Below are 223,143 nucleotides of genomic sequence, written 5' to 3'. Positions count from 1 at the left end.
TCACCATTGCCACATTACAAGTCACATTTTGTTACAAAGAAATAAGCAGCTGCCACTCTTTTTGTTCCTCTTTCTGTGTTTTATTTAAAAAAAAGAGTATTTTTAGTAACCAACCTTTCCAACAAGTCAAATATATAATTCTCCACCTGTAGAAATAAATATGTGATGGGTACAAGTCATTTCAAGCAGTGTCTCTAGCAGGCTGACAACTGGCATTCATTGTGAATGTTTTAAATAGCCTTTTCCTTGTTTATATGGGCTTTGATTTGTAGGAGCAGTTTTCTTTGTCATCATAAAAAGGGCCTCTTTGGGGCCTCCTATTGTTAGCCTGTGCTATTTTGGAGGGCACATCAGGAGAACAAAGTTCCATGCTCCTTCTGATTAGACTCCTTATGAAAGCTGCTGAAATGCAAGTAGAAGACGTTTTTTGTTTTTTGTTTTAACTTTATGTTGCTTATTTTCAAAAGCATTGGCTAGTTTGTATAATCATGAATATAAAATTGCCTATGGCAAACACGGGAGGTCTTCATGGCTTTCAAATCATTCAGCTTTTTAAAACTATATAGGAAGAATGCATTTCTTTGAAACAGAATCCTTATTAATACTCTGTACAGCCTGTGTTTGTCTGTTTCATAAGTTCTTTTTTGTTTTTAATATTTATTTGAGAGAGAGAGAGTCTGAGAGCTTGCGCGAGAAGGGGAGGGGCAGAGAGAGAATCTCAAGCAGTCTCCCTGCTGTAAGCACACAGACCAACATGGGGCTCAGGCTAGATACCACTAACCAAACCTTGAGGTCATGACCTCAGTCAAAATCAAGATTCCTAGGCTTAACCGACTGAGTCACCCAGGCGTCCCCATAAATTCTTTTCTTAAACAAAATGTAAGAAGTCGTTCTTACTGATGAGGGACCATAAGGCAAGCTGACAGGCCGCAAACACCCCATCCGACCCCCAGGTGTGATATTCCTCAGGCACTCCTGGCTGCCCAAGAATGAAAGAAAGGGGAAAAACAAATGGTTAACTGATAGAGATCATAGTCCTGCAGGACCTGACTCTTCATCTATTTACAAGTATCTTAGTAAATCACAAGAAAAAGGCAATCTTATCAACAGCCTAATCTCGCAAAACGTATACACTGTTTCTTGGAGCCTCAACATCACCCCTCCGTAGTGATGTGGAAAACAAGGCAGAAGGAAATGGCAGACAGAACTAGATTTCTTTATAATCTGCAGCCCACTGACAAATACTTGAGGCTCAGAGTAAAGCATTTCTCCAGGAACTCCCTACTGTCTTAATGCTAATGCTTTGCTAGAGGGCAAACAACCTTAGCTTGACAATAGCTAGGCCTCCACTATCCTGGGAGTCTTCCAGGATATGAAAATCCTGCGTAGGATTTTCTGCGTATATGAAAATCGCACTGGAAGCTTCCCCTGGACGTTACCTCCCCCAACTCCATAGCATGTAACCAGTCTCTCCTCATGGTCTTGGGGCAACTCTTCCCGCCATGGGTCCTGTCCCAGTGCTTTAATCAAACCACCTATCTCCACCAAAAGATGTCTTCAAGAATTCTTTCTTGGTTGTTGGCTCCAGACACCACTATCACCCCCAAAAACCTCATCACTTAATAACTTCATGTTAATATACCAATGCCTGTGTGTTTTATAATCATGATCGTAGTGATTTCTAATTTCTTATTTATTTATTTTTGAGAGCGAGTGCACGCGCAAGTAGAGGAGAGGCAGAGAGAGAGAGGGAGACACAGAACCCGAAGCAAGCTCCAGGCTCTGAGCTGTCAGCACAGAGCTCAACATGGGGCTCGAACTCATAAACCTTGAGATCATGACCTGATCCAAAATCTGAAGCTTAATTGACTGAGCCACCCTGGCGCCTCTCTAATTCCTTATTTAAAGATAAGTAGCAAAGGTGCTGCAATGTAGTGAGTAGTTATGATGCTCCAAGAACTTCACTGAGCACTTCATATATGTGAACTCATTTATTCTTCATGTCATCAATACGGGAATAAGTATTATTTGTGCTTTCAAATGAGAAAATGAACACTTAAATAGGAGACACACTTTGCCTAGGTTTATACGTCTGTTCAGTAGTTTACGTAATTTAGCTGGGATTTCAATCCAATTCCTCCTTCATAATGACAAATTTCATTGTTTTTTTATTTAATTATGTTGATGTGCTGTCACTTGCCAATTCCTCACTACTGGACATTTAGGTTTTATCTAGTTTTTATTTTTATTTTTTAATTAATTTTCTTAAATTCCAGTATAATTAATGTACAGTGCTGAATTAGTTTCAGGTGTACAACATGGTGATTCAGCCATTCTATGTTTTATCTAGTTTTTAAATTATGTTTAGTGCCACATGGAATATTTGGGTGTATTTGGCATCTAATTTCTCTTAAATTATTTTCCAGGAGCTCAATCTCTGGATCAAAGCAAATGAACAATTTTATGGCTTTTCTAATGAATTGCCACACTGCTTTTGAAAAGGGTTGCACAGATTTAAAAATGCAGACACAAAATGTAAAAATAAGAGATCAAAAGGAATGAAGAAGAAAATGAAGAGGTGAAGAATTTAAAAGAAGGAAGAGTTGCAATTCTCTTTGAGAGGAACTGAAGACCCTAATCGTCACTTGGGAGTATTGCTTCTTTTCATAAATCTTTGTAGAATTATAACATCAATTCAATGGGCATTTTCTCTCACTAAAATTAAAAGAAAATTCAGACTGAAGCAATTTTAGAGAGATAGAGCATAACATGAATGTAAATTGCTCTCAAAATGAGATGTTTCCAGAAATGTGTTCATCTCAGCTAGGTAGAGGCGTGTGTGCCTCAAGCTATCATGCAGGGAAAAACAACAACAACAACAACAAACCCCAGGAACACTAGAAATCCATCCTTGGAAGAATAAGCACAAGGCATCAAAACAGTCCGAATCAACACAGAGGCAGGGTCAGCTATTGGGATAGATAATTGCAAATATTTGCAAGAATAATTGCAAAGCATAGATGTGTTTGTGCGTGCGTGTGTGTGTGTGTGTGTGTGTAGAGAAAATAAGAGTGAAACAGAGAAAATAAAGACTAAAATTTTTTCACTTCTCTCCAATATTAGAGAGAATTTTGTTGATTTCATTGTTATTGTCACTGTCATAAATTACCACAAACACAGTGGTATAAACAATACAAAATTGTTATTTTGTAATTCAGTAGATTATAAATCCAACATGGGTCTCACTGAGCTAAAACCAAGGTGGCAGTAAGACTGTGTTCTTTGTGGAGGCTCTGAGGACGATGTCATTTCCCTATGTTTTACAGATTCTCAACACCATCTAATATTCCACTCCTCCCTCCATCTTCATCTTCAAAGCCAGATTTGCGATACCACTCTCATAATTCTTTGGTAGTCGTATCTTTGATTGATTTCAAAAAGAAATGGATAAATAAATTTAACTCTTGAAGTTCACCCATTAGATGAGGTGGTAGAGAGTCTCAACAAAATCTTGGCATGATAAAGACAAGTGTTGACAAACTATGGCCATCGCCAAAATCCTGCCTGCCACCTGTTTTTGTAAATGTAGTTTTATTGGAACACAGCCACATTCATTCATTTATATTACATTCTGTCAATGGCTGTTTTCATGCTACAGTGATAAGAGCTGAAAGGTTGCAACAAAAACCATGTGCCCACCCCACAAGCCTATATGATATTCACTATCTGGCCCATTACTGAAAATGTTTACTTGACTCCTGGCCTAAATCAAATCAAGAAATTCAGAGTGATGGAGGAGAAATAAATGTGGGTATAAAATCATGAAAGAAAATTCCACCTTAACAACTGTAACAATCATTCATTTTCTTGTTATTCTATTGTTTTGCCAGTTTATTAAGATATAAAGTTCTTTGGTACAGAGAGAATCATAGATATAGATACAGTTATAGTTTGTATATATGCAGCTAGAACAGATATGAATAGTATATATACATATACATTAATATTATTATATAAAAATAATAGTATTATAATAGATTTATAAAAATATAAAAATTATAAGGCATTATTATAAGGAGTTATCTTATATATCTTATATTTTATATATTATATATCTTAATAACAATGGGTAATTATGAAATAACTCTAAAGCCCTTAGGGTAGTTAATTCAGAAGGGAAAATAACAAGAAACTGGAATCCCAAGAACATAAGCTGAAATGTCTACACAGTATGAGTCTCTTTCATCAGGAAAGTCCAAACCCTGTTGAAAGGCCTTCCAATTGACTGAGTCAGGCCTGCTCAGAATGATCTCCCTTTTGATTAACTTAAAATCAACTGACTAGGGCCTTTAATCATACCTACAAACTCCCTTCATGACAGCACTTGGATTAGTGCCTGACCAAATAACTGAAGATGTGTGTATGCTACTAAATGCTTCTTCCAACTTTGTGAGAGAATTTTCCTCGTGGTTCATTCTAGAAACATACCAGAAAAGAACTAGAAACATACATGTAGTTCAGTATAGCCACCTTGACACACATGGTGAGTAAACCAGATCCTCCTTACTCTGTGCCATTCTCAGGCCACAACTTCAAATGGACAAGCTGGCAGCTTTTGGGGGTGTGGTATGTGACAGACCCACTGGATCTTATGGTCATGTGCTCATTGCCACATCTTCTTTGTTGTACAGTGTTAGAATCCTATGATCCCCACTGGAATCGGTTTTAAAACTACATCTACTATTGGTTCTGACTTACAGAGCACATACACTAGTGAGCTTCTCAGAAATACTGGTGCCCTTCTAAGAAATTCTTAATCCCATTGGTAAATGGAGATTTCTTGAAGCCTGACCATGAGACAGTCAGCAAGTGGTTTTTCCAGTCTTACCTACCATATCCATGCTGGCCTGCCCTTTGATCTTTCCTCCACTATCCACCATGGAGTTCTGACATTTCATTTTCATTAATGTAGGCCATCTTTTCCTCAAATATACAAGAGTGATCCTTGCAGCATGTTAGCACTGTCTTCTGGGATCTTTTTCAAGAATGTTAAATTCTATATTGGGGGAGATGTTCCCATTTTGGTAAATTTTTCTTTCCCATCTTGATCAGCTTCCTCAGGATCCAGACTCCTATATATTCTCCTAGATCTTCCTGGGTATATATGAGCTAAATCTGTAACTCATTGGTGTGTATACTTTTTCCTCTTTTAACTCGCCCAGTATGTCCCCAAGAAGTTTATGTTGTCACTTGACCCTATTATTGGTCAATTACTGGTCTGATGTTCATGAAGAGAATTAGAGGTAGGGACTGAAAGAGGTATGTGTTGTCTTGCATACCAAAGTTGGCATCATTTTCAAACAAGAGGGGAAACTAGCCTTTAAGAGGGATGAGTAGACCACTTTTGCAGCACAGAGAGTTGAGGGGAAGCTGAGGATTCAAGATTTCTGAGTGCATCAACCGAAATGTCTCCATCTTGACTCAGGATTCCACTTAGTTCCAACCAGAGCCCTGATCTTTAGGTATCAGAATTGACAAGGTTGAAAATTCAAGCTTTGTTTCAGTTTCCTATTATTAGTAAGTCCTAGACTGATCATCTTGTGGTTCTATCCTCTGGTGGCAGGGGATGAAATCCTCTTTAGATTCTGCCCAGGAGGCTCTCTAGCTTTCACATATCAGCTTGAATTATAGGTTCACTGGCTTTCACAATTCAGCTTAAAATAATTACTACCAGCCTTTCATTGTCTTTTTTTTCAATGCATCAATAGTGTTTAACAAGAGTCATTTGCCTTAAACTTCTCAAACCCCCTAAATTATGCTTTAGTTATAGGTGCATTTCATGCCATTAGCCTATTCCAGGTGAAGTTTGTAGTAACTACTCACTACAACAAGCTAGGAGTTATCCACTCTCCAAGGATGACTAGGGATAGAGTGATAGAATCTTAATTGCCAATTAACTGGTAGGTTTTCCAACAGCAAGTTCCTATTTCAGAGCCTGCTTCCTAAGACCACTTCTGACACCAGATGTCTTCATGTGGTTTCTGCAGAGGTCTCAGCTGATCCTAGAGTTATTTGAAGCTGACATAGTTCTTTCAAACTGTCCCACATCAAACCAAGGATCTTTAACTTCAATTTATCCACCTTGTCTACTCACTGTGTATGAGCTGTCCCAGGGGAGGAAGTATAAATTTGGGCAAGAGATTCCCTTCCAGTTCCTGGCAAGGGATTCAGCTATGCACAATCTCCAGCCCACACTGCCAGTAGCTCGGGAAATGAGTGTCTCAGTCCTGAAGGAGCAATCTGTTCAGCACAACACAGCATCCCTAAGATACGCTTATCTTCCCATTCTTTCCTTATGACTTTTCTCTTCCAAAATTTCCACAATTATTGTCAATTTTCAAGCTTCTATCTCTAGTCCCAGTTTATTTTCAGATTTCCTGACAGACACCTCCAACAGCTTATTTTTTTTTTTTATTTTTCATTTTTTTTAGTTGAGAGAGACAGAGAGAGAGAGCATGAGTTGGGGAGACAGAGGGAGAGAGAAAGAATCCCAAGCAGACTCCATGCTCAGCATGGAACCCAATGCGGGGCTCGATCTCACAATCCTGGGATCATAACCTGAACCAAAATCAAGCATCGGACATTCAACCAACAGAGCCACACAGGGGTTCCCCAACTGCTTACTTTTTAATTTATATAAATATCCTGCAGGAATTAAAACTTACATTTAAAAATGAACTCTTGGGGCACCTGGGTGCCTCAGTCGGTTGAGCATCCGACTTTGGCTCAGGTCATGATCTCGCGGTTTATTAATTCAAGCCCTGTGTGAACAGCTCTGTGCTGACAGCTCAGAGCCTGGAGCCTGCTTCAGATTCTGTGTCTTCCTTTCTCTGCCCCTTCTCTGCTCATGCTCTATCTCTCTTTCTCTCCCCAAAATAAATAAACATTAAAAAATAATTTTTTAATGAACTCTTTTTTTTAACTTTTTAACATTTATTCATTTTTCAGAGATGGAGAGAGACAGAGCATGAGCAGAGGAGGGGCAGAGAGAGAGGGAGGCACAGAATCTGAAGCAGGCTCTAGGCTCTGAGCTGTCAGCACAGAGCCCGATATGGGGCTCAAACCCACAGACTGTGAGATCATGACTGGAGCCAAAGTCGGAAGCTTAACTGGCTAAGCAACCCAGCGACTTCTAAATGAACTCTTAATATCCTTCTAAAAATTACTTCCTTCTCCAAACTGGCACACATTAGTAAATGACACCTATGCCCTAGCTATTGAAATCCCTTCTAATATCTCATCCCCCTTTACCCTCCATTTGTAAGTAGTACTCTTGGTTCTACTTTCTTTTTTAAAAAAGTTTATTTAGTGTGTATGTATGTGTGTGTGTGTGTGTGTGTGTGAGAGAGAGAGAGAGAGAGAGAGAGAGAGAGACAAAGAGAGAGGGATGGGGGAAGGGAAGAGAGAGAGAGAGAGAGAGAGAGAGGGGGGGGGATGGGGCAGTGGAAGAGAGAGAGAGAGAGAGAGAGAGAGAGAGAGAGAGAGAGAGAATCCCAAGCAGGCTCCAGGCTGTCAGCATGAAGCCCAATGAGGCGCTCACCATGAAATCATGACCTGAGCCTAAATCAAGAGCTGAACTCTTAACCAACTGAGCCATCCAGGCACCCCAGTTCTACCTCGAGTACAGTGTAAAGTCTCCACTTATTTCTCACCTGCCCTCTGCATGACAGTAAGCTCTGTGCTTCAGGTCTGGTCTAAGCCATCAGCATCTATCGCTCAACTACTGCAACAACCTCTGGCTGGATTCTACCTTCTTCACTTGCCTTTTTCTAATCCCCACAGCAATTGAAGTGGCTATTTTTAAGCATGCTTGTAACACTTCGGAAGGTTAACATTCCTCTCCGGTTAAATTCCAGGTCCTCAACAAGGTTTCCTTATTTGGGGCCTGCCTGTCTTTTCAGACCTACTTCATTCCATTCTGCTTCTTACCTGCAGTGCCACACCGTGGTTTGTTTTTCTTTGTCTTTTTTTTTTTAGCTCATTAAAAGTGTGATTTTTTTCTGCCATCAGAGCACCTGTGATTTCACTCCACTCTTGCCCCAAATTCCTACTCATGCTTTAGATCTCAAATGCCATTTTCACAAAACAGCCTTCCCAGTCTGACTCAGATCTTTCTTCCCATAACCTCTCATCACATATTTCAAGGCATTTACCACAGCTTTGCATTACAAAACTATTTGTGTACATGTAGTTTAATGTATTTCCTTCCACTATATAGCTCAATGAAGACAAGGCCTGCATTGATTTTCAGACATATTCCCAATGCCTGGACTCCAGTAAGTATGTGATAGATAGTAAATGGAAGAATGAAAGTGAAATCAACAAAACTTAGATCTCAGCAAATAAAGAAAACTAAAAACAGAATAAACACACTTTGTACATAGAAAATAATGTTAGCCCCCACTTCAGCATGGGACTTCCAAACATTCAGGGCTGCTGATAGTTCTGCAAAAGGTCCAGCTTGCAGTAAACTAAGGAATACTCCTGGGGCACCTGGGTGGCTCAGTCAGTTGGGAATCCGACTCTTGCTTTTGACTCAGCTCATGATCTCATGGTTCACGAGTTTCTAGCCCCACATCAGGCTCTGCTCTGACAGCATGGAGCCTGGTTGGGATCGTCTCTCTCATCCTCTCTCTGTTGCTCTCTCATGTGATCTCTCTCTCTCAAAATGGATAAACATTAAAAAATAAATAAACTAGGTAATACTCCTAATAAAAGAAAATGGAAAAGCTGGTGAAAATAGTGAGCCTGAGAAGAGAGAAGTGCTCACAGGAATTGAAAGCACAATGACATGATAAATCTGCTAATGGTTCTAGACAACAGTGTTCTTAGATCAGATGGTGAACATCCCCATTAGAGCTTTCATAGCATGATAAATCATGATGAAAAGGCCATTAATGATATACAATACTGGAATAATTTATAAAAATAGTTTAGATCAGAACATTTCTTTGTAGAAAGCAATCGATAAAATCATGGGCTGGAATTAGGCATCCTGAGGCTTGTATTTGTGGGCATAGAGAAGTGAATAGACAGAGGTTCTGCTCTTATGATGTTTCAAGCCCAGGAAGAAATAGAAGAGATACTTACATGCAGAAACTATAAAGATAAAGCAGATGTGGGCTGGGGTCAGTGGAGAAGAATTACAGGAGTTTAAAGACTTGGTGAACTTAATGTTTACAGCAGATTTTTTCTTTTTTTTAATTTTTTTTAATGTTTATTTATTTTTGAGACAGAGAGAGATGGAGCATGAACAGGGGAGGGTCAGAGAGAGAGGGAGACACAGAATCCAAGGCAAGCTACAGGCTCTGAGCTGTCAGCACAGAGCCTGATGCGGGGCTTGAACTCACGGATGGTGAGATCATGACCTGAGTGAAAGTCGGACGCTTAACTGACTGAGCCACCCAGGCACCCCAGCAGCAGATTGTTTCATATGCCATGTCAAGATCTGGGCATATTATGCATTTGGTCTCATTCCATTGTCACTAAAATTCTGTGAGTTTAGTATTCTCCTTGCTTGAAAGAAAAGGAAGCTAGAATATCAAAAGGCTAATCAGCATGCCCAAGGTCATACTGCTAATGTGGAGTTGGGATTCAAACCTATATCTGATTACAAAGGTCATGGATTTTCTAATGTACATTGGTATAGCTACTTGCCACATATATGTGATTGTGTGTTCTGTGTGTTTATGTGTGCATCTGCTGATAGCATTAAGAAAGTTCAAGGAAGTAATGACATTTGAGCTAATCTTTCTGCTTACGCAGATGACTGGTATGTCTTGAATCAAGGTTTGAATGTAAGACAGAAAAGAGTATGTGAGAAATTTGAGTTTGTTTCCTTTGATAATAATGGAGATTTTCGAGCTAAGCAAAACAAAACCCTGTTCTCCTCCTCCTCCTGGCTACAGGTCACTGGGGTGAGCACTCTCTGAAACTTTTTGCTGTGATGCATCCTTAGTCAATGCCTAAAAGAATTTTGACTGTAGCCATCTATTAAGTAAAAAAGAAGGCCAGAGCTATGGATACCAAATATTCTTTATGAATACATGGAAATAATCATTTCTATTTTGTAATGTGAGCAGTCTCCAATTCTACTCTATATTTTGGTCAATGATTAATGCACTGGTATTGAAGTGGTATCTACAAGTAGGATATTAGCCATGGGAAGAGAAAAGGATAGATGCAAGAAATTTCAAAAAGGAAAAATTAAGAGGACTTAGTTTCATAAGTAACAGAGAGGAAAATTCAAAATTAATATTTAAGTTTTGAAGTCTGATTATACCTTTTCCCTAACTAGTCAAATAATTAATGTGTAAGTCTAAAAAATCATCTTAGATCATAAAAATTATTAACAGATCCTTTTCGGTTTTTCTTTATAATATTTTTCTCTTTCTTGAGGACTATTTGAAGATTCTTTCTATGCTTAGAAGTACCTCTAGCAATACCCAGTATTTCCTTTCAGTATGCTCCTTACTTATAATAACAATAAGAACTAGATTAAATTTAGCAAGAAGTTACTGAAAACCTATTGAGAATCAGATATTTTGCTAGGAACCAGAATATAAAGATGATTAAGGTCCTAAGATTGTGCACTTCATTAAAGAACAATTACTGGAGGTGTTAGGCACGCAGACAAGTAACTATGAAATTGTAATGGAAATATTATCACCTCAGAGCAATATCTTAAAACACATTTTCATAAATAAGATCATTATACAGAAAAAGTAACTAATTATCCTTAGTCCACTACCGGATTTCTTCAGGCTGGCCTAATTTCTTCCATAATACTTAAGATAGTTACCTTTTTATGTATTATACATCAGACATAATTCTGAGCACAATTATTACATAATTGCTACTTCTTGTACAAATCCTTCAAGTGGATGTGTTATCTTAATTTTAATAAGGTAGAAGCTCAAAGAACAGAGGCCTGTCCAAAAGTCACAAAACTAGACTTTCAATTCACACCTGTCTGCTCTACCATACTGTTTTTAGACTTTCATACCCATCTTCTCTATTTAATAAAATTATCATTGTTATTCACAGCATTGAGTACTTACTTTGTGTCCCTAAATACTTCACATCTATTCATTCATTTAATTTTCGTTCAATAGATAAGAAATCTAAAGCTAAAAAAGTTAATTAAAAAAATTGCCCAAGATAACAAAGCTAACATTAGGCAGGATTTTAACTAAAGCAGTATGACTCTAAAATTCAGGGACTTTGTCTCAAAAGGGAGTGTAACCATTGTGTTATGTGGTCAACTCTTGAATTCCCTGGATCCAGAAAGACACTGATAAATGAAGTGAATTAAAGCAAGTCATTAGCCTCCATCTTGACAGAAACCTAAAGGTGCTTGACAAAGCATAACCCTAAAAATGTGGCACTTGATACACAATCAAATTGGCATCATCGTGTCATGTGTTGACTGTATGAGTGCTATTTCAGGTGGGGTGATTCTTCTGTATGAAATAAACCAAGTAATGGTGGGAAAACTGGTCTCTGGTACTTTTGAAGTGTGTAATAAAAATGGCTGATGGAGTAAAGTTTGTTTTTTCCTGGGAGTATAAGCTGTTCTGTAAGTTAAGTAAGTTACAGTTAGAATTATGAGATTTGATAAAGAGAGATAGGTTGGACAATGCAAGCGAGAGAAAAAAGAAAAAAAAAATGCTTAGAACAGCTAATCCTCACAGCACAGCCCACATTCACCACAACACACTAAAAAAATAGCTGGGGACAGACAGGTTGGAGAGGAAGATGGGTAGAAAATAAAAGAAACTGATAAGGAGTATCAGGGTTGTGTGTGGTATTTTAATGACATTTAGCAAAAGGGATCAAAGAACGTTTGAATCCTGCTCTGCCAATTACTTCTGTTTTGCGTCAGGTACTCTTATTTTGTGTGTGTCAGGTATTATATAAGAGGTAACCAATATGTAAAGGGGAGAAAAAGTGGTGTTAGTAACCAGGCCAGTGTCTAACCCCAATTTGGGGTTCTCTGGTAGAGGTAAGTTGATGCATAGGACTTAAGCGATAGTCTCAAATGGAGCCTTCAATTGTTTGTAAAGGATGGCTCCAAATCGAGGGCATTTGCTGCCCTTAGGCTGTCAGATGGAGAAAAGAAAGTGAAGAGAGAAAAGACACACAACAAAGAAGATAGCAACTTTCAGACAGGCTGCTTTAAGGATCAGCTATATGCCCTTAGAAATGGGGGAGACAACTGAGAGTATGGGATAAGGGCCTGTGTCCACTGCCTCCCAGGCACATAGGGGAATAGTGAGACACAACATACCAAGAGGCATGCAGGTTGCATCGGGGTGCCCAATACAACATAGGTTTGGTGACTCTCTAGGAAGACTCACAGGACTCTGTGTATAGTTGTACTCACAGCTAAGATTTATTACAGTGAAGGATACAAAGGAAAATCAGTAAACGGGAAAGGTGTGTGGGGTGAAGTACAGAGGAAACAGGGCACAGGCTTCCGAGAGTCCCTCCTAGAGGAGTCATACAACATACACATGATTCCTCCAGCAACAAGTTGTGAAAATCTTTGTGAAATATCTATAAGGAAAGCTCAGTAGGGACTCAAAATTTTTGCTGGGGATTGACCACACAGGTACCCTCTGCCTAGCACTTATCAAAACCTCTGACTCCCAGAAGAAAAGCAAGTGTTCAGTATAAACCTTACTGTTTTTTTTTTTTTATTTTTAAAAAATCTTTTTAACGTTTATTTATTATTGAGACACAGAGAGACACAGAGCATGAGCAGGGGAGGAGTAGAGAGAGGGGGAGACACAGAATCCAAAGCAGGCTCCAGGCTCCGAGCTGTCAGCACAGAGCCCGACGCAGGGCTTGAACTCACAAATGGTGAGATCATGACCTGAGCCGAAGGCAGACGCTTAGCCGACTGAGCCACCCAGGCGCCCCTAAACCTTATTGTTTTAAAGTTAAGTCACATCAAGCCAGTCTTATCAGTTAGGGTGGTGGGAACACACCTGAAATATAAGTTCCCAGATGCCAGCGAATGGCCCACCTTGCAAGCGAATGGCCAACCTTGCAAGCAGGCCTTGCTAACAAGGACATCAGTCACAGGGCTGGATGTTAACTTTTTCCTGAACACAAGTATATGCACAATCTTTTACACATAATAATCCTACCTATTAATAAATACGAGCCAATAAAAATTTCATACTCTGTCCAATCGAATCAACATTTTATATTTTTGAGGTGGAGGAAGGAAAAGGATTAGAAGAGAAGAAGACCAAGATGGAGAAGTATCTTTCTCATCTATAGAGAAGATGCTCCAGGTTAGTTCAAAATCAGCAATAAGTGAAGAATAAAGATAAAAGCTACCAAAAGGGCACAGAATCTTCCTTCCCAGTCACAATATCTAGGAAAAGTAGATATAGTCGAACCTTGTTATTCATGGATTCCTTATGTGCCAGTGACCTACTTGATAAATTTTTTGTAACCCTAAAATCAATATTTGCTGCACTTTCTTGGTCATTTGCAGACCTGCACAGAGCAATGAAATATTTGAGTCACTGAGGCCCGTGTCCCCAGCTGATGTAAATATGGCATCTCTCTGCCTTCTTGCTTCAGCTCCCATACTGCAGTCAAGTGTCCTGTTCATGGTTTATTTAGTGCCACATTTTTTGCATGTTTGTGATTTTTCTTAGTGATGTTACTGCTTAAAATTGTTCCTAAAAATAATGAAGTCCCATCTAGTGTTCCTAAGTGCAAGATGGCAGGGATGTGCCTTATGGAAAACATACTGCATTAGATAAGCTTCATTTGGGCATGAGTTACAAGTGCTGTTGGCCATGAGTTCTACTAAATGAGAAACACACATATGGTTATGTACCAATTGGTTGAAAAAGTATTGTGATCAGAACTGAAATGGGAGCAATGGTTTAGTGTTCACTAATTCAGTACGTGTGTGGCATCTTTATAGAAGAAAAAACTACCAGAAAAAAACCAAGACCTATCTGTAGCTGGAACATCACTTCACATGTGAATAAACTCTACGTATAAAGTTTACCATAATGATACATGGTTCTATAGTATACTGTATGTGAATGGCAGTCAAAGTGACCATGGGCACAGAGAAGCCATGGCTGGTCAGGGCCAGTGCCTGCATGACTCCTGGAAGCCCTGAAACAAAGAAAAGTCATAACCAAGGACAGTAGGTTAATTCAGGGGTTGAATGGAAAACAGAAGCAGAGCCTAGGTTAATCCAAGGACCTAAACAAATAGGCTATAGGACCCAGGGGTTCTAAGATCTACAGCTGGGTTAGGAAACAACAGAAAAAAATTATATCCTTATAAAGGTTCCAGGTTAAAGCTGGTTTCAAGGAAATAGATAAAGAATGGAGTTTATACAGGCCATGGAAAAGAGAAACTGTGGTCATAGCAAGGGTTCGGGTCATGGCTGTGGCTCCCAGGGGTCTGCCAGTTGATCTACTTAGGAGCACCCTTCCTGTTACTGACAGATTGCGGTGAAAGGGGAGGCCAACAGCTCTGAAAGGCAAGCCTCACAAAACCTACACAGTTGTAACACATCACTAGGCATATTGTTTCCATCTGCTCTGGAAGATCAAAATGTGTTTTCCCCCCAAGTATCCCATCAGGGATTTAAAAACCAATAATTAACCACTTCTTACCACCATCACAAAAGAAACCTGAGGCAAACAGACATCTATTTTAAAAACTTGAAGTCTGGATTTAATAATCAAAACCTCCCACTAAAGTCTTTTGTCGGAACAAACTGGAAATTTCATTTCATAACTCACCTTGTCAAAATGCGTGCAAGGTGACTTTGAAATCTGTCACAATTAACAGTCACTCTAAGTCACAGAAGTGTTTTTTACACAATACCTTGGGTCTATATCTGAAATGCAAAATCAAGTTTTAGATGTTTGCTTACATTTCCCAGTTGATGACACATTTATTAGCAAGCTGCAAACAGAGCCCCTGCAACACAAGCCACTTAAAAAGATTTCTTATAGATTTCAGTGCCTAATAAAAAGTCTGATGAGGAACTTTTACTGTCACACATTTTCATATTTCTGAGCTCTGGCAAACACATTCCTGACAGCAGGGTAATCAATATGAATAAAGGAAGGCATTTTAGAGGAACTTTTAATCTTCAGAATTGAGATTTACATCAAAGTCTCCTTGATTTGCACACCCCCAAAACATTTTTTCCCCATTATCTTTTGCGGTTTTCCCTTGCTGGCTGCTGCCACTGAGTAATTTTACAACACTAATGCTATTAAAGCATGCACTCATGACCCCTTTGTGACACAAAGCAAATAATGCACGTAGGGAATGCGAGCACATAACTGCTAATCTTGCCTTTAAATGCATTTGAACCTGACCTATTGAAATGCCCATTACAGAATGCATGACATCCCGGCAAAATACAGGAATAAGACACCATCTGAGGAAAGCAGACTCTTTGAACATAAATCACTTGGAGGACTGCAACGTGGTAGGAACTGATTGGGAACAATGCACACTACCACACAGTGAAATAACCTGCTTAAACCCTACAAACAAGTCGCCACTTATAAGAGCTCCAAAATTAGAGCCCTGTAGCATCTTACTTGACCCATGAATGATGTTCAGATTAGAAAAAACAATGAATAATACTTTAATGTAAAGAACATACATTTATAACCACGGAAAGTATGACATCCTTCACTCTGAAGCAAATAGCTTTTCATTCTCCTAGTGAAAAAGGGCTTTTCAACTTTGTATACCTTGAGCGGCATATCTTAGGACCTAAAGGTGGACCACAATCAAACATACTGAAGCATTTTCACTCATCCTGTCCACCATCAAATTAAAGGTTCACAGCCAACACAAGAAGACCACATGGAATGAGTCTTAGAAAAATTTCTCATCTGTGTTATTCTGATAGGAAAATCACACAGCTAGTTTTCAGATGGTGCTGGAACACAGGTGTCTCTAAGACAGAGCTTATGGCAACCTGCTCATTTCCCACCTAAGTAAATGTCAGAAAAACCTGAGTTACTCTACTGGTATCCTTATTTTGTGTAATTCACAGGCTTTTAAACAAGGGAGATGGGGATATGTTGGAAAAAATACGCCTCCTGTCCATTTCAAGACCCTCAGTGGATGCCTGAAATGACAATAGTGAACCCTGTGAATACCATATTTTTTCTATGTATACCTATCTATGATAAAATTAATTTATAAGTTAGGCACAGTGAAAGATTAAAAAAAATAAAATGAACAATTATAACAATATACTGTAATAAAAGTTATGTGAATGCAGTCTTTTTCTCTCTCAAAATATCTTATTGTACTGTACTCACCCTTCTCGTGATGATGTGATGATAAAATGCTGACATTAGGAGATGAAGTCAGGAGAGGGGCCAACACGACGGAGAAGTAGGGGGATCCAAAGTTCCCTCGTCTCTCATACAAAGCAGTGTTGAGGCCAAAGGACTTTGAACTCCAAGAGTCCGGGCGGCAAAGCAACAGAGATGCTTCCAGGGACCCAGTGAGACAAGACAGGCCATAGGTGTGTGATTGAGAACTGAGAGAGATAAAACAAACAGAGAGGAGGGATCCCCTTCTGCAGAGAGACTAAGGGAAGAGAAAGAGAGGCTGGGGAAGTATAGGATTGTATCTGGACAACAAAAAAACCACGGAGCTGACGGAAAAAGGTCCAATCTCTAACTGCGGGGCTTTCTCTGGACTGGGGCCGTTCGCCCTGTTCCCGCAGCTGGGGAGGAGTGGAGCCAGTCCCCGGCTCGATAACTAGCTCAGAGGCGCAGCCCTCAGTGGAAGAAAGCAATTTCCTGCCTAGAGTGCTGTGGGAAGAAGGTATATATCCGCTCAACAGACCAGCACTTCCCTGAAATCAGGGCACACAGAGGGGGAATCTTAAATACATTGGGGTTTAAGCCCCAGCCTAGTGCCAGGGAAGCATGGGAGTCAGCAGAGTGGGACAAATGGCCTCGTTTGTGCCCATGGAACAGTAAGGATAGCTTGAACAGAGTGGTTTGGGACACCCGGTTGTAGAGGAGGGACTGGGGCGTCGCATTTTTCTCCCCACCACCACCAAGGCAGGGCCTCAGAGATCGGTTTGGCGGAGCCCACAGTGGAGGTGGGACCCGCCTACACCAAACCACGCCCCTCAGTGCCTGATAACCGAGGATAGACGCTGATGAACGAGACAGCCCCTACTCCAGACCAGCGCTGCTGCACTACCTGGATTAATTCTTGGAAGATTATTATATAGATATATTCTTCCTTCCTTTTCTCCTTCTTATCTCTTCCCCCCTCTAGTCTGGTTACTTTGGTTGTTGGTTTGTTTAAGCAGACATATTTAATCTATTCTCTTGATACATGTTCTACACCTCCTTTATTTTCCTTTCTCTCTGGATTAAGCTGTATAGTTTCTCTGGTCAATTTTCTTTTCTTTTTCCCTTCCTCCTTCTTTATTTTCCTTTCTCCATCTCTGGATTAAGCCATAGAGTTTATCTGTCTGGTCAATTTTTATTTTATTTTTCTCTCCCTGGCATTTCTCTCTTTGTAAGGAAAAAGGCCTCTTCCATCAGCACTGCCTCCACTCTGTTGTTTAATTGTAGCTGGGGTTTCTAGTTTTTTGGGTTTTCTGTTTGTGGGTTTGCTTGTTTTTTTTGTTTGTTTGTTTGTTTTCTGGTTGATTTTGTTTGTTTGTTTTCCTTTCCAGGGCTACATCAAGGAACAAATCAAAGCACATCTAGTGGAAGGTCTAAAACATCACTATGAGTAGGGAGATAAAGTGACTAAAGTCACACAACAGAGAGCAAGTAACCCTCTCAAAACAACAACAACAACAAAAACAAAACCTCCTGAAGGGCCAGGTCCTGGATAGCGTATGACCCCTCTTTGATGTTAGTGCTCACAGGTTCAGAGCACATAACAAGCTTTTAAAACACATTAGGGACAGAAAACTAGCCAAAATGATGAAATGGAAGAATACTCCTTAAAAGAAATTCCAGGAAGAAATGACAGCTAAAGAATTGCTCAAAACACGGGGCGCCTGGGTGTCTCAGTTGGTTAAGTGGCCGACTTCGGCTCAGGTCATGATTTTGCTGTCCATGAGTTCAAGCCCCGCGTTGGGCTCTGTGCTGACAGCTCAGAGCCTGGAGCCTGTTTCAGATTCTGTGTCTCCCTCTCTCTGACCCTCCCCCGTTCATGCTCTGTCTCAAAAATAAATAAACGTTAAAAAAAAAAAAAAGAATTGCTCAAAACAGATATAAAGAATATAACTGAACAAGAATTTAGAATAATAGTCATAAGATTAATTGCTGGGCTTGAAAAAAGCATTGAAGACAGCAGAGAATCTATTGCTGCAGAGATCAAGGAACTGAAAAATAGTCATGATGAATTTAAAAATGCTGTAAATGAGGTGCAAAATAAACGAGAGGTGGTAAAAGCAAGGATTGGAGAGGCAGAGGGGAGATTAAGTGAAATAGAAGATTAAATGAAATAGAAATTTTGGAAAAATATGAAGCTGAGAAAAAGAGAGATGAAAAAATTCTGGTCCATGAGGGGAGAATTAGAGAACTAAGTGATTCAATGAAATGGAACAATATCCATATTATAGGAGTTCCAGAAGAAGAGAAGAGAGAGAAAGGGGCTGAAGGTGTACTTGAACAAATCATAGCTGAGAACTTCCCTGATCTGGGAAAGGAAACAGGCATTGAAATCCAAGAGGCACAGAGAACTTCCTTCAGATGTAACTTGAATCGATCTTCTGCATGACATATCATAGTGAAATTGGCAAAATACAAGGATAAAGAGAGAATTCTGAAAGCAGCTAGGGATAAACAGGACTTAACCTACAAGGGTAGACACATAAGGGTACTAGCAGACCTATCTACTGAAACTTGGCAGGCCAGAAAGGAGTGGCAGGAAATTTTCAATGTGTTGAATAGGGAATATATGCAGCCAAGAATCCTTTGTCCAGAAACCCTGTCATTCAGAGTAGAAGGAGAGATAAAGGTCTTCCCAGATAAACAAAAACTGAAGGAATTCATCACCACTAAGCCAGCCTTACAAGAGATGTGAAGGGGGATTCTATGAGTGGAATGTTGCAAAGACCACAAAAGACAAGAGACATCCCTACAAGCATGAAACCTACAGATAATACAATGACTCTAAACCCATATCGTTCAATAATAACACTGAATGTAAATGGAATAAATGCTCCAGTCAAAAGACATAGGGTATCAGAATGGATAAGAAAAACAAAAAAACAAAAAACAAGACCCATGTATTTGCTGTCTACAAGAGACTAATTTTAGACCTTGAGGACACCTTCAGATTGAAAGTAAGGGGATGGAAAACCATCTATCATGCTACTGGAAGTCTAAAGAAAGTTGGAGTAGCCATACTTATATCAGAGAAACTAGATTTTAAACTAAAGGCTGTAACAAGAGATGAACAAGGACATTATATCATAATTATGGGGTCTATCCATCAAGAAGAGATAACAATGATAAATGTTTATGCAACAATTTGGAAGCACCCAAATATATAAAACAATTAATCATAAGCATAAGCAATTTTATAAGTAAGAATGTGGTAATTGTAGGGGGCTTTAATACTCTGCTTACAGCAAAACAATTAATCATAAACATAAGCAATTTTATAGGTAAGAATGTGGTAATTGTAGGGGACTTTAATTCTCCACTTACAACAATGGACAGATCATCTAGACAGAAAATCAGTAAAGAAACAAGTGCCCTGAATGATATATTGAACCAGATGGACTTGACAGATATATTCAGAACTTTTCATCCTAATAGCAGAATATACATCCTTCTCGAGTACACATGGAACCTTCTCCAGATAGATCACATACTTGGCCACATAACAGCTGTAAATAAATATAAAAGAATTGAGATCATACCATGCATGCTTTCAGATCACAATACTATCAAACTTGAAATCAACCACAGGAAATGCATGGAGGCTAAAGAACATCCTACTAAAAAATGAATGGGTCAACCAGGCAATTAAAGAAGAAATTTTTAAAAATACGGAAACAAGTTGGGGCACCTGGGTGGTTCAGTCGGTGAGCGTCCAACTTCAGTTCAGGTCATGATCTCACGGTTCATGAGTTTGAACCCCACATCGGGCTCTGTGCTGACAGCTCAGAGCCTGGAGCTTGCTTCAGATTCTGTGTCTCCCTCTCTCTCTGCTCCCCCACTCCCACTCACACTTTCTCTGTCTCAAAAATAAATAAACATTAAAAAAAATACAGACACAAGTGAAAATGAAAACACAATAATCAAAACCCTTTGGGATGCAGCAAAGGCAGTCCTAAGAGGAAAATACATTGCAATCCAAGCCTATCTCAAGAAACAAGAAAAATCCCAAATATAAAATCTAACAGCACACCTAAAGGAACCAGAAGCAGAACAACAAAGAAATCCGAAACCCAGCAGAAGAAGAGAAATAATAAAGATCAGAGCAGAAATAACAACATAGAATCCAAAACAAAAAAGAACAGACCAATGAAATTCAGTTATTTTCGTTTTGAAAAAATAAACAAAACTGATAAACCCCTAGCCAGACTTCTCAAAAAGAAAGGAGAGAGGAACCAAATAGATAAAATCACAAATGAAAATGGATTTATCACAACCAATCCCTCAGAAATACAAGCAATTATCAGATAATATTATGAAAAATTACATGCCAACAAACTGGACAAACTGGAAGAAATGGACAAATCCCTAGATACCCACACCTACCAAAACTCAAACAGGAAGAAATACAAAATCTGAACAAACCCATAACTAGTGAAGAAATTGAATCAGTTATCAAAAATCTCCCAAAAAATAAGAGTCCTGGACGAGATGGCTTCCCTGGGGAATTCTAGCAGACATTTAAAGCAGAGTTAATACCTATACTTCTCAAACTGTTCCAAAAAAATAGAAAGGGAAGGAAAACTTTCATAATCATTCTATGAAGCCAACTTTACCTTGATTGCCAAACCAGACAGAGACCCAGCAATAAAGGAGAATTACAGGCCAATATCCCTGATGAACATGGATGCCAAAATCCTCAACAAGATACTAGCAAATCAAATTCAACAGCATATAAAAAGAATTATTCAACATGATCAAGTGGGATTCATTCCTGGGCTGCAGGGCTGGTTCAATATTTGCAAATCAAACAATGTGATACATCACATTAATAGAAGAAAATATAAGAACTTTACGATCCTGTCAATAGATTCAGAAAAAAGCATTTGATAAAATACAGCATGCTTTCTTGAAAAAAAAAAAAAAACCTTCAAGAAAGTCGGGATAGAAGGAACATACTTAAACATCATAAAAGCCATACATGAAAAGCCCACAGCTAATATCATCCTCAATAGGGAAAAACTGAGAGCTTTCCTCCTGAGATCAGGAACACAACAGGGATGTCCACTCTCACCACTGTCATTTAATATAGTGTTGGAAGTCTTAGCATCAACAATCAGACAAAAAAATAAAAGGCATAAAAAATGGCAAAGATGTCAAACTTTCACTTTTCACAGACACGATACTCTACATGTAAATCTAAAAGACTCCACCAAAAGGCTGCTAGTACTGATACATGAATTCAGCAAAGTCGCAGGGTATAAAATCAATGTACAGAAATCAGTTGCATTTTTATATACCAATAATGAAGAAACAAAGAAATAAAGAAATGGATCCCATTCACAATTGCACCAAGAACCATAAAATACCTAGAAATAAACCTAACCAAAGATGTAAAAGATATGTATGCTGAAAACTATAGAAAACTTATGAAGGAAATTGAAGAAGACACAAAGAAATGGGAAAACATTCCATGCTCATGGATTGGAAGAATAAATACTGTTAAAATTTCAATACTACCCAAAGCAATGTACACATTCAATGCAATCCCAATCAAAATTGCACCAGCATTCTTCTCAAAGCTAGACCAAGCAATCCTAAAATTTGTATGGAACCACAAAAGACCCTGAATAGCCAAAGTAACGTTGAAGAAGAAAACCAAAGCGGGATGCATCACAATCCAACTTTAGCCTCTACTACAAAGCTGTAACCATCAAGACATTATGGTATTGGCACAAAAACAGACACATAGACCAACGGTATAGAATAGAGACTCCAGAATTGGACCCACAAAAGTATGGCCAACTAATCTTCAACAAAGCAGGAAAGAATATCCAATGGAAAAAAGACAGTCTCTTTAGCAGATGGTGCTGGGAGAACGGGACAGCAACATGCAAAAGAATGAAACTAGACCACTTTCTTACACCATACACAAAAATAAACTCAAAATGGATGAAAGACCTAAATGTGAGACAGGAAACCATCCAAACCCTAGAGGAGAGAGCAGGCAACAACCTCTTTGACCTCAGCCGCAGCAATTCCTTGCTCAACACATCTCCAAAGGCAAGGAAATTAAAAACAAACATGAACTATTGGGACCTCATCAAGACAAAAAGCTTCTGCATTGCAAAGGAAACAATCAACAAAACTGAAAGGCAACCTATGACATGGGAAAAGATATTTTCAAATGACATATTGGATAAAGGGTTAGTATCCAAAATCTATATAGAAGTTACCAAACTCAAAACCCAAAAAATAAATAACCCAGTGAAGAAATGTGCAGAAGACATGAATAGACACTTTTCCAAAGAAGACATCCACACGGCCAACAGATACATGAAAAGATGCTCCATGTCACTCATCATCAGGGAAATACAAATCAAAACCACACTGAGATGCTACCTCATGCTGGTCAGAGTAGCTAAAATGAACACCTCAGGAAATAACAGATGTTGGTGAGGATATGGAGAATGGGAACCCTCTTGCACTGTTGGTGGGAATGCAAACTGGTGCAGCCATTCTGGAAAACAGTGTGAAGGTTCCTCAAAAAATTAAAAATAGAACTACCCTATGACCCAGCAATAGCACTACAAGGAATTTATCCAAGGGATACAGGAGTGCTGATTCATAGGGGCACATGTACCCCAATGTCTATAGCAGCATTTTCAACAATAGCCAAATTATGGAAAGAGCCTAAATGTCCATCAACTGATGAATGGATAAAGAAGATGTGGCTTATATATACAATGGAATACTACTTGGCAATGAGAAAGAATGAAATCATGCCATTTGCAGCAACGTGGGTGGAACTGGAAGGTATTATGCTGAGTGAAATAAGTCAGTCAGAGAAGGACAGATATCATATATTTTCTCTCATATGTGGATCTTAAGAAACCTAACAGAAGACCATGGTGGAGGGAAGGAGAAAAAATAGTTACAGACAGACGGAGGGAGGCACACCATACAAGACTCTTGAATACAGAGAACAAACTGAAGGTGGATGGGGGGCTGATGGAGAGGGGAAATTGGGTGATGGGCATTGAGGAGGGCACTTGTTGGGATTAGCTCTGGGTGTTGTATGTAAGTGATGAACCATGGGCATCTACCCCCAAAACCAAGAGCATACTTTACACACTGTATGTTAGCCAATTTGACAATAAATTATATTAAAAAAATTTAAAAAAGAGATGAAGTCAGGTGAACAACACAGGCAGCTGGACATAGTGTTTTGCTGCTACAACGATTGACCTTCTGACTATATGTCAAAAGGAGGATCATCTGCTTCCAGAACACTGTTGACTGCACATAACTGAAGCCAAAACCACGGAAAGCAAAACCGCAGATAAAGGGGAATACTGTAAACAAAACCCTTTGAGCAAGAGTTAATATATGGGCGTAAATCTTTACAACATACTCAATGTTTAGGTAAAACTGAAACCATCAGTGATAAAGTATAAAATCTCACCGTTTAGACTTCATAATGAACATTACATTTTATTAGTTTTCTACGCATAAAAATATAATGTTGACATCTTAAAATTGTATAAATATTTCAATGTTTTAATGGACATTATTATGTCATTTAGGAATAATACCACAAAAAGAAACCAAGGTAAAGCCTTGGAAAGGCTAAAGCCAATATCCCAAACCCAGGATATTAAACTTAGAGATTAGAAATCTATAACTCCCAATTATACATCTAATGAAATGAAAGTTACAAGAGTGTTGAGAAACTTGGGATTAGAATACTTTCAAGGTTTCAAAGTAACATGTCTTAAACACTACTTGTTTAGTATCTTCATAAATAAGATTAGTGTGATAATTGGGTCCTTCATTAGGATGACAATAATACTAACTTGTTCTAAAAACCCTGGAAAAATTCTTGATTATTAGCGCCAAAGGTACACAATTAGTTTTTAATGAGAGGGACTTTAAGTATATTTGTCCAACTTTTATTTGTTTAGCTTTTAAGCACTATGCCATTTTCTGAAACAATATTTTCTAATACATACCATGTCTTTACAATAATAAAATTATTTTTAAAAAATAACTGTATATATTTTTCTAATTCTTTCCAAGTTCTGAATCTGGGTTAGTGCTTCCTCTCTAGCAGTGTATAAACACACACCTCAGTTTAGCCAGACAAGAATCAAATGCCACACCTGGATTGCTGAGCATAGCACATTTTGATGGGAGAAATATGCTTCCTCCCTTTGCATACCTGCCGCCATCGGATGCTTAGTTATGAAAGTTGGAAAGTGTCATTCTACACTACTGCAGAATGTCATTTTCATTCAGGCAATTTACTCTCTCTCTCTCTCTCTCTCTCTCTCTCTCTCTCTCTCTCTCACACACACACACACACACACACACAATTTAAATACAAATATCTACAATATAACAAAGTTTTGATGAAGATACAGTGTGAAGTATCTTTGGTGAGAGTTAAAAAAAGATAAATTAATTTTATTCCATCTAGGAAAAAAGTAGCTACTGTGTAGTGCTTTTTTCCCCCTACTATAGAATTACTTAAAGTTCTAAGATAGAGGCCTTGGTTTTAATTCAGGAAGATGTCTCATATACACCTGCTTTTTCCTACACCAAACCTTAAGTAAGTAGGATAATGTATATCACCCTCCAGCAATTCCTAGCTTGATTGTCATATCAATACAGCTATCTCTAGCCATATTGGGCCTGACCAAAATCTTAAGAGGAATCCAGAAGGCAGCTATATTGGATACAACAACTTTGTGTAGGGGAATCTCCAGAAAACAAAGATAGAGAGTGGTGTTTATGTTTTCTACTTGCCCAGAAAACATAATTAAATACTGACCCTTTCAGTTACAGTGGACTATGACTCATAAAAGCCTGGGTTTTTACTTTCTCAGAGTGGCATTTTATTTTTACTATATTATCAAAAAAACCCACTAAGGAACATTTACCTAGGACATTTCTCTTTCCTGACCATTCTTTTCCTCTTCTCCCCCATATGCTTGCCCCACTACATCCCAGTACAAGGGATGTAGGTAGAGGTAGAAATTACACACATTTTTAGGTACATAACTGAATACTCTTCAGGGATAAAGGCTGCAAATTCTCTGATTTCTAACCTAGGATTCTCTTCACTCTATACACTGGAGGTGGCTGGTTAAAATGATGACACTGGCATTCTCCGGGTAAAGAGAACTTCAGTCAATCACTCCCACTTTTCAAAGTAATTTCTACTTTTTCCAACTTTGAATCTGAATCACATTTTAATGAGACGAGAAAAAAATTTCCCTGTTAATGCCATTTGGTAAGCAAATAACGGCCATCTTTAAATAAGGATATAATTGCACCTGGTGGGCACCCAACTGTGTGATGAAAGATGCTAAGCTGACTTAAGAGCTAGAATTTTCCTGAACTGGACAAAATCAAGAGTAAACCATCTAATCACAGAGCACGGAAGTACAACTCAGGTCATATTCCAACATATGTGTGCTAAGGAATTTTATAATCCTTTTAAGAATCAGTGGAGAGGAAAACCTAGAAGATTGAAGTACTTCTCCCTAGCCAATGTGTTTTCTACCATATATTTTTTAGCAGACAAGCAAGGCCCCCATTTTATTGTGGAGGTTTCTCACCACTAAAATGAATTATAGTCATCCTAACCGATAATTAGTTTCAAATGAATGTACCGATATAGGTGAACAGACACACTGTTAAGATACAAGAGGGAATTTCTGTATCTCAGGATCCCCATTTGTTAAGAAGGTTTCATTCTCTGGGTAGAAGGATAAGAACTGAGAAACATGACCTTGCACTGACAGAATTTTAATATGCAGTGTATGCAGCTGGCAAAATCCATGGCAGATTCCCTTCTTTATTGCTACATATATTAGAGCATTTACACAGGGCTGGCTCTCATCTAAATGGGGTTGTCTCTAGGTCAACCAGCAGCTTGTCAAAGCTCTAATTCTTATAGAAGCCAGATGTAATTCCGATCAAAGGTAAAGTTTCTGCTAAAATTCTAGTGGCAATCAAAATGTGAAATGACCAAACATTACATCTTCCCAAAACACAGTAATAGTCAGTTCTGCCACACACTTGAACATCTATAGAGTTATGAAAAGAAAAGCATTATCATGTCCTGATGTGTTAAATAATTTTTCTTTGACTCCTTTTTTTTCTTCCTCCTAGTTTTGCTTTTAGGAAGCATTTCTTGCCCTTACCAAGCTTACATTGTAGCCTAACACTGCATTAAGATTACTGGTAATATTTGCCAGTGTAAAATAAGAAATCCACTTTTAGATATTACCAAGAGGAATATAAAATTTCGTATAGGAGAAAGTAAAAATTCTGTATATCCACTTCAAAAAAAATTCTGGTCTGTTCTAAAGCAACATTGCTTAACTCTTTACTAATTTTAAATTACTGGTATGGCCTTTTTTTGCTTTTTCTCTTAATGGACCCTTCTTTGATAAGTATTGGAAGTCTTCTGCTTCTTTTCTTTAGAAAACTTCATCTAGCTAGCTTTTGCAACTCTGTCCTTTGAGAATACCACAGTGTGGAATAAAGAAGCAGGGGTAATGGAGTGGAGATTTAGACAGAAGGAGACAGAGAATTCTCATTGTTCTGTGCTGGTTGAAGTAAATGCTCATTATGCTTGATTTCATTTATTTCCTGTCTTACTAGTTAACAAAAAGCTGATTCTTTTCTCCTCAACATTATGGTCATATGAGTAGAGAACAATAATCATCTGTTTTAATATCAACATTTCCCTGGGAGGTTAGAAAGCAGGGAAGTTATGACTTCTGTTTACGAATCCAAATTTAAAGGTAAATATTAGTTTTTCCTAAAAATTACACTATTACACATTTCTCCACAACAAAGTTCTGGAGAACACAATCCCTTTAGCACCATTGCCATACTTCAAAACTGACTTCTGGAAATTGGTTCTAATTGCAAAACATAAAGGACTACCACATTTAGAATCGGAAGACACATAGGGAATAAGAGTGATTCTCTGCACCTGAATCTGGAATTAACACATAGCACCTTATTTTCCACCTACCACTAAATAGGCTTCACAGGGAGTAAGATACGTCTTACTAGATATGTATGTATGTCATGGGGAGGGAAAACACAGAGATGGGGAAAGCTGAACCCCAGTTTCAGCTCTGTGACAAACTCAATGGATGACTTTTTTTTCCCCACCACAAAAAGTGCAGTCGCCACCTGTAACCATAAGTTACTGCAATGTTACTATGTATTCCCTATGCCATACTTCTCACTCAGTGGATGACAAGCAAGCTACCACTTCCCTTTATGCCTCAGTTTTCTCGACCACAAAATAAGAGTACTCCTAACTTCAGTTATGTTTGTATAACATGGCTGGATATGAAAATGTCCTGGATAGCACACAAAAAGGAAATGTTTACCGTAAGTAGCACTTAAAAATGTGTCTCATTGTTTTAAAACAACAACAACGTTCAGCTGGGTTAACCTTAAGTAAATTTTTTTCCTCTTTAACATAATGAACACTCTTTAGCACTAGCATTATCTGTTGATGACTGTGGCTCATTTGCTTCTGGTCATCCTCTTTAACAATGCCTTATGATTTAAGTCTATTACCTCTCTGAATGCTCCAAGTAAACACTGATTTGGGGAGTTGTAAGTAACTTGGAGATAGAGACTAAATCAATTCAGCCTATCTTTGTCTGTCATGTTTTTATTTCTTTGCTTTAAGTGACTCTATCATTACAATCCTCCAACTGGCATTTTAAGTCGCTAAATGAAAAAAAAAAAGAAAACTATCAATCTTTTCATTTTTAACCTGACTTAAAAGAAAAAGAAAAAAAAAGGAAGCCCTGAATTTATGTGTGGTATATATGTATTTATGTATGTATATATGTATGTATGTATCTGTATGAATCTGAGTCTTTCATTATTATTGTTATACAAAATCACAGCCTTTTCTTGCATAAAGCAGGAGAACTTGGATTCTGTTTGAGAGCATATGAAGAGAATTTCCTTTCCTTTGTCCACAGAGTTAATTTCCTACTATAATCTTATAAAAATGGATGGTTTCTTGCAAACAATATCACAGAAAAGCATAGGTAGAAAGACCTAGAGTGATGGATTATTTTGTTCAGAGGTTCTTAAACTGGGGTCCTTGCTGTTGGAGGTTATTTGTAATTACACTGTATGTAATATTGTGTATTAATGTCATAATATTCACTTTTTAAAAAAAGTTTATTTTGAGAAGTTGAGAGAGCACGAGCAGGGGAGGGGCAGAGAGAGAGAGAATCCCAAGACAGAGAGTCAGTGCAGAGCCCGAGGTGAGTCCAGAATTCACCAACTATGAGATCATGACTTGAGCTGAAACCAAGAGTCTGTCGTTCAACCAACTGAGCCACCCAGGAGCCCCTCCCCCCATATTTACTTTTAATCTGGTTTCCAAAGAGATATATTACCCAGGTATGATTGATAACTACTAATCTAGTTTAAATGAAAAATTTTAATCCCAGAGTGGGAGCAACTTGTTATAGTCACACCACTAGCCAATGACATCCAAGGCCATAGAACTCAAAACCCCTCGGGAAGGCCTGGGTGGCGCAGTCGGTTAACTGGCTCTTGGTTTCAGCTCAGGTCATGATCTCGTGGTTTCTGGGTTTGAGTCCCACATCAGGCTCCACACTAACAGTGCAGATCCTGCTTGGGATTCTCTTTATCCCTCTCTGCCCCTTCTCCTGCTCACGCTCTCTCTCCCTCTCAAAAAATAAAATAAAATAAAATAAATAAACTTAAAAAAAAAACAAAAACAAAAACTCAAACCCCTAAGGTTGCTCATGCATGCTAACATGCATGCAAATAGACTGTTTCTTCAACTTGCATCATCTTGCGAAAAAACTGTCTGTTGCAAAGGGCGAGGTTATAGACATCTCAAAGATTCCATTTCAATTTTAACATTTATTGCCACCAAAATGACCGTATGACAAAGATCTGTATGACAAGAAGTAGCCCCAGAGCAAAAAATCCCTCAAAAAACAAAACTCTCTTCTACATGTGTGATGAAAACCTAATTTATTACTACCTACAGAAGCAAACATTAGCTGTGTTTAACACTTCATGTTTGAACATCAGCTAGAATTTAAAAGAGACAGGATGTTCATCTAGAATAGTAGACCTACCAAGAAAGATGTTTCTTTTTTTGAAAAATCTTCTACCTGTTTTACTGAAATTAGGTGTATTAATACAATCACATAAATAAACTATGATCAGTAAAGAGTCAGCATTGCACATCAAGCCTGTACTAACTTACAGTTCTTTTTCCTACTTCTGTTATGTGTGTTTATGAAAATTGTTTTTAGTTTAGCAGGTGTTGCCAAGATGTATTGGTTATCAAATATGCCTTCAGAGCTAAATCTGCAGGAATATTGCACATTTCCCATATCCTTTTCTGATTATCCTTCCACAGAAGGAAGAAGAAAAAATTCCACGGGAAGGAAGAAATATCTATAAGTAATATGTTTATGGGCATTCAATGCTAGATGTTTTAACATGCTTGATTGCTATCAGTGAATCAGAGCAAAAAGTAACAGTAGCATTTATCATGTTCTATTATACCATGCAATATTTTAAGAGACAAGTCATTCTGCTTATTTCAGCTATATTCAATAGCAATTGATAGATGTCTACACAACAAAATCACTAAACTGCAAAAATGCCTTAATTCTTAAAGTAGGGAAGGCGACTTTTCCTCTGAGCCAAGAATGAAATGGCCAGCAAGCCTAAATTGATAGGATCATGCAGTGTAGTCCCAACAGTGACTTGAAATTCAATAATTAGATTCTATCAAGACTCAGAATACCAGATGGTGCAACAAATAATATTCTTGATTCTGAACCTAAACACTAATGAAGTATTTCTTCTTGTGTAGAAAGTAAAGTACATGTTCTTTTGTTCAGGAATGGCACTGTACTTTCATTGTCTCCAGTATAAACCAATGTGTGGCAAAAGAGAGATGTCTTCTATCTTGGTGACCACTGAGAGACACAATGCTCTTTGGTCTCAAAGTGCAAATTAAAGTACCTTAACAGGCTAAAAATAAGACAATCTATTCCGGGGGGGGGGGGGGAGTAAATAAAAATAATAGAGGCCAAAATGCTGAAAAAGGAAAGTCTACATATTTCTTTATAATTTAGAGTAATGATATTCTCCTCATTACTATGCAACAGTAATAGATTAAGTAAATTGTGGATGGAAAGGGCCTATTAAATCACTGTCTCTAATGCATGCAAAGGAGGGAAGATTTCCTTATAGACAGGAAAAAAGAAGAAAGAAAAATGTAAAAATAGATACTATATCAACATTTATAAAAGTTCATTTAGCATAAAGTCTACAGACATCAAACAGAGGTATTAGCATCAGTAGTGAGGAAGATTAGATACAAAGTACCCGTATTAATAGAGTCCTGTGCTATATCTTCAAACATCTAATATATTTGCCTGAAGCTTTTCAAATCAAAGCTACTCTTGTTTATACTCACGTAGAAAATGTAATCTGAGTTTCAATGAATTTTTAATTTTGTTCAATGTTGCATTTGTTCAAGCAAAAACAATTTAAAGAGGACCAAGGCTATCAGCGTCACAGTGAGCAAGCACACTAGGGAGTTCTTGAATCTGCCATAAAACTCAACAGTGTGCATCTAATAGTTTTCTTTTAATCTGAGCATTGAAAAGTGAATCATCACATCAACTATTCTTCAGGGCCTCTTTGGTTTCCAGATTAAACATGTAATGTGACCTGTCATCTTGCCACATTCTCTGTATTTCCATTTTAAATAATCATAAATAAGAAAACCTTGCTACTCTTTGGTATGACACAGCTGGTTGATTCAGCTGAGTTTCAGTCTTAGAAATTGCACTCATTCCTTGTTCAGAGTCCTGGTTCATCTCAAAGGTTTTCAGCTGAAAGATTCTTTATTGTATTCAAATCTTGTCCCATATGAATTGTTCCGGTTACTCAGTTTATGAAGGGTCTTAGAAATTGAACTGGGTCCACAGCAGAAAACACCAACTGTTTTCCTGGTAAGACAGAGGAGAAAATGGAAAATCAGGTGAAAAATTAGGCAGAACATAACAAGAAGTATGTGTTACAAACATGTTTAAGGTATTAACAAAATCCATTTACTGCTGCTTTGCATACTGAGTTAATTAATTTCTCAATTATTTCCAAATGTAAGTGATCACCATGAAGATACATTATTTACTTCATGCTATTCCCACTAGAAATCAGGATAGTTCAAAGAGTGCAACTACGAGCACATATTCGCTTATTATCAGACAGAAAGTAAGAAGTCTGCCTTTAGCCTTTCCGTTACGCGCAGAAACAAAATCAAGAACAGCAAGTGATAGACGTCCGTCCACACTGGATCATGTCAGTCTTCTCTTACTAGATGCTTTATATGCATTTCTCTAAAGAGCCCATGAATTTGCACGGGCAGTGATGATTAAGACAAAGAAAAGCTACTACCAATTTGAAAGGATAATTTTAAGTAACTAATTTATATCCAAGTTGAAACAAAAGCATATTAATCTGTATACAATTCATTTTTTATTTATACACTCTAAGAACTGTAATAAATGCCAAACAGATTTTATTATTTGCTAACATAAAATTTTAGTAGATAAATTATACATATCCCTAACAAATAGACTAAATAAATCCCAGGAAATAACTAGTATTTCACATTGATCTTCTTCCAAAATTTATTATTTGCATTGAATTCTTCCTGGGATATCAAAATTACTAACAATTCATATCATATCTTAGGCAAATATAGTGTGTCCTCATTAGCTTGGCTGAGAATAATTGGTGCTGGAAAAACAAACCTGGTAAATCCACTTAAACGGGTATCAAGATTTTATAATAAATACTTAAACAATGGTTTTACTAAAACATTTCATCTTGAAAAATGAAACAAAGAACTACAAAAATAGAACTTGCACTTGCAGCCATGATGGAGTAGTGGAGACTAGATTTATCCTCATGCATTGAAAAACTAGGGGAAAAACCCCAATATATGAAGTAACATATTTTCAGACACTTGACAGTAGGTAGAACAGAACAGCGATTCACTAGAAAAAGAGAAAAAAACAAAAAACAAGAAACCAAGATGAGTCCAGCAATTGTCTCTGCTTATTGCCTGAAGGCAATCTACAGGCTGCAAAACAGAGAAATTCATGCTGAGATTGGGGCTCTGAGCTGAAGAGACAAAGAATGGAATTCATGGAGGACAAAACAGCTAGAATCTGTGAAGAATGTGGAAAGGAAGAGAGATTGGGGCACCTGGGTGACTCAGTCAGTTGAGTGCCCAACTTTGGCTCAGGTCATGATCTCATGGTTTGTGGGTTCGGGCTCCATGTTGGGCTCTGTGCTGACAGCACAGAGCCTGCATCATATCGTCTGTTTCCCTCTCTCTCTGTCCCTCTCCAGTTTGCATGCACTCTTTCTCAAAAATAAACATTAAAAAAAAAAAAAGAAAGAAAGAAAGAGTGATCCACAGAAGGAAGCTTTGGGGATCTGTAGAGGTGAACCCTCAAGTCTTTGGCTGAATACTGATTTGCTCAGGTGTGAGAGGAAACTACATGAATCTGGGTAAGGAAGTAGCAGAAAGCAGTAAGGCAAAACCATTCCGAGTTTACACAAGGTTGTGAATAATTCATATTCCCACAAACCAGAATGAAAAGATCTGTATTTCATATGTGGGCAATGGATAGTATTCTAGAAAGTTACCACCTTGCTTGAGGCAAGAGGCAGGGTGGATGTTGGAAAACTTTGCCATAGATGGAAGGTGCCCTGGATCTATACTAACAAAGCTTAAAAGCAAGACTTAGGAAGATCAGACTGAATCCAAGTCACAAGACTGCATGCCTGAAACAAGTCCAACAATATTGAAAAGAAAGATCAAGATTTGGCATTTAACATCTAATGTTATTTATTTATTTTGAGAGACAGTGGGGGGGGGGGGGAGCGGCACAGAGAGAGGGAGAGAGAGAATCCCAAGCAGGTTCTGTGCTGTCAGCCCAGAGCCTGACGCAGGGCTTGATCTCACGACTGTGAGATCATGACCTCAGCTGAAATCAAGAGCTGGATGCTTAACTGACTGAGGCACCCAGGCACCCCATGGCATTTAACATCTGAACTTCAAAATGTACAGTATCCAATAGAAAATTAGTAAGAGCTTTACAGAGCAAGACATTATGAACCTTAACTAGGAGTGTTATGGGCTGAATTATGTCCCCTCAAAATTCGTATGTTGAAAAACCAAACCCCCAATACCTCATAATATAGCTGTATTTGGAGATAAAACATTTAAAGATGTTATTAAGTTAAAATAAAGCTGTCAGAGTGTATCCTACTCCAGTCTTCAAGAATGATTATAAGAAGAGAAAATGTGGACACATGAAGAGACATGAGAGGAGACACATGCACAAAGCAAAAGACCATGTGAAGAGACAATAAGAGGGTAGTCACCTGTAAGCAGAGGAGGGAGGTCTCAGAGGAAATCAACCCTGCCACCATCTTGATCTTAGATGTCCTGCCTCAAGAAATTTGAGAAAATAAATTTCTGTTGTTTAATCCACTCAAGTCTGAGGGATTTTGTTATGGAAGCAAGCCCTATCAAACTAATACAGGAGAAAGATCAGTCAATAGAAACAGGCCCAGAACAACAAATTTGATGGAATTATCTATCAGACATCATTGAAACAGTGATGAGAAACACCCTTCATCATATTCAAAGGTAAACATCAACATGATGGGAAGAGAAACAGAAGATTTTTTAAAGGCCTAAATGGAAATTCTAGTGATTAAATGCAATATTTAAAATGATAAATATACTGATGGGTTAACAGAAAAATAGGCACTGCAGAAGAAAAGATAATTAAACTTAAAGACCTAGCACTACAATCTATCCCAATGGACCACACCAAGAACAAAAATTGGGGGAAAAAAAAAAAATGAATAGAGGCTCAGTGACCTGTGGTACAATATCAACTAGTCTAACATGGATGGAATTGTAGCCCCAACATGAGACAAGGCAGAGGGAAAGAGAAAAAAACACTTAAGAAATAGTTGCCCTTTTTCCAAATTTGAAGAAAACAAATACATAGATCCAAGGATCTAATGAACCCCAAAGAGAACATACGCAAAGAAAACCACGGTAAGTCAATTTAAAGTAAAACCGAAAATGACAGTTTTCAAAGAGAAAAACAAAAACAGCCAGAGGGGTAAAAGGACACTTTACAAATAATAAACAGCAGATGAAAGATGGAGTTCTTGTCAAAAACTATGCATGTCAGAAGGCAATGAAGTGACCTCTTCAAAGTGCTGAAAGACAAGCGAAAATGTCAACTGTACTATATCAAATTCTAAACAAAAATAATTTTCAAAACTGAGGAAGGAATATGAACTTCTTAAACAAAAGGTGAGAGAAATCAGCACCAGCAAACCAGCACTATAAAGTATATTAAAGGAAATTCTTCAGGACGGAGAGTGATATCAGAGGGAAATTTGAATCTACCTAGAGGAATGAAGAGCACCAAGATGGTAAATTGGTGAATAAACATAATGTGTATTTTACTTAATTTTTAATCTCTTTAAAATATAATTGATAGTTAAAACAAAAGTAATAACTATGCATTATGGAGTTTACAGTATATGAAGAAGAAAGATGAATAAGAACAATAACCAAAGCGGGGCGCCTGGGTAGCTCAGTTGGTTGAGCATCTAACTCTTGATTTTGGCTCAGGTCATGATCTCAGGGTCATTAGATCTCAGTGCATTAGACTCTGCACTGAGAGTGGAGCCTGCTTAAAATTCTTTCTCTCTCAGGGCACCTGGGTGACTCAGTTGTTAAGCGTCCAACTTTGGCTCAGGTCATGATCTCACGGTTTATGAGTTTGAGCCCTGCGTTGGGCTGTCAGCGCAGAGCCCACTTCAGATCCTCTGTCCCCTTCTCTCTCTGCCCCTCCCCTAACTCATGGTTTCTCTCTCAAAAATAAATAAGTATTTTTTAAAAATTAATTAAATAAAATAAAAAAAAAGATTCTTTCTCTCCCTCTGCCTCTCTCCTCACCCCTTCCTGCTCATGCTCTCTTTCTCCAAAGAAAGAAAAGAAAGAAAGAAAAAGAAAAAGAAAGAAAGAAAGAAAGAAAGAAAGAAAGAAAGAAAGAAAGAAAGAAAGAAAGAAACCACAGCCAAAAAGATGCAGGGGGAATGGTAGTACATAAAGCAGTATAATATTATTCAGGGTGCACTGTGAAGCTAATGATATGCACTCTAAACCTAGAATGTTTCTCTGATTTCAGCCTCATCAAAAGTACCTGAGGGACTTCCCAGACCACAAACCACCTGGTCCATGGACCACCCTAGAGCTTCTGATACAGGAGACTTTGGATAGGGTTCAAGAATCTAACAAGTTCCAGGGGATGTTGGTCCAAGGAATGAAGTTTGGGAACCAATACCTCAAATAAAACACTAAAAGCAAACAGAGAAGTATGGCTAATATGCCAATATAGGAGTAACAAATGGAATCATAAATGTACTCAATCCAAAAGAAAGTAGATGAAGAAAGAAAAAGAACAAATGTGATAAATAGAAAACAACAGTAAACTGCTAGATATTTACATGCAAAAGAATGAAACCAGACCCCTATCTTACACCACTCACAAAATTAAGTCGGAGAGAATTAAAGACTTAGAGGTAAGATCTGAAATCATCAAATTCCTAGAAGAAAACAGGGAAAAATCTCCTTGATAATAGTCTTGGCATTGATTTCATGGATAGGACACCAGCAGTACAAGCAATAAATGCAAAAATAAATATATGGTATTACATCGAATTAAAAAGCTTCTACACAACACAAGAAATGCTCAACAAAATGAAAAGATAGCATATGGGATGGGAGAAAATATTTGTAAAAATACATATCGAATAAGGGGTTAATATCCAAAATATATAAGAAATACATACAACACAATAGCAAAAAAAGAAATAATAAAATAATAATTGAAGTAAAAATAGGCAAAGAACCTGAATAGACGTTTTCTGAAAAAGATGTTCAAACAGCCAAATGGCACATGACAGTGCTCAGCATCACTAATCATCAAGGAAATGCAGATCAAAACCACACTAGGATATCACCTCACACTTGTTAGAAAGGCTATCATCAAAAAAGATAAAGAGACAAATGTTGGCAAGGATATGGAGAAAGGGAAACTCTTGTACACTACTGTTGGGAATGTAAATTGGTACAGCCACTATGGATAACAGTATAGAGGGTTCTCAAAAAGTTTTAAATAGACTAGGGCGCCTGGGTGGCTCAGCTGGTTAAGTGTCCAACTTCAGCTCAGGTCATGATCTCCCGGTTCATGAGTTCGAGCCCTGCATTGGGCTCTGTGCTGACAGCTCAGAGCCTGGGGCCTGCTTCAGGTTCTGTGTCTCCCTCTCTCTCTGCCCCTCCCCTGCTTGTGCTCTGTCTCTCTCTGTCTCTCAAAAATAAAAACAAAATGTAAAAAAAAAAAAAAAATTGTAAATAGAAGTCCTATATGATCCAGCAATTCCTCTTCTATGTATACATCTGAAGGAAATAAAATTATTATCTCAGAAAGATACCTGCCCCTCCATGTTCATTGCAGCTTTATTAAAATAGTCAAGACATGGAAACAACCTCAGTGTTCATCAATGGATAAATGAATAAAGAAATCATGTGATATACATATAATTTATATATTAACTATTAATATCACACATACATACACACATACACACAGAACAATATTATTCAGCCATAAAAAAGAACGAAATCCTGCCATTTGCAACAACATGATTGCAACTGGAGGGTATTGTACTAAGTGATATAAATCAGACAAAGAAAGACAAATACTGTGTAGAAACAGAGAGCATATTGGTGGTTGTCAGGGCCAGGCAAAAGAGGTAGGGAATGGGTGAAGGCTGACAGAGAATTATAAACTTCCAATTGTAAGAATAAGTTCTGGGAATGTAATGTACAGCATGGTGACTATAGTTAACAATACGGTGTTGTATATTTGAAAGGTGCTAAGAGAGTAGATTGTTAAAGTTTTCTTTACACACACACACAAATTGTAATTACATGAGGTGATGGCTGGCTGTGTTGACTAACTAACCTTCTTATGGTAGTCATTTTGCAATATATATACATATATCAAATCATTATATATATCAAATATTACATGGTACATATTCAATTTATATAATATTATATGTTAATATCTCAAGAAAGCTGGGAAAAATCACACAATATTTTTTATTCCATGAAATAATAAAGTGTAATATATTTTGTAATGAATACATATAATATTATACATAGAATAATAATAATATGTAATGAAATAGTTTAAACACTACAATTAAAACCTCCAACTAAAAAAGTCTGATATACATGAAACAAAAACTAATAGGACTATAAAGACAAATAAAGCTAGAGTTAACAGTTGATGATTTCAACACTCCTCTCTGTAATTGATAGAAAAAATAGAAAATCAGTAAGCGTACTGAAGACCTAAATACCATTAACAATCAATTGTAACTAATATTTACAGTGTGCTCTATCCCCAGACAATGGAATATAAATTCTTTTCAAGTGCATGCGGAATGTTCATCAACACAGACCATATTTTGGGCAATAAAACACGTCTCAATACATTTTAAAGGATAGAAATCACAAAGAGTATATTTTCTCAACAGAACCCAACTGAACTAGGAATCAAAACCAAAAAGATATATGTAAAATCCCCACATGTTTGGAAATTAAACAACATACTTCTAAAATAACCAATGGGTCAAAGAAGAAATCACATAGAAAACTTAAAAATATTTTGAAGTGTATAAAAACACAAACAAAACATATCCACATTTGTGTGATGTAGCTGAAGTGTGGAGAGGGAAGGAAATTTATAGTATTGAACACTTTTATTAGAAAATAAAAAGGGTCTGAAATCAATGATATAAGGTTCTACTTTAAGAAACTAGCAAAAGAAAACCTAAGTAAACCCCAAGTGAGAAGAAAATTAAAAAGAAACATGAAAATAAATTGCCTTATACATAATACAATTTAGATTATTATTAAAACCAGATCTAGACACACTAGATCTGAAACCTAGTAACACACTAGGTTACTTAGATTGAATAAAATTGAACAATTCAATTTACACCACCAGAAAACAAAAACAAACAAAAAACCTAGTGTGGCTTTCATGAAAATGAGTAGGCAGTGAGTCATTGTTTGTTTGTGTATATTCTATGTCATGCTGCATTACAGTAAGATAACATTACTTTCTTCACAGGGCAATTATAAAGTTCATTTTTCAATTTTTACAGATTTCCTGATGGCTTCTCTTAAATTATTTTTTTTTGAGAGGGAGAGAGCATGAGCGGGGGGGGGGAGGGAGGGGGAGAGAAGGAGAGAGAGAGAGAGGCAGAGAGTGAGGGAGAGAGAGAGAGAGAGAGAGAGAGAGAGAATCCCAAGCAGGCTCCATGCCTAGTGCAGAACCCCATGCAGGGCTCTATCTCACAACTGTGAGATCATGATCTGAGCTGAACTCAAGAGTTGGATGCTTAACCCACTAAGCCATCCCAGTGCCCCTAAAATCATCATTTTTAAGGCACCCATATATCATATTTTTTGCATTTTTGTATTTCAGTTGTTAACTAGGTTAACTCTAGTAGATCTTTGTGTAATTTGAGGAGTTCCCCAGTGTGAGTTTCACTAACAATGAGATCCTGTAACTTTTTCAAGATCTACACTTAATCTCTGCAATCCATTTGCACTAAATTTGTATTTGGTTTCTGCAGTCCAACAACCATCTGGAGATTTATCTACAAAAACTTTGCTGAGATGGGTAGAAATAGATGTTAAGCAGAGAATGTTGTTTGGGGCCAGATGTTGGGAACTAGTTCCATAATGTTCAACATATTTGTGCATATTGTATATTTGTGCATATTATACCAATCTTTGTTTTTCCGTGCAGATTTGCAAGTGTGGGATCTCATAATAATGACAGTTTATTCATTCCTTGTGAATATAGATTCAGAAGGTTTGAGTGACTTGACCCAGGGACATAAGATCGAATGTGAGAGATCAGACCCAGGTATATTTAAAAAATACAGCATCCCTTCTTGATAAAAACCCTCAACAAGTAGGGATAAAGGGAACACACCTCATCATCATAAATATACAAAAGACCCACAGCTAGTATCAGCCTCAATGGGGAAAAACTGAGAGCTTTTCCTCTAAGGTCAGGAACAAGACAGGGATGTCCACTCTCACCATTGCTATTCAGTATACTACTGGGACTAGAAATCCTAGCCTCAGCAATCAGACAACAAATATAAATAAAAGCATCCAAATGAACAAAGAAGAAGGCAAACTTTCCCATTCGCAGACGACATGGTACTCTATGTAGAAAACCTGAAAGACTCTACCCAAAATTGCTAGAATGGATACAGAGATTTGTATTTTTTAAAACACCAGGAGGAAGATATACAGATACGGTCTCAAACATTTTACTCAATCCCAGAGTATTAGTTCTCTACTCCAAAGGCCACATAAAGTTAATCCTTTATTTCTCCTTTTGTATAATGCATAAATTTGACTAATTTATGATATGATATGCATTTTTATTACAAGTAAGAGGAAACTGGACTTTGGTTAGGCATAACGAAAAATTTCCTGACATGCTTTTAATACTGAATGGCTTATGAAGTAATATCTAGAATCTTTTTATACTTTTGAAAAATTAGTTGTTGACTTTTGGTGTATTATAGTTAATATTCTGCTGTAATACACATAATGAACACATCTCACTTGCAACATCTCACTGTCCCTAAGAGGGACATGGTAAAATAAAATTGCTATTCTTTCTATTTGGGACAATGTTTTGCTGTAAATAAAGCACACTGAACTTTACAGTCAGAAGATAGGGCTCATGTATAAATTCTGACTCATTTAACCATAGCTTGAGATAAATCATTACCTTTTGGGTCCTAGTTCCTTCTTTTGTCAAATAATGATGAAAATAGGGTGACTTCAAAAGCCCCTTCACTTTCCTTGATCATGTAATACCATTACATAATTCATTTCCTGAATTTAAAAAAGCCACACAAGGAAGGAACCACCTCATACATGTGTGCAAAGTAAATTGAGCATAAACTGATTCAGCCTTTTGGTTTTGATAGGACAGTATTTAAATGTGTATACTCTTTGAGCCAGCAATTCCATTTCAAGGATTCTAACCTTGAACTGCAACTCCCAAAGAGCCTGAGAAAGTATGTGCAAAGATAATTACTATAGCACTGTTAGTAATGGTAGAGAACTGGAGGTAACCTATATATCCATACTGTAGAATACTGTGAGGTAGAATTACATGGAAATCATCCATGAACAATATATGAGTGTATCTGAAAAAGACTACATTAAAGAATTCTATGTAATAAATTCATTCAATTTGCATTAAAATTTAAGGTTCATATTTTCAGTATATAGATTTTAAATATATATGCATACATATACATGTACATGTATAAGTATGTATGTATGTGACTTTATATATTCTTTCAGTAATTCATGTACATGAGGTTAACCAAAATTTTGTATCTCAAATGAGGACTTCTCTTTAAGTAGCACCTTTTTTCTAGTTAATGAACCTTAAGATGTTCATCCATTCTTTTCCTAAATATGCCATGTAAAAATTCTTTTAAAATAATGCGTTTTTAGGTGCTTGGCCAGAGCAAATACAGAAAGTGAAAGTGTTGTACAAAATATCAACAGCAGATGGTATACACTTCTTCTTCCTAAACCAGCTTTGCTGTTTGAAGGAAATGAACAACCAAGCAAATAAACATACAAAATCAATCTAAATCATGAACAGTTTAATGAGAATTCTTAAGAAGGAACCAAAGAAATCAAGAATCCCAATCTAATTTCTTATAAATGATCCTTTCCTGTAATAGAATTTGGTTTCCGAATTGAGGAAAAACAATAGCAACAATAACAAAATCCCAAAGTTTTCATCACTACACCAAGAAAATTAACAAAAGGATGCTTGTCAGGAGTCAACCATATATTTTTTTTAAATTTTGTTCCCGGGGCTCCAGGAGCCATTACAATTCCTAAAACAAAATCTCTGAAGATAGAGCCAGGAGCCATGATACATCAGTGATTCTTTCAATAAATTGTATTTATCTAGGAGTTCATGAACTGAAGCATTTTTAAAACTCTTCATCTGATAAGCTGTCTCATTTATTCACAAATATCCTTTTTATATTTATAAAAATGTATTTTTTTAAATTATGAATTGATTAACTATATACTAGTAATTGTGATAGTAAATCGATCTAGGAGAGCAACAAAGGAAATTTTAAAAATTAAAACTTCAATTTATGTACATTCTTATTACAGAAGTATGTTTACTTAAGCAACAAAAATACAATTATTTCAAATGTAAAAACATATTGAATTTTGATAAATTCTATAGGTTAAATATAATGGAAATACAAGTTCAAGTAGAAAAAATAATGTATGGGCGCCTGGGTGGCTCAGTTGTTTAAGCGTCTGACTTTGGCTCAGGTCATGAGCTCATGGTTCGTGAGTTAGAGCACCATGTCGGACTCTGTGCTGACAGCTCAGAGCCTGGACCCTGCATTAGATTCTGTGTCTCTCTCTCTCTGCCCCTCCCCCGCTCATGCTCTGTTTCTCTCTCTCTCTCTCTCTCAAAAATAAGTATTAATAAAAAATTTTTTAAAGAAAAAATAATGTAAAATTTCCAATTGCTAGCGAAAGCTTTTTGTATATCTTTACAAATATATGAGGTTGGTATCAAAAAACTGATATTTCAATTCCAGTAGACAGGTTTAAAAGAGTTACATTAATTTTAAAATGTCAGCATGTGCAATATGTTAGAAATTAGAGCCTTTGCAACTATTTAAACTTACGACGAAACTATTTCAATACCAAATTTAAAATGTGTGAGTGGGTATATTGTTTTCAAAATACTCTTAGAATTCTTATAGACCACTGCCTTGAACAATAAGTTTACAAAAAAGGGGGTGTTGTGGCTAGTCTGTGCCTTACAGTGAATGCTTTCCTTAAACGGTAATCTCTTTAGACCATAGACACGTATTTCATAATACTAAGATTCTTCATAGAATTATAGCTTCCAAGAAAAAAAAAATATGTTTGGAAATACTCCTGTATTAGAGACTCCATATTACCACTAAGGATTTTAAAAGTTTATTCATTCTGATAAAAAAAAAATGCAAATGCGTGATTCTTTTTTTTTTTTTTTCAGCGTTTATTTATTTTTGGGACAGAGAGAGACAGAGCATGAACGGGGGAGGAGCAGAGAGAGAGGGAGACACAGAATCGGAAACAGGCTCCAGGCTCTGAGCCACCAGCCCAGAGCCTGACGTGGGGCTCGAACTCACGGACCGCGAGATCGTGACCTGGCTGAAGTCGGACGCTTAACTGACTGCGCCACCCAGGCGCCCCAAATGCGTGATTCTTAAGTGCATTCATTGTTAGAAATGCTGGTAGAGTTCCCTTGTTTGCCAACATGATTTTGAAAAGTTTTTCCAATGATCACCTGATACATGATGTTGGAATGAATACCCATTTTAATATGGGTCTATGCAAATTTGAAAGTACGTAGGATAGTTTCTTCATAAATTCTTTATAGACTATTTCTAAGCCAAATTTTAATTATTTGATGTTACAGATATGTGTGAGGTGGTCCCTGACTTGCTTCCTTCTTTGAGAGTGATAATTGAGTGTTTAAGCGACTTTGCCATTTGTAAACCCATTACCTAATTCATCTTTAAAAACTACATGTTATGACTTGAGAATACTTTAATTTGATCATTAGCCACATGGTAAATTTCCTGAGAATTAGTACTTACCCTCTGTTACATTTTGCTATTTCATCAAACAGAAGTTTCCACCGAGGACGTCCAATAAAAAGTCTTGAATTCAGTGCTTGGTATTTTTCTCCAATTATCTTCTGCCAAAAAGAAAGCACTATATTTTATATGACACAGAGTTGGACGAATAACTTATTTCTCTAACATCATTTCTACTGGTGCTGTGGCTTCCTACCAAATTGCTGTGATTTAAAGAATATAAGTATCAAATGGCAAGCTATTAAGTATAGTCATTTAGAAACATCATTTCCTTCCTCTTTTCCTTTAAAATCCATTATCTTCTTGAATTCCATTATTACAAATGGCTGATTTTCCTAGACTTCAGTTAGTTGCTTCATTTTTAACAACCACAATGTTAAAGAAGGCATTTTAATTGCCTACTCTCAAAAAGGGTGTAGCACATAGACTTTATTGAAGTGTTTTTGCACTGCAAATACAGTTGTCATATTTGGCTCATTGTAGGAGTAAAATACTACAAATTGTCATCGTAAATTTGGGGAAATGATCCTGGACAAGACAGCCTAAGACAGAAGAGCTCCACATCTTGAGTCGATCAACAAAATAACTTCTAACGGGTTGGTGTTTGCAATTAACGGAATATTAGATCTGGATCGGCAATGAAGGGTCAGAGGGAAGTGAGAAGAGAGGGGGAGAGTGTCTGAGTCCCAGGCAGACAAATGGAGAACCAATGCAATCTATGCTCCATACCTTAATTACAGCCATACCATGAGGAATAACGATACTGACTTGCTTCATGAGAATAGGAAAATGAAGTATTTTTTTACATACCAAATGGGGTAGAAATCTGACTAGAAAAAATAGGGTTAGGTTAGTTTTGAAGTAACTGACAAGCATTCATAGTTTGTATTCAAAGTATTATAGAAAATATATAATGGAAAACACTAAAATAAAACTTGTAAAAGCATTCATGCCCAGATTATACACCTGTGCAGCACTTCCATGCCATCTGTAAACCTCAGTTTCCTCATCTATAATGTGAGGATGGCAATATCATCTACCTCTTGGATCTGTTGCAATTACACAAGATAATGAATATGAGATGCTGAGCACAGGGTCCCTAGTATAGTAAGTACATGATGCGTAATGGCTATTACTATGTTGTTTAGTTTCCCTTGAAGAGAAATAAGCTTAACTACATATGATCTTATCTTGTCTCTCCACATAAAACTCCCCTTGATGAACACAATCATGAGACTGTTCGCTCATGGTCTGATTTCTGGAGGTGAAGAGTTTGAGATAACAATGAAAAGGAGAGAGGTGAACTCAAAGGTCTGTTCCCGCTCCCTGTGAGGAGGACAGATGAAAGATCTAATACGGTTAGCTTCAAGGACAAGCCATGGGTTTTCTGGACACATTCCAAAAGAGGCCTTCCTCTGGGAAACTTCTATTCAAACCACCTGCAGAAATGTTCTTCCAGCATGGCCCTTAGAGTAGGTCTTCTATTATCAAGAGGCTTGTTTAAATTATGAAAACATCCAACCACATACCTGTATCCCATCTGTTTGACTGAGGTACAGCTGGATGTTGACATAGTCAGGTCTGTTCTCCTGCCAAAACTGAGAGGACATAAAAGTAAATAGACATGAGAATTCCTTCCGTGTACTCAGACTTTCTCCTATTCTAACATATGTGATTCTACAATTTAAGATGTATGGTGTCTAATCGCAGTCAACCTTTACTAGCAAATGTGTATATATACATAGGTACATATATGCATGTCATATACATGCCAGATTCTGACATTAATAACCTGCGCCTATTGGCACAATTAGTGCAAGCAGTAGCAGTAGTGATAAGGGAATAGTAGACGGTAGCAGTGCAAGACAATAATCCTGTTATCTTATTTCACTTTTTAATTTTTTTAGAGAGATAAAGAGAGTGAGTGGTGAGAGAGGGACACAGGGGGAGAGAGAGAGAGAGACAGAGAGAAAGAGAGACAGAAGAGAGAGAGAGAATCCCAAGCAGTCTCCACACTCAGCATGGAGCTACACATGTGACTCAATCCACTACCCTGGGATCATGACCTGAACCGAAATCAAGAGGTAGGATGCTCAACTGACTGAGCCACCCAGGAATCCCTATGTTATCTTTATACATACAAAACCAAGCATGTGAAATATTACACTGATATCCCCTAAATCCTTTCCCTGTATCTCTTATTTTATTCCTTAAGAGTCCCTAAATTAGAGCCAAGAGTTCACTCCTAAAGAACATGATTTTCCTTAAAAAAAAAAAAAAAAAAAAAAAAAAAACCACAAATAATGATATAAAATATGCATGCTAGGAATCACAAAAAAATACAAAACAAATAAAAACAAAAACAAAAGGCAGAGTTCTTATTCTTGCCTTCCTCTTACTCAGCACTAGTTTTCCTTGTACAAAAATGTATGAGGCTGTAAACATACCTGCCAAAATAAAATAGTCTCAAAAAAAATCTCAAACATTTCAATGCCTTGAAAAATAAAATAAGAAAAATATCACCTACAGGAAAATAAACTCAGCAAAGAGGGTAAAAGGGTTGTTCTTGTCTCTGTATGCTGCCTTTTTCTAGAAGACAAAAATGAACCTACTAATAATTGGCCTTCCTCTGAATGAATCCTGACTTCTGAAATCTGTTATTTTAAAAATATTTTTGCACTTGAAATTAATATTACACTGCATGTTAGCTAACTGGAATTTAAATAACTTAAACTGGAATTTAAACAAAAATTTTAAAATATTTTTAAATGTTATACAAATATAAGTTTAAAAATAATTTTTATAATTTTTTTTTATTTTTAAAAGTATTCTTCTTCTTAGGGCCTCCTTTCATCACCCCGATAAGGACAAGGCATCAAAAGTGGAAGAGAAGGAGAGGAGCACCTCCACCTGGTGGGCTCCTTGGAGAACAGAGAGGAGTGTTTGAGGTGTGGATCCCAGGAAAGGCATCAATAGGAACAGCACTTCTTCAAAAGACAAACCATTTCTTGAACAGAGATCAGCATAGCGGGTTTGCTTTAGATGGTAATGTTTTGTTGGACTTTACTGCAGCAAGAGGATCCACGGATTCAAAGTATTATTTCTATATTATACTATGATACATTATCTACATTATCTACAATGGCCAAGTTTATAGCAACATTATCTACAATGGCCAAGTTATGGAAACAGCTCAAGTGTCCACCGACTGACGAATGGAAAAAGAAGATGTGGTATATATACAATGGAATATTACTCAGCTATAAAAGCAAATGAAAACTTGCCATTTGCAATGACATGGGTGGAGCCAGAGAGTATAATGCTAAGTGAAATAAGTCAGAGAAGGACAAATGCCATATGATTTCACTCATATGTGTAATTTAAGAAATAAAACAAACACACATAGGGAAAAAAAAGAGAGGGGGCAAACCAAGAAATATACTTTTTTTTTTTTAATACACTCTTAACTGTACTGAATGGTTATCAGAGAGGAGGTGGGGTGCGGATAGGTTAAACAGGTTATGGGGATTAAGGAGTGTACTTGCAAAGAGCACCAGGTGATGTATGGAAGTGCTGAATCACTATATTGTACACCTGAAACTAATATTACAGTGTCTGTTATAACTAACTGGAATTTAAATAAAAATTTAAAAATAAGAATTTAATTTAATTTAATTTAATTTAATTTAATTTAATTTAATTTAATTTAATATAATATAAAAAATGATACATTGGGACTCGAAGTAGAAGTTTCAGGAATGCAAAAAAAAAAAAAGGCACATTGCAAATGGTGGGGGGGTTAAGTAGGGTTTCATCACCCCTCTGGCCCCATTTACCGTGGGAGGAACACGTGGCAGGTGACTTGTCTCTCTTCCCATATTGGCCCTGAGACTTCTAAGGATTCACTCATCTAGGCCTCAGGTTTTACATCAGGACAATGGTAGGGCTGAATGTCATCATCTCTTTTCAGATGTAAAACTATACATTTTCTGACAGGTGGAAACTCTGAGTTATAAAGCCCCAATAAAAACATATTTACTTTAAAAGTGATAAATGATCATTCTCAGTTCCCATCATACTCTTAAAATATAATCGTTAATTATATACCATCAAATAGCTGCCTCAAGTTACAGCCAAATGCTAAATTCACTTTTAGGCCTTTTCGGAACTGAATCAGGATTTATGACTTTTAGTTCCAAAAAAACAGAAGTTTCTAGATGCCAGTGATGAATAGCACCTCAAAAAACACGTGGCTTTTGTTGATTCTTGTCTTAAATGTTTACCAGGATGCTGTTCTGAGATCAGTCCAAAGACTCCTGCATCGATAACTGGTATTTGGTACCCACAGCCCCTAGTAAGAACTATGGAAATTTGAATGATGTTTTTAATGATGTCAATGTCTCCACTTTAACCTACCCCTCACTGAAGATAATAATATCTACTAAAGGAACAATTTTCTACAAATAAAAGGAAAAGGGAAAAAAATAAGGGAAAAAATAAATATATGGATCAACACAATCTTGCAAATAGATTAGGACTGTAGGATCATGCACAAATATTATGTTCTTCATTTTTACTTCTCCTGCCTATCACCCTTCCTTATTTTTCTCACAAATAAAAAATAACAGGATGTGAGTCCTGGAAGGAACTTTACAGATCACTAAGAGGAATCATGGTAATCATTTCTTAAATGCCTTCAAAATGATAGATACTTTAGATATGTTAAAGCTAAGTCTCCCATCAGGTTTCAAGTGCTGGTAGCCTCCTTTACAAATTGAAAGCATAAATCAGGTTTATAGAGATTAAGTGATTTACTCAAGGACTTGCAGTTCATATGAGGTAGAACCACTGTTCCATTGTAAATGACAGAATCCAAATGCCTGATGTAGCCTTGATCCCTCATTTTGATTTTGCCAATATGACCCACAGAGGTGAAGTGACTTGGAGTAAGTCATGTGGTTAGATATTAGCAGAGCTGGTACCAGATCACCTGACATCTGGCCCCGTGGTCTCCTTCATTCACCAGGTTGGGACAATCTGCCCAAGCAAGATCCACTTAAGATTCACATTTGTCATCACGGCAGATAGTCTGACACCAAGACAGTCACTAGGGCAACTAAGGTAACTTTGTCTTAGGCATTCTAGAATAATGTGAAACACAGTTGGAACAAGATTGAAAGACTCTATATTTTCATTGGTTTTCAAAAACATTTTGACCTACTCACATAAACTGTATGTAAAGTCACTATGCTATATTGCAGTTGATCTCTCTGTCTCTCTGTCTCTCTGTCTCTCTGTCTCTCTCTCTCTCTCTCTCTCTCACACACACACACACACACACACACACACACACACCCGGTGAACTCTGTAACACAGTTGCAAACACATCATCCTTAGAAGCATAACTGAAGGACCAGTTCATCCCGCTGATGTGAAAAATCAAAACCTGGGTGCAGAAGTGTGTACTGAAGATAGCCATCACTGTATTGTTTACACTAGTTTAAAGCTTGTATATTATTTACTCCACAGAATCTTAAGGATAAAGCACATCCATCAAAAAACTTGAAATGAAAACATAAATCTTAAGATTCAACTCCTTTGAAGGTCCAGCCACTTAACATTCTTGTCTTTCCTTTAATCCTTTCCTTCCCTACTACTTGCCTTATACAACATCTATTATTCAAATGTGCCTTTCCTCATCTTGGATCCAATTATGGCCTTTTATTTAAAAAAAAAGTACAGGTTTTAGATATCAGTTCAAGAAAGATTAAAAAATTAGAAAAACAAAAGGTAGAATTAGGAAATCCCATAAGTAATACAACTGGTTAATAATCATATGAAGAGAGGTTCAATCTTATTAGCATTCAGGAGAAAATAGAATGAGATCTCACTGTTTAAGAGATTGGTAGAAATTAACAAGATTGGTAATATAATGTTTTAAAATAAATGTCTCTCATACTCTTTGGTAGAAATGAAAATTTCTCTTTGGAGAGTGTTTTGTCAGTATATATTAAAAATTTAAATTCATTCACAACCTCCTCATAACCTCCAACTCAGAAAGTCAGTCTTGGGGATCAACCCAGGAAAAAATACTCTCAAATCGAAGGGTGTTGATTTTGCTCTTAAAAGTTTTTCCTCCTTTAGCCTCAAAGACAGAACTCTCTCATGGTTTTCCTGCTAACTCACTGGCCAGTCTGACCAGCCTCCTTTGTTGGCTGTAATTCATCTTCTGTGCCTCCAGAAACTGCAATATCCCAGAGCTTGATGTTTTCACACACTCTTCCAAGATCTACATTTATATCAGTCTTGCTCAAATCCTTTCAATGGCTTCTCATCCCTCCCGTTTGTCCCCTCCTGATTCAGCAGGTCCCTGGTAGGTCCCAGGAATCTGTACTTTTTTTTTCCAATTGTGGTAAAATATACATAACTGTCCTTAAGTGTACAGTTCGTGACATTAAATATGTCCACACTGCTGTGCAGCCATCGCCACCATCCACCTCCAGAACCGTGTCATCTTTCTAAACTGAAACTCCATGCCCATCAAACAATAACCCTCTGTTCATGTTTCCTGAGTCCCTGGCAACCACTGTTCTGCTTTCTGTGTCTATGAACTAGACATCTATATACCTCATATAAACAGAGCTGTACAATATTTGTCCTTTTACGTCTGATTTAATTCATTTAGTATAACATTTTCGAGGTTCATCCACAATGCATTTCTCAGAACTTCATTCTTTTTTAAGAAATATTATTCCCTTCTATGTATATGCCACATTTTCTTTATCCATCACCAGGCGTTTGGGTTATTTGGCTATTGTGAATAATGCTGCTATGAATACCGGTGTACAAATATCTGTTCAAATCCTTGCTTTCAGTTCTTCTATCTCCAGAAACCATTTATTTTTTGCATAAAATCCAAAGACTTTATGTCATCCACTTTTCCTCCAAAACAGCATACATACCAGGTCTCTCTCTGATTGATTCTCTTACTATTTTCCCCCTTTCTTACTTTGCTTTGCCCACACATATTTCTTTCATCTTCCCAAACTACCAAGCATACGACTGCATCAGAGCCCTAGCCTATGGAGTTAGATCCCCTTTTCTACAAGATTTCTGTCTAGTCTGCTCATTCATTTCACTAAGGGTTCTGCTAAAATACCTTTCTAGGAGTTGAATTCCCAATTACACAATATATAATTAGTGTGTCCTTTATGGTTTACTCTGTTGCTTTATCCCACTTTCTTTTTCTTCTTTGTCCTAATCAGAATCAGGCATCCTATGTATTTAGTAGTTTGTTGTCTATCTTCCCCACTTAGGATGAGCTCAAAAACTTGTTTTTGTTTTGCTCTCCAATGTAGCTCCAGGTCCCAGAACAGTCTGTGATTCATGGCAGGCAATGAGTGATTATTTGATGAGTGACAGAATGACAGACTGAATAAATGAATATCTGCATACAAAGACATGTATGATACTTCAGTGTTCTTTGTAATAAAAAAGATCCATCATTAAGGGATGGTTAAATAAAGTACTAAGTACATCTATATTACAAAATACTCTATAGCAGTAAAAAGAATGAGGTAACTCTATTAAGTGCTATTATTAAAAATGTTCAAGACATAGTGATAAGCTTAAAATAAGCAATTCATAGAACAATACAAATAGTACGGTAGAATTTATACAACACTCTTGAGTTACCTCTGGTTACACAGATTGGGTGAGGAAAATATTAAGGGAGGATTTGGTTTATCTGAATGATTTGACACTTTTCCAAAGAAGGCATATGGATTACCAAGAGACACATGAAAAAAATGCTCAACATCACTAATCATTGTGAAAATGCAATCAAAATCACAATGAGATATCACCACACATCTGTCAAAATGGCTAGTATTAAAAAAGAAAAAGTGTTCATGAGGACATGGAGGAAAGATAACCCTCATGTACTGCTGGTGGCAATGCAACCACTGTGGAAAACAATAAGAGAAGTACCTCAGAATATTAAAAATGGAAATACCATATGATCCAGTAATTCTAATACTGGGTAATTTACCCAAAGAAAGTTCAGACACTAATCTGAAAAGACATATGCACCCCTATGTTTATTGCAGCATTATTTGCAATAGCCAAATTTTTGAAGCAACTTAAATGTTTTCCGATACATGAATGGAATGTTCATATATACATATGTATATATATATAGAGAGAGATAAATGAGAAATATATATATATATATATATATATATATATATATATAATGAGAAATAAATCTTGTCATTTGCAACAATATGGATTGACCTAGAGGGTATTATGCTAAGTGAATGAAATCAGAGAAAGACAAATACCATATGATTTCACTTCTATGTAGAGTCTAAAAAACAAAACAAATAAGGCACCCAGGTAGCTCAGTCAGTTAAGTGTCCAACTTTGGCTCAGGTCATGATCTCACGACTCACGAATTCAGGTCCTGCATCAGGTTCTGTGCTGACAGCTCAGAGCCTAGAGCCTGGAGCCTGCTTTGGTTTCTGTGTCTCCCTCTCTCTCTCTTCTCCTCCCCCATTCATACTCTATCTCTCTCTCAAAAATATAAATATTAAAATTTTTTTAAAACACAAAACAAACATACAGAAATAGGCTCATAAATACAGAGAACAAACTGGGGGGTAGCCAAAGGGAAGGGGGGTTGTGGTATAGATGAAACAGGTGAAAAGGATTGAGAGGTACAGACTTCCAGTTATAAAGATGAAAATTATAGCATAGGGGAGCTAGTCAATAATTTATAATAACTTTTTATGGTGAAAGATTATGACTACATGTATTGTGGTAAGCAGTTTGTAATGTGTAATTGTCAAATCACTACGCTATACATCTGAAACTAATAAAACACCGTATGTCAACTATCCTACAACTAAAAAGAAAAAATTTATAGCAAAAATGCATATTTGTATTACTTGTATAATTTGCAAAAATTAAGATCTATATATCAATAGATAAATAAAAAGCTACATGTAGGATAGATGAAGGAGGCCTGCTTTTTATTTAAGAAATAAAACTTAGAATTTGGGATTTTCAACATTCTGCCTAGTGTGCCAAAAGTTTGGTGATGGTCCATTTGGAATATTAAAGGTGGAAATAAGAGATTAGAGCTAACAGAAGGAAGGATGGAAAGTATAGTAGCAACTGCCTGCTGATGTGGCCCTCTACGTGCTTTCCCTCATCACCCCATATGCATACCTCACCGACCATAAGCCTACATTTCCAGGTTAAAATATTCTACATTAAAACACAAATATGAGCATTTCTATGTTAAAAAATACCATAGATATATACACATATTCTCAGATAGCAACATCTGAAAATGTGCATACTAAATTATTAACATGCTATTCCTGTTCTCTTAAGAATTTTTTCTCGTTCTTTCAACTTATCTGCATATTTCCTGGTTTATTCTATAAGTATTATTTTTGTCATTTGAAAAAAGATAGTATTTTTTTTTTATTTTTATTTTTTTTTTTAATTTTTTTTTTTTTCAACGTTTATTTATTTTTGGGACAGAGAGAGACAGAGCATGAACGGGGGAGGGGCAGAGAGAGAGGGAGACACAGAATCGGAAACAGGCTCCAGGCTCCGAGCCATCAGCCCAGAGCCTGACGCGGGGCTCGAACTCACGGACCGTGAGATCGTGACCTGGCTGAAGTCGGACGCTTAACCGACTGCGCCACCCAGGCGCCCCAAAAAAGATAGTATTTTTAATGAAAAAAATAACCAACCGAATTTTACCTTGTTATGTAACACACAGAGTAAGTCTGCAAACCAACGGAAGGACTGGATGTCTCTGCACACCCAAATAAAATATAGTCTTCTGAGCTTGTACGGTTCCCAGTCATCCCTGTAAAATTAAAAGAACGCAGCAGGGATTAGGGTGAAAAAAAAATTAAGAATATCTGTATCTGAAAATTTGCTTTTCATTAGTAAGCAAGCAACCCACAGAAAAACCAGTCATTTACATCTTATCGTTTGTCATAGGACTTGCTACAGCTCTCAAACGAATTTAAAATGCAATATACCGACTCAGAGGAATGATACACTCCATGAATTAAAGTGTTTATTATTTGTGAATATTATATGCAGATCACCCATTTCCAGTGTGAAGGCGATAAACTCCTGGACCAGAATAATATGAACCCTGCATCTCAGAAAAAAGTTCTCTATTTTCTGTGAATTCTATCACTCAACTCAGCAGGGCTCCACTGGACATCAGTCGTGCCCTGGCCTCCAGGCAAAATGAGCCAAAACCATTCCAGAAAGCTGGTTGTTTATCCCCTTCTCAATAATCCTTAAAGAAAGAGATGTAACAGCCACCTACTATGTAATGCATTCCAGTAACTCATAATTCCAAGTCTGGATTCCTATTTATAATTATGAAGTCGACTTGAGGTTAAGAAAATATTTTCTCTTTTTCTTAACTTGGAGTGCCCAAATAACTTGCAGTATGTTTTCAGAAGCAAATGATTCCTGGCTTGGAATATGGTTATTTTTCTAAGAACCTCCAAAAAGTCCCAAATTTGTAACAAGCATTTAAAATTGAATATCATTCAAACACATCATTTCAACTTTATTATTCCTTGTTTTAGTACTCCATAAAAGAGTTTTAACACAAATTGTGCCTTCTTGAAAAGTGAATGGAATACATTTGAGAATAATTTTTTACTATTATGTTTATTTTTTCATGAAAATTAATATTAATCAATTAATTTTTGCTTATAATCTTAGAACTACAATAACTGAAAAAGTATTTACTCGGTAAGCAGTCTCATATTTGAAATTTTTATTCTTCAGTCTGTTATAACTTTGCTGAGTAATAGGCCAAGGCATCATGTGCTCATTTGTTAACTCCTGAGAAAAACTTTTCCTGACCAAAATTCTACAATAACCCCAAACCTTTATTTTTTTATCCCATTATCCTCTCTTCTTTTTATCATAGTTCTAATATTTTCTGAAATAATGTTATTATGAATTTCTCACTGGTTTATTTTTCACCTGCTCCATCTAAATGGAAGCTTTTTAAGGGCAGGGACTATGTTTCATTCATGACTGTATTACCAGTCCCTATAAGATGGTTTGGCATGTAGGTGCTCCAAAGTATTTGTTGACAGAATGGATGAAGAGTACCACTTACTATTTATGAGGAAGTAGAGAAATGAAGGCTGGTGGAATAATTTTCAAAGGACACAGGAATGGGGAGCCTGGGTGGCTCCATCAGCTGAGCTTCTGACTCTTGGTCTGGGCTCAGGTCATGATCTCACGGTTCATGAGATGGAGCCCCACATCGCGCTCTACGTGCTGACAGTGCGGAACCTGTCTGGGATTCTGTCTCTCTCTCCCTCTCTCTCTGACCCTCCCCTGTTCACTCACTCTCTCACAGAAATGAAGAAATAAACTTTTTAAAAAATAATTTTAAAAAAGGACAGATGAATGCCAAATTGTGATGTTTTACAAGAGAGCATGCTGAAAGCCACAGACCACATATTGAGAAACACTGAATTACTCCCCTCATCAATCAGTAAATGGAGTTCCATGAACAACAAGTAAAGTAGTGCCTCCTTATCTGTGGTTTCACTTTCTGTGGTTTCAGTTACCCTCACGGTCATCCGCGGCAGGGAAGCAGATAATCACTGCTCCACCTGACATATTGTCGGAAGGTCAACAGCACACAATGCTTACATCATTCGCTTCACTTCATCTCATCACCTAGGCATTTTATGATCTCACCTCATCACAAGAAGGGTGACTACATTACGATAAAATATTTTGAGAGAGAGATACCACACTCACAAAACTTTCATCACAGTATATTATAATTTTCCTATTTTAATATTTGTTATTATCTCTTATTGTGCATAATTGATGTTAAGCTTACAGAAAAAAGCAGAGTATATGTAGGGTTTAGCACCATCTGCAGTTTCAGGCATACACTGGGGATCTTGGAATGTATTCCCTGTGTGCAAGAGGGAGGACTACTGTAGACAAATTCTGTGAGGAATTACCTCATACTAAATGGGAGATGTTTGAAATATTGATAGTTCCCTATTTGAACTAATAAAATGGATCAAAATGACATACAGCAGGGTGTTGAGTATTGATGCAAATGGAGTTACTCCAATGCCTCCGGCCACACAGAGGCTAACCTCGTAGTTCAAGGATTCCTCAAATGGACTTCCAAATGGACCATCAATGTACAGCCTGTGGAGAAGGCAGACAAAGGTGGGAAAAATGAAAAGAAGTTAAATTAATTCTCTGTAGTATGTAGCAAACATGCTGAATCCAATTTCTAGGCTCTGTATGGCTCAGGCCTTATTTCATCACTTCTCATACTGACAAACCTAAAGGAATAAGAAATGTTATGTATAAACTCTCAATGCTAAAACAAGTACATCTGTTTCTAAGCCTTCCCTTTTGAGGGAAATAAAATAAAAAATATTTTAACATTAATTAAAAGTATAGAGAAGCATTTATAGGACCATGACAGACAGCTAAGGACAAGTTAAAGCTCTGATCATATTAGTATATTTGATTAAATTAAAATATCAATTGGTTTACTGTGTCTAAATTCAGTAAGTAAGGGTTCTCTTCAATAGCAAAGTCAGTAGTAGCAATATTTACAGAAACATTTACTATGTGAACAGAAAAGTAATAGAAGAAAAAAATAAAGAAACTGTTCCTCCTCTTTCCCTATTGAGGTTTATTAGTATAGAAACAGCTGGAGAATAATCTCAAAGGAATCTCCACTTACTTGGGATTGTATATTCAAGCAAGTGTGCGTGTGTGTGTGTGTGTGTGTGTGTGTGTGTGTGTGTGTGTGAAATCCTTAACTTCAACAAAACTTGCTAATTGTTCACTTAATATTTTTCCTCCATACTTTCTTAATAACAAAACATTAATTTATTCAGGGAAGCAAAGTAACCAGCTGAAACACTACACTGCCTAAAATCTATTGCATTTATTTTGACTGTGTGACTATGAACTTGTTGATGTAACGTAAATGGAAGTACAACCGGAAAACTGGAAGGCTCCCTGAAGGAAGCTGTCTCAGTTGAAAGTTGCATCTCTTTATTCCTCCCTTTCCTTTTTTTCTTTTTTCTTAGTACCTAAAATGTTGACTTGATGGGCTTAATACTTGTCTTTGATGGCTGTAAAATTAATATAGCCTCTAAAAAACTACCTTGTTCTAGGTATCTTAATGTTAAAGATATGTTAAAGGCACTGCCATTTTAATGCTCTTTTTTATATATTTTATATATATTTATATATATATTTATATAAATATATACATTTATATATATAAATATTTATATGTGTATATATATAAATATATATAAATATATATAAAAATATATATAAATACATTTAAATATATATAAATATATAAATATATTTATATATATATATATATATATATATATATATATATATATATAAACTTTGCTAAAACATAGCAACTGTCCCCCGAAGTATATTTATGTTGTCAGTGTTATGATACACGTACCTTTTATTGTAAGGAACGACTGCAATGATAGATCATTTAATATCAAGCATTTGTGAACTTACTGGTTAAATGCTGAATGAATTAATGAATGGACAGTCTTTGGACCTCTGAGCTCTATGGCATGTAGTCTAAGTTGTGTACCACTACCCATGTCAGGATTTGGTTTCCTTTCCTCCTGGGTACTTATAGACTATACTTCTCGGAAGTTTTTGTGGTTATACTGAGCCATATATCTAATTCTGACCACTGGGCTGTGAGTAGAGGCAATACTTGCTACTTCCAGAATAAGGCAGAGAAAAGCGTTGTCCCCTCTATGAGAAGAACTAAAAGCCATGAGTTGAACCGGAAGACAAAAGGCAACTGAATCCCTGACTTATCACTTGAAGCAGTTGTTCTGGATCCACTGACTCACAAAAGTCACTTCATGAGTAAGAAATAAGTCTGTTTTGTGTCTTATCACATTTTCAGGATATTTCAAGGTTGACTAGTTACTATAGCAGAGCTTAGACCATCATGACCACCATGTATAGGGTTTATATTTAAATCCTCAAAGGACTTTGCAAAAGTACTGTTTTAAAAAATACTGTATCTAATAAAAAAAAGCTACTTATTGTACCTCAAGGAACAATAACCAAAGTTTGAATGCTTAAGGTAGTGTTCTAAACACAGCAGAAATTCAGAAAATACTGACAGATCAGATACACACAATATACCAATTCTTACTACATCCATCTTATTCATACTTTATAAATTATTCACTCAACAAACATGCACTATGTGCCAACTAGCCCTGTGATACTATTTTGGACTCAAAGATAAAACTGACACCATGACATCAAAAATGACTTTACTAGAGGGGTGCATGGGTGGCTCAGACAATTGAGCATCTGACTCTGGCCCAGGCCATGATCTCATGGTCCGTGAGTTTGAGCCCCTCATCAGGTTCTGTGCTGACAGCTCAGAGCCTGGAGCCTGCTTCAGATTCTCTGTCTCCCTCTCTCTCTGTCCCTCCTCCACTCATGCTCTGTCTCTCTCAAAAAATAAAATTTTTTTTAAATTTTTTTTTTCAACGTTTATTTATTTTTGGGACAGAGAGAGACAGAGCATGAACGGGGGAGGGGCAGAGAGACAGGGAGACACAGAATCGGAAACAGGCTCCAGGCTCTGAGCCATCAGCCCAGAGCCTGACGCGGGGCTTGAACTCACGGACCGCGAGATCATGACCTGGCTGAAGTCGGATGCTTAACCGACTGCGCCACCCAGGCGCCCCATCAAAAAATAAACATTTTTTTTAAACATTTTAAAGAATGACCTTACCAGAGCTTTTCCATCTTCATATGAAAATCATATTAAATGGATTGGAGGATGAAAAAATTACTACAATGCTTTGATCTTTTTGAAGATAAGATCTTCGTGGGCACCTGGGTGGCTCAGTCAGTTAAGCATTCAACTTTAGTTGGGTCATGATCTTAGAGTTTGTGAGTTCAAGCCCCACATCAGGTTCTGTCCTGACAGCTTGGAGCCTGGAACCTGCTTCAGATTCTGTGTCTTCCTCTCTCTCTGCCCCTCCCCCACTCACGCTGTCTCTTTCTGAATAAACGTTAAAATGAATAAATGTTAAAATGAATAAACATTAAAAAGGAATAATTTTTTTTCAAAAAAAATCTTAAAGATAATATCTTTAAAAACATCAGTGATAAAATTGGCAGATGGTTTTAATATGTATTTAAAAAGCAGAATTTAGGATAGGATTCTTTATATTTATCTAAATGTATTTAGCTCCTCAAGTGCAATGCGTATTTTCATTTTATAAAGGTATTTTTACTAAACAGAAAAAGAACAACCTTAAAACAAAGCTACTAGAAGATATTTGAAAACTAAAGATTACTACATTAGATTATTGATAGAAATCTCAACATTATCCGTGGCTCAGAAACAACATATGTGAATTGATTCTACCACTTCTCACCATGTAAGCAAATCTAGAACATAAACATTAAATAAGAAAATTGTGCTTAAAAATAAATACTTCAACTGCAAAAACAGATCATTGCAAATGTCTACAGCAATGGAGGATTCTACTTTAGAATCCATTACACCTAGTACAATCTTCTCTTAGTCATTCATTCATTGAACAAATGCTCTTATGCACCTGTAATGTGACAGTGTTTGACGTGTCAAGGAAACAGAAATGAACAAGGAAGAAAAAGTCCTTGACCCCTTGGTTCTTTGATTCTAGTAGAAGAGGAGCTAGCCCATAAATAAAGACACAAAAATATGTATAATGTCATAGAGTGCTAAGTGCTTTTAAAAACAGGTAAAATGTAATAATAAGTGAAGTTATGTGACTGTTACATAAAAATGCATTATACTGTTCTGTTTACTTTTATATATGCTTGAAATTTTGCATAGGCAGTTTAAAGGGATAGTCAGAGAATGAGTCTCTGTGCATATGGCAATTGAACAGAGACCTGAATGAAGTGAAAGGGCAAGATGCAAAAACATCTGGAAAAAGAATCTTTCCAGCAGGAATAACAGGAAGTATAAATAAACAAAGCATTTTGGCTGAATGATATGTTCACACCAGCTAAACTCTTCTCAGGAAATTTCAGCTCAGTTTCTTCATTCAATCTCCTGCTAACTTTGTTTATGAATTTTTCTTTATCAGGACTGATACTATGTTTGGATCAATCCCCGTCCTTTGTTCATTAACAAAATTTTTAGCTCCTATCCAATAAAAAGAACTTTTTAGGCTCTGGAAATTATGGCAGTGAACAAGAGACAAATATCCCTGTCCTTGAAGAGGGCTTCTCTCTGGTGTGATTATCTAACCCATCTTTCATTTGCATATACTTATTAAGAATCTTTTTTGTGCAAAGTCCTAGAGATAGACAAGTATATCTCCTCAATTATGGTGCTGCCCACTTCTTTACTTGTGTCTGCTTCTTATAAGAAAAAACAGATACAAGGACAGACATGTTATGTGACCAGCTAAGGATAAGAGCAAAATCATGAAAAACACCTCTCTCCTACTTGTCTGCTTTACAACCCACCCACCCCACCCCCCATATACACCCTCCCCACGTTTGATGTTCCAGAATAAGTTTTAGAAAGAAGACAAGAATTCAGGGTTCTAGACATTTACTAGGGTTAGGATCTTGGGCCACATACTTGTCCTCTCAAAATCTGATTTCCTTGCTTCAAAAAGGACCACTGAAATGTGGTGACACAGAAAAAAGTCTGCTTAAGAGTTGCACAGGGCCACCAATATCAGAAATGCTCTTTGTTAATGGCATCAATGAGCACCTGCATTGCCCTGTCAGGCCAACTGAGAGGTCCAGTGTGACATGAGAAATGTTGATGGGAATGTGGTGTGAAGGACCTTAGATAATCAGCTGGGGTTTTTTCGTACCTTTTCATTGATTTTTTTCCTTATTTTTATTAAGGTTTTCTTTTAATTCCAGTATAGATGATACACAGTGTTAAATTTGTTTCAGGTGTACAATATAGTGATTCAACAATTCTATACATTAGTCAGTGCTCATCATGGTATGTGTACTCTTAATCCTCATCACCTCTTTCACCCATCCTCCCACCCACATCCCCTCTGGTAACTATCAGTTTGTTCTCTATAAGAGTCTGTTTTTGGTTTGTCTCTCTCTCTTTTTTTCCTTTGTTGCTTTGTTTTGTCTCTGCATGGTATTTGTCTTTCTCTGACTTACTTCTCTTAGCATTATAATCTCTAACTCTATCCATGTCGTTGCAAATGGCAAGATTTCATTCTTATTAAAAATTTTTTTAATGTTTATTTATTTTTGAAAGAGAGAGAGAGAGAGAGAGAGCAGGGGAGGGGCAGAAAGAGGGCAGACACAGAATCTGAAGCAGGCTCCAGGCTCTGAGCTGTCAGCACAGAGCCCGACGTGGGGCTCAAACTCATGGACCGTGAGTTCATGACCTGAGCCTAAGTCAAATGCTCAACCAACTGAGCTACCCAGGACCCAAGATTTCATTCCTTTTTACAGCTGAATGATATTTCATTGTATGTATATACCACTTCTTTTCCATTCATCTATTGACAGACACTTGGGCTGCTTCCATAATTTGGCTATTGTAAATAATGCTGCAATAAACATAGGGATGCATGTATCCCTTTGAATTAGTGTTCCTGTATTCTTTGGATAAATACCAGTGGTGTGATTACTGAATGGTAGGGTAGTTCTATTTCTAACTTCTTGAGGAACCGCATAACTGTTTTCTAGAGTGGCTGCAGCAGTTTGCATTCTCAACAACAGTTGTTGTTGCATTAGTGGTCCTTTATCTCTACATCACCATCATCGCTTGTTTCTTGTGTTTTTGACTTTAGCCATTCTGACAGGTGTGAGTTGGTATCTCATTATAGTCTTAATTTACGTTTCCCTGATGATGAGTGATGTTGAGCATCTTTTCATGTGTCTGTCGGCTTTCTGTATATCTTCTTTGGAAAAATGTCTATTCAGGTCCTCTGCCCATTTTTTAATTGGATTATTTGACTTTTCAGATGTTGAGTTGTATCAGTTCTTTAAATATTTTGGATACTAACCCTTTATCGGATATGTCATTTGCAAATATCCTCTATTCAATAGGTTGCCTTTTAGTTTGGTTGATTGTTTTCTTCACTGTGCAGAAGCTTTTTATTTCAGTGTAATCTCAATATTTTATTTTGCTTTAGTTTCCTTTAACTCAGGAGACATATCTAAAAAAATGCTGCTACAGCCAATTTCAGAGAAATTACTGCCTATGCTCTCTTCTAGGATTTTTATGGTCTCATATTTAGGTCTTTAATCCATTTTCTGTTTATTTTTGTATATAGCGTTAAGAAAGCAGCCCAGTTTCATGCCTCTGCATGGTGCTGTCCAGTTTTTCCAACACCATTTGTTGAAGAGACCATCTTTTCCCATTGTATATTCTTTTCTACTTGGTCAAAGATTAATTGAGCATATAATCATGGGTTTATTTCTAGATTTTCTACTCTGTTCCATTGATCTATGTGTTTGTTTTATGCCAGCACCATACTGTTTTGATTACTACAGTTTGTAATATAACTTAAAGTTTAGAATTGTGATACCTCCAATTTTATTTCGCTTTTTCAACATTGCTCTGGCTATTCAGGGTCTTTTGTGGTTCCATAAAAAATTTTAGGCTTGTTTGTTCTGGCTCTGTGAAGAATGCTGGTGTTATTTTGATAGGGATTTCATTGAATGTGTAGATTCCTTTGGGTAGTATACACATTTTAACAATATTTGGTCTTCCAATCCATGAGAATGGAATGTCTTTCCATTTCTTTGTGTCATTTTGAATTTCTTTCATCGGTGTTTTACACTTTTCAGAGTATTGGTCTTTTATCTCTCGGTTATGTATATTCCTAGGTATCTTATTGTTTTTGGTGTAATTGTAAATGGTATCACTTTGTGCCACTTCATTATTAGTGTATGGGAATACAACAGACTTCTTTACATTGATTTTGTATCTTGTGACTTTACTGAATTCATTTATCAGTTCTAGTATATTTTTGTTGGGGTCTTTAGGATTTTTCTATTTATACTATCATGCCATCTGCAAATAGTGAAAGGTTTACTTCTTCCTTAACAATTTGAATGTCTTTTATTTCTTTTTGTTGTCTGATTGCTGTGGCTAGGACTTCCAGTACTATGCTGAATAAAAGTGGTGAGAGTAAACGTTTTTATTTTATTCCTGATTTTAGAGGAAAAGCTCTGTTTCCCCCATATAGTATGATGCTCACTGTGGGTTTTTCACATAAGGTCTTTGGTAGGTTAAGGTATGTTTCCTCTAGACCTACTTTGTTGAGGGTGTCTATCAGGAATGGATGTTGTACTTTGTCAAATGCTTTTTCTGCATCTATTCAAATGATCATATGGTTTTTATCCTTCCTCTTATTGATGTGATGTATTACGTTGATTGATTTGCAAATATTGAACCACCCTTGCATCCGAGGAATAAATCACACTTGATCGCGGCGAGTGATTTTTTTAATGTATTGTTGGATTTGGTTTGCTAGTATTTTGTTGAGGATTTTTGTATCTATGTTCATCAGAGATATTGGCCTGTAGTTCTTTTTTTGCAGTGTCTTTATCTGGTTTTGGTATCAGGGTAATGCTGGTCTCATAGAATTAATTTGAAGTTTTCCCTCCTTTTCTATTTTTGGAATAGTTTGAAAATAGGTATTAACTGTTCTCTAAATATTTTGTAGAACTTGCTTATGAAGCCATCTGGTTCTGGACTTTTGTTTGTTGTGTTTTTTTGATTACTGATTCAATTTCTTTGCTGGTCATCAGTCTGCTCAAATTTTCTGTTTCTGCCTGCTTTAGTTTTGGTAGGTTATGCCATTTGTGCTGTGGCTTGGTAGTTTTTCAGTTGGGACATATTTCTTTGTGTCCTCATTTTGTCTAACTCTTCATGTCTGTTTCAGTGTTTTAGGTAAGTCAGCTCAGTTATGCCTCTTGTTCTTGATGGTAATGACATTATGAAGAAGAGGTCCTCTAGTGCCCTGCAGTGCAGTATCCCCAGGGCCTCGCAAAGGGAATATCTACTAGGTGTGATGGTGTGCTCTGCTGTTGAGTCTTGGTCTTTTTCCTTCATTCCAGTTGCCTGCAGAGGCTCCCTTTGCTTCTTTTGGGCACTGTTTGCTCCCTAGCTGGGTGGGACACATTTTAATGGGTATGCAGTGGTATGCCTGCAAAATGACACCTGCCACCACTGTGTGATGAGGCCCTGAAAAACATGCAGGTTGGGAGATATGGTGCGGCTTATGCAGGTCTTCCGGGGCAGGGGCCCATAGTACCAGGACTGAGGCAAATGTTACTGGGAAGGGAAGATCTGCTAAAGAACAGGGGGTGAAGTGTGGTGCAAGCCAAGTTAGGTTGCAGAGCCTTACTGGTTCCCACAGGTGGCTGTTGTTTATGCTGGGGGGTAGGGGAATGAAACCGCACAGACCAGCTCCTTTGTTCCTGGAGTCTCCCTGTGATCCCTGATCTCTGGGTCACACTCTGAGATGAAGAAATCACTCTCCCTCTTCTCATCCCACCGTTTTTCAAACTGCTGCTTCCACGTTGTGTCTCTGCTGATTGTGGTCCTTTATCTCTCTTTTTTAAATTTTTAACTCATTAATTTAAAAGTTACATCCAAATTAGTTAGCATATAGTGCCTTCTCTTTAAGGGTGGGGAATCAGCTTCCTAAAGCCGTCCAGGTTCTCCCAGAGCTGAGCACACTGGCTTTTAAAATTCCAGGCTTTAAGTCCCACTGGTTGTAAGAACTCATGAGATTGAGCCCCTCTTGCTTTCATACCCAAATGTTATGGTGATTTGTCCTCCCTGTTCAGGAGCTAGCCAGTGTGCAAGTCTCTTTCTCACCCTTCTCCACATCCCTGGCTCTCTCCCCACTGTGGACAGTCAGGGGACCTGTATCTAGAATCCTTGGGTGTGGGTGGGAAGTTGTGGCCCCTCCTGCTGGGAGGGAAAAAGCCACCCATGGTGTGGGAAGCTGAGTTTGGAAGAAACAGGGAAAGGAGACTATTGGTTACAGTTGGTTTATTGTCCAGGAAACACAGAGTGATCTCCTGGGGCCATCTGCAGACTATTCTGTCTGTTTCACCACTGGCATTGGTCAGTAGCATCAGGGCCATTTTACTCCCAAATCACGCCTTCGCCCTTCCTACCTTCTGCAGTATGTCCCTTTCTCTATCTTTAGTTGTGGAGGTTGTTCTGCCAATCTTCAGATTGTTTCCTGTGTTATCAACACCGACGTCAATGAGTGTTACCTAGTTGTATTCATGCGACGAGGCGAGCTCAGAGTCCTCATATTTGGCCATCTTTCCAGCCTGTATCTTCTCTGTCTTTTTTAAATTTTGTTTTGTTTGTTTGCTAGAAATGTGTTTTCACACAAGGAGAAACAACATTTTGCTTCTTTGGGAGGGAAGATGAAGAATGAAATTACTGGTAATTTGGCAACAGCTGGGTTTTTGAGAGAGGCAGAAAGACAAAACTACTGAAGTCATTTTTCGTATATTTAATGTGATTAATGTGTAAAATCCATTGCCTTTAATTTGTGAGCAGTGATTTTTCTCCCATGTTAGTACCTGCTCTTTAAAGGAATGCTATATTCCTATTATTGTTATATATGTGAAAAAATTACAGAAACTAAAGGCAACTCTCCAAAGTCTTGTAACAACATAATAGAGGTGAGATCAACCTGACATATTTTTAAACTTCAGCTGATGACTAATAAAAAGTTCCATTGTGAAGGACTCTGGATAGAAAAGAATTCTAAGAAGAGGAGAGGTCCTCTTTCCTGGACCATTCGAACATATATAAACATTTTTTCAAAAACTCAGTAAGTTTTTCCTTGAAAGTAGAATCCACTTAACATATTTAAAATGGATTTACTTGTTTTCATGTGTAATGTTAATCAGCTGATAGACCAAGTATATCAGATCTCTTTTTTCTCAATGGAAAAACCCATCATCTGCAAATCAATCCAACTATATTAACAAATAAAATTACAACCAACACTTCTTGAAATCTTGTTCCTCAATACTTCCTATTACTTCCCTCAAAACAAATTGATATCATAATAAATGAAAATAGAACTTAGACAATCTGAGAATTTATAAAATTATTGTAAGAAAGATGTTTATTAATTTAAGAAAATTGGGGCAGCTGGGTGTTCTCAGTTGGTTAAGCATCTGACTTCGGCTCAGGTCATGATCTCATGGTTCGAGCCCTGTGTCGGGCTCTGTGCCGACAGCTCAGAGCCTGGAGGCTGCTTCAGATTCTGTCTGTCTGTTTCTCTCTCTCTCTCTCTCTCTCTCTCTCTCTCTCTCTCTCTGTTTCTGTCTCTCTCTGCCCCTCTCCTGCTTGCTCTTTCTCTCTCTCAAAAATAAATAAAAACATTAATGAAAATTAAAAAAAAAGAAAATAGATACTAATTATACCAATATTTCCCAAAAGGAGTTTCAAAGAACAATACTGTAAGGGAGAAAAAAGTATTTTGTAGTCAAATAAATTTGGGAAATGTGTTAAGAAAGTTTTTATTATTTGTTTATTTAAAAATTTATTTAATTCAAAACTCCTCTAGACCTTTCACATGCCAAGAATGCCTTATAAATCTCCAGGCAGGGGTAAACAATACTTTGTAAACATTATTTCATCATAAATTGTTTCTCCATAAGATATCTGCCAAGATTTTAGAGAATAGGGAACAAGTTAGAAATGGAGAATCAAGACAAAGTATTACTCTTTAACAGACTATTGTCCTTGCTAGGTTTCAGAAAGAATACCTTTTGCTACAATAGACATTGCAAAAATTATTTTAAAGATTAAGTGGGTGGGAATTAAAGTGCATTTATTTATTTAACATGTAATAATGGAAAGTTACCATAAGTAAAGCCCACTACTACCTGCTGCAGCAAAAAAAGAAAAAAAACAACAACAAAACAAAACAAAACAGAAAGACGATTAACTGTAATGTCTGTCCACAAGAGGGATGCAAAGTGGGAAGCAGCAGGGACACCGCACTTTAGTATAAAACGAAGCACCATCTGAGAAGTTACTAAACGCGTGTTATATATCCATGTTCCATATATACACAACGCTTTGTACTTTTCACATATTATCTGTCATAATCTTAACACCTTATGAGGTAGTTATAGTACTATTATCCCCATGTAGCAAATGAGGACCCTGAGACAAGGAGAGGTGCCATGACCAGTCTGAAATTCCATATGTTCAGATGGAGGATGAGGAAGAGTAAAGGTGAGGAGAGACAGATCAGGGTCAGGGTCTAGTCTGTAAAGAGAACCTTCTAGTTTGTGCATCTGTCACAGATCTAAATACATCTTCCTGCTCAGAAATAAGATGTGCTTTCATGATGGCCATTGGTCAAATGTGAGAATTACCTGGAACTAACTCTGCCTGCAGGAAAGGAAGAGCACCATTGCCACACAGCTGCTTCGTCTGAGCAGCCATGGGTTCCATCCTACAGGTGATAAAAGTGAAAAAGAATGCATATAGACACTTTGCCAATGATAGTCTTTGCAGTGAGAGGAAGAGGAACCACTGCCCTCAGCAAAAGCTAAATGGGTTTAAATGTTGGAACTGTTCAGTGGTGTTTAGGTGTTACACCCATGCACTCGCACTGTTTAAAAAACACTTTCGTTGTGGAGGTTCCACCAAGGACCGACATGGGGGTGGGGAGGTTGAATAGCTCTGTGGTTACCATTCTGAAATTCTCCATCCTTGATTTCTCTGTCACCATAAAACTACTGTTTAATTACATTTTGATAAACACAAGTTTCTTAGGAATTAAAAATATCACATTATAAAAGAATAGACTATACTCAATAAATATATTTTAAAAGAATAAACAAAGGATGCGATGTGCTAGCCTAAGACATAAAAGATCTTGGGATTATTGGCTGGATCCACTCGAAATGGAGGGTGTGAAAAGGCAGTATACGAAGATAGTATGAAATAAATATTTTTTCTTAATAGTCACTAGGTGGATAACAACACTCAACAATTCTATGGTGTTTTAAAGATTAAAAAACACATTTGTATGAATTTCTGATTTGATCTCAGACCAACTGTGTGTCAGCAAAATATGGCAAAAATGTACATTCCTCCATATATTCTCTCTGGGTTGATGTCAAAGGAAGTATTGCTTTCAATGATGTTTCAAGGGATAACAAGCCTCAGGAGCAGTGAGGTTTCTATAGGGAATTGCTATCTTTAATTAACTATACAGCCAAAGGATTATTTTTCTGACCATAATAAATTTATAGGCCTAGTCTTTTTGTTTATGGAAAGATACTACAATGCACAACAATCACCCTTTTCCTTGCCTATCCTGACAACAATGGAGCTATGTGTGGTTGGCACAGTGCTAAATGCTCTAGATGAATTATTTATCATTATTAAATGAGAGCTAAATGTTATTATTTGACTTCATTTATTAGGAGACTGAGGTTCTGGAAGTTTAAATATTTGCTCAAGGCCAAACATCTAATAAGGGGCTTATGTCTACCACCTGAAAGAACTCCATTTCTGTTTAGAAAACAAACAACCCAAAACTTTCCAAAACAGGAGTCTTCTAATCAGACAAATAATAATTGAATGTTTTATAAACGATTAGTAACTCCATTTACACACAGAAATATTTTTACCTTAAAGTCTATTTTATCTGAAATAATTTTGCTTTGATTAGAATTTCTCTACCATATTCCTCACCTTCTTTACTTTCAGCCTTTCTTTATCTTTCTGTTTTGAGCAAATCTCTTGAAAACTGCCTACTGCTCTATTATTCCAGTCTTACAGCCTTTTCTTTGAACTGTAGAACTGAGTTCAGTTAAGGCGAGCCACTTACAACAGTGTCATCTTGTCCTGTTTATCTGTCTCTCTTTGACTATTTCTTCCCCTCCCTTCCTTCCTTGACTACTTTTATATTGTTAGTCTCTGCTTTAGTTTTCTGTAAGTAAATTATAATGTTTCACATGGTGTATTTATTTTTATGATGTTGCTTGGGATTTACTGGTATCTCTGAATTTGAGCTATTTTTTTCTTCAAATATATAGCCTATATTCTTTTTCTTTCCCCTTCCTAATGGAAGGCTAATATAAAGAAATGCAGGAACTTCTCCCTCCATCCACTATTTCTTAAGCCTTTCTTTCCTACTGTCCATATTTGTGTCTCTTTATGCCACATTCTTGATAATTATTTCAGTTCTATTTGACAATCTATGGTTGTGTTAATCTGCTAAGTTTATGATATTGTATCTTTCATTTGTAGAAGCTCTATTGGCCCCCTTGCCAGGCTGCCTTGAGAAGTTTGATTGTCTTTTGTCTCTTAATCATTATTCTAATGCTCTGGTTTATTCTTTTAGAAATACTAAGCATTTGTTGTATACTTTTTGAATACAAAATTTCTATTAAAATATACTCATGGTATTTTTCCCCTCATTTTTAAAACTATGAGCTCATATTCCTTGGTGTCTTGTATAGAGGAATCCTTTGGAGATTAAAATGTGTCCCCCAAAGAGGATTTTCATTCTCTACCAGATAACAGGAGGATGGCCATGAATCTACAATCACTCTAAATTTTTGTCTCTGGGTTTATTGGGCTACATACATATAATGATTTCACTGTTCCAATCCAAGCGAGATGGAATGTATGGTCACTAAGTATTGGGGAAGAATTTTTTTTTAATTCTTCTCAGAGCCAAGGACAAAGTGAGTCAATCATCCCCACTATCCCCTTCTGTATATCAGGCTATTTAATCTCTACTTAATACACTGAGAATGGATTCTAGGCCATTTGCAGGGGTCTCTGATTCACTCTCCTACCCTCCTCAGGGTCCAGACCTCATCTCTTGTCCATCAACATACAGCCCATTGAAACCAGCTCTAACATTTGGGGATAGATAGACACATTGGTAAGAGCAAATATGAGCTCAAGTACTCACTTCACTTACTAGTCTAGATAGCAACTTCTTATGGTTTATGACCCAGAGCAATGTCATTCATTCATGTTCTACTATCTCAAACATGCATTAAAAACTATTTGAGTGTGTGTGTGCGCGTGTATGTGTATGTGTGTTAGGAAACATTTTTAGATTTTTTGCATACTGTATTATCTAGTATGCTATATTTATTTTTCACTCTTAAGTACACACACACACACACACACACACACACACACACACACACATACACACACATGTAGATGAATCCTTATTATTAAACTTAGTTCCTATAGAAAATTAAAGAGAAATGTTTTTTCTCTTTTTATTTTGTTTTATGTATTGGCTAATGTAGGCTTGATCTGCTGGCATGCAACTTGAAACTTCTATTCATATGCAAAAAACAGTTAAAATAACATTAAAGAAAAGCCAGCAAACTGTTCAACTGTTCAAACACTAGTACTTAACTGGAAACATGAATTGCAAGCTGACCAATCCCTACTAAATTTTCAAGTGTAACATCTAGGCAAATTTCACACCCCACTCTAACATATATTTAAACACAGCTGTAACCCTCACTAAAATAAAATTTCCTCTGAAAGCTTTTAGAGGGAATATAGTCAGTTAAAATAAACACCCTTTAAGATTGAGTTTAGATTTTAGACTTTTGTACTACAATCAGCTTTTCCAACCAAGAGTCCTATTTTATAAATTTTATTTAATTTGAACTGTTTTTTATTTAGATAATAATGAATTGTTTATTTCTTGTCAACTTCTTTGGCTTAAGGCTCAAATATTTTACAATTTTTTTTTTTTCTCAGACAAGTCATTCCATCATTTTCCTGTCTCTCCTTTTCCTACATAGCTACTGATCTTCCTGCTGAAAGCTAGGTGTAGAGAAAGCTTTTCTCTTAATTGCTGGCTAACTTTAGTTTCTTTAAGCTTTCATACCTGAGATTATATTTTGTTTTGGCTATTTCCTTTCCATTAGTTTAGAGAGAGCTCAATTTAATTAGGAAATAGACCATGGCTTCTACTGTATTATGCATCTTGCTGTCTTCAAAGCCAAAAAGAAAAAAAAAGGAGAGAGAGAGACAGAGGAGAGAGAGAGTGGGGGGGGGCAGAAAAGGTGGGACAAATAAGCAAAATAATGTTGTAGAATGTAATTCAGTATAAATGAACCAAAGTCTTTCATTCAAGTGAAAAGACTGTCAAGCTGCAATAAAAAACAAAAAACAAAAAACAAAAAACAAAAAAAAAAAAAAAACAGAGCAACAGGTCTTTTCAAGAGATTCAAAAGATTAGGTGTCTTACATAAAACTTATACTTTGTATACTTTATACAAAGAAGTTGAAAGTTAAAGGGTAAAGTATAGGAGGGAAATTCTAGCAAAAGCAAAATAGTTGTAGTTACATTGATTTCAGATAAAATAGACTTTAAGGAAAAACATTACTATAGATATACTGTTGCTAATTACTAATAATCCAGCTATCTATGCTTTCAGATGTTTTCTTTGTCGTCAAAGACAGATGACTATGAGGAGGAAGACTCATTTCTACTCTCTTCTCTCCTGCTTTGCCTGCTGAGCATGTATCTCTTCCCTGGCAACAGATGCAGTAAAATGTGACTGAAAGGAATGAAAAGCCCTTCATTAGGCTGTGACTAAGATGATGTGGCTCGTTTCTCTTCAAAGTGTGGTTCTCAGATCAACAGCATCAATTTTACCAGATAACTTGTTAGAAAGAGAATTTAAGTCCCAACTTCAGATTTATTAAATCAGAATCTGTGTTTTACTAAGATTTCAGGGTGATTCACATGTATATTAAAGTCTGAAAAGCACTGCTCCTGTGCATCTTCCACGGAACTGCATAATGTCAATAGTGAAGTGGGATTTCCCCTTTACTTTTCCTGTGTATTCTGTGAACATTATCTTCTCTGAGACTTTCTGAAAGTGATGAGCTAGTGATTTCAAGATCTGGAGCATAATGTCTACTATCTGAATATGAATATTTCCCAACATTGTATGATCAACAAGGAATGCTAATAAAATCACACATAACCCATGACTTCAACATTACTAGGAGACAGGGAATATCTGTTATAGAAAAATAATCACTAAGCACTAACAGAAAAAAAAAAAAGTGGTTGAAATGGAAGACAGGCAACTAATGTCCAAATTACATACAACCGTAGTCTCCAAAAACCAAACCAAACCACTACAATTGCACAGAACTAAAAAAATAAAGTCCAAGAAATTAAAAATTCAGGAATACCATCAATAAAATCTCACCCTATTAAGTCGCATGGGCTTTGGTAATTAACTGTAATATTAGTAGATTTCGTGAGTGTATGGATTTTAATGTCCTGCCTCAGCTTCCCCTGCCATCCTTTTTTCCTTTCCTAGGTGAACTCCAAAATGTTGATTTCAATGTTGAGACATTTACCAACTGCAACATTTTCCAGACAGAATGAAATAATCACTCTATTACAAGAAGTTTAAGTCATTCTAGCTTCTATGCTTATTAAACAATTGATCAGAGATTCTTAGTAAACAAGAGGGAAATTATATAATTAATAAGTAAAACTGACAGAAGAAACAGGTGTAACAGGCAAAATACCACACATGGAAGTGGTTGGAAAACAATGAAACCCCATAAGAATAAAACATAATTTTCTAAGTACAGCCAGCCCTACTGTCTAGACATTGCCAGATTTCTTCCTTTGGTTTTATCACTAAGTCAGAAACCCAAGAAAACCAGGATGCTGTGTTAAAATAGTGTAGCCCATTAGTTATCTCCAGTTGCTGGTAATTATTAGGCACCAAACAAATATTTGTTGAAAGAAGCACTGAAAAAATAAAATCTGTTCAACATGTTCATTTGCCTTTAACTTCAAGACCACTATAGTCAAGTCCTCATTCACTGTGGGGGAGAATGCTCTTAGTAGGGTGAAATATTCTATTCTCAAAACTTCCACAGCAATTTTTTTCAGTACATAAATTTTAACAGTAAAAATCTGCCTTTCAAAATCCTAGTAGGAGGAAAAATACAACTTAAAAGAGTTATTATGGAAAATTTAAGGAAGATAATAAAACTATGTTTTTAATATACAGTAACATAGAAAATTAGAATGTAGGTTCTCAGATCTAGTTTAAATCATGGCTTTACGAGATGGTGGCTACATGACCTTGATCAAGTTACCTATCACTCTGTGCCTCAGTTACATCCTTTGTAAATAGACAGGGACCTAAATAATACATGTCTCACTGGTTATTGTGAGGATTAAATGAATTAATTCAGGCAAGGCAAAGGCCACTGGCTGTCTACCCTTTATCTCTTTTTCCTTCTTCATTCCTAACTCTTGGGTGGTGTTATAGTAATGTGCCCACTTAAGAAAGAGTTTAGGATAACTAGGTATAAGAAGTTCTCGGTTGGGGTTCTGAGAAATTCCTTGAAAGGGAGGCCAACTCAGCCCTCATGCACCTTGCATGCACTTTGCTCTTCTTCCTTCTGCCTGGAATGAGGATATGGTGGCTGAAGCTGAGAAGTCCTCTTGCAACCATGAGAGCGAACGGGAGGAGAGGTACAGACACCTCCGATGTGAGGTGCTGACGATGAACACATTCCAGCCACCAATTATCTTGGTACTTCCTGTTACATGAGAACAACAAGCCCTCATCATTTTAAGCTACATTTCTATTTTATGTAGCTGGATGGGAATACACCTGATCAGCTTTTAACACTGTTCCTGGACACGGTAAGCATTTGACAAACGTTAGATATTGTTATTAATAATAATAAAGGGTTGTAATTCGCATCCATTTAATGCTAATTTAAATGTATGTTTTTGGAAAATTATTTTCCTTTCTTATCTTTATCTGATTAGCTTTCACTTTAAATAAAAAGTTCTTCTAATGAAAAAAAAAATCAAAAACTATCCCAGACTCTTAGCTCCAAATCCTAAAATGAGGTGTACTAACAACAGATACTCTTCATTGAACATTTAATTTAATCCAGGGCCTACACTTGTTCTATATACAGCTCCCCTCCTAATCCACATGATAGCTTTCTCAGGAGGTATAACCTCCCCTTTTGCTGGACCAGGAACCAAAGCTCAAAAATGTTAAGTAATTTTCCCGAGGCAGGAAAGACTTATTCAGTTCCTTTTGAGTCTGATTCCAAAGCTCATTTCCTTAATGATCACATATTAATTTATTACAGCAATAAATTATTTTGGTTAGGGATAAAACAAAAAGGCAAATAAAGTCTGAAAAGGGCACACTGTGCCAAGGAACTTCTGGAAAATCCTGCTTTGCAGGCTGGAAGGGTTTGGGGCCATCCTTCATATAACAATTCTTTCTTTATCTGGGAAAAAGATGAATGTCTCTGTTTCTCTGGAGAGGATGGTTTTGGAATTTTAGACCATTCTACTACCAGGAGATAATCATATCAGTAAAAACAACTAGAAGTGAGAGGGTGTTAAAAACGCTGAAACAGTATTTAAAATCTATCTTGCTCTAATGGTTCTCGAACATTAGTGTGCATCAGAATTTCCTAGAAGGTTTATTAAAAACACAGGGCTGGGGGGCGTCTGGGTGGCGCAGTCAGTTAAGCGTCCGACTTCAGCCAGGTCACGATCTGGCGCTCCGTGAGTTCGAGCCCCGCGTCAGGCTCTGGGCTGATGGCTCAGAGCCTGGAGCCTGTTTCCGATTCTATGTCTCCCTCTCTCTCTGCCCCTCCCCCGTTCATGCTCTGTCTCTCTCTGTCCCAAAAATAAATAAACGTTGAAAAAAAAAAAAAGATTATTCAGAATCAGAAAATTCAGGAAGAGAAAATTAATAAAAAAAAAACAAAAAAAAAAAAACAAAAAAAAAAAACACAGGGCTGGGTTCCACCCCCAGATTTTCAGAGTCAGTAAATCAGGGCTAACATCTGAGATTTTTATTTCTAACATTATCCCATGTGACATTGATGTTGCTGGTAGAGCAGATAAGGAGGATAGGGAGTTAGCTGGGGCAGGTGGTGATTTTAAATATGTTGATCAGGGTAGGCCCTTAACATCTATGTCAGTTAAGACTTGGTGGGATTGATAGGTGATGGCCCACATGTTTGGACTTTAGGAACAACTTAAGGAAAGACACTTCACCAGCAGCGGGTTAAGAAATCTCTACTTCATGTGTGATTTTTTTACCTAATTCAATCACGTATAAATAAAAGCAACACTGTTTAAAAAACCACTTTGACTGATGTTTGTTTCTTGAAAGTCTGAATTATTCGATCAGGTCTTACGAATAGAAGCCATTAATTAATTTAGGGTTTGCAAAGAGAAAAATTCTGACAAGGAATTCTAACAAACAGATATATTATTAAAATTATACCACCATAAACCATTATGACTTGATAAGTTTAATATAAGGCTTTTTTTAAAGTTTATTTATTTTTTGAGGGGGGCGGGTGAAGAGACATAATCCCAACCAGGCTCTGCGCTAACAGCACTAATATAAGGCTGCTTTAAAATTCACCTAATCTAGGGGCCCCTGGGTAGCTCGGTCTGTTAAGTGTCCAACTCTTGATATTGGCTCAGGTCATGACCTCACAGTTTGTAGGTTCGAGCTCCAAATAGGGTTCTCTGCTGTCAGCACAGAATCTGCTTGGGATTCTCTGTGTCCCTCTCTCTCTGCCCCTCCCCCATTCTCTCTTAAAAATAAACACTTAAAAAATGAATAAATAAGATAAAATTCACCTAATCTATAGAATTCATAAACAGCATCTGAAATCATGGTTTAACTCTGATGACACCACCCTCTTGTAGAGCTGAGAATATTGTTAATGAGCTAGAAATCATTTTATGAAAAAAGGAGGTAGTTCCAGTCCAAGGAAGTTAAGGTGGGAATTTAAGATTTGTAACAAAAGAAGAACTTCAGGCCACTTTCTCTCTCACCTGACAGACAATCTCTGAGTCAAAACAAACAAACCAACAAACAGTAATCTCAGAAACTAAAAATACCTAGTGTCTGAGAAGATATATGATAGCAGAGAGTGCAGGACGGGGCAGAACAACGTAAGTAGACAGCTCGCAAAGGCGCTAGATAGAAAAGCACACATGCGTACTTTATCCCCTAGAAACTGTTTACTTTCTCAGCTCATTTTGGGATTTTGGCTGTCTGGCCTCCCAGCTGCAGGTTCCTCTTGGCCCTATCCTTGATCCCCTCCTTACTTGAGTCCGGATAAGCTCATCTCTCACTCAGCACTGAGGTATCCTTGCTGCCTTCCCACTAGCCTTGCACTAACATAATTTCTTGACTTATCGCATGTCTGGGCCAGTCTTCCCAATTTCAGCACTGCCTCAGTTTTTGTAGGGTTGTTTGTAGGGTTTGGCGGTCCACTTTGCTTCTGCAATCCTGACAGCAGGGTTTCTACGCGTGACTGTCAGCCCAGGGGCTGGGACCTACTTCCAGCTTAATTCTGACATCTTGCTTGCCTACCTTTGTGAGTATCAAATGAACTGAGAATCCTCATTACTGAATTCCATACTCTAGTCAGAATATCAACTTGTTAGATCTCTTGCCAGATGGGTATTGGCATATCACCCACTACACAAAAGAAAACCTAAATGTAGGGATGAGAAGATGAGAAACAATAATCCTTTAGGGAAAGGCAAGACTAAAATGTTAGGCATAGCTGTACATGTGGAAGCTGTACACAGTTGCCTTTGTCAGAACAATGGGTGCCTTCTGGCAGGATCCAGACTGAAGACACTAAGGCAGGCCATGTGGTAGGAACTTTCCCCCACCCTGAGTTAAGGCATAGCTTCGAGAAAAGGCAGAAGAGAGCTGAGAATGAGGACTGGTGGAGAGAATCTGCATTTGCAAGGTACTTTGTATTATTTTATTGAACTGTCACAAAGTCTTACAGAGTAGAATTATGCCAGGCACTGTGCATTCCTCAAAGCAATATTAGAGAGAAGCTACTTGTGAAATAATAAGAAATATTGATTTTGGTCTCTGCCCCTGGCTCCCGACACAGAGCTCCTAAATCTCTTGGAATTTCCTGGGTGATGGGAACCTATTTCTTTCTAATGAGGTGCCTCTTGGTAGGCTCGTGGAAGGGGGCTACTAGTCACCACAAGCACCAGGCCATGATTAAAAGCTTGGAATATTCAGCTCTACCCTATATTTTCTGGAGAGAGAAGCCGAGCAGGAAATGAAGTTAATAATCAATCATGCCTCTGTGATGAAACCTCCATAAACTCCAATGCTGTGGGGTTCAGAGAGCTTCCAGGTTGGTGAACACATCTACAGTCTAGGGAGGGTGGTGCAGCTCAACTCTATGGTGACAGAAGCTTCTGGACTCAAGACCCTTCTAGACCTTGCTCTATGTATCTCTTCATCTGGCTGTTCACGTTCATCTGTGTCCTTTATCATATTCTTTACTACATAGTAAATCCATAAAGTATTTCTGGGTTCTGTAAGCTGTTCTTGCAAATGATTAAATCTGAGGAGAAGGTCATGGGAATTTCTGATTTGTAGCCAATTTGGATAGAGATTGTGGGTACACTGGGGACCTACTACCTGCTGTTGGCATTAGAAATGAGGTTGGACATTCATATGGGAATGGGGTCTATACTAACTCTGGTTAGTGTCTGAACTGAATTGAATGTAGGACACCCAGCTGGTATTGAAGAATTGGTTGGTGTGGGAAAAACCACACCCTACATCTGGTGTCTGAAGAACTGTATGTAGGAGTAAAAGAAATAGGGAGTTTTTCCTATGGTACCATTATTACCTCCATTTGAAACAGAAACCAAAAAAAAAAAAAAAAAAAAAAAAAAAATGCTCAGAGAGACCTGCCACTTGTCCCCAGTCATGGGACCATGAATCCAGGATGTGATCCAAGTGAAAATGCTTGAAACCCTTCTTTGAACTCCTTCTTCTCCCTGCCCCTCCCCTTCAGTTTTCATCTTCCTGCCCTTTGTCCAGTAGTCATGACATTCTTGTCATGTGCCTCCTAAAATCCTGAGATATCTACCTGCTTTTCCCTGTTACTATCACCACAAAATTGATCCTTTCTCATTGATTTCCTGCATATAAAATTATCAACTAGCTAGTGTGCTAGCCCTCATGTCTTCATGTACCTCATGTCCCTCTCTGGCTCCATGGTAAACTATGAAAATGTGAATCTAATGATTTTGCTCCTTTGCTTAAAGATCTTTTATGATGTTCCATTGTCTTCACAACAAACTCCAAGCTCCTGTAAATGACCATCCAGCTCCTTCATGGAATGGTCCCTGCCCTCATTTCTCCTTACACCCTAGCCCTTCAGTGTGTGTTTACACAAACTGTATACGTGTGCACATACACACACTGTATACACGTGCACACATATTATATACATGTGCACATACACACATGTACACACACACACACACACACACACACACACACAAAGGCTTTTCAGCAAGAATACCTGAAGGTGATCAATGAACAACCCACTTCCATGGCTCTATATGCTCTTATGCACCTCTTCATCTGGCTCCATACCATTTGTCAAGACTTTACTCAAAGGGAAAATTAAACATCACATGAATTACCTAGATAGGAAAACACTTTCTCTTCTCTTCTTCCACTGAATTTAGTGCATTGATCTATAACTATGGGCCTTTCCATTAAAGTCTGATTCTGCCTTTTCCTCACTAGACCCTGGGTCCCTCAAAGCCACATGCTATGTCCTTATTATTTTTGTATCCTCAGTAATTGTGACTGCCTCTAGTGCACAGTAATTGTTCAATAAATATTTGAAGGATGGATTAATGGAAAAGTGGAGAGAAGAATGAATGAGAGACAGTATAGCACAATTAGGTATTATGGGACCAGGCAGACCTTGTGTTTGGGATCCAGCTCTTTCATATGACTTTGGACAAGTCACTTCACCCTCATTTAAATAAACAGATGAAATCTGGAAAAGTCTTCTGAGGCTTCGCAGTTTAAGTGTATCACATGATATCACCATTTGAAGCCATTTTTTTTTTTAATTTTTTTTTTCAACGTTTATTTATTTTTGGGACAGAGAGAGACAGAGCATGAACGGGGGAGGGGCAGAGAGAGAGGGAGACACAGAATCGGAAACAGGCTCCAGGCTCTGAGCCATCAGCCCAGAGCCCGACGCGGGGCTCGAACTCACGGACCGCGAGATCGTGACCTGGCTGAAGTCGGATGCTTAACCGACTGCGCCACCCAGGCGCCCCATTTGAAGCCATTTTTTAAGCAGTCCATTAGAAATGGTAAGGCATTGCTTTTATTGTCTAAATAATGAAGGTTATCCTGTGGTAGTAAACCGCATCAATGGGGAATAGTTCTGAATTTTATCGTAAATAATATTCCTTTCTCTTAATAATTATGAAATCCAGAGAACTTGATCTTCATGAGAACCAAATAAAGATATGTAACATTTTATTCCTACATTTTCACAGTGCACATTCTGGTTAAACTTCCAGAGTCATTGGATCATGTTTTGCTGGACTAATTGCTAAAATGGTTGCAAGTCATTTGTGAGTAAAATTATTCCAAATGTCTTCCAATCGTTTTACGTCTCCAAGCTGCACCCATAAGGATATGAGTATTTATAGCTACTCTCTTGTTTAAATACATTATAAACCTAAATCCTTCAAAGTTAATGACAGTGACACCAAAGAAATGAGCAACAAACCTTATGTTTCATTATCTCCATTTCTTTCCTCTAACCTATGAATCAACATTTGTTTTGTACTGGGTATACATTCATTTTCTTCTTTTCATTCATCTGTTTCTTTTTTTTTTTTTTTTTAAATTTTAATGTTTATTTTTGAGAAAGAGAGACACAGAGTGCAAGCAGGGGAGGGGCAGAGAGAGAGGGAGACACAGAATCCCAAGCAGGCTTCGGACTCTGAGCTGTCAGCACAGAGCCAGATGCGGGGCTCGAACCCACGAACTGTGAGATCATGACATGAACCAAAGTTGGACGCTTAACTGACTAAGCCACTCAGGCACCCCTCATCTGTCTCTAACAATGGTCACACCTATTCATGCTCCAAGAGTTTTCATGATGCAACATCTCCAAATACATCCTGATGAGAATGGATGTGCTGGGCTTTGGCAATGGGTCAAATGCAAGATCACAAATGTAAAAATGTGATGAATGAACAGTATTATATTTTGGAATAATGTTTCCCAGCAGGGAACATTTTTTTTTTCCCTAATGGCTTTCCATTAAAACACACACATACACACACACACACACACACACACACACACACACACACTTCAAGAACTGGTCAGTTCTCTTCTTCACAAATATTTTTTCACTGAATAAAATGTACTCTTTTCCCTATTTCATTATCTGTTAGGTCATCTCTTGATAACAAGATGCTTAAGATTATAGGTACGATATGCTGACTGGAGATCCTACCCTCAATTCAATTACCACCGTCCACTTATCAGCTTTTATTAACCAGGGTAGAGTGTGGATCACTAGAAGGTCAGCTACACTATGCTCTGCGAAAATCACCCTGTAACACTACACGATATAGGGCAAACAAGTTACTTCTTAAACCATATTTCAGCTTTTAAAACATGTCTCACTAATAGAGTCTGTATTTAGTGAGTCACTAAAACAAGCAGAAAAGTGAGGGGGAAAAAATCTTAGCGTAAACAGGTATACTGCATTATGAATGAAAGCAACAAATACTAATGGTCTGATTACATTTTCAGCTTTCTGGAAATTTTTACATGTCACAAAATTACAAATTCCTTGACTTATTTGCTATCTTCAATAATAAATAAATGATATTATATTTGCAAGTGAATACAAATGAGAGACTAAATGAGGATATTTAAAACCATGAATAATTCAAACATAGTTTAAATTAGGTCTAGACATATACAAATCCCTGCCCACTTATATTTATTGAATGGCCCTTAGCACAATGGTCTCTTCTACCCCAGCATTCTTTACATGGGCATTACTACATGCCCAGAGTTTTTGTTCCTATGCTCTATTCTGGACCAATTTAACACTCCTCAGGCACAGCACAAATAGAATTCTATTATCCTTTCTCTGTTCTCAGCACCTCCTAAAATTCCACTGCCAAACTAGACATTATATGGGCAATGGGAGGATGCAGATGCTTAATATTCTATAACTTGAATAAACTAACTGTATTTAATCCAGAATTTTTTCATAAATGTTATTCAGACCCAGAAACCTTTAATTAGAATGCTTTCATTTGATAGTTCAGAAAACTGAAACTCATAAAGCTGTTCAGTGGTCACCAAAGCAGTGCCTCACATCAGCAATAGTTTAGGAATATTAAATAAATAGTACTTCCCTAAATATTAGTAAGGGCAGGTTAACAGAAGTATCCTGTTATAAGATCAATGAACGATCTATTTCCCTTAGGTGTTTGGAAACATGCAATTCTAGTTAATTCTATATGTAATTTTAAACGAATAACACTTGCACCTAGAATGAAGTGTCAAGTTGAGTTCTAAGTATTTTTTCATTTATTAATTTATTCAATCTTCATAACACCCCTAAGTGGTAAGTATTATTATCTCACACCTTCCACACAGGTGGATCTGAGGCACAGAGGGTTAGGTGACCCAAGTCACAAAGTCAGCTGGTAAGACAGTCTGCTTCAGAGTCTGTACTCTTATGCACCACGACATGGGGTATGTGGCATCAGTGGATGACTTTTATTCTTCCAGTCCACAGATGCAAACAAAACAAAACAAAACAAAACAAAACAAAACAAAACAAAACAAAACAAGATTACCCTAAGGATTAGACACTGACAAAGGATTGCCACATGGCATCTCTGTTAAATATTAGCATGAATCACATCACTGTCAGAAAAGTAATCTAAGAGCAAAAAGGATACATGTAAGAACATACAGCTAAGGAAACTTAGGGAAATAGCTGCAAACAGATTACCAACAGAGAAATGACTGTGATTCCCCTCTTCAAGCAAAAGTATCAGGCGGACAGTAAGCCTAAGAGGCAGAAGAACAGGCATCAGTGGCCTCTAAACAGCAGCTGGAGACAAAAACACTGACAGACATGTGTCAATTCCTTCGGGTTCCTCTGTGCTCCCTGTCAATATGTATATGAAACACCATGTATGCATGGAAGGCTGTCCAGGCTTTTTGTCTGTCCCTGAGGAGGAACCCAATCAGGGGACTAGAAGATTATTACTTAAGATTAAATCTGGATTAATATCAAAGACAAAGAACAGGTAATTTCGATTCTGTATTTAATTTTGTTATCAGAGTTAAAGAAATACTATCAAAACTAAGTATTAGAGGAAAAAATTATTCTAGAAAGTGAAATTCAGTGGATACTTGAAAACACTGCCAAACCAAAGAATGAGTCATTTATCATATTGATTGGCTTTGATGAAATATATATAAATCAAGCTCTAATTCTTTAACTTGGTGAGCTTCCTTTTCTATATCAGATACCAGATTATTCACTCTCCAGCTTGTTGTATGGTAGCTAGTAAATACAATAAGACATTCATGAAGTAGAAGGTGCACTGAGCTTCTACAGGAGGGATCAAGATACTAGCATCCATCAGCTTTTAGGGAAAAGGATGCCTAATAAAAAAAATCCTGCTACTTCCTTATTTTCTGGAAAGATGAAGGCATATTCCTTCAACCAATAAGTAACCTTCTGGCATCTAAGAGAAGAAAGAGATTCCACTTCCCATAATTATCAAGATAGTGAAGAGGAATATACAGAAATTACTAAAATCATAGCTAACATGTGGGTTATTTGAAAACCACTTATTACAACATGAATGAATCCTTGCATTTAAAGGTTAGAAAACAGGAAACCAGATGAGGGAACACCCACAAAATATCTGTTGCTACTGATACAGATTCAAGCAAAAAGAAGCACGGCCAGGCACCTATAAGACCAGGTAACTTACAGTCTGCACTCTGCACATGCTCCCAGTCACAGCTGGGCTGTACCACAAGCAAGTCTTTTTTTTCTGACCCAGCTGTGGGTTAAGACATTACAGTACAGGAGATGCCCTACTTAATTAGGTTAGGGTATTCTAGCTTTTTCAGAAATCCTTAGAAAGAAAACATTGTTTTTTACCTCCCAAATCTCTCCCGTCACCACACCCCTCCCCTTCCCAAGATCCACTGAACTCCTACTGCTTACTTGGGATAATTTCTAGATTGAATGAAGGGTAGAATCTCAGAGTCTTGACTAGATGGAGGAAGTAGTAAGTCTCGAAATCGTTCTGTCAAAAGAAAAATAAACATCAAGTTGTGAAAAAAATCATTCATGAAAATAATGTCAAAATGAAATTATTACCTATTCTTTTAATTTGTCAATTATTTTGACTGCACATCTTTTATTAGAAATGTACCCACCATTTTATGTAGTACTAAAATATGTCTATTTTACTTTAATGACTCTCTTTTTATGATTAAGATATTGCAACAACTGCAAATACAAATATAAAAAGTACTCATTAGTGTAGACTAGCAAAATCTTACAATTGAAAGATTAGAAGAGATATTTATGACCAATAAATATACCTAGAAAATACACAATCTCATTAGTAACCTGGGAAGTGGCAATCAAAACTACATACAGATAGATAGCATTCACATCATGTGGCATTAGATTGACAGAAATTAATCTCACAAGATGAAGTGTTAGAGAGGATGTGGATCAACATAAGCTCATATATTCCTGGTGGGAATACAAACTGGTACAATAGCTTTGGAAAACAATTTGGGATTATCTTTTAAATTTAACCTCTGCACAACCTAAATGCCTTTATTGCCATTCTGATGTATATACTTGCAGAACGTTCACATAATGTCTTAGGCAGCAAGTAAAAGGACATTCATAGCAGTACTATTCATTACAACATAAAGACAAACCACTCAATTGCCCATCAACAGAAGAATTGACAATTTGTAGCATAGACACACAATGGAATATTAATTGAAGTGAAACAGAATGAATTCAGTTACAAATAAAAGCACAGTAAAATAGTGAGTGGAAAAAATACTAGATTACATACAGAAGAATATCATATATTGAGTTAAAAAAACAACCAATGTATTGTTTACATATGTTATATATGAAAAAAAAGCAGCCCAATAAAGAAAAGAATAATATACATAACCAGGATAATGGTTATCTTTTAGAAGGGGTAAGAAGATGAAATAGAAAAGCAAAAGGTAGGTCATAATTGTTAATATGTCATATCTATGAACTACTGCATCATAAACGAATAAATAAATGCATGCAGACCAGGGATAATCCAATGATGACACTGGCCCATGAACCAAAAATTTGATTAATAAAATTCTGTGCTTATGAAGTCCATAATGAAGGAAGGAGGGAAGGGAAAAGGGAGAAAAGAGGGAGAGAAGAAGGTAAGAGAGAGGAGAGAGAGTAAGGAAATGGGAGCAAAAAAAAAAAAAAAGAGAGAGAAAAGAGGAATGTAAGGAAGGATCTTCCGTTCTACTTTAGAAATAGTTGTACTGCACAGTTATCTGCCTTGCATAAAGTAGTCTATCACTCTGATACTAATCCCGTACTTCCAGAACTAGATACTCATTACCTCTAGTCTTTCCTATGGGAAGGCTTCCTTGATGCCTCCTCTTTTTTTTCTCTCCTCCTACAAAATCTGGAATAGATGGCCCTACTGTGTGTACTCTGAGTATACTCTGTGCTTACACTTACAGAATGTTTCATCCTACATTTCTAATGTTACGTGTAATTGTCTACACACCTCTCCTTCTCCCTCTAGAAGTATAGTGCCACCAGGATACAGAACATTATCTGATACAGATTAAAATGTTAGGTAAATATTAGTTGAAATGGTATTTCCATTTTTATTGCATAAAGAAAACTTCCCCAGTTAATCATAATGCCTTTTAGAAAAGCAAAACTGGTCATCTATCAATCATGAAAAGCAAGGGTACCAGACCTCCAGCCTTGAGAGGGTCACACCATCAGGCTGAGACAGAGTGCAAAGCTGAAACTCCAATCTGCAGTAAATCCATCTCTAACTGAAGGTGTGCAATTTCCACAAAATACTGAAAATCTGCAGTTGATGACAATCCCCACTTCCCAGTTACTGAAGAGCCAGATGTTAAACATTTGTGAACACAGTGTTTACAAAGGAGGCTGAGAAGCAGGATGTGGATTTTTCTTCATATTTATTGAAACACACTGAACCAGATATTTAATTGGCCTCTATTCTCCTGCTTGTGTTCACCACTCTGACATTCGTACAGTGCACCTGGGGAGGGACTGAGAAAAGAGTCCACAGAAACAAAAAGCACAATTTATTTTTCTTCTTCAAGTACACTTCCTCTTTGAGTTCATATTTTCAAAAATCAAATTATATTATTGACTTATTTACTGCTATTTTTAATGAACAGAATTAATGTTTATTTCAATGAAATGACTAGTAAATTCTTCTGATATGACCATTGTCTTTCAGTGCACTTTCCAATTTATTGTAGCATTTCATTAAATGAATGATTTGTAGTGTTTCTCCTTTTCCCTTTCCCCCCTCCATTTATCCCTTTCCCAAAACAGATCTTGAAAAATAAAGCCAAAACCCAACAGCAAACATGAACTTTACACCTCAAGTAAAGAACTGTTCAATCAAACAGCTACATTGAATATGATATATCCTTGGGTGCTAAAAATATAAATAAAAGTTTTACTGAATGATTCTCAAACTGATTTAAATGCAAAGAAAAATCAGAATTCCTAATGTAAACAACCATAACATAAAATAGCTGGAGGTTTTCACACACACACACACACACACACACACACACACACACACACAAAATTTGATTGTAAATCTGAAGACAATCTCTACAGATAACATATTGATAGGATTTAAAACACACACACACACACACACACACACACACACACACACAGCAAAAGTAGCATGTAAGAGATTATTTACAAAGCCACCTGAACTATGAAATCTATAATGAATATTCCTACATTCGAAGCATCCTTTAATCTGAATATCATAAATGCAAACAATACCAAGCAAACATGAAGATCCTTCAAGTAGCTATCATGAATGTCAAAAAAAGTTCACATATACACAAAAAGAAAATAGCAGCCTAAAACTACATCCTTTTAAAATGTTTATTTTTATCATTATATTCATAAATTCCAAAATATGACTAACTTTATCCCATAAATGTATGATTGTTCACTTTTTCTTTATGAGAATAAAAGTACACAATAAAAATTATCCTTAGAGGGGCACCTGGGTGGCTCAGTCGGTTGAGTGTCAGACTTCGGCTCAGGTCAGGATCTCATAGTTGGTGAGTTTGAGCCCCGCACTGGGGACTGTGCTGACAGCTCAGAGCCTGGAGCCTGTTTCAGATTCTGTGTCTCCCTCTCTCTGCCCCTTCCCCGCTCATGCTCTGTCTCTCTCTGTCTCTCAAAAATGAATAAACATTAAAAAGAAATTATCCTTAGAAAAATCCAAGTACGTGAAAAATTATTTAGAATTCTTACATTAGTCCTTCTTTACTCTCCTAGATTTCTGCCTATCAACTAATTAATTAGCAACCCATTGTTTATCAGACGCTGGGAAAAAGACCAAAACAGACGGATATTTCCTTTGTTAAGAAGCAAAATTTTTAAAATAATACTTCATTCTCTTGCAGCAAATGTCACACCAGATGAGCTGCTTTCTCAGGAGGCCCAAAGTCTATTTCTTAAAAAAATGACAGTTATGCAAACACTGGATCTCAGTCCTTCTATGAAATTCTTAGAATAATTTCATTAAAGCCAATGAAAAGAACCAGAGGATTTTCTGAAAAATGGTATTTTGATGAGTTGACTAATGATGAAATGATGTCTGAACATGATTTTCTACCAGTAAGGGATATACTTTAATTAACATAAGCTTTTGTAGACTTTCGCCCACTCTTCCCTTCTCCCAATCAACAGAATGATCCTGAGGCTATCAGATCTGGAGGGCATACTACACATGATTACACTGATTTGGGCTCTCTGGACAATCAGTTGTGAGACAATACACTTAATTATTTAAAATCAAAGATGAGAAAAATAAAATAATCTTTCCAATCCTAACTCAAACTTTTGTACATTTATTGTGACTCAATTCTTTATTTTCCCTTTTGTGAACAACAGCCACTTTGTAATCCTCCCCAAACATAAGATGTAACAAATACAATAAGAATTCCCGCGGGGCGCCTGGGTGGCGCAGTCAGTTAAGCGTCCGACTTCAGCCAGGTCACGATCTCGCGGTCCGTGAGTTCGAGCCCCGCGTCGGGCTCTGGGCTGATGGCTCAGAGCCTGGAGCCTGTTTCCGATTCTGTGTCTCCCTCTCTCTCTGCCCCTCCCCCGTTCATGCTCTGTCTCTCTCTGTCCCAAAAATAAATAAACGTTGAAAAAAAAAAAAATTAAGAATTCCCGTAACAACAGGGGTGCCTGGGTGGTTCAGTTGGTTGAGCATCCGACTTCAGCTCAGGTCATGATCTCACAGTCCGTGGGTTGGAGCCCCACATCAGGCTCTGTGCTGACAGCTCAGAGCCTGGAGCCTGCTTCGGATTCTGTGTCTCCCTCTCTCTCTGCCCCTCCCCTGTTCATGCTCTGTCTCTCTCTGTCTCAAAAATAAAAATAAAAACATTAAAAAAATTTGAAAAAAAAAAAAAAGAATTCCCATAACAACAAAAGACCAAAATGCAAACTCCTGAGATAAGAAAATAAAATCTCCCTGTCACAATAAAAAAAAGAAAAGAAAAGAAAAAGAAAGAAAGAAATTAAAGGCACAAAAGAAAACGAAAACATGATGCCAATCCTTCTGTAACGCAAAAGTCCTTTGCATCTAAAGATGTTATCATAGCCACCTAATTGGTATCTTCAATAAGAACCTAAGAAATAGCTGTTGTTTGCTGGAAGAACACTGTCAAAGTTTTACCATTTCCAAATCATGGTTTCTTTCCAGGTAATCCATTGTCCTTACCTTTGTTTCTCCATAGTCTCCACTACGGAAATGAGTATTTTAACTACTTCAAGTATTATGTTATCGTGGGCAAGGAAAGAAACTCAAATAAAACATCTCTAAAGAGTGATAATGTTGCTCTAAAAAACCTGGTAAGAATTTACTGATATTTTTATTAATAGATATAAATTTTCTCCCTCTTCTTTTCCTTTTGAGAGAGAGAGAGAAAGAAAGATTATTAAGCAGGCTCCATTTAGCATGGAGCCAACTCCTGGCCTGATCTCACAAACCTTGAGATCATGACCTGGGCCAAAATCAAGAGTCAGATGCTTAACCTACTAAACTACCCAGATGCCCCTCTCCTCTTTCTTTTAATGTTCATATTACACTTAATTTGCCAGTTTTAATTTTTTTTTTCTTCAAGAAGAATTAAAATAAAATCCTTAAGGGATATTAAAGAGATTTGTTAAAGACTTAATCTTAGTTTTAAAAATAACTAGTATAACCTTTTGGGATGAGCACTGGGTGTTGTATGGAAACCAATTTGACAATAAATTTCATATTAAAAAAATAAAAATAAAAATAACTAGTATAATGTAATGTAGTATCAGAAACCATAAGATAAATGTTGCAAGGAAACAGACATCATCCCCATGCTCTTAGTATTCAAGCAAAATCCATAAATGATTACACCATAATATCACTATTATTTTACAAGGAAAACTAAAGATTATCTCATAATACAGGCAGTATTATCAATGAATATGCATTATACAGGGTAGACCGAAGAACAAATCTTCCTTTATAGTTTGCAGTACTTAGAAGCAACAAGTTATATTAGAAAAGATACCAGACTGGTTGTCAGAAAGTCTGAGTCCTCTATCTATTTCTGCCTCTATTCTTAATCCCTTCTCTCAATATACAAATAAGTGAGATGAGTTCAGTGATTTTCAAACCACTTTTCAACTTCAGGTCCCTTAAAGAACATATGCTTCCGGAAGGGAATCTTACAGGGAGATATGAAGGGAATCTTACAGGGAGCTGTCTTGATTTACCTAGGATGGTTCTGGTTATACTTGCTAGCATTCTGCTCAATTTAGTATTCATCTCAGAATCTTATTTTTTAATTAAATGTTACTAATAAAATATGCTAGGGATGCTGTGGTTGATACAGAGAAGCAACCCCCTCCCCCACATTCTGCTTCAGTGAAGTATCTGTCATCTGGTATTTGCTCCGGGGCATCCCACTAGTTAGGCTAAGGTTTCGTAGAGTCTGCATGGTGGTTCAAGTTCTTCCTCAACCCAATCCCACATCCTTCCTTTTCCCTTCAGGGGCGCTGATCCCTAATAAACATTTTACATTCATGAATTACTTCTCAGACTCAGTTTCTGGTGAACCCAACCTGCAGCAGATGGCCTTCTTAGACCTCCACTTTGTGCGTAGAGCTTCTGCTATGTTTTCGGCTACCACTGGGTAAGATGCACGTGCATGTAGTTAGGTCAGAATAAATCAATTTCTTTCCAACCCTTTCTAGAAGTAACCTAATTAACACTTTCATTACAAGTACAGATGCCCATTGCTAAAATGAAGTGCTCTCAGACACACATTCCTCGGGACAAATAACACCATTCAGTTGGGCTGATAGTGGAAGAAGTAAGTAAGTACCCTGCAGGCCATGTGGTATACTAGCCTGTTGCACCAGACCCTGTGCTGTAGTCCGTGAGATACACACAGCAGTCAAGGTTTCAGGTGATGGTGTCGGTGGGAAATGCAGAAAGCTATAATTTAGGCTGATATGAAAATTATACAGGAACTAGAGTTAAATACTCCACCCTAAATTGTACAGAGCAACCTGAAAGCTCTTATTTTGTCCTTTATTATGAAGTATAGGAAATCATTTCAACAGTACTAAGCTAAAAAACATAATGATTAATAAAAAAGTAAACACTAAATTTACTGTACTTTTTCAGAAGAGTTGAACGTGTAACTTGAGCAAAATGTTTGTCAATATCCGCCACCCACCCAGGAGGCCATAACGATTTCATCGAACACATGAAAACAATCAAATCTGTTGACAGTGAATCAGCACCTACTTTACAAGTTACTCATTATTTTATGAAAACTATGCACAGGGATGATAATTTAACACATAAATATGTAGAAGGTCTAGTAGGTGATCAATGTTATGGGGAAAAAATAGCTTTACAGTAATTGGGATCTATTCAAGTGGCCTGGTCTCTGTGCATAATGGTGAATATAGATTGACAATTCATCAAAAGATACTAATAAAGCAATTCTAATTTCATATTATTGCTCAAAAACAAATCATTGATACATGGGAAGGTGGGGAGGAGTGAGGAAAGAATATTTTCTAAGTGTCCACAAACCTCTTACACCTTCCTTTACACTCCTTCCATGGGTTGTGTAACTTAACATTCTCTATTACAAGGCAGCTTTTATATCCCAGGAGTCTCTAGCTCATATGCTCATAGGGAAAAATAGGTATTTATTTCAGTTCCCTTTTTCTTTCCTATTTTTCCTCTCTCGTATTCAATTTTCTGTTCTTTCTCTTTTTTTAATGAAAACAAGTCATTTCAATGAAAATTCCTCTTTCTCACTTCTCTATTTTCTACCCACCCCCTTTGACTGTATCATAAAAATGCAATAATAGTTCCAAAGGACATTCTTCTCTTTAGAAAGGGAATTGCAGGTAAGAAAATAAGCTGGCAAAGACCATGTTACGGTTAACGAGGTCTTTAAACACATATCTTTAACAATATTTATACAAACACAAAAGAATTGGGTCTAACTACTGGACTTCAAGAAGAAAACAATGGCATGGATGATGAAGTAAACTTAAGACAGACAAACAATAAAACATGGGAAATGTTCCTTTCCACCTAAAAGCACAAAACATCATGAGTAAGAAAAATATAATATAAAAGAGGGAGGGAAGGAGATTATATAGACAAGGGTGTCTGACAGTGGCTCAGTATGTTTATTGCAATCATGCATTCTGAAATTGGGGTGGAGTCAGGGACCACTGGGCCTATGGCGATACACACTGGAGTCAAAATTCCATTAAGTTCCCAACAGCCCTGTTAGTGGTCTGCTACAGTAATGTTTTGGTTCCTCAGGATATAGTGTCACCGTAGAGTCAATGTTTAGTTCCCCAAAGGTTGAATGTTCCCCTTTCACCCAGGCACTCAACCTGCCAAATCATAAGATCATTGTACAGTTTAATTTTGACAAATAAAAGGGTCTTTTCTCAAAGGGACCTGACTATCCCTTTATTAAAGGGGTTCAAAATCTATGAACTGGCTCAAGTCTGGAAAGTGGAAGGACTGTACTTTGTAGAGAGATGATTCAGGTTATGCCTTTTTTTGCCATAGGTTGCCCATCTATGGGCATCTAAGGATGCCATGGTCAGTTAGTCAACACCAAATATCTTACAAATCAATCGAATCAGAACATTGTTTCAGCCATCTTGAGTTTATAAGTTAAGTGTGGTCCTTTAGCCCCCGCCTCTCAGGGACCACATCATCTCCCCACTTCAATAATGGCCTCTCTCACTTATCACTCTTAGCCTAACAAAGAGTCACCATGGGAGTTTTTCAGGGTTCTAGAGTGCCTATCACCAATGAATTTCCCAAAGCCACAGTGAAAAATATCCTTTACAGGACTTAAGGAGTTGATAAGCCATCATACATAATAAATCTTCTCCAGCAGTGCAATTTCCCCAAGGTGCTGGATAACTTCATCTACAATATATGTAAGAAGTCTGTAAACATATACAGCAAGAATGAATATATTTAAGGATATGAGATGAAAGAAAAAAAGGCATTAACTTTTATTTTACCTATACCCTGTTTGTATTCTCCATAGTACATACCTAAGAGTAGTATTTTTTAAAAGATAGATGTGTATACCATGATTGTACATACACATGAACATGTCTTCAAGAGTACTTGTCATTAACATTTCCTACATTTTAGTTGTTTTAAACACTGTCCACTCCTCTACCTTCTAAGGAAGTCATAAAACCAATGAAGAAACACAACGTGCATGCACACACACACACACACATACACACACACACACACATACACACACACACCGGCTGCTTGAAAGAGAAGGTACAAATTTATTTTTCCATAACATTTAGGAAGTACTGTTTAAATATATAAACAAAATATGAATATTTAAAAATTACTTTTTCAGGAAATATTTATTGATCAGGCACCAAGTTAGGTCCTCAATAAGCTTAAGGTCTAGTAATGAGCACATATGTCATCAAAAGATATGTATCCTGCAAATAAATAAGTGCTAAATGTATACTCCAAGGGTCCATAAAAACAGATCAACCAACATTGCCTGGATCTGCTGGTAATATGAAGCAAAAGAATCAGGAAGGTTTTATTTAAAAAGTGAAACAAAGACCAAAGAAGAAGTTCTTCTGACCCATGGTGCTAGATGAAGTAAATAATTCTGCTGATATTTTTGTGGTCTACTATATATCAATAATTTGTAATGGAAGAAAACTTAAAATTGGGAGTGAAACTAATATTTTGAGCAGGAGGAACTTTTATCAATTAAATCATATGTTATTCATTTATTCACCCACTCAACAAACTTTTATTAAGTACCTATTATTGGTCACACATGATGAATACAAAAGATTCTTATTCTCAAGGGCAGCTCTGTTTATCACAGGGAAATGCCAGGACAACAAAAGAATTGCAATTCCATTAGAGCTACTTGAAAAAGGACTTAAAATGTAATTACAAAATTACTTAGAAAGGGAAAGAAGAGCTGTTCTCCTAGGGATTTAAAGAAATTAATGGTTTGTAAAAATTGGATGTTTTATTTTTCTCAAAAAAAAAGAAATATGCACAGTAATCTTAGAAAAACAAATTACTTCAAAAAATAGGAACAAAAGGGCACACTTAGAGTGGTACATTCAAACCAACTAGAAACATATAGAGTCTAAGTTTTCCTTTTCTGAAAAGTTTAAATCAAGTGAATGTTCTTTATTACCATGGTAACGGTATTGAATAAAAATAGTTGCTATTTAAAATACTGCTTTCAAAGCAACATCAAAGGCATTCAAATTAATACTATTTTAGGTAAATCAGGAAATCTAGTTGCAGAGCAAAAGTATTTTGATATTAGAGATACAGAAAAATCTGTTGGTAGAATTAAAATGGAAATGGACTGCAATTCTAGAAGAAAAAAGCAATCAGCTAAACCCTCTGGTTATTTTAACTACCTTCTCCACAAATATGAAGGCCAATGTCAAAGGAATATAAAAAAACAAAATCTTGGGGTGCCTTGATGGCTCAGTCAGTTAAGCGTCTGACTCTTGCTTTTGGCTCAGGTCATGATCTCACAGTTCGTCAGTTCGAGGCCCACATTGGGCTCTGTGCTGGCAGAGAGGAACCTGCTTGAAGTTCTCTTTCTCTTTCTCTCTCTCCCCTCCCCACCTTCTTTTAAACATTAAAAAAAAATCATGCTTGTCTTGTACAAGGAAAAAAAATTAAAACAAAAAAACAAGCTCACATTAGTAAGTCAGAAGATGAAGACATATAGCACAATGCATATACAACTAGAGCAAATAAGTGAACAAGAACCTTAATAAATGGCAGAAAAAAGAGAAGCATAAAAATCCTGTACTTGACATATATCCTTCCACAAGAGTCCCTTGAGCTTTTCTCAACTATACCAACATTAATCTTTTTTATTATTCCTACTTTATGTGGAATTAAATTATGTACATTCTACAGCTTCTTTCTCTGAAAAGAATTATACAGCTTTATACAAGCAATGAGCTGAGAAATGAGACAGCTCCCTCAATGCAGCTTGTTGCAGACGAGGAAGCTAAAAACCAGACAGGCGGACTGACCAACCCAAGGTCACATGGCTAGTGAGAGGCAAAGAGATTAAAGAACAAAGCAAACTCCTCAAAATTCAGTCCAGTGTTCCTTCCTGCCTTATTGTTCCTTTCCCTCATTCTTGGGAGAGAAAATGCTGGTGTATTCCCTTTTCTCTCCTCCTCCCTTTCTTGCTTTCTTCTTAAGAGTTACAAAATGAAGGAAAAAGGCAGCAGCGTCATATACAGTCTGTATATACGTAGACAAGTGGTATTTTAACATCATAAGGTCTGAAGGTAGTCAGTGCACTATTATATGAAGGTAATTTATTTAGTGGATCCTTTTATTTCCAGAGGAAACATAGTGATAAAAGTATGTTTCTTTAAAACTCATTATTCTGGGTCCTACTTGTTAAACATACTTGTTAAAAAAATAATTCAAAAGCAGCTTTTGAAAGAACTGCAAACAGACTTCTTGGCCTCTTAATACATCAGTGAATCAATGTCTATAACTAGCCTTCTTAAAAAACATAAATTCTCTTCCGTTGCCACAGAGGCTAAACTACAATAAAAATTGACAAGGGGAAAATAAAAGAACAGAGGTTCAGGGGAAAGCAAATAAGAGAGGCATTTTTGGATAAACACATTATTGCTACTAAGCTTTCCACAATCCACTTCTTAAGGAAAATGTTATATTTTCATTTGTCACAGCAAATGCACTTTTGTAACAATGTTGGCATTCAACAAAAGAAACACCTCAAAGTGATCAAGACTCAGCTTGATACTAATTCAGTTCCTGCTTTCTGCACAAACTCTGAATACCCACTGGGTACATATTCTATAAGGAACAGGCAATTTTATCCAAGATCCAAAGAAACTGGAGGTTTTCTTTTATGTTTTTATGAAGTTCTAACCTAAAACCCTGGGCTAACAAAATTAATGGCATGCAATATGTGGTCTTTTCAAGCTTATAAAAACCAACTACACAGTGAGGGTCTTCTCTTTTCTTAAATACAGGAGCTCCTGGCCAAAGAACAAGCCTATAAAATGGATTAGGGAAGAGCAACAAGCAAATACACGAATCTGCTTCCTTTGTTAGGTTGTTTCATTGGACAAACTTCTGGTTTTCTTTTTACATATGCATTCCCAATGTCAGTATTTTGCATCCTTAACAGCAATAAATATTATCAATAAAAAAACTGTTAACTGATAGAATAACTATAATACTGTATTTTACCTAATAAACATTTATTTGAATACTATTACTATCTTCTATGTTCACATAATTTATCCCTTTTTGAGATTCTTATTAAATTGAAGGGGCTCTTTTATTTTTTTTAACGTTTATTTATTTTTGAGAATGAGAGAGAACGCAAGCAGAGGAGGGCAGAGAGAAAGGGAGACACAGAATCGGGAGCAGGCTCCAGGCTCAGAGCTGTCAGCACAGAGCTCAATGTGGGGCTCAAGCGCACAAACCATGAGATCATGATCTTGGCTAAAGTTGGAAGCCTAACTGACTGAGCCACCCAGGCACTCCAGGGCTCTTCTTATTTTTAATGTTTATTTGTTTTTGAAAGAGAGGGAGAGACAGAGTGTGAGCAGGTCCAGGCTCTCAGCTGTCAGCACAGAGCCTGATGTGGGGCTCAAACTCACGAGCTGTGAGATCATGACCTGAGCCGAAGTTGGACGCTCAACCTACTGAGCCACCCAGGTGCCCCAGGGAATCTTTATATATTGATCAATACATACGTATGATATATGTTTATACCATATATATGTATTGATGCTCTTTATATATTTATAGATAGATAAAATTTCTGTTCAATTCTATTTTCTGTTTTGATGGAATTTTTATATTTTTACATAGTGTAACCTAGTTTGCTCTGTGTATTCTTCTAGATAGAAAGTCCTTTTATATCCAAAGGTTGCTGATTATTAATTTCTATTTTCTTCTGATTCCTTTACAGATTAACTTTTTTACATTACAATATTTAATATATTTGGAATTAATTTTGGGTAATCTAAAGTAAAGATTTAATTTTTTTAATAGTTAAGTGATAATTGTTTTAGCTATTTACAAACTGATACTTCATATTGATTTATGGACCTTCCTTTATCTATGATACATACTTTCACATAGTTAAGGGCCTGTTTCTAGGATATCTTTTCTCTTTTGTTAAAAGATTTCTTGTCATTTTTGTTCTAGTAACATAGAGATTAAACTAGGTCAACATTATAGGAGGAAGTGTGGTAAATTAGCACAAGCTTTAGCATACAATGAGCCTGAGTTCAAATTTCAACTGATCCACTTAATAGCTTCATGTTTCTAAGTACATCTTTTTAGCCTTATAAATTTTTAGCTTGTTTGTAAAGTTTATTTCACTTTATAGCATGTTTTAATAGGGCCAGTGTTACTTTGTTACTCGAAATGTTCTAAATTTTTAAATTTATTTTTAATTATTTTCTTCTGATTTTTCACATAAGCACTAATACTGTTTTTGACTTTGAATTTTGATTTATTTACTCATTTTTATTTTAGAAAGAGAGAGAGTGTGTGCGGGGGAGGGAGGGAGAGGGGGAGAGAGAGAGAGAGAGAGAGAGAGAGAGAGAGAGAGAGAGAGAGAATGAATGAATGAATGAATCTGACGTGGAGCCAGACTTGGGAGCTCAATCATGGGAAGGTGACCTGTGCCAAAATCAAGAGTGGAATGCACAATGGACTGAGCCACCCAGGTGCCCCTGAATTTTTATTTTAACTGAAATTATATTAAGCCTGTAATTTACCTTGGGGAGAATTAACAGTTTTAAATATTCAGACTTTATAGCTAGAAACAGCATGTCCCTCTGAACTATTCTATCCTTAAAAAAAAAAAAAAATCCTTCATTTTCTTGATATTGCTTGTTTCTCAATTCTCATTGAAGTTATATCAGTGTTTTTTCCCTCTGTGCATTCTTTTTAGTATGGTAAAAATAATAAATACAAAATTAATGTCTTTGATAGGCTTAGGGAATTTTTTTGTTAGAGGACTGCTTACAAAGGCTAACTTCTCCAGCTAAATACATAAGCAAACAAATATAATATGTAATCAATACAACTAAAAACCTCTTTTGGAGGGGTGCGTGGGTGGCTCAGTAGGTTATGTGTCCAACTCTTGATTTTGGCTCAGGTCATGATCTCACAGTTTATAAGTTTGAGCCCCATGTTGGGCTCTGTGCTGACAGAGTGGAGCCTGCTTGGGATTCTCTCTCTCCCCCTCTCTCTCTGCTTCTCCCCTGTTCATTCATTCTCTCTCTCTCTCTCTCTCTCTCTCTCTCTCTCTCTCAAAATAAATAAACATTAAAAAAAATTTAACCTCTTTTTGAAAGTTAATGTGGAAAATGTTGCCTTTTGTTCCCACTCTGTAGAAAAAGCAAGAATAAGAAGACTTATTCATGTAAATAAAAAAAAAGAGAAGAAAAGAGAAAAGCAAAGCAAAGCAAAGAAAAGAAAAGAAAAGAAAAAAGAAAAAATCCCCATTCTATTGGTTTGGATCTTGGCTCTGATTTTTTCTTCTATGCTCACTGCCAGCCTTGAAAGTCTGCATGGTTGAGTACACTATCTCAACCAGATCAGACACGATATTCAAACTGCCATTGAACAGTTCACCATTCCAGCATCAACAAAAGATTTTTCACTATTACTGTGAAAGTAGAAAGTCAGAGAACTATGTCATAAATGAGAAGGAGTTGGGAGACAAAAGGATGACAAATCACGTGACTATTCCTTAAAGGACGGTCTCACTCTTAAAACACATTTTATTTGTTCTAATTAGAGGCATAGCTTTCTACTCGGTATTGTCACTAAAAATGCTGGAATATGCAAAGTTTTTTACACAGATCTTCTCTTCTTTCCCTTCTTCCCTAATTATGTTGATAGCTGCTCCTGAAGACATTTTACTAGTTTCTCAGTACAATGCCAACAAAAAATAAGATCACCTCCTATTTTTAAGCTCTTCATCATACTACATACAGCAGACAGTTTTAACTCTACTATCTATTTAGTTTGGCACATTTGGGGGGGTTCTCTAGCATTTCATGTCCATTATTTGTCACCTCCAAATTTTCTAAAAATCTTACTTCACGCAAGGATTTAATTTTACCATTCTATTTACATCTGTTAATGATACCTCACCCTCCTCCTTTGTTAGACTTGAAAAATCATAAGAGCAGTAGCATTTTCACTAGACACTATTCCCCATATTCCCTAGCTCAGTTTCCTTTGAATGCACAGAAGATAAGCACCTTCCTTTGGTATTAACATACTTAAAGTCTTTGGTGTGTTCGTTTGGAAGACATTTAAGAACCTTATCTGGATTGTTACAATCCATCAAGTTACAATTTTGCCTTAAAAATTATAGTGTGTGGGGGCGCCTGGGTGGCGCAGTCGGTTAAGCGTCCGACTTCAGCCAGGTCACGATCTCGCGGTCCGTGAGTTCGAGCCCCGCGTCAGGCTCTGGGCTGATGGCTCAGAGACTGGAGCCTGTTTCCGATTCTGTGTCTCCCTCTCTCTCTGCCCCTCCCCCGTTCATGCTCTGTCTCTCTCTGTCCCAAAAATAAATAAACGTTGAAAAAAAAAAAAAAATTATAGTGTGTGTAGAGAACAGGAACTACATCCATCTAGAATCCTTTACAAAGTGCTTTGCAAGTGCATCAAACAAACGAATACTTAAAAATGTTCCTCATGATAATGATAATGGCACAAAACTCTTGACTTTTTGGCTTCTTATAAATTAGCTAATCCAGTAACACTAGACTAACTTGGCAAAATGACATACATTTTCTTGGCTGCCCAGTACATTACTGTCATATTTTTAACATTCTTAAGAAATTATATTATCAAGAAAACTCCTCACTATTCTTATTTTCTTTCATACTATAGTATAAAATCAAGCAGAAAATAGTAGATAACAGAAAGTCCAAACTTCTCTTAGAGACAAAACAGTTCATACTAAAAACATAATAATCCATGCAAACAAACCACTTTGCTATAACAACTCTATTTCCCGGTCCAGAAATTGTAGAATTTGCTTATATTCAGGAATTAAAAGTCACAATTTTTATTGGCTAGAAAACAAAAATTTTGCATTTTACTCTGTCTTTGAGGTTGTAAAATGACTGCAGTAGAATAAAACTTAATGAGTAGTGAACTCCAATCATTTACTGAGCAGTCTCAACATATTCTGTGGCATTATAAGTGAGCTGTCATCTACTAAAGAATGACAGCACAGATTTCATGTTCATAAACTGAGAAACCAAAGGGAAAATAATTTATACTCTCTCCTGAGAGCAGATGGGCATTTAAATTATAATATAAATTACTCATTTCCCTGATAGAAAATTTTCCTTGATTTCTGAGGCTATGGAATGTGAAATTTAACCCCAGTTTATATTTACTGAATTATTTATTATATTATAATAGCAAATGCGTTATATCAAATGCCATCAAATTAACTAATTAATTGTCCTCAATGATTTCCACATAGACTCACATCAGACCAGAATTAGTGTTCCCTTATACATGTAATACATACATTAAGACATAATATGTTAATCCTCATCCTGACCCAGACTCACCTAGATAAATACACAAGGAATTGCATATGTATTTGCTACTTATCTCCTACGAATCACAGGCCAGACCACACTATAAATTCAATCACTCTCAGAGATCTGGGAGAATTTAGAAATAGGAAGAATTTAGAAATAAGCCTATTTGCTATATGCTTCTTTTTGCACACTAATTTTCTCAATTTACTGGTCTCTAATATACTCAGTAATTCACAGCAATCTATACCATCCCCAAACTTCTCCCCTGCATTTTCCCAATAAGTTTTATAAAGTTGGCAGTAATCCCATAGTTGTTGTTCTCCCATAGGTATTGTTTGGCCCTATTAAATTGGACACCATAGATCATTCCCTCAGTAGAACTTTTTATCTCCTCAGCTTCCTAGACAATATTACAAATCTTCAACTTGGTGTCTTTGCTTCTAACCTGGTCTTTCTTCTTTTCAATCTGTATAATACCAGCAAGGTGATCCATATAAAGTGCAAATTTTACTTTAGTTCCTATTTAAAGCCCTTCAACTTTTCACCAACATCTTTAGGGGAAAAAAGACCAAACTTCTCAGCAGTTCCTACAAGCTCCTCCATGACATGGCTTTTGTATACCATCCCAGCTTGGCCTCGCAAACCCATGACATTTTCCTTACATTTCATGATAGTTCACACCTCTGAGCCATTATTCAAGCTATCTCCTTCCCTGGAATAATCTCCTACCCTGGACAAATCCTGTTTACCCTGACACTGCTTGGCCCAGAAAGCCTCCTAAATTCCCCTCCCAGAAGCATCTGTACCCTCCATTTTGGGGGAGTACAGCATTACACTTTGTTTATGTATTTGACTCCTGTCCCTAATAGGTTGGGGGTGTTTGTAAAGCAGGGGATATGCCTGCCTGACTCCTTGCTTTTCTCCTTCCTCCCTCTCTTCATTCCTTTTCGTAACAAATAATTACATGTACCACGAACAACCATTTTAATAGGCCTTTGAATATAATGGTAAACATAAAAAAATACAGCCCCCTACCCTAAAAAGGTTTAGTCTATTGGAGGAAACTCACTACACCAATGATAACACTTTGAATATATAGTTATCAACAGAGATAACTGCTCTTAAAGAAAGAAATATAGCATGGGGCGCCTGGATGGCTCAGTCAGTTAAGCATCTGACTTCCGCTCAGGTCATGATCTCGCGGTACCTTAGTTCAAGCCCCACGTCGGGCTCTGGGCTGACAGCTCAGAGCCTAGAGCCTGCTTTGGATTCTGTCTCTGTCCCTTCCCCACTCATGCTCTGTCTCACTGTCTCTCAAAAATAAATAAATGTTAAAAAAAATTTTAAGAAGGAAAGAAATATAGCAGCCTATAACAAACACCTAAAATTGAGGTGTCTAGAATGCTTCTCAGAAGAAGACTCTTGAGCTGTGGTCTAAAGATCCCAGGTACATGTATGGGTAGGGGTGAGCAGGATGCTGAAGAGTACTGTAAACATATGGATCAGGACAGACATGGGGTGGGAGGAAACAAGCAAAATAAAAGGAACCAAAAGGCCAGTGCTGCTATAGTGTAAAGAAGAAGAAACAAATTGAATCAAGATGAGAGGTAGGTCAGAGCCAGAGCAGGGAGCCCTTCTAGGCCACTATGAGGATTTTTTTTATCTTTATCCTAGGAACAATGGGAGCTATTAAAGTGATTGAAGAGAAGTGATTTAATGTGATTCAGGCTTTGAAGTTTCTTTGGCTGCACTGCAGAGAATGAATTGGAGGTGACAGTTGTAGCGAATTCAATCAGAAGTGGACCAACGCTGGTAAAATCCAACACCACCATCTCCCTACCTGCTCAGTAGCTAATCTGAAGACCAGCTATCCTGGGGAAAAAACTCACAATTATTCTAAGTTGTCTCACTTAAATTTTGGACCACATATCTTAGTAGGCCTATTGACATATCTCAGAAGGGCTACCATGCTTCATTCATCAATTTACTTCCTCCTCCTCAAAATTCAACATATCTTCCCACATCCTCAGTCTCAGTGATAAGCTTACTATTTTTTCACCAAGGAAACAGAAGAAACCAGAAGAGAAATCCCACACTTCCCAATCCAAGCCTACCAATCCACTGGTAGCCATGCTCTGGAACCATCTTCTCTGTCTTCCAATCTGTTATGAAGCATGAACTGCCTAGATGCCTTATCTACGGTCAATTCCTCCACCTGCACATTGAAATCCAATTTCTGTGAAATGCATTAAAAGGCCCTTGTGGACTTTGCTCTTTCCCTCTACTTCATTCTCATTACTCATTGTTCCCCGAAGTATGTAAACATATTACAATAGTTCACATTAAATATATGCGTGTGTGTGTGTACCTGTATTTATGTTGTATGTGCTCTCACATCTGCCTTGTCTCTATATCCTCCTTCCTTCAGCTACTGACTTATTTCTTTATTTCATTTATATCAAAACTCCTTAGAATTTGTCCAGTAGTGTTTTGGCAAATACTTAACAGGCAAGTCTTTAAAAACATTTCTTAAATCCTTATTTTATGATGTCTGTCAATTTCTGTGGAATAAATACACTGTGGATGATTTTAAAGCTGTCAAACATGACCTCACTTAACAAAGTTGGAAGAGAAGCATTCAATGACCCAATGAACTCATAGGAGCTGCCCCCAACATATCTCTGGATTTGTCTATATGGACCATCTCTACTTCTCTTGCTATCTCTTAAGCCTACTTCAGACAGACTTCTGTTCCCAATACTTCATTAAAAACACAGCTCCCAGTGTCTTTATTCAGCCCTCACTCTACTCCACTTCTCAGTAGCATTTGTTTCAATTGATGAATGCTTTTTTCTTTCTTTCTTTTCTTTTCTTTTCTTTTCTTTTTTTTTTTAAATATTGCCCTATTCTGTCCAGGATTCAAACTCTCCCTCTTTCCTCAGTGGCCATTCCTTCTTTGTCACTTTTGCTGGACTCTACATGTTAAAAGTCTCAGGGCTCTGTTATAGTTCTTCTCTATTTATACACGTTTCCTTGTTCTTAAGTTATTTATTTTGAGAGAGAGTGAGAGAGAGCACACAAGCAGGGGAGAGGTAGTGAGAGAGGGAGAGAGAATCCCAAGTAGGCTCCATGCTGTTGGTACAGAGCCTGATGCAAGGTTTGATCTCACAAACCATAAAGTCAAGACCTGAGCTGAAATCAAGTGTTGGATGGTTAACCAACTGAGCCACCCAGGCTCCCCTCTACACACCTTAAAGTAGTTACTCTTGACAGGACAGTGCCACCTCGTAGGAGTAGTTTTGAGAATTTGGGGAGGTAATTTGGATCTCACAATGATGATCAGTGGTTACTAAAATTTAGAGGGTAGGGATCAGAGACATTAGACATCAGGAATTGTCTCACTTCCTGCATGCTTTTCATGACTTGCTAGACATTCACGTAAATGAAAAACTCATTTATAATGATAAAAAATGCAAAGGTTTTGTATGACCTAAATATGTGCCAAAACTCCCAACATTGCAACCACCCTGTACACTGAAGTAATATTGTAAATTATTGTGACTAGAATTTAACCAAAAGAAGTTCACTATTTTGTAAAATCACACCATAAAGAAAACAGTGCTCATAGTATTTCAGTTGTATTGGGATTCTATATTTAGAAGTGTCTTATTCATGATCATTTTAGATGTGGTTTAAGTCACCTATTTCATTATGACTTCTAATATAGTCATGCTTGAAAATTTAAATATGAAATGTAAATCATTTACTATAAATTACTTTATCTTAATAGCTCCTTTATACTAAGGTTAGGATATTATATTGGTTTTTATAAGTTATTGGTGTACATACTATCTGTAATTGCATTTTAAGAATGTAAAGCAGGCATATAAAATGTACATAAATTCTATAAAAGATATATTAATGTAATGGTATACAGTGCAAATACATACAATGTCGATATATAATATATACAATGTAAAATATATATAAATGTACATTAAAATGTATATAAATCTTACATAGATGAGAATTACTACCCAACTTCGTATCTTTAGATCCATGAATATAATAATAATTCTCAAGTTTGGGTCTCTACTCTGACCTCCAGACTCACACGTGTAAAGACCTATTCAACGTTACTTTTTGAAAGTCTAAGAGGCATCTCAAATTTAAAATGTACAAAACTGAATTTGAATGTCCACTCTTGTGCCTCCGATATGCTGCAATGTTCTTTATCTCAATACACAGAAGCACTGTCCACTTACCTATTGATACTAAATACCTTAAATTGTCTTTGATTCCTAACTCTTGTTACATCCCACCTCCAGTCCCTCAACAACAGCTGTGAGATACCCTCAGAATCCACCCACTCTTCATGACCCAGTCACCATCACCCTATGCATACCAGCACCTTCTCTTGTCTAGACAGCAGCAAGAGCTTCTCTCTTAACTCATCTTCTAATTCCCACTCTTGTCTACCCCTATCATATTCTCTATACAGCAGCCACAGTTACCATTTTAAAATGTGAGTCAGACCCAAATCAAAATCCTCCAATGATTTTCTATAACATTTATAATAAAATTGAAGTTTATAAGAGCCTACCATATCCAGTCCATGGGTATTCTCTGATCTTATTTCCTACAACATTCCAGTTTTAACTGGTCCTTGAACACAAACATTGGACTGCCTCAGGGTTTTACATGTCCTCTTATCTTCCCCATTATTACTTCTCCAGATTCAGAGTTCTGTTCAAAAAGGCTTCGCTGACCTCCAAATCCAACCAAAACCAAGAATGATTTAAGTGAACTCTTCACGATTTAAGTGAAAGGAATTTAATGCAGGGAACTAATGACTTAGGCGAAGGAAGTACTGAAGCTAAATCAAAAACAATAGAGAAATCCAGAAAGTAGAAAGAAGCTACTACCCTCCATGAAGGCTAATGGGACCCTAAGCTACCAGAACCTGTAAACCAGCACCATATGGCAGAAGATAAAACCACTACTGAATCATCTCTAAAATGATGATACATTCCCCACCCCAATAAAAAGTTTGACCTGTTTTCTGCAATGCTCTGAAGCCCCACTTTTTCTTCCTTCTCCCTAAACTCAATCATTTAAAATAAATACATAAATAACCTTAGCCTGATAACCACTAGGTAGTATGTATTAAAACAAAATGGATGATGATTCAGATTTAGATTTCAAAACCCTACCTTTTTTCTCAATCACATAAAAATGCACTGGATGTTATATGTAAGTGATGAATCACTGGGTTCTACTCCTGAAACCAATACTACACTGTATGTTAACTAACTTGAATTTAAATAAATAAATTTAAAAAACTACAAGGTTTCCTATAGTCTATAGTGTCCAATCCCCTGCTCACTTCTCTGATCTATTTTCTATTACGCACCCCTTCACTGTCTCTATTCCAGACCCACTGGCCTCCTTGCTGTTCCTTGAATATCCAAACTTATTACCGCCTCAGGGACTTTGTACTTTTCTCTTTGCGTACTCTAAATACACTTCTTCCTGAAATCCACTTGACTTATTCCCTCATCTCCTTGCATGTAACTAAACACCCCATCTAAAACAGGACTCCTACCCTTCATCATTCTTACTCTCTTACCTTTATTTTTCTTCATAGCATTATCACTATCTAACATATTATACATTGATTTGGTTTTTTGTTTACTGGAGATCTCTACTGACTAGAATATAGTCCTTATAAGTGCAGATACCTTATCTGTGCTGGTCAATTCTGTATCTCCGGACACAGTGCAGTGTCTGGTACCCAGTAGGTGTTTATATTTCATTATTAGCCAAAGTAACAAATAGTCTAAATGTTATTTTCCACAAATGACTAACCACTGTAATTTGCTAGTCATATAAGCAACAAAAAGAGTATTTCTAGTCACTCCTTTGTAGGTACAGCAATTGAGAATTCATACTTATTTTGGGCTTGAACTAAAGTTTACACCGTGTGAATATGCACTATGTAAGATCCATGATATTTCATATGTGCAAGTATGATCTGTGCTGTTCAAAAAGGTCAGTTTACTCAAACTTATTTGGAATCTAGTTTTTTGGGGGCATGTTCTCTAAAATAGTATTGGTATTCAATAGGAGTATTTTTAATTTTTTGCTTTTCTTACAGCAATTAAAAGCCATTCACAGATACATATAGTGTAAGATGGATACCACAGTTGTTCAAAATCCATTCTTTTAATAAAATAAAAACATTATTATAATTCATACAGTCATAATCTGACTTATAAAGAACTCCCCAAATGAAAAAAAAAGACTTTTAATACATCACACATATTGTTTTAATCTTTTCATAAACAATCAGCTAGATGAAGTATAAAACATGTCTAGAGAGAATTATCACCTCTTTCTCTGGCCTAATCTTTAACTAAAACCGTAAGGTTACTTGTTCTGTGAGTATCAATGTATTCAAGGCAAATTCATGATGTCACATGGCCTTGTTTTCCTACTTTTAGTCTTCAAAGTCAACCATATCTTCTGACTGTAGCAAGATTTTTCAATAGACAATATGGAAATGAATACCCAAGATTCAAGGAAAATCTGTTCTGTGATACATACAATAAGCCCTCTGTTGCATATTTATCCACTTGTCAATCCATTAATTACTGAATGGAAAAATGACAAAATTTTCAGATTAATTGGAATGCATATATTAAGTATAAAAAGGTTTTGTAGTAAAACTTAAACCTCTCTAGAGTAAGTTGCTATCTAGGCCATTAAAATACCCAATAGTTTAACATGATCTCAGACATTATTCAATAGTAATGACATCTAATGCAAAAAGTAACAAAACAATTTTGGATAGTCAGAATGGTAATCAAGCCAATAGGCAATCTGTAACCATGCATTTGAAGTTGGAAAGCATGACTTATTCTAGAAAAGCAACAAAATGTTAAGTCAAAGATAAATCCACTTGAGTAATTCACTCTACCCGCTCTATTCCCATCATTTAAAGAAAAAACCTGAAATGTGTTTAAGAGGTTTGAAGAGTCTTCCAAACTTAATGAGTTCTTCCCACACTTCAGAAGTACAACAGAGACCTGGTTAAAATAAAAACTAGTTGGGGTGCCTGGGTGGCTCAGATGGTTGAGCATCTGATGATTTCAGTTCAGGTCATGATTGTAGGGTCATGGGATTGAGCCCCGTATCAGATTGCATGCTGAGTGTGGAGCTTGTTTATGATTCTCTCCCCCTCTGCCCCTCCTCCACTCACGTACATGTTCTCTCTCCTTCTCTCTCTAAAATGTAAATAAATAAATAAATAAATAAATAAATAAATAAATAAATAATAAAAAGCCAGACTTGTCCTGTGCTATGTAGCCGCTTTGATTGCTTCTTGGTCACTCTACTGCTGGGTATCATTGATTAGTCTTAGAAAGATCATCCATGGGGCAATCTTAAACCTGTTCTTTAGTCCTGCCCAGGGCAGAACATATTTCAGGGAAGAAAAAGTAACTATGAAATATATCTGTCAGTTTGGAAAAGCAAACCTCTGGTATTCTACTTGTTACACACCCCTTTGGTATTTCCTACCCTTACTGCTCTTAATACTGAGTTTTAGTCAATTCTTTTAGAACAAATCCAATGATCCCTGATCTTAGGAGTAATGTCCCCAGTTTTCCTTCCATAATTATAATTCCATTGTTTTAAGGCAGTTAAACCTTGTTTTGAACTAAAGTGCCAGATAGTGGCAGAATTATTTAGGGGTTCTATGCATGAATGCTTGACACTTTTTTCCAAGTTAACAAATATTTAAAATCAACAACCAAGAAGGTCTATTAATTGAAAAGCATATGACTGGAACTAAACTCTGAATAGAATGATCTGTTTTCTCTCTCAATGGCACAGTACATAAAATAGGAAGATAAAATTAAAACTATTATGTGTTCCTAATAGAAAAGATTGAAATAAATGATGAGATAATCATTTATTCTAATGAGCTACTGACAATAGAAAATAACTTTATAAAGAAACTCAACAACAATAGCCAGTAATAATCTATCATGAAGTTTCTCCTTACCATGATAAATTCAATTATATCTTCAATGTGTTGCCCTTCAGTTTTGGAATTTAAGTGATTACCATTCGTTACTGAAGCTAATTCTTACTTTATTGGGATTCTTACCAGAGAAGAACTTTGCTCTTTCTTTATTTGTCAAACGGGTGAAAAACAGCTGCGATTATATCCACTAGTTCTGGGCTTATCATGAGAATTACTATTTTCATACTATACCAGCATTTTTCTTTTCTTTTCCTTTCTTTTCTTTTCTTTTACACCAGTGTTTTTCTAATAAGGGGCTACCATGATATTTTCTTGAATGCAATAAAATAAACTTTATCTATTTTTTATTTAAATTTTAGTTAACATACAGTGCAATATTTGTTACAGGAATAGAATTTAGTGATTCATCACTTACATACACCACCCAGTGTTCATCACTAGTACCTTCCTTAGTGCCCATCACCCATCCTCCACCCACCTTCCTCCATCAAACCTCAATTTGTTTTCTATATTTAAGAGTCTCTTATGGTTTCTCCCTCCCTCCCTCCCTCTCTCCCTTTCTCTCTTTCTTTTTGTCCTTCCCTTCCCCTGTGTTCATCTGTTTTATGTCTTATATTCCACATATGAGTGAAATCACATGGTATTTGTCTTTCTCTGATTGACTTATTTCACTTGGTGTAATACATGGATGGAGCTAGACTGTATTAAACTATACTTAGGCCTGATGTTTCACAGTTCCATAGGTCATTACTGCTCAAAGCTCTTATGATTAATTTCATTGTTTTCCCATTAAATACTATGTTGTATATTTTCTCCATTTTCATTAAGTCTCCAATTCCAAGCTGGCTACCTGTTCTATAGACAAAGAATTTATGCACATTATTATTTTTTAACTGTATAAGCTCTTTCAACTGTCCTTCCTAAAATATCCCTTTCTTATTACACAATATCTTGTTCTTTACTGATTTTCCAGAAATTAGTCCCCCCTTTCCAATGCTAATTTCCCAAACCTGTGCTTTTAAAACCACTCCTTCAAGTCCTGTACCCATTCCCACCCCTCCCCACTGACTCTTCTCTGTTTTCCAGTCTTAGTCTTTCCTTGATTCTAACCCATCCAACTGGCAAATTATTAAATACTATTTTTTTATGATGCTCTAAATCTTTCAAATGTTCTCTAGCACCTCTAAGTTATTTTAATATCTTGTTAAGGCATTCAAAATCTTTACCAAGCTGACTCTAAATGGATATTCCATAGTATTCCCCAGAACAAAATCTTTGCTTCTGCTAAGCTGATTGACCCACCTTTCTCAAATATGGTTTACTCATTACCTTCTCTGATTTTTGACAATGCTGTGAATTTTACTTAAATGACCTACTTCACTTGTGTGATTTTCAAGGTTTGGCTCAAATACTATCTTCTCTGTAAAGCTCCTATCTACCTGAATCTACACTGAATCTACCTTTTGCTGATTCCCTGTAGTTTTCACAAACCAACTCCTAGTTTAGCATTCTATTTGAAAATATTTTTATTTATACTTGCATGTATGTTTATACCTACATCCTTTCCCTTGAGCAACCAAACTAAACAACTAGCCAATAAGCTAATATATACTGAGCACTCACTTGTCAGTTACTCTGTTGAACCAAGGGAATAGACGAATGAATAATGTTTCTTTTTATTTACTCAGAACTCTTAATACAATGCATCTCTCAGATAACACAAAAGTTTTTATTGAATAAATAACATATCATCCATCAATATACTTGCTATTAAAAATGACCATTATTCCAAAGATGCTGTGGAATTGCTATGTACACATAGGTAATACCACAAAAAGATCATGTAAGAACTGAAACATAATTTATGTGATCTCAATCGCAGGTGTTGATTATTTTGAGAGTAAAACCAACCATTAATTTTAAAATCATGTTTTCTAAAACATGCATTTCATTGTTCCTTCTACTGCCAGTGCATCTGACAAGTAGGCAGAAATCAATGATTTGCAGAGAAAACAATACATTATTAACAATTATTGATATCGAAGGTATTTGAGTTGCAAAAATTCATCCTACAAAAAGAAAATGTGAATGTCAAAACTGAATAAGCAAAGAAAGAAAACAAAACCACAGCCTGAGAACATATACACATCTAAATATGTTGGTAGTTTTATTACTTAAACACATGCAAACTATTATATGACCCATTATTTTCAAAGCATGTATCTTAAAACTCTATATTCTACATACCTGTCCAGTCTCCTACTATTTTGAGGTGGACACCAAATGTTGCTTTGGTTTTAGTAGGACACTAAAAAAAATAAAATAGTAGAATCAATTCTGATTAACAGTTATGTATGACCAAACTATGATTTAATTACAACTTTCATTCTCATAGCAAATTCCCCAAGTCAATAGAAAATAGGAAGGAATGAACTGAAAATCCATATAGATCCTCATTAGTGAAAAAAAGAGCAACGTCAACCAGTTAATAAGACAATATATCTTTCTCTAAAAGCTCCTAAGTATTTAGACAAAAAAGGTAAAATATGCATAGTCTAAAACTGTTAGGATATCACATCTAAAGACAAATATTGCCAAATACTTTTTGAATTAAAATATTTCAGAGGACATGGCTTTTAACCACAAAGGAAGAAATGGAGACTGCTCGTAACGTCTTTTTCTCCCCAGATATTATTATACACTTTACATCTTAACAAATTTCAGGAATAAAGAAAAGAAATATTTCTCAATGTGACCTAAATTTTCCATGCCCAACAAGGAAACTCCTACTGAGAGAGTTGTATTTCACTCCCTCCCTTAATTCTCAGAAGAAATAAATCTGGAGCGAACTGGCAAGGGTATCTGGGAAGGAGAATGAGCCATGGGTACTGGAAGTAAGAAAAGTATCCATGGCCTCATGTTCAGGAAATACAGAAAACACCCACATGGTACTTTTTGGCTCACAATAAGAAAATGCAGAATCTCCTTTTATTTTTCAGAACCCCAAACACTTATCCATAACCCCAAGATTCAAAAATTGTAACAGTACGTTTTTTCATAATTCACTGGGTGACACTATCTAACTTGAATTTATGGGAGATCATGATGGGAGGCTAATACTTCTGTATAAAAATTCGTATATAAGTGTTTCCTACATAAATATCCATTTGTTTAAGAATGTTACCCCATATCCTGCTAGAGATCTTATGTAATATATGAAATATACATACCTTTTAAAATCTATAAAATTCTGAATTCTGAAAACACATCTAACCTGAGAGTTATGGATAAGAACTTTATATACATTATTATTTTTAACTGTATGATATATGCTCTTTCAACTGTCTTACCTCCTAAAACATCCCTTTATTACCACACAATACCTGTCCTTCCCTGATTTTTACAGAAATTAGTTCCCCTTTCCAACACTAAGTTCTCAAACCTGTTACTACCAAGCTTCCCTTGAATACCACATACCAAGGGCAGGGCTAAGTGCTTTATTTCCAAAATCTCACAATAACCCTGGTGAGCTGTCCTTTATATTGAAGGAAACTGAATTAACTGAGACTTAAAAATATTAACTTGCCCAGTCATACAACTAGTAAGAAGACAAGACAGAATTTGGACCCATGTCTGTCTGACTACATAGCTCTTAACTATGGCAAGTCGCTCTCTCCACTAAGGCAAGCATGAGAGATCAAATGGAGTAGGAAGGAGAAAAGTATTTGTTGGATTACAAGAATCATGTACAACAATAAGAATGAAGTAGAAATATGGGCCAAAATCAAAGCACCAATGTGGTTCGGTGGGCCTTGAGATAGACAAGGGGTTGCAATAGAGCAAGTCCAATACCCTCAAATTCACTTTGTCAATCAACTAATGTAGGTCACACTGGGGTGCTAGAAGGACAGGAAATAAGGGAAGATAAACACACCACGGAGATACGTAAAGAACTCACAGTCAAAAAAGGCAGCTTGGAAACCAGTGAAAACACTAAAATAAACAGGTAGGTATTACTCATTTGGTCATAGCAAATCATAAACTAATAAAAAGTATGTGATCAAGTTCAGGATTGGGAAATAATGTGACATGGAATTTTCAAACTACTGCTCTGCAATCAGTGGGTTTTTATTTTAATTTTTCTTAATGTTTTTATTCATTTTCGAGAGACAGAGAGATACAGAGTGCTAACGGAAGAGGGGCAGAGAGAGAGGGAGACACTGAATCTGCAATCAGTGTTTTTAATGGAATCATTATTGTTAGCACTATAAAAATTAAAAAAAAAAAACACTTATAAAATACTTAATTATTTATGCTATTAAAATTATAATATTTCATTTATAATTGTGACTTTAATATTTATTTCATTTTTATTCTGATTTTTAATAATTCTGAGATCAGTTTTATAACTAGTAAATCTTAATGATCATACCTTTAGTAAGATGATGTGATCTGTAAAAACCGCCCATAATTTTTGTAATGTTTATTCATTTTTGAGAGAGAGAGAGAGAGAGTGCGCGTGAGCATGAGTGGGGGAGGGGCAAAGAGAGCGGAGGACAAAGGATCCAGAGCAGGCTCTGCACTGACAGCAGTGAGCCTGATATGGGGCTCAAACTCACAAACCAGGAGATCATGACCTGAGCTGAAGTCAACCAACTGAGCCACCCAGGCACCACCATTGTTTTCACTTCCTGCTACTTAAGGCTGGCCAGAGCCTCAATGCAGTAAAAGTTGTAGCTCCCAGAAAGCAAAAACCCAAGCGTCCAATCTGTCCACATGTCACTTGATGATTCCCTCATTGTGAACTACATCTTAGATTAAAAAAAGATCTAAGTCAAGGAGGCATCAGAATAGAGAGCAAAAAAGGTTAGTTTCGGTAAGTCTGAGTGTGCATTTGATTTAATCTCATTCTCTAAAGGAAAACATATAACTTGCCAAATATTCATATCTCTATTCCATCTTTCAGTGTAAACATTGCAAAAGATAATTGCATGTGGTGTTTAACACCCCCTCAGGTCCTGTAGGAGCCTATAAACCTCCCTCATGTGATGCCAGCCAAATGCATCAGTATAGTTTTTAAGGTTGATCTGATTTCAAACAGATAAAACATAGTATGGTTTCTTTCAAAGTCTGGGAAAGATGCCTTTATGTTACTGATACTTTCTCAAACTAGCTAGGTATAAGAATACAGGATTTAACATTGTCTTTGTCGAATCATATCGCTTCACATTTGAAGGGGGCCTGCACAGATTAACACACAGAATGACTTCAGCATGTGTGGTTTGAAACAATGACTGGAGATCTTAGAATCACATTCTAGCAGCTTTGCACAAATAATGTTCAGATTCACTAATGTAGCTAAAAACATAGTGTAGTGATTCTTTAATATCTCCTCAGTATCTTTTTTATTTTTTGATGTTTTTATTCAAATTCCAGTTAGAATAATATTAGCTTCAGGTGTACGATGCACTGATTGAACACTTCCATACAACACCCAGTGCTCATCACAACAGGTGCACTTCTTAATCCCCATCACCTATTTAACTCATCCCACAATGTTTGTTCTCTATAGTTAAGAGTCTATTTCTTGGGGGCGCCTGGGTGGCGCAGTCGGTTAAGCGTCCGACTTCAGCCAGGTCACGATCTCGCGGTCCGTGAGTTCGAGCCCCGCGTCAGGCTCTGGGCTGATGGCTCAGAGCCTGGAGCCTGTTTCGGATTCTGTGTCTCCCTCTCTCTCTGCCCCTCTCCCGTTCATGCTCTGTCTCTCTCTGTCCCAAAAATAAATAAACGTTGAAAAAAAAATTTAAAAAAAAAAAAAGAGTCTATTTCTTGGTTTGTCTCTCTCTTTTTTTTCCCCCTTTGTTTGTTTGTTTTGTTTCTTAAATTCCACATATGTGTGAAGTATGTTATTTGTCTTTTTCTGACTCATTTCATTTAGCATTATACTCTTTAGCTCCATCCATGTCATTGCAAATGGCAAGATTTCATTATTTTTTATGGCTGAGTAATATTCCATTGTGCATATATTAACAAACTGGAGAGCAACATGCAAAAGAATGAAACTGGACCACGTTCTTACACCTTAAACGAAAATAAATTCAGAATGGATTAAAGATCTGAATGTAAGACCTGAAAGCATAAAAATCCTAGAGGAGAACACAGAGAGTAACCTCTTTGACAACGGCCATGACAACTTCTTCCTAGATAAGCCTCTTCACTATCTTTTTAATAGCGTTTAGAAAACTTCTCAACAGGATGAAATAGTAAAGTACAGATATCCATGGCTCTCTGACTTTCCTAGAAGCCTACTAAGGAAATATACTTATGACAAGTTTTCGGTTTAAAAAGTTACAGGATAATATACATATTTAAGTTCACATTATTAATATAAAAAAAGATATGAATTTTTATATATATATATAGAAATAAGTTGAAGAGAATACATAACATGGCATTAGGAATATTAACTTCTGGGAAGTAAAACTGAAGACAGAAAAGAGAATTCATTTCATACCTATCTCCCTTTTAAGATTTATTATTAGCCTTTATAATGTTTATAATTTTAAATATTTTAAAAGTTTAAAATGTAAGCAATAATACATTACTGAGTCTCAACTTAGTCTCATTTAATTTTTTTTAATATTTATTTATTTTTTGAGAGAGAGAGAGAGAGAGTGTGAGCAGGGAGGGGCAGGGAGAGAGGGAGACACAGAATCCGAAGCAGGCCCCAGGCTCTGCGCTGTCAGCATAGAGCCTGATGCAGGGCTCGAACTCATGAACCATGAGATCATGACCTGAGCCAAAGTTGGACGCTCAACTGACTAAGCCACCCAGGCACCCCATCCGGTTATATTAATTCTACATAAGTAATCAAACCTAAGAGGTGGATAGAGTGAATGTGATAAACATCTCCAGGACTATAAATTTCAATAATCTTAAGCCATTTTTTTATATTAAAGCATTTGCTAACCATCAAATATAATGGGATAAAAAGATTTAAACCTAGAAATATTTTGGCAAAATTTCTGAATGTGAAGGAAAATTATGTAAGCTTTCAGAATGGAAAACATAAACAAGTTGCTGCCAAAGAAATAAAAAGAACTCAGATTTGGTATCACATTTGGCTACTACCACCCATTCCAAGCTGGATGATAAAAGGGGCACTGTCTTCAAAGTTCAGACTTAAATCATCTTTTTTTTTTTTTTTAAGTTTCCTTATTTTAAGAGAGAGAACACACATGTAGGAGTGGGGGAGCAGCAGAGAGAGAGGGAGAGAGAGAATCCAAAGCAGGCTCCGTGCTGTCAGTGCAGAGCCTGATGTGGGGCTCAAACCCACAAGCTGTGACATTATGACCTGAGCTGAAGTCAGACGCTTAACTGACTGAGCCACCCCGGTGCCCCTCAACTTAGTCTCATTTAAGTTTCCTAGATGAAGACAAAGAGTATGGCTTATGTTGACTATAATATATACACCAGAATACACAACACGTACTTTAAGGGTAAGAAAATAAAGTGACAGAATTTGTAAGAACAGATCTGGAGGAGTTTCTATTTTGATATCCTTGAGTAAAAATGTTTTCCTTCAAATTATTTGTACATTATGGCATTGAGTTTTAAAAGTACTCAAATGACTAATAATTTTATAACAGCCCCACAAAAATATAAACAGATATTATGTAATCATCTTACATTTAAGAACTAAATGTAAAAATGATGTCACTGCACAATGATTTATTCAACATGGAAAAGAAATTTAAAAGCCACAATGTGTTTGTTTTTAAATCAAGAGCCTTGCAATAAAAAATAAAAATGATTCTAAAGTGGATGTTACTATATTAAGAACTAAATTTTCAATGTAACAAATTTGTTAAACCACAGAAAACGATCACAGAACAGAATGTGTCAGATCTTATTTTTAGTCCCTTCTTCCAAAGCTCTAGTTTCTACCCCTGTTAGACATTCCCACCTGAAATTCACTCTAAATGTAATACATGTAAAAACCCCAGTATCTTCCCATATTGCCTTCTTTTCTGATTCCTTTATGTCCAAACATAGAACCCATGCCCTTATCAGAATAGGGGCTCAAATATCAGAGGAATATCATGTGTATCTCTTCCTGCCAACATTCAATCAATTTTTAAGTCCTTTACAATAATCTTACCAAAGAAAATGTATGATTATAGCAATCTCCTATTGATTAACCTTTTGTGTCCTCCTAAGGAAAAACACCCACATTCTTTCTTTCCTAGAGTCTATAGCCAACCACATCTGCTCCAAATTCTTTCCAACTTTATATTGCAAGTTCCTCTTTGACCACTCTAATCCAGCAAAGACAACATGGATCAGCTAATATATCTCCCTGCTCGTCACTTTCCCACTTACTAGCCTCCATTCCCACTTCTCATATTGAACACTAGCAATTCGTTAAGACCCATCTCAAATGCTACCACTTTCATGAAGAAATCCTAATTTTCCCTGCCATGAAAATTCCTCACTTCCCTGACCCCGCTAAATTATTTGACTTCTATGCCCTTTATTATGGTCCATCTCTTTAACTGTATGTAATTTTTTTCTCTGTATGAGTATACATTTGCAATGTCTTGAGATCAAGGCCTATTTCTAAGTCATTACTGTATATCCATAGCATATTATCCATAGTGGGTATACATTCAAATATCAATTCAGTGAAGTATTGGAGAATTAACCTGAGAATGAATAAGGACTTCAATAATGGGCAATTCTTCTATAATTTATTCATACATTCAACAAATGAGTCCAAAGTGTTTCAGAGACTATACTAGGAGCTCATGCAATTTCACAAATAAGGATTGTCTAAAAGTAAGAGAAGAGATAATGAGCCAGGAGCACAGAACTCATTACAATTAATGCAACATGTGACTCCAAACATTTTGACAAATACAACATCTTAATGTCTCTTTGTTAACTTGAAGAAAAAAATTAGTGTTTACTTGCATACTTGCATGAAAAAATATACTCAATCTTAAAACAGACAGATCCTGGAAAAGTGTGTACATGAAATGTTTATGAACTGTGATGGAATGTGTGTATTTATCTCAACTTTCATAAAAACAAAACATTAGCATGACAGTTGAGGGATATAAAAACACAAACTAAAACGGCAAAGATAAGATGGGGTGTGATAACAACAATGGAGAGGTATCAACAAAATCTGTAATGGAGAAATGTGGATGACATGGTGGCTGGGGAATAGACTGAAAGAAACAGATGAAACTGAAACCCCACTACCTTCATAAGTGGGGTCACCTTGAGAAGTAAGCCCACCTTTCGCTCAGAGAAGACCTCAGAGCAATAGACCTCAGAGCAAAAGAAGCCCACCTTTTGCTCACAGAAGACCTCAGCTTATGATTAAAAACAAGAGAAAGAGAAACTGTTCTTATCTGTATGTGAAATAATCTGACCCCTACAATCATCTTACCCCTCCACAAACCCAAAGACAATTGGAGGTGGGACAAAAGGGGCTCTAGATGCAGGAATAACCCACACAGTGGAAAGTAGGGCTGATATTTGCTACTTTTATGATTACCCCAGCAAATATTTAATGAATGCACACTAAATGCCATCTCAAATTTACATTCCAAAACTAAGCTCTACAATGCTCATCAGGATTTGCTCTCTCCATGGTCTTCCCTATCTCAATGCAGCCCCAGCTGCTCAGACCAAACACTGTGAAGATAACCTTGACTCTTCTATTGCACATTCCATACCCAATCTATCAAGAAATCCTGTTAGATTGGGGTGCCTGGGTGGATCAGTCAGTTAAGCATCCGACTTCGGCCCAGGTCATGATCTCACAGTTTGTGGGTTCAAGCCCTGAGTTGGGCTCTGTGCTAATAACAGCTCAGAAACTGGAGCCTGCTTCAGATTCTATGTCTCCCTTTCTCTCCCTGTCCCTCCCTGACTCGTACTCTGTCTCTGACTCTCAGAAATAAACAAACATAAAAAAAAAAAAAAAAAAGAAATCCAGTTAGCTCTAACTTGAAATATACTCAGAATATGACCACTTCTCACTACTTCCACTGTCACCACCCTCATCCAAACAATCATCATACCTCAACCAGATGTCCACAACAGCCTCTTAACTGGTCTTCCCACTTCTGTTCATTTCCCTTCATCTACTCTTAGCACAGCAGCAAGAGTAATCCTATGAAAAAGTAAGTCTGATCATGCTCTTCCACTACTCAGAAGCCTCCAATGGCCCTTCCTCACTCTAAGTAAAATCCAGAATCTTTACAATGTCCTATAAACCCTACATAAGCTGACTCCTCATGACTTATCTGATATTATCTCCTACCATCCTTCCTTTTTCTTAGTGTGTTCTAGCCACACTGACCTCCCCTCTTCCATGCACACACTTGGGCACACACATATATACACTTACAAGTCAACTGGCATTAAGTATAACTCATGGTGAAAACCGGCTGATTTTGAGCAGAGAAATGACATGATCTGATTTGCATTTTAAAATAATCACTCCGGGGGCGCCTGGGTGGCTTGGTCGGTTAAGCGTCCGACTTCGGCTCAGGTCATGATCTCACCGTCCGTGAGTTCGAGCCCCGCATCGGGCTCTGTGCTGACAGCTCAGAGCCTGGAGCCTGTTTCAGATTCTGTGACTCCCTCTCTCTCTGCCCCTCCCCTGTTCATGCTCTGTCTCTCTCTGTCTCAAAAATAAATAAACGTTTAAAAATAAAATAAAAAATAAAATAAAATAATCACTCCGGCTGCTTTAAGATTAATTGGCAGGTGAGCAAGGGCAGGCAGAGGGAGATCAGTTAGCAGGCTATCCAGACGGTAGTAGACTGGACCGGGGGCCACGGCAGAAATGGTGGACATGTTTTGAAGACAGAACTAAGAACATGAGTGGACAGATTACTGACTATATCAAAACAAACAAACAAACAAACAAACAAAAAAAAAAAAACAAGAGTAATATCCAGATTTCCAGCATGGGCAACCTGAACAATGGAGCTGGAATTAACTGAGGTGGGAAAGATTGTGGGTGAAACAGATTTGGGAGGTTGAAGATCAGGAGTTCAGTTTTAGACATGTTAAGATATCCTTTAGACATCCAGATGGAAGTTTCTGGAAAATAGCTGGATACAAGAGCTTGAATTTTAGAGTTGGGAGGTGGGGCTGGAAATATACATTTGGGAGATGACAGCACACAGATGCATCAGTAAGACTGCATGAGATCACGAGAGAAATGAGTTTAGCTAGAGAAGACAGGGGGTTCAAGGAATGGGCACTGAACTGTTCTGATATTTAGAAGTTGTAGGATTGGCAAGAAACAGCAAAAAGACACTGAGTAAAAGTGGCCAGAAAATGAGGAGAAAAACCAGGTGAATTGGATGTCCTGGAAGCAAAATGAAAAAAGTGTTTCAATAAAGCAAGTGATCAGCTGTGCTAAATGCTGCTAAAAGGTCAATTCCATCAAGGACTCAGAAATGACCACTGGACGCAGCAGTAACATGGTCATTGCTGACCTTGAAAATGTTTTTGTAGGGTGCTGTGGGCAAAAAGTTGGTGGATTTAAGACAAAATGAGTGGAAATGTACCTGGAAGGAGATGTGAGTTAAGAAAGGAGCTTTTATTCACAATTTTCTCTTTTGTATCTAGGTAAAAGGAGGCATCTAAAAATACCAATAGGATAAATCAAATTTAATATTAAACAGCTGGTTTTCTCTGAATACATTGACCTATTTAGGTTCACATTTATCATGCAGGTTCTCATTAGGCACTGAAGCAATATTTTCTTTACCCCTGGAAAAAAAAAATGAAACTACAGCAGTTAGAAGATGTTTAATTTCCAGGGAATTCAGACGTCCTGTTATGTTTCATGAACATTAGTGACCTTTTTGGGGCAATTTCGACCATGTCTGGTCTATGGTTAAGGAACCTTGTTGCTTTGCTAATCTATCATCTATCCCAGCTGAGTTTCTAAGCTGCCCAAGCAAAAGATTTGTGAAACGCTAGAGAAAAACAATTTTTTTTAAAGAATTACACAAATGAAAGCAAGACCCAAGATCAAAACAGCTGATGCAGACTTCCTGGTTGTATTTAAACCCAAGACATTAAATAAATAATAATAACAAAAAATTTGCTAATCTTTAAGGAATCCATGACCATTCTTGTCTGGTTTTCATTGAAAACTGGAAAGACTATTCCCAAAATGACTGGTTAAGAGATTAAAACTACAAAGCAGAAAAATGATGGCAAGTACAGGCTTGCTATGTAAAAGCACAGACAATAACAAACCAACAGCTAGACTTGCCTCTGACTCATGGAAAAATATGTGAAATCAGGTTATCCCAGCTTAAAAATAATGAATCACACAACTTAGAATACAGATGTCAGGAAAGCACATGTGTACTTCTGATTAAAAATAATAACGGAAGGGTATAGAGGTATTCATGCAAACTTCAATTCCATAAAAAAGCAGATTCTGCATTATTTCTTTAGTTGAGAATCCATGAAAAATATTATTGAACATAATTAATGTCTATCTCAGTTAAATATTAAGAGATGCTATATTTCATTGTAAGCAGTAGTTTTCATACTTTGAGTTTTGGTATTCATTCATTCATTCATTTTCTAAGTAGGCCCCATGCCCAACATGGAGCTCAATGCAGGGCTTGAACTCACAACCCTAAGATCAAGAGCTGAACTGAGTGCCTTATGCCCAACCAACTGAGCCACCCAAGCGCCCCAGCTTGGGCTTCTTAAAACCATCTCTGATTCACATATATAAATTAGGTGAAAGCATACTTTAAAAGAATAGACTAAAGAATAGAATAAAGAAAAAACCAGAATAGAATAGATTCGTTCGGGTAGAAAATCCAAACTTTGGCAATTATAGAGCATGACAGGAAAACACTGTTAAAGATCCATTACACGGTTGAAGAACAACATGTAAAACTCTACCTGGACTTTAAGCCAATGAAGGCCCAAAGAGGGAGAAGAACCTGAAAACATGAATTCTGGATCTAACTTTGTCATCAATGGTGTTACTTGCTTTGATCACTTAAAGAATCTATGCTTTAGATATCCCCTCTCCCCAACAATAAGCAAACAAATAAATCTGGTGCTTGGACTACAAACTGTTTTTTAATTGATGTATAGTTGACATACGATATATTAGTTTCAGGTGTACAACACTAATTCAACAATTATGCACTTTATAAAATGCTCACCATAGCAAGAGTAGCCACCACCCATCACCATACAAAGGTATTACAATCTTATTGACAATACTCCTTATGCTGTTTTTATTCCTGTGACTTTATTTTATTTTAAAGTTTATTATTTATTTTGAGAAAGGGCACAGAGCAAGCACAAGTGGGGGAAGGGCAGAGAAAGACTCCCAAGCAGGCTCCACGCTGCCAACAGACGGCCTGATGTGGGGCTTGAACCCACGAACCATGAGATCATGACCTGAACCAAAGTCGAGTCAGACGCTTAACCAACTGAACCACGCAGGCACCCCTGATTCATTTTATAGTTGGAAGTGTGTACCTCTTAATCCTCCTTGGACTACAATATTTTTAAGTTCAATGAATTTTGATAGACTAAGATTTTTTATGTGTCTCATATATAATTTCAAGTTTTAAAAAAGTAAGATTTTTTCACAAAATATATATTTCATATATTTATATGTATTTATAAATACATATAATGTATTTTAATGTATTTATAAATACATAAGTGAATGTAAATATATAATTTAAATACATACATTTAAATGTCATTTGTAGTGGAAATGGTGGTGCACTGCTCACATCTTCTTCCTCCCCCCACTTCCCAATTTTCAGGTTCAAAACACGAATTCCTCAACCTCCCCACTGCTGAAAATGTTTCCTGTAGAGCTCATTCCTGAGGCCCCTCCCCAGGAACTGCTAGCCACAGAAGGAAGCTTGCATGCCCATCTCTAAGTGTCTTTTCCTGGAGATATCTCACCTCTAGTGACTGGCCAATTACAGAGTAAAAGATGTAGCTTCCTGACCTCAATACAGGACAACCTGAACTACCATTTATGTGTAGTGGCTGCCAGACCTGCTGAGGCCTCTGTTGAGCCTTTACCCAGCATTTCAACTCCTGTCTTGTGTTCTCAGGTGCTGTCCTGAGTGCGTTCTCCACAAACCTCCCTCAGGAAAATCTCTACCTCTCAGTCTATTTCCCAGGAAACTCAACTTAAAACATTTATCCTACAGGCTAGTAAACCACAGGAGGCAAAATTTCCATTGCTCCAAATGACTGTTTCTAAGCCAATCTGGGGCCAGAACTTAGTCACTGCATGCTGCAGAATGAGGCAAACAAAACGAAACAAACAATTCCATTCCATTTAATCGCATCGTGGCTCTCCAGTCATTCTCTGAAATTACAACCATAACAGCTTCTAACTTACTGAGAACTTACTGTATACCAAGTACCAGGCTTAGCACTTGATGATATCTTTGTAATTAAGATTCAGAGTAACTGCATTAGAGAAGTTACTAGTATTAGCCACATTTATTTTTTTAATATGAAATTTATTGTCAAATTGGTTTCCATACAACACCCAGCGCTTATCCCAACAGGTACCCTACTCAATACCCATCACCCTCCCTCCCACCCCCCATCAACCCTCAGTTTATTTTCAGTTCTTAAGAGTCTCTTATGGTTTGTCTCCCTCCCTCTCCAACTTTTTTTTTCCCCCTACCCCTTCCCCTCCCCCATAGTCTTCTATTAAGTTTCTCAGGATCCACATAAGAGTGAAAACATATGGTATCTGTCTTTCTCTGTATGGCTTACATCACTTAGCATAACAATCTCCAGTTCCATCCACGTTGCTACGAAAGGCCATTATTTCATTCTTTCTCATTGCCACATAATATTCCATTGTGTCTATAAACCACAATTTCTTTATCCATTCATCAGTTGATGCACATTTAGGCTCTTTCCATAATTTGGCTATTGTTGAGAGTGCTGCTGTAAACATTGGGGTACAAGTGCCCCTACGCATCAGCACTCCTGTATCCCTTGGGTAAATTCCTAGCAGTGCTATTGCTGAGTCATAGGGTAGATCTATTTTTAATTTTTTGAGGAAACTCCACACTGTTTTCCAGAGCGACTGTACCAGTTTGCATTCCTACCAACAGTGCAAGAGGGTTCCCATTTCTTCACATCCTCAACAGCATCTATAGTCTCCTGATTTGTTCATTTTAGCCACTCTGACTGGCATGAGATGGTATCTGAGTGTGGTTTTGATTTATATCTCCCTGATGAGGAGTGATGTTGAGCATCTTTTCATATGCCTGTTGGCCATCTGGATGTCTTCTTTAGAGAAGGGTCTATTCATGTTTTCTGCCCATTTCTTCACTGGATTATTTGTTTTTCGGGTGTGGAGTTTGGTGAGTTCTTTATAGATTTTGGATACTAGCCCTTCGTCCGATATGTCATTTGCAAATATCTTTTCCCATTCCGTTGGTTGCCTTTTAGTTTTGTTTGATTGTTTCCTTTGCAGTGCAGAAGCTTTTTATCTTCATGAGGTCCCAATAGTTCATTTGTGCTTTTATTTTTGCATTTTTAGTTCATTTTCCCTTGCCTTTGAAAAGGTGTCAAGTAAGAAATTGCTGCGGCTGAGGTCAGAGAGGTTTTTTCCTGCTTTCTCCTCTAGGGTTTGGATGGTTTCCTGTCTCACATTCAGGTTCTTTATCCATTTTGAGTTTATTTTTGTGAATGGTGTAAGACAGTGGTCTAGTTTCATTATTCTGCATGTTGCTGCCCAGTTCTCCCAGCACCATCTGCTAAAGAGACTGTCTTTTTTCCATTGGATATTCTTTCCTGCTTTGTCAAAGATTAGTTGGCCATACTTTTGTGGATCCAATTCTGGAGTCTCTATTCTATTCCGTTGGTCTATGTGTCTGTTTTTGTGCCAATACCATGCTGTCTTGATGATGACAGCTTTGTAGTAGAGGCTAAAGTCTGGGATTGTGATGCCTCCCGCTTTGGTCTTCTTCTTCAAAATTACTTTGGCTATTCGGGGCCTTTTGTGGTTCCATACAAATTTTAGGATTGCTTGTTCTAGCTTCGAGAAGAATGCTGGTGCAATTTTGATTGGGATTGCACTGAATGTGTAGGTAGTAGTGACATTTTAACAATATTTATTCTTCCAATCCGTGAGCATGGAATGTTTTTGAATTTCTTTATATTTTCTTCAATCTCCTTCATAAGCTTTCTATAGTTTTCAGCACACAGATCTTTTACATGTTTGGTTAGATTTATTCCTAGGTATTTTATGCTTCTTGGTGCAGTTGTGAATGGGATCAGTTTCTTTGTCTTCCTGTTGCTTCATTATTAGTGTATAAGAATGCAACTGATTTCTGTACATTGATTTTGTATTCTGCGACACTGCCGAATTCATGTATCAATTCTAGCAGACTTCTGGTGGAGTCAATAGGATTTCCCATGTATAATATCATGTCATCTGCAAAAAGTGAAAGCTTGACTTCATCTTTGCCAGTTGTAATGTCTTTGATTTCCTTTTGTTGTCTGTTTGCTGATGCTAGAACTTCCAACACTATGTTAAACAACAGCGGTGAGAGTGGACATCCCTGTCGTGTTCCTGATCTCAGGGGGAAAGAACTCAGTTTTTCCCCATTGAGGATGATATTCGCTGTGGGCTTTTCATAAATGGCTTTTATGATGTTTAAGTATGTTCCTTCTATCCCGACTTTCTCAAGGGTTTTTATTAAGAAAGGATGCTGAATTTTGTCAAATGCTTTTTCTGCGTCAATTGACAGGATCATATGGTTCTTTACTTTTGTTTTATTAATGTGATGTATCACACTGATTGATTTGCAAATGTTGAACCAACCCTGCAGCCCAGGAATGAATCCCACTTGATCATGGTGAATAATTCTTTTTATATGTTGTTGAATTTGACTTGCTAGTATCTTATTGAGAATTTTTGCATCCATATTCATCAGGGATATTGGCCTGTAGTTCTCTTTTTTTGCTGGGTCTCTGTCTGGTTTAGAAGTCAAAGTAATGCTGACTTCATAGAATGAGTCTGGAAGTTTTCCTTCCCTTTCAATTTTTTGGAACAGCTTGAGAAGGATAGGTATTATCTCTGCTTTAAATGTCTGGTAGAATTCCCCAGGGAAGCCATCTGGTCCTGGACTCTTATTTGTTGGGAGATTTTTGATAACTGATTCAATTTCTTCGCTGGTTATGGGTCTGTTCAAGTTTTCTATTTCTTCCTGTTTGAGTTTTGGAAGTGTGTGGGTACTTAGGAATTTGTCCATTTCTTCCAGGTTGTTCAGTTTGTTGGCATATAATTTTTCATAGTATTCCCTGATAATTGCTTGTATTTCTGAGGGATTGGTGGTAATAATTCTATTTTCATTCATGCTTTTATCTATTTGGGTCATCTCCCTTTTCTTTTTGAGAAGCCTGGCTACCAGTTTATCAATTTTGTTTATTTTTTCAAAAAACCAATTTTTGGTTTCATTGATCTGCTCTACAGTTTTTTAGATTCTATACTGTTTATTTCTGCTCTGATCTTTATTATTTCTCTTCTGCTGGGATTGAGGTGTCTTTGCTGTTATGCTTCTAGTTCCTTTAGGTGTGCTGTCAGATTTTTTATTTGGGATTTTTCTTGTTTCTTGAGACAGGCCTGGATTACAATGTATTTTCCTCTCAGGACTGCCTTCACTGCATCCCAAAGCATTTGGATTGTTGTGTTTTCATTTTCATTTCTTTCCATATATTGTTTAATTTCTTCTCTAACTGCCTGGTTGACCCATTCATTTTTTAGTAGGGTGTTCTTTAACCTCCATGCTTTTGGAGGTTTTCCAGACTTTTTCCTGTGGTTGATTTCAAGTTTCATAGCATTGTGGTCTGAAAGTGTACATGGTATGATCTCAATTCTTTATACTTACGAAGGGCTGTTTTGTGACCCAGTATGTGATTTATCTTGGAGAATGTTCCATGCGCACTCAAGAAGAAAGTATATTCTGTTGCTTTGGGATGCAGAGTTCTAAATACATCTGTCAAGTCCATCTAATCCAATATATCATTCAGGGCCCTTGTTTCTTTACTGATTCTGTGTCTAGATGATCTATCCATTGTTTTAAGTGGGATATTAAAGTCCCCTGAAATTACCACATTCTTATCAATAAGGTTGCTGATGTTTGTGATTCATTGTTTTATGTATTTCAGGGCTTCTGTATTCGGTGCATAGACATTTATAATTGTTAGCTCTTCCTGATGGATATACCCTGTAATTAATATATAATGCCTTTCTTCATCTCTTGTTATAGCCTTTAATTTAAAGTCTAGTTTTTCTGATATAAGTATGGCTACTCCGGCTTTCTTTTGACTTCCAGTAGCATGATAGTTCTCTATCCCCTCACTTTCCAACTGAAGGTGTCCTCAGGTCTAAAATGAGTCTCTTGTAGACAGCAAATAGATGAGTCTTGCTTTTTTGTCCATTTAGATACCCTATGTCTTTTGGTTGGAACATTTAGTGCATTTACCTTCAGTATTATTATAGAAAGATATGGGTTTAGAGTCATTGTGATGTCTGTAGGTTTCATGCTTGTAGTGATGTCTCTGGTACTTTGTGGTCGTTGCAACATCTCACTCACAGAATCCCCCTCAGGATCTCTTGTAGGGCTGGTTTAGTGGTGATGAATTCCTTCAGTTTTTGTTTTTTTGGGAAGACCTTTATCTCTCCTTCTATTCTTAATGACAGACTTGCTGGATAAAGGATTCTTGGCTGCATACTTTTTTCTGTTCATCACACTGAAGATTTCCTGCCATTCCTTTCTGGACTGCCAAGTTTCAGTAGATGAATCCATCACTAGTCTTATCGGTCTCCCTTTGTAAGTTAGAGCCTGTTTATCCCCAGCTGCTTTCAGAATTTTCTCTTTACCGTTGTATTTTGCCAGTTTCACTATGACATGTCGTGCAGAAGATCAATTCAAGTTATGTCTGAAGGAAGTTCTCTATGCCTCTTGGATTTCAATGCCTTTTTCCTTCCCCAGATCAGGGAAGTTCTCAGCTATGATTTGTTCAAGTACACCTTCAGCCCCTTTCTCTCTCTCTTCCTCTTCTGGAATTCCTATGATATAGATATTGTTCCATTTGATTGCATCATTTAGTTCTCTAATTCTCCCTTCATACCCCTGGATTTTTTTAACTCTCTTTTTCTTACCTTCCTCTTTTTCCATAATTTTATCTTCTAATTCACCTATTCTCTCCTCTGCCTCTTCAATCTGAGCTGTGGCCACCTCTATTTTATTTTGCACCTCATTTATAGTATTTTTTTTTTTAATTTTTTTTTTCAACGTTTATTTATTTTTGGGACAGAGAGAGACAGAGCATGAACGGGGGAGGGGCAGAGAGAGAGGGAGACACAGAATCGGAAACAGGCTCCAGGCTCTGAGCCATCAGCCCAGAGCCTGATGCGGGGCTCGAACTCCCGGACCGCGAGATCGTGACCTGGCTGAAGTCGGACGCCTAACCGACTGCGCCACCCAGGCGCCCCTCATTTATAGTATTTTTTAACTCCTCATGACTATTTCTTAGTCCCTTGATCTCTGTAGCAATAGATTCTCTGCTGTCCTCTATGCTTTTTTCAAGCCCAGTGATTAATTTTGTGACTATTATTCTAAATTCTTGATCCATTATTGCTTAAATCGTTTTTTGATCAATTCGTTAGCTGTCGCTACTTCCTGGAGTTTCTTTTGAGAATTCTTCTGTTTTGTCCCTTTGGGTAGACCCTGTGGTAGCTCCAAACTGCAGGGCACTTCCCCTGTGCTGTCCGGAGAAACCTGTGTTCACGGGCAAGGCTGCAGTCAGACCCAATGTCTGCCCCCAGCCCACCTCTGGGGCCACAATCAGACTGGTGTGTACCTTATCTTCCCCTCTCCCAGAGGCAGGACTCACTGTGGAGTGGTGTGGCCCTGTCTGGGCTACTTGCACACTGCCGGGCTTGTGGTGCTGCTCTGATGGGATCTGGCATATTAGCCAGGGTGGAGCCACAAGGTGCACAGGAGCAGGAGGGGCAGGCTTAGCTTGCTTTGCTGTCAGTGGTCCCCTGCGGGAGGGGCCCTGCAGCACCAGGAGGGAGGCAGATGCTTCAGAGGGATGGATCCACAGAAGCACAGCACTGGGTGTTTCCAAGGTGCAAGCAAGTTTGGTGACAGGAGCTGGTTCCCTTTGGAATTTCTGCTGCGGATGGGAGAGGGAGATGGCGCTTCCCAGCGCCTTTGTTCCCCACCGAACTGAGCTCTGTCTTCCGGGGCTCAGCAACTCTCCTTCCTGGTGTCCTCTCGCCCTCCCCACTCTCCGAGAGCAGAGCTGTTGACTTTTAACATTCCAGATGTTAGGTCCCACTGGCTGTCAGAACTCAGAGTCCGGCCCCTCCGCTTTTGCAAGCCAGACTTTGGGGGCTCTACCTTGCCCGGCAGGCTGCCCCTCCACCACCCCAGCTCCCTCCCGCCAGTCCGTGTAGCACGCACCACCTCTCCGCCCTTCCTACCCTCTTCCGCGGGCCTCTTGTCTACACTTGGTTCCAGAGAGTCCATTCTGCTATTCTTCTGGCAGTTTTCTGGGTTATTTAGGCAGATGTGGGTGGAATCTAAGTGATCAGTAGGAGTAGGTGAGCCCAGTGTCCTCCTACGCCGCCATTTTCCCTCGAGAGCCTTCGAAACCTAGCCACATTTAATAAAGAAGTGAACCAAACTATGTCAGTAGTCATAGGACCAAGTGGGGGAATCTAGGCCTCCAATCCAAGCTGTAGGGTTCCAAACTCCATGGTCTAACACTACAGGATGGCCTCTGATTGCCATCAATCTTGTCAGCAAACACATGCCTGGTGGTTCTGCTGGAGAGAATGCAGGTGCATTAGAAGAAAATAATCACGAATTCCTGGGAACAACCATCAGATTAACACATGTTCCTTGTGTAAGAAAGTCAACGTCAAGTGTAAGAAATGCTGAAGCACTTTAAAGAATGAATACTCCAACTTTTGCATGCCTAATTAAATCAGTACTAAAAATTTAGTTTTACTTTGAAATTGTGAAACAGAAACAGTGCTTCTGTACATTATCTTTTGTACTCAGTTTTTGTATTTTCAGTTTTAAAAGTTTTATCCTCATTTTTAAAAAATGAGATAAAAGTCAAACTATTGAATTTATAGTTGTATATTTTATAGTTTTTATTTTTCTGTGCATTGGCACTGTATAGGAAAATAGGCATTAGATTCTTTTCTAGTAGGGGAATCTGAACTTCAACTCTGCACTACACAGAAGAACTTAGTAGTATGCACAATCCAAAATTTCAATTGCATATTTATCTAACATTTTTATAGTTTCAGTAAATTTCTCTCTTAATGGCAGTTCTCTTTTCTCCAGCAACAAGGATTTCCAAAAGCAATAGGAGTCTCAGAACTCCTGAAACATTGATGGATGATGAGTCAGGAGAGAGTATAGAATAGTATAGAATAGCTTAGCTGGCAACATGATTTTCTGCCAGGCAGGTCTGTGTTTGAATCTCACCTGTGCCACAAAAGAGCTGTATGACTTTGGATATGTTATTTAATCCGAGGCACATTATTTTCTACATCATACAAGATGAACAATACATGTTTCATAGGAATATAATAAAAATTAAAAATATACTATTTTCAGGGAGCCTGGTGGCTCAGTCGGTTAAGTGTTCGACTTCAGCTCAGATCATGAACTGGCAGTTCATGGGTTCGAGCCCCTTCATCGGGCTCTGTGCTGACAGCTCAGAGCCTGGAGCCTGCTTCAGATTCCGTGTCTCCCACTTTGTCCCTCCCCCACTCACTCACACTCCCTCCCCCAAAAATAAACATCAAAAAAAAATTAAAAATAAATAAAATATAATATTTTCAAAGCTTATGAAAGAACTTTGAGGCACTTAATTGGTAGGGACTATTAACCTTAATTTACATACTTTTTAGTGGGAATCAGCAAGTGGGAAATTGCTTTGTTTTGCTTTATTTTAAAGGAACCCTTAAGGGAAATACCCAGTGAAAATATTTGAGAAGCATGCATTTTACATGTAGTGCCAAGTAGAAGTAATTGGACAAAAACAAAGAAATGGCAGGAAAAGACAATAAATTAACATAATGGCATGACATAAAATTTAGCTTAGAAATGTTTGTTTTACTCAAATTCATTTCTAGGCAGCAGCAAGATTTGCCTCTTTTCCCTCTTATGAAAATAGAAACTCCCTTGGGGGATAGTAGGAACTGAGTCCACCAGTAACCCCCCGAAATCTGGGAAGGCTACAAACCATTTCCTAAGCCTACACAAGTACAGGATACACAGATGGTCCGATGAAAAGAATTTCCTTTGCCTTAATTTTTTTTGGAAGCCAACCATTGTTACAATTTAAACTATGAGATAGAGATACAAATATATATACTTAAAATAAGAACAAATTTGAATACAAAACCTAAACTTGCAAAACAAAGACCTATTTCAATGTATGGGTTGCTAGTCAAACCTAATACCGATAGGATTTGTCAGATAAGCACAGAAATTAGGAACAAGGAATTTTTCCACTGTGAGCCCAGGGAGTGGGGGATGGGAGGTGAAAAAGGACTTATTGTTTCTGACCAGATGTTTTCCATGGATTGTTTCCCTTTGCCTTTAGTGTATCTCCTCCAAGCACCTTTGCCATAAGTACATTCTAGTTGGCAGAGGCTAAGGATGTTGGTAAACCTCTTATAATGTGCAGGACAACATGCCACATCAAAGAATTATCTAACCCAAAATGTCAATAATGCTGAGGTTGAAAAGTCCTGATCTAGCACAAACATCCTTCTAAACATCCTGGGGAGACAGCTTTCTAAGGTTCTGGACTGGTGTCTCACTGTTAGAAATGTTTTATCATGTTGAATTAAAATTTATTTCTCTAAAACTTTTTAGCTATTTGTACACCTTAGGATCCCAGAGGAAAAACATCTAATTCTTCATCTACATGACAGATTTTCAAATGCTGAGACTACTGTCATATCCCCCAAATTTCTCATTTTCAGATTGAAAAACCACATGTTGATGTCCTATCCCTGCTCCTCAACAACAACAAAAAGAAAAAACAATATACCATAATTGCAAAAGTGAAGGCAATAATCCAAATTAAAAGGAAACATTTTGAGATTATGAAAAAAAAATAATAGTATAGTTACCAAGTACTGACCCCCATCAGAGATACACTCCCGGCACAGAACTCATAAGCAACAGAGCTGGGGTTGAATCATCAACTTCATGTTCTTTGTGTGAATACCCACTACCCTTTCACATCACATATAATCCCTTTCTCAACTCTCTCTCCTACTTTCAGTTCTTCTGTCTTTCGCCTGGCCCCCTCTTCCTTCCCTCCTACTGTTACAGAACCTGGTCTGGATTACCTGGAGGAAGAACCAAGTGGCACTCTGGCACTCGGAGATCTTGGAAGGCAGGAGGTTTATTTCACACCTGCAGGCTCAGAGATCGCTCTCCAGAGGTCTGAGCCCAGAGGTAAGCAGAAGGAACCATTTACCGTCTGTTACTTCCGCATTCCACATTAGTAGTAACTTGGCACACGTGGCAAGCGGGGTAGGCAGAAGAACCTGGAGGGGAGTCTTCGGGTGGGACCGGAATTTCCCTATCAGTTCTGTCGGCCATCTTACAACAGATTTTTCCTATCACTACCCATGCCCGCAGCCAGTTCCACGGCTATCCCAGTTTTTTCCCCATCACCTGTTTGGGAAACAGATTAGGCCACTGGAGGCACTTGCCAAAAGCCCTTATGTCCTACATGCCACTCTTTTAAATTTCTCCTTTTGCCCTGTGAAATGGTCCTAGGACAACCAAAAGAGAGTAGATCTAGAAGCTTCTACTAGGCATGTAGCATAGGAGAAAAATTCTTGGCTTTTCTGTTTTGAGAGAGCATAAACATTTTCAGTGATACAATGTAAACTATCTTTTCTGTTTTTATTGAAGCTGGATGATGAGAACATGGAGGTCTATTATACCATTCTCTCTACTTTTATGTATGTTGGGAAATATTTTTGTAAAAAAGTAAAAAACCCCTCTTCTCTGTATTTAACATTCAGCAACCATCTTCCTTTCTCATTCCATATTCTCTATTTAATGCTATGGTGAAGAAACTATTTACAAAATAAAGCCTCATGTTGTATACCTTAAATATACACAATTTCTCATTTTTCAATTACACATCTATAAAGCTGGGAAAAAAATAGAGTCAAACACAAGATTAACTTCGGAAGTAAATTTTGTATGACCCCAAGAGTAGACCAAACTTTTTAAACTACTTACACAGAGACAAACATACGTGTGCACTTTCTCCCTTTTCCATTCTTCCCTTTCTCATTACTGTTACCAATTTCATGTTTATGGGATGTATGAAATCAGAGACATGGAAATGCATCATAAAACTACCAGAACTAAACACGGTGTGGTGGATGCAATTGTGTGAAAATGGCTTCATGATTCAGCCGAACCATCGTACAGGAAGGTCTTTTCATCACATTTACTAGCCAAGCATCCTACTGTCTCATGGAACAAGGGCAATATTTAACCCCATTGTAGGGTATACATATCCTAAAGGAGTGAAAGCCATGATGTGGCTCCATGGCTCCCGGTAACAGCTGGGTCCTAGACTCTGTGGTCCTGGTTTTGAATCCCATGAGGACAACTAAGTTTGCACTGGTCTTCATAACAACATATTTCCCTTCTCACTCTATCCAGCTGCCCACATGGCACCAGATGAAAGGGTGTCACCAGACTGAATAAACAACTGTACATTAATGTCTGCCACAAAGTAGGCCAGCATTCCCATCTTTCTTGATAAAACAGGATACTGTCAATCACTGGACTAGATCCCAAGCTACCTTTCCTTAATCATTAATAAATAAGTTTGCTATGTACAAACAGAATGAGAAATTTGAAGCAATTAAATACTATTGAGCAAATGTCTGTGTTTTCTCTAACCATTTGACACTTCCTTTCTGCTTCCTTTATCCTTTAAATATAGATTTTTCTGGCCTAGCTGTCTTTACAAGGATATGTTCTCAAGGGACAAACTCACAATGAAAATACAAATCATAATAATTGCTAGCATACGTTTACATGTACCTGACACATTCCATGTCCCAGGCTTTGTTCTACATACTTTACTTGTAGGAGATCATTTAAACACACAACATACCTAGGAATAGACAATGTGTTTATATGGCAATATTACTCTGGTGGAATAAATGCACAGAAAAATGAATAACTTGGCCAAGGTTTCCAAGTTTTCAACATAACACATCAAATTTGAGGGGTGCCTACGTGGTTCCGTCAGTTAAGCGTCAGACTCTTGATTTCAGCTTAGATCATGATCTCATGGCTAGTGAGTCTGAATCCCGTATGGGGCTCTGCGCTGACAGTAGGAAGCCTGCTGGGGATTCTCTCTTTCTCTCTGCCCCTCCTCTGCTCTTCCTCTCTCTCTCTCTCTCTCTCTCTCAAAATAAATAAATATACGTTAAAAAAAACTTTTAGGGGCCCCTGGGTGGCTCAGTCGGTTGGGCATCTGACTTTGGCTCAGGTCACGATCTCACAGTTCATGAGTTCGAGCCCCACGTCGGGCTCTGTGCTGTCAGCTTGGAGCCTGGAGCCTGCTTCCGATTCTGTATCTCCCTCTCTCTCTGCCCCTCCCCTGCTCTGTCGGGCTCTGTCTCTTTCTCCAAAATAAATGAACATTAAAAAAATTAAAAAAAAATTTTTTAAATAACACATCAAATTTGAAAGTGGTTGCCATTCCCAGTACAACCCTACCCCTGCATCCCAGCACTTAGGCACCAGTGATTTTGCTGCCCACCCCCCCCCACATCTGTTCAATTTTATTTGCATATCTTAAGCATATATTTAAACATGTGGGTCCTGTTCTTAGTTACTTTTGCTAGAAATTGAAAAAAAATCTCAATTTCCAACATCAATTGGAAATACTAAATTAATTACAGTACTTTCCTACTGTGAAATATTATGCAGTCATTAAAAACAATGCGACATACACAAATATAGTAACATGGAAAGCTGTCCATGATATATTGTGTTTTCTTTTGTTGTGTTTATTTATTTTGAGAAAGAGAGAGAGAGGGAGGGGCAGACAGAGAGAGAGAGAGAGAGAGAATCCCAAGAAGGCTCTGCACTGTCAGCACAGAGCCCAGTGGGGGGCTAGATCCCATAAACTGTAAGATCATGACCTGATCTGAAATCAATACTTGGACACTTAACAAACTGAGCCACCCAGGCTCTCCAGCCATGTTATATTGATGAGTGAAAGGAGCAAATTATAAAACAAATGATCTAGCAAACAGATATCAAACATCTATATATGCCTAACTCTACAGGAAAATGTCTGTAAGAATATATGCCAAATTCTGGAAGAAAGGATTGAAAAGTGGGGGGAATGAGGAAAAGTTCCCATTTTATCTCATCTATTTGTGAATTGTTTACTTTTTGATAATAGACTCATGTTATATTTATAATGCAGAAAAGAATGTTAAACAATGTGCTGACAGGCTAAAAATATCTGATGAAGTCATTACTTAGCCATATCTTCCCCCTACCCATTATTTATTCCATTTTATTTCTCTAACTTGGTTTTCCTTTCCCTCCCAACACACAGCCTGGGCTCCAATTACACTGGACTTTTTCTTTTCTAAACACTGCTTGGATTTTCTTAGGCTTCCACTCAACTCGGAGTACCCTCTTTATCATTAAATTCAACCTCTCTAAAGAAAACCATACATATTATATTTGTATACACAGTTCATAATGGGAAAAATGTAAATAGCCAGGAAATTTTCTGTATTTTGAATCAATAAGCTTTAATACATTTAAATGTATTGCTTCCTGGATTGTAAACTCTCAGAAAATAATAAATAGCTACAAAGTTTCTGAACAGATCATATTTTTTGGATAAAAAAAAAGGCTTAGTTAGACATGTAGGATATTGTGATAGCCTTGCATGATTTTTAGAATGACGTGGAATATACACACACAAAAGAAACACACATTTCACTCTAAAAGAATTCTTAAAATCAAAAACAAGTTTCTTACCATTGTGAGGGTAAATGGATGGTTTTCTAACGCAGACACACTGGGACAATGTAGAATAATATACTAAAAAACAACAAACATAGTTTCTAAGTGACCAAAAGAGAAGTTCAAGCATTCCAATGATGGCATGAATGCTGATTTTCAAAACTTATATAAAGATAAAGGGAATTTAAAAGTTACTAAACACTGACTCACCTGGCCAGGTCTCGCTTTAAAATTTTCTTTGACCATTCGGATTTCCATGACATCTGAGGGATGACGTATGACCGAGATGATGGTGACTGGCTTATTGCTCCGGATACACCTGTAAAGTCTTTCAGCACAATACAGGCACAAAGGTCCAGAAATCCAAAGCCAAGTCTAGTGGAGAATTTTTGAAATATACTTTAAGAAATACTTGTATTGTAGGAATCCTTATCTCCTGCTCAATTGTTTATGTCATACATTACAGTAATGAAATTTTAATCTATATTTTGAATAATAAAATGTAAAGAAAAATGAATAAAAAATAAGATGCTCACTGCAACTTATTCACACAAGACTAAAGTATGAAATCAAAAGGGAGGAGCACCTGGGTGACTCGGTCAGTTACACATCTGACTCTTGATTTTGGCTCAGGTCATGATCTCACAGTTCGTGAATCCAAGTGCCACAGTGGGCTCCATGCTCACAGTGCGAAGCCTACTTGGTATCCTCTCTCTCTCCCTTTCTCTTCCCCTCTTCCTCTCTCTCTCTCTCTCAAATAAATAAACTTTAAAAATAAATAAATAATGAAAAATAAAAGGGGAACCGATGTGCCATATTAACAGGTATGCATACATTGTTTCATATGTCCCTCTATGTATACCATAAACACATAATGCATGCATATACAGTATTTTATCTAAAGAGAGAAGTGAAATTAAGTGCTCAAATCAATTTGAAGATGATTTCAGAAAAAATTGTACCACTCCAATATCTGTTAAAAAAAAAAGAAAATCCTGGATATATATGTATTTTTCTTTCTATTTTTAAGGTATTAAAATGTTTACTTTGCAGGAGCAATTGGAATTTTTCAGAATGTCAGGTAAGTTTATTTAGAGTATTTTTTAAATACTTTTATCTATTTATTTTTTATTTGAGTGTAGTTGACACACAATGTTACATTAGTTTCAGGTACACAACTTAGTGATATGGCAAGTTTACACATTATACTATGTTCACGATAAGTACAGCTACTATCTGTTCCACGTTTATACAATGCAAAATATGTTTATGCACAGATTTTAAAATATAGGACATACTACGCATGCTGCTTACAACTTTTACATAATAAAAGTAATAGGAGCAGAAGATAACATATAGAATTTGGGCAGTGTGACAATTTCACATGTGTGCTGTATAGATATCCCAGATCCCAGGATAACTAGCTGCATGCTCTCAGAAGTACGGAAGCCTGTGTGGTCAACCCTTCCTCTAGAACTGCACACTTTATTTCCCTCATCACTTGGAGACCTCTGATCCAAACTTATTTTAATGGTTACTTTTTTAAATCTTACTTACATAGCTATTTCAGACCTTCCTCCTTCCTTGCAGACAGATCATGCCTCTTCCTAATATTTTGTTTGCTACTGTGTGAGTAGCAGACATCACAAGACAAGCTCTGCAATACAGCAGGCTGGCAACTCTGAGATGGTCACGTACCCTCTGAGCATCAAGTGTCATGTAAGTACAATGGGAGTCACAATACCTGCCCTGCCTAACATACAGCATTGTGTGAAGACCGGAAAATTCTGAAAACTGCAAAGTCTATTAGAAATCTAGAGGATTGTTACTGACAATAAACACAAGACTAATATACTTATTCCAAAGTGATCTACAAATTCACTCTACTTTTCGACTCCTTTTTCTCTTATGAAAACAGACATTTGACATACTGTCCCATACTTCCACCTGCTATAGGCAAAGAGTACAGGGTGTTAATTCCCATGTGGACAGCTCCCATAGCCACATGGGAAGATCAGGACCCTTGCTGAACTACTCACTGGGTATTTGGGTAAGAATATTTTCTAAGAGTAAACATTTTAGTCAAAGACCTGGTTTTCTACTCTACTTCTGTCATGTAGTAGGTTGCAGAGTTTGCTGAAGGTATTTTATGTATTTAAGCCACAATTTTATCATCAGAAAACTAAGGATGATAGTAATGGCTTCAAAGAGCTATTGTGAACATTCAAAGAAATTATGCATACAGTACATTTTAGCACAATACATAACAGATGATACTAAGCATTCAACAAATTGACTTTACAATTTATTATTTATAGTATTATACATAATATCGTACCGTAACATGATTCTATACCATAATAATAATTACTATTAGTGTTAGTTCTTTCACTATTGTTTTTATTATTCAGCCTATTTTTCTCAACGGATAGGGCAAGCACCAGTGCCACAGTATGCAAAGATTACATGGTCAGTTAAGCAGGAATTTTCCATAGTCTATAATATCATAGGGTTTTCTCCTTGAACACCAGCTACCTATAATGGAAAAACAGGTGCTCTCTTGCTGTTGAAACATCCTAGAATGTTCTTTTCTACAAGAACAATTGTTTTATATACCTCCAAAAACATGTTTAAATGTAATGTTGGTCAATAATTATGGAAATATGGACTTTGCAGAGACCATCAAAGATACAAAATCAATCTGACCTGTGGAAAATTAGCTTGGAACCTGGGCTCTTCCATACAAATCTTCACAAATCTCTTTTGGGTAAGATCATCTGGCTTTGCAAATCCTTCAGGAAAAGATTCATGAAAATGTTCTGAGAGATAATCTTGTAAATGAATATTCTGGTAGTGGGTTCCATTAAGATTGATGCAGCCAGGAGGATGGGTATCTAAATTAGTTTGATACTTCAGCAGCCCTCTGAAATTAAATTAAAAAAAAAAAGTGAAAATGAAATGGAAATCAGAGGACATAGTATGAGAAAATAGCCTCTTTTTCTTGTTAACTTTCCATAGCATTTATCTGGAAAGTGCTTTTCATATATCTTACTTAGGAGCAACTGAGAAATCCTAACACTTTTAATTAATTCTTTACTATGGGACTAAACCAAGATTTTTAGCCCTTAAACAAAGGCCACAAATACATGGTTGGGAAGAATACATCAATATTTCCAACTACTCTGGAATTCCACAGCCTTTATTTCAACTCTATTAGGCATTCGTACAACCATATACAAGTTTTCACTTCAATAAATACTATAATAATGAGTACTTTTGCTATATCTTCAAACACAAATGGGAAAGTGTAGGGATCATATTTGATTTGGCTGAGACTGGATAAATCAGGCCTTGGTGATTTACAGAGAAATATTAAACAAACACAATAACAAGAACTAGAAGTTGGTATCTTGTTTGGTCTGCAAATTAATATACAGCAATTAGACCCTACCCATGTTTACTTTTCAAAATTTCTCCATAAAGAAGACCATATAAAAGACTCAAAATAATTAATCAGGAAGGAGGGCCTAACCCCTAAAATCAATTCTGATTGTTGTATATTTTCTGACATTCTAAGACAAACCATTCAACTTTCTATGTTTGTATAAAAACATAATAAAAATTTTTTAAATAAATTTTTAATAAATTTTAATAAAAAGTCAAGACCTACTTCATGGGAATAGTGCATCAATGGATAGATTATATAAAACATCAAAAAAGATCACTACTGCATAAGCAAATCTTGAAGGAAAAAATTAAGATTTTGAAAAGCACTGGAAATTTGTCAGTGTGTTTTCTCTCTATTTTAAGGCCATTAAAATTTTGGTGTCCAAAATTATTTTTCCTGGTTAGCCAAGAATATATTTTTAAATTACTCTTTAATTACTCTTTAATTACTCCTTATAACATACCTGTGAAAAAGGTAAGGAAGAGGAAGATTAATATTTATTAAGAAAGTATGTCAAGAATTTTTTAAACATCTATTTCTCACTTAAACTTGAAAACAAAATAATCATACAGCATAAGTGTTTTGATTTCCCATTACACAGATGAGAAACTTAAGGCTTTCTTTGGGTAAGAAATTAACCAAATGGCAGTCTAAGCATGGGATTCAGAAACATCATCTCCTTCCTTCTACAAACCTATATCATATAAAGCAAATCAGTTGATTAAAGAAGTAGACATCAAGGAAGAAGGTTCAAAATGAACAAACGCCTGGAAATAAAGTCGGATCGTGTGTGTGTGTGTGTGTGTGTGTGTGTGTGTGTGTGTGCGTGCGTGTGTGTATTGGATGGGGCTGTTTAACACACCAAGAAAAGGAACATTATTTACTCCTCCTAAGTCTTAACAGTGTTCAGGTGGGCAAGGCCCATGTGCTGAGGTCCTTAGAATGACAAACATTACTATGCAGTACAAATCTTTGGGCCAGCTCAGTCAAACAAAACACTGCCATTCCTGGTATTTCAAGGGCTATGTAATATGCTAAAATCCCTTTTTACTTTGAAAGCTGTATGTTACTTTTAAGCTACACTCAAGCTAAATGGCATAGGTTACCTCTGTCTTAAAACTCCATTAAAATGTTTTCTTTGTCTCGGTTTGTAATTGTTGCTAACAAATAGTCATGGATAAGAGAGAAAAGATCTATAGAGAGACAATAATAACAAAAAACATCATTCATTAAAAAAAAAACCCACAAGCACAGAATCTCAGGTTAGATTTGGCTAAATAAGGTAGTAAAAGATACTGATGGGTTCATATGGAAGGATACTGGCACATTCCGAACTCCGTATTTACAGGGTAAGTGCTGGGCATACCAGAAAGGTGCTTCATGCCTCACTGCCTATTTTTTTTATAACAAATTTATGTGATAAAGATCAGTGGCCCCATCTTAGAATAAGTGAACACATTTTGAGCTGTTATCTGCCTAAGACCACACTGTCAGCCAGTGGCCAAGTCCAAACAAAGGCCATGCTCCCTCCCCTGTACAAGGCCAACCCTCTCACCCTTCCATTCTTCCTATGAACAAAGACCTATGAAATTAAAGACCAATGTATATATTGAACAAAAATTTACTGGTGCAGGCAAAGACCTGAATTTGTCACATTATTTCATTTTAATTAACTTAAATTGAGTAGCTATGATCAGACATGAAAGCAGTAACAACAAAAAAGCAAAGTGAGCACATATTGGAGATTAGCAGGGTGACCCTTGAGAGTATATAGGGATGTGAACTTTGATTATGAAATTTGGAAAGGGATTCATGAAGGAAGCAACTGAAAAATGTGAAGATGTTAATGGTTTAACAACAGGAGAATGGCATTCCAGTAAGAGGGATAGTATGAACAAATGCACATGGTTTGCTCCCAGATTAGTAGAGGGGATCATGTCTTATGCATTTACATATCCACCCATATGTCCATACTCACTGCCAAACCCTGTCCTCTCTCTAGCAAGTTTCTGGCAGACAGTAAACCTTCAATGAATTTCTAGTGAATTGATTTTAACAGCAAATAATCCCATAATTTGTTTGAATATAACAAGTGCATAGACGTTAAAATAAAAAGAAAATATTCTTGTATGTTTTATTGTATCTTTCATATTAAATGATAAATAATTTGTAAGGAAAAACCGGGAAGGGAAAAAGATGTCCATGAATGGTAAACAAAGAGTCTTGCCAACTTAAGGCAGTGACAGAGCAGGCGGTAAGGGGAGTGTAGGAATAGGAATACTTATTACTCATTTTTTTTTAGTTTTATTATGTTCCAAAGGACAGATTTTGAAATATCTTTGGAATGTCTAGTGTTCTTCTATCATGAGAAATCATGGATTTTATGGTGTATCAAACACGTGGTTGTGGATGCTATTATTTTTGTACTCATAAGGATTTCAAGATGTGCTTTCAAAACTCAACAGAGTTTCAAAAAATAGGTTTCTTTCTTTTTGTCCTTTTTTTCCTTAAGAGGCATTATAGACATACTACCATTTTTTTACATGACAAAGTCACAGAAAATAATACAATACACAGAATAAATCCCACTAGGTTACAACATAGAAATCATAAAAATATTTTATGGCAAAAATTAAATATTACAAAATGCCACACTGCAGAAAGGAGAAACACAAAATCATTCCTACTTTAACTGCACGTTAAAAATGTCTAACAAATGCAGTGTCACTTACGTAACCTTTATGTTTGTGATTTTAAACCTTTTTTACGGTGGAGAAAAAAAAAATCCTTGTCCCATGAGGAACCTACTTTTTTCCTAGTATTCTACAACACAAAATGTTTCTTGTCTTTACAGAAAAAATAGAACAACCTGTTTCAGACTGTTCTTTTTACTCTGCTTCAAGTACAAAAAAAAAAAAAAAAAAAAAAAAAAAAAGAGCTTAAGAAAATACACCCAAATTCATCATTTCAAAACCCACTGGAATTCACTGGATTGTGTGGAATCCACTAGAATGCACACTACTTAAGGTCAAGGATGTGTCCTGTACCTCAGCTGCATTGCTGGTGACTAGAACAGTGCATACAATCTATAGCAAGCATTCAATATCTATTCATGGAATGAATTACTGAATGACCAGAAGTGTACAAACAACTTTTTGTTTTGGTTGTTGTTGAAACACATGATTGAGTCATCATCTGGTTCTAACAAACACAGAAGGGAATTGGAACTCATAATCCAACTTCAAAAAAGATGCCTAGATGTTAGGAAATGATATTTAGTAAATAAAGTAAACCATGTATACAAGAAATAGCATGAAATCAGTCTGCAACTTACATCATCCCTCTTTACCCTTGAGTACTGCTAAGTTTGACCCAAGATTTCAGCCCTGTCCTTACCCTAAGCCAATTCTTATCTAAGCAGACAAATTATCAAGAGAGTCAAGTTATCAACCTACTTAGTAGCAACATGTAGAAGTGGAGTGCTTGCCTCCACTTCAGCACACATCAGGGAAACCCCAAGCACCTGAGTATGTATCAAACCAGAGCTTTTACTCCCATCCCTACTTGGTCTGGTCTAGCCAGGTTCTTGCCTCTGCATTCTCTCCTGGGCACTTGCAACTGATGCCTGAGTGTATTCGCATCCTGCAACTTGACTGTAGCACATACTTTGTCTTGTTCTTGCTGATGGCGTTGTCCAAGACATGAGACTAGGCAACACAGGGCCAGCATCACAGGTGTGTGACTTTTGCAGTCTCAAGGAACCTTCTCTTAGAAAGGTCCCGTGGCTGGTTCAATGCTCTGTTGTCACCATCTTGAAATACTTAGTAATGTTTTATCAAAGAGCCTCACAGTTTAATTTTGCAGTGGGTCCTGCAAATGAAGTTGCCAGCCACAGACACTATGCAGCTGGCAAAACTAACCATTAGAGCCTAAGAACACAGGATCAAGACCAGAATGTTTCCTAAGTGTGTGAAGTGAAATAGGCCATTTTACTAAACAGGCCATTTTACTCTTTTTTTTTTTTTCTTCTCATTTCCCTTGGCTGAAAAAGTGAGATAGTACATGTTACTGTCTAAGTCACAATATAAAGGAAAGGACTTTGATCTCTTGGGAAGAAAAAAATATGTAAGTATCCAACATATCTTAGTATATCCTCTGCTTTCAGGCTTTACAAAACTGGCAGTGGGAATAAAAGGATTACTTCACATTTCAGAAAAACATGAATGTACTAAAATGTTTCTTAAATGTAGCCCTTGTTCTTTCTCCTTCCCTCAACTTTCTTACCCTGTACCTCCAGCCAGGACCACTTGTTATTATGCATAAGGTCCCAGGAGGAAAACTGAGATTAAAATTACGTGAGAAAGTATTTGGTCTGAAACTCACTATTTCTATCCTCTAAGTGGGGGAGAAGTACACTCAGTTTAGACTAAAAATTCATGAACAAAAGTAGCTTATAGCACAAATGAATTTATGTACATGAAAATGCTCTGTATATACTATATCTACCTATACATATGGCATCCTTATGGGAGAAAATACCACATGACCTCAATACTTACCCTTACTTTTTTCCAGTATAAAATATCAGCAAAAGTAAATAAATCATAAGACCTTAGTCCAGATTGGATAATATAGAGGAATAATTTTTACACAAAAATGAAAAACAGTCCTACGAATAGGAACTTAGAAGTGGGGAAAAAAAACACTTCTTAAAGACCATATTTGTATAGAACATGATATTATTAACATATGGGAAATATGTAAATATTATATGAGGGAGATTTGAATCTCATATAAGAAAGACTTCATTCTCCAGGAATTTTATTCACCCTATATACTTGGATGAAAAATTCAAAGGCCAAAAAGTAAAAGAAAACAAAGAGATGAATTTTTTTTCTTCTGTGATCCAAAGAATTTTTAGCCACAAAATTACATAAAAATCCCCAACAAAAATTTGCCAATCTACAAAACAACCAAAACAGTTAAGACCTAAAAGTTAATTCCTCTGGCATAGGAATTGATATTCTAGTCAGTGTAAGAACTTATTACCCAGACAACAACAAATATAAACGAGAGTCCCAGAATGGGAATCCAAGTTACGTTTAAACAAATACACAGATTATTTTTTATTGTTACTGAGCGTGCTTTGATAATTGAGGAAATTTGGAAGAGCTTAGAAGGACAACAAATTCCTAGCTAAAAGCCAATTAATATAATTCCCCTTAATCCAACACAAACTGAGTAATGGCTTGTGAAGGATTCCCTTGATAAAAATGGGTAAGAAACCTTCTGACCCTCAAAAACACCATAGTTTACCTACGATATATCACTGCTGTGTTGCCTTTTCTCTTTTATATTGGAACTCACAGACACATAATGGGGTAGGCAGAAAACAACCCTGGAATTTTCTACTATTCAACTTTGACTTCAGCTATAGCCCAACATTCTCCCTTTTACATAAGGATTTACACAGTGTATACTTTTCTGTACTTTAGGATTTTTGGTGGTTATGTGAAATTCCTCTCTCCCCCAGATATTTTCAAGGAGTGTATCTGTAGGTTCTTTTTTTTTTTTTTTTCTCTGTGCAATTCCCATTCTCCTTAATCTATATTGTAGCAATGACAGGCACCATTCTGAGGCTTGGTAACAGACTTTAAAAGATGTAGGGCACCTGGGTGGCTCAGTTGGTTAAGTGTCTGACTTTGGCTCAGGTCATGATCTCTTGGTTTGTGAGTTCGAGCCCTGTGCCTGGAGCCTATTTCAGATTCTGTGTCTCCCTCTCTCTCTGCCCTCCCCTGCTCACACTCTGTCTCTCTCTCTCAAAAATAAATAAATATTAAAAAAAAAAAAAAAAGATGTGGACCACCTGTTCACTGGATGAAGAGCCACAAACCCACGGTGTGTAACAAGAATACTGGTGAGAGTATCTCTTCTACTGTATTTTTATTAGCTCTAGTATAGATCCTAGCTTTAATAATTGCTATTTTCAAGTTATGTGGAATAATTTTGGAGGTTAAAATACTATACAGATATAATTTTATTATTATAATTATTGTAGAGTTATACTTAACTATATGCCTCAACAAAGTTGTACATTTTAAGAAACATTTATAAAGCAACACAAAAAAAGTTCCATTTTCTTACAGTTTTCTGGGTGGACTATATTTCAAAACCTTGAAATCTATGTAGCTTGTAACAAAACTGAACTTCTTACTCAAAATACACAAAACACACACATACACACTCGCCAACTTTTATAGATAAATTAGAAAATTATCCCAGATTTTCACATGACATGAATATATTTCATTCAAAAGCAAAGTACCCTCCAAACCATGAATAAATAATTCATTAATTCAAGAAAAGTTTAGAAATTAAATGTATAAATTTTGGGGTCAGAATGTGGGTCAATCCCCAGCCCTATCAGGCACTAGCCAGGTGCCTTTAAATAATCATTTAATTTAACCTTCTGTGCCTCATTTTCCCATCTGTAAAATGACCTCATAGTGCTATGAGATTAAAAAAAAACAAAACAAAAACAAAAAACAAAAAACTCCATAATGTGTGCATGTGAGAGGTTATATATGTATATATGTATGTGGCATAAATTGCTAAGAACAGTACCTGTAACATATTGAATATTATATAAAACTTGGAAATTATTAGCAATAGTATCATTATTATCCTCTAAAATGATAATGTAGGGGCACCTGGGTGGTTCACTCTGTTAAGCGTCCAACTCTTGATTTCAGCTCAGGTCATCATCTCATGGTTTGTGAGATCAATCCCCACCATCAGGCTCTGAGCTGACGCACAGACCCTGCTTGGGATTCTTTCCCTCTCTGCCCTTCCCCTGCTTGCACACATGCACACACACACACACACACACACACACACACACTCTCTCTCTCTCTCTCTCTCTCTCTCTCAAAATAAACAAACATTTAAAATAAAATAAAATGATGATGCATAACCATATTTATCAGTAAGTTCTCCTTACAGAAACCTTCATGTGAGAAGAAAATTGTCCCAGTGTTTCTAATTTTCCCCACAATCTATTGTTTCTAACTTTGGATAAAACAAGTGACGATATAAGATGTATCAATGTAATATTATAGCTCTCTAGTAAAAACTTAGCTTAGGCTTGATTCAGTTATTTTTAACTTCTTTTGGGACACAAATAGCTTTGGGAATCTAATGCAAGCTACTGTGGGGGTGGTGGGTGGGTGTATTCCAGGAATTCATGGATCCCCGGCACCCATTCAGTGATTCCTAGAGATTATGAATCCAAGTAGAGAACTCCTACTCTATTAAAAAAGAAGTAGGATTTTGAAGTAGAAATAAAGGGCATCAACGTTAAAATAACTATGCACACCTAGTAGAAATTAAGCATCTAGAAACTATTCAGAACAGGTCACTTGTAAGGGTGACACGTAGTATACAAAAGATTTAGCAATTCCCATGAATGTGCAACTCCTCAACCTTCTACCTAACATGGTAGAGCACATCCAGTTATGATCTCTAAAGTGGGACAAAGCTAGGCAAATCTACTGTGTTTATTATTTGAAGGTTCTAGGCTCCCACATACCCATGTAGAGCCCCTATTTGAGGTAAGGTTTCCTTTTGTGATTCAGTCTCTCTAGAACTTTCCCCTATGCCTAGGAATAGGTAGAATAACCATATGTCCTGGTTCAGCCACAAGTCACTGCTTAATTATCCACAGTATCCCATTTCATTCTCAGTGTCTAGTTTGAACAATAAATTATATAGCCAATTCAAATCTAGAGGCAATGAAAGGAAAATTGAAAAGAAAGTGTAGGGAAATAAATTTTTCTCTCCCAGTGCTAGAATAGAATTGGCTTAACATAAAACCTCTGGGCCTTCCTTTCCCTGGGCTTCACCAAATTCCCATTGACATTTTAAGTGCAAATGCCTCTCTCTAGTAGGAAGATCATACAAGCCAGTGTGGGTGAAAAGAGCACTCAGTGCAAGTGGCTTCTAGAAGACAAGATATTTGGAATCAGCAACTTTCAGCACTTGTCTATACTGCACAAATACCTCCATCCCCCAACAGAATGTTCTTAATTTCCTTCTCCTAAGGGCATAGTAGAAGGAGGATAAGCCAGTGCAATAAGCCTAACCTCATAAATATTTGTCTAACCCTGGTTAACGTCTTGAGCCTAAACTCCTATGAAGCCAACAGTGCCTCTCGTTCATTAATGTCATTGTTGACAAAGGCTGCCCACTGTGTCCCCCTGGTTTAAAGAACAGATGATTTTAGAAACGTGCACATGGAAATCCATTCTTTTAAATCCCCCTAGAAAACATGATTCAAACAGAATATAAATCACACTCTACAATGAACTCTTGCCAGCAAATAGTCCCAAATGGCAAAGAGCTCTGTCTAAAAGAATAAGTATTATGTAATATATAAATAATATGTATTAATTTATATAATAAAATGAGGTCTGAGAGGCCCAGCAGAGCTAGCACAAAAAAATTGTTTATACATTAACTGGCTCTCATTGCCACATGTGCTTTTGAGAAGGCCCTTCCCCCTCTCTTTTTAAGAATTGTCACATTATAATTCCTCTCTCATGTAAATAAAAAAACAAAATACAATTATTATCCACCCAACATACAAGCTAAAGCCAGTGGGTGGTGACTGTGGTAAGACTGAGAGGCAAGGGTGCCAGATCTCATTTACAATATGTTCTCTCCACATGCCTGTCAAAGGAGTAGGGTTAGTCTCTCCGCTGAGGCTCTGTGACACTCATAATTGCTTTTCACTCCAATATCCCTTTTATCAGTAAGTGAGAATGGCAGTATGTATCTCCTCCTGATGAGTTTTTCAAATGAAAATAAAGAAGTGTCCGGTTACATTCATGTCTGAAAAGAGGAAACAGTTTTGGCTTTTTTTTTTTCCCCAAACGTCTTCCAAATTGAAATATCCATAATATAGCACACAAATAGCAAACCTCCTAGAAAAGTGTATTAAAAATTAAAAGAAAAAAATTCCCCAGGAGGATGCTTGTCTTGCAAATCCCAAAATAAACCTTTATTGTTAACACCAATTGAATTTTTGAGACCTAACAATGTCATAAAAAATGTTGCCCTTTCAAGGAATATTCTTTTGATCTGCTAAGCTGTTTTCATTATACATTTATCAGATTACAGATAGGAAAATCTGGGCTCTTCAAAAGTGCTGTGTATTTATACAAAAAGGATTCTTCAAACAGTTAAATGTAGAGTTTCATCCTAATACAGCTATTAGTATTGGTATAAGTATATATTTTTTTCTAATACTTGAGTATGTCTCTATTATGCCTATATTGCTACATTCACTTGTTTAAACCTGAGACAACCTTATAATGTAGGTGACTTTATTAATCCCATCTAATAGTTAAGAAAGAGGACAAATTATCTGGCAAGGTCATAGAGCTATTAATGGTATAGCTCTTAACTGCCATGCTCTACTGATCTCTTGAAAAGGAAAATTAGCATATTTTAGATACATTTGACCACCGAAAAGAAACATCTGATTTGGTTTATATGAAATGTGTTCTTTTAAGGATGTCATGCAATAAATAGATTTGCTTAGAAAGAATTTAAAAATTCCAAAATATAGGTAACAAGTATAAAAATTAAGTTAAGCCAAGTGCATGGATAATCATGGAACAAGACAATCAGGTCCTAAATAATGACCGTAATATTTGCAGCAAGAAAGATAAACTTTCTATGTTGCCAATGTCATATTACATACACCAGAGCACTACATTTAGTTTGATTTCCAGCTTTAAAAGGGGTACAAAGTTCTCTCTCTCAAAAATAAATAAATCAGTAAAAAAACTTTTAAAAAAGGGGGGTGGGGGAACCTGGTGGCTCAGTTGGCTAAGTATCCGACTTCGGCTCAGGTCATGATCTCATGGCTGGGGAGTTGGAGCCCCACATAGGGCTCAGAGCCCTGAAGCCTGCTTCAGATTCTGTGTCTCCTTCTCTCTCCGCCCTTCCCCAACTCAGGTGCCTGTGCGCCTGCACGCCCATGCTCTCTCTCAAAAATAAATAAAACTTCAAAAAAAAACTTTAGAAAAAAAAGGGGGGGATACAAAGGAAGCCATACCAAACTGCAGCCAGCCTAATTTAGTGATTAGGAATGTGGCCTCAGGAATCTGATGATCCCTGGGTTCAAACCCAAACTCTTCTACTTATTATGTACGACTTTTAACAAGTTCCTTCACCTCTTGCTGTCCCTGTTCTATCACCTGGACAAGATATAATAGCAATAATGATAATAATAATATAAAATAATAATAATAATGATAACAACAGCATATTTTACCAGGGTTGTTGGGAGGATTTAATGAGATCAAACATTAGTAAGGTACAAGATAAGTACTCAATGAATATTAACTATGAATATGTTTTTTTTTTATTTCGAATAATGATGAGACTTGAAATATCATAAAGCAAGGAACACATAATTTAAAAGAGAGGGACTGAATTTTGATGGCCTACAGAGTCATAGACATCGAAGTCACTGGATTAAATTAAAGTAAAATAAATTCTGGCTAAAAGAAAAAGAATTTTGTGAAAACTGGAGCTTCCCAAAGACAGAATGGGCTTTTCAATACTAGATATTTACTTAGATTGCATGGGAGACAAAAATCATCTTTCTCAAGATATCGTTTAAGCTTCCTTCAAAACTGGAGATTCTACAAAAGTAAAATAGACCTTTGAAAACCATCAGAAGCAACTGGTCTTCCTATTGCAAAAGTCTGCTTAGATAGAGAAACTAGTCAACAATTTCTCATGGCTTCATCCTTGAAGCCTAAAATTTTCTAAAATTTCTAGCCTACATTGATCCTTCTGTTCTTTGAACTACTAGAATTCTTGAAAATAAAATATGTTTATGGCTGGAAAATATGCAGTCTAAAATTCTCTCTAGTTCTTTTTTAAGTTTATTTATTTATTTTAAGAGAGAGAGAGAGAGCACGTGCACATGGGGGAGGGGCATGGAGCAAAGGAGGTAAAGAATCCCAAGCAGGCTCCATGCTATCAGCCCAGAGCCTGACACAGGGCTTGATCTCATGAACCATGAGGTCATGCCCTGAGCCTGAGCCAAAATCAAGACTCAGACACTTAACCAACTACGCCACCCAGGCAGCTCTCCAGCTCTTTCAACTGACGTTTTTAATTGCAAACTAATTACCAATGCTGGAAGACTAAAGATCATATATTGTTCTTCTATACTTCATTATAGTAGTTAACACACTGATGGAGAGATGCCCAGAAAATACTGATTTCATGTTCCAATCTAAAGTATGCTCTTTAACAGAAATCTCAGTATAAATCCAAGAAACTTACTTTGAATAACTGCACCTTACTCATATAACCAAAAGTTATAGAATGAAATTATCAAGATATTTCATAAGCAAAGATACGTCTAAGTTCTCAATATTGGCACAAATGATAATAATTTCAACAGATTTACTTATAGACAGATCCTTTAGGAATATAAAGACTTTTTTGAGAAATGTTTCATTTTGAAAAAGCTGTAAGATTTACTACTAGTAGGGGCGCCTGGGTGGCTCAGTCGGTTAAGCATCCGACTTCAGCTCAGGTCACGATCTCACGGTCCATGAGTTCGAGCCCCACGTCAGGCTCTGTGCTGACAGCTCAGAGCCTGGAGCCTGCTTCACATTCTGTGTCTCCCTCTCTCTCTGGCCCTCCCCCGTTCATGCTCTGTCTCTTTGTCTCAAAAATAAATAAACATTAAAAAAAAAATTAAAAAAAAAAAACAAGATTTACCACTAGTAAGTTTTCCCACACCAGAAGCATAATCTGTGTGACTGTATTCAAAATTTAACGTCATTGGGTTAAAAACTTTTAGCTATAAGAAGAATAAGTTTTGAGGATCTAATGTACAGCATGATGTCTACAGTTAATAATACAGTATTGTATACTTGAGATTTCCTAAGACAGTAGATCTTAAGCGTTCTCACCAGCAGAAAATAAAAAAAGGTAACTGAAGTGATATGAATGTGTTAATTCACTTGGTTGGTTGTAATCATTTCACAACATATATGTTTATCATCACATTGTAAAAAAAAAAACTTAAATGATATATAATTTGCAATATACTATAAATATACTATTTTGTCAATTATACTTAAATAAAAATTTAATTTCATAAAATTGTGCACTATACAATGCTTATAGGATTATGTATTTGTTGTATGACACTGATTTCAATATTAGAATAATTGTTTTTTACTAATATATATAACTATTAAATTGGTATAAGAAATTGATTATATGTAATTCATCCCGCAGATGCCTTTGTTATTTCTTTGCAAAAATGAAAGTCACTTTCTGTTTGTGACCCTTGTTCTACAAAAGTAAAATCAAAATTTAAGAAGGCCTTCTCTTATGTCCAAAAAATGAAGAACTCTCAATACAATCCTCTTTAAGCTTAAGAAATCTGTTTGAACTCCTGAACCTTTAAAAAAATTGACTCTAGGGGCGCTTGGGTGGCGCAGTCGGTTAAGCGTCCGACTTCAGCCAGGTCACGATCTCGCGGTCCGGGAGTTCGAGCCCCGCGTCAGGCTCTGGGCTGATGGCTCAGAGCCTGGAGCCTGTTTCCGATTCTGTGTCTCCCTCTCTCTCTGCCCCTCCCCCGTTCATGCTCTGTCTCTCTCTGTCCCAAAAATAAATAAACGTTGAAAAAAAAAAAATTAAAAAAAAAAAATTGACTCTATTTTGAATTACAAAGAGACAGACATTTTCAGTTTTAACTTAATACAACATAAAGGCAAAAGAATGCATAATTAATTATACTAAGAAATGATTGCATTTTTCTCTCTGTTACAGATAGATGTATGAAAGAGATCACAATCCCAGGTAAATCAAGATATTAACCTTAAAAAAAAAAAATCTTAACACTAAATTCTAAGTACAGAGCTCTCTAAAAATACAAAACCTAGCAGTAAAAAAAAAAAAAAAAAAAAGGAGGTTTTGAGTAAGAATGCCTGAATTTGTATTCAGGATCCATCAGTTAGGTAAACTTTCAGAAGTTACTTACTCTCTCTATACTTCAGTTTTCTGACCTGTTAAGGGGTTGTGACAGTATTGTTTATCTTCATAAAACTGTGATCCTTGGAGACATAAAGTATCTCAATTATTTTGAATTTATCCTTGGCATATAGTAAGCATTATGTAATTGTTTTCAATTACTGTTATCATCAGTAACATCTGCTTACTCATAGTCCATTTTATGATAATAGCTCTGACAGGCAAACAAATTTTCTGTACAGAGAGATTTCTTGGTGTCCTAGGTGTCCTAATAGTCCATAGAACATATTATCCCAAAAAAAAAAAAAAAAAAAAAAAGGGAAAAAAATAGAATCCAGAGCTTCCACAGACCATGGCCCTCTTCCCTGTGTGGCAGGAATGACTAACTGGAAGCCATGATTATAATATGTGGCCATGCTTCTGATGCTCTACAACTGTATGTTCTAGAACCCAGTATAGAACAAATTGAGCCAAGACATGGAAGAGAGACCCATACAAAACTGCTATTTAAACCAGTGGCCTCCAAAATCAGAGGAAAAAAAAAAATTTTGAACATGCACCCTGAAATAAATACATAATTTATGTATATGACCTACTGTGCTGACAAAGTACATTATAAAACATTCTGAGGAAAAGATTAACAGCAAATCTGAAGCTTTCTCCAAACACTGTCTCCCTGGAAACATTTTGGGCTATGATAAACAGGGAATGCCAGCTGTGTTTCCAGGCAACATTGTTTATTAATGGTGGAATGCATTTGCACCAGGAAGACTATGAATGAACTATGTAGGACTCACAGACCTCAGTTTCCTGTGTGCAGTGTATTCTTGTAACTGAGGGTATCCCTTGAAGAGATCTGGGCCGCTACCAAGAAACTGGTTCCTATGGAGCATGAGTCTTACCCAAAGCAAGGTAGTATGCCTTGGAATTACTTATTAATTATTATTTATTAATCTCAAAACTGAGATACTACATGGGAGGTAAGGGAGAGGAGGTGGGAGAACCAGAGAGACCATCACAGAAGAACGACCTGACATTATCCTATTGACTTTCTATATTTCTACCCTGTATCATTTACTCAATCAAGTGAACCTGATGCCAAACAATGGCCTATTGTATCATATTAGTATGAGTCTCAAGACAAAACCATAGTCCACTCTAGTGACCATGCAGACACATGCATACACAAAAATGTATTATTTCCTTCCTCTAACCAAACAGATTATTTTAAGCACTATACCTTTGAGTACACTGCTTGGGTTGACACACATTTTCAGAATAATTGGTGTATATTCTTTGTAACAAGCTTAGGATACTTTCTTTTTCCCTTTGTGATCTTCTGATATTGACAGATCCTTCTCTCAGATCATTATAAACCAATGTAGGCTTTCTCTGCAACTACTACTGTGGGTAGGCCTTTTTACTTTGTTGTTATTTTGGTTTTTGTTTTTTTGTTTGTTTTTTTTTTAACATTTATTTATTTTTGAGACAGAGACAGACATAGCATGAACAGGGGAGGGTCAGAGAGAGAGAGGGAGACACAGAATCTGAAACAGGCTCCAGGCTCTGAGCTGTCAGCACAGAGCCCGATGCGTGACTTGAACTCACAGACAGCAAGATCACGACCTGAGCCTAAGTCGGATGCTTAACCAACTGAGCCATCCAGGCGTCCCTGTTTTTTTGTTTTTTTAATTTTTAATTTTATTTATTTATATTAAGTTTTGTACCTTAATTCCAGTATAGTTAACATACAGTGTTATATTAGTTTCTTGTGTACAATATAGTGATTCAACAACTCTATACATTAGTCATTGTTCATCATAATAAGTATACTCTTTAAGCCCTTTCACCTATCTCAGCCATCCCCCCACTCACCTCCCTCTGGTAACCATCAGTTTGTTCCCCAGAGTTAAGAGTCTGTTGCTTGGTTTGGGCTTCTCTCCTTTTTTGTCCCTTTACTCGTTTGTATTGTTTCTTAAATTCCACATGAGTGAAATCATATGGTATTTGTCCTTCTCTGACCGACTGATTTCACTTAGCATTATACTCTCTAAGCGCATCCATATTGTTGCCAATGGCAAGATTTCATTCTTTTTATGGCTGAATAATATTTCATTGTGTGTATATACATCTTCTTTATCCATTCATCAATTTATGGACATGGGCTGTTTCCATCATTTAGCTATTGTAAATAATGCTGCTAGTGATATGTGTATCCCTTTGAATTAGCGTTTTTGTATTCTTTGGGTAAATACCCAATAGTGTCATCACTAGATGATAGGGTAGTTCTATAGTCCTATTTTTTTTTTAAATTTTTTAATGTTTATTTATTTTTGAGACAGAGACAGAGCATGAGCTGGGGAGGGGCAGAGAGATAGGGAGACACAGAACCTGAAGCAGGCTCCAGGCTCTGAGCTGTCAGCACAAAGGCTAACATGGGGCTTGAACCCATGAACCATGAAAGAGTGACCGAGCCAACGTCAGATGCTTAACCTACTGAGACACCCAGGTGCCCTACAGTTCTATTTTTAACTTTAGAGTAACCCCCATAATGTTCCCACAGTGGCTGCACCACTTTGCATTCCCACCAACAACATAAGGGGAGAGTTCTATTTCTCTACATTCTTGCCAACACTTGTTGCTGCTTGTGTATTTGATTTTAGCCATTCTGACAGGTGTGAGGTGATATCTCAGTGTGGTTTTGATTTGCATTTCCCTGATGATTAGTGATGCTGAGCATGTTTCCATGTGTCTGCTGGCTACCTGGATATCTTCTTTGGAAAAGAGTCTGTTTTTCAATAGGGTTATTTGTTTTTTTGGTGCTGAGTTGTGTAAGTTCTTTATATATTTTGTATACTAACCCTTTATCAGATATGTCATTTGCAAATATCATTTCCCATTCAGTAGGTTGTCTTTTAATTTTGTTTTTTCCTTTGATGTGCAGAAGCTTTTTATTTTGATGTAGTCCTAATAGTTTATTTTTTGCTTTTATTTCCCTTGCCTCAGAAGACATATCTAGAAAAATATTGCTATAGGCTGCTGGGCTTTTTTAAACTAAAACCTGGTAACTCTATTGTTAGAAATTCCACAGCAGCAAGATATAAGGAATTCCTAAACTTTTAGGAAACATTACAATACCTTCTTGAAGTTCTTTATTTCTTACTTTCTCTTAGAGGTTATCACGATATAACTACATGGACTTTAAAAACTGCAACATTGTAAAAGATTCATTAAAACTGCAACATTGTAAAAGATTCATTAAAATATGCTATGATAGGGATGCCTGGGTTGCTCAGTCAGTTAAGTGCCCAACTCTTGGTTTCAGCTCCTGTCAGGATTTCACATTTTGTGAGATCGAGCCCTGTGCCGGGCTCTGGGCTGACACCATGGGGCCTGCTTGGGATTCTCTCTCCCTCTCTCTCTGCCCCGTCCCTTCTGCTCATGACTTTTGTGTGTAAGTTCTCTCTCTCTCAAAAAAATAAAACTTTAAAAAATATATATGCTAGGACAAAAACAGAACTATTTCTTCATTCTTGACACTACCCTCAATTCCATATAACCAAATATTTTACCACTTTCTATAAACATTTCTCTAGATTTATCTATCATTACCCTATTTTTAGGTATACATGATTTTAAAAATATTTTAAATATTTTTTAAACTTACCCTGAAACATGCAACATCAGCAGCATGTAGAAGACAAAGAAGAGATTATGAGTATACCAGAAGATGTCATAATTAGAAACTCTGAAAAAACAAATAACTTAATTTCAATGCCACTTTACATTCCATCATTTCAAACATATGTCAAAATTGAAGAAAGTTAAAATAGGAGTTCATCTGAGATTTATCTATTAAGACAAAAGTATTAACATATCATGCAGAGAGAACTGACAAAATTATAACTAACACTTCATAATTTTGAAGATTCTTTGTATTTCAAATAAAGATACATGGAAAGAATTAAAATGAAATGTTTAAAGTAATTATGAGTTTGAGGAGTAGGTAATAGGTTGATAATATGTACTTTCACTGTCCTTTTGATCAATATTCTCAATTTTCAGATGATACCTAAAACAAATAATCCTCCTATCCTAATACATAGTGTGAGAGTAGTCCAAAGGAAAGTAAAATTGAGAGAAACTAAATAGATGCTCATTAAAGTTTTATATTCTTTTCCTGAACAGCCTACATGTTAAAAAAAAAAAAAAAAAAAAAAAAAAAAACACCTTGGTGTTACTGCCCTGGGGGAAACAAAGAGCCTCAAAAGAAGTGGTATGGTGAGCACAATTTATGGAACTTTTGAGAAAAGTAAGAAGACTAACATATTTTATTTCATATGTCTGGGTAGATATTCAAATATTAGAATCTTGGAGGTGGAAGGCAGATATTAGTAAAAGCTTCTTAGAGGATTCTGATACAACCCCTAGAACTTTCAGAACCCCTGAGATAAGCAATATCCAACTGGTTTGACATTTACTTCATCTACAGCTTTGGTTATTATAAGCAAGATCATTCATATCCTTGGATCATACGCCTTTTTGCACATAGCTGATTCTTTTTGAACCTAAATTCCTAGAAGTGAAATTGCTACATTGAAGGACACTCATTTTGTTTTTCATACACACTGGCAATTGCTCTCTGAAAATGTTTATCAATTATATTTTTTTTAATTTTTTTTTTCAACGTTTATTTATTTTTGGGACAGAGAGAGACAGAGCGTGAATGGGGGAGGGGCAGAGAGAGAGGGAGACACAGAATCGGAAACAGGCTCCAGGCTCTGAGCCATCAGCCCAGAGCCCGACGCGGGGCTCGAACTCACGGACCGCGAGATCGTGACCTGGCTGAAGTCGGACGCTTAACCAACTGCGCCACCCAGGCACCCCTGTTTATCAATTATAAACCCAACTGTACAGTAGGAGAGGCTGTTTCCACAAACCCCAACTCCACTTTATACATTTTCATTATTTTATGTAAGTGGAATTGGATATGATTTCCTTTCTGTGTTACTCACCTTAAATTCTTCTGTGATTTATCTATTCATGATAATTATCCATTTCTACAGTATATTTTTCTTAACTGTTGTGTGTAAACTGTTTAAATTTTAACCATGTTCCATATAATTTAAGCATGTTCCATAAGACTGTAAGAATTTATTATTGGGCAAAGTTTCTTTTAAATTTTAATGGCATCATTTTTTTACAGTTACCTCTAATTTTTCTCAAATTTCATTCACTTAAGCCTTACTTTCTTCATAAGTTTGTAATGGCATCTTCATTATTTAGCAGCTTTTTATATATATCAAAGTCTCCTACAGGGCTTTCTATCAACTCTATCATTAGGTTCAATTCCTTGGTAATTTTTGCAATTAAGTCCTATTCTGTTTGAGGTTACTGAAGCTTAATTGTGGTAATGTTTGGTAAGCCACATTCCCTTTTACTTCTCTTTGGAACATGTACTTGGATATTCCCTCAGGTGAACTTTAGAACTGTTTTTGCTGAATTCAAAAAACAAAATAATCTATCTTTGATTTTGATGGGAATTGCAACAAGCCTACAAAATGACTGAGGAAGAACTCCATTTTTGCAGTATGCAATCTTTATTAAAATATCTACTTATTTCCCTCAATGCAGTTCTGTGTTTTTCTATATAGATTTTAACTAGTTTCTTATTAAGTTTATTTCTAGATATTCCATGTTTTTATTATTTAGTTTTATTCAATTTCAAACTGATAATAGCTATTATATAAAAGCTATTTTTAATATTTGTTTTGTATTCATTTACCTATTACAATTCTTTTCTTTGGTATAACACTAATGTTTTGTTTTTTTTTCCATAATTCTCTTGGATTGTCTGGCAGAACAATTACATATACCTTTCTGGAAATAATGATGATTTATTGTTGCATTCTTTCTACTAATTCTAAATGTTTCATTCCTTATCATATATAATAATGGTAGAATTAAAAATATCACTTTTGGCATAATTTTCTTAGGAATGTATCTCATGTTTCTTTTATGAGTTTAGTTCTGGCTTTTCTATTTTTTTTTTAATTCTATAAAGGAAATTAATTCCTAGTTTACTTATTTTAATTCATAACTAGGGCTAAGATTTAATAACCACCATTTAAAAATCTATTGAGATAAAAATATGTTTGTATTCCTGTCACCTGCTATTAAAATATTTACTTATTTTAATAGATTGACCCATACTGAACCATTGGTGGATTACTAGACTACATTCAACTGTTAGAAATCAAACATTAGGGGCTCCTGGGTGGTTCAGTCGGTTGAGCATCCGACTTCGTCTCAGGTCATGATCTTGCAGTCCGTGAGTTTGAGCCCCGCGTTGGGCCCTGTGCTGACAGCTCGGGGCCTGGAGCCTGCTTCTGATTCTGTGTCTCCCTCTCTCTCTGCCCCTCCCCTGCTCATGCTCTGTCTCTCTCACTCTCAAAAATGAATAAATGTTTAAAAAAAAATTTTTTTTTAAAAAAGAGATCAAACATTAGAAGAAAAAAAGAAATCAAACATTGGAGCCATTTATTCTCTTAATTTCTCTAACGCTTTATTTCCTCACTGATAAAGAGAAGAGGAAGAAGATTATCTCTGTGATCCATTTAAGAATTCCATGATTCTCACAATAAAGCTTGGAGAAAAGCAGAGTTGGTTTTAGTCTCTTTTAAAGACATGAAAAACTGAAGATTGATGAACATTCACTGAATTATTATGAGTACAAATATAATGGCTCGGTTGAAAATAGAAGCTGATCTTTATACTCCATTTTATAAAACTATCTCTCAATTAAGGATTTTTAATCGATGTAGAACATTCATAGATCTTCGATCTTGCAAATAAGTATGTCAGATGCCCTCATTTTCCTTTAAGAGCACTGAAAACTGAAAAATGTATGTTCTTTAATATGCCTTACCTAACTAAAATAAAATTTCTCCCCACAAAATTGGCACTCTTAAGCACTAATGTTAGAGATTTGATTTGTCTTTCTGTAAGGTGAGTTTTAATTCTTATGAGAAGTCTTAAAAGTGTGCTTACTGTTTTGCCAAGCCATTCTACATCCAGATAGTTTTCCTCAGGACGTAAGTGCAAAAGTATGCAAAGACATATGGATGGGGGTGTTTGCTTCAGAACTGAAATACTATAAAAAATGGAATCAACCTAAAATATCCAACAATAGGGGAATTGGGAAACTTATGTATATAGGATGATATGCTGTTCTAACAGTAAAGAGGATGACAGAGAGATATTTATTAATGTACAAAAATGTTCCTAACATATTTAAATAAGAAGCAGATTTAAAATAACATCTATAACATGATTCTGTATTAGTGACATACATAGACATATGAAGAGAGAGATCAGTAGTGTGAAAGGGGGAAAAAGAGAGTGATGGTGGAGGTAGGAGGTGAGGACTGAGTGAGTAAAGGCAAGAAAGATTAAGCCTATAAACATCAAACCAGAAAGTTTATAGTGCTAAACTCTGGTGAGTTTACTTGTGACATTTTGGGGTGCGTGAATGTGTGCAGAGATGTTCCCAGAAGTGCAAAGATAGAATCATTTTGATATTCTATTAGGTAATTATTTTCAAAATGTGTATGCATGTTTTTCCATTAAATTTCCCATCTCAAGTACAATAATTGGGGATTTTTGTATACTATGTATTATTTCTTCTTTTTGCTTTCTGAACCAAAAAGCTGGACCTAGAAACACAAGATGCTGTAAAATATTATGACATACAGAATGTATCTATCAGAAAGAACATGTGAAAGTGTTCATGAAAATGTATGCCTGCAATTGCTCAAAATCTTGTAACCAGAAGAATAAATATGCATACAGATATTTTTGATTATTTTAGCAGATGTCAACTAACCACGTTCCCAAAGCTTCATTTAAAATACTACAATAAACTGCAACAGGAAATGAGTTATAAAATAATTATGTTATATTCCTTTGCATACATGTTGATTTCAATCTCATGTCTTGTAGAGATACACTATCCTTCAGAAGGATGACCCTGAAGAACTCAAATTTCCTCAGTCATCAAAAAGTCTCCACATGTTTCCTTACCAACACAGAACATTTGACTAAACAAAGAGATTTTTCAAAAGCAGGAAATGATATATGGAAATGTCTCTACTTCACTCTTAGTTTTCCAGAATAGTCCATTAACCAAAATACTGGCTGCACTTGCTAAGCATTCCAGTTAATCAACACTTTTTCTGCATATGAAAACAAAGATTATCTGAGGAAAACTTAAATACTCAGTAAACATTGATATAATGGGCCTGACACTCACCGTATTGCGTATGTAGAAGCTGTAATCATCAGGAAGAGCACCAGCACCATGCAGACCCCTGTCAGGCCAGGAACTATAAAAAAGGTATATAAGTACATTTAACTTAAACCATACTGAGAAAAAAAGTACAAAAAATTATTACCTTAAAATCCAAAGGGCTACGGTGCTCTGTGGGAAGCCCAATTCAAATCACATATCTCTTTGTATGTTCCTTCTCAAAAAAAGCCCTTTTAAAATTAGCACAGATTCAAGGTACTTAAAACAAAGCAATCTTTTCTACCTTTAAAAGAAGAGTCCACCTTAGTATTTTCACGTATCCCACTCAGAATGCTGGATGTGTACATACTTCTGCAGGGACATGCTATCCCAAATGCACACAAGATATCAAATGTCAATAATGAAAACAACAGAGAAAAAGTAAACATGTTTAATGGGGAGGCAAGGAGGAGCAGGAGGGAAAGACTTCTAAAGGCACAAAAAAATTTTAAAGGGTGAGTGTTAAGATCTATTCCTTGTATTGATAGTGATGATGGTTTTGTAAACATACCAAGTGTTAAAACTTATGAAACATGAGTGTGTATTAAAGAGATGCAATTAATTGTATCCTAATTCTACATGAATAAAGCTGTTTTAAAGGAGGAAAAAATATGCAATGGGACTGAGTTGATATCCAACACCTTTTACCGTTTTGGTTTTTCCACCACAGTATGAAAACTCCCTGACTCCCTCAGCCCTCCTTTTATGGAACTAATAGCTCCTCTAGTCTCAATTCAAATAATTTCTTTTGGGCTTCAGTATCCGGAGTAATTTTAAAGAAAAAATAAACAAAACCTAAAGCTTCCTAAAAACCACAACTTCAACTGTAGAACAAAAAATGGTAGAGTTCAAGAAAAAAGAATTACAGTGCTGCTGTTTTAAGAACACTTGCAGGCCTATCACCTTAGTATGGAAAAACAGGCTGTTAATCAGCGTTTCTGATATAATAATCATTTTTTAACAAAGAAAAAAATGTGCAATGCTTTGCAAACTTAATACTGATGTGATAGATGGCTAAATCCAATGTTAGTCGGTACAGCATATCCAAAATGAATAGTTGATATGCTGGATCAAAAATCACAATAGTTGCATTTCGATTTATCTTATTAATACCAAATAAAATATCCTGTCTATAAGCTACTGTTATTTGCTCTTACAATCATACAAGCAACAGTAAGCCCTAAATAACCTGAGAGATTCCATCTTAAATCTTTATGGAAAGCTATTGAAACAATTGTGTCTCCAAAAGTATAGGCATTCCCCAACTTCTCTCCTTGCCAGGGAACCACCTACAACATAGAAGGGCCATCATGAACTGTAAGCCTCTAGCAGAAGCAGACAAGCTGGGAACAATATAGGAGCAATACAGGTGTGCATCATTAGGATTCCAACAGTTTGGAATCACTGGAAAACGCTAGAAATCTCAGTACAGTAGAAACAAGTTTCTACTTATAAAGGGACACATGAGAAATTAAGGAGCTAGTTTTTGTATGCTTAACACTTGAACACTCTCTCCTCCTTGGTCTTCCCAATATACAGATTTGGAAGCCTAACAAGACTTGCCTTTCCTGATATGCCTAATCCACATCATCTCTTCTCTATACTTCTTTTCCAGGGCCCTCCCTCCCCTTCCTCTTTGCCATTGCCCCAGGTGAATACTAACTTCCTAGGGGTAAGAGAAGAACAAGACAACTATATATAACCAGTTCACACTTAAGGACTAACAGTACAGAAAAATGGTATTTACAAAGAACAGCATGCCTACAAAATGGCCCAGCCTTTCCACCCCCAAGTATTTCCCCCAAAGAATCTCAAATGCACATCTACACAAAGACTTGTTCAAAAATATTCATAGCCACTTTATTTTTTTAACAGTTAAGGCCTATAAACAATTGAAATCTCCATCAACAGATGAATGGGTAAATAATTGTGGTATTATCTCTACCTGAAACACTAATCAGCAATTTAAAAAACCACCATGTGCTATATGCAACAACATACATGAATCACAGAATTATTAGACTGAGTGAAAACAGCCAGACATTCTTCCACTTAAAAAATCCCAAGAGTACAAACTCTGTGATTCTTTTTACATAATATTCTATAAAATCCAAACCATTCTCCAGTGATAGAAAGCAGATCAGTCTCAGGATGCATTATAAAAGCACAAAAAGCTTTGTGGAATGATAAATATATTTGTTATCTTGATTTTGGTCTTGGCTTCACAAGTGTATATATATATATGTCAAAAATCAATCAAATAGCATAATTTACATATGCATTATCTACTGGGCTCCAATTATAAGTCAATAAATTTGAAAAAGAAAAAAAAAGAGGAGGTCTTTCTCTCTGGCTTCAAGTAATTAAAAAAAAAAAACTTATTTGACCAAATGAATAAATAAATGATAGAATCCCAGATGGCTCCATGATGTAAAATTTGTGGTTGCAGAGGCCTTTCCAATAATTTTCTTGGGACTTTATTAAGGTCTACTGTGTCTGCATAAAAGGCTTCCCATGTGGTTCTAAATATGCCAGGATTAGCTATGGAATGTCTACAAATCACTTCATCAGGACACCTGAAAAAACTAAGTATGTTTAGTGTAGAGGCATAATTTCCAAAGTATATTATTTGAACAGTAATTCTTTGAGATATTAATTTCTATTTCTCAAAAGTATAATAATAATTCCTTACAGAGTCACAGAACACATTAGTATATTAAAGTCTCTGGGAAGTACTAGCACTAAGAAACCAGAAACAGATCTTTCCTCAAACATATAACCAGTGAACACCTTTTAGAACAGAACACGGAAAACATACTGGAAAGATTCAGAGGAGGTGAAATAGTTGACATTAGTCACTTGAAGATGAAGTAGACACCTTGGCCGATGGGATGCACATCCTGGGATTAATGCTCCCATTACTGTCCCTTAGGCCAAACTCCAATCTCACTGGAGGAGAATCAATTCAACACTTTTTAATGTTCTTTCAGGTTTATGAAGTCATCTTTTTTTATCTAAAGGATTCATGTTTCCTTTCTATCTCCCAGAAATATAAAAAGATCAGACTTTGTAATTTATAAAGTAATAGGCCAGCTCAATGAAGAAGAAAAAGTTACTTATAATTAACAATGAAAAGGAAAAATTATTATAATTACAATGGTCAAAAAAAGGGGAGTACCTTAAGAAGTTACAATTTCTGACATTGGAATTAAACAAAGGTTAGCTAACTGATTACCTAGATGTTGTAAAGATCTATGTAACAAGTAGTAGAGTTACACAAATGACTTTTATCTTCAGTGTATTTTTTCTAGGTATCTGTAATGTACTATTAGGTGATAGAAAAAAATGAATCCTGCTCTAAAAGAAATTCTAGTCCAGTATGGGAGACAAGATAAGCAGACAAATGCAACAAAGGGCATTAAGTGCTGAAAGAGAGCTAAGCATTGAGTGTTTTCAGGGTACGTCAAGGGGCACCCTAATCTAGCTTTTGATGACAGCTCATCTAAGACCCAATATATTAGTTTCTATTACTACACACATTCCAAAAGTCAGGAAGCACAGGTTGGAAATTATGAAGCTAGTCAAAGCTTACTGGGCCATCTTACCTGTACATTATGAACTCTCTGAATCCTTCAAATTATAAAGCAAAACCTACACTTGTTTCCTTAGGAAATGACATGCTTGTATGTTTATTCTTATTACTTTTTATCTATGCATATAAGATTTCATTAATTAGTTGCCTTTAAAAGGACTGCAGTATACTCCCAAGTCTAGAAGAAACTGACAGAACGTTTTCATCCACATCCAGATGTGGTCAGAAATATACCATCTTGTACTCATTATCCTGTTTTTTTCCAACATAACTGGAAACACAATTCTATTTGTTTTTTAAGGCTTTTCTAATTGAAACTGGATTGTATGCATTTTATTCTCATCATACAAGGTACTACCAAATTTGGAAATGACATACTAAATATTTTGAAATCCATGTTTGAATAATACAATCTTTTAAACTTGTTTTATTTTATAAATTCTTAATGTTTTTAACATTTCTTACTGAGTGATCTAACTACCATATTTCATGTCACTTGAACTGCCACAGACTTTATTTTCTACAAAACCATCTTAATTCTCAGTTGTAGATCACATCGAAAAATATTTAAAGACAGAAGACTCTACGTAACATTAAACAACCTAAAATCTAAGAAATATATTAACCAATAAAAGGTAGACTTTATCACTAGAACACCTAAAAACATGCATGCATTCCTCCATCAGAAACTTGATTTTTGGGGCACTAGGGTGGCTCAGTCAGTTGGGTGTCCAACTTTAGCTCAGGTCATGATCTTGCGGTCTGTGAGTTCGAGCCCCTCATCAGGCTCTGTGCTGACAGCTCAGAGCCTGGAGTCTGCTTCGGATTCTGTGTCTCCCTCTCTCTCTCTGTCCCTCCCCTGCTTACACTCTGTCTCTCTCTCTCAGAAATAAATAAACATTAAAAATTTTTAAAAAAAAGAAACTTGATTTTTCCTCGGCACTGTACCTAACAACATTCGTAGCTATGAAACGGTATTTTAATCATAGACTTACTAGTAATACAAAGCTAGACTAAGTCTATTTGTAGAAAACCATCCCTTCTCCCATTGCCATCCTTTGATTCTGCTTTGTTCTCTCACCTACTACTCGGTAGGGTCAATCAGATGTTCTAGAAGCTCCAGACTCATACATAGGGCTTCTGGGCTGTGTTCCAAGCTGACAACCTGAGAACCTGGCACCTTCTGGCCAGCACCGAATTTCTTTCATGAAATGGTGTAGACTGGGACACTAAAAGGATAGTGATATACTGGTTTGTTTTTCAAATTGTTTGTAGTGACAGAAACTCCACAAAACAAAACAACACAAAAAAAATGTACCTGAGGCTCTGCATGCCCTAGGGGAAGCCCTGCCTTACACCGGAAAAGCTCACATTCAGGTGGAAAAGACCATGCATGTACGGGAAATAAAGTATTCTCCAGCATAGTATTTTACTATGTGTCTTTAGGAACCCATGCCAAAGAAGAGAGCAGCTCTGCCTCCAAGGCGGAATTTGTGCATGATAGGGTGTGTCAGCTGAGGCTGGAGGCTGAGCAGAAGCTGAGCAGGTTAAAAAAAAGAGAGAGAGAGAGAGAATAGGGTAAGAGAGTAGACAAAAGTTAGGTGTTGCGAGAAGGGAATCACAACAGTATGATGAGATGTTCAGTAAGGGTGAAACAGAAGCTCCTGAGATACCTGAGAAGGTTAATAACATTCATGGTCAGGTCACACTACAGGGAGAGGTTCTCTAGAATGGAATCTGGAAATTCGTATTTTTAAGTATCATCTCTACTTAGTCCAACATCACTCATGGAAACTTCTGGGAAAAAACATGAAATGGTGGGGTTTCATGCTAGATGGAGAGATCACCTGCTTATATATAAGTATTCATTACACTAAGACTCTGAATGTAATATCTTGGTCATATAAGACATCTTTTTATATGTCTGTAAACTAAACTTTCCCAAACATTTTAAATGTCTCCATGTTTCGCCCATACTTTGTGCTGTACAAAATAATATTAAAACAAAATTCTTGGATATTTCTGTAAAATTAATTCATATGAACCAAAAAATACATTGATTCACACATAAGGTTTTGTTTTTATGCTTTTTCTGCCTCTTATTTCTCATCCAATTCTTAAGGCTTAAATGAAAAACATATTTTCAATGAGCAAAGTTGTAAACAAAACTAAATTGTGTTCCTACAGAGAAAACTGTGGAATACTTTGCATACACAGACAGAAAAAAAAACATATTTTATAAATCAAAATATACCATTGTGTCCTCACTTGTGACAAGGAAGGGGAAAAAACATCTGAATTATTATTATTTTCATCATAATATTGATTGAAAAGAAAAACAATGCATTTGACAGAACCATGCACTTCAGTCTCCGATGCAATTTTGATCCTTAATAGGGTGTTTGTGATAGCCAAGCCTTTATGATAGACCGTCTCAGCTACCTAATTGTCCTTACCACTGAAATATGTGTTAAAAATCCCCCAAATGCAGTTTTCTCCTTTCATCGTGTAAGGTTGAGAAAGAGAAGAATTTTAGTAAGAATTATACTAACAACAGGACAAAATTTTGAGATGCTTAAATGCACTTTAACAAATTAATAGTCTAGACTGAGCTTTCATGGACAACATGCTTGGAAAGGAAAAGTAAATGACAAATGAAAAAGGAGTCCCATTGCAAGAAAACTAATGGATTTTAATGACTGTTTCTCCCCTTTTTACATAGGTTATAAAGATGACAAAATATCCTACTAAATTACTGAGTTACAAGAGCCACATTGATATTCAGAATGCTTGGTGTTTCTTTCCAGTACCTTGAGGGCAAGAGACTATTCTATGTGTATCATCTCCAACAGGACTATCACAGCCGTGGGCACAAAGCCTATGGCATTGCATTGTTGTTATTGGAAGAACATATGGAAGGCAAATGCATTTACTTATTTTTACTCTTAGTTCATCTGAACCCCACTGTTTGCCTTGTCCCCTGCTTTCGTTGCAACTTACGCTTAAACTCCTAACATTGGTTCTGACTGCAAATTTTCCATGTTATATCTTAACATATACTTAATTGCTATGTAGTTTGATGATGCTTATTTTCAAAGATTTCCCTGAATCTGCAGAAAGAGCAATGAATAACAACTTACCAGTTGTGAAGAGAAGTTTTCTAGGATCCTGAGAAAAAAGGAAAAAAATTGACTGAAAAATAGAACATTGATAATGTAAAATTCTACAAGGCATCTGCTGGGTATCAGATCCATTAGGCATTTCAGATGCATTCTCCCAATGGAAATGAGAAATTCAATTAAGTTTCATAATGTTTTCATGACACTAGAGGAGATCATAACAAGTACAAAATTACACAGAGAAGACTATCCTTCTGAGAAAGAAAGAGCACAGGATGAAGAGTCAGAAAGTGTAGACTTTCAACTTCATGGCTAATTACAAATTAGTAGCAGTGGCCTGAAGCCCACACTATGACCATTTGGAGATTCAATATCTTTGTCTATAATGTGGAAACATTCATACATACTTTGTCCACCATAAATGTCAAATTGCACCTTTAAGGTGTCAAGACAGTGAAAATCAAAAGTAATAAAATATATAGGGAGGGCTGTACACTGTAAATTCAGTGCAAAGAATACTAATGGAATACTTACAATATTTCAAATACTGTGAAAAGTAGTGACAATATTCAAATAAAGAGGATGGGTTCCTGTTACTCAGAAATATAAAAATTAATCTTGTTAGTGTAATCTTTCCTTTAAACTACATCTCTTGTGGTGTAATGGACCTTAGGCAACTCCCTTTGTATTTTCTGAGATCAATCCCCAGTAGATTTGTGGATTTGTTTTTCATCCTAATGGTGCTTAATATTGCACAACTTTTGAAATTCTTTCCTATGCCTCCATTGAAGCTGGAGTCAGCCCAACCTATATACAAAGTGGGAAGCCATTTATATGAAATAATTGCAGAAGCCTTGAATAAGGGCCACTTGCCCAGCAAGAGCATAACTTCATCCTGCCGGGGCCAGATGACTTCTATCTCTGACATTAGGAACATAGCTAAAGGGTAACCTAGAGTAACCTAATATATAAACAGCTAGTGAAAATACAAGACCAGCTGAACAAAGAGGTAACACCAGAAATCTGAACTAATAGCTGTGGGAACTCAGAGGATGGAACAATTACTACTGCCAGGGAATGAGGATGGAATGTGAGAGAGCAAGAGACAGTTTCACACATGACAGGATGAGGCAGATTCGGGTAGGCCATAAAGAGTGTGCCACCCAGTAGCCCGAGGGTGGGTCACTAGAAACCTGGAGAAGACAGACAGAGACCACAAAGCATGGACAAAGGTTGCTTGTCACAAATCCTTCTTTCTCAAAGACAACTCACAGAAGACTCTGTTTATGCATGCAGTGTGTGTGTGTGTGTGTGTGTGTGTGTGTGTGTGCGCGCGCGTCTGTGCGTGTGTGCGTGTGCTTGTGTTTTCATCTTCATCTAGCACATTGATACCTACAAGTTGCTCAAAAATAAAGAAGAGGGAGAAAAAAGAGAAAGAAGTAAGGAAGGAAACAAAGAAAGAAATATAAATTAAAACAATGAGCTGCCATTTTTCATCCATCAGACTGGCAGAAATTAAAGAAAAACAAAAAACAAGGCAGGTGTAGCTATAAGCATTCTGACAAACTTGGTAGAAGTATGTCCACTGGTGAAGCCTTTTTGGAAGGCAATTTGGCAATGTCCATCAAAATTAAAAATGTGCAGGGCACAAAAATTAAATATGTGGGTGGCTCAGTCGGTTAAGCAGCCAACGCTTGATCTCTGCTTAGGTCATGATCTTGCTGTTTGCAACTTTAAGCCCTGCATCCAGCTCCTCGCTGACAGCACAGAGCCTGCTTGGGATTCTGCCCCTCCCCTGCTCTCTCTTGCTTGCTCTCTCTCTCAAAATAAAAATAAACTTTAAAAAATTTTAAAAAAAGAACTAAAAATGTGAACACCTTTGAAACAAAATTCTACTTCTAGGGATCTGTCTAGTGGAAGCACATAAAAAAATTGATTTATTGGAGAGTGGTTCATAACAAAGACTCAACAACAACCTAAACATCTGTGAATAAGGAGAAGTCTAAAATAAACTATCACACATTAGTACGAAGAGAATGATAGATCTATACTCTTTGATACAGCAAGCTACCGCACATGTAATTATGGAAATAAGAAAATTGTTGATGAGTATGTTTCATAAAATACCACTCAAAGTATCTTATAAGAGAACAGAAAGTTATTAACTGTGGCTACTTTTGGAGAAAAGGGTTTCATTTTTTAAACTTCATTTTCTTGAGAGTTTTAAAATATTTTCTTTTGAGCATGTAAGCTGCATAAAGTTAAATAAAGTTAATAACTACAGACCCTAATATGACTAAAAATATTAAAATATTAAGCAAAAGCATATGACATTTAAATGATAGAACCTTTAGGGGCACTTGGGTGGCTCAGGTGGCTAAGCGCCTGACTCTTGATCTCAGCTCAGATCATGATCTCACGGTTTCATGAGATCAAGCCCCACATGGGACTCCGCACTGACAGCGTGCAGAGCCTGCTTCAGCTTCTCTCTCTCCCTCATTCTCTGCCCCTCCCCTGCTCTCTCTCTCTCTCTCTGTGTCCATCTCAAAAATAAATAAACATTTTTTTAAAAAAAATGATAGAACCATTATAGTTATTAAAGACTTAAGATTACCAAAACAAAAGAGAGAAGCAAAAAAGGAAAGATAAAGACTGGAGTCGCTTCGGTCCTGGCGACGTCCTTGGCATGGCAGGACGTCTCTGTGTGGCAGAGGCAGGAAACCAGGAAATCCGTGTGCTATGGGCAGAGGAGGATACAGGAATAGGAGTAGGTAGCAGGAGATGGAAAAAGTGGTGGCTCCATTCTGAAATCATTACACGTGAAGAGCTTCCACTGGCATGCAACGAAGCTGGATTTGTCAGTGGTTCTTAATGCTGGGTGCTCAGTGCAATTATCAATGCTTGACCCCAATGCACACCAGTTAAACCATTTTGGCTTTTTTAAGAATACTAGTGTCTGGTCAAAGAACTTAGCAAAGGCTGCTTGCTATTTTGGTTTTGTGACTTGTTTCTGTGTTTGTTGTTGGTGTTCCCTTTGTTTTGTTTTGAAAAAGAGATCAAGGGGCGCCTGGGTGGCGCAGTCGGTTAGGCGTCCGACTTCAGCCAGGTCACGATCTCGCGGTCCGTGAGTTCGAGCCCCGCATCAGGCTCTGGGCTGATGGCCCAGAGCCTGGAGCCTGTTTCCGATTCTGTGTCTCCCTCTCTCTCTGCCCCTCCCCCGTTCATGCTCTGTCTCTCTGTCTCAAAAATGAATAAACGTTGAAAAAAAAAAAAAATTAAAAAAAAAAAAAAAAGAAAAAGAGATCAAGCACATAACCATAGCAGTATTCGTCTAGATAACTCACGTGATACGTGGAAGAGAAAATGGAGCTGAGGAAGAGAGGGAACAATCCTACAAAGTCACTAGCAGACTTAGCAGGATAGGGAGGGGGTGTGATCAAATTCGATGCCCAGTAGTTTGATTTTGATGCAGTCTTGCCATGAAGCAAAGGAAGACTGAGGAAAAGTCAGGATGAAAGTACTGAGCAATAGAGAGCTAACCAGGGTTATACATGTGTTCATCAGGCTCTGGCCCGCCACCCCGCACATACAATTTCACTTCATGCATGGCTTCACATGGAGAAAAGCAGCCCTAAATAATAATGCCCGCACCAGAATTCAGCTCCAGGTCACCTATTTCAAGGATTAAAACAAAACCAAGTAACCACTAGAATTCAATAATATTTTTTTTTAAGTCAAATAAACTGATTACTCAGGATCCTCAAATAGTCAACCTGGGTCTCTGCCCTTTCTTGCCCAAGTTCTTAAAAAAAAAAAAAAAAAAAAAAAAGAACTTTTGCCCTGTAAAGACACCGCTGGCCGTCTCCGCCAGATAGGAACCAGACAACGCTGTTGGGAGGCAGAAGGCAGGCCTGAGTGGCAGCCGTCGGAACACGGCGAAATATAAAAAGTAGACACTCTCCACCTCCCATTTGCAGCAGGAGAGATTGTGAAATAGTAATTACCTATATTTTCTACTGAAAAGGAACAAAACTCAACTTGACAACTGCATTTTAAAAGCACTCAAAGGGAGCAGCAAGGTACAAATTTTCCGTGAAAATCACAGACCTTCATCAGTCACCTCACCACAAGTGAAAGGAAAATGAGAAGAGGGAGACCACCCACCTCATCTCGGTATCTTGCAGCATTCAGTTCCACGAAATCTTCACTGTAGTTCACTGAGAAATTGAGGGCGTTCACCAGATGGGCAGCCACGTGCACACCTACGGAATCACATGAGGCCCAAATCAGTGGGGCTTTTCTATACGCTCCACAAAGAGGGCTCGTTTCCTCTCCCTCAGTAAACACAGCGTCAAACTTTGACAGCTGATCTGAGCAATAAAATATTAAATTGAAAGGGGAAATTTTAAAGACACAAAAATCTTGATTACTGACAGTTTAGTATTAGAAATCTTGTAAAGAAACTGAATTTTCAAAAGCTAGAATAAAATAACCCTAGCAAGTGAGGGTTAGGAAACTCATACATACACACTTACACACGTAAATGTATGAGGATATGAGCGTGCATTTACTTATTTAACAGCTCCTGGATATTTGAGTTGTTCTACATTTTTCATCTCTCCTCTAGCTCTAAATCTGTTGCATATACATTGTGATTTTCCACTGCCACTCAGCCTAAAATATAGACCCCCTGGAAGGCTTTTAACTAGTCAAAATTTCTCACAACGCATAAATTCAAATCATAGCATCCTAAACCCAACAGCAAAAGTGTTGGCAATCACTTCGTTGGTATTAAAAACTCGGGAAAGTAATAATTACCATTTAACAATCTATCTACAGTGGCACAGTAGACAAGAGAGCTCAACTGACTCAGAGCTCTTGCAAAAGATGCAAGTGTTAGGAAGTAACTACAGGGTTGAAGACAAATTCATTTTGGCATGGCCAGGGAAAAGGAAAATTATCTTGAAGAGGCTGGAAAGGAAGCAGAAAACAAACTTGTGCATTGAATGATACCACATTCCCCCTTCCCAATCTTTTCTTGTAGGTGAAATAAGGGAGGTGAAAGAACAACAGATAATAGTTGGAAATCCAGTTTTCTTGGCTACACTGTTTACCTACCAACGCCTCAGATTAGTTCTCTCTAAAATGACAATGACAGAAATAGGAGATTTAATGAGATAAGTAACCTGAAACGGGTTTGTGAACCATTACAGTCTATACAAATTCTCTGTTTCAACAGAAAACATGGTATGGAAACTGGAAAACTCTATGGTCCCCTCCAACCTAGCATATGAGATGTAGATATGCCAAAAGTTCTAAAGTACTCAGAAAGCACATAGAAGTAAGAGAAAGACTAGAATGCTAAATAAAAAGTTAGCTAACCGATTGATAAGCTCCTGCCAGAATCAAAAAGGGAAAAGGTCCCATAAAAAGCAGACAGGAAGTTAGAAGTGGGTTAACTAACAAGCAAGTACAGAGTTAAGGAAATTTTTTAAAGGGTGCCCAGGTGAGACTCAACTATGGCATAGGCATAAAGTATAATTTAAGCAAAATTGTGTGTCCTATAGCTTTATCATGTCTGAAATATATAAGCTTTAAAAAAAATCCCTTCATTTTAAATTAAAGGTTTATATGTTAACTACATACATAGATTATGGGTCATTCTTTCTGAATTCTCCTGAAAACAAGCCCTAGGTAACAGCTGTATGAGATATACCCTTAAGGGATACATTCACCTTCTTTAAAGATCTTTTAGGTCAAAAGCATTCAGGGCTTCTAATTTTAGGGAGCAGGGAGAAAGCCAGGCCAGACATTTTGAATAGATTTTCCCATTTAATTCTCACAGCAAAACAATTAGGTGGGTAGAAGCATCCCTATTCTACAGATAAGAAAACTAAGGTTTGGGGCACATGAGTGGCACAGTCGGTTAAGTTAAGTGTCCAACTCCTGATTTCCACTCAAATCATGATCTCACAGTTTGTGGGATCACAGCACGGGGCTCCATACTGTCATCTTGGGATTCTCTGTCTCCTTCTCCCTCTGCCCCTCCCCCACCTGCACACACGTGTGAATTCTCTCTCTCTCAAAATAAGTAAGTAAACATTAAAAAAACAAGAAGGAAAAAAAAAAAAACTAAGGTTAAAAGAGGCAACGTAGCTAAGGTCAGACAACTAGTGAGTGGCAGAAAGCAAACCCTCTGGAATGTTTATTCACGGCAAGACTCTACCCGGTCTCAGTCTGGTTGTTCGCCAGCTGAACCAGAATATTTGGACACAGCTACAGTTTAGAACAAATCAAGTTACAAATATGTCAACATTCCCTGACGCTCCTCCTTTTCTGACCTTTCACTCTCTGTGTCCTAATCCAGCCCTAACCCTTACCACACCCTTGGTCCTCATCTCATCCTGGATTCTTACTCCATACCCAGACTTTTGGGCTGGATGGATTCCTGATCCCACCCCTGAGCCTCTCCCTGTCTCTCGCCTACAGAGGTGGAAACCACCAATACGAGGATGTCCAGGGATAAAATGGTGCAGATGCCTGTTTCGACAATACTTGGCAACTTTTTAAAAGCTGAAAGCTTAATGATCTCTTGATAATAGTTGCATCAAAACACGTCTGATTCAAAATAGCCATACATACATATCCAGACCAATGTCCCTGGTGTCAAAACAGCTATGTCCTATCAAATAATGGCCAGACAGAAATGTCAGTTGCTACGCCACTGAGATAATTAACTCCTGAGATTACAAACCATAACTAATTCTACCCTAAAAACTTCATATGGGTGATCTCATTTTAGTCTTAAAACCATGAGGCAGGTGCTATTGTGAATCCATTTTATGATTAAAACAACAACAAATCAAAGATCAGAGAGCTTATGTCACACAGTAAGGCAGGAGGGCGTTGGGGATAGAGCGTACACAATTCATCTCCAGAGTCCATGTAGTTAATAAATATGTTTACTATTTTCTGTTCCAAAAATTTGAAAAGTATCATATAAATGCTCAAGATAAGAATTTATTTTAAAAGGACTCTTTTAAAAACCAAAAGATTCTCACTTGATACTTTAACTTGGAATTGAACAGGATACATTTCCACAAGCTTTTTGACATTTACTCTTCAACCCAAGTATTAATATCAAAGAAACATTTATCAAATATAATTTTGAATGGACTCACGTTGTATGAAGGTACAGTTCACATTCTAATTTGTATGCATTTGAACTCCTATCATATCTTCACTTTTAAACCTTAAAAACTTTTATTCTATTTCTTTTCATCTTTCTGAATGAAATTATTTACTTTTGGAAAACAATTATTAGCAGCTTGAGGGTCAACTTTCATACATTATAATGTGAAACACACACACACACACACACACACACACACATATATATATATATATTTAATGTATAAGATATGTTCATTTTCTGTAACACCATTAGGCAACTCTCTTTAAATACACAGTAAAGAAAAATTAAGGTATATAGTAAGAAAACCACAAGTTGGACAGCAAATAATTTATGGAACAATAAAAATACCATTCATAAAATGTGTTCTTCTAACACAATATGTTAATATCTTTTGGTTTTCTCACCTGAAAAAATGCAGATAGTAACACCACAGGTTATATGGAATGTTCTGCTTTTATCCAACAGTCTTCTGGTTCTCCTGCTTGGAACCTAAATAAAATTTGGCATGGTGAAAATCATGCAGCAAATAAGATACCTGTAGAGTTTTTCATTAAAGCATTGTTTATGATGTCAAAGTTTTGGAAATACAGCAGAAACCTAGGAAGTAAAAGCTGGTGAGGTGAATTATGATATATCTAATCAGTGGAACACCCGAACATTACAGAGAATGTAAGAAAGCTTATTACTGATGTGGAAAGATGTTTGAGACAACAGCTAGGTAAAGCAATTATAACATGTAAACTATACTATAATCCCATATTGTTTAAAGTCAATGGCAGTATATGCCAATCTGAAGGCATTTACCCCAAACTGTAATCAGTAATATTAGGAGAAACCTTCCCTGATCATGATTTCTGTAATGTTTGAGTTGTACAATATATATTATTTCCTTTTGTAGTCAAGAAAATAAGATTATTTTTAAATGAAGCAATTTCATCTATGGTTTTAAATGTCTTCATAATCTTATAAAAAATAAAATGTCAAGCATCTTTGAGTACCTAGTTTCACATCAGGGGACAGTTCTTTAAGACTTATTAAATACTGAGAGACTTAGGTGGGCACGTTTCATTTCCTGCTGTTTATCTTCTCTTTCTTCTCACCAAGCCAATAGCCATCCATAGGCATCAAAACCTAGCATTTTACAATGGCAGGCAACCTACAGAAAGAGTTATTTCTACAAATTACTGTATTAAAAGTAAAGAGTTTCTAAATATAATTACATGAAAAGGTTGAGAAGTTTTACTGCAGTAAATCCGCTTATTTTAACTTCACAGAACATCAAAGTGACCTCATATTAACAACTTCTTTTAAAGTATCAGTATTGATCCAGCAATGCCTTACTATCTCAATGAAGAAACCACACACACACACACACACACACACACACACACACACACACATACCACACACCAGGATAACCGAAGACAAAAAATAATTTCAATTGAGTTTCAATTTCCAAAACGTTTTTCTGTTTTCTTACAACCTTCATTTTACAACACTAAATATCACACATGACGTCACATCTTAATCAAGACATCTTCTCCAATCCTACTACATAGCTTAAAACATGTCTGTGTTTGAAAAGGAGGTAAATCACCACCAACACCAGCAGTCACCCTATATATTGCCCAAAGTCCACAGGGCTCTCGCTTGCTCACCTGCACTTAACTAAATGAAAACACAAGGTCTCAATGAGGCATAGTATTCTGGAAAAAGCTCAGAATTGGGACTGATCTTAGCTCTGCCATTTCACTAGTCTCATGATGTTGGTCCAGTTACTTAATGTCTCTATGCCTCAGGTTCTTCATCAGCAATCCCTGCAGAATCACTGTGAGGATTCCTAGCTACATATGTGGAATGCTTCGCACAGTGCCTGATACCACTGTTAATAACCATTTCTTTTTTTTTTTTAATTTTTTTAACATTTATTTATTTTTGAGAGGGAGAGACAGAGCATGAGCAGGGAAGGGGCAGAGACAGAGAGGGAGCCGCAGAATCTGAAATAGGTTTCAGGCTCTGAGCTGTCAGTACAGAGCCTGACACAGGGCTAGAACTCAGGAATGGTGAGATCATGACCTAGGCCAAAATCAGACGCTTAACCGACTGAGCCACCCAGGCGCCCCTATTAATAACCATTTCTACCCATCCACTGCCTTTATCTAGCGTTGCAGAGTAGCTCACAGATCATCCTGACAGATGATGAGGTCTTTACTCTCATCTAGTAAATGACAACCAATGAGAGAAATCAATCTAGTAGAAAATCAGACCATGAAAACGAAGTGCTACTAACAGGCCACTGTTACACTTGATTTCTGTGCTGGAATCTGTGACTAGGATTATTCGTGCTTACCTTCTGGGATCCTCGAAGGTAGGCCAGGAGTGTCCGGCACATGGGTAGAAGGATAAGGCTGCAGTTGAGGTTAAGAACAGATGCGGAGGCTCTGCTTAGACACAATCCTAGCTGAACAAATAAGGCAAGGGTCAAAACACGGCCAAGGCAAAAACAGACTACAAACTTAGTACAGGCCTCACCCTGTTCCTCCTTCAAGGATCATGGCAAAAACGCCAACTCCTTCAAGAATCTTGAACAACTCACCTCTCACCAGAAACCCCTAAAAGAAACTGGTCTCTTTCTCCTCTATACTGCCATGAAACTTAGTCTCCCGTCTTTCTACTAGTGTTAGAATCACCCAAGTACATTTTTCTGGTGTGAAGTCAATTTCTTATTCCGCCCCCACTATACTGTTCTGGGTATTAAGAACCCTAGAGAGCCCCAGGATTTTATGCACCTCCACACTGGTGTAGTTGAATCCTTTTTTTATGGATAAGGTACCAAAAAATTCAAAGCTCTGACTACATAACCCCTTTCCAAACCACTGCCTTTCAGCTCTTCACCTTACTGACTCTACCCATCTTTCTGGTTTCACCTTAAGAACTACACCTCTAGGGGCGCCTGGGTGGCGCAGTCGGTTAAGCGTCCGACTTCAGCCAGGTCACGATCTCGCGGTCCGCAAATTCGAGCCCTGCGTGGGGCTCTGGGCTGATGGCTCAGAGCCTGGAGCCTGTTTCCGATTCTGTGTCTCCCTCTCTCTCTGCCCCTCCCCCGTTCATGCTCTGTCTCTCTCTGTCCCAAAAATAAATAAACGTTGAAAAAAAAAAAAAAATTAAAAAAAAAAAAAAAAAAAAGAACTACACCTCTAGAGTTCTTCAGTGACCCAAAGCTAGGAGGGATCCAGATCAGCTGTGTCCCATACGAAGATTATCAAAACCACATTGTGCAATCTTTTTTTTTTTTTTTTTCAAAGAATCAGAACCCTTGGTATCCAGGCAATACTTCATGGCAACTATCTTGCTAGATTGTCATCTGCTCTTGTCTGGTACTTATCTACATTCTTCATATAAATAATGTAGCACATGAAAGAAAGAGATGGGGTCAAATCTGTACTCTCCTCCTAAAATAAACATAAAAGTATTTATTTTAAGGATATTGACTGAGAAATGTGCGTAAGTCAGATGCTTTTCTTATCTTAAAATTCTTCATGCTCGTGAGATTTCCAACTTAACTCTTGGCAAATAGCATCTCCGTTACAAAATGTTTATTGTTAGCACATGAAATATTGTTCCGGAAGGGGAGAGAGGGTAATAAGTCATGTCAGGAAAACAATAATTTTCACTGACTTATATAAAAAGTAATTAATATTTCCAGTTAGGCTATTTTTACACCATGAGTTAGAACACCTTAGAGATATATTGCAATGAATATACCATTAAGTAGACAAATAGAAATAATCCCCTCCAGACTATCTAAAAAAAAAAAAAAAAGTTAAATCTAACATTCTTTTCTCAATCAGCAAAATTATTACCATTTCAGAGTGATGGGTTTTTGTTATTTAGGCCTCCAGAGAAATAGAATAATTGTTATTTCTTTTGATCTGGCATCTGCACATGATAAGAAAATTTTAGCTCAAGGGATTTTAGATGATAATTTTATCTGCAATCTTAATGTACCAGGACAATAATTCACTTAAAATTTTTCAGCTAAAATCTATCATATAAGTGTAGGACTTAAAAGATACAAATAAATTATTCAATTTTCCTTTGTGGTTCAATGATTTAAAGAAAATTCTTATATCCCTCATTTTCTAACTGTTTACTGCATGTCTGGAACTGTTTTATTGTTGTGCTTACATTAAATCACATAGTAATTTAATTCAAAGTGGCTTTAAGTGTCCCCTTAGGATAGATGGGAGTTTATCTTTGGCATTCCACCTCTTCCTTACAATGCTGTAAAATCTAACCGGAAATTTTATCAAGGACTCATTTCTACCTACATGTTTGTTCCTGAATATCCTTAGTTCTCTAAAATAAGATGAAAACTTCTTTTTATTAGGTTATCAGAGTACAAACCTCCCTCATTCGGAAGCAATGGAAAGAGTGAGGAAAATGGAGACAGATCCCAGTCAATGATTTCCCAGGAATTCATTTTATCCATTTACTACACGGGTAATATTCTACAGCTAAGGGAATTTGTTTTGTTTCGTCATTATTAATGCATGATCATTGAAAGAATCAACTATCTCAAATATTCACTAAAAAGAAATGACCGCCCAAGTCTGGTGCCCTGCCCACTCTACCCGAACGACTTGTGTCACCATTCTGAGAACTTAATTGCTGCTTTGCTTTTCCAACTTCATTCAAGTTAGTTGTCACTAGGTGGCAGTGTTACTTTCATGTTTCAAATTCTACCTGTCAAGGTCTCTGAAACATAATTAACTGAGAAATCCATATGTAATTTTAAAACTATGAATATATTTTAGATGAGCAAATACAAAGAAAACATAGCTTCCTCCTTGTTATGGACTGGATGTCTGTTCCCCCCAAGTTCATATGATGAAATCTAATGTCATAGTATTTGGAGGTGGAGCTTGGGAGAGTTTACTAGGTTTAGATTAAGTTTTTGAGGGTAGGGCCCCCATTATGCAATTAGTGCTTTTATAAGAAGAAGAAAAGGCCACAGGTCTCTGTAGACTGTCTGTGAGGACAGAGCAAGGTGGCTCTCTGCAAACCAGGAAAGGGATCTCACCAGACCAATTCTGCTGGCACCTTGATCTTAGACTTCCCAGCCTCCAGAACTGAAGTAAACATTCGTTAAGCCACCTAATCTGTAGTATTTTGTTATAGCAGACTGACCTAATGTAATCCTATAGAAAAATCATAAGGAAATATGCCATTTGAAGCAAGTTATAAAAGAATATAACATCTGGGTATAACAAGTATATGGTTATTTTTCTAAAAATCTCAAACACATGGTTTCTTATCTTAAATCTGCTATTTAATATTCATCTTGAGCTAGTTAACTGTCCTTTTCTGCAAAATTAAGAGGGATAATTTTTCTTATCTGTAAAATGAATGTAATATGCTATGATACAATAATCCTAGCTCTTAGAACTTTTGTGAAAACTAAAAAAATCAGTCTAAAATATGCAAGCACTATACAAAATTAATTTATTGCCTTGGTGTCGCTATATCGCATCTTTTCTCTAAATTTTCTCTTCTATGCTTCTACTGTAAATGTTATCTGTTCCATTTATATCATTCATTCAATACATATTTTGTGTGATATGTACATATCCCAAGGCACCAGGAGTTCTAAAACAGAGAATGCCTATTCCTTAAGATGTTTGCATTTTAGTAGGGGAAACAGACACTAATCAAATAGCTATATAATCAAATGTAAATTCTAACAATGATCAATTCTGTGAATGAGAAATACAGAGTATGAGCACGTATAACAGGAAATGAAAGCTAAATAAGGTCAGGAAGGCTTCCCCAATTACGTGAAAAGTGAACTGAGATCTTGAGGGTGATAGTACAAGTCATTCAAAAAGGAGAAAGACATCCACGCAGAGAAAACCAGCGTGAAAACCAATGCACAGCAAATGGGAATATCATGTATATATGAGAATTTAATAGCAGGTCAGGATTCCAATCCAAGGATTGGAAATTGAGGGTGCCACAACATAAAACTGGAGAAGGGATAGACCTGGCTGGCTTGTGTAGGTCACATTAAGAATGTGTGTCTTGGGTCGCCTGGGTGGCGCAGTCGGTTAAGCGTCCGACTTCAGCCAGGTCACGATCTCGCGGTTCGTGAGTTCAAGCCCCGCGTCGGGCTCTGGGCTGATGGCTCAGAGCCTGGAGCCTGTTTTTGATTCTGTGTCTCCCTCTCTCTCTGCCCCTTCCCCGTTCATGCTCTGTCTCTCTCTGTCCCAAAAATAAATAAACGTTGAAAAAAAAATTAAAAAAAAAAAGAATGTGTGTCTTTATCCCAATATCAGTGCAGAGTGAATGTGTTTTAAGTAGGACGGCGGTATAAAGAGGTGAGAATGTGCTAATGATTAGTCTGAAGGAAGTATGCAGAGCAAATTGGAAGAAAGTAATTTGGGCCATCACATTTCTTTGTGCGGCTAATCATCACAAAAATTTTGAGACAAGAATTACATCTTATGGTAACTATGACCCAGTCTTGCATATAGAAAGGATCCAGTTTTCACTAAATATGGTACGCATAAGTGAATTTATTTTGCTAAATACTTTACTGAAACATGTACCTCTAAAACTGGAGTACTAAAAGAGCCTACCCCACACCCCACTGTCCCCCAGAGTCTCACTCCTTCTATGATTGCTCTGACCAAAGGTAATCTATGCTTCTGTTGAATTGTTCCAGAGACAGCAGCCATTCCACTGTCAAAAACCTCTTTTGCTTTCTTACACTTACATGAAGTCCATATCTCTGTAACTTCCACCCACCAGGCACCTCTAGATAATAATATTCCTAACCTGAAGATAAAAGAATGATTTCTTAGTCCAATCTTGTTTTCTTCATGCTAAACACAATTAGTTGTCTCTGAAATTCTTGAAAAAATTTTAGGACTCCCTCTCACCTCAGTGACTTTTCACAGTTCACCAGAATTCAGCACATCCTCAACATAGACTAATAGAAGCAGGCAGTACTGAAGAGCCTCATCTCCCTCACAAAGCACATGATTGATCTCTGCTAATTCTAAGACTGTGCTATATCATAGGGCCACTATGTTACATAATGGCTCATCTTGAGTTTACAACATAAGAGATTTCTCCCATGAGTTACTACAAAGCAATGACCCCTATCCTACAGTGGAAAAAAAAAAAAAAAAAAATGAAGGTGAGAGAGAGCATATATATATGCAAGAATGATATGGTTTTAGACTGTTCTATCATATTGGGTATAGATACTATATTCTGATATTATTTTCTTCTCAATTTTGCTTTAGCTGAAACTTTACATTCATGTTTTCCACCTCTCCATCCAAGTGTTTGACAGACCTATTAAAGTGTAACAAAATCCCGTGGAAATAGTTGACTTGCAAAAAAAAAAAAAAAAAAAAAAAAAAAAAACTTTTCTGGTAAATTAACTTTCAAATGAACATTTTGCTCTCAAATGGGAAGTTTCAGCTCAGGTCATGATTTCATGATTCATGGGATCGAGTCCCACTTTGGGCTCTGTGCTGACAGCACAGAGCCTGCTTGGGATTCTCTCTCTCTCTCCCTCTCTCACTCCCTCTCTCTCTCCTCATAGGGCCAACTGGCTATACTTTTATATTTAATGCTGCTCCTGGATGCATTACCCAGACTAGTCATTCCAAGTTTCACCCCGTATCTCCATTCCCCATCCATAGCTCATGCATTGCCATTCCTTCTGTTTGTGATAGCATTCCACCTCTTCCAACCTCCACATTTCCTCTACAGAACTTTACACATTATATTGTAATATTTTACCTGTTTATCTCCTTGTGCCCCCCCCCCCAAAGTTAGAGAGTGGCAGCACTGCAAAATGGCAATGCCCAAACCGCCTCATGTTGTTAGGGACCTCAAAAATTCATGCTTGTTAATAGTGAAAATTGTCTTGAAAAAGTACTCCTTGAGGAAAATATGCTTTTAGCAATGAAAGCCAAAGAAAAGTAACCATGAGACAGTTACATGAACAAAGTGAGAAAACCCCATAAAGTAGTCTACAGAATTTTCCAAAGCAATGGTATTTTTTATTGTCTTTATAGTAACCATGACAGACAATCAGAACAATTTAGTTTTCCTATACCTCTAAATCAAACTTTTGGTCATAGTTTAAATTTCACTTTGTACCATTAATATATTATAAAAGAGATATAAATTTAGAATATGATAGCTATTTCATGCAGACAAGATTGTACTTAAGGATTAAAAAAATGATATTTCAATGAAAGGTTACTTCAAAAGTTGACTACCTATTTTGACACAGTTTCATATGAAAATAATGGATAAAATGCCATGAGCTATCAGAAAGCAGTTAATAATAATTGGAGTAATTATTTCTTTAAAAAAATTCTACAATAAACTACCAATTCAGTGGTCTTGGGGTATATCCAAAAGCTCATGAATGTCCCTTATTCCATTATAAGCTATAATTCATGCCAAATGATCCTAGCTGGTTTCTGTCAACTAACTGCCCTGGAAACTTTTAACTATGATGTAATTTTTGACTCAAGTTGACCTCTCTTCCAATCTATAATCCTTTTTTTTTTTTTAACACTGTCTCTAAAGAAAGAAGCTGGAGGAAAAAATTTGTTTCCATATAATTAAAGGGACCACTAAAAGAACAGAAGTCATCCTGACTTTACATCCATATTTCCTTATGCTTAACTCAAATCTTTCTTTTATATGTCATCACCCTTCATTCTACCCTTTCTAGAAATAAACTTTCTTTCATTTTCAGTAGGACTACAGTAGGAATGTAGTCTTTCCTTAGAAGTCTATTATAACTCAGAAAGAAATGTAGCTCTTACATAGAGAGAAAGCAGGATTGTAACATGGTATTTCTGTCCGGATTTTGTCCACCTTGTTTTTCCTGTGCCAAAAGCCCAGAGAACAGAAGAGATTCACTTCTAGACCATGTGTCTGTCTACAAAAGTTAAAGTTCAACATAAATGGGATCCAGAATTGCATTGAACACATTCCTGGCTTTCTACAGGCAATGCTGTCTACTGAACAGGTCACCAGATTAAGAGGTATGGCATTTTTATCACAGCTAATACCTGTGACCTCTACCAAGGTCATTGTCTCTAAAATGTAGAATTGCAGAACTTAACAAAACAATAATAAAAACCTCCTCCACTTTCTCTCATAGACCTATTCTAAAAGGTAAAAATATATCAAATAAAAATGGTTTGACCTTTTTAGCTGACAAAATGGATTTTTTTTTTAATTCACCCTTTACATTCCTGTGGATGTTCACTGCTTATCTCTCTCTTATCTTCTACTCCTATCTACAGCACAAGAACAAGGATCTCAAGAATTACAGTGCATTTGCTTTCATGTCATTGCTACATTTCTTCCTCCTGCAGGAATTATTCATGCACAGGGAAAGGCACCAAGGAATGGCATGTATTTTGTAGAGCATGGGTGGCTGGAAAGCTGAGACAGACCCTGTTTCTCCTCCATCGCAGATCCAGCACATCTGATCACAATTACTGAATATTTATTTAGTCACCCTCAGCTACTCTTCATCAGAAACAATCATTCCAAAACCTTGCATCATTCTTCCTCATCTTTAAACCATTTTTAATTTCTCAACATTCCTCCTAAGATTTAGAAGCCAAAACAGATATACTAGTGGCTTGAATGCATGGAATAATTTTTGTAAGGAAACAAGAGTCATAGCAATGGTACGCTCTCACTTGGTTAAGACTGCAATCAGACTATCCATAATGACATATATTAAAACTCATGGACTGAATATAGGATTTCAATATTAAGATTTTTCTCACACGAGTGTCAATTAAGCATTTCTATTTTACTCCTCCTGAACTCAATCCTATTTGTTAATAACTCTTCTTCATTGAATCTATAAAGCTATCTTTAAGTGCTATCTTTGCCCTCAAAACACTAGCAATCTAGTTAGCTAACTCGGCTTGTCTTTTAACCCTAGCTTTCAACTTTGAATCCAGGTGAATTTCTTCTAGTCTTTCTTTAGAGGAAATCAAAACAAAACAAAATGAAAAACCGTCTCCAAGAAGAAGCTGTCAATTCTAAGAAAAAGAATTCTGGATGCATCAAAATGGCCAAAATACCTGAGAGAGTAGGTGCTCAGTAAAATGGACTGAATGAATGGACTGTTTGGTACAGACTATCTGTCTAAACTTCCTGATACATACATATTTACACATTAGACTCTTCCAACAAATTCTTCAGAGTTTAACTGGTCAACTTACAGTGTAGAACAACACATTCCATCAAATGTAAGATGATAAATCGGCATAGGAGAGGAAGTATAAATCAAAAATAATCTTTTTTTCCCTAAAAAGCTAACACTTAATAGGTCCAAAATAACTCATGTTGGAATTTCTTAAAAAAAAAAAAAAAAAAAAAAAAAAAAAAAAAGCAGCACACAGACATACTTGTCCAAGTGTGCATGTAAACTTCTACAAGGATTCTCACTGCAGTATGGTATGTGATATAAAAACAAAACAAATACAACTAAAATGACTAACAGTGGAGAAATATACAACAAATTAACTACACATTATGGGATAGTATTTAGCCATTGGAAATAAGTTAAACTTGTATAATGGAAATTAAATAACAATATCCATAATATATTGCTGAATTAATATGCAGGTGCATATATGTGTATTTGTACATATAGGCATATATAGAGAGAGATAGATGCAGACTAGATTAACACAGATTATATAGATTCTATGTTTATAGATTATACAGAAGTCATTAGTTACCTCTTAGATGTAAAGAGGAGTTTCTAATTTTTTTTCTATTGTGACACCAGTATTCAAGGTACAGAAGTATGTATTTCTTTTGAAATGTACTTTATTTTAACAATTAAGTACCAAGAACTAAACAGATAGATTACAATAAGAAATTCACAGTAAGTATAATTAAATGAGTTATTATACTTTGAAATTCTAATAACATAGCAAAAGGAAATAATTATAAAAACAGAGGGGGGTATTCTGTACAATGATTTTTTTTAACTTTATTTATTTATTTTGAGAGAGCATGCAGCATGAACAGGGGAGGAGCAGAGAGAGAGAGGGAGAGAGAGAGAATCCCAGGCAGGCTCCATACTGTCAGCACGAAGCCCGACATGGGACTCAAACTCCCAAACCATGAGATCATGAACTGAGTCAAAATCAAGAGTCAGACACTTAACCAACTGAGCCCCCTGGGCTCCCCACAATGTTTTTCACAGCATTTTCTAGAATAGTGAACAGAAGCCAACTGGATGTCTAAAAATTTGGGAATTCTTTTTTAAAATTTTTTCTTTAATGTTTTTATTTATTTTTGAGACAGAGAGAGACAGAGTATGAGCAGGGGAGGAACAGAGAGAGAGGGAGACACAGAATCCAAAGCAGACTCCAGGCTGAGCTGTCAGCACAGAGCCCGACGCGGGGCTCGAACCCACGGACCGTGAGATCACGACCTGAGCCGAAGTTGGACACTTAACCGACTGAGCCACCCAGGCACAAATTTGGGAATGTTTAAGATAGGTGTATTTGTATTTATTTAGTGAAATATTAAAAATAAAAAATGTATGTTTAATAATGTAAGCTTCATAATCTATAACAATAGAAATAAATCTAATGTAATATTTAACACTAAATGTTAAAAGGAAAATACAAAATTGTTTATTCTAAATGATCATAGTATTGTGTGTTTTTGTTTTTGTTTGTTTTTTAAGTAGGCTCCATGCCCAAAATGGAACTCAGGACCCTGAGATCAAGAGTCACATGCTTGGGGCACCTGGATGGCTCAGTGGGTTAAGCATTCAACTTTGGCTCAGGTCATGATCTTGTGGTTCCTGAGTTCCAGCCCCACATCAGGCATCAGGCTAGTGCTGACAGCATGGAGCCCGCTTCGGATTTTTTGTCTCCCTCTCTCTCTGCCCCTCCCCACTTCGTGCTCTCTTTCTTTGTCTCTCAAAAATAAATAAAGATTAAAATTTTTTTTTTAATATTAAAAAAAAAAGTCACATGCTCTACTGACTGTGTCAGCCAGGTGCTCCATGAACGATCATATTATTAAAAAAAACAAAAACAAAACCTTGTATTTAGGAAATACACCAAAATGTTCACAGTGGTTATGCGTGGGTGCTGAGATATAAATGACTTATTTTGCATTTTCTCTCATTTTCTATAGTAAATATGAAAAAGATTTAATAAGTTTGAAAGTCACAAGAAAGATTGTTTTCCAAAGAAAATGGAATGGGAAAAGTCTTAAAAGTAATGTTTGAGGAGTAATATTATCTTTAAATAATGAAAATATGAAAGGCTGCTTTCCTTTTATTTCAACTTTTGTTCATTTTTCCATTTTTCCCCTTAATCATATGCATTATTTTCATAAAATACATGACAAATATTTATAAATTATGTTGCAAATATTTCCATGGCTTAAGGTGATACCTTTCAGAAGAACATTAAGCTACTGGCCTCTTTTTTCCAGACTTTTGATAAACGAGAAAATATTTATTTAAAGTTCAGGATCAACAGGACAATATAGGATAGGAAAGGACAGTAGAAGACAAAATAGGATGCAACAGGACAGGGCGGGACAGGACAAGACAGAACAGGACAGGATGAGATAGGACAGAACAGGATGGGACAGAACCAGGCAGGAACAGGAAAGAGGGCAAGTTATAATGAGTGACATTACAGCTGGCAAGGGATGGGGGGTTCCAGTTAATGAACAGAAGAACTACTGGGATCATGGGAGGGCGTGAGAACAGTTACTGGTTCTTTACCACTACTACAACTTAAATGGGTCTCAACATTAAATATCACCAAACTGAAGGACAACTAACCTGTTCAAATTGTAACACACCATAGGATCTTTCTATATACTCGTTAATATGGTTTTTAGTGAGATTAAGATGAAGGTGGAGGTGATGTCAAACATGGAGCACTTCTAAAAATGGACACTCAGTTGTATTTACTGGTTTGCAGTGAGAAATCTAAAGGTTACTTGATGACTAAAGGGATGAAAGCAGCAAATATTTTAAGTATTATTTAATTTCTGTATTCCCATGGCTTTTTTCTTCTGTGTTGCCCATAATATTAACCATTTAAACAAACAAACAAACAAAAAGTCATATAAACAGTTATGGTAAGGGGCTCCTGGGTGGCTCAGTCGGTTGAGTGACCGACTTCGGCTCAGGTCGTGATCTCACAGCTTGTGAGTTCGAGCCCCATGTCGGGCTCTGTGCTGACAGCTCAGAGCCTGGAGCCTGCTTCAGATTCTGTGTCTCCCTCTCTCTCTGCCCCTAACCCACTCGCATTCTGTCTCTGTCTCTCTCAAAAATAAATAAACATTAAAAAAAATTAAAATAAAAAACAGTTGTATTAAAATAACAGTTACGGGAAAAGAAACAATGATACATACAACATCAGACTTAGAAGTATAGGAAATGAATTAATCTAGGAGAGAACATGTAAAAGATAGGTGGATAGAGTGGAATGAATTATAGAAAAGATAAACAGGGCACCTGGGTGGCTCAGTCAGTTAAGCATATAACTCTTGATTTTGGCTCAGGTCATGATCTCATGGTTCGTCAGTTCAAGCCCCTTATGGCACTCTTCACTGCGGAGCCTACTTGGGGTTCTCTCTCTCCCTCTCTGACCCTCCCCTGCCCATGATCCCCTACCTTTCAAAATAAATAAACAGAAAGAAAAACATACTGCCACCTGCAAAATCTCTTTAAATAATTTAGAAGGTATATATTGTATGAAATGAGTTGAGTTAATTTCTCTTCAGTGCTAGAATTTTTAGTCATTAGCAACCATTTATAAACAGATTTCAACATCAAAACATTTTTAACTTCAAAATGTAGCCTGAAAGAAATGATTCCAGCATTGTCTACTACAACTTCCCAGAAAGGGAAGTCATACTCCTTTTTCTAAGTTTATTTATTTTTGAGAGACAGAGACAGAGAGAGAGAGAGAGAGAGAGAGAGAACCAGTGGGGGAGGAGCAAAGAGAGATGGGGACAGAGGATCTCAAGCAGGCTCCATACTGACAGCAGACAGCCTGATGGGGGCTCGAACCCACAAACTGTGACATCATGACCTGATCCAAAGGTGGATACTTAACTGACTAAGCCACTCAGGAGCTCCGGGAAGTCATGATTTTTGAAGGCCTCATACTCATTTCTTCCTCATCCTACTCAATCCTCTACACAAAACACAAAACAAAACCCTACAAGAAGTATTAGGTTAAACTATGTTAAACTGCCATTTTTGTAAGACAGAACATTTTAATACTGGAATTTTTATGTAGTTCAACTTAATATTATAATTCTCAATTTAAAATTGAGGAAACATAAGCTTTTCTTATGTTTGAAACTATTTCAATATATTACTTAAAAACACATTTCTTAAAAGGCAAAGTCATGACAAACTTGGTCAGTTTGTCTACAAAATCCATGTTCTTTTCATTACATTATATTGTTTCCATTGATATTTTGGAATCTTCACAGTTATTACTATATTTGAAATTTAAACTAATAGTCCATGCTGAGGAAAAGGTGATCACAGACACTTGGTTTTAACAAGAATTAGAACACATGTCATATAAGACTTCAATGAATTAAATTTCATATATCTAAAATCTGTGGGTTTAACAAGATATATTGTCTTCTTTAAGAACAACATGTTCAAGGGGCATCTGGGTGGCTCAGTTGGTTGAGCATCCAACTTCGACTCAGGTCATGATCTCATAGTTCATGAGTTCAAGCTCCACATTGGGCTCTGTGCTGACACCTCAGAGCCTGGAGGCTGTTTCAGATTCTGTGTCTCCTTCTCTCTCTTCCCCTCCCCTGCTTATTTGCTCTCTCTCTCAAAAATAAACATTAAAAAAAAAAAAAAAAGAATGACATGTTCAAGCTTTAAAACAAGTACAAGACTGGTTTTCTTCGGGCAAAGCAAAATTAAGTAAACTTATAGACCCATTGTAAGTATAAGCTCTTCCAAGATGTTCATTTGACTCATTCCTCCCCTCTTACATTTTATAAAATGTGCAAGATCAAAATGAATAATTCAGTGATGGGTTCTACACAGTCCAAGCCAAGCCCAAGCCCTACAGAAAAATTCCATGGGAGGTAACAAATGGGATACAGACAATGCCCAACAGCAAAGGCTAGTTCTCAAGTGAAGAAGAACATTCATATTGAAGCTCTGAATTCTTGTGGCTTAATATGAGTCATTTCTTTTTCCAACTGGAATCCATTAATATAGACCACTGATGAAACTTTGTTAGTTTTGCCTTTCGATAGTCTGAGCTATAAGGGCGGGTGGGGCGGGGGGGAGAGAGAGAAAGAAAAAAGTATTCTTCACCTTTGTTTGCGTGACTCAAAGCACTTTACAAATGTGTTTTTGGGTCCATGCTTTTCAGACTAAGAGAATTAACAAAGCTTAAAGGCCCAAAGTAACTTCTCAAAAGCAACTTGGCCAAGGGAAATCAGTGAGAGGTAAGAGTACTCTTATCACCCTGTTTCAACATATTCTCAAGAGGTGGTTCTTCTTTTCTTGTTCCACAATTCTCTTGGGGCACCCTCACCAGCCTGGAAACCAATGTCCTCATTCAAGGTAAGGTGACAGCCAGTTACTCAGGTAAGATGCTAATTAGAAGGCATAAGGCAGAGCATTTGGGGCGTAGGGGAGGAAGTTAGCAAAGAGAATCAAAAGTGTAGCATGGAAAAAAAAGAAACTTGTTTGGATCACTACCATTTCATATCCTTCCTATGCACCTGAGCTTTTGAAGATCACATGAAATGAAATTACTTGCACTTTGAAATCAGCTATTTGATAATCCTATCATAGGAAAAAGGAATATAGTCAGAAAGGCATTCACCACAAATCATTTCTTAGATTTATCTTAGTGTTGAAGTGCCTACTTGTTTTTTTTTTTTTTAATTTCAGGTTATAAAATACTTTCACTTTGTGTACATCACTCATCTCTTCTTGCCTTTAACTCTGATATCCTTGGTATGCGTCTGGAGACCTTTAACAATTTCCTAGTTCATGAAAACCATTAAAGCATGTAATTTAAAGCAAGTTCCCCATAGAACTTGCGTTTGATTCATTTATCCATAGATAGGCATCAATGTCAAATTCAAGTTTCCAATTTCTAAAATCGTAAACATTCTACTGCTCATGCAAAGCCCATCTCCTCCTTAATCTACTTTTTCTCTAGTCCCACTCTGCCAAAACACTAAAGAAACTACTTCTCACAAGGTCTTTTACCACATTGCTCGATTACAGTCACATCAGACAGTTCCATTAAATTGTGGATACTGGGGCGCCTGCGTGGCTCAGTCAGTTAAGCTTCCGACTCCTGATTTCAGCTCAGGTCATGGTCTTAGGGTTCATGAGAACAAGCCCCACAATGCGCTCTGGGCTGGCAGTGCAGAGCCCACTTGGGAGTCTCTCTCTCCCTTTCTTTCTGCTCCTTCCTCGCTTGCTCTTTCTCTTTCTCTCTCTCTCAAAAATAAATAAGTGAACGTTAAAAAAATAATAATAATACAAGTTCTGGAACCAGGATGTTTGGGTTGAAGTCCCACCTCTGTCAGTCAGTAACAAGTTACAGAATTTCCCTAATTCAGTTTCTCAGCTGAAAAATTAAAAATATCTACTCCTTAGGGTGCCTGGATGGCTCAGTCAGTTAAGTGTCCGACTCCCGATTTCAGCTCAAGTCATGATCTCATGGTATGTTCATGAGTTTGAGCCTCATGCTGGATTCTGCAGTGGCAGTGTGGGGCCTACTTGGGTTTCTCTCTCCCTCTCTCTCTTCCCCTCCCCTGCTCATGCTCTCTTGTTCTCTCTCTCAAAATAAATAAACATTAAAAAAAAGTATATCCACAGGATGTATAGAAAGATTAAACAAATTAGTCCATACAAAGCTATTAGACTAAAACCTGCTATCAAGACAGTCCTCAATGAATGTAATCTGCTATTAATGTTACTAATATTATTAATAACAAAATGAAGAAAGATTTGAAAATCTCTGATTTTAATTCCACCTCCCAATTCTATACTGTTTTGGATGGTATTGATAAAAGAAAATTATACAGAGGGCATTCAGATGTATATAATAAGGAAGTTAAACATTGCTAAAAGTCTGATGAATATAATGAAAACAGAAATAATTGAAATAAAAATAAGTCTCATAATACCTTAATTATTTGTCTGAGACAAATCTAAAACAACTATAATGCTGAAAATAATGTTATCTTGAGGGTAAATCAGTAATTTTCCTTGACTTCTTAAATTGCTAAACATCTAAATATCAGTTCACTTAAGATGGAAAGCTAGTGGTCTATACAGTGTGGTGTTTAATTTGTGCACATGTATTGTCAACTTAACGGACTGAATATTGGACCGAGAGGATTAATGGACCAGAAAAGTGACCAAGCCACTCATTCAGTGGGTGATGATGAGCAAATCACTTTAACTGAATTTTTCTGATTGAGAAAATGAGGAAGAAATCTAAGATACCAAAGCTTACTTCCAATTCTAAAATTCTACAATTCTCTATCTACCATAAACAGTTTAAGAATATGATTGCATCAATGAAATGTAAGTCATTTCACCTGTTTATAAAGAGGAAGTAAATCATTTTCAAATAATAGAGTGCTAGAAACAAACAAACAAAAAACACAAAGAACTATTCAGTTGAAAATATCTCCTGCATTGAAACCACAATACATACCTGGGCAAATCTAGGTAGTAACTATTATATTTTGTGCAATAAATGGAAAGAATTAATGATCAAGCCTTTTCTAGAAAATAATAGATGGTATATACTCCTTCTCAACAGAACTAAAGCCACCTGGGTCAGCTATGAAACCAATACCAACTTAAAATCCTAGGTCCATTTGTACAGAGACTCTAATCTTTGACCTTAACAAATTCACATGACATCAGATTTCTGTCTCAGAAAATTGTTAATTATGATAGAACTTCTAGGACTTTTGAGACGATAATGATTGACCAAAGAAAGATCATCACCAAGACTAGAAAAAAATCTCAGTGCTCACAGCTCTCTTTCAATTAACATACATATCTCAATCAAAGTTAAAAAATGAGGGGCACCTGGCTCAGTAGGTTAAGCGTCCAACTCTCGATTTTGGCTCAGGTCATGACCTCACTGTTTGTGAGATGGAGCCCCACTTTGGGCTCTGTGCTGCTGATAGCCTAGAGCTTGCTTGGGATTCTCTGCCTCCCTCTGTGTCTGCCCCTCCCCGGCTTGTGCTCTGCCCCTCTCTCTCTTTCTTTCAAAATAAATACATAAACATTTTTTTTTGGGGGGGGGGTTAAAAAAAAAGAGAAGAAGATCTTCATGACCATGCAGCAGATCTAAAATAATAATTGTGAGGGGCACCTGGCTGGCTCCATCAGTAGAACCTACAACTCTTGATCTCAGGGTTGTAAGTTCAAGCTCCATGCTGGGTGTAGAGATTACTTAAAAATAAAATACTTTAAAAAAATAAAATAATAACTGTGTGACAAAGCAACAAAATTAAATTTCTCATTATGGCACCATGAGAATAACTGGGATGAAATTAAACAGTCATTAAACAAATGTTAGTTTAGGAGGAAAAAGGTATAAAATGAAGACACATTGAATCTGGTACCATAAAACACATTCTCTTTTCAAATTAACATGTTCTTATCATTTAAATTATATCTGTTAATTATTAAATGTCAGAAATATAACTCAGAAACAGGTGAACTTGAGTATGAAGGCTTCTATGGATAATATTTTGAGTTGAACTGCTCCAACATTTCAAAAAATCTAGGAAACGAAAAGTTCTGAGTTGGTCACAACACATTAGGACTTTCTAGTAAAGTACAAGCAATCATATTTTCCATTCCTTGAAAATAAATAAATCAAAAATAGATGTCATCTTAAAAAATCAAAGTACTCCTTTATTTAAAAGGTTGTTATGGGAAGTAGGAGGGGGTTATTGTTTGGTTGTGTGTGAGTGTGTGCGTATGTATGTGTGTGTGTTGTTTTGCTTCCCTCAAAAGACTTTCGTTTCTTCATAGCTTAATTTTAAGATTCCAAAACTCACAGCATGTCATAATTAAACATCTCCTAGGAAGTACACAGTCTGATTAGCACATTAACTCAGGCATAAACCAGCCGTGACCATGCTGCCTCCAGGTCTGGGTCAGACCAGCCTGGGAAAGAACAGTCATGATGAAAACTCCTTAAGATACATTAACCTCAATGTTATTTTATCTTCCATCAGTTTAGATCTTCTTTTTTCTATCAATTCTTATGCAATTGTTTTAATAGTTAATTCTGGTCTGAACAATCACCCAATCTTTTAAAAATAAAAAAATAAAAAAATGGGTACACTGGTTCTGAGAATTAAATGATTTTACCTTCATTCTCAAAGGTTCCCACCACCAAAAAGTTCTGATATTTAGAGAGAAGTAAGAGATCTGTTTATAGTTACACACCAATAACTAGAGCCCACAACTTCCCATCCAATATCAACTCCTGTTTTGGAGACAGAGAGCAAGAAAACTACCCACATCCCGATGTCTTTTTATTGGGCTGGTTAGTGGCCAGCTGTTTGCTGTAAAACGAAATGATACATGCATATGACCATGAAAGTAGGAATATTTTCCCCCACAGTCTACACTCACACTGTCCAAGATGGAGCCACGCACTGCAGGGAGTTACTGAGCATTTGAAGTGTATGTAGGCCCACCTACCAAGAAACTGAGTTTTTAGGTTTATTAATTTTTTTTTTAATTTAAACTTAAAGCTGAGGGGAGCCTGGGTGGCTCAGTTCGTTAAGCATCCAACTCTTGACTTTGGCTCAGGTCATGATCTCGTGGTCCATGAGTTCCAGCCCCGCGTCAGCCTCACCTCTGGGCTGACAGCGTGGAGCCAGGTTGGGATTCTCTCTCTCTCTGTTCCTCCCCCACCCACGCTAGGCTCTCTTTCTTTCTCTCTCTCTCTCTTTCTCTCTCTCTCTCTCTCTTTCAAAATAAATAAACTGTACAAATTAATTAATTAATTAATTAAGAGCTGACACTCCTTTGTGTTATCAGAAAATGTTTAAATAAGTTTGGAACAATGTGGGTATGTGGATTCATTCACTTTTTGATTTGTAGAATTTTACAAAATCTAAACACAGGTCAAGTATTTCTGAGGAAAATTTGGTGACTGAATTTTCATGTGCACAAGTGTAAAATGCATACTATATTTCAAAGAGTAGGCAACAGCATATAGAATATCTCATGAATATTTTTAAAAATACTGACTACATGTTTAATACTTCAATCTATTACAATACTTTGGATATTATTATTGTTTAAAATAAAATAAATTATTAAATTTAATGCCACTGCTTTTTACTTTTCTAGTGGGCTATAGAAAATTTTTAATTGCATATGACTCATACTACATTTCTATTGGGCAGCAATGATGATGAGTAACAGCAACCAGTGGCATAAGTATCAGAGATGAGCCAGTGAAGTGATTTAGAAAAGCTGCGTAGCCTGAGCAAAAAGCAAAAAAGGTCAGGCAGGACTGTATTCACATCCTAGCTCTGACACTGAACAAGTTGCCAGCTTCCTCAGCCTACATTTTCCTATGTGTAAAATGGGAAGAATAGTTTCCTCGCATAAACAAAAACATTTGTAAAGTGCCTGCTATATCATAGTAATAAAGGAACAGTTGAATAGTTGTTTTTCAGTAGAAAGCAGAGATCTCAACCTACTAAGAATTAACTACTTCTCAATATCTATGCCTTCTTGCAAATGGGCTATATTCTGTGGACCCTTCCTTCCCCTAATACTAGTGCAACTTTATTATTACCTTACTTTTAAAGATGAGTAACAGCAACCTTTATACTCAATGTTATTATCAAAATATTCAACAACTGGAGGTACTTTTTCCATTTGTGTCTTCTAGTGGAAGCAAATTCATTTCCAGGAATACCATCATGATTTTTATGAACCTAGGATTCACCTTAAAGACACTTAATAATATCAGAATACTTATTATGTTCTTTTCAGGCTTTCTAAAATTCATCACAGTGGGACCTTGTTCTTATGAGTGTTTAGTAGGCCCAAAGACACTCTATCTGTGACCTTAAGTTAATAATAATGAAGCATAGTTATTAAACATGTAAAATATGGGAGCCAGAAATATTTATTTAAAAATTAATTATATCTTATTGTTATACTCTATTTTCTTTGCAATTTGAAAAATGCCTACAAATTCTTATACTATGAAGTAATACCATAATAATCAAAAGATTAGGAAAGATAAGCTTAGGACAAATAAAATTAAATCCTCCTTCATAAAGCAAATAGTTAAATTATAGAGTTCCTTTTTCACTAAAAAGTAGAGTAATATAGACTGAAAATATTCCAAAATGATTTAGATAAATTAATGCCTAGAAAACTCAATAGGTGATTACTGAAAAGTGAGAAGTTTGGAAGTCATCTTTCACATTTCAGCAGGATGCCAAGAAGAAAAACCATCCTTCCCCATGGTGACTTTTCATACAATGTTGACTCCTGACAGGATGGCTTAAGGGTCAGCTCACTATGATACAATCATTCTTATGTTTCCATAAAACCTAATTTACAGGACACCTGAGTAGCTCAGTCGGTTAAGCGTCCTACTTTGGCTCAGGTCATAACCTCTTGGTTCTAGGGTTCAAGGGTTCAAGCCCAGCATTGGGTTCTGTGCTGACAGCTCAGAGCCTGGAGCCTGCTTCAGATTCTGTGTCTTCCTCTCTCTCTGCCCCTCCCCTGCTCACGCTCTGTCTCTCTCTCAAAAATAAGTAAACATTTTAAAAAATATTTTAAAAAATTAAAAAATAAAAATTAAAAAAAAACTAATTTACAAAGACCTCTCTCTTCTTTAATCTGTTTCTTGTATTTTTTACTCATAGTTTTCCATTTAGTCCTTTTATCATTTTTTCTTTATTCATCTGATGAATATTTATTGAGCCTTTCCTGTGTGCCAGCTGGTCTGCAGGCCTCACCATTGTACCTCACTAGCCTGTCATATTATTCAAACAAAAGCACTAATGTAAGATGGAAGTAGAGAGAGGCAAAACACACATAGCGTTGTTTTTTTTTTTTTTTTATTAGTTGGGTTATATGTGTGTGTATGTGTATATTCTTCATCATATCTGACTTGTCAACAAAAATAAATTTCAGGTTATCACACCGCATCCAAGTTCAGAAAAATTAACTCGGTTTCCAACATAATTTGTAAGTAAGTTATTATTTTAGCTTATACAAATGTCATAGAGTGAGATCCAATACTCAGTTGTGGCTTCCAACTTGTCTATTCTTAGATTTTATTTTAATACAAATATCTCCTGGTGAAAATGTACCACTTTTGATAGCAAAATTTACCATCATAACTCTTTAGAGTTTTCTCCAAGTTATTCATATAGTTACATAATAGGCCAGCTATCTCCTACTGAAAAATCTCGTGTTCACTAATTCACACCTAAGGGGGACTTTCTAGGGGAAAAAAAAAATTAAAAAGATAAGTCAGCAGACCTTTATATGTCTATTAGAAAAAAATTTTCTTAAGTTGTTTCTTCAATTATAAGTATTTACTTGTTTGATTTTCCATTAGACTATAAGCAACTTGAAGCCAGGGGCAAGCTCTTACTCTGTATGTACCCATTTGAAAAGTGCAGGTTTCACAACAGTTTGCTGGTTAAATGGAAGGTTGGTTGGATGAAAAACGAAAGAAAATTTCAGATTTAAGAGTTAGCAATGAGTTTAATCTTTGAGACTATTATTCTTAACCCATTAGTTAAAATCAGAGATGAGCAATGATTATGACATGTCGGTTAGGTTCATCAATTATAACATGTTATCGCCCTGGTTGGGGATGCTGATAATGGGGGAGGCTATGCATGTGTGGGGGTAAGGGAGCATATGGGAAATCTCTGTACCTTACTCTCAGTTTTACTGTGAACCTTAAACAGCTCTAAAAAAAACAAAAAATACAAAAAAACTCTTAAAAAAATAGGTGTTAAACTTAAAAATATCCATTGTGTGATCAATAGATAATGAAAAATAGTATTCTGTTATATAAAAATACCCGCTAACTAATTCAGCCTCAATTTATTGCAGTCTTAGCACGTACCAAGCACACTACTCTCAGAGCTGTGGCTTAAAGATAAATAAGATCTGTAAATGTAAAGCAGGTTTTGGAAAGCTGCTTCCACCAAATTCATGTGAGCTGATAGCAATTTTAAATAATCATTAAACTAGGGAAAAGAAAACCATGGATCTATTACTCACAATGGGTTCTCTTGCCCAATGAAAAGGAAAGACAAAATCTACCTTTTCAGACATCCCAAAATTTTTTAATACATTTTATACTTTTTGCTTGTTGCTTAGAAAGTGCTATCTCCTAATACAAAGTAAGAAGTCCTCAGTGCCTCTGTCTTTTGTTAAGGAGTCAAGGAGAAAGGGAGTGGAAATAATGAGATCAGAATGTCATGGAATAGAGAAAAGAATATCAACATGAGATAAATCAGAGTGAAGTTCTGCACAAAATCATTCTCATATTAGACCAGAACCCTGCAACCATAATCAACCAGAAACCTAGGGTAAGATGTTGAGAAATGCCCAGAAATGAATAACTGCATTGGACACAGACTTTGTGAGAACTGGCAGTAAAAGGAAACAGTACAGAAATCCTCCGGATAAGCTTATGGGCAGGCTGAAGGCTTGACTGGTAAAAACTACAAGCCCGTCATTGGCTGGTCCTGATGGTGAAGCAGATCCTTCAAGGCACTTGGCAGCTGGCAAGATGTAGCAACTTCTCTCAGGTACTACTAGCCTGGTATTGCAGGTTCATTCCTTTGACTTCAGCAGATAGTTATCTTTTGGTTCTTAAAAGAGTTGATCATTTTAACATAGACGAGTGTAAATAATACATCAGGAAAACCTGACCGCTTTAGAGAATGACAAACCTTTCTGAAGTGAACAACCAATGTTTCTTTAATAGATGGAAAAATTGACCAAGCCTTGTAGCAATGTCTTCCCGCCTTAAACACATTCTACCAGGTCACCCAAGTCCCACTTACCCCTAACATCTGGTGGAGGTAGTGATACTCTGGCCCTTGGTTATACAGCAGGAAGGTTTTCCAGAAAAGCAAAACATTCAGGGAGAGCCAGACAAACTAGATCACACAAAGAAAGAGAGAAAACAAAAATTAAAAATAAACGTTACCTGATAAGTGGAAACCTCACGTGCATTCGTTGGACACAATACTTTCAGTGGAAGCTGGATTAGTAATTGCAGAAAGCATTCTTAATTAACCAGCAAACTGAAGACCACTCAGAGGAAAACAAATCCGACCTCACTCAGTCCCTGCACCTGAGATTAAGCATTCTGGGTTGCAAGCAGGTCTCCTAAACCATCTGCAAATATCCCCTGCAGCACAAAACGAGACTAAGAAATTAGTGACATCGCCCAGTCCCGAGCATGGCATGTTGTTAAAATGCAACACCAAACAGAAACAATCCGGGAAAAGAGCAAAGGGGGAAAGAAGTTTAAAGGGTTAAGAAAAACTCGTGTTCACTGAAAGTAATCTCTCTTCCTCCACATCTGCTCTCCCAACAGTGTGCAGGAAAGTTCCCATGCACTTGGAGTAGGGGTGAGGGGAGGGTGTCGTTATTATCTCCAGGTATTAACAGCGGAAAGTTTTGTTAGTTCAGAATGTTGGAATTAGAGGCAAAACTTCCAACTTCCCACCCGCGCACGCTCAGAGAATGAATCAAAGTTGCTGCACGACAGACAAAACGCAGGGAGAGAGCCTTGCCCGCCATCCTACCAGGCAGAGGTGTTTAACCCCTTCGTTGGCCAGCCAGCTCCTCCAGGACACAGCCATGCCGCCGGCCCCGCCGCGCTGCGCTCTCCGGCCGCCGGCCCGCGAAGGAGCGGCGGCGGCCGGGACAGCGGTTACAGTTGTGCGGCCTGCGGGGGGGGGAGCCGGGTGGGGACGGAGGGTCAAAGACTGAGTGGAAGCGGAGGCCGGCGCCGAGCCAGCCCGGGCGGGGTCTGCGCCCCGGAGCCGGGTCTTCCGGGCGCCGCGGCTGCGGCCCGCGCGGGGTCTGCGCTGCGCGCTCGGCGGCCCCGGCGCCGCGCTCGGAGCGCGCGCTCCCCGGCCCCGCCGCCCGGCTGCGCGAGTTTGCACCGCCGCGCCGGTCCCTTTGTCTGCGGGCGAGCCTGTTGTTGTGGCTGCCGCCGTTCAGGATGTCCCGGCTGGGGACTGGGAGGCGCCCCCCGCAGGCTCGCGGAGACCGACCACGATGTGGGGAGTGATACCCGTACCCTGGGCACCCCGCCGCCCCTTCGTACGCTCGCACGCACCTAGCTCTTAGGCACGGGTCGTTTTCCCCAAAAAAGTTCCACTCAAAGACGCCCGGGAACGAAATTTGAGCCGGAAATAGCCTTTTGTGTACTAACATCCCCCTTCTCCCGCCCAACCTCAGGAACGCATCCCAACCCCAACGAAGGCCCCTTCACAACCTTCACCTAAAGCTTCCCTCTGCCTCCCTCTTCGCAGTCCCTCACCCCTACCCCAACCCACATTCTTGCGAAGCTTTTAAGAAAATTTTGAATAAAAAGGAGCCCGGCGGTTTAATGGTTAAAGATGACGTCATTCTCAGGGGCTTTAGGGAAGCTCCGATTCACTCTGTTTAGAAATGTGCGTCTTATTACCTAGTATCAGAGTCTGTTTAGTAATAGGAATCCTCTCAAAGTTGTGCCAGAGGCCTGGTGAAGGGTGCGGAGAGTATGACATTGACACAGGCTACCTACCTTTCGCACACCGCAAATTATCAATATTAGGAAAGAAAAAAAAATCATTCACATAGAAGAATGTCGGATACACAGTAAGTGTTCAACAAAAGCTTATGAAATCAGGACTTTCCAAACTTTAACAACAAGTGGTAGAAAAGGTAAACCACTAGTAGCCTAATTTCATGTCTTTTAAGCTTTTTTTTTTTAAACAAAATTCATTTTAAAACACATGCCTTAATATGTAATTGAAACTGAAATTTCTTCTCTTACTACAGCAATGTACTTCCCTCACTAATTTCATGAACTGATTAATGACTGCAACCCTCAGTTCAGAATTTGAATTAATCCCTATCAAGTGTGGGTTACATTTCTTGCAGAGAACTTTCTAATAGCCTGTCATTTTCCATTGGTAAAGGACTTTCCTGTTTCATGCAATATCAAATCCTGAAAACTGCTTTAAATCTTTCCGGAGATAAGAAGCATGTTATTTATAATTTCATATTGAATTTATTATTTATTACTTATTGAATTTATTATTGAATAAACCCATGTTTATAAACTCATATTGACCATGTAATATCTAAAGGACCCAAAAAATACCACACAAAGAACCCAAGGAGAGTCACCACTGGGGAAAGTCAAATTCTGGGACACCCTGGTACTCCTCAAATTACACCCTAAGTAACCATCCCAGAGCCATAAGTTCAATGGATGTGAGGTAAAGAAGGTCCAGAAAACCGTTTTGGTTCTTGCCATGAGTGGAGAAGAATGAAGCAATTGAAGAATAGTAAAATAAAAGGCAATTTTTCTTGACTTAATTGATCTAGTTCTTTTTTCCCCCATTTTATTGAGAAATTGACACACATCACTGTAGAAGTTTAAGGCATACAATAAGATGGTTTGATTTACATATTGTGAAATGATTATAATAATAGGATCAGCTAACATCCATCATGTCGTATAGAAATATATGAATAAAATAAAATGAAAATAAAGAAAAAGGAAAAGGGGGGGATTTTTCTTGTGATGAGAAGGATTTACTCTCTTAACTCCTATATATCCTATAACAGTGTTAGCTATGGTCATCATGTTGTATGTTATGTCTCTAATATTTATTTATCTCATCACTGGAAGTTTGTACTTTTGACCACCTTCCTCTAATCCCCTCTCCTCTGACCCTCTGCTTCTGGTAACCACAAGTCTGATCTAGTTTTCTGAGGTTTTTTTGTTTTTTTTTTGTTTTTTCTCTAATTCCCCTTATAAGTGAGATCATATGGGGCGTCTGGGTGGCTCAATCAGTTGAGTGTCCGACTTCGGCTCAGGTCATGATCTCGAGGTCTGTGAATTTGAGCCCCGTGTCAGGCTCTAAGCTAACAGTTCAGAGCCTGGAGCCTGCTTCGGATTCTGTGTGTCTCTCTCTCTCTGGTGCTCCCCCACTCGTGCTCTGTCCCTCTCTCTCTTTTTCAGAAAATAAATAAACATTAAAAAATTTTTTAAAAAGATAAGTGAGATCATATAGTATTTGTCTTTCTCTGCCTTATTTCATGTAGCATAATGTCCTCAAGGTCCATCCACGTTGTCACAAATGGTAGGGTTTCCTTTTTTTTAACATCTGAATAATATTCCATTGTATATAGATGTACAACTATATTGTTGTACATATTATTATGTTAACTGAAAGAATAAGAACATTAAAATAAAGACAACTTCTTTGTCCATTCATCCATCCATTCACACTTAGGTCATTTCCATGTGTTGGCTACTGTAAATAACGTTGCCATGAGCACCAGGGTGCAGATACCTTTTCCAGTTAGTGTTTTCATTTTCTCTGGAGATATTTCCAAAGGTGGCATTGCTGGATCATATAGCAGTCCTATCTTTAATTTTTTGGAAGATCCTCTGTACTCTTTCCATAGTTGCTATACCAGTTTATCATCCACCAACAGCGCACAAGGGTCCCCTCTTCTCCACATCTATGCCTTGTCTTTTTGATGATGGCCATTCTAATAAGTAAGGGATGATATGTCATTGTGATTTTAATTTGCATTTCCCCAAAAACTAGTGATGTTGAGCATCTTTGCATATACCTGTGATCTTTCATATATCTTCTTTGGAGAAAGGTCTTTTCAGGACCTTTGCCTATTTTTTAATTGTTTAGGTTTTCTGTTTGTTTTGTTTTTGCTTTTGGTTTTGCTATTGAGTTGTATGGGTTCTTTATATATATTGGATATTAACCACTTATCGGATATATGTTTTGCAAACATTTGTTCTGATTCCATAGGTTGTCTTTTCATCTTGTTGATGGTCAAAGACCATTTTTTTTTTTTTTTTTTTTTTTTACAGATCAGCTACTTCTAGGGGGGAAAAAACAAACAAAAATAATGGACCCAGCTCTTGCTATGTACCTACTACTTGTCAGCCACTGTCCTTGGTACTTCATATTCAAAATCTCACTTAAGGGGCGCCTGGGTGGCGCAGTCGGTTTAAGCGTCCGACTTCAGCCAGGTCACGATCTCGCGGTCCGGGAGTTCGAGCCCCGCGTCGGGCTCTGGGCTGATGGCTCAGAGCCTGGAGCCTGTTTCGGATTCTGTGTCTCCCTCTCTCTCTGCCCCTCCCCCGTTCATGCTCTGTCTCTCTCTGTCCCAAAAATAAAAAAACGTTGGAAAAAAAAAAAAAAAAACAAAAGCTCACTTAATTCACTCCATAGTTCTCCAAGTGGATGTCAGTGCCCCTACTTTAAAGATAAAGAAGCTGAAACTTAAAGAGATTACTCTTGCCTGAGAGGGTGGGAGAAATAGGCAGATGTTAGTTAAAGAGTATAAACTTCCACTTATATAATGAATAAGTTCTGGAGGTGTAATATATAGCACAATGATTATAGGTAACAATATTGTAATATATACTTGAAAGTGTCTAAGAGAGTAGATCTTAAATGTTCTCACCACAAAAAAGATATGAGAGGGGTGCCTGGGTGGCTCAGTCAGTTAAGTGTCCAGATCTTGATTTCAGTTCAGATCATGATCTCACAATAGTGAGATTGAGCCTTGTGTTCAGCTGTGTCGAGTGTGGAGCCTGCTTAAGATTCTCTCTCTCCTTCTGCCTTCCTCTTTCTCTTTCTCAAAAAAGAAAGAAAGAAAGAAAGAAAGAAAGAAAGAAAGAAAGAAAGAAAGAAAGAAAGAAAGAAGGAAAAAGAGAGAGAGAAATGGTAATCATGGTAATCAATGGTAATCATTTCACAATCCATAAGTATCAAATCAACATATTTAATACCAAATCAACATAATGAGCACTTTAAGCTAATATAATGTTCTATGTCAATTATATCTCAATAAATCTGGAAAAATATTATGTTAACTGAAAGAATAAGAACATTAAAATAAAGATAGAAAAATCAAAATACAGAATAGCAAAACAGGATTTGAGATGGCAAAACAGGATTTGCTTCCAGTTCTAACAACCCATAACCAGACCCGTTTGTGAAATCCTTCTGTAAAACGACAGAATGCCATACAAGTGTTGATTATTACATTGATCACTATTATCTCGTATGAGCTCTGCAGAAGGGGCCCAGGTTCTGACTGGGTGTGTCGCCTTACAGGGAAACAATACTGCAAGCTACCCTCAGGGGACAGAGCTATTACTCTGTCATGCAGGAACTCTCATTAATGCAATTCTTTTCAATATAATTTCCCCTAGGCCAGATTGTTTAGTGAAGTAGTTACTGTCTTTACCAAGATAGGAAAGCCTGTCGTTGAAAGTAATGAGGAATTCTGTTGCTATATCAGCATTCCAAAAATCATAGTGAAGGAAGGAAGGAAGGAAGGAAGGAAGGAAGGAAGGAAGGAAGGAAGGAAAGAAAGAAAGAAAGAAAGAAAGAAAGAAAGAAAGAAAGAAAGAAAGAAAAGGAGAGGAGGGAGGGAAGGAGGGAGGGAGGGAGGGAGGGAGGGAGGGAGGGAGGAAGGAAGGAAGGAAGGAAGGAAGGAAGGAAAGAGGGAGGGAGGGAGGAAGGGAGGGAGGGAGGGAAGGAAGGAAGGAAGGAAGGAAGGAAGGAAGGAAGGAAGGAAAGAGGGAGGGAGGGAGGGAGGGAAGGAAGGAAGGAAGGAAGGAAGGAAGGAAGGAAGGAAGGAAGGAAAGAGGGAGGGAAGGAAGGAAGGAAGGAAGGAAGGAAGGAAGGAAGGAAGGAAGGAAGAAAAAACAAATCACATTTTTGCCAGGAAAAGACTTCACAGGAAAAAAATCAAATGACAAATACCTTTATTTTTGGCTTAAATAATAGTAAAATAGTAGTGACTATCCTATGCTGATTATAATCTCTGTTTGGCAGTTAGAGATGTTTTTGATCTATTATTTATTACTTAATAAATACTGGCTAAGGTAGACAGTGTCCTTCAGAGTATGAAATCCATGGGGAAAAAAATTGATCAGAGTTTACCCCTCTGGCCTGCTTTCTTTGTTCACTCCTTTATGTGTCAGCTCAGAAGCATGTCTTTGCCAGGAAACTTTTACTAGCCACCGCCCCCCGCTCCTGTGTGCTCATATACTCCGTGCCCATAATCACTACTGCATTTTCCACATATTCATTTAATTCTAGGGGTGCCTGGGTGGCTTAGTCAGTTAAGTGTCCGACTTTGGCTCAGGTCATGATCTTGCTGTTCCCAGGTTTGAGCCCGTGCATCAGGGTCTGTGCTGACAGCTCAGCCTGGAGTCTATTTCAGTTTCTCGTCTCCCTTGCTCTGTGCCCTCCCCCTGCTCATTCACTGGCTTGCTCTCTCTCTCTCAAAAATAAATAAACATTAAAAAAAAAAAAACCAAAAAAAAAAAAACATAGCAGGACCTTACAGAGTGAATAGTAGTTAAGTATATTCTCCTTCTTTCTGTGCCTGTCTCAAACTCCAGTGTCTCCATTGTCACTTTCTGGTAATGGAAGAAAAGTCTCTGCTCTGCTTGGTAGTTAATTACCAGTAAGGACAAACAATAGATCAAAAGCCCCTTAATATAGGTGTCACCTAAACCACAAACCATAAGATATGCAATCGAGACAAGCTGGCACTTGATTTGTTTCTTGGGGCTGCAGTAACAAATTATCAAAGTTCAGTGGCTTAGGGGTGCCTGAGTGGCTCAGTCTGTTAATCTCCCAAGTCTTGGTTTTGGCTCAGGTCACGATCTCAAAGTTCATGAGTTTGATCCCCCTATTGGGCTCTGCACTGACAGTGTAGAGCCTGCTTGGGATTCTCTCTCTCTCCCTTTCTCTGCCCCTACCCTGCTGGTGCTGTTTCTGTATCTCTCAAAATAAATAAATAAGCTTTATTAAAAAAAAAAAAAAATCAATGGTTTAAAACAACAGGAATGTATTCTCCCACAAGTCTGGGAGCCAGAAGTCTGAAATCAGACTATTAGTTCAAAATCAAGGTGTTGACAGGGCCACACTCCTTCCTGAGAGTCTAAGGGAGAATGTGTTCCTTGCCTCTTCCCCAGTCTGGTGGCAGCTGGCATACCTTGCCTTCTGGCCGTACCACTCCACTCTCCACCTCCACGGGCACTGGCCTTCTGTGTATGTGTCAAATCACTTCTGCCTCTCTCTTCTAGGGATGCCTGATTATATTCGGGGATTTAGGGTCTGGCCCCCCTCTGAAGTAATCTCCCATTTCAAGATCCTTAACTTAATCACATCTGTAAAACCATTTTTCCCCTTTTCCTTCTAAAGTGCCATTTACAGGTTTACAGGTTTCTGGGATTAGAATCTGATATATTTTGGTGGTCATTTTTCACCCTGCTATAACACCAAAATTAACATGTGTTAATTTTATTTCCCTAGTAGATATGTCAGGCTTGTAGTAGGAAATTCACCTTAAGAAATAAAAGTTGAGGGGTGCCTAGGTGGCGGTAGGTTAAGAACCCAATTTCAGCTCAGGTCATGATCTCATGGTTCCTGCGTTCTAGCCCTGCATTGGGCTCGTGCTGACAGCTCAGAGGCTGGAGCCTGCTTTGGATTCTGTCTCCTTCTCTCTCTGCCCCTCCCCTGCTCGTGCTCTGTGTCTCTAAATAAACATGAAAAAAAAAAAAAGTTTTAAGAAAGAAGTAAAATTTGAGACTCCTACTAGTTAGCAAGAAATCAAGAAGTCAGGAACCATGCCCCTTCCTGACTTGATTGGATTTACTATTTTTGTTAACCCATATCTGATTATCAGGAGTGATAAGCATTAAACTCAAGATGAAAAGAGCCTGTGTGTTTTTCTTATGAACAGAAAAGAGGAAAATAGGAAATCTGTCCTAGGATGCCAGCGTTACTGACAGAGTGGACAGAGAATCCCAGAGGTGGGAGTAACTGACATTAAAGAGAAAGCAAACTACTTTGTAAGCCTTATTTTCCAACAAAGTATCTTTGAGGGAGTAAGAACCTCTTTAGCTTCAGTATTTCTCAAAGAACTGACCTAGCTGTGTGAGTGCACAGTAGACATTCCAAAATAACTGAATCAGATGATGGTTTACACTTGTTTTTGTATAGAAATGACAATGAGTCACTGTCTGGAACTTGTCCCCAGACTTGTGAATTTCTCACTGGTTTCCTGAGGGGCTCTTTCTTGCCAAGGGTCTCAGGGACATAGTTTCATTGAATACAACTGAATAATAATAAATTTTTGTTTGGAATTGCCCTATATAGAACAGTTTTCTAAACTTCCAGATTTCATAGACTGACAAAATTTCCAACAGAAAAAAAAAAAAAAAAAAAATGAAACCAACACAGACCATCCAAATTTTGCTGCAAAGGATAACTTCTAAAATAAAAAATAAACAAGAACATCATGCACTTCCTGGGGTGCCTGGGTGGCTCAGTCAGTTGAGCCACTGACTTGGGCTCAGGTCATGACCTCACAGTTTGTGAGTTCGAGCCCCACGTCGGGCTCTGTGCTGACAGCTCAGAGCCTGGAGCCTGCTTCTGATTCTGTGTCTCCCTCTCTCTCTGTCCCTCCCCCACTCATGCACTGTCTCTCTCTGTCTCCGAAATAAATAAACATTAAAAAAAAAATTAAAAAAAAAGAATACCATGCACTTCCATATTTATTAAAGAAAATTCATTTCTACCAAAAATAAATAAAAATTGTAAGAAATTTTGAATACCTTTAGCTTCCACAGAAACTCATTATATTCTCTCTCTCTCTCTCTCTCTCTCTCCCTCCCTCCCTCCCTTTCTCTCTCTTTCCTTCTCCTCCTCTCTCCTCAGATTATTTTTCATTACTTGAGCCTCAAATCTTTTCTATAAGATGGATAGAGACATTCTTATCTTCACCCTCATTTTATACATGAGGGAACTGAGGCACATGAACAGTAACTAGCTTGCCCAAGGTCACTCTTTTGTTTCGGGACCCAGTTCCAATGTGTGGAGAGTGAGAAGGAGGGGAGTTTCCTCATACCAACAAGCAATTCTCCAGACACCAGCTGTGTGTCCTGAAATTCAACGCAATTCTGACACTATGTATGTAAGGATAGCATCAGATTACACAGGTTAAGGACACAGTCTTAAAAGATTGTCCCTACTCTGTACCCTACTTCAGACGGCAGTCTCATGCCCAGGTTGTTACCTGTACTTCTGACCAGAGGTTCCCACCACCCCCTTCTCAGGTTCAATTATTTAGCTAGAGCAGCTCACAGAACTCAGAGAAACATTTTACTAACTGGATCACTGGTTTATCATAAAATGATGTAACTCAGGAACAGTCAGATGGAAGAGATCCATAAGGAAAGGAATGTGGAAGAGTGTAGAGCCTCCATGCTCTCTCCAGGGGTGCCACTTTCCTAGCACCCCATGTTTACCAAGCCAGAAACTCTACACTTTGTCCTTTTGAGTTTTTTGAAGGCCTCGTTACATACACATGACTGATTAACCCAATCACCACGATTGGCCATTGGTGATCCATTCAACTTTCCACTCCCTCTCCCCTACCTTTCAGGGTTGGGGTAGGGGGATGGAAGGAGGTTGGGACTGAAAATTCCCACCTTCTAATCACATGGTTGGCTCCTTAGGCAACCAGCCCTCATCCTTAGGTACTTTCCAAAATTCACCTCCTTAATATAACAAAAGATACTTTTATATCTTTTATCCCTCTCTTTGGAAATTCCAAAGGTTTTAGAAGCTCTGTGCCAGAAATGGGAACAAAGACCAAATATACATTTCATATCATAAATCACAATATCACAATCACCAAGACATTAAGGAATAGATTCCAGAAGCCGATACCCTGTTCCTTCCTGGACACCATGGACTAGGGTTTCCATGAGTTCGGGGCTAATATTTCAGACTCCAAATGGAGCTATGATTGGCAAGTCACCCAGTCATCTGAGGTGTACAGGGATTTACCAGTGGGCTTTTATACTCCCCAGATGGTGCACATTCTCAAAAGACTGTCTCATCTATTGTTTATAATATTATTTGTCCTTTTTATTGCATGGCATTCCCTAAACATAGCCATTAACAGAATAATTCCTGGATGTTTGTGTTATTTTATTGTTTTTAAAGTTTTAAACAGAAGTGTCCCAGGGTGCCAAAAGATATTCTTAACACCTGCTTCCATATTTCTGCTCACATCCTCAAATAGCTTTGAACTATTAAGGAAGTAAGATTGGACTTCTTTCCCAGAATCACATCACTTTCTGAACATATCATAAAAATCTGAAGTCATAGCCGTTAGAATCTATGTTAAATGATATGCATGTTAGAGTCACAAAAACATCTGAATAAGGAAAAAGTTTTAGAGAACATCATAACTTCCACTTATAGAGAGGAAGCTGAAGCCCTTCTCTCTGCTCTTAAAATTCACCAACATCCCTCAATACCACTGAGCCTTTGCACAACCTGAAAGCTTGCGTTTATATATTCATTCATGAGCTTACTTGATTCATGTCCATCTCTGTTATAAAATGTGAACTCCCCAAAGGTAATGTTTTTGTTCATTCTCATTTCCCAGGGCCTAGAACATGACTAAGTGCCCAGTGATTATTTTGGGTTAAAGAGATGAATGCCAGGAGGAGAATAGATTTCCCAGCTTCTCTTACCATAATATTTACACACTGACTTTTCCTTTTCTACACGGACGTGGTATTCTGAACTTCTTTAATTATTTAGCATCCCCAAATATATTATCCTGTTTTCCCCCATCTTCATCCATGTGTGCATGTTATTTTCGCTTCCTGGCACACCCTACCTAGTGGTACTCAGTTAGTCTCCAAACTCACAACAAGTATGCTTCCCTCTTAGGGCCCACATGGATTCTTCCCAGCTGGATCAGAAACACAGGCTCACCCTGTGTGCAGCCCTCTCTCCAAGCAGTTATCAAGATGCATTTACTGAAGCATTTCCTAGGTTGTTGTTTGTTCAACTAGATGTGAGCACTTTGAGAACAGAAAAATCTTCTTCATTATTTAAAACCTGGCACATACTAGTTGCTCACAAAATATTGCATGAATGAGTGAACGAATGAAAGCCTAGCACACAATAACAGTTAAGGTTATTTTCAAAATAAGAAATCAGCACTCACCAATCTTATTCTAATTTCCCAGAATGTGCCAAAGGTTTAACATTAGAATTGATGGGAAATAAGTTCAAGAACATAAAAGAAAAGAAACTCACTTTTCCTTGTCTATCTCCTCCTCCATTTTCATGGAATTTAACCTTCAGGTAAAACTTTTTTTTTTCCACTCTCCAAAAAGTTGAGATTGGAGATTTTGAAGTATTGTTTTTATTCTCATGCTCTCATATTGACTCACTTAGACCAACAGAGCAACTTAAATGTATGGGTAGCCTAACTGATCTTGAAAAAATATACTGTATGGGATCAAAGGTTTAAAAGAAACTGGAATGATCTTACTACTTAGAGTTCCAGCTTCATATTCTACAATTGAAACTTTTGGAGAAAAGCTTTGCATTCTTGCTTCCTCTTCCCCTTTTCTTCAAAGTTTCCTCAATTCTTTAGTTGGAGCCCCTTTTGAATCAGATCCCTACCAAAGGAAGCACTGTGCCTCCTCCAATCTTTCAAATTCTTTAGTTCAAACTTAGATAGGCTCAGACGTTACACTGTGATGCAATTATTTGCTACCCATATTTGTTTCCCTATCAGTGGGATTTCATTGGAGCGGCAGAGTTTGAAAATCTTCCCCTATTATATACCTCTTCTTCATTTTAGTAATAAATCACCCAGAGGTTCAGCTGAATCATAGCTGTCCAGCTGGCTGTTACATGCCCTAGCCTCTCTGGCAGTCAGGAGTAGGCACTGACTATGTTTCTACAAATGCCATGTGAGCAGAAGGGATGTGTACATCCCTACTACAAAGGAAATTGCTTGCATTCCACTTTCTTTTTTGCCTGTCACGCAGCCTGGAAATATGCTTCAAACATGAAGGTAAGGACAATGAATGGTAATGAAGAAATAAGATACTAAGAACCTAGATAACTTTGCAGGTGAGTTGTAACTTCCCCTCTATAGAGCTCACTTCTTGATTGTTGTAAGGGAAAGAAATAAAAATTCTGCTTTATATCAGGGGCTATATTTTAGGTTATATCTGTTGAGCTTGTACTCTATTATTATAGAAACTGGCTCCTGGAAATGAAATACCATCATCATAAAAATCAAAATATGTGACATTCATTTAGCAAGTTGTGTTGCAGGTAGAGAGGACCATAGTCAGGCTAGAAAGGTGTTTGCTGCTTGAAAATATATGCTAACTTGGAAACAGACCACATTGCTACCAAGCCTGTAGCTTTGGAGAATCAGGTAAAAAAAACAACTTTGAGAACTGGCTGCTACTTCGAATTTTTAGCCAAGTGCTAGAAGAGGCATGAGGTAAAGTTAGACAAAAATGACCCATTCGCATATAGAGATGGAAAGGAATATAGCTCTGCGAATGTGGAGCCTATCTGTCTGTGAATGCAATTTAATGGATTAAAATGCCATTGACTTGAAGCCCTAGAAGGTTGGGAAAGTCAAGTGCTTCCATTCCCCAAAGAGCATGATATAACATTGTGGTCAGAGCCAGCTGAGGGGCAAAGATCAGTTAAAGATTACCGGCTTCCCAGCCAGCTTCCCAAGACTTCAGTTTCAGATGGCAGTAAGGTAGCCAATAGTAAGTTAAGGGGAAGAGAGATGAGCAGTGTAGAGAAGAGAATAAATTAAAGATGAGTGACTATAGGCTCTGTGGAAATGTATCCAAAAGAGGTCTTTGAATGTGGCTATTGCACGTGGAACTGACTAGAAGCAAAAAGACAAGAATACTACTAAGGTATTGAGGAAATTTGTTACCCAAGAAATCACAAGTCTAGTGTTCAAGAGCCTATGATTATTAAATCTCTAACCCAATGCGTAGTTTCCTGAAGCTGCCTCAAGGAGAGCACTCTTTCTTGCCTTCACTGATATGGATGGTGGACAGGAGAAACCTCCCAAACACTCATAACAAAAGCCTAAGAGAACAATGAACAAGGGAGATACTTTAGGGCAGGCCAAGAAACTTCCTCCACCAGCAGTAAGCTTTCATAGTTCCTGCCTGGAAGAATTTCACATTTGAATTTAGCTGAAAAGTACTGAGATTTACATTCCTTACATTTCTCAAAGGGTGTTTTTTTAATTTCTTTCTTGAATTAAAAAAAAAAAAAACAATTGTGGTAAATATAGACAACATAAAATTTACCATTTTAACCATTTTTTAAGTATGCAGTTCAGAGGCATTCATGACGTTCACATTATTGTGCTACCATCACCAACCATCCATCTCCAGAACTTTTTCACCTTCCCAAACTGAAATTCTGTACCAATGAAACAACAGCTTCCCATCCCACCCTGTCCCCTCGTAACCACTATTCTGCTTTCTTTCTTTCTCTGTGAATTTGACTCTTCTAGGTGCTTCATATAAGTAGAATCATACAGTATTTGTCCCCTTTTTTGTGTCTGGTTTATTTCACTCAGCGTAATGTCTTCAATATTCATCCATGTTATTGCATAATGTCAGAATTTTGTTACTTTTTATGGTTGATTAATATTCCGTTGTATATATTCGTGACTGGAAATTTCCATAGGCAATGTGTCCTTCTGAGGATAACACAACTGGGGGGGAAGAAGCCCTTTTCCTACTCTACCATTGTATATTGGAATTGGGAAAGACTTACAACTTGTGTTTAGTTGATGGGTTACCAGACCATAAGACCACTTTCAGACTGAATAGTGAAGACTATTATGCTATGATCCTGGATTTTCAACTGCATTAGATAGGATTACTAGAAAGGATTTTAGGCAGCTCCCTTGTAGACGGTTTGACTGTATTTTTGAGGAAAGATGAGGATACATACATAGGTAGCTAAAAGGGAAAAGTATGACAGAAATTGCTAAGTGTCCATGTATATTCATTCTGCCCTAGTCTACTAATAATAGAACCCCCAGAGTTTCTCTAAGCATAGAACCTCCAGTAAGAAACTGCATTTCCTGACCTACCTTTAAGGTAAGAGAGAGGTGACTAAGTTCTGGACAACTGGATGTTAGCAGAAGTAATGTGTTAAACCTTCTAGTCACATCCATTACATAGGAATTGCTTACATTTCACTTCCTCTCTGTTTCCCCTTTTATAGCACTGGAACAAAGATGGGTCAGCGAACTGTTTTTTATCAAGAGGACCACACTCTGGAGGAAAGTTGCACAACACAGTAGGAGAAATTGTTTCCCTGAATGATCCTCTTGGAGCAAAATCCCTGCTAGTCAAGATTGAACAAACTCCTATATTAGAGAGAGAAAAATGTACCACCTTGATGAATTCACTGTGTCTTTGGTGCTTTTAATCTTACAGTAGCTTAGTCTAAACCCTATGTAATATAATTAGATTATAAAAATATAGATTGATCATGAAGAACTATTTTTGATATTTAGAAACACAACAATATTAACATTCTAAATGTTTTCAGTACATCTTAAGTTATTGATAAGTAAGGGACTGTATCTTTATCTTCATATTCCTAGCATTTATTCTATTGTCTGACATGGTAATCAATGCATATTTCTCTCATTAATTAATCAAGTAATTCACATAATGACAATAGCAAAGTATAAGAATGGCTGTGTGATTCAAATACCTTTTTAAATGAACATTAATCTGCTTCCTTTATCTATTAATTATAGTTGTTGCCCTAATGTCTAGCCTCGTGCCTTCTCATCGAGGTTTGAATTGAATTACTTACTACTCATCATATCTGTCCTATCTGAATGAAAAATGCCCTTTATCCTGACTTATTTGTCTTAGAAAATTCTAATCATTTACTTTTACAGCAACAGAACAGCAGAAGACAAAGTATTTAGTAAGTAAGTGTGGAGATGTGCTTGTTAGCAGAAGATTTAAAACTTCCTTTTTCTGGGGCGCCTGGGTGGCGCAGTCGGTTAAGCGTCCGACTTCAGCCAGGTCACGATCTCGCGGTCCGTGAGTTCGAGCCCCGCGTCGGGCTCTGGGCTGATGGCTCGGAGCCTGGAGCCTGTTTCCGATTCTGTGTCTCCCTCTCTCTCTGCCCCTCCCCCATTCATGCTCTGTCTCTCTCTGTCCCAAAAATAAATAAACGTTGAAAAAAAAAATTAAAAAAAAAAAAAAAAAAAAACTTCCTTTTCATATTTGTTATAGTCTCATAGCCAAATTTTCAGTGGCAAATTCCATACTACAGTATTCCAAAATATTATGAGGTCACACAGAAATAAGTCCTCAAATAACCTCTTCCACGCAAACCCAATTTAAATAGGAAAAGCATCCAGTTCTCATTGTGATAATTACTTGGGTGGCAATACTCATTAATATGGTCACTAACAGAATAAATAAAGAATATGTGTGGAGAGCACAGGAATAATATAACTGGGCCACAGTACTTAACACAATGGAAGGAAAAACTACCACTCATTTTCCTGTTGATTATCAAATTTCATTTCCTCCTTCAAGCTCATTAATACTGGATATGGTATTGTTTTCCTCATAAGTGAAATGTCAGTTATGAAATTGCAAATGCTGTGTTAGGGAGGCATTCGGATCTATTGGACAGAGAAATGAATTTGGAGTTCAAAGACCAGAGTGCACTGAATCCTGGCTCTGCCACTGAATTGTTTGCTTTTACTTTGGAAAAGTAATTTAACCTTTCTAAACTTTGAAGTCTTAACTTATGAGATGAATAGGATGGGCCAGATGATTACTAAGGTGTTTTCTGGTTGTAGAGTTTTATGATTCTACACATTTCCCAATCCATCCTGTAACATTAAAAACTCATCTAACATATGTTAGTTGAACAATGCACTTTGTGTTAGGCACGATGTTAGATCAAAGTTGAAGGTAAATGACCAAGATAGACATGATCTCTGCCCCTCTGGAATTTACAGTCAAGTGGAAAGACAAAGAACATAATAATAATTATAACACTAAATAATTAACAGCATTTTGGAGAAATGCTACCAAGGAAGGTAGACAATGATATAAGATATAAAGCAAACAAAGCTGTTTTAGTCTAGAGTGCTAGGGAATCTTCGCTGACTAAGAAATGTTTAAGCTGAGGAGTTCTTGGGTGGCTCAGTCAGTTAAGCACCCGGCTCTTGATTTTGGCTCAGGTCATAATCTCACAGTTTTAGAGAAAGAGCCCTGCTTTGGGCTCTGTGCTGACAGCGCAGAGCCTGCTTGGGATTCTCGCTCCCTCTCTCTCTCCCCCTCCCCTGCTATCTCTTGCTCTCTCTCTCTCTCTCTCAAAGTAAATAAATAAACTTAAAAATAAAATATAAATTAAAAAAAAAACAATGTTTAAGCTGACACCTAAAGCATATGGGAAATCCATGTAAAGGAAAAGGCTGAGCAAATTCCCTGTGATGGAAGAGAGTTCTTAGCCCAATTAAGTTGCTGAAATCAAGCTAGTCTTGCTGGAGAACACAGAATGAGGGAGAAAGTGGTGCAAAGTGAAACAGGACAAGCAAGCAAGGTCAGTTCTTTTGGAGCCTTAAACACAAATGTATGTATTTTGGACTCTGTACAAAGGTATACGGGAAGAGATAGGAGGGTTTTAAGTAAGGATGCAATGTGGTTTTGCCTTTAAAACATTATCTCTTCCTGAGGAGTACTGTAGATAGCAATTGCAGATATGAGGAAACCAGATCAGAGGCTAATGTAGCAGATAGATGAGAGATGACAGTGATTTTAACAGGGTTCTTATAGTTAAAATGGAAATAAATGGATAGATTTTTGATATAGTAGAAGCTAGGACTACCAAAATTGTGATTAATTTGGATATTAGTGTTGAAGAAGGGTGAGATTTCAAAGGTCATTCCATACTCTCAGGCTTCAGCAGCTAGTAGATGCAGATGACATATACCAAGCTGTATTACATCCCCTTGTGAAGAAGAGAGAATAAAGATTGCAACCTGAAATAATGAATTGTGCTGCCTATGTGACACCCAAGGAAAACATTGAGTAGCATTTGGATATACAGGTCTAAATTTCCATACATGTTTGGAATCTATAATGTATATATTTAATATATATTATATATATATTGTAAATAATATATATATATATATATATATATAATGAGGACAGGAGCTGTTACCATGTATATGGTATTTAAAATGATGAGAGTGGGGGCACTTGGGTGGCTCAGTTGGTTAAGCGACTGACTTCAGCTCAGGTCATGATCATGTGGTTCGTGGGTTCGAGCCCCGTGTTGGGCTCTGTGCTGACAGCTCAGAGCCTGGAGCACGTTTCGGATTCTGTGTCTCCCTCTGTCTCTGCCCCTTCCCCGCTCACGCTCTGTCTCTCTCTCCTTCAAATGTAATTAAATGTTAAAAAAATAAGAAAATAAAATAATGAGAGTGGATTGAGCTGTCAAGGTAGAAAAGTATAGAAAGAAAAGAGCAGAAAAGGAAATGGGAAAAGGCCCAGGACAGAGCATTGAGGATATTCAACATCTAACGCTCACATCAAAGAGGAAGAAAACCCAAGAAAACTGATAAGTGATCAGAAAAGTAGCAGAGGTTGGCAGCGGTGGAGGCTGCCAGAACACTTAGTGTTAAGAAGTCAAAATAAGATGGTACTCCTAGAAATAGAGTATGACTGACTATACAGAAAGCTGCTGAAAAGTCAAATAAAGTGAGGACTTAAAGAAGCTACTAATATAATTGGCACAGGAGTCATTAGAGAGCTTAGCAGAAGTGGTTTTGACTGACGAATGGTGAGTGGACTAAGAAATTAATAGGAGATAAGTAAAGGAGATGGGTACTTTTGCAACTGTTTGATCATGAACGGATGAAGAAAAATTGGACACTAGCTGAAAGTTCAGGGTGAAAAAATCCAGGGATTTTTTTTTTTTTTAATGATGGGAGAATGTGTTTAAATATTGATGTAAAGGATCCAATAAAGAAATAGATAATAGCGAAAGAAGAAAGAGGAAGGACAGGAGGAGGAAGGTAGAAGGTGGAGGGAGAATGAGGGAAGGATGGGGAGGAGGAGGGAGGAGAAGGAGAAAAAGGAGGAGGAGGAGAAGAAAGAATAATAATAGGGATAAGAAGAAGAAGAAGAAGAAGAAGAAGAAGAAGAAGAAGAAGAAGAATGATGGGACTAGCTGTTAGGAAATGTTCCTAAACAGGTAGAAGAGAATGAGATCCATATCACAGGTAGACTTTATCCTTTAACAGGAAGGAAGGAGAAAAAAGATAGTAAAGATACAGGAAGATTTATAAATTTGGAAACAGGAAGTTGAAGTGCTCTCCTCATGATGACTTCCATTTTTCTCTGCAAAATAGAAGAAGTTTTACCTGCTGAAATTGGTGGAAGTGGGGTAAGAGATCAGAAGTTTGAAGAGAATGGAGAAAGTTTAAAATACTAGTTTTAGAAAGTAGGAAAAATAGCTAACCTGTGAAACACAGGAATACTGCCAGACCTGGTTGAGACAGTTAAAAGAGGCAATCATGAGTCAGAGAACAACTTCCCGGCTTCACTGGGCCATTGTCTTTAAGTGAATTTCATGAGCACAGAGCCAGAAATCCAGAGAGAAGCTTGTATTTAGTCACCTGTGATGCTTGGCTGGACAAAGGGGCAAGGAAACGGAAAGATGACAAAAATGCTTGTGGCAGCAGACTAAAAAATATATGCTAGACGTACAGGACTTGAGGGAGAGGAGGCTGATGAATAGAGAGAAAATAGAAGGGACAACGAACTGGATGCCATAATTCTGAATGGTAGAAGAGGTTTCATGTAAATAATTTGGAAGCGGATCTCCAAAACAAAGGAGGTTTGGTCTGAGGATTTCAAAATGAGAGCTTTTTTTTAACTGGAGCAAGTCTGAGTAGTGTAAATGCCCAGTATGCGTCCAAAGTAAGCGCTGGCGGCAATGAAGGAGAGAAGCATGTCGCTGGACACGACAAGAGTCTTCTGTCTCTACCCTCGCCTCAGTTTCTCTTATCATTAAAAAAACACTTAACAACATTTAAAGAATTTGTTTCGAAGCGATGCCAAAACATCCTGCCCAGAATGACCATTTGTCTAGGGTCAGCACGAACTGAGGAGGAGGGAACAGCAAACCAGCTGCTAGGAGGGAACAGTAAGTGCTGCAAAGTACTCACTAAGTACTCTTAAGTACTGATAGTTGTTCAGGGAAGACTTTCTGAAGGAGGTGACTGCTGAGCTGAGTCTTATGTGTAAGCGCTAGTTAGCAAGACAAAAGAAGAGGTGTCAGGAAAAGTTCTAGACAAAAAAAACAAACAAAAACAAAAACAAAAAACAAGCATGTAGAGATATGTAAATCAATTCATTCTTAAATTGTTGCTTTCATTCAAGGAAAGGTCTGCACTAGCCACGTTGAGGATACAAAGATGTTTCAAAAAAGTTCTCAAAGGAGGAGTATTGCATGTAAAGTCTCACTGCTATGTCTGGACTGATACTTGCTAGATTTCAAGCTCAAGGACAGGAACTGGGGCTATCTTAAAGACCTCTATTCACTTAGTACCTATAATAATAATTTGATATATAGTAGGTATCCACTGCATAATTGTTGAATAAATGAATGGATAAATTCAATTGCTAGTCTAAGTCCCAGTGTAAATTATATTTCAGAGTCCTTGTGAATAGAATATTACATTTTGAATGAATGTGGAAATGTACACATTTATTCCTTTAAGCTGTGGTCAGACAATCTTTGAGCACCTCCAATTTCAGAGAATTTACTGCATTTTAAAGATAATTGGTTTTTGGACAGTTCCAGATGTTAGAGAGATCTTCCTGATACTGTGTCAAAATTTCCTGACTTTAATTACCACCTTAATTCTCTTATCTCACCTCTGAACACCAAAGTGATAGAGGTTATGATTAATTCCTCTTTGACAAGGCACAGTTCAAACATGCCAAGGTAGCTATGCCACTTATCACCTTTCCTTCTACCTCTGTCTAGCTTCCACGGCAACCCTCTTTTCCCCAGGCTAAGTACAGGAATTTCTTCTTTACCCATCGCTCTTTGTTAGCTGTTACTCATCTATTTGGCAGGTCTCAGATTAATGACTACTTTGGTCTCAGAAAAGCCTGACACCGGATGATTAGTTCTCCTCATTATAAACTCCTGTATCACCTTAGTTTTTTTTTTTTTCTTCATGGCACTTTTTAAGTTAGACATTGTTATTGTCTGTCTTAACTGCTAGACACAAAGTACATTAAGTGAATTGGGTCCACAAGGGGGAAAGACAAAATAAGTATAGAGAGATTAAATTTGAATGAGACAGATAATTGTTAAGTGAGTAAACAATATAAATTCAGAAGTGGCATAAATCTTAAAAAAAAAAAAAAAAAAGCATTGGATGGAGAATAAATGGGAATAACGGAAAAGTGAGGGTCAGGAAAGGCCTTTCTGAGAAGCTGATACTTAAGGTGAAACTCAGAGGAGTCGAATTTAGTTAGGTGAAAATTGGGGTTCAGGATATTCCAGAAAGAATATCAGTGTAGAAGTCCATGAGGCTTAGCGTGCTAATACAGGCAGACTCGACCTAGTAAGGAGATAACTGGGGGAAGAATTTACCGAAGAGTAAGCACGCTGTGTTATTCGCTGGAAGTGTAATGTTAAGGAAACACAGAGATCTTAAAACTCTAAAATTTACTATAAATTGTGATAGTATTTATCAGTATAAAAACATTCCAATACAATTATTTGCATGTCTGCTTCCAACCAGAATGGTAAAACAGGGAGTAGGAGTTAGTCTTCCTTCTGAATCAACTAAACCACCAGACAAAATATATGAAACAATGGCTTTCAAGACATCGGACATGAGATGATAAAGCATAATGAACTCTAGAAATGGGAAACAATAGAAGGTGAGTCCTACAATTGCTGCAGGTACTGTATTACGAGTTTTTAGGTTGAGGTGTGGGGAATGGGGACAAGGTGGAACCCAATGGCCTTCCTGAATTGGCAGGATGCTGCTGAGAGTCTGGAAGACCAAGGGGTTTCGCATAGAAGAGAAAATACACAGCAAAAGAATTACAGAGATCTTCAGAGTTCTCCCTTGAGTATTTGTCAGTAAATGCATGTGAAGAAACTACCTGAAAATGGAGAAAGACTATCCAAAAGTTAAGAGGGAACAACACAAAGTGGCCAAAGAGGGCCAGGAAGAGTGCCCCTTCACATCATTCAGTCTGGAAATTATGCAATTCACAGGATATCAGGAAGTGTACTCAGGAGGCTCTTATGTCAGTTATGGAGAAAAATTTGCCTTAGATTAAATGTTGTCTTGATCCACAAAACAAAACTTAAAATCAATATGCAACAGAATCACTGTTTTTATGTAACTTAACTGAGACCCAGAAAAAATCCTCAAGAATATCTACAGGAATACAAAACTATCCAACACCAAATAAACTAAAATTCAATGTCTACTATCTAATATAAAATACCCAGGCTTGCAAACCTATACCTAGTAAATACATCTTTCACAAATAAAGATGAAATAAATATTTTCTCATATACACAAAAGCTGAAAGGATTTATCACTAGCAGACACACACTATAATAAATGTTAATGAAATCCTTCAGGCAAAAGAAAAACGGTACCATATGGAAATATAAATCTATACAGAAGAATAACAATCATCACAAAGGAAGACTAAAATGGGTAAGTGTATAAGATTTTTTCATATGATTTAAAAAAATATTTTTTAATGTTTCTTTTTGAGAGAGACAGAGTGTAAGTGGGGGAGGGGCAGAGGAAAAGGGAGACACACAGAATCTGAAGCAGGCTCCAGGCTCTGAATTGTCAGCACAGAGCCTGACGTGGGGCTCGAACTCAAGAACCGCAGGATCATGACCTGAGCCAAAGTCGGACGTTTAACCGACTGAGCCACACAGGCGCCCCTTTTATAGTATTTAAATGTTAAAAAATCAATAGAACAAAACTATCAAAAATGCAATATGGACTTTAACACATATGTAAAAGTGAAATATATGACAACAGTAGCTGAAGGTTGGAGATGGGGAGAAAAAGAACTCTCCACTGTAGGATTCTTACACAAAATGCTTAGTGGTATAAAATCTCTTGAATATAAATTGTGAAAAGTGAGAGATGTATATTGTTAACCCTGAGTAATCACTAAAATAACAAAACAAAAGGTTGTTAACTAACAGACTAACAAAGGAGATAAAATTAAATCATTAAAAGTGCTCAATGTATCCAAAATAATGCACAAAAGGGGTAAGAATTGGACAAAGCAGAGATGTGACAAATACAAAACAAAATTAATCACATTAAATTAAGATGATCTAACTATACCAATTAATAATCTGGAATTGTCCAACTGCATAAAACAACTGTCTCCCAAAAAGCAAGAAGCAACTACACAAACCACTTGAAAATACACACTTTAAGTACAAAGACATAAGTAAGTTGAAAACAAGATCTTTAAAAAAATATATACAAAGATATATTATTCTAGCTTCTAAAAATAGAAAGATGGGTGGCTATTTCAGATGGGACAAAATAGATTTCATAGTAAAACATATTGCCAGGGTTATTTTGAAGTTTATCACTTGGTTGCTAATATTTGGGGATTTGCTCAGAGGCTTTTTGTTTTCAGTTTCCAATTTAATTCCTTTGTGGTTAGAGAAAAAAACTGTATGACTTGAATCCTTTTAAACATATTGTTAATTGTTTTCTGGCCATAAATCTGATACATTTTATTAAATTGAAAAGAATATATATTCTTTTTTTTGGTGGAGTCTGCAGCACATGTCAGGTCAAGTTGGCTGATAATGTTGGTTAAATATTCCACATCTTCTAATTTCATTTTTTTGTCTACATGTTCTACCAGTTATTGAGAGAGAGGTATTTAAATCTCTGACTGTAAGTGAGGATTTATCCTTTTGTTCTTTTGTTGTGTCAGTTTTTCTTCATGTATTTTAAAGCTCTGTTATTAGGAGTAAAATGTTTAGGATTTTTATGTTTTCTTGATGAAGTAACCTCTTAATCGTTATTAAATGGTCCCTTTTATCCTTGTAATGCAAAGTTTGTTAATATTTAAAAATAAATATAGGGGCACCTGGGTGGCTTAGTTGGTTAAGGGTCCAACTCTTGATTTCAGCTCAGGTCACGATCTCATAATTGGGAGATCAAGCCCCGTGTTGGGTGTGGGTGTTGGGTGTGGAGACTGCTTGAGTTTCTTTCTCTCCCTCTTTCTCTGCCCCTCCCCTGATCTCACTCGCTCTCTCTCTCAAAAAAATAAAAATAAAAATAAACTAATAAATATAAATACATTGACCATAAAAAACTAGAACAGGGAAAATATAATCTCAATAACAAGTATCAATCAATATTGATAATCTCAATATCAAATGCAGAAAAGGCATTTAATAAAATCATAATTACATATCTGATAAAACTCTATAAAAACTAGGAACTGAAAGTAACTTCCTCAACTGGGTAAAGAGCATCTACAAAAAGCTTACAACAAACCTCATATTTGATGATGAAAGCCTGCTTTTGTCCCAAGATCAGAAACAAGAAGTTAGCATCCCCTCTTACCATTTCAACTCAACATTACATCGTTCAAGAGGTTCTGGCCAATATAATAAGGAGGAAAACATGTGACCAGATTGGAAAGAGAGAAATAAAATAATATTAACTCACAAGTGACATTTTCATCTAAGCTGAATATTAAATAGGAATCTAAGGGGGAAAAGAACTTTTTCTTTTTTGGGGGGCACAAGTGAGTGAGGGGCAGAGAGAGAGAAGCAGGGCTCACCCAAAGCGGGGCTCATGCTCACCTGAAGCAGGGCTCATGGTCACCCAAAGCCAGGCTTGAGCTCACCTGATGGGGGACTCAGACTTGCAAACTCTAAGATCAGGACCTAAGCAGAAGTCAGATGCTTAACCAACTGATGCCCAGGTGCCCAGGGAAAAAACTTGTACAATTCATAAGGAAGTTAGTCAAAGTTGCAGGAGGAAAGATCAAGGGGAAAAAATCAATTGTATTATGTGCTAGCAGTGAAGAATCAGAAATTGACATGAGTGGGGCACCTGGGTGGCTCAGTGGATTAAAGGTTTGACCCTTGGTTTCCACTCAGGTCACGATCTTGTGGCAGTTTGTTTCATGGGAATGGGCCCCGTGTTGGGCTCTGCACTGACAGCATGGAGCCAGCTTGGGGTTCCCTCTCTCCCTCTCTCTCTGCTCTCTTATGCACTCTCTTTCTCAAAATAAATAAATAAACTTGAAAAAAAGATAAATTGGTATTAGAATGTAATACCTTCTACAATAACATCAATAAAATGAAAAAAAAAACTGCTAAATCTGTCCAAATGTGTTAGTGAAAAACTACAAAACATCCATAAGGAAAATTATGAACCTGATTAAAGAAATCCAATAACTATGGGGCGCCTGGGTGGCGCAGTCGGTTAAGCGTCCGACTTCAGCCAGGTCACGATCTCGCGGTCCGTGAGTTCGAGCCCCGCGTCGGGCTCTGGGCTGATGGCTCAGAGCCTGGAGCCTGCTTCCAATTCTGTGTCTCTCTCTCTCTCTCTGCCCCTCCCCCATTCATGTTCTGTCTCTCTCTGTCCCAAAAATAAATAAACGTTGAAAAAAAAAAAATTAAAAAAAAAAAAAAAAGAAATCCAATAACTAAATAAATGGAGAGATATTGCAAGTTCATGGATAAGAAGACTCAATATTGCTTAAAAGACTGTTCTTCCCAAATTGATCAATAGATTCAATGCAATCTCAATCAAAATCCCAGCAAATTATTTTGTGGATATCTACAAACTTCTTCTAAAGTTTATATGGAGAGGTAGAAGATCCAATATTGGATATTGTAGGTGACACAATATTGAAGGACAATATCAAACTTAGAAGGCTATCACTACCTGATTTCAAGACTAGCAATAAAGCTATAGTAATCAGAAAGTATAGTATTTGTGATAGTACAGACATCTAGATCAATGAAGCAAAATGGAGAATCCAGAAATAGATCCATATAATATAGTCAACTGATATTTGACAAGGGGGTAAGACAATACAATGGAACAAAGATAGTCTTTGCAACAAATGGTTCTGGAACAACAGTCATCCACATGCAAAAAAGTGAATCTAGACACAGGCCTTACACCCTTCACAAAAATTAATTCAAAACGGATCACAAGACTTAAAAATGACTCAAACTATAAACATCTGAGAAGAAAACCTAGATGATCTTGGATATTTTAAATTCAACACCAAAGGTATAATCAATGAAAGAAATAACTGACAGTTGAAGTTCATTAAAATTTAAAACGACCGCCCTGTAAGAGACAATAATAAGAGAATGAGAAGACAAATCTGTCACAGGGAGAAAATATTTGTAAAAGACACATCTGAAATAAAGGATCATTATATGAAATATACAAAGAACTCTCAAAACTCAACAATAAGAAAGAATAAATAAAACAAGAGCCAAAAACCTTTAACTGACACTTCACCAAAGAAGACATACAGATGATAAATAAGCACATGAACAAATGCTCCACAACTTAAGTCATCAAGAAAGAGCAAATTAAAATGAGATATCACTACACACCTATTAGAATGGTCAAATCCAGACCACTGACATCAAAGGCTGGTGAGGATGTGGAACAACAGGAACTCTCATTCATTGCTGGTAAGAATACAAAATGGTGCAGCCACTTTGGAAGACAGTTAGGCAATTTCTTATGAAACTAAACATACTCTTACCATGCAGTCCATCAAATGTACTCCTTGGTATTTAACCCAAAGGAGTTGAAAATTTATTTCCACACAAAAACCTAAATGTTGATGTTTACATTAGCTTTACTCA

At 37.0% G+C, this 223,143-nt stretch overlaps 1 protein-coding gene across 5 annotated transcripts; it reads right to left on the bottom strand.

Moving 5' to 3' along the window:
* Positions 1–29,382: 29,382 nt before the first annotated feature.
* NOX4 (NADPH oxidase 4) lies at positions 29,383–198,488 on the bottom strand. 5 transcript variants are annotated; one of them, XM_045483670.1, is made up of 18 exons: positions 198,393–198,488; positions 197,104–197,199; positions 175,283–175,393; positions 173,337–173,421; positions 169,902–169,999; positions 165,759–165,786; positions 158,991–159,063; positions 154,347–154,427; positions 136,867–137,083; positions 134,371–134,535; positions 134,176–134,238; positions 109,259–109,319; positions 82,687–82,768; positions 55,554–55,673; positions 53,211–53,319; positions 44,963–45,031; positions 43,434–43,534; positions 29,383–31,519 (listed from the first exon to the last, which is right to left on the bottom strand). In XM_045483670.1, exons 2-18 carry the CDS (start codon positions 197,110–197,112, stop codon positions 31,399–31,401), a joined length of 1,593 nt encoding a protein of 530 aa, XP_045339626.1. In that variant the 5' UTR covers positions 197,113–197,199; positions 198,393–198,488; the 3' UTR covers positions 29,383–31,398. The 5 variants fall into 5 exon arrangements, with proteins under 5 accessions (XP_045339626.1, XP_045339627.1, XP_045339625.1 ...); XM_045483671.1 differs by having other exon boundaries at positions 175,283–175,389; XM_045483669.1 differs by lacking the exon at positions 198,393–198,488 and adding an exon at positions 197,854–198,160.
* Between the last annotated feature and the right edge of the window lie 24,655 nt (positions 198,489–223,143).

Source organism: Leopardus geoffroyi, chromosome D1 (assembly GCF_018350155.1).
Source record: "Leopardus geoffroyi isolate Oge1 chromosome D1, O.geoffroyi_Oge1_pat1.0, whole genome shotgun sequence".
Classification (NCBI taxonomy): Eukaryota; Metazoa; Chordata; class Mammalia; order Carnivora; family Felidae; genus Leopardus; species Leopardus geoffroyi.
Note: the sequence above shows the minus strand (reverse complement) of the source record. Positions and strands in the feature narration are given on the sequence as shown.

Coding starts and splice junctions, on each gene's coding strand:
- NOX4 (XM_045483669.1), bottom strand. CDS start 197,910: ATGGCTGTGTCCTGGAGGAGCTGGCTGGCCAACGAAGGGGTTAAACAC. Junction 175,394..197,103: donor ACCTCCACCAGATGTTAGGG/GTAAGTGGGACT, acceptor TTATTTGTTCAG/CTAGGATTGTGTCTAAGCAG. Junction 137,084..154,346: donor CTGATGTTGCATGTTTCAGG/GTAAGTTTAAAA, acceptor ATTTAATTTCAG/AGGGCTGCTGAAGTATCAAA.